The 288,358-nt window shown below is 44.4% G+C and overlaps 2 protein-coding genes and 1 long non-coding RNA gene across 3 annotated transcripts; 2 read left to right on the forward strand and 1 right to left on the reverse strand.

Annotated features, from left to right (window-relative positions):
• The first annotated feature begins 18,311 nt into the window (after nt 1-18,311).
• On the forward strand, nt 18,312-128,275 carry mgat5 (alpha-1,6-mannosylglycoprotein 6-beta-N-acetylglucosaminyltransferase). The gene is made up of 16 exons (XM_056589177.1): nt 18,312-18,594; nt 35,123-35,293; nt 57,743-57,819; nt 64,860-64,949; nt 67,174-67,245; nt 70,232-70,393; nt 73,976-74,145; nt 77,880-78,014; nt 85,762-85,895; nt 90,969-91,102; nt 115,852-116,001; nt 118,745-118,891; nt 119,350-119,466; nt 121,361-121,435; nt 121,758-121,915; nt 124,688-128,275. The coding sequence occupies exons 1-16, from the start codon at nt 18,354-18,356 to the stop codon at nt 124,884-124,886; spliced, it is 2,232 nt and encodes a 743-aa protein (XP_056445152.1). The 5' UTR covers nt 18,312-18,353; the 3' UTR covers nt 124,887-128,275.
• On the reverse strand, nt 127,105-179,043 carry LOC130381531 (transmembrane protein 163-like). Its single transcript, XM_056589181.1, has 8 exons — nt 178,365-179,043; nt 176,658-176,777; nt 160,041-160,084; nt 157,169-157,260; nt 147,855-147,951; nt 131,068-131,179; nt 130,778-130,919; nt 127,105-130,511 (listed from the first exon to the last, which is right to left on the reverse strand). Exons 1-8 carry the CDS (start codon nt 178,582-178,584, stop codon nt 130,451-130,453), a joined length of 888 nt encoding a protein of 295 aa, XP_056445156.1. The 5' UTR covers nt 178,585-179,043; the 3' UTR covers nt 127,105-130,450.
• A 67,204-nt stretch (nt 179,044-246,247) lies between these two features.
• LOC130381533 (uncharacterized) lies at nt 246,248-247,235 on the forward strand. The gene is made up of 3 exons (XR_008895431.1): nt 246,248-246,593; nt 246,814-246,996; nt 247,109-247,235. It is a non-coding gene; the product is annotated as an uncharacterized LOC130381533 (long non-coding RNA).
• Nucleotides 247,236-288,358: the final 41,123 nt, after the last annotated feature.

Below are 288,358 nucleotides of genomic sequence, written 5' to 3' on the forward strand. Positions count from 1 at the left end.
TGTCATCATGACAGCGCCGCCGGCGCCAACGCATCTAAAACTTAAATCAGCGGAGGCTCACGGCTCACGCTGGTCCAAGGGGAAGACCATCGTATTTGTTTTTAAGAAAAAAATCGAAAAATAAAAACGTGATTTTTTTCAAAGTGATCAATTATTATAAATAATTAATATTATAAAATTATTATAAAGATGACCCCCCCGATGGTATCGACGATCGCTAGTGGGCGCTATCGGACGATGGAAGCTTGTAGACGATTGCCCAACCCTACCGGGGATTCCACCGGACGCGTTACGGCAACGTTACGGCTGCGGCCATGGACATAATAAAGGATGGACCACGGACTGGAAAATGGCCGCCCATTCATTCCTATACAAACTGCTCAGTGGCGCAGGGTAACATACAGGAGCGATTTGCTTACGCATTATGGGGCCAAGACACGTGGCCTAGTCTGTGACGTACCGGATGCAGAAATATAGAACTGATACCGTAATGCACTGCTTCTTTGTCTTTGGATCTTTTGAATAAATGGATCAATACATGAATCACAATGATCGCAAGCAGAGGACCGTGAGAGTTATTGAGCAGCAGATGAACCAGTCCAAAAATCGGACACGTTAACGGAGCATTGAACTAGAACCTCTCGGTTGCCATTTGTTTCACTACGACTCCTTTCAGCTGCCACCCCTCTTCCCCAGCGAGATAACGGCTAATAAAACGCTTGAGGTGGTGTTTTGGAAAGAAAATACTTACATTTTTTTAGGACTTGCCATGAAGGTAATTATGAGCCTTTGATTGATATCCAGACATTTTTTGCGGAGACACAATCCTGTTCCCCACTTGTATTGGAGTGGACGGCATAACTACTTCTGGGCCACATGAAATGATGGACCCCAGGGGTTGACACTAAGGTTTCAAAAGCACTTGCCCATCGGGCAAGTACAGGTCAGGATCAACTTGCCCGAATGTAATGTTCACTTGCCCAAATTATAATCAGAATCGTGAACGGGCCACTTTTTGCCAGGCACCCGGCCTGGTTTTGGGGGGGCTCAGAAAAATCATCCTAGCTCAGACTGAAGCTGAATGTTAGCTTCCACACATGTGTTTAAAAACTAACAAACTTCTCTTTGTTTACTTATTTATCGAGCGGTCACACCGTGCCATGAAATGATTTCAGTCCACAGTTGCAACCTATTAAAGCTATCGCCAAGTTATATGCAGACCTGCATGATTTGATGCAAATGTACATAACTAAATGTCAGAGGTAGTAGCAAAGATATGTCTTTTTTAACTTTCAAGTTTCTTGTAGCTCTAACTGAATAATCACAATCGCGTTTCTAGTAGGGTTGTCAGTCACGATACTGGATTTTCTAACTTCAACACTATACCTGGAAAAAGATCGATATTCTATACCATTTTCGATATCAGGGGAAAAGTTTTTTTCAGGAAAGAACATACCCAAAGTAAATAGATTATATCTCCACAACTGCAAGGGCGATAATGTCATCTTTGGGCCAAAAGAAAGATTTATGTGCAAGTGAAATATTCAATGGGGATAATACTTGGTTAAAGTGAATAATGCCATGGAACACAGCATAAGTGGAAGATAACATTTCCACCTGAAATAATTATCAGTATCAGTTGGTCGTTATCAGTTGGGAGCGCTGTCTTACTATGAGACACAAATAAAGGTAGATATCTTACAATTTTGACACTTGACACCTCTATTTAAAGTTCAGGGCAATCGAATGCGCCAAGCCAAACACTCGCAAATAAATATATGGCCACTAGATTGCGCTGAAGAATATGTTTTCTGATTGAAGGCAATTTACCTATTTCCTAAGAAACCTTCTCTTATTCATTGATTGAAAGCACCATGTTTAGTTGCAAAATTTGGGCCAGATACTGGATAATCTGTTTATGGTGGAATCCACTTTGTGGACAAAAATCACAAAGGTAATAGGCCTACTTCATTTTTGGTTGTTAAAAGAAAAGGGGACGTTTCTTATTAAGTTGTTATTTGCGAGTTTTAGTCACAGAATGAAATGGTTTGGACTGTTGGAATAAGTGGAGGCTCAGCTTTCATGTAATGTAGTTTGTGAGGGTCCAATTTCGTGAAAAAGATCGCTATTGCTGTGTGCATGTGCACAGTTATGAAACCCAAAACCGTGTTCTTGACTTTCCTTGATAATTTGCCTCAATCCAAAGTACTTCCAAACTGCACTCCTCCATCACTACTCCATTTAACTTCTACCTAAACCGTTCGCAGAGGTGCTCTACTTGAGATGCTAGCTGTGTTGGCTAACCTTTAGCGAATCACTGCCAGAGACCGCACTGCGAGTGAGTGACAGAAGGCGGGGCTATATTCGCACTGAAGCGATGCGTGTCTGTTAACTCGCTTTCCGAGAGAAGAGAAGACAGCGCGCTGATCAATTGCAAATACTTCTATTTTGTGTGGTTTTGCGGAACAAAAGGTTGTTCTGCAGTTTCTAAAAACATTTGAATAAATAGCTTTTATATTAACATCCACCCATAATCCACTTGCCCGTTCGGGCAACCAGAAAAAATCTCAACTTGCCCAAACATTTTTTTTACTTGCCCCGGGCAAGCGGGCAACCGTTAGTGTCAACCCCTGGACCCCCGTCCACAGCCAGCTTAAACAGCTGCAATACCAGGCTTGGCCTCTGAGCACTGGTGGATTGCGGAAGTATGCGCCTATCCTGGGGGCCTGGCTGCGGCACGTCTTGGCCGCGACTTTGCCCTGCTTGTATTTCCACCGGGCGTGTTACGGCAGCGCAACGCTGCCTTGCGAGCCAGCCGTATTCCCGCGAGATCACGAGATCCCGCGATAATCCTAAACCTAATGTACTCACCTTCCACTCCCAAAACTACTGCAATTAAATGCCAGGCTTTGTCCTTTCTGACATTGTTCTTATAAAAAGGATGATTTGAGACCCTTTGATTGATTGACTGTTGACCTGGTGCCACCGGCCATGACGTAATAATGTTGGTGTTTTATTTATTGCGTTTTATTTTGAAAATTGACCGGAATGCTCTATGGCTTTGCTTTTTCACTTCCTGCCCTGATCGATCTGCTATGTTGAAATTGACGCGGTTCAGCAACGGCTTGCGGCAAAAATAGAAATGCTACGGAATGATAGCGCTGCGGCACGGCGAGCCGCTCCTGGGACGTTGCTGAGACGTTCCGCAGCCGCGCCCTGTGGAAATGGTCTCATTGATTAGAGTGGAACCTATCTGCTGCGGTGACCGCGGCCAAGACGTGCCGCTGTCGTAATGTTGCCGTAACGCGTCCGGTGGAATCAAGCCTTGAGAGTATTCTGGTGCACCGATCATACTGGGGTCTGAGTTTTTTTTATTTTCCATGCCCTCACCTCTGACTTCAGTGGGTATGTTTGCTCAAAATACCTGTGCTTTGTTTCATAGTTTCATTGCCACTTTTTATGATCGTCACGGTCTCGGAATATATGAGACAGACTGGTTTACTACTCGCAGTGGGAAGAATGAAGACATATTGCTCTGTCCATTAATCCTTCAAAGCTCGATTTTCGGAGTCTACTTTTCTTATCTTTGAGAACGACATGCTGTTATCCCTCCTCTTGCTAGCTCTTGCTTTCGATCCTCTCCAGGGCTCCAGAGTGCGCCTAATTTGGGCGCACATGCGCCTAGAATTCGGGGTAGTGCGACCAAATAAACAGAGCAGAGCAGTCTATTCATAATATTGTAATAACCACGGAAGAGGCAGTGAATGAAGTATTGATTAGACAGCGATTTATTAGACACCTAATAAACCGTTGGAACACGCAAGACCGGTAACAATAGCAACGCCGGTAAACAAACCCGCGAAGCGCAATCCAGGGGCCTGTACTACGAAGCTCGATTAGAGGGTTAGCGAAGTATGTTGAGCTGAAAGCCTGGGTTAGCTGTACCATGAAAGTCGATCTCTCGCTGTATCACCATGGTGACTTACGCTCGCAACCAAACCTGGTCGGGAGCAGCTTTTCAGCGAGTCTACTTATATCGGCTGCTTATATCGGCGTGCGCAGCTTCCTAGCCCCTCCTCCGATAATGGCGTCACCATTTGTTGGTGTTCCCATGGACCTCGGCGCACTTATCGTACAGGCGTCTCTCCGGAGACAGAGGGTTTTTCGGGACAGAACCGATCCCTTGGCATTGTCCGACGATATTCTTCATGAGAGATACAGATTCGGCATTTATTTAAGGCATTTATTTAATGATCAAGATATTATTAATCAATGGCGTAAATATCGACGGTGCAACCAATGCAGCTGCCCGGGTTGCCTTGCCCCCCCCCCCCCCCCCCTCAACAACTCAGCGCAAGCCAGGCACGGTCCAACCCCCCCCCCCGCCCCCCCCTCAACAACTCAGCGCAAGGCAGGCACGGTCCAACACCCCCCCCCCCCAAAGTTAGTCTGGAGCCCTGCTCTCTCTTTCTCTATAGTGAGCCCTGTCCACAATTACCCGCCTCTCTTCCACACACTCTAAACCAGGGGTGCCCAACCTTTTTTGCCCCAAGATCTACTTTTCAAGTAGCCAACCTCCCGAGATCTACCAGTCTAGTGTCAACATTGGGCAAGACTACCTTCAAGACTACCTTTTTTTTCTTTTTTTTTTTAATTTTAATTTAATTTTTTTTTTTTTTTTCTTCACCCCTCGCGGTCGACTTGGGATCTGTCGGCGGTCTACTGGTAGACCGCGATCGACTGGTTGGGCACACCTGCTCTAAACAATCGCTTTGAATGGCTGAGTAGTGTGAAGCGCTATGACCTTATGTATCTGCCTAAGCTGGACAAGCTGCGACAAAGATCTATAGCCGCGGCGGTTGAAAAAAACGCTCTGTCAATATTGTTATTAATTTCAAAAAAAAAAAAAAAATGTTGCGCGGTCCAGAAAGAACCATCACTCGGTCCGCAACGGAGTCCACCATTTAGTTACCTCTGGTCTAGTGCCTTAATTTTCGTGTGTGTGTGTGTGTGTGTGTGTGTGTGTGTGTGTGTGTGTGTGTGTGTGTGTGTGTGTGTGTGTGTGTGTGTGTGTGTGTGTGTGTGTGTGTGTGTGTGTGTGTGTGTGTGTGTGTGTGTGTGTGTGTCACAAGGCCTCTACAGGGGATACAGATCTGGGATTGATGCCCGGTCTGACAGTGGAACAGACGCAGCATACCAGTTGGTGAGTGAGCAGAATACCCTGGTCAGGTGGTGCTCACAGATGCTCACCACCAGGGTTCACGCTAGACTTTTTCTTGGGCGGACAAAATGTCCGACACTATTCCAGAATATCGGACATTTGGAGTATCTTCCAGACGTTATTCCCTAATAATTAAATAATCACAAAGTCCACATTTAAACGACCAACGACACAAACTAAGTTTTTTCAATAAATGCCATTTATTAAATTAGCATAGGCTAAAAAAACATAACAGCCATTCTCGGCAAAAATGGAAAACGGTTAAAAAATAATTAATTCGATAATTGCAATTCTTGCAGGCTACTTTGGCCGCAACTTCATGGCATGGAAGTGCTCCGCTGCTCGCGAAAAGTTGAAGTCTTTCAACAACCCCGGCCCAAGGCTCGATATGCGCATCAACCTCGTCACCTTTACCTCAGCTAGGCGGTTTCTGATAGATGTTTTAATCCTGTTTTGGAGAGAAAAGCCTCGTTCCGCAGGAACACTGGACACGGGGATTGTACTGGCGATTTTGGCCAGCTTTGCCCAGTTGGGAAAGATTTGTGCGTTCACACCAAACGCAACAGGGCGACAAGATCCCATACAAAGTGAACGTAGAGACGTGTATCGGGCGAATTTTTCGCGAGAGAAAACCTTTTGTTTTGAACTTGTGTTTGCCTCCCTGGTGAGCTCGGCCAGGAACCGCTACTGGTTTTCATATGCTACTGATTAATTCATACATAAATGCGAACTTCTTTCTTTTTTTTCTCGGACATGAGGGCCGTTTACATTTTATTATACCGGCCATGCGTGCGTGCAATCGGCCAATGTCCGGCTATAGCCGGCTAACGTGAACACTGCTCACCACACAATTTCAAACCACTGACTGTGTATGTATGCTTGTGCAATTGTTGGTATTGTGGCTGTAATATATCCATGAATCCGATACATTCATGTACAATTGTATTTTTATTCATCCACGTTTGTTGTGTGTACGCTGCTGTGCATTATATCAACTGGAATACACTAATTCATCAACTGACTCAACAACAACATGGTGAGATACTAGTTTATCGTGTACAGTGAAGCTTGCTGAGGTGGAACCATGTCGTCCCATTTAGGGAACCATTGATAACAATGTTAATCCTATCCCACCCTTGGCCTGAGTTTAGCCACCCTGCCTATTTAAATTGTTGCCGTGGTGCAGTAAACATGTTTTCCATTTGTTCTTTGGATGACTCCGCCTCACAGGTAAACAACCCCAGCATTGTCCTGGTTCTCAGCCAAGGATGCACTGGCCCGGTTGACCTCTGCTCCCCTCGTAAACATGATGTAATGTACTAAGAGTTTGGTCTTGAATCATCCAAACACGTGAGCAGACTGAAAGCATCTATAGCATAACCTTTGTTTCATTATCTTTTTTCATAGATGTCGTTAACGATAAACATATAGAAATCTAGTCAGGGCTAGAAATCAGGGCTAGTAAAAGATTAGATTGTAAATTAACTCAACAGTTGAAGACGTATAGTCAGAAATGTGTTTTCCTTGCAGCTAACATATTAACTAACTGTACGTCCACACCAGAAGCGACGGTTGCTCATAAAGTTTTGCTGCGAATATTTCTGTTCGCTTTGGTCGCTCAAGTCGCTCATGACGTACAATTCAATTTTGCAGACGCATTTAAAGGAGCCGTATGCTTTTAGTACAGAAACCCATTAATGAGTGAACTCCCTTACACTTTGGCCATATTGCAGAGACGGTTTTGCTTGTTGGATAAAGGGCTTCGACAGCAAGTAGGACAGTGATTCCCCTCAAATATATATAAAAAAACTCCTAAAATGTAATTACAACCGAGAACAAATGAATAAATGAATGAATAAATGAATTCCCGACGATTTGTGTCGTTTGGTATTAATAAAGATAGGCTATCTATCTATCTATCTAGACTATTTAATTTAAAATGATTCACCTCAGGCTCCGTGAATAGTGGGGAATGGAGGGATAAAAGACAAGAGATATATCCCTTGTCATTTCGATTAGTTTGTGTATGTGACGATTTCAAAAACGTGTTTTGTTTAAAGCATGACTATACGCGATTGGTTGGTTAGATTGGTGGTATGGAGAGCAAATGAAAATGATTCCCGCTTAAGAACGTTCTAGATCGCAAATATTTTCTATAAATACTCCCACTTATCATCCCTTTGTATCAAAATCACTATGGATGTTGCACGCATTAACTATTGAACACAAAACAGAAAACACAGCTGTCATTATCACTGTCACTGACAGCGATATATCGTTTCACTTCTTATGACAAATGTACTTATTAGGGCCCGACCGATTCATCGGCCTGCCGATTTAATCGGCCGATTATAGCCTTTTTGAAAATAATCAACATCTGCCAAAAAGATGCCGATGACAACCGATTTTTTTAATTTTATTATTATTTTTTTTTAGAAATGTTATTGCGCTTAGTATCCTGCAGATTGCGCTCCTACTCGCCTTGCTAACTAACAACTTTAGCTGGAGTAAAAAAGAGGAGATTGAATTTTACCGTACAACATGAAAGCATGCTCGCTCAGGCAGCTGCGCGCTTACTTCACCAATGTACACAAGACACGTTGTTTGAGCATGTTGTGCCTGATTTTCTTTAGGTCCCAGGCCATGTTAATTTGTTATACTGTAGACTCTAACGGTGAGACCATACTGCTCAGCACGCACGTGTTAGTCACTGCTCATGAGCGCAGCACATTGGGAGTTAGTTATTTATTTTACATTTTACATTACACTAATTTTTGACTGTAAATGTATTCTAAAACACTCAAAGGTTCTGCATTAAATTCACATATTCGTCAAAAGTGTTTAAAGTATATTTAAGGTATCAAAAACTAAGTTTTATATGCTTTTTTTTGTTTTTTTAATCGGCAATCGGCATCGTAATTTTTCTCTGAAAATAATCGGCATCGGCACTCAAAAATCAATATTGGTCGGGCCCTAGTACTTATTGCAAGTCGCTTTGGATAAAAGCGTCTGCTAAATGGTCATTTGTCAGCTGTCTATCCTCTATTAAACTGCATCGAAGTGACACGTTTGTTCCGTGCATTATTCATTTGCATTATTCCTTTTCACAACGTATTATTCCTTTGCACAACGTATGTATTTTCGATATTTGAAAACGATATCGTCCCATTCAGAGCAAGGGAGATTAGTATGATAGGATCTCGGTTAGCAGGCATTTATTGCGCCTATTTTACAATAATCTCAAACGTTTCATTAACTCACATACAGACCAACCAACCACGCGTGACACCTCAGCCCAGGCCAGAGCCTTTTTGATGCGATCTCTGAAATGAAAAGGGCTCAGATCGTACAACACCGGGTGCCCAGTTAGAGCCGCAATTAATTTTTCCGTCGACATTTTGTAGTCAGTAGGAACCAAAACAGTAGGTATAGGAACTAGGGATGGGCATTTGAAGAAATTTCCTTGATCGAGCATCGCTAGAGTTATCGATTAATTATCGATTAATCATTAACTTTTTTCTAGGCTATATTGAAATTCCCGTTGGTAGAAAATGCAGCATGTTTTTATCAATGAAATCTTTATTCCAACAATAATGTATGGGCCAACATTAATACAATGCAGTTAACTTGGAGACCTACAACTGTTTAACAGTTTTAAAATAATAAATACAGGCATTATAGGTTATAGGCCTATGCGGCGCTCGTAAAGTCCGAACAATGCGCCTAGCCGCCTACAGGCGCTCTTAAAGGTTTGGAAACGATTCAACAAGACTAAATCTGTAGCCTATTCCAATTACAATAAGTAGCCAACTTATCGGACAACAATAATCAAACAAAGGCAGTAGGCTAAAAGTGGGCATTAAACGGTATAACTGTTTTGAAAAAACGGGGGAAAAAAGGCCGACATATAATGCCTATAGGCTGCAGCCGGCGCGCGGAAAAGGCTCTCAACATAAAGATGAGCCACCCATTTACAAACAATTGCATGAACTAGTCTATCTAAAAGCAATACCTTATTGAACATATATAAGGCTGAACTTGTTGCTAAAATATCACAGTTTTGGCAAAATGTAACGACTCCAAGAGGCACCAAGCCGAAAGAAAAGCGGAGCGAGAGACAACACATTAAGAAAGAAAAGAGCGACTCACATACGGTGGTGACTGTCCCTACTGTCCATAGCATAACTCCAGCCTACATATTTTTGTTTAGGAATATAAGCATGTTAACATGCTCGCGGGTCAGACGCGAACGCAGCCTTGTAACTGTCAGTCCAGCAGCAGAAAACACCCGCTCTGACGGGACCGAAGTTGCGGGGATGCAGAGGTATTGTCGCGCTAACTTTGACAGGAACCTTCTTCCATTCACTTTCCACCAGTCGGCAGGGTGGTATTTCTCCCACATAGTGATATTCAATTAAATGCTTCAAGACTCACAGTATGCCACACAACGTCCTTTTGATCGATAAAAATATAAATTGATCGACGCATTTCTTAACGATCGATTATCGAGCATCGATTAATTATGCCCATCCCTAATAGGAACCAAAGTGCCGGTGTTCGGTGTTCCCTGGGATCCACGCAAGCGAAGAGCGTCTACATTACGATTGGCTGTCAGTGTCTGGCCGCTGAAACGCGTCATGGTAATTTGCATAAAGTTCGACAGTTTTCTTTGGACGCTCTGGTCGCTCAACTTTGGCCGCTGGTAGCGTTGGTCGCTTTGGTCGCTTTGGTCGCTCTTGCCCATAGAAAGTGAATGACTTCCGGCGATTTGGTAGCTCAATTCGCTTCTGGTGTGGACGTACAGTTAGCAAGCCATCTCATCAGTTATAATTAATAGGGCCAGACCGATATTGATTTTTGAGTGCCGATGCCGATTATTTTAAGAGAAAAATTACGATTACGATTTAATCGGCCGATTAAAAGCAAAACAAAAAAAAGCCTATAAAACATAGTTTTTGATACCTTAAATATACTTTAAACACTTTTGACGAACATGTGAATTGAATGCAGAACCTTTGAGTGTTTTAGAATACATTTACAGTCAAAAATGAGTGGAATGTAAAATAAATAACTAACTCCCAATGTGCTGCGCTCGTGAGCAGTGACTAACACGTGCGTGCTGAGCAGTATGGTCTCACCGTTAGTCTACAGTATAACAAATTAACATGGCCTGGGACCTAAAGAAAAACAGGCACAACATGCTCAAACAACGCGCCTTGTTTACATTGGTGAGGTGAGCGCGCAGCTGCCTGAGCGAGCGTGCTTTCATGTTGTACGGTAAAATTCAATCTCTTTTTTACTCCAGCTAAAGTTGTTAGTTAGCAAGGCGAGTAGGAGCGCAATCTGCAGGATACTAAGCGCAATAACATTTCTAAAAAAATAAATAAAAAATAAATAAATAATAATAATCGGTTGTAATCTGCGTCTTTTTGGCAGATGTCGATTATTTTCAAAAAGGCTATAATCGGCCGATTAAATCGGCAGGCCGATGAATCGGTCGGGCCCTAATAATTAATATACAAGATGCGGATGGCCCTGAAAAGAGTTTCACAGGACCTGATCCCTCCGATTCACCCGATTCTCAATCGAGTTCAGGTGGACTTAAAGGACGGTACAGATCTGGATGATCAAATCAGTATTCCTCTATCCAGGCTTTACTATCGCATCCATTACTGATAAAATTAGTCCAAATCATTTGTTGTGGCGTTTGGGCAGCAGTTGACCTCTTCCTCCCCCCTTGGTCAGCTATGACTACGCAGGGTCAGCTTTGACATCCAGATCTATGTACCAGTCTGTATTTTGATGATCCCGTCAGGAGGCAGGGAATTTGTATTTTATTCAGGTCCTTATAGCCAAGCTTCCAGCAGTCAAGCGGTGCAGCCGTGATGCTGCCCGTGAAGACTCAATTACCCTAATGAATAATTAAGAGGTGAGGCTAATGTGAGTAAAGTCATGAAGATGCTAGTACACCTCCATATCCACGCCAGCAGGCCATATCGCCCAGTGTCATGTCTCCTTTGGTGGCCAAATAGACTAGTTTGGCTCACCTTGGACCGGTTTTGGCCTGGGAGATCTGTAATACGTCATTTAGGGTAGTGGGCACAATCTCAATCCCTCATTTGTTACTGCCTTTGTCGATCAAACGTACAAATAATTCCTAAATAATTTCCTACGGAATAAATAAAGTAATCTGTCAATTGTTTTGTTTTGGCAACGAGCCGTGTAATATGCAGGATAATGTACATTATAATGTATCCATATCATCCCATATCAAGTCCAGACCAACATAACGATTGTACACGAGAGACATACGGACGTACGCTTACCACTTTTGTAAATGCCATCTATACTGATGGCATTGCCATTTATACATATAATAGATCTATACATATGATAGATAAATTCCGTTTAAAAATCGAATCGGATCAGAAGTGTCCATGTAAACGAGGCTAGACACACACGCAATGGCTCCGCCATTGACATAAGTCACACACACAGACAGACAGACGAACAGACACAAGAACGTTTTTTAAAATGACATGCAGCGTAGTGTAATGTCATTTCGCCGTGCGAGCAGACCCGTAGGTTTCGAGCCCCTCCCCTCTCCTCTCGTAGCAGTGAGTGAATACGGCAGGTCAGCGCTAGAGAAAGTTTCCACCTCTGGCAGTTGACTTCTTTTACAATTTTTGGGGCTTTTTAAGCTCTAAAAGTAGCCACCACACCACACTTTTCATAGGCAACTTGAGACGATCGACGATGGAATCCATCTATCGTCGACAGTCGATAGAATCGACAACGGCCTATTCCTAGTGTCAACTTGCAGTAGGTGAGATGTATGTTCAAGGAAGAACGTTGGCTGTTGACAAATCCTACTGCTTCCTTAAACCCTCTTTTCTGGCATCCAATACTGGTTCCCCACGATGGTGTAATTGATACAGGGTTTTCTTTTTTCCAGGGCCTCAATTCACCACTCGAAGCTCTCAAACAGCCGTTATTTCAGCTTTCTTTTTCTTTCAGTCTTTATGTCTGTCCACCTTCCTCTAGTGTTTCTTCCACCAAGGAACAAAGGGTGCAAGTTTCTCTCTGAGCAAAGTTTAGCTTAGGGACGTTATTACCGCTTTCAGGATCCATCCGGGTTTCCTTCGTCTGGAGGTTCAGATTAGTTAGAGGTAGTCACCTCACCGGTCAGTCCTATGGAGGATAGCTGTGGTGTGTAAAGGTGCTGGAAGACGACAGAATATTCCCAGCGAATCGTTGCAGGAATTGAAATTGACCGCTGGTATGCTGTCAAGTAACAAACCTTTTTGCTGTTGGTTGTGTACACACACGAGCGTACTAGGGGTACAGATTCTTTGTATTCCAGTACTTGTAAAAAATGTAATAGCATGTGAAGCATACATCATCAAATGTTATAGAAATCTGTTTGTAGTAATTTTTCCGACATCTTAAAATACGTTATATAAGGGGAATTTGTATTTTGGCTATTTTCTTTAGCAGTATATCAATACATTGATGTATACATTTGTGGACAAATCACGGACCAATATGGGAAACAAGGTGCGCAAGTAGTACTCGAGTCCTCGCTAAGATTTGAACCATGTATTTTATTATAATTTTCATGATACCTTTTATTAACTGATCAACTGATTTTAAAATGAACTCCATTGAGAATGCTTTGGAGGCCTCGCCTCCCTTTACCGCTGTCATGTGCAGGAACAGGAAACAGCCAGTAAGATGTAAAGAGAAGGGGAGGTTTCAGGAAGGCGTAAATTAGGAGAGGTCATAATTTGCCGGGGAGCATATTAAGTTTGCTGAATTGCCGGAATGTGTGTTGTAGAAAAATGCTTTCTAAAAGCTGGAGGCATTGGTCTTATTGGCTTATAACTTTTACCCCCAGTTATGACACCTTCCTTTGAAAGTGAGACAATGCCCAATCTTGACCAATAAAAAATGACACTTCGGTTTTTTTACATGCCTAGCCCCACTTCCTTAGCTGCGCCAATTCAGCCAAACGATGGCGAAGGGATTTCTGTTTCCTCCTTACCTTCTGTATAACTGTCAGCACACCTCCTAACCACTGTCTTTTTATGAGTTGAAAGATTTATTCGCCAGGTTGTTGCGCAGCTCAGGTGGCGAAGAATCTATTATATGTTCTGCAGCTCCAGCCTGGCTGTCGGCACTGCCAGGCCTTTTCTTCTCCTGGCGAACGCAGTGCTGCGGCCAATGGGCACGCCGCCAGAGATCGACTCCGATCCAGAATTAGACATCTGGAAGATCCATCCAGAAAGTGGCCACGAAACCGACTTCTGAGGAATCTGCCAGACTCCTTCTCCCCTCCAGAGCTCTGACCACGACAACACTTGGTTGCAAGTAAACCCGAAGAATGTTGAAGCAAATAGGGCTTATTAAAATTGGCAATTAAACGTACATAAATAATTAAACTGGAACTAGCCATGACGAATTGGAAGCAAATGTCTTTCCTCAAAATGTTGACCCAAATTCTTTTATGTATTATTGGTTATCTATATATATATATTATCAATTTTTTATTATCAATTTTTTTTTGTTGCATCTAGGTAGCGTTGCGATGGTTTCCGCAAACCTCTTCATTTTTTTATTTTTGATAAAATGGTTTGCTTGTCTTCAGTTTTCTTATTCAAAGCCAGCTGTCTGCATTGGCTGCTCTGGAACACAGTCCTAAGTGAACAAGACATACGCTGATCTTATCATCAGCACTGCATATTGCCGCTGCCCAAGGGCATGTCCCAGCACTGAGATTGTTAATGTAATTCTACCTTCACTCCAACACCACCATTTTGTTTGGGACTAATGAGATAGAAAATGAAGTTTGCTTTATTTTCTTTTGTGGTAATTTTTCTTCTTCTGGAACTTCTGCTCTGTCTTTTCTACAGCATACTGCTTTATTTCTCTCTGAAAAACAATGGTAAAAGCAAATATGAAAGTAAATCTTGGGAATTCTGACTAACTTTCATAACCTATTTATGAGTGGTTCTGTTGAGCGTCTGTCGTCGTGAAGTTGGTCTAAGTTACTGAAATTGACCAATAATAGTACATCTCAACGATTTAGATTTGACATGTTTATGCATTACAAGTTGACTCTTTAAGTGTAAGTGAACCCCTTGGTTTAAATTTCAAGCACTTCACAAAATGCATTTTGAGCTATGTAACACACCATAGTGTTACACAACAAGCAGCTCAACACACTTAGGACTTGGGCCAAGTGGCTCAGACTGGAGGATTGCTTTGGAAGATGGAAAGGACTGCAGAAATCCTCCCTCCACACAACAATTTACAGCTGCACTGATTGAATGCAGATGAAAGATTCTTTATTTTCGTCATTTCCATCTTGGCTTTGATTTGCATGCAGAAAAAAATATATTTCTCTGGTGCCTCAAGCCAATGTCATTTTCGTAAGCCGTTCACCAATTATAGAACCATTAAGTTGCCTCCTAAAATCTCACACCTTAGCCAAACGTGAGGAGTCGACTGGTGTGTGGGCCAACAGCATTGTTTTCAACAAATATTTGTTGTTGCCATTCACTGGATGACTTTGACATGACATATTGCTGGAACAGGCAGTCATAATGTTCTGTCAGATAATCCAACGTTGGAGATGTATGGACATGCTGATTATCACATAAACATGGAATCCTGTGCCTATTGAAGTTATTGGTGTTGATTAAAACATAAAAGGAATGTGTTTTAAATTCTCAAGTCACAGAATATGCTATCTAACTGTACATTAGCCCTCTGTGGGCATCATGTGAGGGGGGAGTGGACACAATGACATTAATGGTTTACATTTTAAGATGGCATGCAAAGAGGTTACATTACGGAAAGTGTTCAACTTTACTTGGTTGAAGTTGGGCTTGTGATTATTTTGATGTCGACTAATAGATTTCACCATACGTCAGTATTTACTAGCCATTTGGGGGCTTTTATCAAAATGACCTTGCAGTGTACTTGGGGCTGGGCGATATGGACCAAAAGTCATACCTCGTTATTTTCAAGCAGAAGGCCGATATAAGATATATATCGATATTTTCAACACTAGCAGGCGGCAGGCGTGGCTCAGAATGGCTTTTTTAGGAGCAAATGCGCTGTGCTTTCAACGGAAATTAACTTTATCAATGTTGACGATAGCATCTCGTTCCATATCTCGTTTGAAAAAATATCAATATATTTAAAATATCGATATACCGCCCAGCCCAAAGTGTTCTCCATGTCATTAAGTAGCTGGCAGGGGGAACCGAGCACCTGCTTGTAGCCTGAGGACATGGATCGAAGTCGTATTGTAATGAAACTGGACTGAAGTCCAGTTTCATTACATTTAAATATCGGCACTCAACAGCCTGTATTTCAAGAGGCACTCATTGGGCATTACTCTGGCAGCTGACAATTGGCTGTCGCTGACGGCACCAATACGCCGAGCAGTGCCTCGTGGATTTGAAATATTTAGACAGGCCACAACAGGGTAAGGCTTCTTGGTTACTTTAATAAGGAGACGAGGGAGTGAACCACAACCGCAGACTTTGGGGATCAAACCCAGCAGGCCTTTCGTCTGCCTGTAGAAACCATTGAACATAACTCCTAACCCCGTACCTGCTCCTAACGCCTCGTTTCCACATACGTATGTTTTTCGTGTCGGTGCTTCCGTAAATTTACGGAAGGAGTCGCTAGTGTTTTACGTACGGGCATGAATTTATTTACGGACAAAAGATGTTAGGAGAAATCAGCGGATTGCTTACTCCGGGTAGGAAATGAGTGCCCAAATGAAGGAGTTCAAGTACCTCGGGGTCTTGTTCGCGAGTGGGTACTATGGAGCGTGAGATTGGCCGGAGAATCGGAGCAGCGGGGGCGGTATTGCGTTCGCTTTACCGCACCGTTGTGACGAAAAGAGAGCTGAGCCGCAAGGCAAAGCTCTCGATCTACCGGTCGATCTTCATTCCTATCCTCACCTATGGTCAAGAGGGCTGGGTGATGACCGAAAGGACGAGATCGCGGGTACAAGCGGCCGAGATGAGTTTTCTCAGAAGGGTGGCTGGCGTCTCCCTAACTCGGATTAGAGCCGCTGCTCCTTTACTTAGAAAGGAGTCAGCTGAGGTGGTTCGGGTATCTGGTAAGGATGCCCACTGGGCGCCTTCCTTGGGAGGTGTTTCAGTGGGGAGGAGACCTCGGGGAAGACCCAGGACTAGTTGGAGAGATTATATCTCAACACTGGCCTGGGAACGCCTCGGGATCCCCCCGTCAGAGTTGGTCAATGTGGCCCGGGAAAGGGAAGTCTGGGGCCCCCTGCATGAGCTGCTCCCCCCGCGACCCGACCCCGGATAAGCGGATAGGAGACCGGTACTTTGGAACATGAGGATCGACATATACAGAGATAAAAACAAAACCAACAGATCGCTGAGGAGTTTGGCCTGCAAGGTACTTAGCCTACAAGTTTTGTGAAAAACATAAAAACTTTCATACGGTATCTCCGTAAAACGACGGCGAAAGTTACATTTTTTGAACGTATATTACGGACATAGCGGACAGAAATTTTACAGAGGGGAGGAGTCTCTGAGGAAAAACGGACATTACGGAGAATCACATAGGAATGAATGGACTTTCGGTCGGAGACGGTTGGATCGCATACGAGAATGTACGTATGTGGAAACGAGGCGTAAAGCTGTGCATACATATTTACTGCACTCACTTTAATAGCTGCCAATTGATTAAAGTAGTAAAATGGAAGCCACTTTGATACAATGGGGATGTTGCGTCACTTCCACATTTCCTAATCTGGCCATAGCGCTGACATGTTTTATAGACCTTGGTATTGTAATGTGTTCCTCTTTTCAAATCCCTACTAAAATGCTATCCGCTCCCGACATCAGGTGATTGCATCGCATCAGATTGTAAGAAGAGCCTCGGATTCCTTCAGCTGATGCCTTGGTGTTCCCTGAAAAAGGCTGGCTCAGGCCCTGGTTTCAGTTGATCCTTCAGTTTATTTTTATTTATTTTTTGTCCTTGTGACCTCCTCATCCTATATTTGCCCAAAATAGAGTTAAGGATTAAGGTTGTATTTTGTAACTGTGGTACTTGGTTTATTATGAATCCCTGGCTTATTAATAAGTAGCATCTTGTCTAATAAACATAGGCTGTATCAACAAAGGCGGTATCAGTGGCTATTTTCATCATCTGTTTGTGTGGCCTTGCATTTACAAGCATTAGTGATGCCACTGCATTAGTTGTAGACATGGCCTGCTATCAAGTCCGTCCACATTATTTAAATGAACACACTTTTTGAAATATGGCTATTTAAAAATTATGGAGAGGGAGAGGGTATACAACCGTAGGGCATGGCGATTAATCCGATTTTGATCGCGATTTCAATTTTAGCGTCAAACGATCACAAAATTAGTGATGACAATAAAAGTGATGACAATATTTTTCATTTCAAGGAGAGCTGGTGGTCAGTAATAAAACACAATTTGTGTCCGAATACATCACATGTCTTTGATCAACAGCTGTGCTAGGCTCAAACCCTCACACACACATCTTACCTGTCTGTGAACTACCTTCGTCAATAAAAAAGCTATTTGGTCAATGTGAGACCACCTTCATTGAAAACCAAGCCTCTGTCTGGTGAATTCGCCCATGGCTTTCTTATACACAACATGTTATTATGTTGGGCAGCATCAATCCAATAGAAGACCCTCCTCTCCTTTCCTCTGTCCAGCAGCCCTTGAGCCCTCAGGTTTACCGCTAAAGCTTCTTATCTCCTGTCTTTTGTTAGGCAGAATATAGCCAGCGTCTGCAGCCGGCCTCCTGGGATGAGCCTGAGAGATAACCATGGCCCTGAGAAGGAGAGCGTACCCGTGAGGCCTCCACGCCAAACTCCCACGCCGCCACCGTCAACAACAGCCGCCGTTGTTGCCTCGGACACCCACCCAACCATGCCCCTTCTCCCCTCCTGATTATCTCCCCCCTGCCCCCCCTCCCCCTCCCACCCTCTCCCCTCGACCTCAGCCTCCCTTCGTCCTCCCCTTAACCCCCTCCCCCCCTCCCTTCCCCCCACCCAGCCTCCCCATCCCTCCACCCCAGAACCAGGGGGTAAGAGATTGTTGCCATGGCCACCCCCTTCCTGTGGAAGCTGTCTTCCCAGAAGCTGGGCTTCTTCTTGGTCAGCTTCGGCTTCATCTGGGGCATGATGCTGCTGCACTTCACCATCCAGCAGCGTGCCAGCCACGAGAGCAGCACCATGCTGCGCCAACAGATCCTGGACCTCAGCAAGCGCTACATCAAGGCCCTGGCCGAGGAGAACCAGAGCGTGATGGACGGGCCCTACGTGGGCACCATGACGGCCTATGGTGAGTGACAGCCCCCTACCACCTCCCCCGCTCCGGTGGGCTCTCTACCAGCAACCACTGTTGGTGCTACTCTTATTGTTATGGATAGCATTTACGTGTGGATTTTATTTCTATATTTAAGTGCTATTCCTTGTTGGATAATACAGTACAATAATATAAACTTGGCACAAAAAGTAAGGAAATCTGTGTTTGGTAGATTATTTCTCTGTGGTAACAATGCTTTTTGGTAATAAATCTTATACCGTTGGAAAGCCTGTTTAGTTCCCTTTCAAATGGTGCCCCATTTGTAAGGAGCATGCATTTGTGGGATGAGCAGCAGCGCTGAGTATGTGGGTTGCGTGCATGAAAAATTTGCCAAGTCTTTTCTACCATTGCCAAACAGGTTATTTTGCTGTTGCTATTGACACTGGTTTTGAGCTTCTGGTGCCCCCAGGTGCTTCCAATCAGGTGCCTGATTGGCACCTGATTGGGCAACTTCAAGCTGGTGTTCAGCAAAACCAAGTTGCGGCATTATTTGGAGTGAGCCCTAGTACCCTCTTCAAACTGAAGGCCAAGTTCCTTATTTACAATTACATTTAGGGCATTTAGCAGACGCTTTTATCCAAAGCGACTTACAATAAGTACATTTGTCATAAGAAGTGCATCAATATATCGCTGTCGGTACAGAAAGGATGTTCATAGAACCAAGTGCAAGTACAACAATCGCTAGGCTAACCAATTCCCTGTGTTACAGCCATGATAGCAGCTACTGCAGTTGCTACACAGTTAAGTGCTATAGTACAATACAATACAACACAATACAATACAATACAATACAGTGTACAATGGTGGCCAGAAGGGGGAGGGTGGCTATGCAGTGTCGAGCTGGACTCTGAACAGGTGAGTCTTGAGTCCTTTTCGGAAGATAGTGAGCGACTCTGCGGTCCTGAGAGCGGCAGGGAGCTCGTTCCACCACTGAGGTCCCAGAACCGAGAAAAGTTGTGACTTTGCTGAGCGGCCTTTGCTAGCTCTTCGCGATGGCGGTACCAGGCGTCTAGCTGAGCTAGTTGAGCGGAGGGATCGAGCTGGGGTGTGTGGCTTTAGCAATGCTTGGAGGTAGGCAGGGGCAGATCCATCGACTGCCTTGTATGCCAGTGCCATCGTCTTAAATTTGAGGCAAGCTACTACAGGGAGCCAGTGGAGGTCCCGGAAGAGGGGGGTCACATGGGAGAACTTCGGTAGGTTGAACACGAGGCGCGCTGCCGCATTGTGGATGCGCTGCAAAGGTTTAATCGCAGAAGCAGGAAGTCCAGCCAGGAGTGAGTTGCAGTAGTCGAGGCGGGAGATGACCAGTGACTGGACTAAAAGCTGAGCTGCTTCCCTTGTGAGGAAGGGCCGGATTCTGCGGATGTTGTAAAGTGCAAATCTGCAGGATCGGGCGACCGCAGTGATGTTTGCAGTGCAGGATAACCAATTGTCCAATACCACACCGAGGTTTCTGGCAGTTGGAGCGCCTTCATTAGAAACCTGAGCTGGGAATCGATTGGGCTCCGGAGCCCAGGGGAAACCGTTGAACTACAGTAACGCTGTAGGGAAATGGGGAGAAACAGCTCGGAGAAATAAATAAATGTGTTGTTGTTGGGCTGGGAGAAGCACAGAATGGGTGAGCTCTTTCAGCCCGTATCACCATGGCAACCCTGACTCCCTGTATGCCAAATGGTTTATAATCCTGAGAAAAAGGTTTCATGCCCCCACACCTTGTTGCAAGTCTCGATTCAGTGTTTGTTCAGTAGTATTTCATTTGATTGAAACAAAATAAATTAAGTTCACATAAAAGGCAGATCACCAACTCTACATTACATGCATAAACACAATTGCGTTTTTATCCACTCCTGTAATATAAACTTAAAGGCCTGATTGGCCGTCCTTAGGAAATAAGAAGGCAGTGGACTGACTTCCTCTAAATAGGGGGATTTGCACCACGCTTTTAGCTTTTTCTGTTCTGTAGTTGATAGGAATGGATAAGGAATGCAGCCTGCCTTTTTCTCTAATGGGATTTTTTTCCACTATTGATCTTTACATCGAGCTGACATTAAGGTTAGGTCTGCCGAATCAAGCGTAATCTTTTCTATTGTTTCTGCCGCAACGCACTAATATTCCTCCACCAGAAGAGCCCGGCAGGAACGGGGCCTTTTCTGTCCTCCCCCGCTGCTCCACTGTTGACTCTTGATTAGTTCATTGTGATCACTGGTGCAGCAACCGCACTGTGATCACGCTGCAGACTTTATCTTGCCATCGCATTTTAAAACGCATTATGATTAGCTCACGAGGTCCCCGCAGACTTTTGGCTGCCGGCGTCTACTCACTTGGTTGATGGTTTGGGCCCTGAAGCGATCCACCGCAGTGAGTTTAAATTTAAATGGAGGACTTCCCCTTTTGTCCCCCCATAAATCACCCAAGCATTCCCGATGTGTGTAATGGCGCGTTTCAACCGAGCGGTGCGGTTAGGTGCGGTACGATTTAGGTGTGTTGCAGTTAGGTGTTGCTCGCGTTTCCACCGCCGACAGTAGGGCGTGGTTTAAGCCGGATGATGACAGCCGCGGCAGCTACATAAGCATTGTGACATCATAGAATCCCGACACAGTAGGGGTGCAACGGATCACAAAACTCACGGTTCGGGTCGTGTCACGGTTTTTGAGTCACGGGTCGGATCATTTTCGGATCAACAACAACATTAAAGATAACAAGACAAATGTGACTTTAAATAAAATCTTCAAATGTGTAAAAACAAAATAAAGTGAACAATTAGGTAATAATCCTGCTTCCCTTAAGCATAGTCAATATTTAAAAAATTGCAATCTGAGTCATTATTCCTTCTTCTTTTTAACATGGATAGTAAATGATCCCTAACCCTGGATTTACAATTCATGATTTCTGCATTGCCTGGGGAGAGTTTAGAGTCTACACTCTCCCAAGGCAATGCAGACATCCTCATTTTCTTTTGCTTCATCAAGTATGGTAGAGCGAAATACAGTTTCTGTTGTGTTTTATTTGGCATTTTGTAAATCCATTGATTTCGGTTGGAAGCCTCATTGCTCAATGCAAGGGGGGTTGGTTGTAGTCTTTTCGCTCGGTTTTAGCCCTACTGTTGATACGGAGAACCGAGCGAAAAGACTACAACCAAACATAAACACGTCCGGTTCCGGTTTCCGTTTCTATGGGATTTACGGAACGCCAAATAAAACACAACAGAAACTGTATTTCGCTACGATGTGATGTTGTTGATGATGTTGTTAATACCGGAATTGTCCTCTAAACACGCGCTAATCATGTGAACGCAGAACTTTTTTTATCAGCCGATCCGCGGATCACTTGCATCCCGAACCGTGAGGGTTGATCCGTATGAATCACGGGTAACCCGTGAACCGTTGCACCATTACGACACAGTGTAGCCTGCTAATAAATTAAATGAAAAAGAAGAACGCAACACATTAAACAAAGAGCAACAATGTAGGACGTCCAAGACGAACGGCAAACTTTTGCACAACATTTTCTCAATGAACAAGTTTTCGCCGTTGTCAAGAAGTACCTTGCAGGTACTTTGTTTGTTGTTATCCCCCTGTCACAAGAAACTGATTTCTGTCGACCAATCAACGGACGACGTGTGTAGCGCCAAGGCTAATCACGGCTCTTAGCTTATTTTGGGACCATGCCCAATTTTGGCAGTGGAAACGCAAACCGCACCGCTCGGTGGAAACGCGCCATTAAATATTGTGGCATTCAGGCCAAGGCCTTCACTAGCAGTGTGGGCCGATGCCCCTGGGACAGACAAACTGACTAGAGGGTTTAGCCAGAGCATCTTCTACCAAAGGTAATTAGAAGGAGTAATTAGAAGTCCTACGCCTCGGCTAATAAATTGTGAGCCTTCCTCTCTCGCTCCGCAACAGGAAAAGAGTTGGTCTATTACATTTTTTTTTAGTAGATGTATGGACTTTCCGGTGCCTTCATTTATACTTATCCTTGATCTGGGGAGTCTCTTTGATAGCCAGTTGGTGTTCTCCCCTCACATGTCAACACCATATCATTAAGGGGGAAATGTTTGAACAAATCACATTAACTGCAATGTGGAACTGCTGAGATAAGTGAAACCTATGTCTACCCCTTTCTCTGTGGTAGCTCAATTTGGATGGTCACGTATCCATCTATGAAATTGGGGCAAGGCAGTATTCACTCAGTGACCAGGGTGACTCCTGAAATGAGAGAGATCTCGCCGCCGCTGAGATTGACAGGCAAGTTGGATTCTCCAAACTGATCAGGGACGAGAATGTATCAGAAATGGCTAGGTGCGGGTGTGCAGTAATCGGGCACAGTTGGCACAGACGGATGGCTATGGCTTTTATAACAAATTACACTCGTAGTATAGCCCTGCAATCTGACCTAGAGCAGTGGTTCCCTGCCTTTGACTTTATTGGGGGTCAAGCAGCAAAGCTGCGAGACACCCATTCTTATTCTATGTTTCCCTATCATTATTGTTATCATTATCCTGCCATGGGAGTCTATGGCTGCCCATAGAACGACTTGGTAAAAAATGTGCACACTGATTCAGGACATTCTCATAATCCCTCACAGCAATTTTGGGGTTGCTAGCTCAAGAGCTCTAGCGCCACCAAAAGGTTGAAGTTGGACATGCATTCATGTTTAGAACTTTTGACCCATTCATCCAATTTCACAAACAAGGTATCATCGGAATCCTTGGGCCAAGCCGAGTTCAATGCACCCTATCATTTTCAGTGTTTCCCGCAGGATTTTTTTCAGCAGCGGTGGTGTGGTCCCCGAACCCTCTAGGGGGGTCCGGGGGCATGCTCCCTCCGGCCGAAATATTTTTGTACCCTTTACATTGGAATGCATGAATCTGGTGCACTTTGAGAGGAGAATATGCACTTAAATCCTATTCAAACAGTCCTGTATTACTGTAGATTGGATTATTGGTGTTGTAACTTTGCCTTTTGTGTTTTCATTTACAGATTTTTTTATTTTTGTATAGTAATTTTTAAACAAAAAATGCCACAACGCAAATATAATTTGCACAATTTATTTACAGATTTTTGCCTAATGCTTAAACACTAAACATGGTTGCTATGCCCAAAGCAAAGCTGTTTTTTACATAAGAAAAATCTCCTGCAACAATGGGCAAAACACATCTTTTTAAATTATAAACCTAACAAAAATTTGAAAAGAACACAGACTCACACACATGAAAAATAAAAAATAAAGCTAATTGAATACCAATCAGTGTGAGCCTTGGCACTACAAATAGACCTCAGGTAAGCTCAGCTTCTTTGTGAGACAGTGAGAGTCAGGGGAAGAGGACAAGAGAGCGATGATAAGCTTGTTATTGCTTAAAACACTTCTTCTTAGTCTTGGGAGTCAAAAAGTGATGAGAAAATTATAAAATAAATATAAGTTATACATAATAGAAACTATTCATGATCTTTTAAGAAGTCCTTAGGTTTTTTCCCTGCATTTATGCTAATGACCACATGCGCGATTAGCATAAATCCCTAACTAAAATACGCGATGAAAACTGATTTTATATGGCAATAAAGAACAACATCGGATCCAACAGTATGGATTGATTTTTCAAAGTTCCCGAAAATACCTAGGCTATAAATTCCTGACTGGATATAAGCTCCTGTAAAGGCTATGAGTGATCCCAAAAAGAGCGACAACACGCACACACACACATAGGCCTACACACACACACACAATACTAGAGGAAAAACGGCACGGAGATTGCGGTTTATAGATGCAATAAAATGATTGGGGTCAGGGGGTTTTTAACACTGGTGGTCATGTAGCGACACATTTTAGCAACTTACTCTGTCTGTCTGTCTGTCTGTCTGTCTGTCTGTCTGTCTGTCTGTCTGTCTGTCTGTCTGTCTGTCTGTCTGTCTGTCTGTCTGTCTGTCTGTCTGTCTGTCTGTCTGTCTGTCTGTCTGTCTGTCTGTCTGTCTGTCTGTCTGTCTGTCTGTCTGTCTGTCTGTCTGTCTGTCTGTCTGTCTGTCTGTCTGTCTGTCTGTCTGTCTGTCTGTCTGTCTGTCTGTCTGTCTGTCTGTCTGTCTGTCTGTCTGTCTGTCTGTCTGTCTGTCTGTCTGTCTGTCTGTCTGTCTGTCTGTCTGTCTGTCTGTCTGTCTGTCTGTCTGTCTGTCTGTCTGTCTGTCTGTCTGTCTGTCTGTCTGTCTGTCTGTCTGTCTGTCTGTCTGTCTGTCTGTCTGTCTGTCTGTCTGTCTGTCTGTCTGTCTGTCTGTCTGTCTGTCTGTCTGTCTGTCTGTCTGTCTGTCTGTCTGTCTGTCTGTCTGTCTGTCTGTCTGTCTGTCTGTCTGTCTGTCTGTCTGTCTGTCTGTCTGTCTGTCTGTCTGTCTGTCTGTCTGTCTGTCTGTCTGTCTGTCTGTCTGTCTGTCTGTCTGTCTGTCTGTCTGTCTGTCTGTCTGTCTGTCTGTCTGTCTGTCTGTCTGTCTGTCTGTCTGTCTGTCTGTCTGTCTGTCTGTCTGTCTGTCTGTCTGTCTGTCTGTCTGTCTGTCTGTCTGTCTGTCTGTCTGTCTGTCTGTCTGTCTGTCTGTCTGTCTGTCTGTCTGTCTGTCTGTCTGTCTGTCTGTCTGTCTGTCTGTCTGTCTGTCTGTCTGTCTGTCTGTCTGTCTGTCTGTCTGTCTGTCTGTCTGTCTGTCTGTCTGTCTGTGTGTGTGTCTGTGTCTCTCTCTTTCCTTCTTTCTTCTATCTTCCGCTTCACTCGCTACTGCTAGAATCAATGTAACTTTGCAACCGTGTAGGGTAGCCTACTGCCACACTCGCTGTGTATTTTTCTTCTTTGATGTTGGTTACGTGACGATGTGCCGCGTGCTGCGCAATTGACGTTACGCGCTGTACATTTTCTAAAAAGGAGCTACGTTAAAGGTCCCATGACATGAAAATCTCACTTTTGGAGGTTTTCTAACATAAATATGAGTTCCCCTAGCCTGCCTATGGTCCCCCAGTGGCTAAAACTTTCGTTTGGTGTAAAACTAGCACTAGCTGTTCTGCTCGCCTTCGAAAAAACGGAGGCTCAAGCGCGCTGTTTGGAATGTCTGTGCTCATGACGTCATCAGGAATATCAGCTCCTCCCCTTACTCTGCCTGGCCCGCCCAGAGACGTTGGCCCGCCAATGAGACTCGACCGTGCGAGCGCCACATGTGTGTGTGTGAATACACACACTGTAACGCAAGTGTTTCTTGTCGGTTCTTTGACGTGTCTTGTATTTCCACAACGAGACTGTCGTGGGGGTTATCTGAGCCATGGTTGAGAAGGAATTGGGGGAATGGAACTTTGGTTTGACTCGCTGAAGTACATGAACTGCGACATGCCGCCGGTTGCCGCGAGTCACCATCGCCCGGCAGCGGGCAGCCGGCAGCCGGCAGCAGGCAGCGCGCGGTTCAGTCGACTTCAGGTTGATGTGAAAGTGGAAGAACCAGAGACGTCGCAGAACCCGACAAAGTCGTTTGTGATTCATAATATTGTCTGGAGGCGCACACAATATGTTATATGATATAGATATCTATGTATCATATGATATTATTTAGATATAGAGCTCCAGGACTGTAACGCAAGTGTTGTACACTTCCTTGTTATTTGGATAACCGTTCTGCTGTTGGTGTGATGGCGCATCACGTCGGACTCTCGTCTCTGGTATTTCTACAACGAGACTCGTATTGGGGGTTATCTCAGCCAAGGTTGAGAATGAATTGGGGGGGGAAGGAACTTTGGCTTTGACTCCCTCAAGACCATGAACCACGACAAGGAGGAGAAAGGGATCTTTGCCGGGCAGCGCTTATGCACCTCCGCCTCCGGCGGTGGTCCCTCAGCAGGGCTCAAGCGGGAGACATTCGCCGCCAACAATCCCTTTCTCCTCCATGTCGTGGTTCATGTTCTTGAGGGAGTCAAAGCCAAAGTTCCTTCCCCCCAATTCATTCATTCGTGTTATGCGCCATCACACCAACAGCAGAAGGCTGCCCGCTGCCGGGCGATGGTGCCTCGCGGCACCCGGCGGCATGTCGCAGTTCATGTACTTCAGCGAGTCAAACCAAAGTTCCTTTCCCCCAATTCCTTCTCAACCATGGCTCAGATAACCCCCACGACAGTCTCGTTGTGGAAATACAAGACACGTCAAAGAACCAACAAGAAACACTTGCGTTACAGTGTGTGTATTCACATTGATGTGGACGTTGAAGAACCAGGAACGTCGGAGAACCCAACGCGGTCGTTTGAGATTCATAATATCGGCTCACACAGCTTTTGGCCGTGATAATATATATTATATGATATAGATATCTGTGTAGGCTATATGATAATATTTAGATATAGAGCTCCAGGACTCCCGTGTGTTCTAGAATATTAACAGAATACGGCTAAAGGGTGTGCGCCTCGCCATTGCGATACATCCACTGTAAACAGAGCGCATGGTGGCTGCAAGCTGCTCAGGGCCACACCCCCACCCTCCTCCTTGACACGCCCACCGAAACAGCGCATTTGGGGGAAGCTCAATGTGCGACTGGCTCGGAGTGGCTGTAACTCTGCACCACGGCTGAATTTAGGGAACGTCTTTGAATACTGTGTTAGTTGCCCACTAATACCTATATTAAAGAATACATAAAATAGCATGTCATGGGACCTTTAAAAAAAATAAATAAAATGAGAAGGATTTTTATTGCAGCGGCGGAGAAAATTCAGCAGGGCGGCGTGCCGCTGCTGAATGTGAACGTGGGGGAAACACTGATTTTCCACCATCTTGGTTTTTATTAAAAACCTTCAAAATGTATTTCCTATCCTAACTTCTCCTTTGTCCAATCTTCTCGAAACCTGGCACAATTGATCTGCAGAACATGCTTCACAAAATGTATCGAATAGATTTTTCAACTTCAAAACCGTTTGGCGCGACAGCCAATCAAATACACACCAGAAGCCAGCCAATTTCACTCATCAAACACTCAACACATCAAATTTGGTGACCTTTGACCTCAAGGGAGCGCTGTTATTAATGAAGATGTGTTTTAACTCCTCTCTCTTCACATGAGTATATTTCAGACTTATTTTCAATGTCTGGTGATGCTGTCAGACCTCCCCATATTGCTGATAAATTATTTCTCATGGAAACTTTGGCCTCCATGTTGAAAGTTGTCAAAATCAATAGTACATATCCACAGGCCACAAATTCTGTCCAATCTTCATGAAACTTGCCATATTTGATCTTCGGACCAAGCTGACAAAATGCGTAAAATGTGTAAAATAGCTTTTTGAAATTCAAAACCGTTTGGCCGTGACAGCCAATCAAACTTGACGGTAATGCCGCCAAACAGGAAGTAAGCCCATTTCTCAGCAACTCTTTAACATATCATAACCAAACTTGGTACACAGACTCATGACACCTTTGACCCCCTTTGGTGACCCTTTTGACATTGTTAGCAGCAAGACTATTCCAGCCCTTAGAAAAGCAACTTCAATGTATTATTGGCAAATAACCATTTGCCAATAGCTTTTATTGTAAGTGAAATCACTGAGACAGTCATCAACTAACCAATTATGTCTGTCAACCAAAATTAGTTCATGAAGTCTGCTTGGCCCCCTCATTGCTGCTTGCAGCTATATTTATCATTAAGACCTTTATCAAAAATAGATCAATACACATGCAGTGGCATAGCAGAGAGTGAAAGTGACCCGTATATGGTGCTTATCAGTGTGAATTTACATTTTAATCTGAACAGTGTGTGTGTTTAACAAATTGGAATGTAATCGAAAATGACTTATGGAATGCACAAAGCAACATTATTTTGGGAAATATAACAAGCCATTGTGTAATTTATACTGAATAATTATAATACCTACACTTTCAATAATCAATAGAATTTGTTATATTATTGTCCAATTGTTTTCATCCCATTTGCAACCTGCAGTACTACCGCTCGTACCACCGTTGAAATAAACTGATTTATGGCACATGTTTAGAACTAGCTCGGGCTCATGGAACCAGACTAAACGCTGCAGACAGGCCTGTTCAACGTGTAGCTTAGAAATTTAGCACATGTTTAGACCTAGCTTGGGCTCATTGAACACGGCTACAAGCTGCAGACAGGGCTATTCAACTTGCCTTGAAGTGCTTTTCCTTAATTTTTCCTTAATTCCTTAACGCCTCTTATATGAAAACTTGCGTTATGGAAGATAATGGTGTGCTTCGTTTCATCTCTTTTCCGGCAACTATAGCCTAACAACTGCCCAGATAGACCTGCCCTACCCTGGAGGTTGTTGGTTTTCGTTACACAGGCCAAACAACAAGGAGTGCATCTGTCTTTATAGTCTCCTGATCTCCTGTTACGGTTCTTGCTCACTGCCCCATCAAACAACAACACCCAATCTTAAAATGTTGGCTGAAACCGGTTCAACCTGTTTGCCAATGAAAAAAAACAGCCAGCGGTTTGTATAGATATCAGTGTGGCCTCGCTGTAGAACCAGACAAACCTGGCCAGCTCATGATTCATCTGCTCTGCAGATCGGTCTCACCTCACTACCATACAACATTTTTTTCTGCCCGGTCAGAAAAAAACAGACCAATCACTACCGGTTATCTAAGATGAGGCTAGTTAAATACAATGATGGCGCAGAGGTGCAAACAAAAACAGAGATGGCGGCTGCAGATTTTGATTCTGGTTTCAGGACGGTGTTGAACTAACACAATGGGATATTTTCACATTTTCTTTTTATAGACGACTGGACTTAAAGCCTTTGTTGCTAGAAAGCTGTCATTATTTCGTGGCTCAGTGCTGCATCGGCCGTTGCTCTGATTGGTTGTAGGCCTATCCAATTACTTCCAGAGGCATTTTGCGACGCCAGGCTAAGCAATTGATTTCCACAAATGGGAGCGGCCTGACTTACAACGCCAGCCAATCAGAGGTATGCTGTTTCTCTCTTAGCTCATGCTGAATACAGTTGGAAGGAAAGCGTTTTATTTAACTTTGTTTTTCTGTTCATCTTTTAACCTCATTATTCAGTCTAATTCAGGAAAAACTGTTTTGATGGTTACGTCGATTGCTCCACACTGTTTTCTGATCAGTGCTGATTGGTTCCTTCAAATCGTTGAGCTCTTTTGGAAGAGGCTCTCAACGGGCTGAAGGCCAAGCCGATCTGCAGAGAGGAACCATGTGAACATTTGTATCAGGGGGGGCTCAGGAGGGTGCGGCCCCCAGCAGGCGAGGCACACCGCCCAATGTTGGCATTCATTGCCATTCGTTTGTTGGTTATTTTGAATTTTTTCAGGTGGTGTGCAAGCAGATTAATTCAACTATAAATCATTGGTTTGCCTATGTATGCCTATCTATGAAAATAACAAAAAATATTTAACAATTGGATGGACAGCCTGCGTGCCTTTCTTTTAAATTGTCTTTGAACAGTTGTGCAATAGTTGTGCCTCCCCTCCCTCCAGGCATGGTTCAATTCTTCACCTGACAGCAGTGCAGTGAGCCAGTGGTCCAGGTCGGACACTGGACAGGGCCTGTTCCCGGTACCATGGCCCACGTAGCTCTCACTGGCTTAATGGCTAACAAAACTAAAGGGAGATGCCTCCATATGGACATGGCTCATCGCTACTTCCATCATGTCGTGACTATTCTAGGTCATATGGAGCGTTTCAAATGGCTTACCTTCTGTAGTCCATGTCGCCAAACAGCGCTGGTCAGCATAGAAGTATGGATTAGGATCCAGACCATCTGGCCTGTCCTGGGATTGTATTTAAAATGTCTTGTTGGCTCAGATTAGAAGCTATTGAAAAACATCTCATAAATCCCACACATTAGTGTGTGTGTGTGTGTGTGTGTGTGTGTGTGTGTGTGTGTGTGTGTGTGTGTGTGTGTGTGTGTGTGTGTGTGTGTGTGTGTGTGTGTGTGTGTGTGTGTGTGTGTGTGTGTGTGTGTGTGTGTGTGTGTCATTTTAGACATGCTTCAAAGCGCAGGAAGAGATTTGGCCACCATGCAACAGTTGATATGATACAGGTGGTTACATCACTGAATTATCATATATGTTTAGTTAAATTAAGGGGGTGAGGTTATTAAGACACATTAATTCTGTTCTGTTGAAATTTATTTTATAACAGAATAACATTTTTATAACAGAAATTTATTTTGTGCCCTTTATTATAAAAAACGCCATAAACTGAGCACTTGACAAGAAAACATTGGGTTATTATAGGCTTCAACACCACCACTAAAGCCCTATGAAACAATATCAAATAACATAGCCTCGATACATCTTATGGGCATATAGGTGAACACAATATACATAAGGGCTTATTTTATTGTTACGTACTGTAACCCTTGTTTAGATACCTGGTGAATTTTTTTTTTTTTTATGCTTTTGTGTGTATGTATTTGTGCTTGGACTCGACATATTTCCCCGGGGATCTTGAGCTACAAGCTTCATGTTAGCATGTTTCCTTCAAATGCTTGGTGCGGTTGGCACTTGGCAGTTGAGTTAAGGACAGTGGAAAAAAAATTGCTGGCCAGGGAACGGTGTACTCCTATTCACCCCCTTAGTTTCAATGAGTACGAAGTAATGGGAATACCTCCATCCCTCAAAAGATAGCTTTGGCTGCTTCTCGCTTGCCATGATTGCTCTTCAAGCTACCAGCCTGTGTCACATCACATACCTTGTGGAATGAGAGCTCATGAAGGGAGTATTCATACTTTGCACGTGACGTCACGACGACTGGCTGGCAGGCAAGAACAACGTTCTCTAGCAACTTAGTAACCTAATCAAGGATCTGCCAGGATGTCGCCAGTTCTACCATGCAAAACGAAAATTGGTATTTTAAGGGGAAAACGATATGCCAGATAGTTGCTGTGCAATTGGATTTACTAACCGCCGAGGAGTGAAGCCGGGGTTATCTTTTTACCCCATCCGAAAAGGAGAAAAAAATTATCTTGTCTTGTCTCTAAGATTAGAATTTGCCATAAGTAATATATATTGTTCAATTACATATTATAATTACGATTATTTCAAATTGAAAATAACCCTCCCTCTGCCGTCATGGGGATTGCCAGTGTTGTCAGATTGGGCGAGAAATCTGGCCCAACCTGGCAACACTGGCGGAGGCGTCGCTAAACAATCCAATCAACAATCAAGTTTTATTTCAGAGTGCAGCAAAAAGCTCCGCTGCCCTGGAACTTCAGAAATGCTTGAGAAAATGTAACTTGTGAGGACGCTACCGCATTACTTGGTCAATAAAAGAGCTACTTAAAAGTTATTTGATTCAGAAAAAGCTATTTGTTGATCGTTTTGCGGATAGCTAGATAGTCACTCACCTTTGCTTTGATTATGAAGATATTCCTGTTTTTCACCTCCCATACGACAACGTTGTTAACCCATCCACTCTTGAAAAAAAGTTTGCTATCCATACTTTTGTAGGCTTTCATTTTTTGTGCGGTATAAGGTGACAGATTCTCTATAAGATAAATGTAAATATGTCCAAACTCCAAGTCTGGTCGAGAGACGTTGCCAACTTCAAAGCAATGAACACATCAGCAGGTGCTGTGTATGGATCACAAGTTCCGAGTATGTTTATCATTTCTTCTAATTTGAACATTTATGGTCTAAATAGTTGATTGATTATTGTAGTAGGCCTATTGGAAATCTGCAAGGCTGCAATTCCCCTGGCTGGCCGCTGTTCGTCCCCATTTTGTCAGCGTTTGTTGCCCTCCAGGTAGCCATGGTAGTCAAGTGACTTCAAAGTATGAATTGCGTGCTAGCTGCGCACCTGCGTGCTTGCGCAATAGCAGACTGCCTGAGAAGGCAGTGTCTCTATCAAATCTGTCTCCTTGGGAAATGTAACGTTGTTGCTATTTTTCTCTCCTCATGTTGAACAAATGCTCCTAAGGATCCCATCATCTGTATCAACATGGCCGCCAGATGGCCAAATAAGCCCAAATCAACTTTAGGTGCTGAAAGGCATGTGAATTTAGGGAAATCGTCACCCAACCTGGTGTACTTTAGGAAACTAAGATTAAGATGGCTAAAGTTAATCCAAATAGTACAACAGGGAGCGATTCTAAAACTTTTAACACGCATGCTTCCTAACCCCTTTGACATAAGGTCATATCCGTTGTAGGGCTGTCAAAACGAACTTCGCTATTCGAATGTAATTCTTGACAAGTCAAGAATTACATTTAACTTTTGCCTAGCAACGACGCAAATCAAAGTCAACGTCCTGCGTCGTGACGTTCGGCATTGTATGCTTACAAGATGGTGGGAAGCAGCGCGCGAGCAGACACAGAGATGGAAAGCATAACTTCTAAAAACTTAAAAAGCACCGTGTGGAAAATTTTTGGATTTCCATCGAGAAACGGGAAGATCACATCCAGGGAAACCGTCATTTGCAAATTATGCTGTAAGTCGTTAAAGTACCACTCGACTACGAGCAACATGAGCGCACACCTCCATTCAGTCCATTACTCGGAGTACACAGAACAGTTAGCGGCTGAGGAAGAGCCACGGTCAAAACAACCAAGAATAACATCGTAAAATAGCAGTGTGTGTGTATTTGAATGATTGAACATCAGCTTCTTCATTAAACATCATTGCTTGAATATTTCTGGCGTTATATCTTACCTATTTATATAAGTTTTGTATTGATTTGGTAAAACTTGTTGCAAATGTTACATAACAGATTTGGTTGACGCGCCCTCTAGTGGACGCGGGACGTAGGCCTAATAATAAGATGGTATCGGTGTATATAATGAAATAAAAAAAACAACATTAAAATATTCGAATATTATTCGAATATTCAACATAAGAAGCATTAGAAATTCGAATATGATTTGAGGGGAGGATTGACAGCCCTAATCCGTTGTATGCTATGCATCAAAAGACACGGGCTGAGGCTATTTTAATGTTATCGAGTGCTAAGAGTTCAAGTTTAAAACCAGTGAAGAAAGAGGTCTGCATTCGGCTTGGCCCCTGATAAACGATGAACCTTTTAATTATTATTATAGGGCTTGTAAATGGTGAATGGACTGCATATAGAGCTTTTTCTGTAACCAGCGGCCACTAGGGCTGTCACTTTTTCCAAAAATGAAATTCGAACGAATTTCGAATGTCCATAATTAATTTGAATACATTCGAATACATTCAACCCCCCCCCCCCCCCCCCCCCCATAGAACTATTAAAAAAAAAAAAAAAAAAAGAAACACGACATCGTTGTCGTGTTTCTTTTTATTTCTTGTGGAAATCACGTATACCTACTGAATTCATAACAGCACAGGATAAAAACACATCTTTGATAACACATTTGTAAACACAACAAGAGGAAGCTCCGACACAAAAGTGCGGCTGTCTTTTACGCATTAACAATAACTGCTCGGAGCGCGATATGCGGAGCGCATGTCGTCCATGGCACACACAGCCTATATAAACGAACAATCTGTGAGGCCGACCTCCAACACGGCATGCTGCTCTTTTTATTCCTTACGGAAAGAAAATTACAAGTAGTCTCGCAGCTCTCCGTTACCGCTGCAGCTGCTTCTGTCAGCCGTGCTGTATAAGTCCCCAAACAGGCTGCCCATCGCGCCCAGCGCAGCAGCAGACTTTTCTCCCTGTCGTGTGCGATCAGTGTCGGTCTCCGTTTCAATGAGCTTGTGTGAGAGGCTTTCAATCACGAGATGTTTCTGTGCAGGGGAAAGGTGGACTAACCGGGAGAAGCGGGGATCCAGGAGGGCCGCTTTATTGAGGAAAAGCCACTCGCCGCTCTCTTCTTTATAGCGCATTTTTACAGTTCGAATGGAGAATTACACTTCGAATTCGAACTTTTCACCCCACCTTCGAACGAATATTCGAACTTCGAATAAAAAGTGACAGCCCTAGCGGCCACCCAAGGTGCTTTAGAATATTGCCTCACAATCACCCATTCATACACACATTCACACAACGACGGCGGCGTCAGCCATGCAAGGCGACGGCCAGCTCATCGGGAGCAGTTAGGGTTAGGTGCCTTGCTCAGGGACACCTCGACACTCGAACTAGCAACATTGCGGTTACCAGCCAACCCACTCTACCTCCTGAGCTACTGCCCCCCACATACATTGTAAAATACCAATGACTGCCTAAATTTTGAAGGTATAGAAGCATAGGGAATAGGAATGTTAATGATAATAACGGTTGAAGTAAGTGTTAAAAGTGCAGGGTAATTGTTGTAATATTATAATAATAATATAATTATTATATCATTGTGGGTAGTGTACCATCGCTGTGTTTGAAACTGCTCCAACGTTTCTCATGCGAGACGTGGCGAAACAAAGTTTGGATAAGCCTTATATTTTAATTTATTTAGAATTTTACAATGTGACAACTCTCTTGTGCTCTCTCCAAATGGAGCATTATCGCCATAAAAAATCCCATGATGCATTCTGAAGAAATATTATCTTAGCCAGCAGTTATTTGTGGTCCATGTTTGAGGGCTTTGTGGGTGACCTTCCCCTCCAGACCTGAAGAAGACCCTGGCCGTGCTGCTGGACAACATCATGCTCCGGCTGGGCAAGCTGGAGTCCAAGGTGGACAACATCTACAACGGCACAGGGGGGAACCTTACCAACGGCACCGGGGCCGTCACAGCCGCGCCCAGCGCTACCAACGCAGAGAAGGTCAACGTCGCCGGTGGGTGCCATTTTAGTAGCTCACTATGCTTTGTGGTTCTTGTTTGTTATCTAAAGATTTCAAAATGAGATTACGTTCGCTGGAGCATTGAGCTGAACAAAACATACCTTTCATTTCCCTAGTTGTTGGCTTGTTGAGTATTTTTCATTCTTTCTTTCATATTTTCCATTTTGTCTTTTAAAGAATGGCATTGAACATCCCTCTCGGTCCACGACGGCAAACATATCATACACCTCTGCATATGGGCACATTATAAGAATGGGATCCTCTCTGGTCATCTCAAAACTAGTATAGTTGAAATTACTTGTGTGCAGGTCATGGTATAATAATTTAATACACGATTGAAAAGAATCATTCCTTATTCTGATGTAGCATGGCTCAGGTATGTAATCCAATACAAATGTAACAAGTAGTTATTAAGAATTAGCACACTGCACATTGAATCCAACCCCTTCAAATCATGTCTTATTTTGTGAACCTCTTGTGAAACACTTACAACAAAATAACACTCTTCTTTTCTCCACTCATTCATTAAACCCCCATTCCCAGTAATAATAATACCAGGTCACGCTCTGATCCCCTCATTCCTGCTCATTGATTTTGGTGCCATGCCCGACGTGGATGATGAATTTAGCCCTGCTGAGAGAACGAGGTGTTTTGATTTTGGGGAATAGGGGATTTAGTTTTCAGCGCCGATGCATTGGGGGCGCCTTGGCTGTGATGCATTGAATTTATTAGAATCTCGCTCAGCCCAACCCGATTGAGGTGAAAGTCAATGTGTTGCATACAGAGAAAATCCTCTCCCTAATGACCTTTAATAGAAAGGACTGCTCCATGTTCTCTGCTGTTTGTGAGTCATCGCCTCAGGTCACAAGTCGGCTCTCAGCTGTCACATGAAAGCCCCAGGAAGGGACCCAGCCAGGGCTCTTGATAATCACTGCGGTCATGGATCATCACATTGTCCTTGTACTCGCTAGGCACAGAAAGTGGCTGGAAAGCACGTCTTCTTTTGATGTATTTGAACTAATTAATCCCCTAGTGGTGTCCATCAAATTAAATTGCTGACAGTTATGTACCGCTGTTAAGTACCACTCGTTGAATAACGTTCATCTCCTCGAGCTGGTCTTCTTATGAAGACAAAGCCAGTGAATAAACTAAATGTGCAACTCACCGTGGTTAGTGGTGTACGTTGATGTTCCTAATCAAGTATCGTAAATACAGTTTCTGTCGTCTTTTATTTGGAGTTTCGTAAATCCCTTTGAAACGGAAGCCGAACCGGAAGCGGAAATTGTCTTTTCACTCGGTTCTCTGTATCAACAGTAGGGCTAGAAACTAGCGAAAAAACTACAACCACCCCCCCTTTCTGTTTCCGGTCAACGAGCAATGCGTCTTCCAACAGAAATCAATGGATTTACAAAATGCCAAATAAAACCCGACAAACTGTATTTCGCTACCATACTTTTCGCTACCATTTTATTTTACTATCCATGTTAGAAAGAAGGAATAATACCTCAGATTGCACTTTATTTTGTTTAAATTATTTTTTTAAATATTTACTAGGCCTAAAGGAAGCAGGATTATTACCTAATTTTTCACTTTATTTTGTTTTTACACATTTAAAGATTTTATTTAAAGTCACATTTGTCTTGTTATCTTTTTTGTTGTTAATCCGAAAATGATCCGACCCGTGGCTTTGGGAGAGAGGGTCACTTTTAGGGATGGGCACTGTTATTCGAATATACAAAATGACGTGGGTATTCGACTTTAGCTGTAGCGGATTTTTTTTAATTTTTGCCTAAGGTTAATTAAATATATTCATTAGCTACATTAATTACATATTGTTCATTAAACTTGTATACTAATGCCATTTAATAATTGGAATAATTGGCTATACCGGCAACCTCCGTTCCAGCGGAGAGAGTCTTTTCCACAGCGGGCTTGATTGTAAATCGCCTCCGCACCCACCTATCCCCCGAGCACGTAGATATGCTTTTTTTTTTTTAACAAGAATGAGTCATGCAGTAGGTGGGCTTATGTGTTATGTTAACTGGAAATGTTTTAGACATACTGTATTTCCGTCTTACACATAATATATTTTTGTTGTTCTTTTATATGCGCACCATGCGTAATGCAAGGCAGTTCTGTTCCTACGTTGATATCCAGTTCTGTTGATATCCACCGGTACTTTTTTTTCCTTCTAAAATGCTCAACAAATTGGATTTGACTTCCTTATTTATTTGACTAATAGATGGAAAACAAATACATTTGTTTAGTAAAGGCCAGATCACGGAAGAGCTTCAGGCTACATTATGAGTGCGCTACACTTTTTTTTTTTGTGTAGTTTGGTTAACCGGTCTCTCCAATTTCTTTTTTCATAGAATATTCAAATATTGATATGCCTTCAAATTCCCATCCCTAGTCGCTATCGGCATCAATCCAAAGGAGTAAGGGGTGCTGTACCCCATCCTGCCTCTGTTCCTCTGTCCCGGCCGTCCACCAGGGAGTAAGGGGTGCTGAACCCCATTATTTTCCACCGTTGGTTACTCAGAACTGCTTTTGATTTTTAAGTTTGCCATTGCAAGAGAATGGGAAGCAAGAAGCAAATAATCCTCCAAAAAGAATAGGAAGTCAACAAACTCGGTATAGATATATATAGATAAGAGATAAGCAATAAGAGAGATATTGAGAAAGAGATATAGATATATAAAGGTAGATAAATGTATACTGTTAGGGGTGTGACGATACACTCAGCTCACGAGACGAGACACGATATTCGGTTCACGAGTTCGAGACGAGACGAGATTTTAAGAAAACTACAATGACAAAATATGACTGGACCAACAGACTTTCATTTAACCGAGTTGCACATGCATTTGGAAATGTTTTATTATAACTCTTAACATTTATGAAATTGAAACTAAAACAAAAATTTATAAAAGTTGAAGTAAAATAAATTAAATAAAATATATATTATTTTTTTCCCAAGTGCAAACAATATTATGTGCAAAACCAAATCAAAGTTCTACTCCATCAATACAGAGTGCAAATAGTGCAAACAGTCTGACCAAGTATGTCACTGACAACTTGGTATTGTCCGTGTCTTATCAGTCACTCTACTGCCATTCATAATTTCCGCCGGGTACCCAAAATGCTGCCAAACAAATAATTTAAAAGTGGCGGGGGCATCTTCGACGGTAATACGGGTATTTTCCGACGTCATTCTGGCTGCCTATGGCTGCTTCCCCTGCTTCCCCTCCTTCTCCTCCTCTTCTTCTTTTCCTTCTCCTTCGTTAGGTTTTGGCAGGCTAGACGTATCAAAGGTGCATTACTGCACCTTTGATACGTTTGAATAGCTCAGAAATCTTGCGAGACAGATTTTTAACGCGACGGGTAATATCGTTGAGTTTAATCTCGCGAGATCTCGTGTCACGAGATCTCGTCACACCCCTAGTATGTATACAAACCACTTCTTGAAGTCAAGAAGATTTATTACCCATCAAATCAATAAGTACCATCCCGAACCCTTCCCCTTCCATGTAGCGTGTGACATGACACCATGTCAATGCTACATACAATCACCCTACTCAAGGCATTTTAGAGAACCTGCCAATCTGGAAACCTCATAATTAGAGGTTTTTGTAGAAGTATTTCACCCACAGGGCTCTACACTAACTTTTTTTTCCGGAGCACTCGTGCCCCTAAGTTAAAGAATTTAGGGGCACAGGAAAAAAAATGGGGGCACAATAGGTTGTTGTTTAGAACATTTATTAGCGTGCAGAAATTGCACACACCAACAGCACCAACTTACTAAAGCAAAATTAAGACAAATAAATAGACAAGATTACATTTAGGCTACACAAAACAGCACCAATTTCGGCTTCCACTGTACCAGGGTTATTGGGCTGGGTGCGATTTATATAGAAATCGGGAAAGCGAGAATGCCTAGTGGACTCGATGTGTTTCACCACAGCATCTCGTTTCAGATTAGGATTCCCCGTTATACACAGAGAGGAGCCTGCCATTGCCGATGGGGATTCCTTACAAAATGTACAGACTTGGCATCATAAACTAGCCACCCGAAATCCTTCAACCAGTCGGGGGTTGAGTTTGTAGACTTTATCGACTACAGTAACAGCATTAACTTTCTCCACGTAGTCTATTCATAATATTGTAATGACCACGGAAAAGGCAGTGAATGAAGCATTGATTAGACAGCGATTTAGATACCTAATAAACCTTTGGAACAGACGAGACTGGTAACCATAGCAACGTAGGTAAACAAACCCCGCTAAACCCTCCCGTAGCGCTCCCCGCGCTACGGCCATCCGGAGGCAAACAGCTTTTGGCCGTGATATTATATATACAATACAATCATATTATATGCTATTCTATATAGAGCTCGGGGAGTCGCAAACGGCAACAATCACTTTCTCCTCCATGCTGCGGTTCACCCCGGACTGCTCTGCAGGGAACGGTTTGCCTGTTGAAAACTGATTGGCTGTTACGTTACGCACGTCACTCAGTGGCCACGCGGTTGAACGCTGATTGGCTGTCATCACGCGAATGTTGCGGAAAAGTTTAAATATTTCAACTCGAGCAAAAGTGGCGTGCTGCAAATCCACCTGAAATCCACGTGAACGCGCTCGCCCGTGCCGGGCAAAAGTGTCACGCTGCAAATGGAATCGCTGCTTTGTATGGAATCATTTCGCCCTTTCGCGTTTGGTGTGAACGCACAGACGCAAAGAAGTCACTCGTACGCGTGCTCCTGTTTTGTTTTTCTCGTTCGCATGCCGAAATATTCACTCTCAAATGCGAGTGAAATGGGCGCACTGTAGAGCCCTGTTCACCCAAAACAAACATTGCCTTAAGTGGCAATCATAACATGAAAATCTTCATGATTGATGCCTTAAAGGTCCCATTGCATGCTACTTTATGGATGCTTTTATATAGGTGTTAGTGGGCCCCTAATACAGTACTTGAAGACGTTTAACTGTACGTCCACACCAGAAGCGACCAAAGCGTCATAAAGTTTCACTGCGAATATTTCTGTTCGCTTTGGTCGCTCAAGTCGCTCATGACGTACTATTCAAAAGTGCCTGCCGGTGTTCCCCGGGATCCACGCAAGCGAAGAGCGTCTACATTCCGATTGCCTGTCAGTGTTTTGCCGCTGAAACGCGTCATAGTAATTTGCATTAAGTTCAACAGTTTTCAATTTTTTTGGACGCTCTGGTCGCTCAACTTTGGTCGCTTTGGTCGCTTTGGTCGCTCTTGCCCATAGAAAGTGAATGACTTCCGGCGATTTGGTAGCTCAATTCGCTTCTGGTGTGGACGTACAGTAAGAAATGCTGTCTTGGTGCCGAATTACAGCCACTACGAGCCATTCCCACAATGAGCTTTCCACAAACGTGCCATTTTTTAGAGGCAGGTGAAGGTAGGGGGGGGGGGGGTATGGCCCTGAACAGCTTGCGGCCACAGTACCATGCGCTCGTGTGTGGCGAAGCGCACAGAGCTTTAGGCCGTGTTCTGTAAATATTCTAGAGCGGGTGCTCTGGCGGGAGTCCTGGAGCTCTGTCTAAATGATATAATATTATGCATAGATAACTATCATATATAGTGTGCCTCCAGACAATATTATTAATCTCAAACGACTGCGTCGGGTACTCCGATGTCTGTTTCTTCCACATCCTTCATTCCTTCAGAATCCTTCATGTTGCACCAAACTGCATGGTGCATGTTGTTTTTGGCGATTTTAGACTTTTGACCACTGTGCTTTGAAGTGAGTGGATTAACCTATTCATATTTTACCACAGATTAGTGGGTCACAGACCCGCAGTGGCATGATTGTTTTCAACATGCATCTGGGGAAAAATTTAGATGAATTGCAAATTTGTCTGCGTGTGTGTGTGTGCAAATCCCCTTCATCATCAATCATCTTTTTCTTATCAACAAGACCCAAATGTACCCCCACCCCCAACCCCCTATCATATTGATTGAATGGGCAGCCTAAGAATAATTAGTTTGGAATGGTTTTTTGTTCTTCATGATATTACAAGGTCACTCAAACTGCAGAGGGAAACATTTCCAGTACAGCAGTTGAAACAATAGCAGGAATGCATCCAGGCCAGTCTTAAGCCTGGGAGTCATGGCTGTCCTCCCCACTTCTTCCCTTCCCCTGTCATTTTTTGCTCAAAGGTCCGATTTTATCTAAAGATGAATCTGCGTCAACTTCTGCCTTATTTCTGAGCATTTTCTGGCCAATCAGGTTGTCTCTTCCCTGTGAAGTTCACACAAAGCATCTGGCATGTCAATCCCAGGTGTGCCGTGAATGCCCATGTGGTTTCTTTTTGGACGATTTTGGAATCTGTCTGTGTAGCAATGTCTCCTTCTACACGCTCACCTAGATGTCTTTATCGGGACCCCTCCAATGACCTGGACACAGGGTCTCTCCAGTCTGTGGGCCTTTCTCAATACCATGAATGCAAAGAAAGGATTTGTGTTCTTGGTGGGAATGTACTTGCTAGTCGTTCTTGGAAGAATGCAAGGTCAAGAGCACACAGAACGCTGTTGACAGTTTGAGATGTGTTCCTGCTTGTATTGTGCACTGCAACGAAGCCGCATGCAGTCCTCAAAAATAAAAACCAGATACAATTGAAGCTTAATTACTCCTCAGCTCTACACCGAAATGTAATGTCTCTTCATAATAGTGCTGCAACTAACAATTATTTTAATTAACGATGAATCTGTCGATTCTTTTTCAGATTAATCAATGAATCTGAAAAATTCATTGATTGAGAGAGGTGGCGGAAGAATAGATATCTTGTTTCCCTTTACTTTATAACACAACATTAGCGGGATCTCTGGAGGAAAAGTAATACTTAAAACCTTAGCTTAGTTGTTTGTTTACGTTCGCTGTACAGCGTCGCGCCAATCAATTGTGACTGGCTAGCTGCAGAGCGTGAGCGTCTTGGGAATACCCGGTCAATATAATGGATATAATATGGACACATATGACAATCAATATTCGGTATTTGTTATGGATTTATTGTACAAATTCCCTGAAAAGATGCACGTTCCAGGATGAATTGAAAAGCTCTGAAAAGGGCTGAGATGGCAGAGAACAGCTGATTTGGAACGGAGCAACAGCTGTTCGCTTTCACAGGGAAAAACTAAGGAACTTCAACCTACTTAGGCCTACTAATTAACGTTCAAAAGCTATTAAATCTTCAACAAAATATGCAGATACTGTCAAAATCGGTTCCAGGGAGTATATAGGGATTATTAATGTTGTTTTTGATGGTGTTTTTTTCTGGAACGAGTATTCGAATATCCGCTCGGAAAAACCAACGAGTATTCAAAGCCTGAAAAATGGCATTCGGGCCAGCCCTAGACTCAACGAATCGATGACAAATTCGTTGCCAACGCTTTTTGTAATCGATTTTCATCGATTTAATCAATTTGTTGTTGCAACCCTAATTTATAATAGACATTACATTATATCAAGCACAAAATAGCAACAGTCCCCTTTCATACTGCTTCTGTTCTTTAGACAGTGGTTTGCCTGCTTTTCCTCCGTGGTCTGCTCCACTAGCTGCAGTGGGCGGTGGTCTGTGGGGGCGGGCTCTGTGAGCGTTACTGACCAATATCATCCCACTGCAGACACAAATGGGCATTCTCGTGTGGTGGGGGTTCCCGTTTAAGCAGACTGGAACGCCTCCTTCTTACTCTTCGTCGCCTTTCTTGCTGAACTGGATTAAAATGTCAAAGTGTACTACTCAAAAACCATGTAAATAGTGTTGTAAATAAAATTCCAAAGCTTTTCAAATCTTATTTGGAAAATAACTTGACGTCACTTAGCAACCGAAGAGGCTGGGGTTGACAAGTTACCGGACTACTACCCATGCAAGTGAACGGAGCGTTCCACGGCATTGAGAAGACCCGTGTAATAAAGGCCTATAATATTTCTGTTTATGGCATCAATTTCTCCTCAGATTAGGCTAATAAAGCAATGATAACAAAAAAAAAAAAAAAAAAACGCTCGATCAAAGGCCCGACCCGGCTCAAGTATAGTGTTGGGAAATATTGGCGGGTCGGGTCAATCAAAAATCCTCATTGTTTGACATGAATTGGCTAAACAAATGACCACTGTAGCATATTTAAACACAATTAAAATTGTGGAAGGAATTATTTCCATTGGTCATTCTCACTGGCGACATTAAGAAATTTCGCTCTTCCTCATTTTTTTCCCGGGTCAATGACCGGTAATAACCGGACAACGTAAACTCTGCTATAAACCGACCTTACTTTCACCGTCAACACCGAACCCGATTTTCTCAAACAGAAGTTTCAAAATAAGATCTAGTAGTAAGTACGAGTAGCATATAACTAACGTTAGCCAAGTGGGGGCTCTATGATTGCTAAATCTAATGAGATGTAAAATTGCCATTAACGAAGGAAAGCATAGTATGCCTTGCGACTGCTTCGCAGTATGCCTTGCGAAACCCAGTATACCTTGCGAAACACAGTATACTTTTCGCAGGCGCTAATGGAGCTTCTAAACTCTGAGAAGATTGACTTTTTTCAATACACCATAAATTCCCGTAAAACTGCCTATATTGAAAATCGACACTGTTGATATCTCGCCTAAATAATGATCAGAAGTGAATTTAGTGATGTAATGGCATACGGAAATTTGTAAAAGGTGTTTGGCCCCTTGCCGCTCCACACTTGAATGCTGAAATGAAGGCTTGAATATCTGTGATGCCAAGTTCACACAAGGCACACCAACCCATGCAGCCTGGCTCACATAGGCGACAACAAAACAACCCCCGGGAACTTAACAGTTCTTTGCAAAATGCGTGTAACTTGTGTATTGCGACGCAAGGAAGCATGGATGCAAAACAGTGGCGAGGCAAGTCCATCAGGCCGCTGGAAGCAAAGCGTGTCCATAGGCCAGGCTGACCTCTCTAGCCATTGAGTTTGCATTCAAGTTAAGCGAGACTGTCACAAAAGACACTATGAAACGACAAAAGTGTAACCGAGACCTAAGAGTCGTGGACTTCATCTTAAGTAATATAAATAGGCAAAATAAATCTCGCTCCTCGCTCTCTCGCTCGCTCCCTCCCTGCGGTCGTAGTTCAAGTTGATTACAGCTAATTTGTCGCTCTACCGCGCACAAGAAGCAGTTTTCGTAGCGTAGCAAAATGGCTGAGGCACAGATGAGTTTCGCCCAGGATTTTCATAAATCACACACCATTCATTAAGTAGTGATCCACTGCACGTAGTTCAGCTCAAAAAAACAGTTATACCTCTGGTGAAACCCCCCGGGGGGCGAGGCCTCCTTCCCAGGGCCGGGGGCATCACTCTGCTTCATGTACCCTCTGACAATATGAACCGCACTGTCCGACCCCTGCTCTGCCCACCCAAAGCCCTCCGCAGCACAGCTGTTCACTGTCCCTAGGGCAGACAGACGGCTGACACATTTGAATGAAAGTGCTAACTGAAGCGGAAGCTGCGGAAACGATAACAAGAAGAACTCAATATGAGAACCCTTCCTCAATCTATACTCAACTATACTCTCCATCCTCCGTTTTTGTTGGTCTCTCTCGCTCTCTGAAAAAGAAGAGGCTAATTTATGCCTGTTTCCATCCACTACTGTTCACCAACCTTTTAACCCCCCTCAATCTCAAAATAAATGTGAGTGAATTATTTGAAATTTCGTCTATTCTACTCTGGTATTTCTATGCACATAATTAAAAAATTCCATGAAAACCGGTGGATGGGAACCAACCTTCATTCTATCTCCTGAAAAGGCTATTGGAGTAAATCCGCCAGGCATAACGAGTAATAAAGCACGAATAAGGAGAAGTCGGGAAAAGGATTTGAGAGAAGTGTGTGTGTGTGTGTGTGTGTGTGTGTGTGTGTGTGTGTGTGTGTGTGTGTGTGTGTGTGTGTGTGTGTGTGTGTGTGTGTGTGTGTGTGTGTGTGTGTGTGTGTGTGTGTGTGTGTGTGTGTGTGTGTGTGGAGGAGCGGGAGAGGGGTATGCGTGAGGCAAGCATGGCTGCTATCAGGGTGACCTGAGGACAGCTCCATGTGCCTTCCAGTTTGTTTATTGTTTTAGTCGCGAGTGTTTTTATGCCAGCAGGACCTCTTGTGGAAGAGATATGTTTCTCAGAGCCTAGTGGGAGAGAGAGAGACACACACACACACACACACACACACACACACACACACACACACACACACACACACACACACACACACACACACACACACACACACACACACACACACACACACCCCCAACTGAACCCCTACTTCCCCAAACAATAGTCTTCAAATGTGAAGTTGATAGTGATAAACTTCCTCTTAAGATTACACTAAACTGAGTTTCAGATTGTGACTGATCATATTAATAAACTAGAATAATCCGCGATTGAGCGTCAATGTTTACCAAATGGAAAAGGACCACACCTAGTGGTAAGGGAGCATTACTATCTGCCTGACGGAATGACCACATCAGACAAATACAGTGGTTGTTAGAATAATAATAAATGCATTACTTCAAGATATGAGATATGTGCAAAGCTGTGCCATACAGCTGCTTGTAACTGTCTCCTGAGGGGCTTTTATTTTTATAGTGTCTGTATGTCACGTCCTCTTCCTGTCGCGTTTCTGTTCGCGACGATGTCTGTGATGGAACACGATTCACAGGTGGGTTTCACTGTGGTTCTTACCTGGTCACACAAGTCCTTTAATAGAAGCTCCCCCACCTTCCCCCTGCTTCCTTCATTTGGCGGAAGTTTAGCTGACTGCTAAACACCACTGTCCTCCCCATATTTTCCCCATACTGTGTCTATTTATGATGTTACTCCTGCACTACACAACCTCATTGGACGCCTTGTGTTCCCAAGCCCCAAGATCACCTTTACTCCCCCCCATCTTCCTCTGCCTCGCTTCTGTCCATCCATCCATCATGTGTCTAGTTAGTACAGTGTTTTATTTACACACATTAAAATGTATTCAAGACTCATTCCAATCATTTCTATGTCGTCGCATCTGTAACCACTCCAGAAAATCACGGATGAGGGGGAAACAGTGCCAGTACTGGCACTAAAACCACAGGCCTGGTGAGGGAGTAATTTCAAATGAAAGCGATCCATCCCGGGCGGTAAAGACGGTGTGTGTAGACCCAGTTATTTTCAGAGAAAAATTACGATTACGATTTAATCGGCCGATTAAAAAAAAAAAAGAAAGAAAAGCATATAAAACATAGTTTTTGATACCTTAAATATACTTTAAACACTTTTGAAGAATATGTATGTATATGTATATGAATGCAGAACCTTTGAGTGTTTTAGAATACATTTACCGTCAAAAATGAGTGTAATGTAAGGGTTAGAGTCTACAGTATAACAAATTAACATGGCCTGGGACCTAAAGAAAAACAGGCACAACATGCTCAAACAACGCGTCTTGTGTACATTGGTGAGGTGAGCGCGCAGCTGCCTGAGCGAGCGTGCTTTCATGTTGTACGGTAAAATTCAATCTCCTCTTTTTTACTCCAGCTAAAGTTGTTAGTTAGCAAGGCGAGTAGGAGTGCAATCTGCAGGATACTAAGCGCAATAACATTTAAAAAAAATAAAAATAAAAGAAAACGGTTGTAATCTGCGTCTTTTTGGCCGATGCCGATTATTTTCAAAAAGGCTATAATCGGCCGATTAAATCGGCAGGCCGATGAATCGGTCGGGCCCTAGTTGGGAAGTGTATTTTTACGTCAGCGCTACACAGATGGAGCTCCATCCCCTTTTTCTGTGCTCGTAGATATGCACAGGAGGAACGTGCACTGTCCTTTTTACTTTATTCTGCCCAGAAAGGGAGGCAGAGTGTGGGAGGAAGGATAGGATGGAGAAAAGGAGCAGGAGTGAGGTATGATGGAGAGGAGGAGGAGGGAGGGAGAGTGAGGAAGGGGGGTAGGATGGGAGAGATGGGGGAGGCAGGGAGAGTGAGGTAGGATTGAGCGGAGGAGAAGGAAGAGGAGGAGGAGGAGGAGGAGGAGGGGGTAGGATGGAGTGGAGGAGGAAGAGAAAGAGGGATAGCAAGAGAGATTAGGGGATGAAGGAGAGCACAAAGGAGGGAATCAGTGTGTAGAGGAACTTGAGGCCTAACCTGAAGCAGATGTAGCACATCAAGTGTAGTAATGACTAAGTAATGATGGAGGGAGAGAGAGGGGACACTGGGCCTCGACCATCCCACTTAAAAGTGGGGTTGGATCTCATAGCCCTGTGTGTGTATGTTTGAGCTCAGTCAATTGAGACCAGATTAATTTGGAAACTCTATCTTTCCTCTCTCTCTGTCTCCGTCTCTGGCTGTGACTGTCTCTTTCTCTCTTGTCTCTCTGTCTCTCTCTCTCGGCCTCACTCTCTCTCTCCCCCTCACATCAGTGCTTCTGCATGGCTGATGTCACTCCATCTATCTCTCTTCTCACGCTTGTCTTTCTCTATCGCTCTCTCTCTGGTTCACCATCTTGCTCTCTCCCACTCTCCGTGGGAGACATCTTGCTCTTGTTCAACGTCTCGGCCTCTCCCATGCTCTCTCACTCTTACACTCTCACTCTTTCTCTCTGTCACACTTTGTTTACATCTGCTGTGTAGCGAACCCTCTAAATCTGAGTCATTCATGATCTCTCTCTCTCTACTCCCCCTCTGTCTTTCTCTTACTCTGCCTCCCACACCTATTGTATTACTCTGTCTTGCTCTATACCTCTCTCTTGAGTTGGTTGGATTATGCACAGTTGTGCTCATCGCCTCTGTTGGCGTGTCGGTGAAGTGAGAGGCGGAGAGCTGCGTTCAGAGTCTACTGTTTGTAGAGGAGTATCAGGTCTCTACAATCTTTGCCCGACAGTGTGCATTGAAATATGTTTCTGTTGGAGCAGTCCACCCGGTTAGCCCTGTTAATAAGCCCCAGTGACGAGGGGATTCAAAACTAGGTTCCTCTCTCTTTTCCATGGACACCCCTAATCTCCCTTCCCCATATGCCTGCTGCTCACCAAACTCTGGGCTGCCTAAGGGTAGCTAACGTCATATCTATTTGGATCGGGACATTCAATTAGATAATAATGTTAAACAATCATTCTTCTGTGATATTGTCACGCCAACCGCACACACAGACTTTAATAGGGAGCAGTAGTATGATGGGATTATTAGATTATTTTATATTTTAAATGAAATGTGCACGCTTTTAAAAGTGTTTATCCACGTTTAACTGCATTGCTTGCAATTGACGTAACTCCCCTACCCCTCCTTGTGTATTGGCAATCTATACTAACAATGACTGGACAATATGAACATGAAGACGATCGCCCAACCCTAGTACATACCAGAGGTCAGTGGATGGTTGGCCTACGTGTGGCTGAGTGCTGACAAACCATCCAAATCCTGTCTGTCTGTCTCTTAAATAATAAAGTATATGGTCAATTAAGATTGAATACGTTAGACTTAAAAATGAAAGTCTCTAATCATTTCAAGGGCATATTTCTTACATCATAATCAATTTAGACTAAGAAAATGGGTATTGCGTTGATATTTATTTTGTAGTCAGTCACCACCTCAAAGACGATCAATGGTAATGCTATTGCCTAGCGATGAAGGGAGGTTTTTCTAGATCTATAGAGCGCTCCACAGTGTCTTGGAAGGGGCAGAGCCTTGGGAGTTATCCTCCCATCTGTGGCCTGTGGTAATTGAGTGTATGTGTTTAACCAATTCACAGAATGACACAGGGTTGACTACTTAATGAATAGGAATTGAAGTGTATATAGATATAGATATTATGTGTGTGTGTGTGTGTGTGTGTGTGTGTGTGTGTGTGTGTGTGTGTGTGTGTGTGTGTGTGTGTGTGTGTGTGTGTGTGTGTGTGTGTGTGTGTGTGTGTGTGTGTGTGTGTGTGTATTTTTTTTTCTTTGGCTCAAAACAAAGAAGCAGTAGCCCGACTGCTATGTTCAAATGACATTTGTTCAAAGCAGTCGTTTAATTGCACTATAGGCTCTTTTTTTGTATCGTCCTGTTTTGATCAGTATATGCCAATGTTGTTATCAATAAAAAATAATTTGCACAAGGCAAGCCGATCAGTGGCGGCTGGTGGTTTTTAAAGTGAGGGAGGAAAGACTGCGCGCTTGGTTGCAATTGGCCTTTTTGCACTGTTGGTGTATGGTGGCATAAGAATGTTCGACTCAAGTTGTTTCACGTTGTTTTGGTGAACTACTAAATAGTTATGTGAATAAAATTGATACAGAGCCACCAGTGGCATCACTGTAATTTGAAAATATTAAATAAAAGCCTGGGCCAATTTTTGCCCTCAATGACTGAAGTTATTGGTTGTAATTTACCTATGTTTATTTTCAGTTACAATTGTTTTAAGAAAAGACTCAAGACCAAAAGTGATACCATTTAAAATGCATCATGCTCTGAATCAATTCACCCTTTCCACACCCTTTCCACAATATCAAACAGAACGGTCGGAGTAACAAACTAGTAAAAGAACGAGAACATTATTTCAAACAACCTGATCTATAGGCATGGTGCCTAGCAAGGAATGTCGCATAGCAGCACCAACGTGAACTTTAAAGATTTTTGACTTCAGTGAAACCATGAACAGCCCACGTTGGAGATTTGCCATTATTCATTAGCAAACAGGGCCAGCAATACAGTTGATTGCTAGTAATGCTACCAGTAAGCCATGAGTACCTAGCAAACCATGTAGCACCCACAATACTGACGTTGCCATTACTTTTGGTGATCTTGATTATTTTTCTTTGGTCGCTAACTTAACACTGTAACTCAATGCATGGAATGCTTTGTAATTGAACATGAACAATGTCCTCTGTTTCCATTGTACGCTTTATTCGCAAATGTTAGAATCTCGTTATCCTTCAGATGATTTCACCTGCTTTGCGTCTCTTAGACTGAACGGCACTGCAGGCAGAGTGGGTTTGTTATCGACAGCGTTGCCAGATTGGGCAGATTTACCGCCCAATGATAATTTTTCCAGCCTAACGTGGTTAAAAGTAGCCCAATTGGCTGGGTAATCTGCCCAATCTGGCAACACTGCTCACCAGCCAGGGATCCAGTTTATTGGTCCATAGCGCAGCCCGAATAGATTTTTAAGCGAATCAGACGCCTTAAGGTCACACCCACTCAGAGGAGGACTTTCCTCCTCTCTCCCATTGAAACCCATGTTATTCACCGGCCGCCAGTACTTTTGGGGAAATGAATGGGAGTCAACGGAGGCTTAGGGAGGACCTTCCTCCCTGAAGTAATTGTCAATAGGCGATAGGGGGAGCTAATGTCCCTTTACCCAGGGAAACAAACATGTATTCAAAGGCATTAAAGTAGTCATATTTAAAGGAGCATTTCACCGGTGGAGGCATGAATATGTATTGAAATTGGGTCCTATATGTAGTCGAACAATAAAATAAAATTCTAATTTGGTGCCGTCTTGACCGAGAAAAGGCAGAAAGTGACTTTTTGGCGCTTGTGGATTGAAGACAACAACTCCCACCATGCACAGCTTCGCTGGCGGCCACTCCCGCTGATCATCTCCGCCTATCGGACACCTCCTTGTTCCATCTACTAATGGAACAAATCAGCGTGGAGCTTGATCCGACGTCACTGGCAGAGAGTAGTGACGCTTGCACAGAAGCATACGGCCGACATCTTTCTTTATTCTGGGTGGAAATAGTAACATAGTTACGCCATTAAATGCGTTTATGTAAAAAAATTTAGCGAGAAATGTGCATTTTACTTTCATAATGTTCGCTCGTTGAATGTGAAGGATGTTTGGTTTGATAGTTATGACGAAGAGGGAACGCTCCATTCACTTGCATGGACAGCGTCTCTGGTTGCTAAGCAACCTCAACGTCTTGGCGGACTATCTGCTGATCAACACTACAAATGCTGGAAAGACACCAGACACACCATGTGAAGTTATTTAACCCGATTATTGTTATTTATATCCGAGATTATTTAATCTAACCCGATCTAAACTCTATCATGCACCCAAACACGGCGGCGTTTGGGTTTCCTACCTCGGACTCCTAAATCCAGCGCAGCCACAGGCGCGTTGGCGCGTTGAACCATTTTTGTGACACACAATGATCAAGCGTCAAGTTAGGCACGTTACACGCGTTTGCTGTGGCCGTAGCATTATGCGGTTTCACCCAAAAAATCGGCTTCGTGTGGACGGGGCCAAGAAGGCGAACATCACGTCACCAAGACGGGGAGACAGCGCCAGGCGACTTACGCCACTATCTGCCAATGGATCGTGGATGCCTGGGCTGATATAACAGTCTCAACTGTGGTCCAAGCTTTCACAAAGGCAGGATCAGATACGGGTTCAGATAATCAGATACGGGATCAGATAATCACTGAACTGCCAGGCAACAGCAGCGACACTGACTCGGATAATGAGGAGAGGGATCCGGGCATGTTGGATGCCGTACTCGCCCAACTTTTCAATTCGGACACACAATGATTCGAGGGATTCGTAGACGAGGAATGAACTGAAAAAGTGAGCTTATTGTTAAGAGATATTGATATTGATGAGATATTGTTAATATGCACATTAACGTTTGAACATCGTTACCATGGGAGTGACCGGAGTTGTCAGAACGCTTAATAAAGTTTGACTTTATCTGACTGTTTTGTTGACATTCCCTTTAGCACAGCTCGGTCAGTCGATGCATAACGCAACCCCAGTCAAACGTTTGACTGCAGTATCTTCTATTCTATGCGCTTTATAATCCGGTGTGCCCTATATATGAAAACGGTATTAAAATAGGCCATTCATTAAAGGTGCGCCTTATAATCCGGTGTGCCTTATAATGCGGAAAATACGGTAGTCCTAGTTTGTATTTCTTTCGAAATGGTGAACTTTTGCATGGAGCCATCTTCTATGTCAGATCCAGTGCCCTCCGCCAATGTAGGCCTCCTTCAGTTTTATCAACAGCCTCTGTTATCTTAGCTTCAGACGCTGTGGATGTTAGTTTCTGCTGGTGAAGTCCCACCCACTGGCACTGCTCTAATAGGTCTGTAGCGTCAGTGCCCTAGAGGGGGGTGGGACTAGTGGTTGTAGTCTTACGAGAATCATCCCCTCTTACACTTCCTATTTTCTTGTACGCAAAAATCGTTATATTGCGTCATTGAAAACAGGAAGTGTTGGAGATCGATACGGATCTCTCCAGTCTCTCCAGAAAATAAGGGAATGATGCTAGACCATTCAAAAATATGCGGGGGGTTCTAAAAATACAAAGCTTATGTGAAATGGGTGAAGTTGCCCTTTAAGGGCATTAATTCATTAGTTTTTTTTTCTATGCTAAATATCCCTTGATTTCTTTGTCCCATTAATTGTTCTCATTTTAATGCTCTTATCAACATGGAGAAGTGCATCGGCTTGCCTTGTGCAAATGAGGACGATACAAAAAAAAGAGCCTATAGTGCAATCAAACAATGAACATGCAACCATACTGCCTTGAACATAGCAGTCAGGCTACTGCTTTTTTGTTTTGATTTTTAAATAATCAATTACGTTTATCGCGCGATAAAAAAATGTACGCCGTTAAAATCGGATTGCGTTAACGCTGTTAATAACGCGTTTAACTGACAGCATTAATGTATAGGGGTGTGACGAGATCTCGTGCCACGCGATCTCGCGAGATTAAACTCGACGATATTACCCGTCGCGTTAAAAATCGGTCTCGCGAGATTTAAAAAATAAATAAATAAATAATAATAAAAAAAAAATACCCGTATTACCGTCGAAGATGCCCCCGCCACTTTTAAATGATTTGTTTGTCAGCATTTTGGGTACCCGGCGGAAATTATGAATGGCAGTAGAGTGACTGATAAGACACGGACAATACCAAGTTGTCAGTGACATACTTGGTCAGACTCTCTGTTTGCACTATTTGCACTCTATTGACGGAGTAGAACTTTGATTTGGTTTTGCACATAATATTGTTTGCACTTGAAAAAAAAGAGAATTATTTAATTTACTTCAACTTTTATAAATTTTAGTTTTAGTTTCAATTTCATGAATGTTAAGTTATAATAAAACATTACAAAATGCATGTGCAACTCGGTTAAATAAAAGTCTGTTGGTCCAGTCATATATTTTGTCATTGTAGTTTTCTTAAAATCTCGTCTCGTCTCGATCTCGTGAACCGAATATCGTGTCTCGTCTCGTCTTGTGAGCTGAGTGTATCGTCACACCCCTATGTATGTATGTATGTATGTATGTATGTATGTATGTATGTATGTATGTATGTATATATATTAGTGGTGGGCCGTTATCGGCATTAACGGCTGCGTTAACGGGAAACTTATCGGGCGATAAAAAAAATATCGCCGTTAATCTATTTTCAAAGTTGGGTTGGGAGCTGGGCATAGGCGTCACTTACGCTGGACGCGCCCCTACCAGTTTTCGTCAAGAATCATTTTTTACCCACCACTTGTAAAAAAAAAAAAACTCGAGTGGAATTATTGTAACGTGAGGGTTCGATCGTGTTGGTGGATCCCTCTTTATGAGATGAAACAGCAGGGAAACGGTCGGATGACTTTCTCAAGCGGTACTTTACTTTACTTTTCAACTCACAACCACAACACTTCCTTGTTCGGACCCATCACGTGACTGAACTAACCAATCAGAAGCTAGAATTTAGACTGAGGTAAACGTGAGGGAATCAGAGGCAGATTCAACAGAATATCCTGACTTTGTTAATGTGAACATGTAAATATGTAAGTAATAATTGTGTAACATAAATATGTAAATGATTAACTGACTAAACATTTCAAATACATTTCTAGCAAATTAACTCCATTCTAAATAATATTAATTTATTCTACAACTTTCAAATATTTATCTTCTAAACCTATCATTATTATGGATTATTGCACGGCTCTTCTCAATGCTGTAGACTACTCCATTCACTTGCATGGGCCTTCCCAACGTTCAGCTGTCAATTATTTTTGTTTATGCTCCGTTCACTTGCATGGGCACTTCACAACTTCCGGCGGTGAATTATATTTGATAATTCACCATTGCCAAGTATAATTGACCGTTGTCAAGGTAAACAAACAGATTTTTTGCCACTTGCCATTTTAACCTAGATTAATTTTGGAATTAATCTAGATTAAAAAAAAAAATCTATGCCCACCATTTATGTGTGTGTGTGTGTGTGGTGTGTGTGTGTATACTGTATGTGTTAGGGCTGGGCGATTACTGCGATTTAAATTTTAGCATCAAATGATCAGAAAATTAACATAATGGAGTTTTTCGATTTTTGATTTTATTTATTTTTAAAAATATATTTGATAGAAAGGGCAGAATATCTGTATATTATTTTAGATTGGAATATTTTCTTTTTGACCATTTTGTGACCACATGCTGAATAAATACAACAAGTTTTCAAACTCAAAAATAATCATTTGTATAATCGTGATTTCAATATTGACCAAAATAATCGGGATTATGATTTTTCCCATAATCGAGCAGCCTTAAGAGTCTGACTTGTGCAATTAATCAGTCTCTTATCTTTGGTAAATGTATCTCCGCACCCTTATCTATGAAAGAATAATATAAAACTGTACATGTGAAATTACTTTTTGTATATACCGATTACTTTTGTTTGTAGCCATTCATTATACTTAAACCAAATGGTTTGATCATTGCTTAAAATACCTCAATATTAGCCATCAATATCGGCTTGGCATGGCTGTACCCTGTACACTGTATATTGTGGCGGCTTACACCGCATACTGGCTGTACTCCCGTTACCGGGAGGCAACGGGAGTACAGCCAGTATCAAATCCCTCCCCGCTCCATGACTGGATCATGAGCGAGGAGGTGGAGAGAGAGTCTGACCCACTGAGCACATATTTGCTCCTGTGCTTGCCTGCATCATCGGTCTCTGTGTTGGAGAGAGGGAGCCTAACTAACACACACTGCTTTCAGCCACACAGCCTGTATCGCCAGTGTAGCCACTGCGGCAGTGTTCCACATACAGCCAAACACTTTGGTGTGATTGGTTCTGACGATGGAATGCATGTCTTGATAAACCGCAGCCATTCAATCTATGCATTATTAATCTGGCAAAGTCAACGATGATGTCAATCGCTCCCTGGATGAGCTGTAAGGAAATATAGGAGTGAGATTATGTGGGAGTAGCCACGTTGCCTTTCAGTGGATTTTTATTTTCCTGATGTTTCTTGGCACTGGACCCGTGTGTGTGTGTGTGTGTGTGTGTGTGTGTGTGTGTGTGTGTGTGTGTGTGTGTGTGTGTGTGTGTGTGTGTGTGTGTGTGTGTGTGTGTGTGTGTGTGTGTGTATCTTATTAGTTATCACAATGGACCTTTGTGTGTGTGGGGCTGGTGGTGGGGTGATCAAATTAGGAAGATCCCATGGCATGAAGTTATGTTCGACACAAATAAATAAATGGTTAATTCCCCCCCCCCCCCCCCCCGATAACCGGAAAGCTCTGTTAAGGGGAAATAGAACCAAAGCGTCCTTCTAAACGACCCACCATCTGCGCCCATTCATGATGATTACTTATTTGAACCAACATTTTTCAAACATTTGGCCTCAACAAGAAAATAAATTATTCTGGCCATTCAGAAAGCCTTTAGTAGGGAAATGTCTCCGTCACACTCCGCTATTATTCCAATAAAACCGTAGTTATGCGCTCGTTGTTAAATTGAGGTGTAATGTCAACAGAAATCTCTGTAAAAAGCTTGACCGTTGACGTCCCATTTTCAGATTGGACCAGAGTAGGACCAATGATGTCGGTCCTCCACGTCTCACTACATGCGTACGAAGCGCTACTCCTAGATTGGAAAACATCTTGACTGCCCCCCTTTAAGTGTGAACCCCAACACGACGTGGACTCTGTGGATCCGCGCACTCAGAACTCTCTTCAGTACCCGTTCACTTCAAGACCACTGGGCCAGAGTGTGTGGCTTGGTCTTTCATCGACTGGTTTCTTCTTCTGCCTCTCCATTTGTGCTCTCACAGTTTCCTCCCGATCTGGTCCATTGTGCTTCTGGTCCTGTGCAAAATCTGGCCCTCTTTCTCCCTCCCTCATCCTTTTACTTTCTCTATTAAACTCCCTAAACTCCACCTTTGACTATGTATGTCAGATGTTGTTTCACCATCACACTTCGCACGCCTACGTTGACTGTTTTCTTTGGAGTGTTTTCCGAAAGGAGAATTTATTTTATAGCCAGGTTAGTTAGTTTCTGAAAACAAAAATGTACATGCCATCCGCGCAAAATGCAAACACCAAATAAGGGGAGACTAATATACATTGGCATGAAGTATTTGCTTTTCAAAGAAGGTATTTTTGTTCTGTGTAGACGTTTCATGGAATCATTGAATGGCCATTTTTCACACCATATTGTGATAAAGGCAGAACAGAGAGAGTAGTATGAGTAATGGGTTTCTCTCTCGTTCAGTTTCTTATCTCCCTCTCTCTCTTAACTCACTCTGTCTGCGCTCTACTTCACCTCAGTCTTGCTTTTTCTTTTCCCTCTCTCCGTCCTTGGCACTCTCTCTCTATATCTTTCATGCTCTCACTCTTGACTCCCTCCACAATCAGGGGAGATATGCGTCATTCATAAATCAGTGATTATTTCTAAAATAAACAATCTGAGTGGCCGGTCGGCTGTTCTACAACCAGGGTGGAGAATTAGGTAGGTGGGGTCAGATTAGCCAGATCTGAAAGATATTGCGTGGCCACCCTGCCTGATCGGAGATCTACCCCCCCCCCCCAACACCCCCTGGTAGCCATGGTAACCCCTCCCTGCCACCTCTAAAACAGTTATAATTTAGCCTGTGATCCATTGCCCTCATTGTCCTTTCTTCATATTACTATGCTACCATAGATTCAACATTATTTGAATGGGACTTGTTTTCTTTCTATTTTATTACTTTCCATTGCACTGAAGACTTTTATGTTTGCTTTAGCTTTTTGCTAAATCTTAAATACAGTGCACTTTCTAAAAAGCTTTTTTAACTTTGCCTTTATTTTCTATTTTAATACTAAAATGCCTTTTAAACGTTCTATTCTACTCATTTCTTTGCATATGTTTTCATTTACTTATCTATTATTTTATTTTATTGTATGACAATGTTTATATGTGAAGCACTTTGAGTCTGCCTTGTGTATGAAAAGTGCCATATAAATAAAGTTGCCTTGCCTTGCCTTGCCTTGCACCACTCCTAGTTCTATAAAAGTAATTTTTTGGCATTGAGGAAATCAGGGAGACAATGTGGCTGAACGTGTCGGGCTTCACAGATTTGAGGGTGGCGATAAGTCTAACGAGACGGGACCGGCAGGTAATTCAGAAGCATGAGCGCTGTGTAGAAATATCATGTTAACGTTTACCTTCTCTCCCTTTCCCTGCAGATCTTCTGAACGGCGCCCAAGAGAAATGTGAGCTTCCACCAATGGACGGATTCCCTCACTGCGAGGGGAAGGTCAAGGTGAAAAAAACACACGCACGCACACGCGCACGCGCGCGCACAGAGTCCCGCTCGCACACACACAGAGACACGCACGCATAGAGTCCCGCACGCACACACACAGAGACACGCACGCACAGAGTCCCGCACGCACACACACAGAGACACGCACACACACAGACACACAAACTGTCCATTCACCTGCAGCCAGGGGATGTTATTAGAGTATCGCGGTACATGAGGTCCTTTCCCTTGTATTTTTCCCGCAAGCTAGAAGAGATACAGCCATTTGACATGTGTTCATGGATGGATGGGGTTCAGGGATTGAGGGGCGGGTGGATGATAAAAGGATTGATGATGTGCTTGGGTGTTAGACAAGTGGATCGATGATGGATGGATAATTAATGTGTTGATGGGTGCTCGATGACCGTGATTCACCCATGTTGTGTAGATGAACGTGGTTCACTTATGTTGTAGGGGTGCAACGTAGGCCTGCACGATAAATCGTTATAAAATCGCGATCTCGTTTCACACCTCTGTGAATTAAGTTTTTCATATTAATGCGATTTTTTATTTTATTTTTTTCTTATTTTTTTTATTTTATTTTTTTTGCCTTAATTTACAGGGGCCGGTTGCACCAACTGGGCGTAACTAAGCCTGGTCGTAACTGCTAAGTAGGTCTTAGTTACGACCTGGCGTTAGAATGGAACTAACGCCGGTTGCACCAACGGGACTTACGCCTGGTCTTAACTACACCCGGTCTTAGCCATGCGCGGCCATGTGAATGTTCCATGGTATGCGCATATCAACGCGTTGCTAGGATACCTCGTGACAACAGCTGTTTACTATTTTACTTGACATGCTGTTGGACACCGAAATAAATAATTCATTCGTTCACTTATTGTCATTCATCAATTGTGTTAATGCCTAACAATAAAACACTGCAAACGAATATAATTAAAATATGTATTTGTAATGTCTGGTTTACGACGAGCAGGCATTTAGACGGGAATGGTTCTGTAGGAGAGATTTGTTTAATGTGTCGGCCTATATAAAACATATAAACATAGTTAAAACAACATTCACAACTGATTATAAGTTGAGAACGGACTAATCGCCCAGCGATATCTTCCCGACAGGCAGTCGATCTTTGAACACTGATCATATCGCCGGCTGTGCTTTGAAATGCAGTTTAGCGAAGCGTTGCAAGGATGGTGGTAAAGCTGCATTGGATTGGATGTAATTGCTATAGAAACAGCCTGGAATTTCAACTCTACGCCTGCCCCTGACCAGGCGTAGGATTTACGCCTGGTCTTAGTGAAAAGAACGCTAAGCCCAGTTGGTGCAACCGGCGTAACGGTTAGGTTGGACTTGGAACGCCAAGTTACGACCAGGCGTAGTTACGACCAGGCTTAAGTCCAGTTGGTGCAACCGACGCCAGAGCAGTTGCATTGGATGTAATTGCTATAGAAACAGCCTGGAATTTCAACTCTACGCCTGCCCCTGACCAGGCGTAGGATTTAAGCCTGGTCTTAGTGAAAAGAACGCTAAGCCCAGTTGGTGCAACCGGCGTAACGGTTAGGTTGGACTTAGAACGCCAAGTTACGACCAGGCGTAGTTACGACCAGGCTTACGCCCAGTTGGTGCAACCGGCCCCTGGGCGTAAGCCCAGTTGGTGTGTAACTCAACTGGAGAGGTGTGTAACTCTACACACCTCTCCAGGCCAGCATTTAAAGACAATATGCTGCTATATGTACAAAATAAATCATTCCGTTTTTTATACTGCACTTTAATCAGGGCCATATGAAACGCAACGTGCTAGAGGTGCCAAAAAGTACTGGCATTTCTTTGGGGGGGTTATGGTTCATGTGTGCAATAAAAATTACATTTCGTGAGAAAAAATCGTTCCAGAAAATCGTGATATCAATTCTAAGTTAAAAAATCTTGATACATATTTTTCCCCGAATCGTGCAGGCCTAGGGCAACGGATCACAAAATTCACAGTTCGGATCGTGTCACCGTTTTTGAGTCACTGGTCGGGTCATTTTTGGATCATCAACAACAATAAAATATAACAAGACAAATGTGACTTTAAATAAAATCTCCAAATGTGTAAAAACAGAATAAAGTGAAAAATTAGGTAATAATCCTCATTCCTTTAAGCATAGTAAATATTTAAAAAAATTGCTTGTGCCCACATAAAATAAAAGCTTATAAAAAATATTTAAACAAAATCAAGTGCAATTGTCCAAAGGAAGCGCAGCAAACCTGGATTTACAACTTCAAATTCAGGATGTCATTGCCTGGGCAGAGTTTAGAGTCTACACTCTCCCAAGGAAATGCAGACATCCTCATCTTTCTTTTTTCATCAAGTATGGTAGTGAAATACAGTTTGTCGTGTTTTATTTGACTTTATGCACCACTACTATGTTGTGTAGATGAACTAGGTCAGGGGTGCCCAACCTTTTTTGACCCAAGATCTACTTTTCAAGTAGCCAACCTCCCGAGATCTACCAGCAAACCTACCTTCAAGCGGGGGGGGGGTAGAGAACAATTGTTGACGGGGGGGGGGGGGGGGGGGGGGGGTTGTATCGTGAACCTACGGACTTCAGTGGGGGTTTCATTCCGTCTGCGCACGGCACCTTCTCAACGATAATCAATAATCTTCCTCCCACTCAGGGTGAAAATGGTAGGTCTTAGCTTGTTTCCCCTCAGCCATGCCAACGTTTAGGAGTGTGTAACTACTGTTGACGGCTTTCAACTGCTGTTAACAGCACATGCGCTACCGCGCGTATATGTCCCGCGCAAATTTAATGTTATTTAAATAAAAAAATAAAAAATAAAAAATTTTTTTTTTTTTTTTTTCTTCACCCCTCGCGATCGACTTGGGATCTGTCGGCGATCTACTGGTAGACCGCGATCGACTGGTTGGGCACCCCTGAACTAGGTTAATCTATGTTGTAGATGACCTTGGTTTACCTAGGTTATGTAGATGAATGTGGTTCACCTATGTTATGTAGATGAATGTGGTTCACCTATGTTGTGTAGATGAACATGGTTCACCTATATTGTGTAAATGTAGGTGGTTCACCTATGTTATACAATGTATATCAAAGAGTATTTCACAAATATGAATATTTGCGCCATGGAACTGGCTTCAGTACCCCCTAGGCGGGTATGCAAACATCAGAGGGAGATGACTTTATACTCCTCTGCAGTGGCGGCTGGAGATCAAAAATGTTGGTGGGGCACAGTAATAGACAGGGGGTCTGAGGTTCCCCCCCCCCCCATAATTCTTTATGAATTTAATAGATTTGATTTCCTGTATTCTGATGCATTTTGGGGATGGCCACTACTATTTACCTACTTTTCATTTAGATTCATAGCCTACATCCTGACTTGCAGGGCCTGGACAAGCTTACACTGCATATACAGACCTACTTCATGGCCATTCCACCAGCCATTGCTATTTGACCCATTGTTGTTATTCTGATATTGAGACAAATCATGATCACTGTCCTATAGCGTCCATTTTTTGTGAGTCTCAATGTCTACTTCAAATGCAGTTAGAAATATGAGACAGTTGCTTCATTTTGTTTATATGCTACAGGCCGAAAAAGTAAATTACTATGTAACTTACTTGCTCCTTTTAAGTATAACATTGCTTGGGGAGTCCACTGAAAAGGATGGAAAGTGCTTACAACTCTCTGCTAGTTAGCGATCTATCTCTTCTCTACATGTAGTTGTGATGCGTGAATGCTGCTGAGGGAGGTAGCCTTTTTGATTGATTCGCTGAATTGTCCAATCATGTGGTGATAACAAAAAAGAAAAGCGATACCATTGGCCTGGGGCGCACACTGGTGCGACCCGAGGGCGAATTTTCTTGCGCCAATGAAAAGCTGTCTCTGCTTGATAGACAGCAAAAAGTTAGAGAGCTTAAATTGACTTCAACGTGGCCGGCGCCCCTGTTTGGAGGAGGGCTTTATTTCGAATGACCAATAACTAGCCTAGCCCAAATCATTGACGTTCAGTCGCATTTAAATGGTTGCTGGCAGTGACAAGAATATCACACAATTAAACAAGGATAAACGCTATTTATTTTTGTTGATTTATTTCGTAATGATAATAGTTTATTAATAGTTGGGAGATATATTCAAGTGAATATTTCACGGAGGGGCGGCGCCCTAGCGCCCCCTATTGACCCACCGCCACTGCTCCTCTGCCTTTCAAAGAACCAGCTCTGCTGTGAAGAGGCAAACACAAACCTCATGTCATCTTTTAAAATCCAAATATGCAAGTGTGGCTGCACTGGTGGTGAATAAACAAACGGACGGGCAGTGCCAACACATAACCAAGTGTTATGTGGTGTCTGTGGTGGATAAACACATGTCTAAGGATGCTGTTGGCAGTGGTGCTTCAGTGAAGCATGTGTGTGTTTGCTCAAAGGCATCGACACTGTTTAAAGAGTGGTGCATCCCCACCCCGCACCCCACACAGAGCCGCTTCTCTATTGTGGCTATTGCCCTGAATATGACAAATATTTTTTTATATAATATAATAAAAATGATATTGTAATTTGGTACACAAATGGCCTAGTCCTCAGCAGGATGCCTTACTTTGTTAATATTGGCTTCAGATGAGGCTGAATTCCTCCCTCCCCTTTAGGACCATAGAGTTAACAACCCTGGAACCTAAGGTGTAGCACTCACAGAGGTGTTCCTGATAACCCTTTATTAGCCTAACGGTGGTCAGCTGCTGAATCCCACCTGCCACCAAGCGGCTGGCAGCACGCTTATTAAGTGACTGCACAATAAATAGATAAATGTCTCTGGCCTGCAGTAACGTGTTCTTTGGTTACAATGTCGTCAGTTGGCCTACTTGCCAAATATATCAGCAAATGTTGAGTGCTATCTGTTTTTATTGCTGTACTGAACTCATTTCTGAGAACTTTTTCTCATTCAACTTGTAACGGCTGGATTAGACTTGCTGTAACACCAAGCGTAAGCGTATGCAACCTGCTGCGACCTGCTGTGTCTTGTCTGCAGACTTGCTCCAGCATTACATGGCCAAAGCACATGATAGTGGAGGTCTCCACTTGGGGCAGACCACAGTAATATCAGATCCGGAAATCGTGCTTTGCACATGTTTTGTTTGCTCACGTAAATAAACAACATAGAGACACAGGTAGAGGAAGAACTGATAATTTTACTACTGTTAAAATGGCCGCAGAGAAATGCATCAAAAGAGTGTTATCATACAGGTGTGGGAAATTGTGGGCTAGGTCCACGAAACTTTCCACCATGCTAATAATAACATCCTCGACTCTGACCTCGAGGTTACTGTTTGTTCTCTCGATCGCACCCAACTTTCTTGTCAGTATTGCGTCTTGCGCGTGGTGTTCGCTCAAGCAGCTGTTAGCTAGCACTAAGAACTGAAATTGTTTTTTCAAAATTTTTTATTTCAGACACATTTAAGAGTAGGGTGTTAAGGTAATAATTAGGTGTTTTATTTGTCTGTGTTAATTTCCAAAATTCGTTGACAATGTTAATGTTAAAATAATATATAGTGTATATACATATACTTTATAAAATACTGTGCACAAATACTGTGGGTGTGTGTGAGTGTTTTGCTGATAAGGTGCTATCACTCGCCCATCATCTTCTCAGCCAGGGCCAGTGCTCAGCTGATACTGTCAGCAAGTCCGCCTGCTCCACACATCCTGCAAAACACCACAATCGCTCTCTCTCTTTGTCTCTCACTCCCTTTATCTTCCGCTCTCTATCTCTCGCTGACTCAACGTAGTTCCCGCTAGCCGACTTAAAGTATCTTGTCTCTCCTTTCTGCCTCTTTTTGTTTGACTTTGTTTCTTTATCTTCTAACACACATATAACTCTCACACACACACACAGATTGACACAGATCTCTCTCTAGGCACCTTGGCTCTGTCCTAACACAGAGCAGTCCTACCTGCCCACACTGATCAGATCATCTATCTCCTGGGGTCTGTCCATCTCCCTCTTCTCTCTCTCTGTCTCTCTCTGTCTCCCTCTGTCTCTCTCTCTCTCTCTCTGTATTTCTCCTTTTATGTCTGTCTCATGGTCTCCTTCCCTGTTTTGCTACCTCTCAGTTAAATTAATTCAGTTCAAACAAGCTTTATTGGCATGAAGAATATATAATTACATTCCCAAAGCATTTTTAGCTAAGAAGCACAAAAAGGTAAAAAACTAAGTGAAGAACTTTGCACAATGCTTCCCCACTAGTCTGCTTCCCATCGTTCTCTTCACTGTCCCCATTCTTCATTAAGATGTTGTTGATTTAATGTTTTATTTTATCCTTGTCAGCTATCTATTGACCTTTGCCCAAGAGAACCTTGGCAGTGGAATCAAAGTGGGGTCCATTAGAGGGTTCTCCTTTTATCTCTTTATCAACAAGGTGTTTGAGGGAGGTTGATTTACAGCTTTTCTGTCTCAAGGTCACACTTAAGACTTTAAGGTTCCATCTGTCAGAGTTCTTCTTTGGGTTGGCGTAGCTTAATAAGAGAACACAGGGAGCGAGGCCGAGGGCCATGTTTCAAATCAATAATGTGGGTTAAATGTGCCAATTCTGGTACACAGATGATCTCGCCGGGTCCCATAGGCCACAACACAAGGTGTGTGTGTGTGTGTGTGTGTGTGTGTGTGTGTGTGTGTGTGTGTGTGTGTGTGTGTGTGTGTGTGTGTGTGTGTGTGTGTGTGTGTGTGTGTGTGTGTGTGTGTGTGTGTGTGTGTGTGTGTGTGTGTGACAATAAACAACAGTGAGAGATGCCCACTAACCCCACCTGTACCGTGATGACGTGTCTCTTAATCCATCGGGTCACTGTAGAGTAACTTATTTGGTAGATAACCATACAGTTACAAAATGAACGATTGTTTTCTGTTTTAAATGCAGTGTATCAAAACTGCATATTTTACCTTATGTCTCCCCCAACCAGTGGGGTTTGAACTAGTTTTTAGTTATTTTAAAATGTGGCGTTCTATCTGAACTGACCAATGCGATGTCCTCCTCTTCCTCTTCCTCCCCAGTGGATGAAGGACATGTGGCGGTCTGACTCCTGCTACAACAACTACGGCGTTGACGGCTCCACCTGCTCCTTCTTCATCTACCTAAGCGAGGTGTGTGTGTGTGTGTGTGTGTGTGTGTGTGTGTGTGTGTGTGTGTGTGTGTGTGTGTGTGTGTGTGTGTGTGTGTGTGTGTGTGTGTGTGTGTGTGTGTGTGTGTGTGTGTGTGTGTAAGAGAATGCAGGAGTGTGTGCATGAGAGTGTTTGTAATTGAGCACTCATGTGTGAATGAGTGAGTGGGAGCGTGTGAGTGGGAGAGTGTGGCTGCACTGTACTGAAAAGCTGAATCATGCAATTACCAAGGATAGCATTAGGCAATCCGTGCACAACAAATATTATCATAGCACTTCTCGTGCACAGTGTTTCTTTGCTCGCCAGGGCAATAATGTAGGATGTGAGGAGAAAATCATTAACGAACATACACGTTAAGTGTAGCAGCACAAAACGGACAACCACTGCACAATAATGCTTTCTTTGCCCTCGTGTTCGCAAAGTGTTATCCTGCTTGCTCTGATATTTATTCTGCTGCACGTGGATATCTGTTTGGGACCAAGTGAGCGGGGCCTTGAAGATTGACAATACTTTAGTCTATAGAATATCAGACAAGGAAATATAAACATTAAGTACTGCATTTCTAGCGGTAGCTATGGTAACAATGATGGCGATCGTTGAATTTTGATGAAGGCTAATAAACCAGCGCTGTCGCTTCATTTGTATTTCTGTATTCATAAATAATAAATAAATAAATAATAAAATAATAAAGAAGCAAAATAAAACTTGTAAAAGCCCCCTCCATGAGGTGTTTCCACGGCTATTCTGGGGAATCTGAGAAACTAAAGCTACATTTTATAGGTTAGAGCAACCAATCACATTATGGGATACAATGCCCAATTACATAGAGGGATACTTTGATGATATTACCCATATACAATGCATGTCATAAGTGCTAGGTGTACACCTCAATTCACGTCTCGCAACGCCATTAATTACGTAAACCATCACATACAAACAAAAAAGAAACCACAATCACATCCTCAACTCAATCAACCAATAACTTAACTCTCTCTCCTCTGAGTGGAGAGCTGGTCACTGTCAAGGTTTCCCCAGCCTCTCATCGCTCCCATGGGTTAATTATTGACCTGATGATGGATCACACAGCCCGGGAGGAAGGGGCCGACGGGAGAGGCAGAGATAAAGAGAGAGAGGAATAGAGACATGGAGAGATGAAGACGTGCTCGAGAACAAAACTTACTTTCAGATTTTGATTTTATTTTAACATGTTTAACGTTTTAATTCATCATCAGGCCCTATTCTCTTTCTTTCTTTCTTTCTTTCTTTCGTTCTTTCGTTCTTTGTTCTTTCGTTCTTTCTTTCTTTCTTTCTTTCTTTCTTTCTTTCTTTCTTTCTTTCTTTCTTTCTTTCTTTCTTTCTTTCTTTCTTTCTTTCTTTCTTTCTTTCTTTCTTTCTTTCTTTCTTTCTTTCTTTCTTTCTATATAAAGGTCAGGTAGCCAACCCATTAAATGCTGCATTGGGAACTGAAAGTCTTGCAGTTAGCTGTAGGATGAGGAGCAGGGATAGCTCCTTTTCAGCAGTCAGCTCATTGTGAGACCTGCGTGGGGTCTTCGTAAAATACATTGTGAAGGTTGGGAGTGATTTAATGACCCAATACCCAAAGTATTTAATATTACACATTTCTCCCAGTGACCAGCAGTGAGCTCAGCCTTGCCTCCCTACGCGGTTATAGAGCCAGGGGCTCAGCCTCCGTGTCACTCATCTGGAAGAGGTCTAAGAGCCAACAATTATTGATTTTGCAACAGCTGTTGCTATGATCGCTGTAGTACCCTTTAATTGCATCGTTTATTTCCATTAATTTGCCTTTTATTCATGTATATGAAAAGATCTCCATTTCAATCAATTATTTTGTTGATAAAGATGTTTTCTTTATTTAGATCTCAGATAAATGGAGGGAGAGTACTGTAGACCATATTGTTGGAAACACCTAATCTCCAAGATGGGAACATTCAATCAAACATGCTAATGTTAAAATACATAAGTGTGTGGGCTCAATGCCTCTTCAAGGTTCATCACATTGTTTACTTTCAATCCTTCATCTGGGGAATCAAAAAAAAACCACTGCATGACTAACCGGTAACCTTGAGGGGCAACAACAACAATATCACCCTGTCCATCCATATTTGTGTTTCCAGGTGTCAAAACAAAACTCTAAACACACACACATACACTGGGATCCAATACAAGTTTGTGTGTTCTGTGACAGGTTGAGAACTGGTGTCCCCGTCTGCCCTGGAGAACCAAGACCCTGGCCCAGGAGCTGGACCGGAGAGGACAGGTAAACAACAACACATCGGGCCCTATCTTGCATCCGGCGCAATTGACTTTCTACACTGACGCATGTGTCGTTGCTAGTTTGCAACTGGGGCAGAGCGTTCTTTTCCCTCCACCATCACGCGCCTGTAAATTAGGGAATGATCTTGCGCCCCAAGGGGCAGTTTGGCGAAAGGAGGAGGCTTGTTCTGGCGCAAACGTTCCCTGGTGCTATTTTGCAGATTCAGAAAACAATTGCACCACAAACCAGGGAATACCTGGTTTAAAGTCAGCGGCGCGTTGTTCGGATTGCTATTTTAAGGGTGAATACATAATGTTGCTTGTGCACCTCGCGCATACACTTTGCTTCTCTCATCTACCTAGCCACTCAATCTTCGTAAATTATTTGGGAAAGAACAGCTGATACAGCGGTAATAAGTTGTACTTTTAAATCAATGCATCTGCAAACACCGTACAGGAAACATATTTTCTTGACACAGACATCGTGTAAAAGCCCATAACTTTTAGGATTAATGAGTATTTGATCGTGAGAAAACATTGTTTTACCGCGAGTGAAAAATAATTAAAAGAAAAAAGAAAAAATCGTTAAAAAGAATGAATAAATGCGGGTGCGCGGGTGTGTATGTGTAAAAGTATTAGTGAAAGCGGGGGCGCGTGCGTGCGTCCATCTGTCTAAACACGTAAAGCATAATACAGTCCATGGCAATGTATATTAACGGGGGGACACATGCATATTAGGAACACAAGTCGATAACGATAATGCATACAATACTGGTAAGAAACGATGTTTGTTAATGCATTGCGTACGTCATTAAATAGAACCACAGTTACCGCATATCATATTTGTGTTCAATTTTCTTTGCCAAAATGACTTTTTAGATTTGCGCCGGGCACAAGAGTCATTTATGCCCCGGTAAAATAGCAACATTGCTATAGAATCGCCCACAAAGCTACTTGCGCTCGGCGCTTCTCTCTTGCGTTTCAGACCGTTCAAATAGGGCCCATCATGTCCAGCTCAACACATCATGTCCAGCTCAACACATCATGTTCAGCTACACACATTCGTCTTTGAGAACAAGAAGACGGATGCTCTCTGTCGTGAAGCACCGTTTGCAAAGTGCGCAGGCATCCCACTCACAGCATTGACATTGGTAGTATCTGTTTGGCCGTAACGATACTGTGGACGTTCCCACCCTTTCCTCACGATCTTCAGAGGGCTGCTACAAACCGTTTATGAGTCGTGCGCTGGGCTGGGATTATGTCACTTTTGGTTCACGACGGCTCAGGCCCTTTGAGCACGGCAACTGCGCTGGAGTCTGAGCAGCCCCCTTGTTGGTGCAGATATTACTTGCCATGGATGGTGGTCCCCTCTCATATCAATGAATAAAGACACAGCACTGCCATGAGAGTCATGCTGATAGGACAAGAAAGGGCTGGTCAAACCCAATCAGAGAGGGAGTCCTAATTGAGCAGAAATGAGCGAAGCCAGACGATTTGTGACGCTATGACAGTTATGGGTTGTGTTTAAAATGGAGGATAATCTAGGAAGCCACACGTTGTCTACACTACCTCTCCTTCAGTGTCAAGTGGCAGCCATGTTTGCGAAATGTTTTGCTGTCTTATTGTCTTAATTATTTTATTATCAACTGCAATTTAATTCCCACCCGTGGACATAAATAATTTCCCACCATTAGTTGCTGTCAGCCCTCCGTTATTGGGCGACGTTGAGCGGCCCTCCTCAATGCCGGCCCTTAGCGTGGTGTGCCACATCTCACATATGTGTCAGAGGTTGTGTGAAAGTTTGAAAGTCAAGCTAAAGGTTTCTTACTAATAAGCTTTGGCTGTCCCTTGGTGATATCCTGTAGCAGTAAGGCATGCTAATGGCGTCGTCCACGCTAGCAGGCGGTTAATGCGGTAATGCTACAGTGGTTTGGCTAATCCTCGCTTATCCCTTTCTGGCTCCCTGGTGGCTCAAATTTTGCCTGGGCTGTCTGCTATGTAAATCTCAGATTCATTCCCCTTGTCCTTTCATCTGTCCTCTTTATTCAGTTATTAGGATCAGTTTGCTCTCTTGCCGCCTTTCGCCCGCCGCTTGCCCCCTCTCCTTTTTTCTCCTCTCTTCTCCTCTTCTCTCATTATCTTTTCGCTCCTCTCTTCACATCTTACCTCTCTCCTCTCCTTTTATGTCTTCTCCGTATACTCCCATTTCCTCTCCTCCTCTTATCTTTTCTCTCTGTTATCTTTATCCTTTCCTCTCCTGCTCTCCCTCCAGTCCTCTTTTCCTCTCATGTTCCCCCCACATTTTTTCATCCCCTCTCCTCTCCTCCTCTCACATCCCTCGTCCCCTCTCCAATCCCTCTTCTCCTCTCCCCTCCTCCTCTCTTCTTCCCTCCACCCTTCTCCATCTCCTCTCTATTTTCCTCCTCTCTCATCCCGTCTCTCCTCTCCTCTTCCCCCATCTTTCTCCATCCCCTCTGCTCCTGTTCTCTCCTCTCCCATCCCTCCTCTCGTCTCCTGCTTTCTCTCTCCTCTCCTCCTCTCTTCTTCCCCCCACCCTTCTCAATCTGCTCCCCTCCTCTCTATTTTCATTCTCAACACTCATCTCATCCTCTCCCATCCCTTCTCTCCTCTCCTCCCTTCTCTATCCCCTCTACTCCTCTCCTCTCCACCTCTCCCATCCCTCCTCTTGTCTCCTGCTTTCTCTCTCCTCTCCTTCTCTCCCATCCCTCCTCTTGTCTCCTGCTCTCTCTCCTCTCCTCTCCTCTCCTCCTCTCCCATTCCTCCTCTCGTCTCCTGCGATTATTTTTAAACCACGCAAAAGTCACCAGTAATCAGGCATCATGGAGCCGCATGCATAAAAATATAGTGCATGCGATTGGACGGTCGGTCCAGTCTGGCCTGAGGAATCCGATTCGACCATGCAAATTCTTAGGCTAGGACACCCTCAATACATATTCCTTAAACAATTTTGCGTAATGTCTGTCCCCCAGACGGAGGTCCGGACCAGCTTCGATGAGCTGCACCGTGTCATGTCCCGGCGGGAGGAGTTCCGCTGGATGATGCTGCGGATCAAGCGCATGGCTGAACCCTGGCTGTCGGCCGCACGCTCCCTCGCCTCCAAGCAGGACCTCGGCAAGCGCCACAGGAAGAAGGTGTGTGTGTGTGTGTGTGTGGTTGGGGGTGTTTGCATGTCTTCGTTTTACGTGTGTGTGTGTGGTGCAGCGTTTTCCATGTATTTGTGTTTTAGTTGTGCTTGGTGGAGGATTTGCTTGTCTTTGTGTTGTATGTGTGTGCGGAGGGGGGGTTTGTATGTCTTTGTGTTTAACGTGTGTGTGTTGGGCAGTGTTTTGCATGTCTTAGCATTCTGCGTCTGTGTGTCCAGTAGGGATGTGTCGGTCGCGACCGATTCGTTACAATGAACGAATCCCGAACGTGAACGACAAGAACTGGTTCCCCAAAACAAGAAGAACTGGTTCTTTGATTCTTTTTTTTAAACATCAACCAAAAATATGGTCACGTAAATAAAATATACAAACGAACAGAGCTTTGTCTCCCCGCAACTTATATTGATTGAGTCTACAATGTTCTCAAAGATTCAGCCAATGAGAGGTAGCAATGGTGTTTCAATGGCACCTGGGTAAACCAATGACAAGGCGGTACCGTCGAATATGCGCGCTTTCTGTCTGACGTATCTTGGGTCATACCATTCGACGTGGGGCCACTCATATATCCCCCTACATTTTTTCGAAAATAGACTTGACCTCCATCTGTTTATTGGATAAACACATATCCCAATCCCAGGAGTCTTTGCTCCATTCTACGTCAATTTAAGAACAAACAAAGAAATGAAACTGCAGTTCGTATTTTTTATTTATGACCATGAAAGTTCTGTAATGCCTGAACAATGAAGAATGAAATGTAAAGTAAAATAAAATTATAAATGTAAAACCATGAATGAAATATAGAGAGTAAGCAAGTGGTATAAATATTGGTGGGACGTTCGGTAATACTATGTAGGAGGCATCTCCAAACGGCTGACCGCGGTCTTGACGGTCCAATCCGGACCCATGACCAATTTAAAATAATAATAAAAATAAGTTTTTTTTTTTTTTTTTTTTTTAAGACGTAATCTGACGTAACGAACGAATCAAAACGACCGAATCAAATAAACAAATCGTTATAGTGAACTGAACTGAAAGAACTAGTTCCCGGAAAAGAATCATTTTGCCCATCCCTAGTGTCCAGATGTGTGTACTTCTAATGTGCCTCTAATGTTTTTTTTGCGTGTGCATTTTGCGTGTTTGCAATAGTTGAATGGGGGGGTGTTCAGCGTGTGTGCTGGTCTATTTGTGTGGGATTTCATGCAGATATGCTCAGATATACCTTGTGGAGAACAGCTTATCCATGCACTTCTTTGAACGTTGTCCACAGAATAGTAGGCCACTTGCATCATACAGATGTATCAGTTTGGCTCATCGTAAGGTACACGAACACACACATGCTCCACTCGTCCTCATTGGCTGCGTGGGACTATAATAATCTATATGTTTTGTCTTTATCTTTAAACAGAGCCTCTCCTCTTTTTGCTGTGTGTGCCTCCAGGCCTTCTCTCTGTCCCCTGTGGCGTTCTGTCTATCCATCCACTCTAATCTCTGTCCATCACTATCACTCTGTTTTTCTGAATGGTCGGTCACTAACCTCAACATGAGGCCTTTATTTGGGCAGTCCCTTGCTATGGGAAGTTAAAAGCATGGTATAGTCTCTTATCTCCCCCAGGCTGGTTTACTTAGTGTACCGCACAGCTGTCAGCCATTCACCACAACACGTGTCACAACACACAAGCTCGCTGAGCGGCCTACACTACTGTGTGTTTGGCCATGTGCTTAAGTGTGTGTGCGTGTGTGCGCGCGCGCGCGTGTGTGTGTGTGTGTGTGTGTGTGTGTGTGTGTGTGCGGGACCCCCACTCTCCCTCACGCTGTAGTGTTTTCTTACACACAGGGACTGTAGAAACTCTGTCTCTTTAGCCTAGGGACACTCATCAGCTTCCCAATCTCTCCCTCGTGCTCTGGCTCTCTCGCTGTCTCTCTTTCTATACCTCCCCTCCGTTGTATGTTGTCCTCTGTCTCCATCTTTGTACGCAGCTCTTAATCTTGATGCCTACCCATGCCTCTCCCTTTCTCTTCCCTCTCTTCTCTCTTTCAGAGTGGAGAGGAGAGGAACAGTGTTAGTCCAGCGTGGGATAAACATATGTTAAGCTCACAACACTAAGGGCCCTATCTTGCATCCGGCGCAAGTGACTTAGTCACTGGCGCATGTGTCGTTGCTAGTTTACAACTGGCGCAGAGCGTTCTTTTCCCACCACCGCCACTCGCCGGTAAATTCGGCGGAAGGAGGAGGCGTGTTCTGGCGCAAACGGTATTTTGCCGTTTCTGAATACCATTGCGCTACTGACCAGGAAATACCTGGTTTAAAGTCAGTGGCGCGTTGTTCAGATGCTATTTTAAGGGCGCATGCATACATGCGCATGCGATGCATACGGATTGCTTGTGCACCTCGCGCATACACTTTGCTTCTCCCATCTACCTAGCCGCACATTCTTGGTAAATTATTTAGGAACAGCTGATGCAGCGGTAATAAGTTGTACTTTTAAATCAATGCATCTGCAAACACCGTACAGCAAACACATTTTTTCTTGACAGAGACATCGTGTAGGCCTACATGCCCATAACTTTTAGGATTGATGAGTATTTGATCGTGAAAAACATTGTTTTACCGCGAGTGAGTGTTAAAAAGAATGAATGAATGCGGGCGCGCGTATGTGCTCTGTTTAAACACACGCAAACTAAACACGTAACGCATAATTCAATCAATGGCAATGTCTTATACCGCGGGGACACATGCATATTAGGATAGCATACAATACTGATAAGAAACAATGTTTATAATGTACTGCGTATATCATTAAATAGAACCACAGTTACCGCATATAATATGTTATATCATATAGGCCTACGTTTTCTTTGCCGAAATTTATTTGAGGACTCAGTATTTCTGAAGTTGTGGAAGAAAACCCCTTATTCCATGTGTGAATTAGGCCATATTATTTGGCAATAAACTGAGCCATTTGCAGTTTGAAATTCATGTGCATCTGTCTCATCGGAGACTGCAGACGCGCTGTCAAAATATCAACTCGTCCGATTCAAATGCGCTCATGGCTCTTAAGGGGGATGGGAGCTGGCACTCTCATTGGTTTGTTGGACGTTACGCCCAAACCACACCTACGGGTAACTAGGCTGCTTCAGACCAACCCTTTTGACACTTGTCGCAAGTGTCATTTATCCGCCTGTAAAATAGCGATAGCGCCGTAGAACCGCCCACAAAGCTACTTGCGCTTTGCGCTTCCCACTTGCGTTTCAGACCGTTAAAATAGGGCCCTAATTATGCCTCATGCTACATGCTACTGTCATGTACCAGGGCTGCATAGTGAACTAAACTAGTGAAGATGAGTCTACTTCCTGGACCCTGGCACATAACAGAGCAGACCCATCATTAGTGTTCTGAGCAAACCCTGTGTTGCTCGTACCAAACCCCCCCCAGTGAAAAGGGTCTAATCCACAGTGTAATGCGTGTCCTTGGGGTACCTCAAACCCAGAGAACACAACAGTAGAAGACTCTGGTATCGTGTGTTCAACCTCTCTCTCTCGCTCTCGCTCTCGTTCTCGCTCTCTGACCAGATCCTGGTGCACCTGGGCCTCCTCACCAAGGAGTCAGGTTTCAAGATTGCGGAGAACGCCTTCAGCGGCGGGCCCCTGGGGGAGCTGGTGCAGTGGAGCGACCTCATCACCACCCTCTACCTGCTGGGCCACGACGTGCGCATCTCTGCCTCCCTGGCCGAGCTCAAAGAGTGAGTACTGCCGCAGACCTGTGCTAGCTAGGGCTGTGCTAGCTAGCACTGGGCTAGGGCTGCGCTAGCTAGAACTGGGCTAGGGCTGCGCTAGCTAGAACTGGGCTAGGGCTGCGCTCGCTAGAACTGGGCTAGGGGTGCGCTAGCTAGAACTGGGCTAGGGCTGTGCTAGCTAGAACTGGACTAACTTCTGTGGAGTGTTCTTGCTAAGTATTCGGAAAGCCTTTCCTATATTCTGGGATCCTTGTCCTATAGAGTTACTCCTTGTTATCTGTTTTGTTCCAGAGAAATGGTCTCAAAGAGAAACGTTTGCTAGCGGGGAGGGTTTCAGAAGGGTATTTGAATGGATGTATTTCTATGGTCGCCAGTTTTAACTGTCAATTTGAAAGCTTAAATACTTTTTCTGACAACGTTGGTGTAACAAAAACGCTTAAAACTAGAAAATGATGTTACTGGGCCAGTCCTAGGTTCGTTTGGAGCGGTGAAATCAAAAATAGAAATTAAAGACTGGAGACAGGGTTTATATTAAGTTTCTATTAAGTTGTCTTTAGATGAGTCTCTTATGTTCTGCTAAATAAATATTAAATTAATGTTATATTAATTAGTTTGTACATATATATTTGTTCTGCTAAATAAATACTAAATATATTAAATATTATATAAATGTTCTGTTAATTAAAGAGTTTGTGCAACTATATTTGTTCTGCTAAATAAATATTTAATATATTAAATATTGAATAAATGTTGTTTTGTTCTAGTTTGTGATTGTTTCCTATACATTATGAAAAGTAAAATACAATCAAAATGTGTATACAATTAATTGTGTATACAAATGTGTATACAAACAACAACAATCTAATATCTTTCCAACAATATCTGTATAAAATATCTTTGTCTGCGCTGTCCAGACGTGCAACACAGATGTGGTTCTAGGATCCTTTTTCAGGGTTTCAAAAAACCTGACCTGCACAACAGGCCATACATAAAATAAATAAGACAGTTCACCGACCACCTATATAAATTCTCTCGCTTTATATGGCTATGGCGGAGGAATGCTATTTCTCCCCCGCAGACTGTATTACCATGGTTACATAAAACTAACTGACAACCGACACTCGACCATTACAATTATTCACAAACGTAAAACAATAGGGATTCAAACGTTTCGATTTGTAACCCTTTCTATTTTTCCAGAAAGATATATGATCTGATACCAGAGAGCAAGGATAAGGGTTTGAGACCCAAGTTCTGTCTGGATTAGAGTCCTAGAACCTGGGTTGGAGTCCCAGGGAAAGGACCAAATTCCTTTAGGTCGGGTTGGAGTCCCAGAGAAAGGACCAAGTTCCTTTAGGTCGGGTTGGAGTCCCAGAGAAAGGCCTGAGTTCTGTCTGGGTTGGAGTCCCAGAATAAGGCCTTTGGTTCGTGGTTAGAGTCCCGACGTGTGTCTGGGTTAGAGTCCTAGAATATAGTCCTACAATAGAAATTGACTAGAATCCGGGTTGGAGTCCCAGAGAAAGTTCAAGTTCCTTTAAGTCGGGTTGGAGTCCCGACGTGGGTACCGAATTTCTTTAGGTCGGGTTGGAGTCCCGACGTGGATACCGGAGAGACTGTTGATCTGATCTTAAATACATTGCACTTTCTATTTTACTCATTTCTCTGCATATGTTTTCTTTTACTTATCTATTATTTTATTTTATTGTATGACAATGTTTATATGTGAAGCACTTTGAGTCTGCCTTGTGTATGAAAAGTGTTACATGAATAAAGTTGCCTTGCCTTGCTTAAAACATCTATAACATAAAGTCGTACATAAAACAACGTAAACCTATTCCAAACTGAGCTGAAGTGAGTTAGTTGTGACGGTTTATGTCGCTAGTATATTAGTATATTACGCATACCTTCATTCAACCCGGTGGACCGGTACTCACAAATTAGGTCAAAACTCACCAAAACAGTCTTTCAGCACTCGTTTTGTCAATAGATATATCAAACACTCGTCTTGAGATTGAAAGACGAAGACTAATAATATAATATCAATTATACAGTTTACATGTAACACGTGCCTCTGATTTTGTCTCTGAATCGTTTAACAGTTCTTCAAGCTCGTCTAGAGAAAGACGTCTGAAAGAGGCAGTGACGTTATTAAAGGGATGGTGAAAAAAACTTTTCTCAATCTTTTAATATATTAAATGTATTTATTATCAAATAAGTTATCTATTAATGTATATACTGTTTCATATTTATAATTGAGACTCATTATAGCTTTGTGTTAAATCGGGGTCCAGAAAGGATGTTTTTGCTTTTCTTAGCACAGGGAGACCTTTACTACTGTGAGCCCAGTTTTTGTTTGACATAAACCATTTACACACTCGCTGATCTCCAGCATGTTCTCCAGCAACATGATTGGTCGAAACAAATATGAAGCAAAAGTAAGTGATACACCCCACTCACCCAGATTTGAGCTGATTGATTTTTCCTCTTCTGTACCTCCACAGCCGCAATATCGATCGTAAGCGTCGCATATCCAGACGCTTTGGATAAAATTGTCGTCTAAATGACTAAATCTATTCCCAGATTATTGTAGATCTGACTTTTACTTGGTCATGCATATCTAATACCGTCTCGTAAAACCCCAAAATGTATTCCAATTCTTATGTTTGTAGCGTCACCATTGTAAGCCCAAACTACTTCTACCTTAACCCAAATACTATACCAAGGCCATACAAGAACTAGAAAAGAAGGAAACAATAATAAAGGTGGTAAACGTTGAGGTGCAACCACATGGTAGAGGGCGGGAAACAAGGGGACGGATTATCATGAACAAGAGAAGAGCGTTATCAGAACCCAACAGGGCCATTTTGTGGCCCATTGGCAGATGCACTCTGAATCACTTGGAATTATGTTTTTTTCCCAAGGCCAGGGTGTTTATGGACGTAAACAAAAGCCTCTCTGCTCCACTTCTGCTAGGTTCAGACAGAGCACTCAGACGCACATGCTTGGAAATGTGTGGATGTTCTGGTTACCATGTGTTTACTTTAACATTTGTGTGTGTGTGTGTGTGTATTTTTTATAAAACCTAATATTTCGCGTTGGCGGACCATCATTTTACGGGTCCATTTGTATTGGTCATGTATTTGTCATGTCTATCATGTCATGCTGCAAAGTCAACCCCCCATGTGGGACAGAACCATATCTCCCAAACCACCACTCCACTAGACGTGTCTTCCTCCTAAAGACTCAAAATCCTGCCATTGTCAGGAACGCAGGGTCGCTCACCAGATTCCGCAAAAGACTAAAGACTGACCTCTTCAGAGTTCACCACCCCTCCTACGCACTTATTGTATGTTGTACGTCCTGGCACTTTATGTACACCCTTATTTTATGTTGTACGTCCTGGCTCTTAAATGTATGCACTTAATGTATGTTTTACGTCCTGGCACTTAATGGACGCACTTATTGTGTGTCGTACTTAGTTATAGTACTTGCCATTTTGTAGTCCTAGCTATCTTTGTTGTATACGGGGAATGGGTATACCTAGCAATTGTAGTTGCTTGGCACTTGGTTCTATGAACATCCTTACTGTACCAACAGCGATATTGTTGTTTCTCTTTCTTCTGACAAATGTACTTATTGTAGGTTGCTTTGGATAAAAGCGTCTTCTAAATGTAAATGTAAATGTAAATGTTTATGGTTCTTCCGCCCCTACCCCCTACCCGCCTGCGCCACGCCCCCAGGATCATGCGCCGTGTGATGGGGAACAAGTCCAGCTGCCCCACCCAGGGGGACAAGGTTGTGGAGCTCATCTACATCGACATCGTGGGGCTCACACAGTTCAAAAAGACCCTGGGGCCCTCCTGGGTGCACTACCAGTGAGTATACTGGTTTATATTAGATGAATCATCATCATATTATACTGGTTTATATTAGATCTATCATCATCAACATATTATACTGGTTTATATCGGATACATAATTTATCATCACGACCAGTGAGTGATCATATTATACTGGTTTATATACTGGCTTATATTAGATATATGGTGTATAATGACAAAAGCCAATAACAAATTAAAAAAATGTATATATATCTATCGATACATCTTGTGTCATGTATTTGTATTTTCGCTTTATTAAATCACATTATACTAGTAATAATAATCATTTTGTATAGCACGTATGATATATCAAATCTGAAAAAACGCATGTCACAAAGTCACATTTTTCCATGATACATTAAACCAAGATAAAGTAGTGACCCAATGAGTGCTATTGTATACATTAATAAGATATTTGCTGTTTCACTAACAAAACAAACTTAAGATGAAGAAAACGGTGGTTTGATATCATGTTGGTCAATGCCCTTTGTTCTTGCAATACTACATATGCACACACGTGCCCACACATACGCGCACACTTTTGTGACCTAGTTTCCAGTCTGGAAGGGGCAGCTTTGTAGAAATGATCAATAAGGTTCTTTCTTTTCTGTGTTTGAGCTGTGAAGTTCAGTAGTAGGGGAAGAAGGAGCTGGGAGATGTGATCTATGGTCCCTGTTGTATAGTGCTTTTGAAACATCAATTTCACCTTCCACCAGAAGTAAACTTCAAGTGTTTGATGTTTCATATATTGGTTGTTCTGCCAATTTGGTATCTTGACATGAGTTTAATAATAGCACGGCTCACCAAAGCCATGTCAGAAAAAAATAGTGATCTCCCGCTTCCCTTTGGAGTGTCTACCTGAGAGAATATTCTAGATTGTACTTCTGCTCGCTTCAACGCTTCGTCCAAGCAACATCCAGAGAGTAACACATCCTCAGCGATCGACCCAAGAAGGCGACCATAACCATAACCTTGACCCTGCTTATTCCTCAGAGTTGGAGTCCATGGCAGGGCGTCTGACCTTGTGACCATGGTCACTCGTCTGTCTTGGGTCTGGCCATCTGACCCTGGCTATGACCTGGGTCACCCGGTCTGTCTTGGGTCTGGGCCTCTGTTGTCATCCTTTATTACCTCCCAACTCTTTGCCTCAGAGTAGCTTCCCTAGCATATAAAACTAACTCTGAGGTATGACCGATCACACTCTTGACGCTTCAGACCAAAGCACACAGCCGTCACGGGGAGGACATTGTGTGTGGTGCTATAAATAAAGAGGTGAACCTGGCGCTCCATAGGCCCAGGGCGTTTACCCTTTCCTCCTCCACTGCCAGCGACATCGCCGTCTCCTGTCTTGCCGCAGGCCTCCAGCCGACCGCAGATGGACGTTTCCACGCTCTAACCTGGGCAGGCGGATGTGTTGTTGTGGTTGTTGTTTTTACTCAAGCTAACAGTACCAGCAGTAGAGTGACGATGTGCTGAGGCTGCTAACGGCTCCTCCTGTCGGCCCGTGGCTTTGTGCCGACGGCCGTCTTCCTCCGCGTGGCCCCTGAAGGAAAACACTGCATCGTTTTTATCTTTGTGTTTAATGTAGCCTTCTATTTCTTCTCTTTGATGGTGATTCCTCTTGAAGGCTCAAGCCTCTTCCTCTATTTCTTAATTTGTGGTTTGATGATTCGGCCATTGAAGGCTTTATTCTTTTGATTCGATGTTCTCCGATGTTCTCCGGGAAATAAACCCTGCAGGAACCCTGACCGACGTATTAGGGACACACAGGACTCTGTAGACATGACCCTGACATACCAAGGTGTGTATAGGCGTGAAGCTTAACAATGGCTTCGTAAAACGTGGATAGAAAACAGGAACGCCCCCTCCTACGTAGGAAGGAGGCACATTTGAATATTAGCTTCCCCACTCCCCTCCAATCAGAGCATCCCTAAGATTTTGCGGACCAGCGGACGAGCAGCTCCGGCGGGGGGAACTCGGCGCGCTAGCCCTGCAGCTAAGCTCCGGGAGTACAATCCCTTTCACTGGCGCCGAGCTCACCCCGCCGGAGCTGCCGCCGAAGCTTCGGCGGAAGTCGGGAGGAGGAGACATGGAGTAGTCAGTTCATCTGGACCGAGAGTCCAAGTGATAGAGCAGAGGTTGTGTAGGGCAGAGATTTGGCAGCGTATGAATGAACTTGATCTAAAGTCGTAGCAGTTAGTCGATTACCCATTGTAAAAAGGTCTGAGATATACGCCACCTATGTGGCTGCCCCGCTCCACCTGGGTGACTTTAACTGGGCTCCTCCAAACAGGTCGCAGGGTGGTGATGTTCAATCGGGTTTATTGTATGTATGTTTCCATGCAGGAGATCTGAGTGTGTGTGTGTACTGATGGTTTAACCTGTTCACACTCATTACTCAATGTGCAACAGGTGTGGCGAGAATACTAAACTCCAAAAGCAGAGAAAAAAAGAAGTCACTCATGTAGAACTATTGCACCGAGATAATCATTATGAAATATTTGTTCAGCTGAAAGGTTGTTGGGGCACCTCAATGTCCCCGGTCAACTGATGGCCTGGGCACTCTTTTTTTTCTCCTCCCTTCTCTCTCTGTTCCCCCTCTTCTTCGCCCCTGTCTCAGCCTCCCCACGGCCCTCCTCTTCAACGCGTGTGTCTCTTTGGTTCGCTGCCTCTGTCCCTGATGGGGAATCTTCCCCCTGACAGCTGTGAGTCTGAATCTCACGCTGTCAGGCCCTGCTTGACGTCGTCCTCTGGGTCCCATTTTTCTCTGTACTCTCAAAAAGGCAGACGGGAAATAAATGTCCTCAGGAATCACAACAGCAGTGGATTTATGTCCAGGCCAGCCTGGTGCGTGCTATACGACGCAGCACAATGTGCAGGAGAGCAGTGCTGGGTAATAAATGGCCTTTTGTCAGCTATTGGTTTTCTGGAGTGAGGGAAGAGGAAAAATAAGTCCTCTGTGTGAAGTACTCACTAGGGTCGATTTATCACACTGCTTTCTGCACCTCAAAATAATCAAAAGCCCTCACGTAGCAGGAACCGCAGTGCGTGACGCACTGTTGTCCAGCGGGGCGGGAACATGGGCGCCCAGAGGAGCTGAAGAAACAGCCAGGCATATGAGGAAGTCACCGTCAGTGCTTCTAGCGATACTCGCTGTATTGATCTTTATGGTCGGGCCGTCTTCCCCCCCTCCGTTCTCAGTGTGCCTACTCAAATCCTTCTCCCTTCTGCCTTTGTCTCTTCTGGTCCCTCGTGTTGGTTTCTCTCTGGTTCTCGTTTTGTCTTGGCAGGGCTCCAGACTAACTTTTTTTACTAGGAGCACTGTGGCCCCTAACTGAAAATTTCAGGGGCGCAACCAGAAATTTGATTATAGATGCAGAAATTACAATGTTCAAATTCAGTGTCACATTTTATTGTGATTCTCATCTATCCCAACGGTTTCCAGGTTTGCGCATGCATGCGTTCGACAAGTAGTACTGAAGCGACAGTTTCACGGGATTGCGCCCGCTTGTCAGGATGCTGAGCCTCTTCTCTGGCGCTCGCCTCTCCATTGAGAATGCATTATCAGGCCTGACAAACGCCTCCCGTGTGAAAAGCCCTTTATGGAACCTGAAGCAGATTCCTGCACTGGTGAAACGACGGTGAAACGAGTCGGGTCGGACGCCTGAAAAGCGCGGGTCAGGCGTGGGTTTTGCGATTGCGAGCGAGAATTCACTTGTGCTGGATATGTTAATCAGGAGCAGAGGAGTCAACTAAAACCGTCAACAGTGGATGATGTGCTTTTTTTGCACAACAATCTATAGCACCAAGCCAAACACCAGATAGTGTAATTTCCATCTAATGTTTCTAATTCTCCATCGGGTGCGGGTCGGGTGTCGGTATCAATTCATAGCGGGTCTGGTCGGGCTTAGTATTGCGGGTACGGGCTGGTGCGGGGTTTGTAAAATAAGACCCGTGCAGGACTGACTTGAACTGGCACACTAGCCGAAGGTCGGAAGAACGAGTCAATAGTTTGCTTGCTCATTGTAAACGCACGTAGCAGTGAAATTTTTCTCCTTCGCACAGACGTTTACGCGCGGTCGATAATCTCTAGGACCCTCCCCCTCGACACATTAGCCACTGACATTTCATATCCTTCTTACACTCATTGGCCTGCTAAAGATTCTGGATTCATTGACGCGCCCCTTCCACGTTTAACGTGTAAAAAGAAGGGGGCAAATTTACTGGTCGCACATGCACGACCAGATGGAAAATTCGGTCGCATATCTCAAATTTTGGTCTCATAATGAGACCATTTGGTCGCAGTCTGGAGCCCTGGTTCTTCTGCTGACGTCCTCTTTATTGCAACCATTCTCCTTCTTTGCGTGTCGCTGTCAACCTCTCTTTAAAGGAGACATATTATGATGTTTTTCCCAACAAGTAAACATAGCATTTGACTTCCAGAAAACATGTTTTTGAAGCTGTTTGCTGGAAATAGCTTTTAGGAAAATAAATATCGCTATTCCCCTCTGTTTCAGTCCCTTCAGAATGCGCTGTTTCTGGTGTCTGTAGCGTTGATGCAAATGAGCTGCTGCCCATTGACCAATGAGCTGTCAGACTGAACCACAGCATGGAGGAGCAGGGATTGTTGCCGTTTGCTGACTCCTGGAGCTCTATATCTATATAATATAATTGAACATAATAATATTATGTATGGGTACTTATATAATATGCTATGTGCGCCTCGGATGATATTAAGAATAATAAAGACTGTCTGACGTCTCTGGTACTTCCACAAGTAAAGACTCGTTGTGGGGGATATCTCGCCCATGGTTGAGAAGAATTGGGGGGATGGAACTTTGGCATTGACTCTCTGAAGTCCATGAACCGCGACATGGAGAAGAAAGGGATTGTACTCCGGGAGCTGAGCTGCCGGACTGCCTCCGAGCTCCCTGTGCCGAAGCTGCCGGACTACAGTCCGGCCGCCGTTGAAGCCATCCGGCCGCAGTCCGGCAGCTCCGGCGAGCTGAACTGGCGCCGAAGCTAGGTGGCAGCTCCAGTGGACTAGCAGCTTGGGCGGACGAGCAGCTCCGGCTGGGGTAGCTCGGCGGCAGTCCGGCAGCTCAGCTCCGAGAGTACAATCCCTTTCTACTCCATGTCTCCTCCTCCCGACTTCCGCCGAAGCTTCGGCGGCAGCTCCGGCGGGGTGAGCTCGGCGCCAGTGAAAGGGATTGTACTCCCGGAGCTTAGCTGCAGGGCTAGCGCGCCGAGTTCCCCCCGCCGGAGCTGCTCGTCCGCTGGTCCGCAAAATCTTAGGGATGCTCTGATTGGAGGGGAGTGGGGAAGCTGGAGGTAATATTCAAATGTGCCTCCTTCCTACGTAGGAGGGGGCGCCGAAACTGACTCGCTCGTTCGGTAGCTGGAGGCGGGCTGCTTCCAGAAATGCGTATCTCACCCAAAAAATCATGTACAGACTTTTTTCAAAGTTTCTATGCGTGTCAGAGCACCATTTACCCACAACGACACCCCAAATCCCAGGAAAAGTGCTGTTTTCATAATTAATTTAATTCCTCCTGTCGTGTTGAACACACTGCTCTGTGATCCGGTTTGTTCTCCGCTCTCTGAAGTGTTGATGTCTGAGCTGTGCACCGGGGATAGCAGTTCAGCGATAGAAACTGAGCCGTTGTGTGATGATGGCTTCATATCAGGTCCTCCTGAAGTCGGCCTCAGCGACTTTACACGCCATGAAACAGGAATTTGTTACAGAAACAGTAACTTAGGATGTATCGTTGGATCGCAAAAAAACTTTTTTTTTGGGTCTGGGGGTTGGCTGTTACTTTGGCAACAGGTGGTTCTTGGCCTCTACCTGTTCGAACAAGACAGGGAGCCACTTTGCACAACGCCCCCCTCCACCTTCTTGGCTGAAGGGATGATTCACCTACCGCCCGCCAAGTCTGCCTCACTGAAGTCAACTTTGTTTCCCTTTTCCATCGATTATTTCGACAAACTGCTCGTCTCTGACAAACTTCTCATCAACTGCTCCCACCCCCCATATCCTTACCCTACTCTTGTTCGGAATTGTCCAGCAAGATGTCTCCCCCCCCCCCCCTCATCCCCTGCTCTGTAATGACCATATCCATCTATATTCACTGCCGAGTTCCCGCCTGAGTCAATAAACTATTATCTTTTCTTAACTAAATGACTACTCAGCTGAACATTTTCCCTAATTAGGGGTCCAAGCCAACAGGTTGGATCCCTATTGTTTTTGTAAGGATTTTTTTTATTATACTTCCTACCAAGAAAGTGGTACCACAGCCCAGACCGTAAATGGTGCCGACATGCCAATTTCATGACTAGATCCAGGTCCGTGAAGACTATTCAGGCGACAAAATCCAGACACGCCGGTCACTAGGTGGCGCTATACCAAGGAATACGCGTTTGGGGCTATAACTCCCACACCGAACCTCCCACAGTCAAAAACTTGTACCCACATATTCACTGGAGTCTGCTGCTCCAAAAAAAACTGTTTTTTCCCTACTCCTCCCACATTTCTTGACCAATCGACACCAAACTTTGCACACGACATCTTTAGACGCACGCGCAAAGAAATTATCGGACAATTTTTTGATCCGACCTTCGTTGACGAAACGGGAGCGTTTTGAATATTGTTTTATGAGCTAAATTAGACGTGGAAAATCAAAAATCCAGAAAAATCCAAAAGTAGACATCAGAACGAGTCCAAATTTTACAGACATGTTGGTGCTAACCTTAATGCCGTTCGATAAAAAAATCGGAAAATTTCGCCATTAGGGGGCGCCATAAACGAGGAAATTGTATATCTTCTAAAAAATTTCGCTGCGAACTGACTTCTCGCTACTCCTACCACAGTCAAATCCTTTGTATCCACAAGTTCAGGGTAGCGTTTTGAACACATGCTTCGCGTTGTGCCGGCGAAACGCACATTTCTTGTCGCGTTGTGCCGGCGAAATGCACACTTCTTGGACCCCTGCATAACTGCTTGCAGTTCTAGTTCCCTTTACAACACCCGGCACCCCTCTCCCACACTCACACACACGTGCATAATTCTCACTGCCATCTGCGGATCATCTGCCAGTTGGGGGACAGAATGTGAGAGTAACAGGAGGGAGGGAGGCCGCAGAGATATGTGGACATTGAGGGGGAGTGGGAGGGATAGCGAGAGTGGACAGGGTGGGCGAGAGTGTGCTCTTTTGTTCCGGATGATCATCGTCAGACCTTGCAACTTTCACCATCCAATGGTTGAACCACACATTTTTCGAACTTTGTATCGAATGTCACCAATGCAAAGAAATGTGCAGTCTAAAATAATATTGAGGATAAGGTTGTCAACATACACGCACACGCAGGCACAAACATATGCACACACATACGTATGACAGAATGTGATTACGAAGAGATAATAGAGTAGATTAGATGGTTGGTTTGAATTGTGGGTAGAATGTTTAACCCGTATACCCTGTGATGCCGTAACACCTACGATATCAATTTAAAACGAATTGCTTAAGGGTAAACAGTCTATTCATTTGTGGAGAGCTAATCTGCAGACGACTTAAGAACACTATGAACAAATTCCAATGATGTCATGTTCACTCTGGTGTGTGTGTGTGTGTGTGTGTGTGTGTGTGTGTGTGTGTGTGTGTGTGTGTGTGTGTGTGTGTGTGTGTGTGTGTGTGTGTGTGTGTGTGTGTGTGTGTGTGTGTGTGTGTGTGTGTGTGTGTGACAGGTGCATGTTACGGGTGCTGGATTCCTTCGGCACGGAGCCAGAGTTTAACCACGCCCACTACGCCCAGTCCAAGGGCCACAAGACTCCCTGGGGAAAGTGGAATCTGAACCCGCAGCAGTTCAACACCATGTTCCGTAAGTCTTAAGGCTCGGTTTATTTTGAGTCGTTTTGAAAATATAGTATTAATCAATGAGCAGCAAGGGGATTTAGGAATAATTTCTCAAAGATGCCAACAGGTTGATGGGAACCGAACCGAGAACCCAAAGGCTGGGAAACGAACCCAAACATAAATGTCCAGAGATACTTTGAAACCAATTAGGAGGTATGGGTTTGAGGCATTACTGCTCTAAGATGCATTTAGAGTTCAACACTGATCTAAACCAGATACAGGCTCACTGTATTCATACTATAATACCAGTAGCCTAATCCATGAATACAAAAGAATACACAGTCTACCCCCAGTCAGTGGGACCCTTCCAAAACTGTGCTGAATGATCCGTAATATGTTTTGCTAGGTGCTGCGTCAGAGTTGGAAGTCAATGCTGGCCAGTGGGAATGTGAAAGCTCAGGCACACAAGCAGCTCAGCAGTGTTGCCCTCTAAACCAATATCCATGCCAGTTCCTGTTTCACAGAAGTCACTGCAGTTCATTATTGAATGTTGAAGAGCGCTCACATCATCCCTCCTCTGGTCTGTTATTGATTAAGGTATATTCTGCAAGGCTGGGAAACCAACATACAAGTCCTTACAGCATACTTCAAACAGAAATTACATTAAATTATTCATTCTGTGCTCATTACCTGTTTTCTATGGAAATAACGTCATATTCCGGAAGTATTCTAGAAGGTTCTTGGTTAGATTCCCAATGTCCAAAGCTTGACCTGAGGTATCCTTGAGCTCGATGCCCACTCACGCTCTCGCTGCTCCTTAATGTCTATGGTTAAAGGGACCTACTCAATGACCTGCTCAATGATTGGACAAAAGACACACAATGCAATCCACCTGGTAAAAACTGATTCGGTTTAACCCTCGCTTCGGAGAATGCTGCTTAATAATAGATCTGGAAAAGGTGAAAGCAATTTCACTTTGTCTTAAACGTGGGACAAGAGCAACAAGAAAATACTCTTTATCCGTCACACTCCTGGTCACACTCAACTGTCCTCTCCCTCCCTCCACACAGTGAGCTTGATGCCTGGTGAATAAAGGCTTGTGATTGTGTAGTTGTGATGAGGAGCTGGCGGTGGGTGGTTGTGGTGTACGGTGGGTTCGTGTTCCTGCAGGATGGCAGCGAGCCTTTCCCCCCGGGTACTGACCTTTCCCCCCCGGCCGGACAAAGCAGTGAAATGCTATCCCTCTTGCCGGTCCGCACTTCTTTCTTTAAAGAAACGATCCGGGGCCAGAGCGACCCGGAGCCTCGGCCACACCCCCCCACACCCACACACCTGAAAGGGCTCTTTGTGTGCTGAATAAGGCTACTTCTTTCCCAGAAGACACCCTGGAAGTCCATTTGAAGAGCAGCGGGGTTAGATTATATCGCGGTGAAAACAAGTGCATGGCCCATGTTGGCAGAGGGCTGAACACACCGGGGCTTTGCCTTCCGCTGTGTGACCTGTGGTCTTTTGTGCCTGGTGACTCTGGGTTTCCTTCGTCTCAGTGTGTCGTGAGCTGGTCCTTCTCTTCCAGGCCCTTCAGCCTTAATTATTAGTACGTGTTGCCGATCGGGGCTCCCCTGTTGTGGCACTCATACTTTTATGCCTCCACTGTGGTCGGATAACCCATTTAGACATGTTGGTTGTGTTGTGCTTGAGAGGCAAGTGGTGTCAACACGAGCCAAAGAATGAGATTAAAGCTGCTGCAGGTATGATTTGTTGTAAAAGAGAAGGAAAAAGCAGATTTGCAATGTTGAAACAAACAAATCAATCTATCATAAATGAGCTGGGAGCAGACTAACGTCTAAAAGTCTCATACAGAGGCAGCACAGATATCCCTTCACAGCATTTCACTCACTATTATGGATGATGGATGACATTTTAAACAAATGACACTCAAATCAATTTCTTAAATCGTATCTACAGCATTGTTTCCGTCTTCTGTTATGCATTTATTATTATTTGACATATGCATTTGCTTGTTTGACCCCGTAGTCACAATGGCAGTCAAATCCCCTTAAAACAATCCCTCATCTTCTGGTACTTGGATGGCTGAAATCATACAACATGGTGATCCATCAGGCCTACCTTGGGGGACAGAATTTTACCTTACCTTGTGAGTGTGGTCAGGGTCATTTATCCTCCTTTTGGATTGGTCCATTTGTCTTTTTGCGGCGCCATACATCTGAGTTCACGGGGAACATGGAGTACCTGGTCCCCAGCCAAGTGGACAAGATGAGGCCAAAACAGGCTCTTTTATCTAATTCTGTTAGCCTCGCGTGTATTGGAGACATTACCTTGTGTTCCAACGTGCTATGCATCTCAGCCCTAATTACAGTAAGTAATTTATTAATCATGAAGCCGCAAGAAAAGAAAGAAATATCTTTCAGCACTTCGCCTTTTTTCAAACCGCTTCCACTGGCTAGGGCTTGGAGTATTGTCGAGAGTGCAATTAAGTGCTTTAAACGGGAAAGGTAAGCCACAAAATGCTTTGTCAAAGAACAAACCACAGGAACAGAAAAAGGGGAAACACATTAGCAAGTGTGTTTGTGTGCCTTTGTGTGGTTAAATGTGTATACTCTCATTGTTTTCCTTGGTCTGGTAATGGCTTTCTATACGTTTAGGACCGGGTCTACCCAACATAAACCAAGGTTGACCAAACCCACCTAAGTTGGCTCGTTCTGTGAATCTAGGAGGGGTATAACTTTAAACAAAAACATTGTTTTGATAATTTCTTAACCCTTATAAAGTTTTTTTATAAAAAAAATAGTTCCCCAATTGCCTATTCACGTTATTTTTAAGCACAGTAGTTCTGTTTTCGTTTTTTTGGTATTACTCTAGCCTCATAAAGCCCTCGTCTCAAACAAACAAAACTTGTCATTAGGGCTACATGTTGTTTCTTGTCAAGTCAAGCGGTCACAGAAAAAAAAGTAATCCTAGTTTGTGATCTTCTCAAAGGGTTGTCATTGGATTTAACAACACAACTTCTACGACCATCACATAACAATTGTGTATTTGCTGTGTGCCGAGTTAATACTGACTGTGGTAAATCCATTGAAACACCCATTGCCTTCTTCAAATGGCTTCGATGGGTGCTGTTATTGTTTTATTTCGTCCCAAATCTATCTGCTGCCTTACTTAACAGTCAAGCATACAGGCCAGACACATTATCAAGCTATTGTTCGTCCAGCTTTGGCTTCTGTTGTGTTATTCAATAGCAAGGACCCCGTACAGGGTATTAATATTGATCGGCCTCAGCAAGCGCCACGGTGTACGGTACAGCCTTCCCGGTGTTCAGTGTCGGCTTCTTGATTGAAGGCCGTGTCTCCAGATGAATAATTCACCTGAAACTAACCACTAGCGTGCGGCCCATGTGATTAAAGGCACTTGGTATGCTAACAGCACACCCCAGCCATCCTCAGGGTCTGGAGGGCAGCGCCGGGACTCTTTGACAGGCTCATCAAAAACAGTCAGGCCAGTCAGCCCCCCACCGACGCAGTCGGTCTGAAGTCCTTGAGCTTGGTGGATCTGTGCCCCCGAGAGAAGCCGTTGGATGGCTAGGCAGACTTTTGTCTTTATCTTTATAGAGGCTCGGGGTCCACTATGAGCTGAGACAGCCGCCTGTTTGATCTCCGCCCTGCTGGACCCCGGATCGGGCTGACTTATTATTTGACTGAGAGAGTTCCCCTTCTCGTGGCTTTTCTCTATGTCTCACCCTTGTTCTGCTGTCAGAGTCGTGGGCGTCAGGCGGCGTTCTGAGGGGCGGGGGACATGAACTTGGCTCGTTGAAGTAGAGGGTGCCAACACCAATGATGTCACCTGCTTCACACTTTGGCACTGCACTGGGCCTGCTAGGTATTGACACTTATGGGATTATTTAACATCACCAGCTCTGGTCCTCACAATAGTGCAGACAGCACTGTCTGGTCCTCTCCCTGACCTAATGTGTCGTCGCCTCTCCCTACCGACTGCCGGCAACAACCCCGTGTTCTTTGGCAAGGTCGTCACCAGGACCGGTTCAATATTGACTCCGGCATAGCAGGATCCAAACATCTGCTGGCTAAGCAAATGCATCCACTCCTGTGTGTGTGTGTGTGTGTGTGTGTGTGTGTGTGCAGAACACCTCCAATGGCGTCCTCCCTTGCCATTTGGAAAGAGAAACACCAAAAAGTCCTGGCGAGGGGGGGCCTTCAGTGGGGGGAGGTGGTCTGAGGGGTGGAGACCTATGGAGGAGGCCAATGTTAATGAGCCTCCGCAGACCGCTTCAGTGTGCAGCAGAGCGTCCTCCCTGTGTCAGTGGGGGCTCCTGCTTAACCCTGCTCTCTGTCTTTGTGTGTGTGTGTGTGTGTGTGTGTGTGGACATTTTGATAGGATGGAACCCAGAACTTATCATCTTAATCTAACCAAACACCCTAAACACTACCAGACTGTACTGATAGTTGTGTGTTTTAGCGTGTTACATTTTCATTTGTGTGTTTCAAATCCTGGTAGGGATTACTTGCCTCCCCTCCTAGTGGAGGTGGCAGTCAACGTAATCACCTCTCAGGTTGATATGCTGGGCGGTGGAGGGCAGTCGTTTACCATTCAGGGATGAACACATCTTTCCACATCATTACCTGAGGTGTTCTCCATGTGTTTAAACAGCTCCTATGAACATCTGTCCGGGGTCGCTTACTGACAAACCTGAGTGCGGTGTTGGAGAACACTGATCAGGGCAAACTGCCCAGCTCTGAAACCCAGGCATTTAGTGTTGTGTAGAACATCACATTTTTTATGTTCAGTCGTTCAGGATAGCGTGGGTTGCCTTCTTTGACCAACTCATCCAATATATCATTGGATGCGGAAATGGGAGGGAGTGGGTTTATACAAGCTACAAATTCAGCTTTTTGATGGGAAAGATTAGTCAGCAATGGCAGTGGTGTCATGCCGAGTCTTTCAGATCGTTACTTTGTGTTCTTTCTTTATTCCTTTTCTTCTTTTGTTTTTCTTGTTATTTTTTATCAACATTAAGGTGTGTGTGTGCGTGTGCATTTGTGTGTGTGTGTGTGTGTGTGTGTAGCCCACACCCCAGACAACAGCTTCCTGGGCTTCGTGGTGGAGCAGCACCTCAACGCCAGCGATATACGACACATCGACGACATCAAGCGGCAGAACCAGTCGCTGGTCTATGGAAAGGTGGACAACTTCTGGAAGGTACACACACAAACTGGCGCACACACTGGCACATACAAACTAGCATACACATACTGGAAGACACACATACTGACACACTGGCATACACACATAATGAAAAACACGCGCACACGGGCACATACATACAAACCAGTGGAGGCTTCTCCAGTGTGGAGAGGGAGGAAGATCCTCCTTAACATTGTTGAGAATAAAAAATTTCGATTGCCCAGACTACTGTAAGGAATTAATGCTCTTAAATATGACAATGCTTTAATGCCTTTGTATATGTAATGTTCGTTTCTATTGGTAAAGGGACATTAGCACCCCCTATCGCCTGACGCCCGCCTAAATTACTGTTTGAGGACGTTTCTCGCTCAGCCTCCATTGACTCCCATTAATTTCCCCGGCAGTGTTGGTCGACGGTGAATAACATGGGGTTCAATGGGAGAGAGGAGTAAATTCCTCCTCTTGAGTGGGTGTGACTAGCTAAGGGGTCTGAATCGTGCAAAAATCTATTCACGAATGTGCTGGAGCCCTGGCTGCGCTATGAACCAATAAGAAGGAGTCCTGGCTGCGTTATGAACCCTTAAGCAGAAGCCCTGGCTGCCCTATGAACCAGCCTGGAGGGAGGGGTTATCCCCTCAAGTCTAGGGGAGAACTACGAGAACCAACAAATCCGCTCAGTCGTATGCCACGATTCCACCGAGTGTTGCGGTACTGTTCGTTGCGGTACAGAACTGCTCTGTTTGCTTACATTGGCATTTCGACCGAGCGGTGCGGTTCGGTGCGGCTTTGTTCGCTTATATTGGCAGCCGCCAAAATTCCTCCGTTGGGTTACCAAGCCGTCTGAAAGGGGGCCGAAACCGTGAAGCTACACACGTTGTAATTCTGAAATCAATTTGAAAATATCCAGTTTGGTACGACCAGGTCACTGATATCTTTGCAACACAAACAGCGAGGAGGATTGACTTGATCTATAAATTAAGTCTCCCAGTCTTATTTGGCTTAACACCATGACCAACATTCTGAAACATCCATTAACATCCACATTTGCCTCAAACAATATAAGGCTTACAGCCCATGAATAGTTGTGAAATAATGTTATTGTTTTTCTATGAATTATTTATTACTCTGTGATGCTAGCCTGTCAGCAAAATCTGATGACAGAGTCCAGGGCGAGACGAAACAACGTGCGCATATATGGGGTGAGAGAAGGTGAAGAAAGTAACAAGGATATGCTGAGCTTCACAAACGATCTCATCCGATCCTCACTGACGCTGCCAAAAGAGTTGAACCTAAATGTAGTGAGAGCTCACCGATCACTGACCATGAAACCGAAAGATCCTGCTAGCCCCCCGAGGTCCATTAGATTCAGGGTTCGTCAGATTTCTGGACTACAGAATCATAGAAACGGTAATTCAGGAGGCTTGGAAACAGCGCTGAGGTGTGCCATACAACGGACGGAAGATATTCTTCGACCAGGACTACACCAGCTCAAAGAGAAGAACATCAAAGCTCAAAATCTTCCCTGCCAAGCTGAAAATCTACGTGGATTCCGGAACGAAAACCCTCACAGACACTCGGAGAGTTGGGTGTCCATGTTGGGCTCGACGAGCGGGAGAGGCTCCAGGCGAAACTAATGCAGAGTAACTGACTGAATTTGATGACCAACGCGGATCTGCAGGCCATTCTCTATGCTGATTAAGGCCATTGTGAAACAAGCAAAATATCACGGAACTGTGAGTAGAGATATGATACAATGATAGGAACATGATATGGTTTACTTTGAATTGAACACATGTTTTGGCTAGTTTTATAATTTAAAGTTAAACAATAAAAGATTATTGTTTAACTTTAAACACCATGTTCGAACATAAGGGTGCTCATAAGTGTACCTGGTACCAGAGTACCCTAGGCCGAAGATCAATGATCGATTTTGTGATCGTGTCATCTGATCTGAGGCTGCATGTTTTGGACACTCGGGTAAAGAGAGGGGCGGAACTGTCAACCGACCACCATCTGTTTGTGAGTTGGATCAGGGAATGGGGGAAATTTCCGGATAGACCTGGTAAGCCCAAACGAGTAGTGCGGGTGAACTGGGAACGTCTGGAGGAGGCCCCCGTCCTAGGTATCTTCAACTCACACCTCCGGCGGAGTTTTTCTGGCATTCCTGTGGAGGTTGGGGGCATTGAGCCGGAGGGGGCGGTGTTCAAAGCCTCCATTGCTGAAGCTGCAGTGGCTAGCTGTGGCCTTAGGGTCTTAGGCTCCTCAAGGGGCGGTAACCCTCGGACACCGTGGTGGACACCGGTGGTCAGGGAAGCCGTCCGATTGAAGAAGGAGGCCTTCCGGGATACGATATCCTGGAGGACTCCTGACTCGGTTGCAGGGTACCGACAGGCCCGAAGGGCTGCAGCTGCTGCCGTGTCGGAGGCTAAGCAGCGGTTGTGGGAGAAGTTCGGAGAGGCCATGGAGAAGGACTTTCGGTCGGCACCAAAGTGTTTCAGGGCTGCGCCTTGTCACCAATCCTGTTTGTGATATACATGGACAGGATATCGAGGCGTAGTCGTGGTGGGCAGGGGTTGCAGTTCGGTGGTCTGAGGATCTCGTCACTGCTTTTTGCAGATGATGTGGTCCTCATTGGATCAATGGCCTGTGACCTTCAGCACTCACTGGATCGGCTGGCGGCACAGTGTGAAGCGGCTGGGATGAGGATCAGCACCCCTAAATCTGAGGCCATGACTCTTAGCAGGAAACCGATGGATTTCTTACTCCGGGTAGGAAATGAGTCCTTAGCCCAAGTGAAGGAGTTCAAGTACCTCGGGGTCTTGTTCGCGAGTGAGGGTACTATGGAGCGTGAGATTGGCCGGAGAATCGGAGCAGCGGGGGCGGTATTGCGTTCGCTTTACCGCACCGTTGTAACGAAAAGAGAGCTGAGCCGCAAGGCAAAGCTCTCGATCTACCGGTTGATCTTCGATCCTATCCTCACCTATGGTCATGAGGGCTGGGTGATGACCGAAAGGACGAGATTGCGGGTACAAGCGGCCGAGATGAGTTTTCTCAGAAGGGTGGCTGGCGTCTCCCTTAGGGATAGGGTGAGAAGCTCAGCCATCCGTGAGGAACTCGGATTAGAGCCGCTGCTCATTTACTTAGAAAGGAGTCAGTTGAGGTGGTTAGGGCATCTGGTAAGGATGCCCACTGGGCGCCTTCCTTGGGAGGTGTTTCAGGCACGTCCAGTGGGGAGGAGACCTCGGGGAAGACCCAGGACTAGGTGGAGAGATTATATCTCAACACTGGCCTGGGAACGCCTCGGGATCCCCCCGTCAGAGCTGGTCAATGTGGCCCGGGAAAGGGAAGTCTGGGGCCCCCTGCTTGAGCTGCTCCCCCCGCGACCCGACCCCGGATAAGCGGACGAAAATGAGATGATGAGATGAGACAATAAAAGATTATGTTATCATTCGAGGGGCCTATTTTTCTTTCTTTCTTAGTTTTGTTACAAGGCGACTTATCAGCGTAGGCTATTGTTGCAATAGCACTGTGTGCACATCCCCGGAGAGACCGGTCACAACTCTCCGTCCTTGTTGAGACTGATTTTAGGCTTGTTAGAACAGTCGGATTTTTGGAAGTTTATTTTGTTCTTGTTCAATTTTTATGTTCTTATTCTCCACAATGGTGGATGTTCTATGTAAGTATTTTAATTAAGCATTCACATAAGGTGGTCTATGATCGCGGGTATAGGTCTACAGGTGTAAAACTTATGTTAACTTTGATGGACAAAATCATGGGATACTTTTATCCACATGGATAAACTGACAATAGTGAGTTATAATGTCCATTGATTAACCATCCTATCAAAAGGAAGAAAATACTCTCCCAGTTAAAAAAAATCCACTGCTCAATTGCTCTACTACAAGAGCGAGCACATCAAATTAAGAAGGGAATGGGTTAACCTAGTGTATAGTGCATCAAATGGGGAAAAAAGAGGGGCGCTATTTTAATTAACAGAAGTTTGGCCTTTAGTGCCCAGAAGGTGGTACAGGATAAATCAGGAAGGTATGTCAAGTTGACTGGGACCGCTGGGGGAACTGAGGTATCTATATTGAATATATATGCTCCAGACGAGTTTGACCCAATGTTCTTTAGAGAAATAGTTAACATTATTGCAGGCAATTCAAAAGGGATATTAATTATAGGAGGGGATTTCAATGAAGTGCAGGATGGGAAAATGGATAAGATACCCATTGAGAGGGGATCTCAGTGCCCCAAAACAAAAACATTAAATAACTTCATGTCCAAACTTTGTCATGTCTGAACTTTGACCCATGGAGAACCAGAAACCCAAAAGGGAAGGATTTCAGTTTTTTCTCTAACGTACACAATAGCTTCTCAAAGATTGACTTTTTCTGTCTCCCCCAACAATACATGTATAATGTAATGTAATGTTTCATTGAACCTATAACTCTGAGTGATCCCGCTCCCATTGTGCTGAAGGTAAATTTGGGTTTACATTCTTCTTTCAGATACTGGAGGCTAAATGTATCACTGCTGAATAAGTCAGAAACAGTAGAATATTTAAGTAAAACTCTAAAAGAATATTTTGAGATCAATGATGATGGCGAAGTTAATCCTTCAATTTTGTGGGAGGGGGCAAAAACGGTTATAAGAGGAAAAATCATACAGACATCATCAAAAATAGAAAGACGGCGACTCGAAGAACAATTAAACCTGGAAGAAAAAATAAAGCTCCTAGAGACACAACACAAAATCACAAGAACAAGTAACATTGCTACAGAACTTAAGAAGGCAAGAAAAGCCTTGTCAAACTTTTGTCATATAAAGCGGAAGGGGCTTTAAGATTTCCCAGACAGATATTACCAGATTGGGAATAGAGCTAGCCGCCTTCTAGCCTTCCAACTTCATGAAGCTCAAGCCAATCGTACTGTCTCCAAAATTTGTCACCATACCCTGAACAAAACAGTGTCTCAACCCAAAGAAATGGCTGATGCCTTTGCTTCATTCTACAAAAAGGTACACAAAGAACCCAGACTACAAACATCAGCAGAGAATACTTATACCTTCCTCACTGGTTTAAACCTCCCCACATTACCAGAAAAAGCATCAAAACAGATGATAACACCAATTACGGAAACAGAAAAAAGAGATGCAATAAATAGATTAAAAGCAACAAGTCTCCAGGAGTCGTTGGGTTTCCTGGAGAATTCTATAAATGCTTCATAAACGACCTAGCGCCCATACTAACTATGGTGTTTAGATACTCCCTCTCCGAGAACAACCCTCCGGAGACATGGTCTCAGGCCATTATATCTGTGATACATAAAGAAGGGAAGAACCCAACACTCTGTGAAAGGTATTTTAGCACATGGAGTTCAAAAACATGTTACTACTTTGATAAACCCAGACCAAACTGGATTCATTCCCAATAGGCAGGGTGCTAACAATATAAGAAGAACCCTAAACATCATTACTTGCGCTAAAAGAAACACACAAAACTCAATGTTAATAAGCTTTGATGCACAGAAAGCGTTTGATACCATGAATTGGAATTTTTTTTTTTTTTAAATTCTCTTTTTATTTAGAAAGGCACATTTCCATCACATACATTAGATACAGCTTTAGTCTGTCAAATACTGCCTTTCTGGGGTTTTGTTTTATGGACCTAAACTACTCCCTGTAGGAACAATAACAGAGATAAAGAGAACACAACCGGGGAGCGCACTTCACTTCAGAAAAAAAAGGAGGATCACACAAAACACAAGTATATTCAAATAAAGTCAGATCTAACTGGTTTCACATACTCAGTCCATTTGGACCAGGTCTTATAAAAAATGTCTTTCTCGACCTTGAGGGAATAAGAGATCTTTTCCATAACATAAATCTCATACACAATTTCGATCCATTCATCAATGGTGGGAGGGTCCACTTTTAACCATTTCCTCGTGACACATTTCTTACTAGCTGCCAACGGTATAGCGAGCAGTTTTTTGTCTTTTATGTTCCACGTTTCAAACAATATATTTCCCAAAAACAAAGTTTCACATTTTAATGGGATGTTTACATTAAATACATTGTTAATATGTTGGTGGATCTCTTCCCAGTAAGACCTCATTGCTTGGCAGTCCCAGAAAATATGGAAGTGGTTGGCTCCAATAGATCCACAGAGCCTCCAACAGGCGTCTCCGCTGTTATATTTTTCCAGCAGAACTCCCGCCATGTATTTGACCCGGTCGAGAGCCATTGTAGTTGACATATTTTCTCCCAGTTCTCCTGTGAGATCTTTACCCCTATTTATTTTTCCCATTTCCTCTTTATGTATTCTGTATTCTCTTGTTTGGATAATTGTATGGCGTTATATAATTTTGAGATAATTTTATCGCATGTTCTAGATTTAGTCAATGCTAGAAATACCTCCATGAACCCTGGCCCATCTTTTCCTAACGCCTCTTTAATATTTTTGTTAAAGTAATCTCTCACTTGCAGGTACCTGAAGAAATCATCTTTCCCCAGACCGTGATCCTTCTGTAGGGTTTCAAAACTCTGAAATACCCCCTTGTGGACAAATGAATAATAGGAAGTTAAACCTCTTGTGATCCATGTCTTGAATCTGCCGTCGAGTTTATTCGGTGAAAAGTCTGAGTCATAGGCACACCACCTCATAATTTTAGATGTGTTTTTAAATCTGCAAATTTTGGTTATTTCCTGCCAGGACTTCAGGAAGCTGCCTGTTATAGAGTCTTCTGGAATCTCCTGTTCTTCTTGCAGTTTGTTATCATTTAGTAGAGCTGTTATTGGGATACCCTTTACCATCGTTCCTTCTATTTCCTTCCATGCTGCAGTGTATGATGGTGAACACAGGCAGACTAGCGGCCTTAACTGGGCTGCATAGTAGTATTCCTGTAGGCAGGGAAGGCCCATCCCACCCTTTCCTTTTCTTAATTGCAGCGTTTTGAATTTAATTCTGGCCTTTTTCCCTTGCCACAGATACCTCGCTATCAATCTGTCCCATTCTAAGAATTGCTTAGATGGTATTCTAACTGGTAGCCATTGAAAAAGATACAGCATCCGTGGGAGAATATTCATCCTGATTGATTCTATCCGGGAGCTTAAACTCAAAAAGGGAATAACGTTCCATCTTTGTATATCAGTTTTTATCTTTGATTTTAAGGGATCGTAGTTGATGTTATATAACCTTGTGAAGTCCCTAGGTAATGAGACGTCCAAATATTTAATGAACTCATCCTCCCAATTCAAGTTGTATATGGTCTTAATTGAAACTGGAGGGTCATAATTAAATGTTAATATTTGGGTTTTATTAACATTAATTTTGTAACCTGAGATTGAACCAAATTCCTCTAGCAATTTCATAAATTTTGGGAGTGTCTGAGTAGGTTCTGTTATACTTATCAATAAATCGTCTGCAAATAGGGCCAGTTTTTGCTCCCCGGATGCCATCGGTACCCCCTTTATATCAGTTCTCTGCCTAATTAGCTGACTTATGGGTTCTACAAACAAGGCAAAGAGGAGCGGCGACGCACAACACCCCTGTCTTGTTCCTCTTTCCAGAATGAACGAGTTGGACAAATCTCCATTGATTTTGACTCTAGCAGTTGGTCCGCCATATAGTGCTGCAAACGTGTCAATTATAGTTGTATGAAAGCCAAATTTTGAAAGTACTTTATATAAAAAAGACCACCTCACTGAGTCAAATGCTTTCTCTGCATCCAAACTTAGTATCAACGCCTCCAGTCTTTGTTGTGTGACTTGTCTCACAACGTGCAGTGATTTCCTTATGTTATCTTGGGTCTGTCTTTTCCTGACGAAGCCAGTCTGGTCCTCGTGTATTAATACCAGTAGTATAAATTCTATTCACTTAGATAATATGGAGGTGAATAGTTTATAGTCGTTGTTTAAAAGACTTACAGGACGGTAATTCCCACATTCCAATTTGTCTTTCCCCTCTTTAGGTATGGTCGAAATCACCGCCTCCCTCCATGAGGGGGGAATGTTTTTGTTTTCCAGAACCAGTTGAATGTTTTTAATAGTGTTGGGATTAGTTGATCTTGCATTGTTTTGTACCATTCTGTGGGAAAACCATCTGTCCCTGGAGACTTCCCCCCTTTCATCCTCCTGATTGCCAATTGAATTTCTTCTTTTGTTATTTTAGATGTTAATTTTCCATTTTGTTCATCAGTGATCTTTGGAAGGTTTACCTGGGACAAGAAGGCATCGATTTGGTTGTCGTTGCTTGTCTGTGGTTGGGAATATAATTTTTTGTAGTATTCTTGGAAGCATTGTTGTATTTTCTCCTGACTAGTTTCTATTACTTTCGTTACAGAGTTTCTTATTTTATATATAGTTCTGTCTGCTTGTTGTTTTCTTAATCTATATGATAAAAGTTTCAGTGATTTCCCACCTGTCTCATAGTATTGTTGCTTTGTAAAAAGGAGCTTTTTTTTAATTTCCTGAGTATTTATTTCATCTATTTCTTTTTTAAATTTTATAATCTTAAATTTGTTGTCATCTTTGAGATACTTTGCATGTTCTCTCTGTAGACTTTTCAAGTCCTCTTCTAATTTTTTTAGTTTTCGCTCCCTAATTTTCTTCTCATATGAGGAGATGGCTATTATTTTGCCCCTCAACACTGCTTTTAATGCATCCCAGAGAATGGGTGGGGTCACTTCCTCATTATCATTATTTTCCAAATATAATTCAATTTCACTTTTCAGTTTATCTTTAATAATTGGGTTGTTCAGAATACTTGAGTTCTGTCTCCAGAGCGTAGATTTCTTCTTATTATTAAGATAAATTGACATATAGATGGGACCGTGATCTGAAATAGTACTGGGTCCTATTTCACAGTTATCCACCCTAAAGAAATCTCCTTTAAGTATAAAAAAGTAATCGATGCGCGAGTATACATTGTGAGCGTGCGAGTAATGTGAGTAGTCTCAGCTCGTCGGGTTTTTCTCTCTCCACACGCCAACAATCCCCACTTCACGCATCCAAATATTTAATCTTCTGCTAATGTTTTTTGCGTCGGATTTCCTGTTTGAAGAGTCAATTTTCGGGTTTAATCGAATGTTAAAATCTCCACCACCTATTAGAATCCCTTGACTTTTTGTCATTAAATCAACCATACGTTTATAGAAGGACCAGACACTGCCCGGTGGAACATACACGTTAAGGAGACTTATCACAACACCTTCTATTCTTCCTATAACCATAACAAATCTGCCTTCCTTACCCTTATGTTCTGATATGTGTTCATAGTTTACCGCATTGGATATCAGTCGCCACTCCTCTCCGCCTTCCCGATTCATGTGAAGAGAAGTAAACATGTTTAAATCCTGATTTATTCAGTTTAGCATGTTCTGAGTCGCTGAGGTGTCTCTTGTAGGAAAGCTTTTTGAATTTTATCTTTCTTTAATTTTGATAAGATTTTCCCCCTCTTAACTGGATTGAGTACACCATTTATATTAAATGATGCTATTTTCAAAGACCTGTTTTGCATCTATGTGATTCCCTCCTCCATCCCAAACAAAAACCTGGTGCGCTTCCCCCTCCCCGCGTGAACCGGCAGGGAATGAATAATTAACACATTAATAAACATCAAACTGAATACGATTTGTCCTTGTGACTCCCTATGTAGGGGTCTGTTAACCTGACCCTGTTGAACCTCCCGAGGAGGCTCGAAGGGAAAAGTCTCCCTCAGTTCGGAGGGAGAGGCCCTTACCTGCAACAGTCACATGTCGAAAAAAAAAAAATGTAAGGTGAAAAAATCGGCCCCGAACGAACCAGTCTATTAAACAGTGGATCTCCACCACTAATTACGGATATAGTGTCCGATTTCACAGTTTATTCCGACGTCCTCAGGCCGTGGGTTAAGTCCTTTAGGTGCCGGAGGGGGACGGTGATGATTTCCTGAAGGCTCGGAGCTTCTCCTTGTATCCCAGCTCCCGTCCGGCTGTGCCCTTCCTTGCGCGTCGATCCACTCTCGTCCAGGTCAGCCGCTGCACCTGCTCCATGAGCGTCGCCGGAGGTGTGGTGGTTGTCAAGGTGTAGCCTCTTCTCCGCAGGTCCTCTGATGCCTCCTCCATGGTCTCGTAAGTTTTGGTCCCGTCCTCGTGTCTCACGCGCAGCCTGGCAGGGAAGAGGGTCTGGAACTGGATTCTATTTTCCTTCAGCACTTTGCGTATCTCTGTGTATTCTCTTCGTTTCTTGAGTATTAGAGGTTGGTAGTCGTGGTCCAGGTTTATGTGGTTTTCTTGCCAGGCAAACCCCTTCTTCTGCCATGCTTTGCGGAGTAATGTGTCTTTTGTTTTAAAGCTTAGACACTTGATTACAATGGAGCGTGGCGGCGCGTCCGCCGGCGGCTGCGGTCCCAGAGACCGGTGAGCTCTCTCGATCTGCTGGTCGGGCATGTCATTAGTCAGCTCGAGACCTTCGCGGAGTAGATTTTCCACAAATTAGATCATTGTGGTTGATTCCTTCTCGGATCCCTCCGGCACCCCATAGATCCTTATGTTCTCGCGTCTGGAGCGGCTTTCCAGATCCAGCAACTTGTCCTCCAGCTTGGTGTGCAGCTGTAGCATAGCCGTGATAACTTCTTCGGTGTTTTGGATCCTCTCTTCTGCTCTCCCAATTCGCCCTTCCGCCTCGTCCAATCTGGCATTCACCTTAACTATTTATTCTTTTATTGTCCCTAATTGTTCTTTGTTTTCTCGGCGAAACTCTCTCAGTTCTCGCAGGATCAGTTCCGTGTCCGCCATTACTCCACACTGCTCCACGTCGCTTCGTTAGCTTACCCCTGTTAGCTGTTAGTTGTCGCTGTGCCTGTCTTTCTCACCCCCGTCTTCAGACGACGTTTACTGCTCAAAGTGGTGATATTACTTCTTCTCCCCTTTCTCTACACTTTTTGCGGAATTATTTCTTTGGTTTGTATGGAGATATTTCTCTAATTGCTCTGGCTCAATCGGGAGCTCTCTCGCTATGCGACCATCTTGACGGTGTTCCGACTTTATTACTTTCGAATTGGGAATTTTTATGCAAAACACTATCTGCAACGGGATTTCACTCAACATTTATAGATTGGGTCAGAATTATTTACAGAAATCCAAGATCACGTGTTAGAGTAAATGGATACTGTTCTGGGTTCTTTGACTTAGAGAGAGCAGTCAGACAAGGGGACTGTCTTAGCCCCCTGCTGTTCGCTATAAATATTGAATCCTTTGCAGCGTCTATAAGAATGAGGAAATAAAAGGCAAAAGACATGGGAAACAGGGAGCATAAGATATCTCTTTACGCCGATGATATCCGGACTTATGTAAGTGACCCAGTCCTCTCGGTCCCTGCACTGATAGACACCATCACGAAATATGGAGAGCTTTCTTGTTATCAAATCAACCAATCAAAATCAGAGGCAATGATGTAAGTTGGACATTGGCCAAATCAATTGTCAGGAAGGCTTGATTTTCAATGGTCTTAAGGATTTAGATACTTGGGAATTATTATAACAGACTTATCCATTAGCGGTTCCTGGCCGAGCTCACCAGGGAGGCAAACATGAACGCGCATTCATGAACGCGCGCAGTGCACCCGCACATGCATGTCTACACAACTTTAGAAAAAACATACTCGCGTGACGCGTGGTTTGGAGGCGTTGTTAGAGAGAATAATAACGAAAAATACAGCTGCGAGCAGCAATATACCACTGCAATAATCATTTTACGTAGTATCCTGATTTCTTCTTACAAGTCCATTGTAGCGATGCTAGCTGCCTGGCTGAGGGCTTCATCAATCCGCACACGTCCAAACAGTTTCAACTTTAAGTTGGAATTAATGTGGCTCTTGGACTTGCCATGTCTCTCCATGGCTCTGCAAGTTCTTCTTTAAGTCATCAAATCCAATGCTAATCCATGGGTTAGGTGTAGGTGATTCATCAAACAAAATGCAAGGCCAGCAGAATAATTTCCGATCAGAGCCAGCTAGCCATTCCGTCCGAGTGTAGTTCTCCTCCTTGAAGCTTCGTGAGCCACCTGCTTTTGTGGTCTGGATCAAGTTCAGTCTCGGTGTTGGTCTTCCATTCTCTTTTATGCCCAGCTGTAGCCTCGAAAATTGTGTTCTTGTAGATATTGAATTATATTCTCCTCCTTGATATCGTTGTAGTCGTAATCTTTGTTAGCCGCGGCAACTGACTAGAAAGACCGAATTTGCTCAGAAGAACATTATTTAAAAAAATACTGATTTGTGATTGGTTGCAAGGAGTAGATGAGGCTGTCCTCCCTTCCTATGTTTAACATGGTATAGATGATTTACCTCGCAACAGTGCAACTGAATTGTGATTGGTTATTTTTTATTCTCAAAGGCGGTAAAAGTGAGTTTTGGCCTCTTTGCCTCCGCTCCCTTCCGTGGCCAACCCTGGACACAACATGCTGAGAGTAACTTCGGCCAGCCTCCGCGCTTGCAATGGCACTTCGCAGTTGTTTTTTTAACATTTTCTTGTAATTATTCAGTAATAAACACAGATTGTACATAGATCATTTTGAAAAATTAATATTTTTTAATAATAATTTATTTACAAAAATCACGAGGAGGCGTTACCTCCGTTGCCTCCTCTAAGGAACCGCCACTGGACTTATAACAATTGTTTAAAGCCAACTATGGGAAATTGATGGGACACTTAAAAGGGGACCTTACAAGATGGGGAAATCCTACCACTCTCCCTGATAGGAAGAATATAAACTAAGAATGAACATTTTACCAAGGTTGCTATTTCTCTTCCAATCACTACCTATCTATATTCCTGCCTGCACCTTTTCTATATTAGATAAATGGCTATCCAGGTTTATTTGGCAAGGCAAACGGCTCAGACTTAAATTTAAAAGACTTCTCTGCCCAAAAGACAGTGGAGGCCTAGACTTGCCTAGCCTGAAAAATGATTATTGGGCAGCCCAACTCAGAACAATGATGGCTTGGATATCCGAAGACACTGACACTATGTGGGTGGGAATGGAGCAGAGTGAGTGCCCAAATTTGCCCATAGATTCAATACCATTCTTAAACCACGACAAGAAAATTACTAATGTATGGAGCAAGAAAACCTTAAAAATATGGTCAATCGTTACAAAAAAAAGCTACGACTTCCCATGACCATTTCCAGAGCTTTAATGATCGCAAACAACTGAGTTCTCTCCAGCTTGGTTGGATAAAGGTTTCCTGAAATGGAAGGAAAGAGATTTTGTGGTTTTGGACCAGCTGTTTGATAGAGCAGTCTTAAAATCATCTGAACAGCTCAAAGAGGAATATGATTTACCAAACCAAGACTTCTATGACTTCTAGGTACTTACAAATAGACCTTATGCACAACATTCTTCCGGGTTCCAAACGCAGCTGAGCTTATTTTGACGACCTTCTACAGCCGGTGTTTACAGGAGCTACCCCAAATCACCATTACCGATGTGCACAGTATTGCCAAACGGACGTCCAGAGCCCCGATTACTCTGTTAGACAAGGGATTTAAGTTTTACGCCTCCTCATTCATTCATAATTATAAAGGGTACATTTGTAGCTTTTGCTAATAGCCCTCGTTAGCGTAAGATAACCAAGTAGCCTAGTTGTAGACTTGTATGCTATCAGTTAGTTTATCAGTATTTTTGCTCACAGACAATTAAAACAATCAGATGAAGACTGCATTTAGCGATGTTTTTTTCCTACCAACAGTATAATTACTACGATGTCCTGCATGTTTATGCTGGTCATTGTCGACATGGTACGCTGTTCTTAGGTGTCTACTATAGCTGCTAGGTTTAATGTCGACTACCGTTCTGGCAGGTGTTTCAGATTCCTAAAACATTGATATGTATAAAGACAACTGTGATGAATTAATGAATGAATGGATGCTGTATCTTCTTTTCCACCAGTTCCAAACAAAGACAGGTTGACAGGTACTGTCAGTGTCAGAGCAGCTTGTCTTCTGTTAAATTTCGCAGTCTGTTCCAGTTCAATGGCTGTACAGCATACGTTCATCAAGCCACTCGGAACAAATATATTTACACTGCAACTGCTTTCATTTGGCCACGAGCATGTTCTCGACTATGTTAACACCATATTCACAAATACAACAGTGCACACCTTCTTCTGAGACACTTGATAAATGGCTATGCTCTACCTGTTAGTCAGTCCCTCCAGAAAAATGCGATTATGCGTTTGCATAATTCAACGCATAATCAGCTTAAATCCACATATTCATGCGGGGGCCGCATTTTTTCAAATATGCCGCACTTCCAACGCATAAATTGCCTATTTCCGCGAAAAAAGCAGCCATTTCCCCCTGTTGCCATGGGAACGTTATGGAGTGACGTAATTAGGCGACGTGAACGTCATCGCAAACCCCGCGACGAAGGCAAGATGAAGCGGTCTCATTTGCCAACAAAGATAAGTGCAAAAGACTGTGCAAAGCAGTTTCCCTGATTGTTACACGACAGTGGGTGCAAATTATTTTGCACTCCGTGCAACTGCGTGTTGGACCACAGGCGGAAGTCGACGCTGGAAAACCACTTTGCCGCAGCCAAACATGTAAGGATTGTTAAAGAGATGGACATTGAGGGAGAGGGGATGAGGATGAGGAATGATTGGCTAGTGTTAGAGCAGGGGTTCTCAAAGTTTTGACATCTGAGGGCCAATTTAGGAACCCAAAATTTGACTGAGGGCCGCCAAAGGAAAAAAAAAATCGGCGGGAAACGCCGCCAGCATCCCAGTGGTCAAAAGAAACATTGCACCGTGGACCTCTGGGAGTTAGGTCAAGTGAGGTCTAAATCACGAAACTGAGGTTCAGCCTTTCAAAGTAATGTACAGTCGGATTAAAACTAACAAATGTAAAAGTATTTAATTGAAAGCTAGAGAGAATCGACTTTTCTCTTTATAATCATTTATTTTTGTTTAAATTAATATTGATATAATAATTTAAAAAAAAAGTTTTTTTTTATTATTTTATATAACTTACATAATTATGTATGTCATTGCGGGCTGCCAGGAATGATTCCGCGGGCCGCCATTGGCCCGCGGGCCGCACTTTGAGAACCAATGTGTTAGAGGCTACGCAGTTAGTTTTCATTTTCACAGTGTTGTAGACTGTTGTAGTTTCATTCAATGAGTTGATGCAACTTTACAGTTGTAAGATTGCACTTTTTTTGTTACTCTTTTGAAAAGCTTCCTCTGGAAAACAGGAACATTTATTATTTTTATTTTTTTATTATTTTTTTTACAGAAGTTGTAGCAGATTGTTTTTGTAAAGCTACAGAAGTTGTACTCAATGTTTTGTAAGTTTGTGCCATGTTTTAAGGTCTCAAATAAAACAAGATGAGAACTTAAATATTCCAATGTACAATTAGGGCAATTAGCAGACGCTTTTATCCAAAGCGACTTACATCGTTTAATACACACATTGATACACCGGCGGCAGAGTCAACCATGCAAGGCGACAGCCAGCTCGTCAGGTCAAATTGTAAATTGTAAATATTCCCAGCACTTTCTGTGATGTAGTATGCTGTTTGTATCATATAAAGTAATAAGTAATGAATCTTTACATTAAAGTAGTAGCCTAGTGAGAACAGGGAGTTGGGGGAGTCAAGTTCCCGCATGTTTTTGCAAGTTCCCGCAATTTCATCGCATAAAATTGCATAAATATGCCGCATATTTCATCGCATTTCTTAAGAAAACGTGCCGCATAATCAAGGATTTTTGGCCGCATAAATCACAAAAAAACACTGCATTTTTCTGGATTGACTGGTTAGTGAATTAAGGTACTTTGAGCAAGTTGATTGACAGTAAATATTTATATTGCAACATATTTGGTATACCTCTCCTCGTATGGTTAACAATTTTTGTATACTAAACACACAAACTATACCGATAAAAACATTGGGACACTTGCCACGACATTACATTCTAAAGCTATATATATGGGTTTCCTCTCCTTTTGCAATTGCTACTTGCAACTATTGACACCCTGTAGTGGCAGGCGTTCCAGTACTGAGCAATATATGTTTATTGTGGTAGACTTGTAGGAAGCCCCTTGTCTTAATTTAGTGGTATCTGTTCTGCCAACTGATGTCCAATTGTCTCTTTGGGTATTCTTCACAGATAGTGCTTTGTGATTCAGATCCTGTCGTCATGACCTCAAGTCAGTGTTCATGCAAAGCTGCTACAGCAGTGTGTAATCACACTGCTGCATTGCTCTTTCAGACAGCTCATTACTCAGAGCTCAATATCCAGGTTGTCCCCCCTGTTCATGCCTGCACAGAAACGGAACAACAATGGCACAAGGCCAGAACTGCAGCAAGGGTTGAGGCAAATGCACTTTATATGTATAATAGTTAGGCTATGTATGCAGCAGTAAAATAGTAAATTGCTAAAAGAAAGTATAGTGATCTAAGGTTAGAAGCAATAGAGGTGCAATGAAATGTAATTCATTTTCTTTACTTCATAAGGGAGTGAAACCTGGGCCCGTAAACAGCATGCTAGTTACAAGACCCAGGCTTAACAGGTGCATGGGAGGAGGAATCAGGTGAGGTGTAGTCACTGAGGTCATACATGTCAACATTAGCTGGGGTACAGCAGTTTATGATTTGTAACAATACAATATCACTATTTGGAGGTCACGAGAGTAGAAACTTTTCTGAAAACCAGCACTGAGTGGGAAATGGTTTCTACCTTCAGGCCATTTTCATCTCAAATGAGGACTATTCCGTGCAGAGGACACAATTACGCTAGACTAACACACATTGTATTTACTGAAACCATTACACTATGCATACCACATATTTTACTTTTATAATTGTAACCTTTTCACAGTAGGATATTAACTTTACCACTTTGTTCCATAGAAGTACACTCTACAAGGGTGTGCATGAGCACCCTTTTGATATTGGGCTGCTATGCATTGAGGACCCATATGAGGACTTTGCTATAGAAGAGAGGCCCCTCATAGCAACTATGGCAAAAAGTGCTGGGAAAACGCTGGTGGAGAAATCATTTGGCTTAGCCCAAAAGGGAAGTGTGCTCTCTTATCAACTTATCGCCCTGACTGACTCACCCTTTGGAAACTGGTGGAAACTTACGCTAGAGTTAAATCTCCCCGACACAGAGCATCTCGGCACACAACAAAAGCTGTTGTTCAGATGTTGCCGTTTCTGATTAACATTTGTGACATTTTAATTAAAAGTGATACACTAACATTTTCTTTTAACAAGCGTCACTTAGACGTTACTGTTGTGTACGGAAGTGAAAAGCGGAAATGGTTACATCTGTTTTCCGGTTTGAACGCTGAGTGCTCTGCATAACCCCTATTAAACACTATTTCCAAAGTCATCAAGAATGGAAACAGCTCTGCTCCTTACCAACAAAACTGGAACACCTCTTTATATAAACAACTAAAGGAACAGTGAAGACAAAGTTCATATCACATATTTACAATATATTGCAGGAAAAGTTAAAAGAAAATAATTTGGATATTAAAGAAAAATGGGAACTAGAAATGAGTACAATAATCCTAGATGAGCAATGGGAAACCTCATGTAGGCAGGGACATAAGATAACCAGTAGTCCATACTGGAAGGAATTTGAATGGAAAATTTAAATGAGATACTTCAGCACTCCGTATAACATCAAAATGGAGTAACACCTCAGATCATTGCTGGAGAGGTTGTGACCTGGTTGGAGATCACACGTATATATTCTGGGACTGCCCAAGGATATCAGAATACTCGCACAGTGTACAAAAAAAAAAAAGAAGTCTCTTTATAGATTTACCTCTTGAACCTTCACACTTTATACTAGGGGTACTCCCAGCTGAGCTGAAGAGAACCGACAAACATACTTGCTGAGAATCCTTCTCTTAATAGTGAATAAGGTAATCCCAGCCTCCTGGCTGAAACCACAACCCCCAACAATTATTCAATGGAGGGAAAGAATCCGGCACGTTTACAACATGGAAAGTACAACAGCATTATTACAACTGAAAATAGATATATTTCTAAATAGATGGTCATCCATTGCCCTTATTTTATTTATAAGGGCAATGGATGACCATTGCCTTTATAATTAGGGTTGCTGTTATTGCTATTATTATTATTATTGCTGTTGTGGTTGTTATTGTCATGATGATAATGGTGATAATGTTTTTATTTTATTTTATATTTAAAAAAATTATTACTATCTATTTGTATATCTAGTGTTCACGCATGTGCATGCACATGCGTGAACACTGTGTTCATTTTCTTTCTGTTATCATGACTTATTTTTAGTATGATTATTTTATTTATTTATCTAAAGACAATGGTCATCTGCAATTTGAAAATGATCTTATACTTTGCTCAAGCTAATATTATACCTTACATATGATGATTAGGATGAAAGAAATTAATTACAGAAAATTGTGAGATTAATTATGATTCTTTTTTTTTATTGACGGCACTAATATAACACATACTGATAAACACTCATATACTGCTAAACACAGACCCTAGATCAAAATCAAGTTTCACATTACAGTACGGCACGGTGCGGCAGAACACCCACTTAGAACACCCAGACAAAAGAGAGACGGGGAACAAAAACAAAAGGTAAACCACGCTGGCCGGGAAAACAGAAACTGAGTTTCTTGAACTTCAGATCTAAGTTTAAATCAGACGGCTGTCATAATTTGAACGCCTCTCACAGCCCACCCAGGTGGATCTCGGCGCCAGGTTTGACGAACTGGTGAATGTGGAAGTACCTCGGGTCTTTCTCAATACACATATTCACCATGGAAAAACACGTTGAATGTTGTTAGTTACTGTTTAGCCATTTATCACTTAACCACTAACAGCTGACCTTGATAGAAGTTTTGGATATCATTATGGTCCTGGTAGGGGTGAGTGGAACCTTGCTTCAGACTCTGACGTTATGACGTATGAGGACCCCAATATCAACGATTGAACCCCACTATATGATCACTATATTTTGAAGATGCTTCGCGAGAAGGGGACAGTTTGAGAAGAAACTCAACTCGAACTCAAAAAGGTGCGCCTGTGAAGCTCGGTATATTTTGGCTTGTCTCCCTTTTCCCTCTCCAACTTTGTTCTTTAATACATTCAGATCCGTGCGACCACCACACTGCAGCAGAGACTATGGGATTACTGTTGGAGGGAGAGAGGAAGGGAGGGAGTCCTTGGTTTAATGAGCCTCCAGGCCCAGCATCTCGAGAGGGGAAATAGATAGATGGTGTCTTATGCAACTTTCTCTTTTGCAAATCAACCAGCGTCGACCAAATTCAATCAAACACTTAACTCGCTGTGAATGCACACGTGTATGTTTATGACCACCGTTTAAAAACGCCCACGTCATGACCCAATAATCAAGAATGTCTTGGCTATGGCAGTTGTTCTTGTAGATTGATTCCCATTGAGGCCTTTGTCGTTCTGGGATGTCAGGCTTTTATCATAGGACTACATTTCCTAGACACAGGCAGTCAAATTTGGGGCCTTCTAATAAGGCTCCTGTGTGGCCTATTCATTACCTCCTGTGTTTTAATGAAATGGTTCCCGGTTCCTACTGATAAGAGCTTCCCAGCCAAAAGGTTTCTCAGTTTCTCCTGCCAGCTTGTGGTTTAGACCTCTACACCTTGACACCAAGACCCACGCCAATATCACATGACCGGCTATTTATCTAGAACTTGACCCCTGGAAAACGTTTACTAATGTTGGACTTTTGCGATTTTGGATCTGTTCTTCAAACTATTTCCCTACAAAACCTCCTTCCTAAAACCTCCCACGGCTTCCTGGTCAAAAGTAAAGGATGCAAGGAAATGCACATTTGGTATTTTTTTGTCGGCCAGTTACGGCAGATTGCTGTACTTCATGTAAAGGTTTCACAACAAGGATAATTTGTACCCCCCAAGCAACCTCTACCAGCACAGCAGATCATCCTGATGGACATTAAAGGTCCCATGACATGCCACCAGGTGTGGGTTGATTAGCTGTTACAAACCATTTTGGAAATCTGTCCCTTATGACACCACAGGTGGGCGTGTCCACCTAGATGTGTGACGGGTAGATGAGCAACGTTTGCTACAGTCCACCTGGTAGGCTGGTAGACTGATCTATCCAGCACACATCTAGGTGGACACGTAACGGCTAATCAGCCCACACCTGGTGACATGTCAGGGGGCCTTTAAGTGAACCTTGTGCTTTCGCCCTCTTCTGTGTTGTTTGTTAGTGTCTCTGTCTTCAAAGGACTGGATATTGATGAACACCAGGGTATGGGTTATCACCCCCTTCGTCTAATACTGCAGCACATGGACACACAAGGACACCTAAACCTCTGGCTGTCTCCGCTGTTCCAACGGCCTCAAGACCTCTCTGGATCAGAGCTGTGGTTCTTGGGGAGAGAGGGTCCTCCAAAGGGACTGGCACACAGAGAAGGTCACGGTTGACGGTGAGGGAGTCAGTCAGAGCAGGTCATGGATTGGCATCTGAGAGCGAGAGGTTCCCAATCCAGCCCTGCTCTTCAATCTTTCCAACATAACACTCGCCTCTCGTAAGCTAGGCATCCCTCCATCAGACTGAATCCCCTAAGTCTGTCTAAAATATTTGTCACAATTTTCTAAATGGAGAAAAGGTGGTGAGAGCGTCAAGACTGAGGCCGAGTGAATTCCTAGCTACTGTTAGCAACTGGCCCTTCATTAGCTTCAGCGGTCATTAGCAGAGAGTCAAAATCTCTTCTCCACCGGGGCCTGTGTTGCTGCCATGCTGCCCTTTGGCTCCACCCTGGAGGACAATCAGCTGGGCACCATGAAGGCTACTTGGGCTGGGCACTCTGACATCACCAGCTCACCGCATTCCCGGGCCTCTGTCCACACGCCCCATCTCAGTCTGTCTCCGACGGCGGCGTCTCGTCAGTTCCTGAGTCGACTGATGACTTTTTAAGGGATGTTCTCGTCTTCGAGAACGCATGGCATTTGCCATGCGTTAGAATGCATGGCATTTGTATTTATAATTCATCTTTGCCAGCGTTCTGCCTTCAGGTAGAATGGGAGCCTTTAGTTTATCTCTAACCGGCTCCGTTTAGTCGAGATCCGTCCTTAAAGTCGTATTTTTTTGTGGCCAGGCAGGATGGCTTCACATCCCGAAATGTTATAATATTGCATCTATTCATTTTCATTTAGATTGGAGGCGTCTTTGATGTTGAAAGCTTCAAACGCAAACGCGCACACACACACACACACACACACACACACACACACACACACACACACACACACACACACACACACACACACGAACAAGGATGTGGTTATCTGTGACCACTGATGTCCACGGCCACCGTGGGACACGCGTATGAAACAGTGCTCTCTTGTATCAGAAACAAGCCTTTAGGACAGTAACCAGCCAGGACAAACCTAGCAGGCTGGGAGTGGGGGCGATAGACCCATATCCTTTAGTGTCCAGCCTCTCTCATCCTGTGAACACAGAGAGAGGCTTGGTCAGACCATGAAGGGTGTGTCAGAAGGCGTATCCTGGTCATAAAAACAAGCGTAGACAACCTTGACTGGCACTGATAGAAATTGTTATCCTCTGGTGTCCAAATTGGCCTGTAGATCCCTCACCCCTGACAGCCCCTCTCTCCTCCTCCTCTACACTTTCAGCCCCTCCTCGCCCGACTCTATCTGTCCGCCTCCCCCGTCCCATTGTTACGTTGTTTTTCCCAGGCACCAAGGTTAACCCATTCCCTCGGATTCAAAGGACATAAAACTCCCCCTTTTCTCTCTCGCGCTCTTCTCTCTTCCACCCTCCCTCCTCCTCCTCCTCACTCACCTCCTCCCATCCTCCCTCTCCTCTCCTTCCTCCTCCTTCTCCCCTCCTCCCTCTCCTTCCTCCTCAATCCCCACCCTTCCTCCCTCCCTCACTCCTCCTTCTCTCCTCCTCCCTCACCTCACCTCCTCCCTCTCCTCTCCCTCCTTCCCTCCTCCCATTCTCTCCTCTTCCCTCACCACCCCTCCTCCCTTTCCTCTCCCTCCTCCCTCTCCTCTCGTCCTCCTAAATCACCTCCCTTCCTCCCACCCTCCCTCCCTCCTCCCTCACCTCCACCCCTCCTCTCTCTCCTCTCCTTCCTCCTAACTCATCTCCCGTCCTCCTCCCTCCCTCATCCCTCTCCCTCCTGCACCTGCACCCTTTTCTCTTGCACTTTTCTATCTTCAGATTCTCTCTGTCTGTGTGTCTCTCTCTCTCTGTGTGTGTGACTCTCTCATCTCTCCTTCCACCATTATCCCGTACCCTGCCCCCCCTTTTTCCTGGTTCTCTGATACAAAGACGTGTACATCAGAGTGATTCCGCTGGAAATATCAGTCATCGTATACGTGAGAAAGTAGAGCCACAATAGAGAAGGTGATGCGTCATGCAGAGCAGCTTATGAACCATTTCAGGAAACACAACGCCAGACAGGAAGTTGTGTTGACAACTGTGGGTGAAAGGTCATGGTTGTGTAAACGGAAGCTAATTGTATGTGTTGTAAGTTTATGGCATTGAGGCGACGTCTCTTAGGAAACGAATGCACTTTGGTTTTTCAAAGTTTGGACTTGCCTATCTCTTTCGCCTAATCCTTGCAAGCACTTGCGCAGACACACGCACGCGCATGTGTCAACCTGTCAGGTTCTCAATCCAAGTCCCAGAGCACGAGGAAAGGCCAGTGATTTCACCTTCTAATTAGGACTGCCCTCCGCTAGAGTCCCTGACAGGAGTGCACGCTCTGAAAGAGGACCCTGACGCGCGTACACACACACACACACACACACACACACACACACACACACACACACACACACACACACACACACACACACACACACACACACACACACACACACACACACACACACACACACACACACACACACACACACACACACACACACACACACACAATTAATCACAGGTACAGTCTCAAAGGCCTAAAACACCATGAAAGGCCAGTTTAGGCATATTTCATGGGTACAGAGGCCGCTTTCCTGTTCCCCATGTATGTTTATCAGAACGCCCAATTGCGGCGTCTTTCGGTCAGTTAAGAGGGTTTCCATGTTCCTCACCCCTACATCTATCATTATGGAGGAAGTGGGAGGCCCTGCTTTGATCTTTACTTTCTCTTTAAAAAAAACTTCATGACACCAAACCAAGACGGTGAGGTCGGGCCCAGACCTTACCTTTTATGCTAATGCACCGTCTTCATCAGGAGTGGTAACAAAAGCGACATTAAGGTCAGGAGAAATGAGTCTCTGTGGTGAGCGTCCTCCTTATCCAGGTTGTCCCTGTTTTTATATTGCTTTTTAGACACAGCAATCACACCTTCGAAAATGGTGTTACTGTTGTAAATATTGAAACATTAACGTTTAGTTTAACTCCATAAAAGAAGGAATGTTTTTAACATTTCCGAGAAAAGCGCAGAGCAGCTTTCTGACTTACTCAGACCTAGTAAACAATAACGTATACATCTCGGATTCAATTCTAGCCAATTTGGAAATATTCGAAGAATATCTTATTGGTAAGGTGTATGACATCAGCCAGAGTATGGATCGGAATAAACTCATTGGATCAGAGGGAAGATGAAGTTGCAGACCCAGTTCTGTGTGAAACATGTCCATAGGCAGATTACACCAATCATCTTTGCCTAGTCTGAAGTGCTTCCAATCTAAATGATTAAGGGGAAGTTGATGTCTCAGGTTTTCTGATGGAATCGTTTGCCTTTGAAGTTTAAGATGATTAATATTCATTCTGTGATTCATGGCTGTATAATTCATTGAACTCGAGACTGCCCGCGTAGTTACAGATTTTATTGGTACAGTTTTAATTCAAGCCCAACGCGATCCCAATAGAGACCAATCTATGGTGCTCGGTTCACAGCCTGATTTATAGAAACAGGAGTCATTCCTTTAAAAACAGACCATAAAGTGTCCTGAGGCAGGACAGGAAGTGAACTGGCTAAAGTGTCCTGAGGCAGGACAGGAATTGAACTGGCTAAAGTGTCCTGAGGAACAGGAAATGAACTGGACAAAGTGCTAAAATGCATCCTAGGGACCTCAGCCTGCCTGTGACACGGTCCTTTAGCAGGTAGCAGAACTGACATCCTCTCTTGATTCACATGTCTCACAATTCAGATTTAAGATTAAGTTTTCACGTTTTATGGCAGAGGAGCTCAAATTTGGGTGACGGGCTGTGTTGGCATATCATGTTGCTGGAGGCGGGCCACTGTGACTCCATAATTGCCGAACAAAGCTCAGCCATTCATAGTAAACTAACAAAATGTCTGTAAGGGTTTCAACACTGTAGACTGGAAACTGTAGAAACACAGTTATGAACATATACATGGGGATATGTGAATGATGTCCCTTCTTCGACATGGTGTCAAGAAGGTCTAGATAATATGAACTTTGTCGGGGCCGTACCACGGAACCATTGTAATTGAAAGATGATGATAAATCTTTGTAGAATAATAATTAAACTGCAAAACGTTTCGAAAATATTAACATTAAGTATAAATGTAGATGTAAAAATAAGTCAATACATTATGAATAATTGAGGTACATTATCGACAGTTTACTCTACATTATTGAGACACAAATATTCCTTACCTACTGAATCTCCGCTGAAGGAGCTGCCTCCATAGGGTCCATCAGGACAACCAGACAGTATGCTAATCCAAGTCTTTTCCCCATCGGTCTGCCTCAGGACAAGAAGAAGTACCTGGACCTCATCCACAGCTACATGGAGGTGCACGGCACCGTGCACGGCACCAGCACCGTCCACCTGCCCAGCTACGTCAAGAACCACGGCATCCTGAGCGGCCGAGACCTGCAGTTCCTCCTCAGGGAGTCCAAGGTCAGACCCCAAATTTTTGGATTTAGCCGATGCATTTAGCATTTAGCAGATGCATTTAGCAGAAGCATTTAGCCGACACATTCAGCAGACGCATATATCCAAAGGGACTTCAAGGTTTGCATACAATCAAAGTATCGGTGATATTTATGGTGGTATCTTTTCTGGTTGCTACTAGGGGGTAGAAAACGCCCGTTTACTTGACCACTTTAAGGAATTATTAGCAGCAGGAAGGTGAACTTCAGTCATCAGCAGAGTTAGTTTTGTGTGAATCATAAAGGTGGATTCCATAGTTCCCCGACCCAGCGTTAACCAAGATGAAACCAAGACAACACCTATTTAACCCAGAGGACGATCCTCAACCAACAGGTTTTAATGCTCATCTCATGAGAGGTATTTAGAGCTAGCTTATTTTGTTATTATTATTTGATTTGATTCTTTGATTTGTTTCAACGGCCTTGTATGCGATCGCATCCCCACAACCTAAAGGGCCCTCTCTCTGTTAAGACACGCACACACTCCCGCTTGGATGTGTGGGGGGTGATGCGGGGGAGGAAAAGACAGGGAGGGAAGGAATGAGAGAAATAGGGAGGGATTGGGTGATGAGTAGAATAGCAGATACTAACAAATGAGTGGAACAATCATGCCAATACAATACTCGAGAGAACCAGAGATGTTGTTTACGGAATAGAGAAAGGGACTTTTTATTTACACAACTAACCAGACACAACAGGTTTGTTTTTTCTGCTCAAGCTTGATGTACTAAGACGCTATTTGTTTTTGCAGTTGGTGTTCTCATCTCATGTGCTTGGAAAGGATTGAGTGATGTGATGGGTTTAAGAGTTCTGATCAGTGGTGAGGTGTCAATAGGGAAGTGACCAGCTGCACAGTGATAGTCTCCGTCAAACTCGAATGTCTGATTAAAGCAGAACTCATTCCAGCACACCTGAAAAACAGGAAACACCAGCACTACTGGAGGGTAGTTATAGTCTGCAAACCGAGGTATTAAAATGGTTACTCTAACTGGTTGTCTATTCACACACACATGTTAGTCCTGTGTCGTGCGTATTACAGTACGTGTTCCACAATCCAACAGTTGGTCTGGTGTCAGGCCATCATTGGCTGCATTCAATGTGTTTCGGGGGGTAAGACTGCAGACAATAGCGAGGAACACAGAATCTCTCTCTCGCTCCCTTTCTCTCTCGCTCTTTCATTCTGTCTCTCTCTCTAACTCCCCTTCTCTCTCTCTCTTTCCTACTGTCTCTGTCTCAATCCCCTTTTCTCTTTCTATCATTCTGTCTCTCTCTCGCTCCCCTTCTCTCTCTATCTCTTTCATTCTGTCTCTCTCTCTCGCGCTCCCCTTCTCTCACTCTCTTTCATTCTGTCTGTCTCTCTCCCTCGGTCATTCTCACTGACTGCCTCTCATTCTGAGGTGTGTACACACAGGGCCTCAATGGTGCTTTGCTGCCCCCTGTAGGCACGTTGAGGATATACCTCTCTCCTCACATTGTATATTGCATTTGACTGGCTCCCTCAATGATGTAGGTGTATAATAAAACAGTATGTGCTTATTTTGTGCATGTTCAACGGGAAGAGCCTGAGCGGCATGAAAGGTGTAAGTGTTGTGCAGTGTATGTGTGTATGTTTGTTTCTTTGCATGGTTTCCAATCATCGCTCGCAGGGTGCTTGAGGGTGCGTCTCTCTGTCTGTCTGTCTGTCTGTCTGTCTGTCTGTCTGTCTGTCTGTCTGTCTGTCTGTCTGTCTGTCTGTCTGTCTGTCTGTCTGTCTGTCTGTCTGTCTGTCTGTCTGTCTGTCTGTCTGTCTGTCTGTCTGTCTGTCTGTCTGTCTGTCTGTCTGTCTGTCTGTCTGTCTGTCTGTCTGTCTGTCTGTCTGTCTGTCTGTCTGTCTGTCTGTCTGTCTGTCTGTCTGTCTGTCTGTCTGTCTGTCTGTCTGTCTGTCTGTCTGTCTGTCTGTCTGTCTGTCTGTCTGTCTGTCTGTCTGTCTGTCTGTCTGTCTGTCTGTCTGTCTGTCTGTCTGTCTGTCTGTCTGTCTGTCTGTCTGTCTGTCTGTCTGTCTGTCTGTCTGTCTGTCTGTCTGTCTGTCTGTCTGTCTGTCTGTCTGTCTGTCTGTCTGTCTGTCTGTCTGTCTGTCTGTCTGTCTGTCTGTCTGTCTGTCTGTCTGTCTGTCTGTCTGTCTGTCTGTCTGTCTGTCTGTCTGTCTGTCTGTCTGTCTGTCTGTCTGTCTGTCTGCCTGCCTGCCTGCTGCTAACAGACCAGCCTTTGTCGCCAACCCCAGACCTTCACTGAAGGAGAGCTCATACCACTGCTGCTCTCCTTGTAACTCCTACTCTCTTGTTCTCTCTCACCATCCTTCGCCCTGGTTTCTGTCAAGGGGCACTCTAGGCAAAAAGAAAAAAAACTCTTTATCCTATACGTCACACGCACACCAACTCCTGTTCGAGCTAACGCCTGCCACAGCACACAGGGCTTACACGTTACTTTCAATTATTCACTCCTTAAACACACCCATGTGTGGGTGTTTCTTATTGACTGCAGTTGTGTTTTGCATTGTGGTGATCCTGTGGGACATGAGCCATCGCTTCTGCATTTAACAGCATTACCTCACTATCTTGTTCTCAAAACCTTTGACCATGGTCCTCGCTGCTACACTACTGTGTCTTTGTACTTTGTCTTTCAATTCACTGTGCATGCATAAAGTGTCTCTGTCTCTGTCTCTCTCCGTCCAGCTGTTTCTGGGCCTGTCTTTCCCCTATGAAGGCCCCGCCCCCCTGGAGGCCATAGCAAATGGTTGTGCGTTCCTCAACCCCAAGTTCACCCCTCCCAAGAGCAGCAAGAACGCAGACTTCTTCAAGGGAAAGCCCACTATGAGAGAGGTGAGAAGGTGGGGTACTAAGAGAAGGAGGTGGGGGAAGAGGAGGTTGGAGGGGAAGATTTTGGCTATGCTGTTCAGACATGTTTGCTAGATTATACTGCTGGTCATAGGTGTGTGTGGTCTCTTAAACAACCAGTAATTGAATCTCTATCCTTATATTTACCCCTCTTTCCTCCTCCCAACTCCCTCATATTCTCCTCTCACTTCTCTTCCTCCCCTCTCCTGCTCCTCCTCTCACTCCTCCTCCTTCCCCTTCTCCTCCTCCTCGCCCCCTTCTCCTCCACTAATTCCTCCTCCTTCTCTCTTCTCCACCTCCTTTCTCCTCCCTTTCGTCCTCTTTTCCTCCTCCTCCTCCTCTCTTCTCCCTCCTCCTCTACCATTTCCTCTTCATCTTCCTCCTCCACCTCCTCTCTCTTCCTCCCTCTCTTCCGCTGTCCTCTTCCTCTCTCCTCCTCCAAGCTCACCTCCCAGCACCCCTATGCAGAGGTGTACATTGGGCCCCCCCACGTCTGGACGGTGGACATCGAGAAACCCGCCGAGGTGGAGCAGGCCATCCGCACCATCCTCAGCCAGAAGGTAACCATGACGACAGGGAAGGAGTGGGCAGAGAGACGGGAGCATGAGAGGAGAGGAACATGACAGCAGAGGGAAGAGTGGATGTGCTTTGGCAATTAGCATGGACCATTTAAAAAGAGGATAAGGGAGCATGAGAGAGGAGAAGGGAGCAGGAGAGAGGAGAAGGGAGCAGGAGAAAGAGCTGAATCAGTGGCTGGGTTGGGCAGCAGTTAAAGGTGAAGGTGAGTGAGTGGGGATCAAAAGGAACAGTGGGTGATGGTGTTGATGTGTGTAGGTGATGGTGGGGCAAAGTAACTGAGCTGCGTAGGGGAGAGGGAGGGAAGGAGGGAGGGGTGGGGGTGGTGATGGCAACAATGGAGTCCGTTCACCGAACCACCACTCATATGCTCTGAGAGGCACAGCGGACTGCTGCCGGTCTGGTCATGCTCACACACGCACACACACTCACACTCACATGTGGATGGACAACACAATGGCCTTCATTGTTGCAGTGTGTTCTGTTTAGTTTATACTGCTGGCTTGTATTGAAACTGCTTTAAATTCCCATTAAATGTGTTCACGTGACCAGTGGTAAAATGAGAAGAGATCAGGCTTTGACTCGCTGGTTTTAATGTTCAATGAGAACCATCTAAGGCAGGGCCATATGTACCAAAACTTATATTGCGATATTTTCTGTTGCATTTTTTGCGCGGATATACGATATTAGAATGATGTTCCCGGTTCACGGTAGGTTGGAACGATGGAGCGTCGAAGAAATGTGCAGTCCCCAGCAAAATAGGGCTGCTAGATTATGGAAAAATTCATAATCACGATTGTTTTGGTCAATATTGAAATCACAATTATTTCAACGATTATTTTTGAGCATGATGTATTTATTCAGCATGTCTTTCCCAAAAAAACGTTGTAACTGAGAACTTTGAAATTTCGCCTTAAAACAATACACAAAATGTTCAAAAAGAAAATTTTCCAATCTAAAATAATATACAGACATGTATCCAGCTGTTCTGCCCTTTCTATAAAACAGGGGTCGGCAACCCTAGGCACGCCTGCCACCACTGGCACGGGGCAGCATAATCATTGGCACACTTGAACCCCCCCCCCCCCCCCTTTTTATTTATTATTATTTAAAAAATTCACAGCACAATGCGGCAGCATATTCATTACTACCGATTTTTTTTTGCACTTTTTTCTGTTTTGGGCATTTCCTCCCAGTGCAAATATGTTTAAATTTGGTACAGAAAGCAGTGTTCTGAAATGGGATCAATTAATAGTTTTTAAACCTATTTTGTGATTAATAGAGAAGAAAATATTTAAAATATTGTTGCAAGTGGCCTGTATGCATCGCATTCACATGGTATTGCAAAGCTGTACATATCTTAAAGATATTGATGTGGATGGTTAAGATGGGACATATGTAATTACATTTTGTAAACACCATGTAGCAAATATAACAACCAAAAAAACATGAAAACGTTAATGCATGATTGTGGACTATATGGAAATAGTACAATTCCAGGTCTTCTGGAAATGGTTTTGTGAAATGGTCGTTGTGTCATAATTCAGCTTAATCTTTTGCTTAAGGACACTCATTAATGAGAAATTCTCAAACTGGCGCTGCATGTTGAAAAGGTTGCTGACCTCTGCTATAAAACATAAAAAAAGAATAAAAAAAAAAACTCATTATATTAATTTTGTGATCGCAATGCCACATCAAAATAATATATAATATACCGGTATGGCGATATTGTCTCAACTACATATCTCCTGCAAAAATATACAGATAGAACTCTTACTACCGGTATATAGCCCAGCCCTAGAACAGATTAGTCATGATAATTAGGAGTTGCATTGATATTTAGTGTAGCATTTTCTAAGTGTATGGATGTGTCTCCAGATTGAACCCTACCTGCCCTACGAGTTCACCTGTGAAGGCATGCTGCAGAGGGTCAACGCCTTCATCGAGAACCAGGTACACACACACACCACACACGCACACCAAACCGCACACACAATAATAACATATGAAGAAACATTCATATAAAATGGACACATGTCCCATAATAACACAATATGTACAACACAAATAATGCAGAGTACGTCTATTTTTAGGATTTCCATCAAATATCATATTGACGTCCGTATCTCTACCATCAACTATCAACACTCTTTCATTCATCATTCATTATTCTTTACGTTCCCTCTCCCCCTCCTCTCCCCCGCTTTCCACCCTGCCCTTGCCTTTCTTCACTTTCCTCCTCTCTCCAACCCCCGCTCCCTCCACCCTCCCCCAGGACTTCTGCCACGGCCAGGTGATGTGGCCCCCGCTCAGCGCCCTGCAGGTGAAGCTGGCCGAGCCCGGCCACTCCTGTAAGCAGGTGTGCCAGGAGGAGCAGCTCATCTGTGAGCCCTCCTTCTTCCAGCATCTCAACAAGGACAAGGACCTGGCCCGGTGAGGAGGGGAGAGGGAGGAGGGGAGAGGGGGACCTGGCCCGGTGAGGAGGGGAGAGGGGGACCTGGCCTGGTGAGGAGGGGAGAGGGGGACCTGGCCCGGTGAGGAGGGGAGAGGGAGGAGGGTAGAAGGAGGAGGGGAGAGGGGGACCTGGCCCGGTGAGGAGGGGAGAGGGAGGAGGGTAGAAGGAGGAGGGGTGAGGGGGACCTGGCCCGGTGAGGAGGGGAGAGGGAGGAGGGTAGAAGGAGGAGGGGAGAGGGGGACCTGGCCCGCTGAGGAGGGGAGCGGGGAGAAGGAGGAGGGGAGTGGGAAGAGGGAGGAGGGGAGAGGGGGACCTGGCCCGGTGAGGAGGGGAGAGGGAGGAGGGGAGAGGGGGACCTGGCCTGGTGAGGAGGGGAGAGGGGGACCTGGCCCGGTGAGGAGGGGAGAGGGAGGAGGGTAGAAGGAGGAGAGGAGAGGGGGACCTGGCCCGCTGAGGAGGGGAGCGGGGAGAAGGAGGAGGGGAGTGGGAAGAGGGAGGAGGGGAGAGGGGGCCTGGCCCGGTGAGGAGGGGAGAGTGGGACCTGGCCCGGTGAGACGGGGAGAGGGAAGAGGGGAGAGGGGTCCTGGCCCGGTGAGGAGGGGAGAGGGGGACCTGGCCCGGTGAGGAGGGGGACCTGGCCTGGTGAGGAGGGTAGAAGGAGGAGGGGAGAGGGGGACCTGGCCCGGTGAGGAGGGTAGAAGGAGGAGGGGAGAGGGGGACCTGGCCCGGTGAGGAGGGGAGAGGGAAGAGGGAGGAGGGGAGAGGGGGCCTGGCCCGGTGAGGAGGGGAGAGGGATCTGGCCCGGTGAGGAGGGGAGAGGGAGGAGGGTAGAAGGAGGAGAGGAGAGGGGGATCTGGCCTGATGAGGAGGGGTGAGGGGGACCTGGCCCGGTGGGGAGAGGGAGGAGAGGAACCTGGACTGATGAGGAGGGGAGAGAGAGGGACGTGAGGGAGCGATGTAGGTGGGGGAGAGGGGGAAGTGTTCAGGGAGTGAGGAGGTGGGGGAGGTGTTCGGGAAGCGAGGGAGAGATTGGCCTACCGTGATATGCTGTGTGGCTTGCTAGTGTGTGATTTAGTGTGTGACAGGTGTATTTTCATACAAATACCTGTGCATAGATGCACAGATGTGCAAGGGGTGCAGGTATGTGTTTTAATGTAAAGGCCTTATCACTTCAAAACAATATGGCCGCTACTCCACACATCAGTAGACTAACATCAAGTGACCTACTCCACACATCAGTAGGTCTGCATCTTTGTGTAACTGACCAAATAATCCAATACCTCAGATTCTCTGACGTTATCCCTCTCCTTGTCAGAAGATGGCGCCACAACACCGGTTTATGATTAGTCAGATATGCAAGATCGGTCACTGCAGTACTATTAGACTGGCAACAGATGGAAACAGAGAACATTCAACATTCAACATTTCCATTATAGCCTCTAAAGTCGGTGGACTCGAGAAGACGAAGAGAGATAGGCGTAATGTTTAATTTGTTCTTTATATATATATATTAGGGCTGTCAAGCGATTAAAATATTTAATCACGATTAATCGCATTAATGCCATAGTTAACTCACGATTAATCGCGATTAATCGTATTTTTTTTTCTATGCTAAATATCCCTTGAATTCTTTGTCCCATTAATTTTTCTCATTTTAATGCTCTTATCAACATGGAGAAGTGCATCGGCTTGCCTTGTGAAATTGTTTTTTTATTGATAACAACATTGGCATATCCTGATCAATACAGGACGGTACAAAAAAAAAGCCATTTAAAAAAAAAAGCCAATGCAATTAAACGATGAACATACAAAGATATGCCTTGAACATAGCAGTCAGGCTACTGCTTCTTTGTTTTGAGCCCCAAAAAGAAAAAAAAAATACATATATATATATTTTGTAAAAAATATATATATATGTATTTTTTTTTGCGTTGATCGCGCGTTAAAAAAATGAACGCAGTTAAAATTGGTTTGCGTTAACGCCGTTAATAACGCGTTTAACTGACAGCTCTAATATATATATTAGAATTTATTTTTCCCTGCTCCTCAAGGTTAGCCTGGCTCCGCCCGCCTAAGTACTTCCGCTCAATTTGAATTTCCCTTCAGTACTAGGTCTGAGTCTGCGGTATGTTAGTGGGTTTTCTCTGTCTACATTTTCTGTGTCCAATCAGCGAACAGAGGGAGTGGCTGAGATCAATGACGTTAAAGTCAGCTCGTGTTTGGTTTGTTTACTGCCTGCGCGCAATGTGATTCCCGGCCAAACGTTAGCGATTGGTTATGGCAGATCCAGAGGGGCACTGGGCAGATCCAATAGTTTTAAATTTCAACAGACACCCGCCTTCAAGTGAGTAAACGTTTGTCAATTGAGTAGGACCAGACTCTCTGTACAAATGAAATGAAGTACGAGAGTCTGGTAGGACCAGGCTACCTCGAGGTGACGCTCAACACATGAATGAAGGAACCTTGAACTAAAGTTAACTAACCAAAGATGAGTGACTGAGAAACTCAGTATGGACCATGAATAACGACCGAATTCCAGCACTTTGCCTTTTTACGGTCATTTTGTATTCATCGTGAGACATATATTGTGATGAATAGGATTGTTTAACAGTATATAGTTTATTACAGAATCGCTGTATAGTGATATTATGGGTATCGCGGGCCATGTATCGCGTATCGTATCGTGAGGAACACTGTGATTCCCACCCCTACCATTGACGTACCACCTAACCCCTGCTCTCCTCCCTCAGGTTTGGGGTGGACTGCCAGACGGTAGAGTCCAGCGCTGACACTCTGGTGCCGGCCTACAGCGAGGAACGGCGCCACTGCATCTTCCAGCAGGACCTGCTGCTGTTCAGCTGCGCCGGGGCCCATCCCTCGCTGCGCCGCGTCTGCCCCTGCCGCGACTACATGAAGGGTCAGGTGGCGCTCTGCCAGGGCTGCCTATAGCCCCGCCCACAGGGGGGGACACGGGAGGGGAGACACCCGCCCCAAAACCCCCGCCCCGAAAAACCCCGGCCCTTAGGGGAGAGCATGCCCTGTGAGCGGCCCCCAGCCCCGCCCCCGTCTGGGAAGATTGTTGTGGGGTTGTGTGTGTGTTGTCATTCTCACACGCACATACACAAACACACGCACATGAAGAGGAGGTGGATTTGGAGTGGGCCTAGCCTTGTGATGACAGTCGAAAGAGGAGGAGCTACAGAGAGACGTGTAAAGCCCTATTTGACAGACGCACGCACACACACTCAAGGACGAGGAGAATCTCCCCCCCCCTCTATGAAATCAGCTGAGAGTAACCAGAGGTGTCTTCACCTCTGCCCGTCTCCACAGCAACTCGATGCGGAGAACCTGAGGCGAGCACAAGAGAAAGACACACACACACACACACACACACACACACACACACACACACACACACACACACACACACACACACACACACACACACACACACACACACACACACACACACACACACACACACACACTCCCCTCCTCTGTAGCGAAATGATTCAGACTATTTGTGGCCCTGAAGGTAGTTTTACACTGGACTGTGAGGCACAAAGGCCCTGACCTCTGACCCCACACATACACTGACTAACATACATACACTCACAAAAAGACACATAAATAAGCGCAATTACTTCACACACAAACACCAAATGTACACACACAAAAACATAACACAGGCAAGCGAGCACACACACACACACACGGGGCAGACTGCAGGCCTTAAGATATAGTTTTACACTGTACTGACTGGCTTCTTGCCTGGCGCAAAACCAGACAAATATCGTAGATTTATTTCTTTTTTATTTGTATTATTATTATTCTGATGATTGTTATCTCTGCTTTGAATGGTTGCCAGACACATCTTCAAATCAGTCTGCTTTTTATTTTCTTCTGCTCTGCAACGGTTGTGATGTGCCAAGGAGATCGTCATTGCGAGATCGTCAGGACGTCGGCGAGGAGACCCTTGTGGGGGGGGGGGGGTAGTTTCCCGCATTATTTATATTTTCCAGTTGAACGGGCGTACCGATCACACATGATGAAAAACAGGAACTTCAGTGCGGTTGAGCGAGCGAAGCCTGTAGAGAAACGCAATCAAATGCCTCGTTTTGGATCAAGCATTTGTTATACAACAAATTTCCTGACGTTGAACCTCCCACCGGAAGTGGGAGGGGCTTGGAGCTGCCGCTGTCATATCTGTGATTTAATGAGGGTTTATGCTACACAACCTGGACTGAACTAGGGTACCGTTTGAAAACTAGATTTGTTTCTCCGGCTGATTGATGACATACGGACAGAGGTGTGTCTGTTTATGAATGAACTCCCACGAAAAAAAAAGGATGTGAAAAAAGTTGATAAATAAAAAAGTAGGTTTGCGTAAAATGGTGTAGAGTTCGCGTCCTGGCGCTGTTGTTGATCTTGTTTCGCTAGGTTGTCCGGAATAGTGGAACGCGCACTAATACCACCTCGACAGCTGGGGTAAAAACGATGTGAAAACACATCGGTTTTAGATTTGCCTGCAGCCTATTCAGGAGAAGAAATATTTAAGATCAATAAAAAAAACATAGTAGTAGGTAAGCCTACCGGTCATCAATGAAAAAATGCACTGTTAATCTATTTAGAGATTTAACAAAACGATATTAGTAACACTATATATTGTTAATATGGGTTATCAAATTATTATCCTTTATATTTATTTTGTATACAGAACTTTATCTGTTTTTTTTATTAAAATCTGTTTTTATTTATGGGAGGGATTTCTTTTTCATTTTATTTTCTTTGTATATATTTAATTTATGGTGAGAGGGATAGTAGAAGCGAGAGAAAGACGGTAACCAGATTTATTTGTTTTTCCATCATTACGTTTTGTTCAGGAAACACGCAGACCAGTATCTCAATGTTTGAAACTAACTTGGTCTTTCTGTTACCTTCTGTTGTCTCCGTAAGTCAGAAGTCAGCTTGAGTGGCAGCGTTGCATCATTCCAAAGTTATTTAGAAAGCGAGCAGAGGCCGTCTAGGGTTTATTGTTGTGAGATAATCCTCTTCATCGTCGTGTTCTGACCAGATCTGGAGATGTCTACACATGATGGTGATGGATGGCTATAACATGTCGGCCTACCTGAGGAATAACATGCATACCACATGTTTATGACTCAGTCGTCTCCCACCATTAAAGCCTGCGCTGCTCACAGTAAAAGCCTGTTTCTGTGCACGTAAACACTTTGTTCACATCAAAAGAAAATGTATACAGCTCATGGACCGTTATAACCATAAAAATCATATACAAATCACCTGTTCTGAATATGTGGGTTTGGTGGATAAATGGTTCCACTCCCTCCATGTCCATGTGCAGAACGATACCCATGTATGGCCTACTGACGGATCAACTCTGTGGTGAGGTTTGTCGTGGGTTCATCAGCCAAGTCGGTTCTTTGAACATCGTCATGTGCCTTTTATTTCCCTTTATGTTCTGCTTCAGGCTTGGCTTAGGCAGTCCCCATGTTCAGACCACAGACGCTGGGTGGACATGTGCGAGTCCCGTGGAGGGTTAGGACTTTCGTTAGAGGGAATCTGAAATAATCATGCGATAATCATGCGTCCTATTACTATGTTGTCACTGCATATAATTAGATCTGTCAATATTCCAATCGATTGTCAATCCAGGACTTGAGGTATATTCTGTTTCCATAGTCATAGCTATTATTATTATTGATGGTAAAGATTAATATTTCCAATAGGGCAGATATAAAGTTTTGAGCTGTGGTGCAGAAGGGCCTTGTTCACTTCTTGCTAATCGCGCTAGCCCTGTTCTGTTAAAGCATTTCATTATTTTCTGTATCAATGTTGTTGGTTTTATTATCGGTGGGTATTCAGTATACAGTTCTTCGGTGTATAACTTGGCAAAACATAAAACTTTATTCACTATTTCTCTTTCTTTGTTTTTTCATTTAGTTTACCGAATTAATCCTCTTTGGGGGTAAAAAACAGTTGACCAATAATCAATAACTATGACCCGTCTGTAGAAGCCGGGGTCCTCGCAAAAGTCCGGCAAGGTTGAGAATATGTTGCGGAAAATTTAATAACGAAATGACAACTTTTTTCTTTCTTTTCTTTTTGTTTTCACAGTCCTTGACAAACAAGAGAGATATAACTTTATTTTTAAATAAAGTTTTTTTTTTCTGTGACAACAGTCTCTGTATTAATTTCGACTCTACAGCTGAATAACATCACAGGAATACAGTATTTACACAATCACACGAAAGCTACCATCATGAGGACCGTGTGTGTGTAAGCTAACCTGTGTTACAATGTGTGTGTGTGTGTGTGTGTGTGTGTGTGTGTGTGTGTGTGTGTGTGTAAGCTAGCCTGCCTGTGTTTCAGTGTGTGGGTGTGTGCGTAAGCTAGTCTGTGTTTTAATGTGTGCTTGCATGTTAGCTGGCCTGTGTTTTAATGTGTGTGTGTGTGTGTGTGTGTGTGTATTTGTGTAAGCTAGCCTGACTGTGGGTGTAAGCTAGCCAGTGTTTTAATGTGCGTGCATGTTAGCTTGCCTGTGTTTTTGTGTGTGTGTGTGTGTGTGTGGCGCACAAACAATGAAACGGCATTATTTTCTACCTCGCATGTGGACTGGTGCGCTGGTTGCATGCTAGAGATGTCGTGTGTTTGGTGAACAGAAGTGAGGCACACCTTCACCCGAAGTACCCATTTTTCTTTTTTACACCCTTGAAGTATCAATTAGCAAACCATCTTCAACCTCTCACAAAACTAAGGCACACACACGCATTCACACACAAAATTGCCATTAAAAAAAACTGACATTTTGCAATACAGTATATGCACATTCAAATTGTCATGAATATAGAAGCACAGACCTTCCGAAATATACATTCACAGTCTTTCTAGGAAGAATGAATGCGTACGCTCGCCTTCAGCTCTCACTTTGAACGCATTTCAGCTTCAAATGTTCATAACATGATTAAGTCTTACATATTGTAGAAATATGAAAATGTATAGATTCATGTGCTGCCGTGGCGATACAGCTAAGGCTCGGACCACTGAGATGGGGTTGGTGTGCTACTTAGGTTGATGAATATTTTAGTGTGTGCTCAGAGATGGAGCATGCAAAGTCACAGACGTGATATTCCTCGATGAGTCATTGTAGAGTTCATCGTGGTGAGCCGGTGTCCTTGTGAGGTAAAGGCAAGCTAACCCAAACATACATTAAATCCTGTTCTCAGCGTGAAGATTAAATAAAAGTATCTTACATCCTGTGCTTATTCAGTTTCCCCTGTAAACTAGTCGGAAAACCCTATCTAAACGAACCAAACTAACTAGTGACTCATGAGATTAAATATATGTGCTTATATTCTAATAAAATAAATATGTATATTTATAGTTTGTGTAATGGGGCCAGTTTGAATTAATTACAGCATGTGGGCTCCCTCTACTGTTGTGCTACTTAAACAGCTGGGTGCTGCCTTATACGGAGAACGACGTCTCTGTGAAATGGGCGGGATAATGCGACCTCTTGGATTCTGAGGCAGCCATTTGATTGGCTGAAAGTGCCTGCTCAGCAAACAGAGACCCTGAGCATTTTTTTGTGGAATCTCCATGCTTAAGCGGGATTGCGTTAGTTAATTTTGCTGTCCGATCGAGCGACTCGAAACTCTGATTTCATTTTTTTCCCTTCACTTTTCAGATATTGCAGCTGAAAGATTGACCACTTATCCTGAATTTCCCTCACAGGATTAATACAATTGTATCTTATCTTAACATGTCCTGAGCCTGCGTCTTCCTGGGTTATCGGAGTCATCAACCATATTATATACCTTTAATTACAGTTTGGTTTTATCTTAACAGATTTAATACCATTGATAGTTGGCAACAGGCGGAAAAAAAAGGCCTTCCTCCAAAACCTCCCAACACAGGGCTCCGAAGGAGGGTTCAACAACATATTGTGCTTTGCTCCATTTAATTGTGGCCTTAAAAAAATATATAATTAAACCAGCTACAACTAGGAAACCAGGTCTCCACAACACAACTCCTAGTACTAAACCATTATCAAATCATAATAAAAAACCTTTCAGTTTGTTCAAATCACCCCACACCATTCGGTCAGCTTCAGTTTGCTTTGTGCATCGGTCCCGATGTGTGAAAAAGGTCTATATTATCACTAATTATTTCCGTTTCATGAATTAGTGAATCTTGTCGGCGGTCCGACGCAGCAGCCCTCAGACTGCGCCGGTCCGCTGTATCACAAGAAAACACAAAACATGATCAAACAGACTCTAAGGGTGGTGGTGTGTGTGTGTGTGTGTGTGTGGGGGGGGGGGGGCTGTGTAGTGACATGCGGAAACACTCAAATCCGTCTGCTTGGCCGTGGAGACGCAGCAAATGTCCTTCCTCGAAGGGTGGGGTTGTGGCCATTGGGGGACCACACCCACCAAGCCGGCCTTCGGATGTTGTCAGCCCCTCCTCCCCCTCTCTGTACCCCCCCCGGGTTGGGGTCACTCGAAGCGTTCGTAGTTCCTGGTCTGTCTCATGCGCGGCACCATGTCCAGAAGGAGTCTGAAACGGAACAGAATGCTGACCACACCTCAAAAACATCTTGTCTTTAATTTGGTAATCTCATCATGTCATGTTTAATACAGACACAAGTGCATTTTTTCATTATTTTTTCAATTTCTATTGTTATTTTCCGTGGCCTTTCTGTTATGACACTGATCCCGCAAATCAAACAACAATCGAATCAATAATAATTATGATGCTAGTTTGACATCAAACGTAACATTCAGCCTCTCTGAACAAGGAACAGAAGAAAGAGGAAGGCTCACTTCACGCCGTAGGCCAGGATGATGAGTCCCATGAGGACCCCAATGGCCCCGTCCAGGTACCACACGGTGGGCTGGTGCTTAAACACCTCTGCGCTCAGCAGGATGGAAAACCCCATCACCCCGCCCACCAGGGAGTTGAACCCTGAAACAAACGCACCCGTTTTTGATCAGGGTGCTGTGTGTGTGTGTGTGTGTGTGTGTGTGTGTGTGTGTGTGTGTGAGAGTGTGAGTGAATGTGTGTCCTACCATCAGTGATCATGACTGTGTGTGTGTGTGCATGCGTGTCCTACCATCAGTGATCAGGGCCTTGCTGGTGAGGACTCTGCCCAGCATGAACTTGACGACGGCCAGAATAATACAGACCAGACCACTGACTATAGACACACTGAACAGGAAGTCATCCTGAGAGAGAGAGAGAGAGAGAGAGAGAGAGAGAGAGAGAGAGAGAGAGAGAGAGAGAGAGAGAGAGGAGAGAGAGAGAGAGAGAGAGAGAGAGAGAGAGAGAGAGAGAGAGAGAGAGAGAGAGAGAGAGAGAGAGATGTTTGTATGTTTAGTTGTGTCCGTTATGTACATTTTCCAATACAGCTATTCAAATTGACAGAGGGCGTGTGAGACAGAGACAGACACAAAGAGAGAATGAGAGAAAGAGAGCTAATGGGGATTATAGTCGATAATATATCCTTCGAAACGTCTTGCTATCGCAAGTTCACCTGCAACGATCTATCCTCCTTTGACATCAATTATATCCTGGTAAAAGCGGCGTAGTGACGAGATGTAGAGGGAATGTTTGTTGAAGAATAAACAAAGAACTTTCTGCTCTGTTGTTTCAGCTGACAGCTGTCAGAGGCCATTTTGGTTCTTGAGCCCCAGCAGCGAGGAGCAGATATTAGGAACACAGTTTTACTAAAAGATATTATCGACCATCCCGCAGAGTTTTTTTTAACCAAAGAAGCAGATCTTTGTAATGATTGAGGATGAGGTAATGATGACTGACTGATATCTTGGACGGCTTCAGAGGCTTCAGAGAGATCACACAACCTCCCCCCCGTCCCCCGTCCCCCATCCTCGTCACTGTTCATGTGAGTTGTGTGCACGTAGCTCTTGCCATCGATCACAGAGCGTGCTGAAACATTTCTTTGTGTCCGCGCTGCTCGTTATAAACGCTTTTCTTATCTCCAGGTATTCGGGGAGATGGGGGAGTGTGGGTGCGTGAGGCGGAGGGGGGAGTCATGTGGGGAGTGTTAATATTTGATATGGTGGAGGGGAAGCTGACAGAGAGGAAGCGGGAGAGAGCTAGCCTACGAGCTACTGCCGCAGGATTTTGGACTTCGAAGATTAAAACAAAACAAAAAAAGGGATGTGAAAAATACAATCCAGAAAACAATACATGAAACAACGTTCTACACAGCCCTGACGATGAAAGACTCTCCTGACTCACCGCCTCAACCATGAGTTGGTCACTCTCGTCGTTGCCGAGCAACGCATCGTAAGCCGGAGAATAAGCATTAATTATTTACGCCTTAATGTTTTAGACGCTTAGTAAACACCCGAACTTCCGCCCAGCAGAACTTCAGCGTACAAGTTTAAAAAAATGCTTTCTGAGTGATAGTGAGAAAGGGGGTAAAGGTTTGAGCAGACCGACCCAGTGGGTTCAGAGGACCTGGGGGCTTTGAGCTGGGGGGGCGGGGACAGCCAATGGGAAGCTACCACTCTACAAAAGCCTTCAGCCAGAAGTAGCAGACTATTTGAATTTACAGAGAATTTGTTTATATTTTGTATATGTTTATATCTTCGTTAGTGTAACAACTTTCTTAATTTCAGTCAAAGAGAACACGGAAATGTTCACCAGGTCTTGAGACCGGTACGGATCCTTCTGACTGAAGAAAGTTATGTTTGTATCCTTAAAGGGGAGAACTCTCCTGAAGAGTTATATTTACACTGACTGGGTTTCAGTCATGTGAGATGGGCTTGGCTTGAAGAGTTTTTGAAGTCATATGACCAGAAAACACAAGACTGGCTGACATTTCACTGACAAGAAGACTGCTTAAAGGACAAATTCGGTGTAAAATGGATCTCGGATATGTTTAGTATGATGAACGAGTTGGGATGTTCGTTATGGAGCAAAAAGGCGCATGTATACAGATTCTTAAATTGGATGTTTTTAGCCGATTCCACCAAAACGCAATAAACATGGAACAAAGGGCACATGTGTTATGGTAAAAAAAACACTTAAAAGGCTAGAAGTAGCCCGACACTTCTTTGGAAGTATAATAAGGGTCTTAAAATATAAAACGAGGCTAACTTTGTAAGTACACAGATTGTTTATTAAAAAGGACATTTTATACACACAATACCATCAGTAGTTCACCCGTCGACGCCATCTTGTTTTTAAGACTCGATAAGTAGATTGGCGAACACAGAGCATGCGTGTTGTTGAAGGATGGCACAATCTCTGTGTGCCATCCACTACTAGTCTGCATTAAAACACACACACACACACACACACACACACACACACACACACACACACACACACACACACACACACACACACACACACACACACACACACACACACACACACCTAATACCTTCAATCAAGTGGATTTGTTGATATTATGGTTTAAGCCGGGTTTGGTGTCCGGTTCCACAGTTTCCACCGCCTCCCTCAGTTCCTCTGACCCAAGGGAGAAAACTACTATGAATCCCGGGTTATAATGCCAACCATCTATTTAAACATTACTTGAACATTATGACTGCATGACTGATGAGCTTATACTGTTTGCTCGCCGCTAACTCTTTGTTTGTCTTGGTCGAATCTAATGTCTGAAGAGTGCTTGCATCTATTTCTTGTTTTATAGTAGGTGATTAGCCGAGCACAAATTCATGATCCTCTTATGGTCTCAGACATAGGTAATAGCTGGGGTCAGCCAAATATAGCATTACAGAAAAAAAGAAAATTCGAAACGTTATGCACTGCAAAATACAAAAACTGCAGAAAAAAAATAGGGCAGCTTTGTGAATTGTTGCATGAAGCTCTGGTTCCTTCAGGTTGTTTAGCGCCGAACTGACGGCAAATATTTGTTTTGACTCCCTCACGTCATCTCCCCTCATCATTGATTTAAAACCATTTTTTTACTGCTAAAATGAATTAAGTCATTCGAGAGAAATAGGGAGAGAGATGATCAAACAGAGATCTGCATCTCACCAGCCTAGATAGATGACTACCCCTCCTCCCTTTTTACCTTTTCATCTCTCTCCTCCTCCAGCTACCTCTCCTCCTCCTCCATCTCTACCTCCACCTCCTCCTCCCTCTCTCCTTTCCCCTCCTCCCCCATCTCTCCTTTTCTCTCCTCCCCCCTCTCTCCTTTACCCTCCTCATCACTTGTTCTCAGTCAAGTCCCTTGACATTTATTTCCTTATTTTTGTACCTCAAACTAAGAGACCTATCGTGTCGCACCCCTCCATCTCCCTTCTGCAATCGCTGTCTCCGAATCTCCCGACTCCCCCCACCCCCTTTTCCCTCCCTTTCTCTCCCCCACTGCGGTGCACCTCAGTAGGGGGAGACTTCATTAACATTTCATCTGAGTGGGAGGAAGTGAAGGGGAGGAGGAGGGAGAAAGAGGAGAGGGATAGGGATCAAGGGAGAGAGACCGAGGGGGAGGAAGAGAGAGGTGAGGAGAGACAGGGTGGAGGGGGGAGAAAGAGATGGGGGAGTGGAATAGAGAGTGGGAGAGGGAAGGGAGAGAGAAAGAAAGAGAGGGGAAGACAGGAAGAAAGAGATGCGGGAGATAGGGAGGGAGAGAGAGGAAGTGAATGCTGAATAAAAAAGGGGAGAACGCCATCCTCCTCACAGGGAGGTGTGTGAGGGGGCTATATTTAGCACGCCTGTGCTGGGATGCACCAACAACACACCTTGTGATTCATATTCTGGTCACGTGGCAGACAGTGAAACACTGGCAACATGTCTGCACTTCCTTAATGCTGGTAGCCTCTCTCTCTGTTTGGTCTTGCAGAGGGAGGTTTGTCTGTCGCTTTTGGTCTAGCCTACTTTTTAGGTCTCAACGCTGTTGAAAAATTCAACAACGCTACGTGCAGAGTCTCAACAAGCAACTTTTCAAGCGAGTATTTAAAGCTAAAATCTCTATTAACGCCATTGACACTTCGAGTCTTCCGAGTGCGTCAATTGTCTTCAAGTATTTCGAAAATCGCAATATAAATTACGTTTATTAGCCTTTTAGTAAAGTAGCCTACAATAGTTTTTGTAATTAAACTCTCTGAACCGTTGGCTAACTCGTGCAGCTATACAAAACAGCTGATTTCAGTTGCTTAAAAAAAACAAAAAACTTTCAGCATCTCGCCTATTCTATGCGATGATGATCACGGCTGGCCGTGTGTTTCCGAGCAGATTATTATCGCCTAGCAACCGGGTGGTAATTATATTCCGAGAGGTGTGAACACGGCTGAGAATTCACACCTGACTTCTGTGACATTCCTCATCTCTCTCTCTCTCTTTCGCTCTCCCTCTCAGTACACATGTTTTCAGACGGGTTCCGGCCGTCCAACCGAATTATTCTCATCCAATCAGTTATTCTTGTTTTACCGAAATATCAGTTTTTCTGAAGATGAATCTTAAGAATGTAATGTGTATGTCTCTGAATCTAGTATCACAACCTACATTAGCATTTTCCAACCCAAAGCATCTGTGCTATGGTTAGTTCTAGGGATAACCCTATCCCTCTCCGTCAGAAACCAATAGTTAACACAAACACGAGCAGGAGAGAGATCCTTACTTTCAGATGTGAAGTGAGGGCAATGCAATGAGTCCATCATTACGGAGAAATTTCTGATTGTTTTCGTCCTTGTGGACAGGGCCTAAAGTTGCGGCCACACTGAACGTGTCACTCGTGTTAGAGGCGTTGAAAATCAGCATTTTTGCATAGGGAACTATTGGTTAAGGCGCGTAGATGCGTTACACCGTAAAATCGTTTCCACATACGTACATTATCGTATGCGATCCAACCGTCTCCGAACAAAAGTCCATTAATTCCTATGTGATTCTCCGTAATGTCAGTTTTTCCTCCGAGACTCCTCCCCTCCGTAAAATTTCTGTCCGGTATGTCCGTAATATACGTTCAAAAAATTTAACTTTCGCCGTTGTTTTACGGAGATACCGTATGAAAGTTTTTATGTTTTTCACAAAACATGTTAGTACCTGGCAGGCCAAACTCCTCGCCGATCTCTTTCCAAGCCTGGTTGGTTTTGTTTTTATCTCTGTATATGTCGATCCTCATGTTCCAAAGTACCGGTCTCCTAAAAACGGCCATTATCATACGTTCCCCCATATTTTTGGCTGGCGTAAATAAATTCATGTCCGTACGTAAAACACTAGCGACCCCTTCCGTAAATTTACGGAAGCACGGATACGAAAAACATACGTATGTGGAAACGAGGCGTAAAGCAGCACGTTATTTTACGCGCATCGGCCAAGCCCCCAGGAACAGTGCATACTTCCGCAATCCACCAGTGCTCAGCGGCCAAGCCTGGTATTGCTGCTGTTTAAGTGGGCTGTTGACGGGTCCCTGTGGGGACCCGTCAACAGTGGGGAACAGGAATGTGTGGGGAAAGTGGGGAACAGGAATGTGTCTCCGCAAAAAATGTCTGGATATCAATCAAAGGCTCATAATTATCTTTATGCCATGTCCTAAAAAAATGTATGTTTTTTCTTTTCAAAACGCCACCTCAAGCGTTTTATTAGCCGTTCTCTCTAATTATTTTTTGCTGGAGAAGGAGGGGTGTGCAGCTGAAAGGAATCGTAGTGAACCAAATGTTGTTTCGACCTGGCATCCGAGAGGGCCTAGTTCAGTGCTCCGTTAACGTGTCCGATTTTTAGACTGGTTCAGCTGCTGCTCAATAATTCTCACGGTCCTCTGCTTGCGATTATTGTGATTCACCATATATTGATCCATTTATTCAAAAGATCCAAAGACAAAGAACAGGTGCATTACGGTATCATTTTATATTATTGTTAATAGTCTAACATTAGTCTGGTATTTCATTTTTCATTTGCTTGTTTAGCTACCTATGTATGACAGTTAACAATGTTGGTGTATTACAATTATTTATGTGTGTAGGCCACTCCAACTTCGTGGCTGGTTGATATGTAACCATTTATTTGTACATAAGTTATTGATTGCATTTTTCGCAAATAGTTAGTTGGAAGGAATCTGTTTCTTAAGCAGTGTGACACTTGGAGCTTGCATGACAGAGCACAAGTGGGCACAAAGCACTCAAAACAGCAAAAAGACATTGTTCAATTGTAGACTTGGAGCTTGCATAACGGAGCACAAGGCACAGTTTAATAGTGCATTTCTTTTTGAACAGCACATCCGATCAATGACCTCTGTAATTTTTGTACATTTAAATGTATGCCCATCACTAACTGAGTTTAGCTTTATCTATTATTACTTTTATTTTCTTCCCTTCTTTTCTTAATGTTATGTGTATTTTGTTTTTAAGATAAGATCAAGAGTAACCCAAACATATCTTATGGTCTCGTATTGATGTAAATGTTTCATGTATTTATATGTTTTTTACATATTGTGACTTTCTGAGTTCGTGATGTGGGTCTATGGTCTCGTAGTTAAGTAAATGTTTTATGTATTTATGTGTTTTTTTCATGTTGTGACTGTCTGAGTTTGTGATGTGAGTCTTTGTTCTATGTTCCCACTCTTGGCCTGCACCTTGATGTGATGAGTGGGCTTTAAACTAAGACTTAGTTTTATTTTTTTGTTTGTTATTGATTGTTTGTCACAGTCCATCTTATTAATGATACAAAGCCTTAACTAAACCCCTTCTCTTCTGATTTCAGAACTGGAAACTTCAGAGTATATTTTATCTTAAGTTAAAAAATCTTTGTTACCTCATCAGATCCCAGTCCATCATGCTCCTGTACTTGTCTGCCGTGCCACCATCATGCCTCATGCATCACCTCTCAGCGCCCTGCCCAGCTGCATCTTATTCCGTTACTCCAGCTCTTTCCAGCTCTTTCACATAAGTGACAAACACGCTTCACCCAAGTATTCTTTAATATTTTATTAATTATGCTTAAGGTGTTTAAGTGGCCTGAAAGGTGCCCATACATAAAATGCTTTTTATTAATATTACATTATGGCTCCATCAAAAGCAAAGTACACCTGCCATTTATACTATCCTAGACATCTTTAATCTTATTTACATAGGCCTACAGTAGGCCTGATTTCCTCTGAATGTTTAAATAAAAAAATTCCCTTTCCATGTCAGATCCCTGTCCATCATACTCCTGTTGTTGTCTTCCTGCACACCTGACTGCCTCCTCCATCGATTGTGGCCACAGCCCTCTCCCTGTACAATACTTCATGTTAAATACATTTCAGGATCAAGTTTGAGATTCAGTTTCAGTATTACTTGTTTTTGAAACCTGACGTGGGGCTGGCACCGCCACCATCATATCTGTCTTATTTATTGCACCCATACATAATAGGTCCATGATACCATGTGGGGTCATTTCAGACTCCTTTGCTTCCTAACACCTTGTGAGTTCCCTGGGTACACCAGCTGATGGGTCTGTGTATATATTGGGCATTTGATTCTCGTTTCAGAAACAGAAATATATTAAAAAACGAGTGGTAATTATTATTTCTGTTTTAACATTCAAAAAAGTATATACAAGGTGCTTTTCTTATAAAGTCAAAAAGGGGCAAACTAATCTAAAATAATAATTGTTCAACATATAGAGAATCATCGGGGGATTACTTCCATGGTCGGTAAACAATGCGACTGCGATCGCTCAGACCTCTCGCTTATGATGCTACAATGCTAACAATGCTAAAAAACAAGAATATTTCTGCATCCGGTACGTCATGAAGCAGGGCATAGCTATAGACCCATGATGCGGAAGCATATCTCTCCTTGATGTTGCCCTGCGCCATTGAGCAGTTTACATAGGAATGAATAGGCGCCATTTTGGAATCCGTTGTCCATTTTATAATATGTCCATGGTATCAGCACGCGTTCTGAACAACATTACAACATTACATTAATTTAGTCACGTACCACCTTCATTATGCTGTAAAAAACGCTGTAAAATGTAGAAAAACTGCATATTTGACGCGTCATGCGCAAAAATGTGCCGCTATTTACGCCGTTTGCGCCGTTTTGATCAAACCGCGTGCAAAAATACGCGTGTTTGCACATCACAACTCGCGTAAAATACGGCGTCTTTCTAGTATGCTAATAATCTCCGCCCGACTTTTCTCTCAGCCAATGCATTTGAAGTGTTTGCGCCCAATCGCTGAACAAGACAAGCAGACCAAATCAGTTCAGCACAGATCTGCTTGTCACGATTTCTTCTCTCATTTGTAATCAGTTGTAGCGTCATATAGATATTAGTGCTGTCAGTTAAACGCGTTATTAACGGCGTTAACATAAACCATTTTAACGGCGTTAATTTTTTTATCGCGCGATTAACGCAATTATTTTATTTGTTTTCGATTTTTTTTGGCTCCAAACAAAGAAGCAGTAGCCTGACTGCTATGTTCAAGGCAGTATCTTTGTATGTTCATCGTTTAATTGCACTATAGGCATTTTTTTTGTATCGTCCTGTTTTGATCAGTGTATGCTAATGTTGTTTTCAATAAAAAAACATTTGCACAAGGCAAGCCGATGCACTTCTCCATGTTGATAAGAGCATTAAACAGAGAAAAATTAATGGGACAAAGAAATCAAGGAATATTTAGCATAGAAAAAAGAATTGCGATTAATCGCGATTGCTCGCGATTAATCGCGAGTTAACTATGACATTATCCGATTAATCGCGATTAAATATTTTAAGCGCTTGACAGCACTAATAGATATATATCAGTGAATCCGAAATAATCCGTGTGGTCAGTGTGGCCCAATCGTTAGCGACGCTTGCTCTGTAGGCAAGAGGTTGTCGGATCGAATCCATCTATAGTCAGATTTCTCCGTTAACTTCTCGTGTCCGAGGTTCTTCCCTTTACCTAACATGAATGACGTTGATGGCTTTTAGGCGCTGTGGTGACCTTTAATCACTAAAATTGTTTTGGTGATAAAGGGATTTTTAGACTGGTTCAGCTGCTGCTCAATGACTCTCACGTTCCTCTGCTTGCGATCATTGCGATTCGCCAATTATTGATCCTTTTATTCAAAATATCCAAAGACAAAGAATGGGTGCATTACGGTATCATTTTTATGATATTGTTAATAGCCTAATAAAAATGTCAGTTGCGTTAGTATTTAATTTTTCATTTGCTTGTTTAGCTGTGTATGACAGTTAACAATGTTGGTGTAGGCTGATGGGCCTCTTAAGCCTATGACTCCCTCTCACTCCTTTCCACTGTGTATTTATATTGATTGAACAAAAGAGGATGCAACGATAACTCCACGAAAATAAAGGCTCCATGGCTATAATAATTTAAATGTAATTAACTTATAAAGCGTGTAACAAGACACCGAGATGATCTGGCTGGCTGACTAAAAAGGCACTGAATATGGAACTTATAACACAGGAGGTCTGGCTTGCTGACTAAAAACCATTGCGATCATAAAAGGTGACCATCTGACAAAAGCACAAATCTGACAATAGTGCAAGAGTCTCTATCGATTGGGCCACGCTGACCACACGGTTTATTTCGGATTCACTGATATATATCTATATGACGCTACAACTAATAACAAATGAGAGGATAAATTGTCACAAGCAGATCTGTGCTGAACTGATTGGATCTGCTTGTCTTGTTCAGCAATTGGGCGCATACACTTCAAATGCATTGGCTGAGAGAAAAGAAGGGCGGAGATTATAAGCATACTAGAAAGACGCCGTATTTTACGCGCCTTGTGATGTTCACAAACGCGCGTATTTTACGCGCTGTTTGATGCTCAAAACTGCGTTTTTTACGCACGTTCTTGAAAGGCTTCATTGCGGCGTAAAAAGCGGCGCATTTTTGCACATGAAGGCGTAAAATATGCAGTTTTTCTACATTTTACGGCGTTTTTTACGGGTAATGAAGGTGATGCGTGACTAAATGAGGGCGTTTTCTGTCGGGGTTGGCTTGCCATATTCAGGAAAGTTCAGAACGCATTCCAGTTATATGCTAATTAGCTCCTCCCCTGAATTTCTAAGCCAATAGGTTTGAACTTTTTTCACCCAATCATATGCATGGCTAAAGACTAGGGATGGGCAAAATGATTATTTTCCGGGAACTAGTTCTTTCAGTTCAGTTCACTATAACGATTCGTTTGTTTGATTTGTTCGTTTTGATTCGTTCGTTATGTCAGATTACGTCATTTGACAGGGAATCTCACTGGTGTCTGCCCCCCCCGCCCCCGCCCCCGCCCCCGCCCCCGCCCCAAGCATAATTTCATAATGGCAACACCATTGCTACCTCTCATTGGCTGAATCTTTGAGAACGTTGTAGACTCAATCAATATAAGTCGCGGGGAGACGAAGCTCTGTTCGTTTGTATATTTTATTTACGTGACCACATTTTTGTTTTATGTTTAAAAAAAAAGAATCAAAGAACCAGTTCTTCTTGTTTTGGGGAACCAGTTCTTGTCGTTCACGTCCGGGATTCGTTCGTTGTGAACGAATCGGTCGCGACCGACTCATCCCTACTAAACACACAGACAGAATCAGTCGATTCTTCTTTCCTGTTGCAAAGTTTGCCCAAACTTACCTACTCTACAGGCCTACTTGTTTATGGTGATGGTTTTTCTGTATAGTGTATAGTTTAATAATATAATAGTTTGAAAGTGTACCTTTCATTTTGAGTTTTGTTTAGCTGCAAAAACCAACCTATCCATCGTTTTTAAAGTCTAAAGTTAAGATGCTCTAAATTAAAGGGGGTTAATGTGGAGGTGGTGAACACTACAAGTACATACTCTGTGAAGTTACTTGACCGAACATTTTGTGTATGGTAAGTGGCAAGTAGGCTATGATCATAACAGAATGAAAAAGCAGACATTTATTTATAGCGTATCGTTTTTATTTCTGCATTACATGAGTCAGCTTGGTCTGGACCCAGTTTCCCGATAACGATGGATCTTCGCACGATCATTCTCACGATGGATCTTGCGAACCGTCGTAAATTTCTTTGGAGCGTTTCCCGAAACTCCTTTTAACATGAACGCGCATTCGCTGCACTCACGACGTTCGTAAGATTGTACCCACTGACACGGTGCTGAAACGCGTTATGACGCAGGGGGAGACCAGGAATGTCGCAGGAAAATGGGGTTAAAAAGGGTTAAAATATCTCCCCATCAAGGCCAACCACAGAGTAGCCTACGAAAAGAATAGAGTGCAATAATTTGAATGCTAAAGATATTAAAACACAATTGATTAGGCCTAGGCCGACATATCAGTCCTAATCCTGAACGCAATGTGCATACATTTGTTCACGGCATTTCCCCTCCTGAAATAATTCCATATTAAGAAAATCCCAAATAGCTTGTGTGACAACTAGCCTACATTTATCTTAATGTGCTGATTTCTGAAACATACTTTGCGCAGCAAAGTGCCGACTTTATCTGATTCCGCATAAGGTTTCATTGATTGGCTCTCTAGTCTAGAATATTTGTAGACATTAAAAATGCAACGTTCCATTCATTCATTGTCATTCAAACGCAGAGGCTAGGCATTGACACGCGGCTATTGCTGACCCGAGAGCTTGGTCTAGATCCTGCCCATATTGTTGGGCAGGATGAAGTAGGCTATAGGCAGGGTTTGAGTAATGATTCCATCTCTGTGGGGGTCTCTTAAAGTTGTTGACGGGGGGGGGGGGGGGGAGGCGGACGTATATAGGACGTAAATATGGGCTATTATGACACGGCTCTTCTCAACGCCGTGGAACGCTCCGTTTACTTGCATGGGCCATTCACAACGGCGCCAGCGTCTTCGGTTGCTAAGCGACGTCAACGTCTTTGGCTAACTATTTCTCTGCTGATCAACACTACGAATGGTAACAAATAAATTGTAAAAAGGCATTTTTTCGTTTGGCAAGTAGTCCGCTCATTATCGAAAATAAGCCCCTTCAGGTCGAAGCACCTCCGTTTCGCGTCGGTGTCCGGTTCGCTCTGTCTGGGCTTATTTTCCCGATAATGACCGGCGTTCTATTATCCCACTTAACGTCAATATTACTCTGCATGTGGAAGGGAAAATAGTTACAATATTATGCTGCTGTATTTTCAGAGACCCCCACAGATATTTGAGTTTGCTGCTTTCTTGGGAGCCAGAACTCTCCCTATGGGAGCTCAGCTCCCACCTAACTCGACGATGGCTATAGGTGTTTTTACACTGCCGAGCCGGTTCGGTCGCAGCTTGGCACGCCCGGCGATTTCACCTTCTTATCTCAAGTTTCCTGTGTAAAACCGAGGGGGTCAAATCCCCCGTTTGTCACGGCGTGGGGCTTCTTGGTTCACTGGGGAAGGCGGGGCTGTGCACCGAGTCTCTGAACTCTTTAGAATAATTTGTATTATTGCATACTCCCGAATGTTTTCATTTTTTTATGAATGAAGACACCCGCATGCAATAATGAGTTCACTCTGAGTGTAGACTACAAAAACGATTGACTATGGTCAGGGATGTTCGTTACTGTCTAGACAGGGTCCAATAAATAGTGAACTTCATCACAGCCTCACCGAAGCGCCTACAGTGCTTAATGCAAACAATCGCAACAAAAAACGCCTGCAGATATTCTCCGACACCTGCTGGTCTCAGCATGTTGCATGTCTAGTGGCCGATGTCTTCTGTCATTGATCAATATGAGAACATTTTAACCACGATGGTTGAATTAAAACCAGAGGGAGACAGCAAGTGCAGCTTGAAAGCGACCTCCCACACAAGAGCAATGGAATCATTCGATTTTATTATATGCCTTGACGTGGCGTTTGATCGGTACATTTCGGCTGCGCATGTGTTTTTGGAATTTTTAATTGCTGCAATAAATTATGTTGTTGTTGACTTCTAACATGTCTCCATCTTTGCTGTTTAAATCTAACAGTAGTCTTTGACAAATATATCGGCGGTAACCACTGTTTTTGGTTGCGAAATGGCTCAAGCTGGGCATTCCGTGGTATTGGATGTGTTTTAATGAAACGCATCCAACTAGGAATGTCCGCTGGTGACGCCACTGAGGCTATAGTAGGCTAACGATGCTCTTAGCGTCCTACGAGTAGGCCTACCCTGCCTGGAGTCCTCGTTAGCTACGAGCGTTTTTTTCACGACGTTCGTTACCAACGATGCTCGTACGACGCACTTCACGATCCACTTAGGCTAACGATGCTTTCGTGTTCTGAGTAAAACGAATAAACGAGCGTAGAAGTTGGATTCCAATAGTAAACAATAGGTAAAGCTTTGGAGGTCTGTCTGCTCTTCTGTTGGTTGGAATCCCTGAAGGATTGTAATTTTCAATTGTGGAGATTGATGTAGTGTATTGCTGTTCATTGAAATTAACGCAAATTACAGTACATGCCCACATTAAACTATAATTTAAAATTCTATTAGAAGTAAATAAGTACTAAATGATATTATTAAACTACTATACATGTATATAGACACACTATACACTAAACCATCACCATAAACAAGTAGGCCTGTAGAGTAGGTAAGCTTGAGCAAACTTTGCAACAGGAAAGATTTGCGAAAGAAGATCTCTGGAATCGACTGATGTTGTCTGTGTGTTTAGCCATGCATATGATGAGTTAAAAAAGTTCAAAGCTATTGGCTTAGAAATTCAGGGGAGGCTAAGAAATTCAGGGGAGGTTATATGCTAATTAGCACATAACTGGAACAAGTCATTGTTTCAGTGTGTGCTGAAACGATGAGGAGGTGGTGAAACTCACCCAGCTGTGAGCGCCTACGGAGGATGTCATGCACTAGAGTTTAGATTCTCTCCCGAGCCTGACCTGATCCGGCCGGATGACCGGGCCGGGTCGGGCCGATATTTTCCACCACTATCCTCGGGCCGGGCCTTTGATCGAGCGTTTGTGTTTTTTTTTTCATTGCTTTATTGGCCTCATCTGAGGAGAAATCTATGCCATAAACAGAAATATAATAGGCCTTTATTACACGGGTCTTCTCAATGCCGTGGAACGCTCCCTTTACTTGCATAGGTAGTAGGCTACTCCGGTAACTTGTGAACCCCAGCGTCTTCGGTTGCTAAGCGACGTCAACGTCTTTGGCAGACTTTTTCTCTACTCATCAACACTACGAATGCTGGTAACTAATAAATTGTAAAAAAACACACCATGTGAAGTTATTTTTTCGTTTTTGCAAGTAGCCTTGTAATAAGCGGGATAATGTAGGCCTATAGAACGTCGCCGGTCATTATCGAAAATTAGGGGTGCAACGGATCATCCTTGATCCGTGATCCGTTCGGATCATCTATTTCGGTTCGGCACACGCATGATCCGCGGATTGATTTATGAAAAAAAAATTTGCGCATGTTCAGTCCACACACAGCCGTAACCATTCCTGCTAGTTCCAGGGACAGAGCTACTTAACACGCTCTGGGTAAAAGTCCGCAACAGTTCCCTTTTCAATAAGCAAACAGTCCTATGGCTCGTTGTGATTTATTGTCCTCAGCGTACAACATGAAGAACAGTGGGCATGGAAAATAAAAGTAGGCTAGACTTCGGTGACTACTGTAACGATAACTGCTGCCTCCAGTGCTACGTCTGTTTCCATACTCGCGCTGCCACACAAACCTGTCGCCTAGGTTACCACACAGACGTAACACGTAGCTGACATAGCGATTGCCAACATAAAGAAAAACACATCGAGCATGGCCACGCATTTACAGCGACATCACCCCGGTGTTTCACTGACAGGAGTGAAACCGAAAGCGGCTCAACAACCGCTCATCACCGCGGCATTTAAGCAGCCCCTTCTTCCACAATCAGACCGGGCTAAAGCAATCACAAACGCTATTTTTTTTTTTTTTTTGCTGATCCGAAAAATGATCCGATCCGTGACTCTGATCCGAGGAACGATCCGAACCGTGAGTTTTTTGATCCGTTGCACCCCTATCGAAAATGTATCAATATATATAAATAAATATATAAAACATATTGAAGCAAACACCTCCGCTGGGCGGGCTCATCTAGCTGCGTAGGTGCGTTAGGCGCGTTGATCAAGCGTCAGGTTAGGCGCGTTACGGGCGTAATTTAACGCGCGTAACGCGTTCAGTGTGGCCGCACCTTAAGACCTTCAGTGACGGGGGTCATTAAGGAGCAGGTGGGGGTCAGGGGGCAGCTTCAACCACTGGACTACTGACTTTAGAGGCCAGGGGTCTCATTTATAGAACTGTGCGTGGGTTTTGCGTGCGCCAAAAAATATTCAGACTTATAAAACCCTGCGTACGCACACTGTACGCAATCTTTGCTTTATAAATCACAGAGTGCCTACAAGTGTGCGCAGCTGAATCAGCTTCACGTTCTGCCCTGTACACGCCCCTTTTGCAGAAGGACTGAGAAAAGCAAAAAAGCGAAATTTCACGGAGGTGAAGTGGAGACACTTGTGGGTGAGGTGGAGGCCCGAAAAGTAGTTTTGTTCAGCGGTCACGGGATTGGGATCGCCAACAAAAAAAAGCAGAGTGAGTGGCAACATGTTGCTGCAGCAGTGAACTCTGTCAGTAGCACGGAGCGCACAGTCCCAGAATAAAAAATAAGGTCTGACATAAAGGTACATATTTTTATGTACCAATAAATCGTTATGGTCCCTAAAGACCCTCTCCCTCCGAATCCTGCCATTTGCATGGTCCGCCAGAAGTGCCATATGGTGCAGCACTACCACGGCGCTCACCTCTGTATTAATAGGGTTACGGTAATAAGACTGACCGAGAACACCTTGGATAATCAGTTTGTAATCACCCACGTAAAATGTTCTTGAACATAACCCCTTTTTAATGCCAGATTTTTCATGAAAAGCATCAAGAGTAACGGACAACGATTGTGATGAGGAGTGTGGCTTGGTTTTCCACACTTGGGATTTAATTGACATTTGATTATGTGTTTACAGTGTCACATAAAAATATTATGTTATTGAGACATGTTGGACAAATGCTTTATTCCATGCAGTCGCGCCGTCAGTGGACAGTAGCCTATGGCGTGACGGGATTAATTATAGAGAATTTGTTTTTATTTATATTCTAAGGAGATGTTTCTGGAGTTATAACTGAGAAATAACGCAGTTGACCTAAATTATTCTGATTACATAGATTTAACGCATGATACGGGTTGAAATTAAATGTATGAAGGCCGATGATAAACATAATCGTTCTTCTCACTCTACAAGTCTTCTGTCTGACTTCAGTTCACCACCACACCATCTGTGTCGCCAATTCCCCTTTTCCTACAAACCACGCGTACGCTACGGTTATAAATGAGACCCCAGAACCTTTGGACTGGGAGTAAAACACACCTAACCACTAGACTCCAGTGTTTCCCATACATAGACCATTGTGTAGCGCGGTGCCACAGAATCAACATCGAGCGCCACGAATTCATTCAGTCTTTTTTTCTTTTCTTTTTTTCTTTTTTTTATAACGTGATTTGGAAATCTAAAAATCGTAGGAGCCTTCCATGTCCTTAGACCTCAGTCGGCTGCCCTCCCTGACAATATGTGCATTGCATTCATTATTTTAGTTAGTACCCTTGTTGTACCTAGTAGTATATTGTTACTATTTATTTTATATATTGGTTCAGGTAGGTCTTGAGTTTATTTGTACTTGAAATAAAAACCTCCAGCTTTAGTTGTCTGTTGCAATTCATTCCTTGAATGTCACAAAATCAAAAGTTCAGGTAAAAACTAAACTTGTGCGCTGATGCCGCGTCGCGCTGGCGCCGCCCCCCCCCCCCCCAGCACCACACATTGGTCCTTGGTCTATGGGAAACACTCATACTCATCGTCGTCATAATCATCATCATCCTCGTTGTGCTCATCGTATTCGTCATAATCGTCATCGTCATCATCGTCATCATCGTCGTCATAGTCATCATCATAATCGACATCGTCACTCACCACTTCCGGTAGCAGTTTGGTTGCCAGGTCGTGGATGGCTTTTCCCATAATGCAAAGCGAGGACAGGATGAAGAGCACCCCCAGGATGACGCACGCTCTGTGTGGCGGGAGACGACAGAAGGGTTTTAGAGTTAGCACATTGTTAAGACAAACACCGCTACCTGCATGCAGAAAAGCATCACATAAACCAGTTACTCACTGCAAGCCTACACACACACTCACACTCACTCAACATCTCATCTCTTTAATCTAACAATTATCTGTTTCCGAGATGCAAACAACACTCAATGCAACTTTTCAAATGCATGTAGACACCTTTACCCGATCTACTTCGGACCGAAATCGGTATATGAACGGACAAGCGAGATCGGATAAGAACACCTAGATAACTCGATCATAGTCCGGTTTCTACCTGCATGTAAACACGCATCGTATCTCTTATCGGATTTCGCCTGCTGGGCATGCTGGAGATCTTGCGGCCGGGGGACGTGAGCCGAAAGTAGAAGGAGGCGGTGGTCGTGTTGATGTCGCCAAAGACATATAAATAAAATGTCCCATAAATTCTTATTTCTTTATAAATATAAATATTCAAATTATTTCTTTATATGTTTGTGGTTGTTGCCTTCGGAAAACGAGAAACAGCGATTTATTTAAAAAGGTGACGCAGAAGATGGAGGAAGTTGGTGTCATGTCATTACCCCCTATAGGAAGTGTATCATCATCAACATGCATTCAGTACACACTGACAATACGCTTTGATTTCACCCAAGGCTGAATTTAAAGAACATGTTTTCCTAAACGTTGGTCATCAACAAGCTTGTAAAGTAGTAACATCGGGCACAAGTTTTTTCCTTCTGACGTGTATACTAGGGATGTGTCGGTCGCGACTGATTCGTTACAACGAACGAATCCCGAACGTGAACGACAAGAAGTGGTTCCCCAAAACAAGAAGAACTGGTTCTTTGATTCTTTTTTTTTAACATCAACCAAACATATGGTCACGTAAATAAAATATACAAACGAACAGAGCTCCGTCTCCCCGCGACTTATATTGATTGAGTCTACAACTTCCTCAAAGATTCAGCCAATGAGAGGTAGCAATGGTGTTGGAATGGCACCTGGGTAAACCAATGACAAGGCGGTACCGTCGAATATGCGCGCTTTCTCTCTCTGACGTATCTTGGGTCATACCATTCGACTCATATATCCCCCTACATTTTTTCGAAAATAGACTTGACCTCCATCTGTTTATTGGATAAACGCATTTCCCAATCCCAGGAGTCTTTGCTCCATTCTACGTCAATTTAAGAACAAAGAAAGAAATTAAACTGCAGTTCGTATTTTTTATTTACGACCATGCAAGTTCTGTAATGCCTGAACAATGAAGAATTAAATGTAAAGTAAAATAAAATTATAAATGTAAAACCATGAATGAAATATAGAGAGTAAGCAAGTGGTATAAATATTGGTGGGACGTTTAATATACTAAATAGCAGGCATCTCCAAACGGCGGACTGCGGTCTTGACGGTCCTATCCGGACCCACTACCAATTAAAAAAAAAAAAAATTATAAAAAAAAGTTTTTTTATTTTAATTGTTTTTTAAGATGTAATCTGACGTAACGAACGAATCAAAACGAACAAATCAAATAAATCGTTATAGTGAACTGAACTGAAAGAACTAGTTCCCGGAAAAGAATCATTTTGCCCATCCCTAGTGTATACGATCTTTATTCATTCATTGTGCCGTGACCGAACTGACAGGGATATTCTCTGATATTATGAATCTTAAAGACTGCGTCGGGTTCTCCGACTCTCTGGTAATTCCACAACAAAGACTCGTAGTGGGGTTTATCTCGGCCATGGTGGAGAAGGAATTGGGGAAAGGAATTTTGGCTTCGACTCTGATTCAAGATTGAAACACTACATAGAGGAGAAAGGGATTGTTGCCGTGTGCGGGACAGCTGTCAGTTCACTTCGGGTCCATGTAATTTCTCCAATGCTCCATTGTTCTGACCTCTTGGTTGTATGCGGACTGCTCCGGCTGGACTCCTCCCATTGCTCCGCCGCCGGAGGAGTCTGCAGACGACCGAGAGGTAGGAACAATGTAGCGTCAGAGAAATTACATGGACCCGAAGTGAACTGAGAGCTGTCTACTGAAAACATCTTTCTCGAATGCCGCCTCTGTTTGTTGTTGCTGGAATGTAGAGGTCAACCGGAAGTGGCTCTATCACCAATTGTTGAAAGGGCTACAGCGCCACTTAGATTAGCGGATTCAGCCATGCGATCCGATCTCTTAAAGGCCATGTACGTTCGGATAATTGTCACGGTCCGTTCGAGTAACAAATCGGCATGAGGCTTAATCCGATTTAGCCGTTTGCCTAGCCTGGGAACCAGTTCAGTCTTATTTGCTCTGGCACATGTATCTGGCCCCCCTCCCGCTCAGACAGACGTGAACCAGAGGAGGGGCCTATGGGAGCACGTTGAGGCATTTTAATCAGCAACCAAGATGGTGCAGCTCTGAGTTGAAAATTAACTGAGAAGTTGCAGACTGGCATTTGTGAATTGGTCTTGGGATGTCAGGCAAGGGGTTGGCAGCATCAAATAGTTTCACACATACAGTAATTGCCCTTATATGTATGTATGTTAGTCAGTGTATGTGTGGGGCCAAAGGTCATGGCCTTTGTGTCTCACAGTCCAGGGTAAACCTATCTTCAGGGCCACAAATAGTCGGAATCATCTTGCTATGGAGGAGGTGTGTGTGTGTGTGTATGTGTGTATGTGTGTGTGTGTGTGTGTGTGTGTGTGTGTGTGTGTGTGTGTGTGTGTGTGTGTGTGTGTGTGTGTGTGTGTCTGTCTCTGACTTGTTGGATCTGATTGGAGGAGAGCAGGAGCTATTTTAGGGCAGAATGATCTAATGAAGTCGTTCTACACAGAGATCTTAACTCTCATCCTAGACAAGCATCTACACTGTCTGTGCACAACCTTGTGTGTGTGTGTGTGTGCGTCCGTGCGTGCGTGGCCATGTATTACCTGCTGTACAATAGGCTTTGGTCGAAGCTAATCAGGGCAACCAACAGCAGAGGGAAAGGCACACACACACACACACACACACACACACACACACACACACACACACACACACACACACACACACACACACACACACACACACACAGATACAATACACACACACAAACACACACACAGAAGCAAACTCTCCACTTCTTGCCTCTCACAATTTTTCTCTTGCATGGTATTTTCTTCACTCCAACACATGCAGAACAACACACAAATACTCAGGCCCCGTCCACACAAAGCCGATTATTTTGTGAAACCGCATAAGTCTTGTGCGTTTCGGCCGACCGTCCAGACGGAGCCGGCGAATCCGGTGCCCGAAATCACACATTTCTGAAACCACCCTCGGAGGTGGTTTCAAATCTATACAGACCTATGCGGTTTCGTGTTAGGATTCTTGTGGATACCTGAAACGCAAACGATGACGTCATTAGCCCCCCAGCAGGGGGGGACGTCAGAGTTGCGTTGAATATTTTATTTATTATTTTATTTGTATTTTTTTTGTAGCTTTAAATAAAGCCAAATGTGCCAAATGTGCTCCCAATGTGCTGCGCTCATGAGCAGTGACTAACACGTGCGTGCTGAGCAGTATGGTCTCACCGTTAGAGTCTACAGTATAACAAATTAACATGGCCTGGGACCTAAAGAAAATCAGGCACAACATGCTCAAACAACGCGTCTTGTGTACATTGGTGAAGTGAGCGCGCAGCTGCCTGAGGCGAGCGTGCTTTCATGTTGTACGGTAAAATTCAATCTCCTCTTTTTTACTCCAGCTAAAGTTGTTAGTTAGCAAGTCGAGTAGGAGCGCAATCTGCAGGATACTAAGCGCAATAACATTTCTAAAAAAATAATAATAATAAAAAATTAAAATCGGTTGTCATCTGCGTCTTTTTGGCAGATGTTGATTATTTTCAAAAAGGCTATAATCGGCCAATTAAATCGGCAGGCCGATGAATCGGTCGGGCCCTAATAAGTACATTTGTCATAAGAAGTTCAACGATATATCGCTGTCAGTTACAGTGATAATGACAGCTGTGTTTTCTGTTTTGTGTTCAATAGTTAATGCGTGCAACATCCATAGTGATTTTGATACAAAGGGATGATAAGTGGGAGTATTTATAGAAAATATTTGCGATCTAGAACGTTCTTAAGCGGGAATCATTTTCATTTGCTCTCCATACCACCAATCTAACCAACCAATCGCGTATAGTCATGCTTTAAACAAAACACGTTTTTGAAATCGTCACATACACAAACTAATCGAAATGACAAGGGATATATCTCTTGTCTTTTATCCCTCCATTCCCCACTATTCACAGAGCCTGAGTTGAATCATTTTAAATTAAATAGTCTAGATAGATAGATAGATAGATAGCCTATCTTTATTAATACCAAACGACACAAATCGTCGGGAATTAATTTAGGTGATTCGGCTCACACAGGACTGTAGCCTACAAGACCACACAGAACAAGGGAGACTGGACATACACAAAATACATAACATTAGAACTACACACGTTGATGGCCTAGATAGATAGATTAATATGTTCCATTATTTGCCTTGCGGAGCCAGCCAGTCCTGTCCTCCTATGCAAATTAGCCATGTGCGCCAATGTCAGTTTGTTTGACGTACAGTTAGTTAGTATGTTAGCTGCAAGGAAAACACATTTCTGACTATACGTCTTCAATCTTTTACTAGCCCTGTTAAAGATTTCTATATGTTTATCGTGAACGACATCTATGAAAAAAGATAATGAAACAAAGGTTATGCTATAGATGCTTTCAGTCTGCTCACGTGTTTGGATGATTCAAGACCAAACTCTTAGTACATTACATCATGTTTACGAGGGGAGCAGAGGTCAACCGGGCCAGTGCCTTCTTGGCTGAGAACCAGGACAATGCTGGGGTTGTTTACCTGTGAGGCGGAGTCATCCAAAGAACAAATGGAAAACATGTTTACTGCACCACGGCAACAATTTAAATAGGCAGGGTGGCTAAACTCAGGCCCAGGGTGGGATAGGATTAACATTGTTATCAATGGTTCCCTAAATGTGACGACATGGTTCCACCTCAGCAAACTTCACTGTACATGATAAACTAGTATTTCACCATGTTGTTGTTGAGTCAGTTGATGAATTAGTGTATTCCAGTTGATATAATGCACAGCAGCGTACACACAACAAACGTGGATGAATAAAAATACAATTGTACATGAATGTATCGGATTCATGGATATATTACAGCCACAATACCAACAATTGCACAAGCATACATACACATGCATACACAGTCAGTGGTTTGAAATTGTGTGGTGAGCAGTGTTCACGTTAGCCGGCTATAGCCGGACATTGGCCGATTGCACGCACGCATGGCCGGTATAATAAAATGTAAACGGCCCACATGTCCGAGAAAAAAAAAGAAAGAAGTTCGCATTTATGTATGAATTAATCAGTAGCATATGAAAACCAGTAGCGGTTCCTGGCCGAGCTCACCAGGGAGGCAAACACGAATGTGTTTGCCTCCCTGGTGGCAAGTTCAAAACCGGCGACAAGTTCAAAACAAAAGGTTTTCTCTCTCGAAAAATTTGCCCGATACACGTCTCTACGTTCACTTTGTATGGGATCTTGTCGCCCTGTTGCGTTTGGTGTGAACGCACAAATCTTTCCCAACTGGGCAAAGCTGGCCAAAATCGCCAGTACAATCCCCGTGTCCAGTGTTCCTGCGGAACGAGGCTTTTCTCTCCAAAACAGGATTAAAACATCTATCAGAAACCGCCTAGCTGAGGTAAAGGTGACGAGGTTGATGCGCATATCGAGCCTTGGGCCGGGGTTGTTGAAAGACTTCAACTTTTCGCGAGCAGCCGGAGCACTTCCACGCCATGAAGTTGCGGCCAAAGTAGCCTGCAAGAATTGCAATTATCGAATTAATTATTTTTAACCGTTTTCCATTTTTGCCGAGAATGGCAAAAACGTTTTTTTAGCCTAGGCTAATTTAATAAATGGCATTTATTGAAGCAACTTAGTTTGTGTCGTTGGTCGTTTAAATGTGGACTTTGTGATTATTTAATTATTAGGGAATAACGTCCGGAAGATACTCCAAATGTCCGATATTCTGGAATAGTGTCTAGCGTGAAAAAGTCTAGCGTGCGGGTGTCTTCGTTCATAAGAAAATAAAAACATTCGGGAGTGTGCAAATTATTATAAAGTGGTCTACACTCCGTGCACAGCCCGGCCTTCTCCAATGAACCAAGAAAGCTTGCGCTGCGACGAACAGGGTATTTTTGATCAAACACTCTACTTCACTATCGCAAAGCTATTTTTAATGGGAAAAAAGGGTTGCATGGATATCCAGCTCAGGTTGCGTAGCCGTGCATGTGTGCGTGTCGGCTCATTAGCATACCTCTCCCAAGTGTGCTCAGGCCACGGAATTGAAGTGGACTTGAGTATGGTTGGCGTGCTCACACTAGCCAAACGATCTAGACTTGAGCACGGTTACAGGTTTGAAACGGACTTGGGCACTGTACAGATGGCCTAGTGTGAGTGCGCCCTTATTCTCACACAATATTTATGATACTTTTGTGGACACACACACACACACACACACACACACACACACACACACACACACACACACACACACACACACACACACACACACACACACACACACACACACACACACACACACACGTGGCGGCTGGTGGTTTTTAAAGTGAGGGAGAAAGGACTGCGCGCTTTGTTGCCATTGGCCTGCTTGCACTGTTGGTGTATGGTGGCATAAGAATGTGAGACTCAAGTTGTTTCAGGGTGTTTTGGTGAACTACAAAATAGCAGGGAGGGAGTTATGTGAACAAAATTTATACAAAGCCACCAGTGGCATCACTGTAATTTGAGAAGGAAAGGATGCAAAGCATATTAGTCAAATCAGGCCTACTATTGATTTGTAAAAGTATATAAAAAAATCTGAGCCTATTATTGGGCCTATTTTTGCCCTCACTGACTGAAGTTATTTAGCTATGTTTATTTTCAGTTACAATTGCTTGTAATGCTACCAGTAAGTCATGCGTACCTAGCAAACCATGTAGCACTCACAACACTGACGTTGCCATTACTTCTGGTGACCTTGATTTTGGGAAGTGGTCTACCTCTTTCTTTGGTGGCTAACGTAGCACTGTAACTGAATGAATGGAATGCTTTTTGTAATAACACGTTAACAATGTCCTCCGTTTCCAATGTTTCCATTGTGCATTTAGGATCTCGCTATCGCAGATTTCACTTGCTCTGCGTCTCTCAGACTGAGCACCGCGGCAATGCAGACCGGGTTTGTTATCGACAGCGTTGCCAGATTGGGCAGATTTCCCGCCCAATGATAATTTTTCCAGCCTAACATGGTTAAAAGTAGCACAATTGGGTGGGAAATCGGACCAATCTGGCAACACTGCTCAACATCCAGGGATCCTGCTTATTGGTTCATAGCGCAGACGGATAGATTTTTGCGCGAATCAGACCCCTTAAGGTCCCACCCACTCAGAGGAGGATTTTCCTCCTCTCTCCCATTGAAACCCATGTTATCCACCGGCCGCCAGTACTTTCCGGAAAATGAATGGGAGTCAACGGAGGCGGAGGGAGGACCTTCCTCCCTGAAGTAATTCTCAATAGGCGATAGGGGGTGCTAATGTCCCTTTACCCAGGGAAACAAACATTATATATTCAAAGGCAATAAAGTAGTCATATTTAAGGGCATTAATTCATTACAATAGTCTGGGCAATCTACATTTTTTATTCTCAACAATGTTAGGGAGGATCTTCCTCCCTCTCCTCAATGGAGAAGCCTCCACTGACACACACACACACACACACACACACACACACACACACACACACACACACACACACACACACACACACACACACACACACAGATGGAGACCCCCACAGGATTATGCTCTGTGTGGCGAGGGACAATACAAACTGACAGTAAGCTCGTTGCTACACCATAGACTACTTCACATTCAACATCGGTCCAGCATGCAAAACACACACAGACTCAAACACAAACACACTTTCTACTCATCTATTGGACACTGATCCATTGATGAGCATGCATCACTGTTTTCCAGGATGAAAATATTTACCATCTGAAAATTCCGTTAGGAAACCCTGTATTTTCCAAAGTGTCGAAATGCGCATGTGCACCGTAGTTGGCCCAGCCTCAGACAGAGTCTGACTTAAACCTGTGTGTCTTGCTAACAAAGATACTACAGTGAGCCCAACTCTTGACCCAAAACTCAGCATTGTTGGTTGGACTAAATTGCATTGCACAGTTGACATGAATACTTTATGTTTTATATAAATTTTACTCAGAAATCATAATGAGTCCAACAATTTTAAGTTTTCGTTTTTACAGTGTGTGTGGCATGTGTGTGTGTCTGTGTCTCTGTGTGTGTGTGTGTGTGTGTGTGTGTGTGTGTGTGTGTGTGTGTGTGTGTGTGTGTGTGTGTGTGTGTGTGTGTGTGTGTGTGTGTGTGTGTGTGTGTGTGTGTGTGAATGTGTGTGTGTGTGTGTGTCCACAACAGTATCATAAATATTGTGTGAGAATAAGGGCGCACTCACACTAGGCCATCTGTATTACCAGCTGTACCACAGGCTTGGTAACCAGGGCAACCCAAAACGGAGAGAAAGGCACACACAAACACACACACACACACACACACACACACACACACACACACACACACACACACACACACACACACACACACACACACACACACACACACACACACACACACACACACACACACACACACACACGTAAACTCTCAACTTGATGTGTGATCGCCTTGGAAACCATGCAGAGGTTGTCCAGAGCTGATTAAGACCACACACCCCTACCAGTTCGTAACAGAAGAGATTGCAGGAAATCCAACACAGACAGACAAACACGCACACACACTGACCCACACCAACACACCAACACACCCACACACACACACACACAGACACACATCGACACATAAGGACACACACATAAAAACACACACACACAATCAAACACAAATACACACACACAGTACGTACACCATTTTCGTATTCACATATTGAGAATCCAAATTTTGGGGATTTAATCAGACCTCTCAGTGGGGCTCGGGAGGGGTCTGATTAAGACATATAGTACATGTATGTAAACAGTGACGTCAACATGTGAACTGAACAGTGCAGTCCTCTCTGTACTCACATGTACTCTCTGTGGGCCGAGTGCACGGCGGCCGCGTTGCTGTAGCGCCACAACACAATGATGGAGGACAGCACGTCCAGCAGGGCGTCAAACTACAACACAACACAACAACACAACCACCTTTAACCTTTGATCTCTGACCCTCTCTCCTACACACACGGCGCTATGTCACTTTATCATTGACTGCATCCACCAGACCTACTTCTGGTCGGGCCCTCACACTAAAGGGGGGTTCTTAGAGATATAGACAGTGTTACCCCAATATTATCCATTTAATGGGATATATTATAATGTATTTTCAAAAATAAGTATTACAGTATTTCAAATTGATGTCTATCGTTCCGCTGTAACAGTGACATCATAACAGTCAGTGCGTTTACATGACACTGAAGAAAATCGAATTATTGGGTTAGTCTGATGTATACCCCTGATTGGATTATTAAGATGTATAAACCTTAGTCTGACTAAAATCGAATCAAATCGGGTTTCTCATAGTCCGATTAAGATTATGAGATTAATGCGTTCTGCGCATGCTCGAGATCTTTTCTTGGGGCCGTGAGTTGGAAGTAGGGCTGGGCGATATATCGATATTTGAAATATATCAATTTCTTTCAACCGAGATATGGAACGAGACGCTGTTGTCAACATCGATATAGTTTGATTTGCGTTGAAAGTACAGGATATTTTATCCAAATAACAGCAGCTTCGAACCGCGACTGCCGCCTGCTATTTCGTAACTCTGCTTATCTCTCTCCCGCTCTGCCTCCGGCTCACACACACACGGCGTGAAACATGGAGTCCGCAGGTAAATGCGGCACGGAGGAGCTTGTATGTAAGCAGAAGACAAATGGCTCCATAGTTTGGAAATGTTTTGGGTACCAGGTGTCTGACGAATGACAGAATCAGGTTTTTTGTAGAGAGTGCTGAAATCTGTCGCGACTAAAGGGTAGAGTACGACCAAACCTCTTCCATCACTTGCAGCAGCACAACGTGCTCAAAAATGCGTGCAGCGACCCCAAATCTTAAGCTGTCTCGACATTAATTATTTTTTATTCAGGTAAAGGCAGTACAGCAATTGTCCCAAAATGATTCCAGGCTCCTGGACACTCGCCGGAAAGCTCCGGCGGGTGTCGCTCCATGTCGCGATTCAATTCTGTGCTTCAAATTGATGAGGAAGTGGAAGAACCAGAGACGTCGGAGATATATTAATAATATAATTATTATTAATATATAAGAATATTCATAATATTCCGGAGGCGCACACAGCTTTTGGCTGTGATATTATATATACTATATTGCAATGTCGGCAGTGTCTAGTCCACAGCTTATTCAACCATCGAACTGTATTCAATTACGAACGATAGGAATAGTGAAGGTAAATTCAAACGGTATGTAGGTAGGCTATAGTAATAACGGTAGCTCCACGGTAACTCCCCCCTCCCCCCCATCAGCAAGGCAGGTTAACGAGCACAGCGACGCAGGCAGGCTGGAAATGAGAGCACAGTGGCGCCACCGATGTAAAATGACGAGTTGGAGCGCAGCAACGGCAACTATGCTAATGCATCAACAAATATTGATATTTATCTTATATTGATATTCTGCTTGAAGACATCGAGATATGACTTTTGGTCTATATCGCCCAGCCCTAGTTGGAAGTAGAGTAGGTTGGTGGTAGTAACTTCGGGCACATCTGTCAAAATAAAGGTTTTTTTTCTTCCAACGTGTTTACGATCTTTATTCATTCATTGCGCCGCGGCCGAACTGACGGGATATTCTCTGATATTATGAATCTTAAAGACTGCGTCGGGTTCTCTGACTCTCCGGTACTCCAACAACAAGTAAAAACTCGTAGTGGGGGTTATCTCGGCCACGGTTAAGAACGAATTGGGGGAAAGGAACTTTGGCTTTGACTCTCTGAAGTCTAGATTGAACTGTGACATGGAGGTGAAAGGGATTGTTGCCCCATGCAGACTCCCGCCGGAAGGGCTCCGCCGCTGGACTCCCTGCCAGGCAGACACATGGCAGAGAACATTGAAATGTGTTATTAGGCTAGAGAAAAGTAATTTTGCTTTTTATTGTTGATCCAGATCTTATGGGAGGTGATCCACAAAAGCCTATATGGTTGGAAAAATGGGATGTTGGAGCAGCAGAGGGTTTATTTTTTTAAATAAAGGGACGTCGAACTAGGGGGCTTTAGGACCAATGGGAATTTTTCAGGTTATTCAGAGGTCGGAACAATGGAGCGTCGGAGTAATTACATAGACCCGAAACATCTTTCTCGAATGCCGACCGAGTTTGTTGCTGCTGGTGACGTAAAGAGGTCAGCCGGTGGCTCTATTACCACTAGATGAAATGGCTACAGTGCCACCTATCGTACCAGGGTATGACATGCTTCGGCCAATGATTCGATTCTCTCACCGCCATGTATACTCGGACAATTGCAGTTGTCCGATTGAGGAGCATAGTCGAACTATGGCTTTTTTCTGATTAAACAGTGCATGTAAACGTACTGAGTGACATCTTAATGGTGACATCATAACAGTGACCTCTTGATGGTGACATCATAACAGTGAACCCTTAATGGCGACATCATAACAGTGAACTTTTAATGGTGACATCAAAACAGTGACCTCCTAATGGTAGCATTTAACAGTGACCTCTAATTGGTGTCTTTATAACTGTGACATCTCAACATGACAGCATACCGTCAGTGCTGAAATCAAATATACCATGACATCATAACGGCGGCCATTTTAGTAGGGACATCCTAATGGTGACATCGTCATGGTGAGATCATCATGGTGACATCGTAACAGTGACATTCTAATGGTTACATATTAGCGTGACATTATAGCAGTGACATAATACTTACAGCAAATCCAAAGGCTGATGCACTGTGTCTCATGATGGAAACAGCTGCAGGGGGCACAGAGATATTGGTGAGATATAAAGTCTGAGATTAACATCTGAAGTGTGATGGAAGATGCTACGTAAATTAAGCACATAAGCTGTAATTACAACACACAGCCACAAGGGAGCAGGATCAAACATACAAGCTGTAATAACTACTTCAGCCAGTGGCTGAAGTAGTTATTACAGCCACATAAGGCAGCCACATAAGGCAGCATCTTTAAGACGGACGCGGAAGCCGGAGCTAAGACGTCACATAGGCCACGCCTACTTCACATAGGCCACGCCTACTTGACGCCTACTTGCCAGGAGCCAGATGAGGTCAGAATAATAGGCAGACCAGCTGAGAGCCTCGGGCCTAAGCCCCGGGGCTTGAAGTAGCTCTATGGTATTTTTCTCCACGCTCCTCCCTTTTGCTTCATAGTTACCATACCGAAATACTTTAACGAATAAAGTGAGTTAAAAGCGATCCGGTTTAGACTACTTTCTTCAAGAACACGACAAAGACCAGCTGTAATCTGGAGGAACTGGTAATTTTCTTTTCTTTGGTTAATGTATTTGGACCAATCCTGTGGCTGGGATCTGCAGACACATGTACATGGAGAGGTTCTCTCTACTGGATCAACCGGACCACTCTGGTGTCAGGTGCTGTGCAGTCTAAACGGTGGTTAGTTCTGCTCTAGCATTGTTGTACCTCTGGAGCTGAGATTGGTATCGTAGTGGTTCTGGTTTCTGCCATTCATGTTCCACAAAGGTCTCATGCATTCAACACTGGGATAAACCTGTGCTACATTCAAACATAGATAAAAACTTTATTATTATCAGTCCGTTCATGCGTCAATTATTTTTCTTAAATTGTTCAAATTGTAAATTATTGATTAGGTTAATTGATCGGTTCACTGATTCAGCAGCAGCCTATGCGGGGGCTCCTTGGGGCCCCTTTAGTTCACATGCTGCTCATCTCAGAATGTGTAGCCGCAAGTATCTCCACATTCTGCCGCTTTTCCTTTGTGCGACCAACCTAACCCTCAAGCTAGCTGTAGCCAGAACACAGCCACTCCCTGTGGGTTCTACTCAGACACAGCCTGAACCCCGCTCTACTAGGGGGGGAGAGCAGACCCCCGCTCCACTAGGGGAAGGAGAGCAGACCCCAGCTCCACTAGGGGAAGGAGAGCAGACCCCAGCTCCACTAGGAAGGAGAGAAGACCCCAGCTCCGCTAGGAGAAGGACAACGCCCCTGCTTCCAATAATGGTAAATTGTGCCAAAAAAATAATAATAAAGAAGCTGGTGGCTGTGGGTAAACAGCGAGACACAAGCCACTGCTGGTAAATAAACTGTGATGTCCTAACAAAGTCTGTCCGTCTGTCTGGGACTGACAGCAACAGACAGAGAGGTGGGAGGAAGAGTGAGAGGGACAGGGGAGGAACTTGGATGGATGGATGGACGGATGGATCCATACATACATCCATACATACACACATTTATAGATACATACATAGATACATAGATATAAATAATACTATATATCAATAATACTATATATCTACAGTGACGGCTGGTGGTGATTTTGGGTGGGTGGGCTAACGAATGCATTACATTTATCAATACTTCACATCACAGGGCTCCAGACGCCATGAGGTCACCTTTATATCTCTGTTCATAACTTTCATACAATGTGAATGATTTTTAAACAAGAATAAGGTGTAGAGAAATAAGTGTCTTTATTTGAAGCACAATTATAAATAAAAATAAAAATAAGGTGTTTAAAGTGCTTTACTGAGCTGAAATTGAACATTTCGAACTAAACCATTAAGCAAAATCGAACTTTTTTTGTGCTTAAAGTAGGCCTATTAAACACTTAAAATGTAGACCGGTCTCCCATTGCGCGAAATGCGGCTGTAGACGATCACACACTCTTTGGTAGAGACGTCTGTGTCGCCGTCAATCATGAAGGACATGTATGTGGCGTTTCCGACGTCCGCAGCTGTCTTTTGCTTTAAGTTGTCGCCTATTACTGCAATGAATTGTGCACATGCCATCTCCTCGCTATACGTCGGGTTGACGTTTAATCCATTTTTCTTCATGCGATTAATTTCGGATTTAAATTTGGTGAATGCCAACTCCTCTTTGGCAATGTTGCATGCAACATTAAATTTGATAATTTCCGATTCCTTAGAGAACCTTATTGTTACTGCCTGTTGCTGAAATGAATCTGGGAGAGGGGCCACTTTCTCTACACATTTGTCATGTCATGTTGGGTTATTTAGACATATGCTTTTTTAATGTTTCGATACGAAACGTTGTTGACCCGCTTAACTACTACCGGCCATATTCTGACCGCAGTCCTGACAGTAAAAGCAGTGTGTTCCGTAATGCACTGCGTAATAATAAAATGTTAGATAGATGAGTCAGCATTTAATTAATTTGTGTGACAGAAACAACTAAATTTCATGGATACATTTAAAGTTTATTCATTTATTTAAATAAATAAATTATGATAGATACGTTTAAAAACACATACTACACATACGCCATATTGCACTTGCGCTACTGTGCTGTGATTGGTCGAAGGTCACTGTACTGTAGCTACTGTGCTAGCTGTAAGTCTAAGGTCAGCCTTTGGGCTAAACTAATTTAGCCCAAATGGGAAGCATTTGAAGGGGGCGTGTCAAAGCACCTGTCATCAAACGTCAATGGAAGCTTACGCTACTGTGCTTGCGCTAAATGAAAATAGCCCAAACGGGGGCGTGTCACGACCAGTGGCGTCACTAGGCTGTTTTATTCAGCCTAGTGAGGAGAGGAGGCTAAAGCCCCGGATCTAATTTGATTAGCCCCGAATCTTTTTTGTTAAAAAAAGAAAAAATATATATATAATTTATTTTTTATTTTTTGCTGCATGCAGAGCCTGTGCTATATCGACACGTTGCACATGCCCCCATTTGTTAGGACTCTTGCGTAGCTTACTGCTAGGAATTTCAGTTCTGCTGCTCAAGATTTTAAGCCATGTATTTATGAACTTGCATTGAAGAAAATATATCTGTTTTTTGTGGTCTGTAAATAGGCCAATCTATGAGGCTAAATAGCATGCCAATATTGATGACTGATTGTGTCAAGTGTCTAAGGATGAATGCTAACATGATTTGTTTCCAACTTTTGCCTTAAGTTACAATTTAGCTAACTAACTAGCTGCTGCCCTTTTCAATTCCAATGCTGGCTGTCATTTCATTACCAATGTTAAGTGTCATAAATAGTTAACACGGGTGCTGATTCATGATTCTCTAAAAAAGAAATACCCAAAACATGTGATATGTTTTCAATTTGCAGAAAGTTTTGAAAAATCCAGGATGCCTGAGAGCCTTACTGCATTATATTCCATAATAGTTATTTCTTTAGGAACACTGAATGTTGTCTTTTCCTTCACAGAAAAAAAAATATTTCCACTATAAAATGATGCAGAAAAGGCACAGATAGATTAATAAAAATCCACCAGAATGCAGGAAATTAAGTGTTTGACGCTCAAACATTTCTGGGGGAGCACCCCCATACCCCCCACCTATAATTTGTCCCCCAAAATGTTGAAATGAAACCTAGCCTATATGACCCTGTACGCAGGTTGTATACAATATATCCATAGATATGTTGTTTTTACTTTTTGGATTAAAAAGAAAGCATGTCAGCAAACTCCATGTCGGCCCTTAGTATGATTATCATTTCATCATAGAGTGGCCCTTTGTGAAAATGAGTTTGACACACCTGATATAGGTAATGTAAGGTCTGTCTCACTTGTATTAATTTTACTCTGAAATAACTTGAATGGAACTTTAGATGTCTGGGGATAAGCAGCAGTCAGGTAGCTATTCAAAGCTATAATTACCTGCCTATTTTGTTTATTTAGGTAAAGCATTATGAAAAAAAATGCATGCGCAATAAAGTATACAACAAAATTTGCCGCACGCGCACTGTCCTATTCCCTCTTGGGCTAAGCCCCGGATGTTTCAGAAACCTAGAAACGCCCCTGGTCACGACACCTGCCAATCGCAATGAAATGGCCGCTTACGCTACTGTGCTTGGGCTGAACGACTTTAGCCCAAAGGGGAAGCATATGAAGGGGCCGTGTCACGATACCTGTCAATCAAAATTTAATTGAAGCTTACGCTAAGCTTATGCTACTACTGAAAACATTTGGCCCATTCACAGGAAAAAAAACAAGATATATGTATCATATATCCTGGGTTTTTCTGTCACTTTTTGGTGCTGTTTTTTGGTGCTGCTTTAGGTTCTACCAAAATATAAAACAATATGTTTTATTGTAAAAGGTAGGGAGGGCTTAGCCCTGTTAGCACATTTATACCAGCCGTCCCTGTATATCTATAAATATATACGGATGATGGATGGATGGATAGATAATATCTATCTATCCATCGATAGATAGATAGATAGATAGATAGATAGATAGATAGATAGATAGATAGATAGATAGATAGATAGATAGATAGATAGATAGATAGATAGATAGATAGATAGAGATACTCTTTTCTTTGTCGTTGCTGGTTTATTTTTAGCCACTGGGCTCTGCTTTAGCTTTTAGCAACATCAGCCTGAATGCATTAATATGAGATAGCCTGCAGTCTCTCTCTCTCTCTCTCTCTCTCTCTCTCTCTCTCTCTCTCTCTCTCTCTCTCTCTCTCTCTCTCTCTCTCTCTCTCTCTCTCTCTCTCTCTCTCTCTCTCTCTCTCTCTCTCTCTCTCTCTCTCTCTCTCTCGTGACCGGGGTGTGGTGGAGAACAAGAGAGATGATGGAATAGAGAGGAGGGAGGGGGATTAAAGAATAGGGGAGGGGAGCAGAGGGGAGACGGGGTAGAAGGGTGGAGACGAGGGGGAGAGGAAGGGAAGGGAGGTTATACAGGAGATGAAAGGAGACGTAGTGAGGAGGAGAAGGAAATATAGGGGATGCAAATGAGATGAGGAGAGCCAAAGGGAGGAAAGGAGATTAATGGAGGAGAAAGGGAGGATGGATAGGAGCAGAGAGGAGAGGAGAGATGTGGGAGAGGAGAGCAGGGGAGAGGAGAGGGGGGGAGATTAAAAATTAGGAGAGAGGGAGGAGAGAGGTAAGGGAAGAGAGGAGAGGAGAGGAGAGAGATAATGGAACGGAGGAGAGGAGGGGAGGGGAGAGGAGAGGAGTGGATGAGGACAGGAGATGATCGGAAGATGGGAGAGAGGAGATGTGGAAACATTCTACCTGTCTACAGCCTGCCAATTAAAGTTCGGGAGACTTGGCACCGGTGCAAAAATGCTGCCGCCACGTCGACAGAGGTAGAGATCAAACACAACAGTGCATAGGGAACACCTGAACCCAGAACTATTTTTGCTTGTTTGTTTTATTTCATATCATGAGTACCCCGGCTAAAGCAGCCATCAGGCGTCCTCGGCACACACCGCTAACCATGATCCAGTTCGCTGTGGATTTTTTGGAAGGTGCTTGTTTGATCAGGCACGGCTCAACCGTCTTTGTTCAAATAGAGCCGTTGTGGAGATAGGCGTGTAGAGGCATCCTAACCCGAAGCCACCAAAGGGATAAGTAATCATTGAAATAAAGAGTCCGCCTGTGGGCACCACCCCTGTCTACATGGTTTCTGTATGGAAAGGCTGCAACCTGTTTATGAGTGAGAGTTGGTTTTCCTCGAACACTTTGGTAAAATGCTAACAGGCTGACCTGTGGTATATGGTCTGTTCCCCAATAAGGTTGTTTATATTATTTATCCTCAACACAAGTAAATGTGATTTGTGTGTGTGGTTTGCGTGTGTCTGTGTGGGTGGGTATATCAGTGTGTGTTAGAGTGTAACGATACATGTATTCGTATTGAACCGAATCGGTACGGACGTCACGGTTCAGTGCATGGATTTATACGGAGAATACATGGTATAAAATTAGAGAAAACTGGCGGGGGAATAAATCATTGTAAGGCGGAACCAATGTTATATACGCAAGTTCTTCAGGGACAACTAAATTGCAGCCCTCATTGGCGCCTAGGTAGCCGAGCTCCACCTTCTGGCTAGTGCTACAGTTTTTTGTCAGGTCGACGGTCGAGTGAGTGAGTCAGTCAGTACTTTTACATGCACAGCTTAATGCGATTAAAGCTATATTTAGACTATGCTTGTCAATTGGACAACTGCAATTGTGCGAGTATACATGGCGGTGAGAAAATCAATTCATTGGCTGAAGTATGTCAACGGCTGACCCCTTATGTCACCAGCAACAACAAACTCAAGCAGCATTCGAGAAAGATGTTTTTAGTTGACTTCAGGTCCATGTCATTTCTCCGACGCCAGTCCAGACGGAGTCCAGCCGGAGGAGTCTGCATACGACAAAGAGGTCAGAACAATGGAGCGTCGGAGAAATCTCATGGACCCAAAGTGAACTGACAGCTATCCCGCACACAGCAACCATCCCTTTCTTCTCCATGTAAAGATTCAATCTGGACTTCAGGGAGTCAAAGCCAAAGTTCCTTTCCCCCAATTCCTTCTCCACCATGGCCGAGATAACCCCACCTAAGAGTCCTTGTTGTGGAAGTACCAGAAAGTCAGAGAACCCAACGCAGTCTTTAAGATTCATAATATCAGAGAATATCCCCGTCAGTTCGACCGCGGTGCAATGAATAAATAAAGATCGCAAACACGTCGGAAGAAAAAAAAAATATTTGGACAGATTTGCCCGAAGTTACTAGTTTACAACCTCAATGATGACCAACGATTAGGAAAACATGAACTTTTATTTAGCCTTGGGTGAAATTGAAGCGTAGTGTATACTGAATGTTTATGCATGTTGATGATGATACACCTCTTATAGGGGGTAATGGCTACTACTGGCATGACACCGGCTTCCTCCATCTTCTGCATCACCTTTTTAAATAAATCGCCCTCTCTCGTTTTCTGACGGCGACAACCATAAAAGGATAAAGAAATAATTAAATATATTTATAAAGAAATAAGAATTGTTTATATTTCTATGGCGAAAACAACACGACTACCGTCTCCTTCTACTTCCAGCTTACGTCCCCCGGCCGCAAGATCTCGAGCATGCGCAGAATGCGAACTCCGATATGCGATCAGAGATAGCAGCACTAAAGATGAGTATGGCAAGTGTGGGAAAACTTCGATTTCCCAGTCACTTACAGTAGTACAATAGTTCTTCATTGTACCGAACTCGTAACAAACCGTGATGTCTGAACCGCTGTATGAACCGAACCGTGACTTCAGTGTTCCGCTACACCCCTAGTGTGTTTGTGTGTTTCTGCTCAGTATCTAACCACACTGCCATCCGTACTTCTCCTTCTACAGGAGGAGGAGGTAGAGGAGGAGGAGGAGGGAGAGGAGGTCGTGGAGGAGGAGGAGCGAGAGGAGGAGGGAGAGGAGGAGGGAGAGGAGGAGGGAGGGGAGTGGGAGGAGGAGTGAAAAGAGTAGAAGGAGATGGAGGAGAGAGAGGAGGAGGGAGAGGAGGAGGAGTTAGAGGAGGATGAGGAGAAGGGGGGGAGGATGAGGAGAAGGGGGGGAGGAGGAGGAGGGGGAGGGGAAGTGGGAGGAGTGAGAGGAGGAGCAGGAGAAAGGAGGAGATGGAGTGCGAGGAGGAGGAGGAAGGGGGGAGGAGGAGGGAAGAGGAGGAGGGAGAGGAGGAGGGGGAGATGAAATCCTTTGTTGGATGTAAATGAGAGCCGCTGTGCTGGAACGTCAAAGCAGAGCACGGCAGCAGGCTGATTGGACCCAAGGGAGGCGCCGCAGTATCAGGGCTCCAGCACATCTCAGAGTCACACACTCACACACACACACACACACACATACACACAAACACACACACACACACTCATACACACACACACACACTCAAACAAACTAATACACACATACTCATACACACACTCATACACACACACAGTGATACAAGCACACACACCAAAACAGATACACTAGAAAATACATACACAATTTAACGCACACCCATACAAACACACGAGGGCTAATACACACACATACTGAGTAATATACAAACAAAAACACACACACAGACACACACGCTCTCTCTCTCTCTCTCTCTCTCTCTCTCTCTCCCTCCCTCTCTCTCTCTATGTCTATCTCACTCTCCCATCAGATGGTTTCTTGTGTCATTATCATGGGCCACCACAGGAGGGGTCTCCTTGTTTGATTTGTTACAGCAACAACCGTTGTCATGGATTCTGCTGCCGAGCTTCGTCTTGTTGGTTTTGTGTGTGCTTCACTGTGCTGCAGGGCCTGACTAGTGTTCTATCATTCTACTCCACTTGTTCTGGTCAATATAGGAAAAGGAAGATAGGAGTCATTGACAATATATCGGATATGCAGAAAAAAATTAAGCATTATTATTCCCAATACTGCAATACAATGTTTCAAAGGCTACTCTGCACTCCGGTTGCATAAATGATCAACCACCAAAAGGACTTGCCCCTGTGTTTCAGTTGCAGAATTCACACATGTACACACAAACAAGACACACACACTCTCTCTCTCACACACAGCTTCAGCGACAACGTGAACATGCACAACAAACCAAACATGCGCTTGCACCTGTGTTTGTTAAATGGTAATGGTTTGTGTGTGTGTGTGTGTGTGTGTGTGTGTGTGTGTGTGTGTGTGTGTGTGTGTGTGTGTGTGTGTGTGTGTGTGTGTGTGTGTGTGTGTGTGTGTGTCTGTGTCTGTGTCTGTGTGTCTGTGCGTGCGTTTTATACTCTGACCATAAATCTTTCCCTAGGCAGGCCTGACCGTATTCAGGGAGCAGGAACAGGTGATGAGGGAGAGAGGGACAGAGAGACAGAGTGACAGAGGGAGAGAGAGATAGAGAGACAGAGAGACACAGAGACAGAGAGAAAGAGAGAGGTAGAGTGAGAGAGAGGGCTGTGGTTGAGCATCAACACTATGCCACTGGGGTGGTCTCATCCAGGACAGAAGTTCAGTGACATCATCAAGTTGGATGAAGCCAATGAAGTTTTAAGTTTGTATGATTAAACAACCCCATCTTTATGTTCATCTTGGTTGAACCTTCTTACTATCTGTCTGTCTTTCTATTCCAGCTATCCATCTTCTCATCGACGTATCCATCTGTCCTCATATATCGATCCATCTGTCAGTCTATCCGTCCTTCTTTCTGTCTGTCTATCTGTCCTTCTGACTGTCTGTCTATCTATCCCTCCAAGACAGATGGATGGATTGACAGACCGACAGACTGTTGATCAATCCATCTGTCTTGTCCATCCATCCAGCTCACTCTCTCTCTGTCTCTGTCTCTGTCTCTCTCATTCTCTCTTCCCATGGCTGACATTAGCCTAGATCCAATGCAGGATATCCTCAGAGTAACTCACAGTTGTGTGTCCTGAGGTTCGTTCGTTTACAGTTTGTCAAGTTAAACAAGAGATCTGGGCGTGGGTGTGGTGATTGTTGTAGCATGTATTTGGTTAGTCATTATATAATTGTTGCATTCTCACGGTTAGCAAAGATACTTTTGGCCAAAAGGGATAAAATGCATTCTAGAAATGTGTCATTCAGCAGGTTGGGTTTAAGGGCATCTTGCTCACTACCGGTAGATTGTTGACATTCCGGGCTTAAACCCAGAACCTCTCGGCTGGGAGTTAACCATCCCTAACAACTACATTATCCTTCCCCTGGTGGGACGTGAGTCTGCATATTAATATACCAGACTAGTGAAACAAGCTCAGGTCATGTGATACACTCGTGTCAACACCAGTATTACCGTTCATCAACGGTATAAACTTTGAAACTAGGTCAACCGCCATCTTCTCCGTCAACTCTCCTCTCACACTCGGTGACAGCGTCTGGCAGCGCGCCAATTCTCGGTGACAGCGTCTTATAACGTTCTATATATAATAGTATAATATAATTTTATACATAATATCACGGCCAAAATCTCTGTGCGCCTCCGGATGGCCGTAGCGCGGGGAGCTCTCGTAGGAATTGGGCTTCGCGGGGTTTGTTTACCGGCGTTGCTATGGTTACGGGTCTTGTGCGTTCCAACGGTTTATTAGGTAGCCTATCTATTATTATAGATATATTATTATCAAATTTTTCTTTTCTTAATTATAATTATATTATTAATTTCTACTGATTTATTTTTTATTACTTATTAAAAAAATAAATAATAATGTTGCCGGTGTACAACACCAAGTAATAGGTGTTGTCCTCAACACCAGTAACACTGGTAATACCGTATACCGCGGCAACCCTAGGGTGTACCAGTCATCGCTGTCACCAGCCCGTCGGACTTAGTGACGTAGGAACCCCTCATCCCTTCAGTAACCATGGTGACTCTCGTCAATGTCGCCCGTTAACAAGAGAGACTGACTCAAACATTTTTTTAAAAGAAAACCAGATCCAGGCTGGCATGCAGTTTACATCAAACTATAACTGCAGGCAAACTACACACATCAAGTAGACTAGATAGTATGGAGAGAAATTAGAACTGCTGCTACTAAATATAGATTAGAGCCTGAGGATCTTATGTAGAGACAAGAGAGGAGCATAAAGACTGGGGTTTAATTATGGTCAACATATATTTGATGCCTGCAATTATTTATTTATTTTACTTAACTTTGATAGCTATGAACATCCAAAGGTTTAATTTTAATGGTATAAAAGGTTTTGATTCATCAAAGTCTCAATTCAACACAGGGTCATTCTGGACCATGGGATTCTCCAGACATTCAGATAATGGTAAAGATATTACACTTGACACTAATCTAAAAAGACTTATAGGGCCATATCTTGCGTCCGGCGCAATTGACTTTCTCGTTGGCGCATGTGTCGTTGCTAGTTTGCAACTGGTCCAGAGCGTTCTTTTCCCCCCAGCGCCACGCGTCGGTAAATTAGAGAATGATCTTGCACCCCAAGGGGCGGTTTGGCGCAAGGAGGAGGCGTGTTCTGGCACAAACGTTCCCTGGTGCTATTTTGCAGTTTCAGAAACCATTTGCGCCACAAACCAGGAAATACCTGGTTTAAAGTCAGCGGCGCGTTGTTCAGATGCTATTTTAAGGGCGCATGCATAATGTTGCTTGTGCACCTCGCGCATACACTTTGCTTCTCTCATCTACCTAGCCACACATTCTTGGTAAATTATTTGGGAAAGAACAGTTGATACAGCGGCAATAAGTTGTACTTTTAAATCAATGCATCTGCAAACACCGTACAGCAAACACATATTTTCTTGACACAGACATCGTGTACATGCCCATAACTTTTAGGATTGATGAGTATTTGATCGTGAAAAAACATTGTTTTACCGCGAGTGTTAAAAAGAATGAATGACTGCAGGTGCGCGTGTGTGCGTCCCTCTGTTCAAACACACGCAAACTAAACACGTAACGCATAATACAGTCCATGGCAATGTATATTAACGGGGGGACACATGCATATTAGGAACACAAGTCGATAACGATAATGCATACGATACTGATAAGAAACAATGTTTATAATGTATTGCGTATATCATTAAATAGAACCACAGTTACCGCATATCATATGTGTGTTAAGTTTTCTTTGCCGAAATTTATTTGAGGACCTTATTCCATGTGTGAATTAGGCCATATTATTTGGCCATAAACTGAGCCATTTGAAGTTTGAAATGCATGTGCATCTGTCTCATCGGAGACTGCAGACGCGGTGTCAAAATATCAAGTCATCAGATTCAAATGTGCTCATGGCTCTTAAAGGGGATGGGAGCTGGCACTCTCATTGGTTTATTGCACGTTATGCCAAAACCACACCTACGGGTAATTAGGCTACTTCAGACCAACCATTTTTAGATTTGCGCCGGGCGCAAGAGTCATTTTTGCGCCTGTAAAATAGCGAAATCGCCATAGAACCGCCCACAAAGCTACTTGCGCTTGCCGCTTGTGTCACTTGTGTTTCAGACCGTTAAAATAGGGCCCCTAGTGTTCATTTGTCTTTCTGGTCAATTCTGATCAGTCCGGCCAAGCAGCCTTCCAGCTTAGCCCGCCAAACGGAATCAACCAATCAGGGTGACCAATCGAATGGAATGGGTCTGTTTGCTTTATCACCCAGTCCCCTGCCGAAGGGGCGGGGCCTACCTCATTAACTCTGTTGGTCTTGATTGGGACTCAACAGGAAGTTGACAACAACAACAGCCTAAAGGGGTGGAACGCAGAGCTGAATTGTCAACCCAGTGACAATCCACTGAAGCAACACAGTCCAACAGAGTTTTGATCTGGGTCTTTGTGTTGTCTTTGTCAGGTGTTTGTGTATTCCGGTGGTGGTCGGCTATAGTGCAGTGGAGAACGAACACGCCTCGGCCCTCGAGAGTCATGCATCTCGTTGGCGCTGAAACTAGCACCTTGTCATTGTGTTGGAGAACAGCAGGAGTCCATATGTGTGATTAGTCTCACTATTAATATTAATCATCACCATTAATAATGTTTCTATCTTCTTCTAGCTGAAGCTTGTAATAATCAGACCTGCAAACTCCTCAGAGGAAAAAAGGTGACTTTTTGGTGGATTTTTTTTTTATTGTAATATGCAAATTACACTAGTCTGAGCGTGACTTAACAAAACTCAGCATACTTTATCAAAAATCAAAGTCAAAACATCCTTGAGGCTTATAAAAAGTATTTTATTTACAACTGTCACAAAAAATTATTTTTGACTCTTAGCCTGTGGGGTGTTCCACAAAGCCGGTTTTATCACATAACCGGATAAGTTAACCCAGGGTTTGATGTAACCCTAGGTTTTCCGTTCCAAAAGGATCACGGTATGTTAGTTGCTATAGAAACATATGCCCTGAATCAAACCTGGTCGGAGCAGGTTTTGCGCAGGTTAAGTTTGAAACATAACCCAGTTTTGGGTATTTAAACCCGCGTTCACCGCAGATTTCATGTGTTCACAATGGCATGCCCTTTTGATGAGAGAACTGCTGATATCGGAGCGCAAATTATACGTGCAATCCACCGGGAGCGATTGATAAGACCACGGCTCGACATCTTGGCATATCAAATGACTTTTTGCTGGAGTGGAGAGATAGGCCTATAGATTCTCACGCAAATCTTTAATATATTTAAATAGCCTTACATAGCCAACACTACCAATCGAGGACCTGGCCTCAGTTCACTCCAGACTATTTGCGTAGCCCTCCGTTTTTTGCAAAAGGTAGTTTTATCTAGGCTATAATGTTGGAGATGCTGAGCACATCTCAGTCCTTTCAGATGACCCATCCAAGATTTGTATCGGCCTCCTATCATACAAAGAGCAATATTGTCTGAGTACTATGCCGAGAGGCACTTACAACACAAAGTATAAATTAGTCCTCAGTGGAGGACTATTTTATACTATAGTCTCTCTTTTATACTATAGTCTCCAGTGGACTTGCATCCACTGGAGAATGTTTGATCGTTACACGCACTAATCCATCTTGATCTGTGAAGTTCATGAATTGTCACTTTTAGGTTTTCTACCCAGTTACCAAAAAAATCAACTTTTGGAATAGTATGCGCTGTGGCAAGCACATGGTTTGCATGTGTTACTTCGAAGGCAAAAAATATATAAAATACAAGAAAACACAAAAACCTACATTCAACCAGTGGGGTATGGCCCCTGACTCTCTGAGGAGGTAGGTACCTCCAGGTACCCCCTCCATGCCAGGGCGCCCTGAATTTATGTTTATTAACAGCTCCTCCACCGGGGTCAAGACAATTTGAGGGCCAGATCCAGTCTGCCGACTGTCGGCCTTTTCACGATTGGCTTAAAAAAATGGCTTATTTAAATTTATACCAATACGATGGTGGGGAAAAGCTTACCAGTTTGTATGTTTTTTATACTTCATTTTTATGCTTGATCCGCTGACCGCTTGGAAGCCATCGGAGTACATATTTTTTTAGAAGAAAGGGGTTATGTGGTAGGATCTTTAAGAATGCTTAACTGGGATATTTATATATTCATGGCTGAAATATTAAGGATCATGCTTTTGACGTGTAACTAACGCATTTACGCGGTCAGCGATCCGCTGCCAGGCTTTGGTTCTCCGGGTTGCAGAGGCTTTAGTGTTCCCTTTTCTTGTGATAATGTCCTTCTCCTCGTCATAGCTCTCCAGGGGAACCTGAAGTCCCATTTCTTTGAAATAAGCGGCCCGTTTCGCCATTTCGATCAGGGTTTCCATGATCCATACATCACGTCTTTTTAGGTTTGGCGTGGACGCGCACAACCCTGTGTTAACCAACCCCGAGTTGATTTGAACCAATGCATAACCGCTGCTGTGGAACCGAAAACTCTGGGTTAGTCGGCACAGGGTAAATCAACCTAGAGTTCAGTGTTAACTCAGTGTTTGTTAAACCTCCGTTCGTGGAACACCCCTCTGGACGAGTGTTTCGCAAGCTCTCTTGCATTGTTTGGCCGCATGCGGATGCGGATGCGCATGCGCGGTAGCCAGGCGACCGTCTCATCCAATGGCGAGCTCAGTTGGCGCTGTGTGCTTCAAGATTCCGATTGGCCCAGAGAAATGTCAATTATAAGAAAGATTCTGAAGCAAGTGCTGAGATTCCGATTGGCCCAGAGAAATGTCAATTATAAGAATGATCCAATAATTGTTCGCAATTCTGGACCCCCCCCCCAAAACAAAACTCTCCGGTTCTACACGATTCACGTGAATGACCAAATTGACCAAGAAAACGGCGATTGTCGCCGAAAAGCGACAAGTTTGCAGCTTTGAATAATGGATATTTAAATGTTGACTGTAGAATCAACACGAATGGAGTATATTTAAATTCCAATGCTGTTGTTTAATAGCATATTTTTTTTATCTTAGAACATATTATCTCCTGTGAACTACAGATTAGGGTTGGGCAATCGTCTACAAGCTTCCATCGTCCGATAGCGCCCCCTAGCGATCGCCGATAGTCGATACTATCGGGGGGTCATCTTTATAATAATTTTATAATATTAATTATTTATAATAATTTATCGCTTTGAAAAAAATCGCGTTTTTTTTTTTTCGAATTTTTTCTTAAAAACAAATACGATGGTCGTCCCCTTGGACCAGCGTGAGCAGTGAGCCTCCGCTGATTTAAGTTTCGATGCGTCGGCGCCGGCGGCGCTGTCATCATGACACACGCTGATGACACACAGCTCGTAGCTGTGTTCGAAATCGTTCCCTATCACGGATATAGTGCACTATATAGGGTGCTCGCTATTTTGTAGTGTTGTTCGAATTCTCACTGTTGTTCGAATTCTCAATGCCCTATATGCACTTAAAATACCCAAAATGTGAGTGTACATATGATGTTCCCTACGTGTTACTCCTATATACCACAATGCAATGCAGTCGTGTTTTTCCGGAGGAGAAGACGAAGCTCAATAACCGCAAGCGGCGAAAACGACTACATTTAATGATGGAGTCTCCGGCTTTCGTTTAGAAATATCAATAATTTATTTGGGATTTAACAAGAAAATGAAACATTCAAAATTAATCAGAAAAACCTTGTTCAAGGAAATGTAACATTCAACATCAAAACAACCTCCAGCTTTCCTCTAGAGTGCCCGGTTAGTTTACACAATCTGGGCGCATCTGTCTGCGTCACACAAATACCCGGCGTATTTACTGACGCAAATTACGTTTAGAAATGTTCAGCGTAGTGTCCGAATTCTCGTTTGTACGTTCCCTATGTAGTGCACTATATCATGAACACTATAGGGAATAGTGAGTGAGTGAATAGGGAACGATTTCGAAGTCGAACACAGCTCATGTACCACAGCTGTAACCCGGAAATGGTGCAGCGGGGTGTGATGTCATTTCGCCGTGCGAGCAGACCGGTAGGTTTCGAGCCCCTCCCCTCTCCTCTCGCAGCAGTGAGTGAATACGGCAGGTCAGCGCTACATAGTATGTTTTCCACCGGTGCCAGTTAATTTCAATTACAATTTGCGGGGCTTTTTAAGTTGAAAAAATAGCTACCACAGCGCTTTTAAAAAAATAATAATGATAATAATAATAATAATAATTATTATTAAAATATAATATTATCGCCTTTTTATCGGCTACTTGAGACGATCGACGATGGATTCCATCTATCGTCGATAGTCGATAGAATCGACTATCGGCCCATCCCTACTACAGATTTCTAATAAAACCAGCAAGGCCATCAAAATGATCAGTCAGCTTGAAACCATTTTATTAAATGCTCTAACAGAAATATTACAAAATCAAGGTCTGGATATTAAAGGACTAGTTTCATTATAAAATATCAGCTTAGAAGGCTTCTTATATGCATGAATACAAACAACATGTGTTCCATGCTCAAGTGCCTGTTGAATATTCAAAAGCCGTTGTTAGATGGCTGGGCCCTTTCCAACAGATTCCACTCACATCATCACCCTAAAATCGTTCCTACAGCACCTTTAAGTACCTTAAGCACCTTTAACTCAAAACTTGCACCAAACTACAAAATGGTGACCCCCTGTAATTTGTGCACTACATAGGGGACAAGGTCCAAATGGAACAGGGCTTGTCTATTGGATCGTGGCCGGAGGGTGCAGTACTCACTGAATGCAGCGATGGCCAGCAGGATGGTCACCACGATGGACACCCAGGACACCCACAGGGCCTTCTTGCGATAGCTCTGGGCCTCGTGGGGCTTCAGACGCATGCTGCTCTCCAGAAGACCTGTGGAGGCCAGACCACCATCTTCCTCATTACCATCGTCATCATTCATCATTAAAAAATAAACGCTGTCATAATCAATTTACTACTTTTCACAGTGATGGTATTACAGTTACAGTAATCCTATTACTTATGTAGAGCACACATGCTCCGCTGTACGTTAGAACAATATTAAACACTAGGACGACTAACGAGGACGGGTGTGGTCTGACTGTGGAGCCAGTTAAACAATGTTATTGAAAACTCCCTCAAACTATCGGGATAACAATAAACACATTGGGGTTACTTAATGCCCTTTTGTACACCTACCCGATAGATGGTGCCCGATGGCTGCCCGATGGCCGATGACGGGAAGAAATGCTCAATGATCGGGCAACATCGGCAAAGAACGAACATGTTTGTTAATTTTGGGTCTATCGGGGTAGAATCGGTTACCAGGTGTTGCTATGGGCTAATCGGCTATAATCGGGAATAGAACGGGAGTATAACGTAAGACATCGCAAATCGTTCGGGAATTTTCCCGGGACATCGGCTATATTCGTTAATCTTCCGCGCTGTATCGTGTTTTATCGTCTTTATATCGGCAACCTCAACACACGAAAGACCCTCGAGAACCCTAGACAAATAACGATTGTGAGTGACCAGATTGTGTTAAGGAAGACCCTCAATCTGCCACTTGGGTATAAATAGGGGGTGATGGATGGATGTCCTTTAATAATTACAGGGTAGGCTACTTCGCCCATTTAAAACCGGCGTTCTATTATTATAAAATCGCTATTGTAATATAAATAAATATATAAATAAATATCAGTCTAAACCAGTCTCCCCTTTGCCTTCTCCCGAAATGACGCCAAATGACGCCAAACGCACTTCGGGTGTCTTCCCTGGCATAAATCGTTATGTTATCGTTATAACATCGGGTATGTGTAAATGCTACCCCGATAAATTGACCCGATCATAAATTTTTAGCCCGATGTCACCCGAATCACCCCGACTTCCACATCGGTGGTCCATCGGCCATTAGCGGCCATTAGCGGGATGGTGTAAATGGGGCATAACAAACCCTAGCAGTACTCACAACCATTAGAAAAGTGTTCGTTATGAGGGGGACTAGCCTGTGTGTGTGTGTGTGTGTGTGTGTGTGTGTGTGTGTGTGTGTGTGTGTGTGTGTGTGTGTGTGTGTGTGTGTGTGTGTGTGTGTGTGCACGTTGGTGTGTGTGTGTGTGTGTGTGTGTGTGTGTGTGTGTGTGTGTGTGTGTGTGTGTGTGTGTGTGTGTGTGTGTGTGTGTGTGTGTGCGCACGTTGGTGTGTCTGTGTGTACGTGTGCGTGCGTGCGTGTGGCAAAAACTTCTTAAACACTGAATAGAATGGCCAAGCATTGATCTGTTTCCACAGTGATGTCAAGAGTCAAGACTCACCGACATTGACATCTCCAATCAATGTCTGCATGGTGTGAATGGACTACATTGATCCATTTGATAGACAATTAGGCTACAGCTAAAACAACTGTATCAACGACCCAGCGGTCTCATGCAGTTCCTTACGGTCAACATTCTACAACTTTGGCCTGATTATCTTAGTTTGACCCACCCTGGTCATCTATGCTGTCCGTGATCTTCATCTCCTGGTCCATGTTGAAGCCTTCCACCGGACTGTCCCCCGTGGGTTCCTGCTGCTGCTCTGCGATGTCTGCCTGCTCGCACCTTCCGTTCGGCACCGACGGGTCCGGGACTAGAGCTGGGTCCGGGGGAGGGCTGTGGATCACCGCCGGATCAGGGCTCTGTGGGGGGTCTGACATCGTGTGAACCATGGAGTTAAACTAACGTCGGCACTCCTAAAATCTCACAGAAGGGCGTGACAAGTGCGGTATGTCACTCTGTAGCAACAGAGGGAGTGAGGTGGGTGGAGGGGGGGAGAGCAGCGGCAGGAGTGGGGCAGCAGCCGTCAGTATTAAGCGGCGTCCAAGGTGTGGGGAGGACCGACGTGAGCGCTTGAGGCAACGAAAACCGAGCGCGAAATAACGCACGCATTCCACACGTCGATTTCGCTCGAAGTCGTGATTCTGCAAACACGCGGGTTCTAATTGCGAAAAAAAAAAGAGCAGAAGACAGTCGTCCACGACGCGGGGTAACTCACGAGACCTGTGTGGCAGGGCGCGAGGTGGAGCTTCACGGGGTGGGGTAACTCACGAGACCTGTGCTGCGGGGCGCGAGGTGGAGTTCCACGAGGTGGGGTAACTCACGAGACCTGTGCTGTGGGGCGCGAGGCGGAGCTCCCGTCTTCTGTGCGCTGCGCTCGCGAGTCGCCGCGCTCCACTGCGGTGGAAACATGCGTCTCACGTGGCCTCGTCGTCGCACTGCCTCCTGATAGGCGGACCCCTTCTTTGATCTCGGAAATGAGAAGCAGCACGTGACTTGCTCATGATAGACCAACATGAGAACAAACTATTTTGAAAGGGAAAACCATGTCATCGATGTTACTCTCAAAACCGTTAAGGAAAACATCATGCACAAGCTCACAGACACACACACACACACACACACACACACACACACACACACACACACACACACACACACACACACACACACACACACACACACACACACACACACACACACACACACACTCCTAGCACATTCAACTTACACAGATTATATTGTTACACGTTCAGACCATAGTGGGTCTAGTCCTATTGGGTCTAGTCCTATTTCAGACCATAGTGGGTCTAACAAAAGGCAACTTTTCATCAGATTTAGGAAGCAGTCCTTCCAATCCCACAGTATCTTACTGGCTTACTACTATATGATAGCAGGCCTGTCGGAGAAGTTACTCCTCCACACTTGGTCAAGTGCGTCATGTGCCAAACAGCCCGCAGCTCACACACACACACCATGCATGCACGCACAGACTTCCAGACGCACGCACGCACACACACACACACACACACACACACACACACACACACACACACACACACACACACACACACACACACACACACACACACACACACTCACCGCATACACACACACCGCACACACATGCACACACACACACCGGACACACTCGCGCACGGACGTAGACGATGCAACGCTTTTTTGCAAAACTATTCCTTGAGCATCCCGCAATGTCTTGCGATATCGACTTGTTTGCATATCAGCAAACAAGTCGCACAACCTTAAAGAGACAGCGTCCCTATAACAGAACAAAAACATGTCAATAACTAGTATTGTGGTGACCCACAAGTAAGATTAAGAGACATTCAACAAGGAACGGGAAAGGGTTATGGGATAGCAGTTACGGTTTCACGTGTTGTGTCCGTTTGACCTCACTCTAGGTTGAGGTGAAGTTTTATATTGAAGTGGAGAGTAACGCTGACTCGACGCATCTCCGTCTCTTGTCTCCTCATTTATTGCCCTCCATAATTGGTGACACTGAGTTATGTCACACATCGACGATGGTGAAAAGGCTGCTGCTGCGGCGCCGGCCCCTGCTAGCGGCGCGGCTAACGTCGGTGCTATCTACGCTGCCACTGTCAAGTTGCCAGACTTTTGGCAGCACAACCCACAGCCGTGGTTTCAACACATCGATGCCCAGTTCCAGCTGAGAGGAATAACACAGGATGTTACAAAGTATTTCCACGTAGTAGCGGCCTTAGATGCCTCGACGACAGCCAGGGCAATGGCGCAGTTGGAGGCTCCTCCAGCTGTCGGAAATACGACGCACTCAAAACGTTCTTGAACCTCTTTGAACTGTCGGAGCTGGAGAAAGCAGACCGCCTGCTTTCCCTGAACGGCCTGGGCGACAGCAAGTTGGCCGAGTTAATGGAGAGGATGCTGGCTGTTCTGGGCTTGGCGGATCCCTCATTCCTCTTCGCCCACATTTTCCTGCGGCAGCTTTCAGCACCCGTGCGCACCGCACTGGCCAGCTCCCCCCTCTTTTCCTCCAGAGACTACTGGACACTGGCTGTGGAGGCAGACAGGATTTTCCTCGCCAACAGGCAGCAGTTTGTCCATGCGCTGCCACCCCCTCAGCACACGTCTGCCCCTCTTCCACCCCCGGGGTACGACCCGGACACCGCAGCTGCTGTAACGGCCCGCCGACAGCGTGACGACGGGTGGTATTATTACCATTCCAGGTTTGGGGCCAAGGCCAAGCAGTTTCACCAACCTTGCAGTTTTGGGGCCCAGGGAAAAGCCCGGGCCAGCGCTCATTAGCAGCTGTGAGCGCTGGCCGTGACGGCAAGCTGTTGTTTGTCGGCCGGCGGCTGCGGGTCGATTCTGGAGCTCAGCGCAGCATCCTGACGGTGAAGCCTGTGGACACCGTGGCTGGTGGGTGTGGCCCCCCGATGGACGCCGCCAACGACACACCCATTCATACCTATGTCACGAGGTATGTGAAAGTGTGTTTCGACAGGCGGCTTTTCGGCTGGGACTTCGTCATGGCCGCCGTGTCTATGCCGCTCCTGGGGGCGGATTTCCTTTGCGCTTACAGACTGATAAACGCCCTCTCTTTTGCTTCGTACCCCTGCACGCTGGGAGGGGTGGGGGCGCTTTGTCTGTTGAACACGTATTCTACTGGGGACCTGTATCAACGCCTGCTTGCTGAGTTTCCTGACATCACCACGCCCACATTTGCATCGGCGGTGGCTAAACATGACATGGAGCACTACATCACCATGGTTGGCCCATGGTGATGTAGTGCACCATGGGCCAAGTCTATGCACGAGCCTGGCGCCTCGACTCTGCCAAGCTGACGATCGCTAGGGAGGAGTTCGCCAACATGGAGCGCCTCCGCATTGTGTGCCGTTCGAACAGTCCGTGGGTCTCCCCCCTGCACATGGTGACCAAGGCTGATGGTGGTTGGCGTCCCTGTGGTGATTCCGTCGCCTGAACAACGCCAGCACCCCCGACTGGTACCCAGTGCCGCAAATTGGACGTCATTCTCGTGGCCAGTGTGTCTGCAGACGACCACATGACGCATCTACGTCAGCTGTTCGGTCGGCCCTGTGAGCATGGTCTCATCGTCAACCTGGCCAAGTGCGAGTTTGGCCGGTCGTCCATCACTTCCCTCGGCCACCGAATTCCTGGGCATGGTGAACTTCTACAACCGTTTCCTCCCCATACAGCCCAACTCATACGACCCTTGTATGATACCTTGTGGGGCAGGAGGCCGGCGGAAGTGTTTAATTGGTCCCCAGAGATGACTGATGCCTTCGATGCTGCCAAAACCGTGCTGGCCAACACTGGCCACAACTGTGACAACGAGAGGAAATACAGCGCCTTCAACAGGGAGCTCCTGGCTCTTTTCCTCGCCACCCGTCATTTCCGTTTCCTGGTGGAGGGCCAACGGTTCACGGCTTTCGTTGGTCACAAGCCGCTGACGTTCGCCATGGCTAAATCTTCAGAGCCATGGTCTGTTCGAGAGCAGCGTCAGCTCTCCGCCATCTTTGAGTACACCACTGACATTCAGCACGTTGGCGGCAAAGACAATTTTATAGCCGACTGCCTCTCCCGGGTGGTTACTGGGTCCGTCCACTTGGGCCTCGACCACACAGCCATGGCTGAGGATCAGGCTGCGGACTCTGAGGTGCAAGTCTACAGGACGGCCCCCAGGGCGCTGCTCATGGTAGAAGTGGTTTTTGGCATAGCAAACACTAAACTCCTCGTGACGTCTCCACTGGCCAACCGTGCCCCATGGTACCTGCTGGCTGGAGGCGTAAGGTCTTTGAGACTATCCACAGCCTTTCCCAACCGGGGGTGAAGGCCTCTGCCAAGCTGGTGGGGGCAAAGTTTGTCTGGCCGGGCCTGCGGAAGGACGTCAGGGCCTGGGCTGCGGTCTGTGTGGCGTGCCAGCGTGCAAAGGTGACTCGTCATACCAAGGCCCCTTTGGCACCCTTCAAAGTGCCAGAGAGACGTTTTGATCATGTGAATGTGGACCTGATAGGCCCACTTTCCCCCTCCTTCCACCTACCTCCTCACCATGGTGGACAGGAACACCAGGTGGCCAGAAGTGGTTCCCCTGACCTCCACCATGTCAGCTGAAGTGGCCCGGGCGTTCATTATGGCTTTCGGCACACCGTCCGAACTTTCCTCGGACCAGGGTCCGCAGTTCATATAGGAGCTTTGGACTGCGGTCACCGGGGTCCTGGGGGTGAAGGTCCACCATACCACAGCCTATAACCCACAGAGCAACGGACTTTGCGAGCGGTTTCATCGCATGAAGGCCGTGCTCAGGGCCAGCCTTACGGACAGCGACTGGGCTGACCGCCTCCCATGGGTTATGCTGGGCCTTCGCTCTGCCCCCAAGGGAGACCTTCAAGCCTCATTGGCTGAGCTGGTGTACGGCCAGCCCCTGCACGTCCCGGGGGAGTTTCTTCCAGATTCCACAGCCCCGTGGTTGGTTGCCACCCTTCGTGCTGTGTCCCGGGACATTGCCGACGCTTTCGTTCCCATTCCGATGTCTCACCATGTCCTCCCCCGGTCCTACGTTCCCAGGGATTTACCGTCAGCCAAGTATGTTTTCATCCGCCACGATGGCCACCGTACCCCACTGCGGCTACCCTACGATGGGCAGTTCCGCGTCCTGGAGGGAGGGTCTAAGAACTTTGTTGTGGATATGGGGGGCAGGCCTGAGCGGGTAGCTATAGACCATCTCAAGCCTACTCATGTGGATATTGGCGAACCGCTCCAGCTGGCCCAGCCCCCGCGGCGAGGGCGCCCCCCTGCGGCACCCTCTCTCCTGTTAAGCGCAGCCGTTCTGGCCGCCTGGTCCGCCCCCCTATACATTGACTTTTCTAGGGATTATTATGAGCTGGTCTGTTCTGTTTTGCACGGTGTCCTGTGTTCTCTTTGGGGTACCTGTTCGGTCTGGCCCTGTTATTTTGGGTGAATTCTGGGGGGGCCTGTGTGGTGACCCACAAGTAAGATTAAGAGACATTCACAGAGGGACTGTACCTTCAGGGGTGTCCAAACTTTTTTCAAAGGGGGCAATATTTGAAAATTTGAAATATCTCGAGGGGCGAATGCCATATCTTTGTCATATCTTTGGACCATAATAAAGTCACAAACAAATTAATTGCATTTCATCATTTTTATTTAAAGATATACAATAGTCTGCAATAGACTTCAATTTGACAATAACAAATGCTAGAAGAAACAAAGTCTCTTTAACAACTTGTATATCACACAACACAAGGAACAAGCATTGAGGGATAGCTGTCCAAGTTCATTTGAGAAGACGTATGATTGTGATGATGTATGATTTCATGACTACTTTTTGATCATACCAAATTCAACTGTATTACAATTGCTGTCAAATAAAAATATTGTCTTTTCTTCAATTTCATTAACACAGAACAATAGGAATTTGAGTGTCCATGCTGCCTTGAAATTGTATGTCAAGACAACTAAGACAATAAGTTAACTTAAATAATATTGCTATTTGACTCAACTCCATTTTCACTCCATATTACTTGAAACCGTTAGGTGACATAACTTAACCTTGAGTCAATACTACATAAATTCAATTGTTGATTAAACTTAAATAGCATTATAAGTAACATATATTTTTTTGTTGATGCAACTAAACTAGTGAGTTGTACTTCCATTTATGAACTGTTTGAATATAAACTGCTATCAAGATTACTTCACTGTATAAGTTGATTTAACGGATATACTAGTGAGTTGTACTTACATTTATGAACTGATTGAATATAAAGTCCAATCAAGATTACTTAAATCTATAGTTTGATTTAACGGATATACTAGTGAGTTGTACTTACACTGTAAAAAATAAAAGTTAAGAAAACTCAAAATTGCAAGGCAACTTACTGCAATCAATTTTTGAGTTTTGAGCCCAACCAAACATAATTTTTCTTCTTTAGACAAACTTGAAAGTTAGAGTTATACCAACTAAGATTTTTATATTTTACAAAACTCAAAAAAGTAAGTCAGGGTTATTAACTTAATATTTCAAATTAAGAAAAAAAAAAAAAAAAAAAAGCATTTCAAAGAATGCAAAACAAGTTTTAAGTTCACTTTATTAAAATAATAATTGGAAACTGCCATTTTACATTTCTGAATGCCAGACAGCAATAGAACAAGCAACATGTAGCTAATTCAGCAGCAGAGAATCGCTGTCTAAGTGCAGCAAACCAAAGTGCAGAACAAAGTGCAGAACTGGCATACAAGGCAGTCGATGGAACTGCCCCTGCCTACCTCCAAGCATAGCTAAAGCCACACACCCCTGCTCGATCCCTCCGCTCGACTACCTCAGCTGGACGACTGGAACCACCATCGCTAAGAGCTAGCAAAGGTCGATCAGCAAAGTCACAACTTTTCTCGGTTTTGGGGCCTCAGTGGTGGAACGAGCTCCCCGCCGCTCTCAGGACCGCAGAGTCGCTCACTTTCTTCCGAAAAGGACTCAAGACTCACCTGTTCAGAGTTCACCTCGACTCTGCATAGCCACCTTTCCTCTTCTGACCACCATTGTACACTGTATTGTAGTGTATTGTATTGTATCGTATTGTATTGTATTGTATTGTATTGTATTGTATTGTAGCACTTAATAGTATTGTATTGTATTGTATCGTAGCACTTAACTGTGTAGCAACTGCAGCAGTTGCTATCATGTCTGTAATACGGGGAATTGATTAGCCTAGCGATTGTGGTACTTGCACTTGGTTCTCTGAACATCCTTTCTGTACCGACAGCGATATATTGATGCACTTCTTATGACAAATGTACTTATTGTAAGTCGCTTTGGATAAAAGCGTCTGCTAAATGCCCTAAATCTAAATCTAAATCTAAGTTTAACATTATGGTCAAACTTGTTCTGCACGAGACGGGAGCCCAGGTTAAACGGTGACGCAACTCTCGTGCCTCATACACCGCACCATCCCGAGAGCTGCCTTTATTTAACACACACCCACAACACACAGCGCACCGCACACCCAACCAACGGACATGCAAGTCTCAGTAACGGTGGCGGCAACACTACACACAATAAACAACACACAAACAATAAAGACCCCAAACCCGTTAACCCTTCTTAACCTAACAGAAACAAATTGACAAAAGGCAATAAACCCCTTTTTCCCAACCGGCATCACGAATACCCAGACTCCCCGGGGGGTGGGAGTCGCCACAATATTTATCATCTGAAAATTCCGTTAGGAAACCCCATATTTTCCAAAGTGTCGAAATGCGCATGTGCACCGTAGTTGGCCCAGCCTCAGACAGAGTCTGACTTAAACCCGTGTGTCTTGCTAACAGAGATACTACAGTGAGCCCAACTCTTGACCCAAAACTCAACATTGTTGGTTGGACTAAATTGTATTGCACAGTTGACATGAATACTTAATGTTTTATATTCATTTTACTCAGAAATCATAATGAGACTGCTGAATTGTTCTTCAAGGAAAGGGTTCAAATCCGGGATTGCTTTTAACTCACTTTATTGTTAAAGTAGGCATGTTTCGGTATGGTAACTGACTATGGAACGAAAGTCTAGGAATCGTGTTGAACACGTGTGAGAGATAATAACTCTAGCTACTTCGGGCCACGGGCAGAGGCCCGTGACCCTTTGCGGGTGTGCGTGAAAATCTCTGACGCTCTCTACCTCGAGTCCACAGGTAGAGACTGTCAAGTGGGCGTGGCCTATGTAGTGGGCGTGGCCCGGGGTGACATAATGGCTTCAGCTTCTTCGCCTAACTAAAGGTGATGCCTTCTGTGGTGGAGCAGCCTTCAATAAGGTCTTGCTCCCCTTGTGGCTATGTATAGTATTTACGGCTTATATGTTTGGTCCTGCTTCATTGGGTCTATGTGTGGGTAGCTTAGATTCTTAAAATACGTAACAATCCCTCCTTGGTCATCTCAGATGACCATACAATAATATTTTAAATCAAAAACATTTACCACACCGAAAACATAGTCAAAGTAGGATAATTCATCAACACCATCAACCGTGTGGGAACAACTCTATCGAATAGAGAAAAACCACTACGCGTCCCCATAATACTGAAACGGTATTCACATTGTGGGTCTCATAAGAAATACAGGTCATTATTTAACAATACAACAATGAACATATATCTTGTTATCATACAATCATATGGTCAAACAGCACACAAACAAAAGTATCCATAGAAATCCTGAGCTAATACTTTTGGTTATGTGCAACAAGGTCATAAAATGTTCAACATGTGCAAAAGTAAAGTAAAAAATGAGTAGTCACAATAAAATTTAAAACATTCAAAATTATTGATAGGCTAGCATGGATTTGGGTGGTTCAGGTGATCTTCGTGTATTGGTGCGCTGTTGCATGTGGGGGGTTTTGGACATTGTTATTATCGCAGCCATTGTTTCTTCTGTTTCCGTCGGGGCCTGTAATTCATGAACCCAAGACTCGTCCCTCCTTGTCAAGGGCTCAGCTCACAGAGAGGTTTCTTTTACATCATGGGAGCCTCAAACAGGTTCTCCGTCGTCGTCGTGTCAGCAACAGGTGGCCTGTAAACAACCGTCTCAAAGAAGATCAACAGTACCATTATCAATGCAGCGATTCAGAAATAATGGGTTGCACTCGCAACCAAGCAACACTACACAATAACAAACATAGTCTGGTATGGTTGTTTTAAAATGTGTTATTCAAGTAAATCCGGGATATTGATTATCTTATATACAGGCGATTCTACTAGAATAGTATAGGTGTTGACTATTCTACATATTACAGCTGGATAGGGTCGGGCCCCTCAGGTGATGTATCGTTCACTTTCATCGGATCATATCTGATCCCCATGTAAGCCTGAATGGCACTTGGCGCTTCTGTAGCGCCCACTGCTGTGGTGATCAGCAGATGCAGTAGCCCTCGTGCACAGGGAATACAACGGCAGCCGGTGACAATTAACACGGTCTCTGCATTTATTCCCGCGACGGGCACTTACTGGATCATGCCTTTCCACCTCCCAAACATATTCTCCATCCATCCTGTGAAAGGGTCATTAATGCCGGAGTTCTCTGCCAATTCTAACCTGAGGGATTGTAATTATGCCAGCGCCCTGGCCACCAACCCAACCGGAGCTGTGTTATTGGGGATAAGTACAACATGTGCCTATCATCGCATTTACCCCTCCTTGCTCTGTCAATAACATATCCATATCTATATATATTCCTTTTAACTTTATCTGGTAAACTGAACGAACTGTTGCTGATTATGATACATGTAATTTATCCAAACAATATATATATACATATTTTTTATATGGTGGACAACCAAAACAGAACCGATTCAAATCCTGCCGTTATTTGATTTCCTCATGTGACTGTTACTCCTTGCTCGGCGGACGTAGTTTATAGGCTCCGGGTGTGTCTGCATCTGGTTCTGGAACTTTTGTTTCTATTGTAGAAATACAAACTCATGTACAGCAGTTAGTTGTTCAAAAATATATTTCCTATAATTCTATTTTTAGTTGTTCGAATGGAAGTCCATTATGGGACCCTAGAAATGTAAGTGTAAGCATGAATCTAACCGTAAGCATTACGTGCAAAGTTAGCTGTGTCAGAGTGATACACGGTACTCATCTTGCTTCTGGAAACATTGGACCTGAAAATTGTATGCGTTTCAAATAAGTTTGTATTATAATTGATAATGCCTCATTTGTATTCCTTCATCTAACAAATTCTATTTAGTGCTTGTACAGATTTTAAATTTTTGTTTTGAGTGTTCCATTCCTTATTCTGAGCTGATTTCAACCTTCAACCTTGATTTAATATTCACACTACATCCCTCCTTGCGCATTGCTTCAGCCATGCGCATTAAATTAACCAATCCTAACAACGGTGTAGTGCAACCAAGTTGAAGTTCCTTTCCTTAATCATTTGTACATAAACCAATCTATTGTGATGAGAAATGAAGACCAGTACATACAAAACCAAAGGTCAATAGTGGTGGGTCTATGCAGCCGTCTTGAGACCACGCTGTTCTTAAATGCAGTAACCCTTAAATGTTTCATGAGTCAGTATACCTGTGTGCCGTAACTTATCAGAGTAAAATAAATATCAGACTATGAGACGCTGAGGTTGTAACAAAGCGTTACAGCAGTAGCAGTGGCATTTGAAAGGTTAACCCACTACTTCTGAATCTAAATTGAGTCTATATTGTCCCTGGCGAGCAGATGTATCGCTAATCCATTTCTTATCTATAAACCCAAAAAGATGAAAAAAGGGAAAAAACAATGTTAAGATTTGCATGTTCAATATCACTTCTTTGTAACCGTATCTGGTTCCAACAGTTACCTTCATTATGCTACCCGATTGTCCTACACTAACTATGTATATTGGATGACCTAATCTTCATTTATTCTACGTATTGTTCGCATTTGATGTTGTCCACACTTTGATTCACTCCTATGTACATTGCATACCACATCAAACGTGTATACGCCTTATTCTCTGCCTTTTGCATACCACATAAATATGTCTTAGCAAAGTGAAGTAAAGTAAAACGCAGTTTTATCTTTACTTATTTATAGCTATACATGTCCCGGACACGTCTATTACTATTTCCAAAACAGTTTTTTTAGCTACGCAGGTCCCAGACCTAACTATACCATTACATGAACAGTATTTATTATTATAATTATCTAGTTTATTGTTGATTGTTGTTGTTATTGTTGTCAACATCAAATCGATACATTAATTCAACCTTTTAATCCTGACCCACTTGAATTCTCCCCGAAGGAGCCCGTGATTGTGAATTCTCCCGGGGCCTCCCATTGAGCTCCACCGTCACCACCTCAGAACACTGCAGGAACGATTAGTCGATTAACGCGTGGCTCGGAGGCTCCCAAGGAGCGCCACAATCCAACGTCTGACACCAAGTCTATGGGGGAATCTTGAGCCAGGTCAATTAAAACTGTCTAAACTAGGTAGAATAAGAGTCATCCGAACTCACAACAATTATGCACATCTGGGTATTAAATATAGGGTGACATTCTAAAACAAAACAAAAACTGAACCTAAAAGAAAAATTCAGAAGTTATTGGGTGAAGCAAATGTTATTGCAAGTTAATTATAATGAACCATTTTCTAATTATCGTAGTTTTATATGTGGTATGCTTTCAATATCCCCTCGTGTATGTAACAGTCGAGTAACCTCCATTATTTTGGTGGCTCTGACACACACAAGAGGACATTCACACATGGTATATGAATCCACCATTTGTTTTCATATTATATTTTTACTTATTTTTATTTTCATTTTATTTTCTATCTCTATATACACATTCGTAAGAAAAGCACGAACGAAGATGCATCATAACATGCATCAACAGACCTAAAAATAAGCATATTATTCAACAATTTGAGACCTGAGATGGGATTTCTTCCTGCGGAGCCCTTCATTTTCTAAAGGGTCCGGAGAGAGGTCCGCTGAGTGGCCAGGAGTTCTTACACATTCAGAAGTGTTGCTGAAGACAGCTGCCTCACAACAAACCAAAAGCCTTTGTTGACCATATGGTAATCTAAGTCATCATTCCTTAAGATGTCATAAATATGGGGTTGGCCGTTCCTTATCACTTGCGTCTCTGCGCTTCTCTGGGGATCAAGGATAACGGGCCCAAACCAACACAGGACAACAAAGGAACAGAGTGAGAACTGATTTCCACTAACCTCAAAGGATTTTGAACGACCCTGCAGAATAACAGGGGGACAAGACCACATGGGAAAATACAAACATACAAAACTTAAATTTGTACATTATCAATATATCTTAATATTAAAAATCTGCATTTCAATATTAGGCATCATACTTCTGTTGTTACCGGAACGTTGTCAGTTGGGGACAGTCGGGGTTACGTACGGCTGTGCGTTTTGGTTGACCATTAAACTGGTTGTGATATATTGTAATAATCGAGTATCCACTGTCTTGGCGTGTAATGAAAAAACGTAACACGTATATTGTTAATCAAAATTAGGATGAATTATGGATTACATTTTATTCTACTTATGTAATTTAATTGTAAATATTGCCAATTATTAACCATAGATTATGTGAAGACTTTTATTAAAATATTGTTATTTTCATAGTTTGTAATGAAATATATATTTTCTTAAGATCACCGTGTAACTGTCGTACAGGGATCTGGTTTGATGTAAGACCCCTGGGTTGGTGTCCTTTTGTAGGACTTCTTTCGGTTCTGGAATCCGGCTTTCCTAATTGTTGAATACAAGATAATGCATGCATATTGGTGGTACGATATTATATCTATTGCAATCGCTCCAATGGAAGCAATAGTTGACCTTTGAACATCTCATGCAGTGTTATTCAGTTTATTCGTATGTAGTAGCTGATTATAGCAGAATTTAACCCATGTACCTTTAATATTCGCAAAAAACGTATTGTAATTGTGTCTACAGCAGTTAAGCTAACTCCCTCCTTGGGCACCGTTTAAAACCATGTGCTCCATTTATTAATTAGACATATTATTCTAGCAGTTGAACCCCGTGTATATTTGAACCAGCCTGGTTCTCTCTACCTGTCTTGCTACACAAAACGCATGTTGAATAGACAGAAGGGCTTAGCAACCTGAAAAAAATAATTACTGTCAGTGTTTGGCATTCGTTCTTATACTGCCATTTCCTGGAGAGAGAGAGAATTAAGATCAATGCAGAGAAGTAAAAAGATGAGTGTTTGGCAACTATAATGCTTGTGTTGCCACCTCCTAAAGAGAAAAGAGAATTAAGATTTTATGCACAGAAGTAAAATGATGATCGTGGGCAACTGATCGTTGTGTTGCCACTCCCTGATTAGAAAAGAGAATATTTGTAGTAATGTTAACGATTAAAATGATGAATGTCGGGCATCCATTACTGCTCGGGTTGCAAAGGCCTGACGAGAAAAGAGAACAAATTTAGTACAAATGCAAGACATTTATAGATCATTTAAACTATTAATGTTGGTGAATCAAAAAACATTGATTACAACCTACACAAATATTTGCGTGTTTTGCCGATATCAACTAGGGACTGGCTCCCTGTATTTCAGCACCCAGACACACAGACCCTCAAATATACAAACACATATACCAAATTTACATTCTGGTTCCAACATATTACCAGGTGTTAGGGGTGGGAGGGGGCAAGGAGGAGAAAGAACAATGAGATAAGACTTCAATTTAACTGACAATAGGAAGGGGTTTAGCCTCCTTCTTTAAGTAATGTAAATAAGGCGGTGTGTGGTAGAGAGCGTTTGAAGGTACAGCCTAGGTGTGTTCCTCTTTAAGTTGCAGGGCTGTGTGATCTGCAGGGAAATCAATAGGTCTTTGTCTATCAAGTCGATGTGGCATAGGGGTGTATATAAATGTATTAGATCCCTCTGATTCAGTATGAATTTTAAAGTCAAGAGGGGTTTTGAACGGCTATTTAATTACCCTATTGTTGCAAGGCAAATTTGGTCTCGTTTGGTGGGGGCAGACAATTAAGGGGATTCTTGAGCAGGATGAGGGGAAAACAGTAGATCGGCTACTTGGAAAGCTGGGGGTCATCTAGTTGGGACTTATAATAGTTATATTCTTGTGGTACATTTGGAGATGTTGAGATGTAATTGGGAATAATCTCGTGTTATCGAGTAGGGGGCACTACCAAGAACTACAAAATATGGCTGCGGTGCAAACTACATACGTATCAGCCGATAAAATAAACTTTCTGAGTTCTATCTGTCCGGCGGATATCTGGGGTACCTTATGGCATAAGGCTACCACTTAACCGCATTTTGCGCTCTCAGTACACTCTTTCTCCGCGCTGTGTGCACATGTATATATACACAGATAGTCCTATGTGTTCCTCGGATGATAAGGGGAACTACAAATAGAAGTTATCGTTGTTAAAGATAGCGACAGAGAGAAAGAGATGTGTTGTGGGAGAGGCTGGGGGTTGGATTTACGAGGAGGGTTTAGGCAGGAGGAAGAGACGAGGAGGAGATCTACGAAGGGGGATCGAAGGGAGGGGAGAGGGGGGGTTGGATTCACTACCAAGAACTACAAATATGGTGGCTGGGCATACTACATACGTATCAGCCGACTACAGAAACTTCTCTGAGTTCTATCTGTCCGGGGTGAGGGAGGGCCTACCGGGGGCAGGCAGACAGGGCAGGCAGACAGAGAGAGAAAGAGCGAGGAATTGGGAGTTACAAGATTGTACAAAGTTAATTACTTTTCAATATTCCATATTGAAACTGTGGAACAACCTTCCTGGTTGCCCAAAAGTAATATGTCTGTACAAACAAAGTGGATTTACAGATATTATCACATGTATACATAAATATTGTTCTCCCATAGATGTTGAATGCTATTAGTTACAGAATTATAGCCAAAATATTATGTGTCCAGAAACTATTGCTTTACCGATGGTTTTCAACTTATTGCTGTGGATTTATTGATTGGTAGAGGATGAGGGCACTTAATGAGCGTGCGGAAACTGTAGTTATGAACTAGATATTGATATTTAAATCAAAATCAAACTAAATACTTCAAATATTGGAATGAAATATACAATATAATACTTCCAGCTTTTGACTAGTGAAATGTGACAATTATACTTGCACCATTGGCTGAATAAGTAGCTGCCAAAACATTGTTATCATTTGAAATAGATGGATCTTTAAAGGCCCACTATGCAACTTTTTTAGCCAAAATTACATTAAGTATGCAGGTTGAGAGTTATGCTGATGGTTCTGCATCCATTTCTGGGTCGATTTAAACACAAGTAACTAAGGGATTGTTACATTCATCATAGATCAGCCGACTAAAAAGAGACAGAGAAACCCAATGACGGAGGAACAGAAGAAGAGAAAGGGGAGACTGACCGACAGAGAGGCCAGACACGAGTAAACGTTGGGCAAGCTTTTCAGGAATAGCGTGAACTGAAAGAAAAAGAAGACTTCAAATCAGACTCCGACTTGGCCGTGTTGCACGGCCGTGTTGAAATTGAAAGTACCCTTGGGTGAACTTTGTCCTCGTGGTATTCTTGATGTTGATAGTCTCTGTACAAATGTGTTTGCTCAACCATTTTGTTGTGAGCCCTGTAAAAATAGTTTTCTCGACCGTTTTGTTGTGAGCCCTGTATGTTTCTAGCTTGCTTGGTTGCAGCCATATAAACACCTTTGTTTCCATTGGTGTTTTGCTGTTCGTCTGTCTCGTCCCCCAGATACAGACTGAATCCCCGAATCCAGGTTCTTGTTTATTTAGATTATTATGTTGGCCAACACTCTCACACTGATTGTTCTGTTCAACCTAAGATAAAACAATTATAATCTAGGATATCAATTCTCCCCGTCAACTATAAAAAGGATGGCTTTATGTTTATTGCAATACAAATACACCATTTTAAAAATGTATAACCTTGCCTACACTTTATGAACATTTACTTCGGACATGGCTCCACGCATTCGCCGGCTTCTTTGAAAACAAATGCTCATGGCTCGCGTAGAAGTGCATGGGGAAGGGTCGTCAACGAGTTGTTACGACAGTGTTGTAAAATATCTACTACGAAGCTGTAGGGGGCGCTGTGTAGAGAAATGTGCGTGCCAAAACCAAGAAAACAGCGAAGAAATTCCCGAAGTTGCATAGTGGGCCTTTAAGGGAATATATTTATGGAGAGAGAACATATTTCTAGAGACAGACAGACAGACAGACAGACAGACAGACAGACAGACAGACAGACAGACAGACATAACACCCCGGGGGTCCCTTTGTGCAGGCTACCATTGCCTTTATCAAAACAGCCAGGAGCACCCAGGTCAATATTATACTTGTTGCCTTCAATAAGTGTGTGCTTGGAGAGAGATAGAGAGAACATATCTCTAGAGAGAGAGAGAGAGAGAGAGAGAGATAGAGAGAAAATATCTCTAGTGAGAGAGAGAGAGAGAGAGAGAGAGATAGAGAGAACATATCTCTAGAGAGAGAGAGAGAGAGAGAGAGAGAGAGAGAGAGAGAGAGAGAGAGAGAGAGAGGGATGGAGAGAGAGAGGGGGGGAGAGGGATGGATAGAGAGAGGGGTTAACTGCTATAACTCATCCCTCTCATCCTGCCTTGACCAGCTTGCACCTGTTCAGTCTAAATTGGTCTCATTCTCCCACTCTGCCCCATGTTACACTGACGAACTCCGCCATCTCAAATCCAAACGACGCCAACTGGAACGGCTTGCCCACAAAACAGGTCTTACCGTCCACCAGGAAATGTACAAACAACACCTCCAACTATACAACGACACCCTGAACTCAGCCCGCTCCTCCTACTGGAATTATCCAGTCTGGCAGCAGCAATCCAAGGACCCTCTTCAACACCATTAACACACTCCGCAAGCCATTGGATACCATCTCTCACTCCTTCTCAGTTGAAAAATGCAATAACTTCCTATCCTTCTTCAATGATAAAATCAGCACAATCCACAGCCAGTTGACCATCGACCCCGCCCTACGTCCCAAACCGGATCCCCCCCTAACCACCGGTCAATCCTTCTCCACATTTGCTACCTCCTCTGATCTTTCCTCCATAGTCTCAACCATGAAATCAACAACCTGCAACCTGGACCCGCTCCCCACCACACTTCTAAAGGCCTGTCTCCCCATTCTCTCCACCCTCATCACTAACACTGTAAACTCCTCTCTATCCTCCGGCCATGTCCTCCCTAAAGCTTGCATCAGTCACCCCCGTACTAAAGAAACCCGGCCTGGATCCTGATTCCCACAACAACTATCGCCCCATCTCCAATCTACCTTTTCTGTCTAAAATCCTGGAACGTGTTGTTGCCAAACAACTCATCACCTACCTTGACACCAACAACCTCTTTGAACTCTTCCAATCCGGTTTCCGCTCAAAACACAGTACAGAAACTGCCCTCCTCAAAGTGACCAATGACCTTCTGCTATCCTCTGACACTGGCTCCCTAAATATCCTCATCCTCCTTGACCTCAGTGCTGCCTTTGACACGATCAATCACTCCATTCTCCTCTCCCGTCTCCAATCCACCCTTGGCATCACTGGCACCGCCCTCTCCTGGCTCGGATTCATCGCCAATTCATCGCCATCAACAACTGTCAATCAGCCACTACTCCTCTCATCCACGGTGTCTCCCAGGGTTCTGTGCTTGGTCCACTCCTCTTCATTCTGTACATGCTTCCTCTTGGTCAGATCCTCCGTCACCATGGACTCCGGTTCCATTGTTACGCCGAAACCATCAGTCCTTCCACCCTCTCAACCCTCTCCAACTGTTTGACTGACATCAAGAACTGGATGCAAAACAGCTTTCTCAAACTCAACTCCAACAAATCCGAAATCCTCATCATTGGTCCTGACACCCTCACTCACTTCACTCTGAACTTCACCCTTAACATTGACGGCTCCACCATCACCCCCTCCACCAAAATCCGTAACCTTGGAGTTATCCTGGACCCCACTCTCTCCTTCCTCCCCCATGTTAACCATATTACCAAAACTGCCTTTTTCCACCTCAGAAACATCGCCCGCCTCCGCCCCAACTTGTCAACTACCGCTGCTGCGACACTCATCCACGCTTTCATTTCATCCAGGCTTGACTACTGCAATGGTCCTCTCTACGGCACCACCAGCAAAGTCCTCAAAAAACTTCAATACGTCCAGAACTCAGCTGCACGCCTCCTCACTGGTACCCGCTCCAGAGAACACATCACACCTGTCCTCCGTGAACTCCATTGGCTTCCAATTAAAGGCCCACTATGCAACTTTTTTAGCCAAAATTACATTAAGTATGCAGGTTGAAAGTTATGCTGATGGTTCTGCATCCATTTCTGGGTCGATTGGTGGGTGTCATTTTCCCATGTCGCCTCTACAGTGAAAAAGCGCATATGCAACTTGATGTGTTCAGACCGAGCCATTCCGGATGTGACGCAGCGGAAGTATCCTCGAAAATGTAGTCAGATTGTAGTTTTGAAAATGCTTTACGGCACAGACACCGGCTGTATATAAACAGCCAGTTGCGAGGTAGTTGTTGCATTCATTATGGATCCATCGACCCATACGAGACCCAAGAGGCGACGGTCGGCGGAACAGAAGGAGAATAAGAAGAAGTTGGACCGGAGTAGAGATCATTCACGAGTGAACATAGGGCAAGCTTTTGCGGAATGGCGTCAAGTAAGGGAATCCGAAGACTGCAAAACGGACGCCGACTTGGCTTTGTTGCTGTTGAAATTGTAAGCATACCCTTGGGGGAACTTCGTCTTTGTAATGTGGTTTGATAGTCTGTTGAACAATCTGTTTGCGCGAATGTTTTATTGTGAGCCCTGTATGTGTTTTAGCTTGGTTTCTTGATGGCTAGCTCGCTAGCTAGTGGGGGTTTAGCGTAGCAGTCACTTGCTACCAAACAACATGTTTTGTTTGCGTTCTGAATCCAGGTTATCGTTGTGTTTTCAGATATCGCGATCGGCCTTCGAATGTCGCCTGTATCATGCGCTATGTCCGGGGGCACATAACAGCACTAATGCAGTGCCCTGACCTCTTCTAGTTAGCACATATTCGTCGGGAACAGAACTGTAACCGGAAACTTCCAGCCTTCTATCTTTACCCATGTTATGTCTTCTGTTTGTAAAAAAAACGTATTTTCTTTTGTCTCAGTTTTAAGCGATGGCAAATTGGATCTACCCCGAGCAAGAAGCGCCCAAGACCACAACAACCACCGGTGTCAAGTGTCACGGAGGACTCTGACCTGTAAGTTCCTGTTATATCTATACGTTTTTGTACACCCGGCCTTCATTCGAATGAATTGTAATGAATAAATTCACAATCATGGACGACCGTGTTTTACACACAGCGAAACACAGTTGACCAAGCGAGATCTTGGTGTGCAGCCACTTGAGGAAGAGGGAACAATTGAGGGTTTGGATACAAGGTAAGTGCATGCCAGGGTAGCCTGCCTGTCTTTATATATAATAGTGTATTTTTATCCCCATTTAGATATTCATTCTTTGTAAGGATGTAAATTCGAACGGGTAGATTTCAATCAATGGATTATAAATGGTTTACTATTGGGTGGCTGGTAGATTAAATCCAAGTGGCTAGTAAATGTTCATGCATTAACAATTTCATTTCCACACATGATTCATTGTAGCATGAAGTCCCTGGGCTGTGGTGAGGACGAGTGCGACTCTCCAGATGAGGGGCAGGCCAATAACTTGCAGGACTCGATGTAAGTATCTCTCTGCAGTACATCACTATTTAATTTACTCACACTAAACCTTTCCTTGTATATGACATGTTTGTTTTTCTCACCCCCAGCATTGAGATAGATGATTTCATGCAAGACCCTGTTAATTTGGACCTGGATGATGGGGACAGCTCCGATGATGGATTTGTCCCTTCTCTTTATCTAAGGTATGTCCCTTCTCTTTATCTAAGGTTTATGTTCCCTTTTACCACTAGGACTGCCTCGAATTCAATTATGCATGTACCCTGATGCTAAAACAACAGTTTTTTGTTTTTAGCAAGAAACAATGTCATTTATTATGAAGTACTTTATTAAAATGTGTTCCTATTTATACAGGAACGTCTGTGCCAACACACTACAGCTACCTGAACTTTGTTTGGATGAAGCAGTGCTGGACTTTGAAATGCCAGAACCTGTTGATGAGGAACCAGATAATCTTCCTGGGCAGCGTAGAGTTGTGTCTGAGGAGGACCTGGTTGGTAAAAGAGCCAATATCGCCTTCAATGACAACCTCCTTACACTGGCCAACCACTTGAGTTGCCCATGAAAAGTGCAGCCACAAGGACAAACAGTCTGGAGCATGCCCTGGTGCTCGGCCATTTCGGATCAATCTCAAACCAAGAGGGACTGGCGTCATTTTGGAATGGGTAAGATTGTCTTATGCCGCTTTTCCACCGCATGGTACCAGCTCGACACGACTCGACTCGACTCGACTCAGCTCGCCTTTTTTGCGTTTCCACCGCGATCTAGTACCTCAAGTGGCTGCTTTTTCTAGTACCGCCTCGCTCTAGGTTCCAAGCGGCTGAGCCGATGCTAAAAGGTGACGTCGGCAGACGGCCGGCCACTGATTGGCCAGAGAGTGTGACGAAGTCACGAGAGCGACATGGCAACCATGCTGGTAACGATAGAACAGCCATAGTAGCGCCGCAGCCAACATATTCCACTTCTTCAACATGCCAGCTAATAATACGAACACGAATACCATCGCATCGATGTTCTCCATTGTTGTTATGTGGGTTCTGTCCATGTGTGGGTTACGTAGGTGTTGTTTGCGTCGCGTACAAAAATACGTCACGGCCCTTTCGCGCAGACGACCCCGCCCACGTCCCGGAGGTACTATTTGCGGTGGAAAAGCACCCGCGCTGCTACCGTGTCGAGTCGTGTCGAGTCGTGTCGTGTCGAGTCGAGTCACATGTGCGGTGGAAAAGCGGCATTAGAGTACCATATTAAGCGCTATATAAATGTCATTTATTATTATTATTGTTTTTTTGTCTATGTGATTTTCTATCTTGGTAACTCATCCCCCAAAATAATTTCACAACTGCACATTGGAGTTGGGGGCTCTTGCCTGTAGAGGAGGTACAATTTGTATTTAAATAGCCTAACCTTTTTTACAAACGGGTGTGGCCATTTGCTTACTGATTGTCTAGCTGTTGATTTTAAATGCAACTGTGACGATGTGCATAGATGTGTCAAAGATGTGAACATTTGTTTGTGATTGCATGAATATCTTGTGTTAATAACTAATTTATTTTCTTTAGCTGTGTCCCTTTGGACACACAGTGTGGCAGTGGAATTCACAGCCGACACTAAAGTTCGGCATGCAGGGTGGTGATTTTATGCTGTCCATGAACATTCTGCTGTCGGGCAACAACTACAGAAAAGTGGCCCTCCTGTTCAAATTCATGAACATGGGTATGGTTGCAGAGGGCACACACTTCAGGCTGCAGGATGCCTACTGCATAGAGCCTGTGCAGGAATACTGGGAGAAAACCAGGGTGGAAGTCCTAGAGCGCTTGCATGAAAAGGACCATGTTGTTGTCTTGGGTCAGTTTTCTCTTGATTGCATTTATATATTCGTGAAAAACTAACTGTCAAATTCCAGTGGGAATGTCGGCTCTAATATTCTTTATTTCTGTTTGCTCTATTCACTAGGTGATGGCAGAATGGATTCTCCTGGTAAGTTCGGTAATGTAAAGTGTGTTGCTTTTGGTTATGAGTATTCCCACTGTTTGAAGGGTGACAAGCTGTACTTACTTTGCAGGTCATTGTGCCCAGTTTTGCACCTACACCACTCTAGAGCAAGACTCCAGAGATATAGTTTACATTGTTTCGGTTGACAAACGTGAGACTAGCCGAAATTCTGTGATCATGGAGAGGGAGTGCTTTACAAGGACCATGGATGTGCTGCTCCAGGAACTTCCCATTAAAGAAGTAGTCACTGATGCCCACCCCCAGATCTCTGCCTTGCTAAGTAAGGACTTCCTCATCCTGATTTTGCTAATGTCCATGTGATGTCTTGGCTTCAAAAGTCCTTAGAAAATGTGTAGGATTCTGCCTGTCGTTAGCAACCACCTGATTTAGGACGGAAACGGATATCAGAGATTTATCAATAGGACCGGGTCAGTGTAAACATATAATTTCTATGTCTGTGCAGAGAGACCGTCTTGTCTGAACCGGTTGTTTTTTAGTAAAAGACACCAGCTTGAACACAATTCGAGATGGATACCCCCAGTTGGTCAATTGTAGCATTGGTGTTAATCTTTTATTTTTATTTTTACAGATCCCGAGCGTGGCAAGTACAAAGATTGGGGTATCCAGCATTCACTTGATATCTGGCATGCTGCAAAAAGTAAGAAGCAAGCAAGCAAGAGACTTTTCCGGGTAAGCTTTTACAACATTGTTCCATACTGTACTCTCAGCCATGAGTCATCTAAAGCCATTCAAAAGTTCGGTCAAGTTGGAGGTGCTCTTTGGATGGGGAAACTTCATGCCCATAGTACAAGTGTCTTGGAATTATTGAGGGTTTATTTACATGAAGCATGTTGGTTTGTTCTAATATCCTGGCATAACTGTGATGTGACAAGACATGGTTGAAAAGTAAATAAACATTTCTTGTGTTTCAATTATGTTCTGACCTTCAGGCTGGGTCCAAAAAGGAGAACAGTGGCCTTCTGGTGTGGACAAGGGACATAGTCAACCATTTTTGGTTGTGCAGCAAGAAGGCAGAAAGTGAGGAGCAGTTCAAGGTTTGTTGACTAAAGCCCTTTTCACATTTAACATTCTGCTATCTACAGCAACTTTGCAGAATATTTATATATGGTTAATCAATCTGAGGGTGATTCACATATGCTGCTTTGTATTCAGACATCGGTGTCCTTCCACACCTCAGTGGAACAGTCTGCATTTTTTTGGGGGGGTAGGGGTTTCAGTGGGTTGGATATGGCAAGAGGTGTGAGTTCTGGCTATTCTACTGTGGCAATGCACATCAGAGATATTTGCATAGAAGCGGGCTGAAACACAACCTAAGGCTCCTTTGGAACAACGCCGGCTAAGAGCAGGCAGTTTCCATAGATGTGAAAATGGAATAAACTTGCTTAGTATTTATTTCCAATAACTTGTCATGCTGTCCAATATAATTTGAACCTCTGGTTCATGTTCTTTTATTTTTGTGTAGCTGATGTGGGTTGGTGTGCTACACCACGTTCGTAATGAACATGTTTGGGCCACCGGCTGTTGTGAACATGAGCCCCTGGACGGGGACAGTGGAGATAAGCCCTGGATCGTACAAGGTAATTAAAGAACAATAATACAAGAGCAGAATTGATTCCCCTGTATGGATGCAGCCATTTCATTCTCCATGTGTGATGTGTTTGTGATAACAGATTCTGCTCCTGTATGGATGCAGCCATTTTACTTACTATGTGTTGTGTGTTGTGATTACAGGTTATGCATGTCACAAGGCACTGACTGCAGTCGTGCTGGAAAATAGGTTGTTGAACCTGGTGAAGAAGTTTCTTAACTTCAGGTGAGCATTTTCGTTGGTATTACTTTTAGATGCACCACATGATTTTAATGTCACCACCTGATTTCACTAAGCAAAGAATTAGGAGGTTGATGCAGTTGGTCAGGTCTTGGTTCATCAACATGTACTCCAAGAATTAGGTGAGAACCTGAATGTACTGACTGAGGTTGTTCCAACTATTGAAATTTTATTCATTAATGAACATGCATATTCCGAGATGCCTGTTTTGGGCATAAAACATAATTTCCAGACCTGGCCAACTGCAAACCCTACTATTTTACTTTACTTTACTTTACTATGTGACTGTCGGTGTATGTATTGGAAAGCATAGCTGTTTTTTCTGCTAACGGTGTTATTCTTATCTATTTCCCACCAAACCACATAGGACCACATCAGACCTGGAGAGTTTCCAGAACCACGTCCTGATGTACCAACCCGGTCTCACGAAAAGACGTGACACTGTCACGTTATTTAATCTATTGAAACGTGATCAGGATCACGTATTTTCAAAATTTTTGTGTTTACAAACACAAATTTCCAACCCATGTATTTCAATTGGAAGTATTTGTCGTGTCACCAGCACGACTTCCAAACGAAGGTTCTGTGCGGGAGCGAGCTCCCTAATGCCCTTAAGGAGCTCCGTACAGTACATTTATTGTTAAAAATTGTGAACAATATGACAGCTTTAGGCCACCCGTTTCTACTTTCACCTTTGATTCTGAGAAATTGTGACAATTCACGTATATAGGCTATTAAATGCAGGTGCGCTGCTCAGGCAAACCTCGAAAGAAAAAAGGGTAGCTGCTTAATCTGATCTTTTTAGAATTCTATGTCTTGATGTTTTGATCTAGCCATAGATCTATTGTCTTGTTTTTGGCTAATGTGAATGGAAGTCCGCGTCGATGCCTCGCAAGTCCAGTGTTGCGAGCGGACGTGACATCTAGAAGTCATACCGTAATAATGGGTTATCATTAATATTGATGCGTAGGGGTTGATTATAAACTCTTTGTTATTGTTTATACCACAGTCTGGGGGGAATACTCGTATTCTGATTGGCTGCAGGGTGTGTATTATCTCCTGATATAGGCCTACCAGACCCTGCTAAGTAGTTCCAGTCAGTGTTTAGATTCTCTGCCCGAGCCCGAGCCCGACCCGACCCGACCCGCGGGCCGGGTCGGTTCGATATTTTCCCCATCACTATCCTCAGGGCCGGGCCTTTGCTATCGAGCGTTTTTACTTTTATTTTATCATTACATAAATTAGCCTAATCTGAGGAGAAATCTATGCCATAAACAGAAATATTATGGGTCTTATTACACGGGTCTTCTCAATGCCGTGGAACGCTCCGTTCACTTGCATGGGTCCGGGGATATCTCGGGATTGGTTTCTTTATTAATCGAATGGGAAATGCAATAGGCCTATTTTAGGACCGAATCACCGTTGAACTTGTTTCTAATAACATTTCTAGCGAGAAATATACTTTTTACTTGCATAATCTTTAGTCAGTGATTACGTCTGATCTTTAGTTTTATAGTTATTAGGAAGATTTTATCGGCTCACTCGCATGTTTCAATGACGTCAGGTTGCTAAGGACGCTGCTTTCGCTAAACTAGCACACACACTCACACACACACAAACACACACACACACACACACACACACACACACACACACACACACACACACACACACACATTTTGGGTGGATTTTGAACGGTATGTGGGCGGGACGTTTTTTGCAGGCAACCCTGCGCTGTTGCCCGGGGTGCTGAAATGCTCCGGAACAGATATGGATCCACTATGGCCAAAGACTTGTATGCCCCCCCCCCCCCCCCCCTTAAACAAATTCTATGGCAGAATAAAGAATAAATTCATGCATTATCATTCAACTTGAACATGTGTTTTTACAGTATAGCGTGGTGGAGGACTGACGTATGTTGCCCAACCCGGAAGTGAGCGTCGCCCTGGTTTCCCTTGACAAAAAGCCAACGGGTTTTTCTTTTGGATTTTGGATTATTGCAGAAAAATTAGCATCTTTGAAGCACCTCCTCAAAAACTGAAAATAAATAAATAAATAAAAATATCTGTGCTCCAAAGAACGAAATGTAAACCAATGCATTCTGAATAATAATAATAATAATAATAATAATACATTTAATTTAGAGGCGCCTTTCAAGACCCGCGGGCCGGGTCGGGTCGGGCTCGGGCTCTATTGTTCACAATTTTTAACAATAAATGTACTGTACGGAGCTCCTTAAGGGACATTAGGGAGAACGCTCCCGCACAGAACCTTAGTTTGGAAGTCGTGCTGGTGACACGTCAAATACTTCCAATTGAAATACATGGGTTTGAAATTTGTGCTTGTAAACACGAAAAATTTGAAAATACGTGATCCTGATCACGTTTCAATAGATTAAATAACGTGACAGTGTCACGTCTTTTCGTGAGACCGGGTTGGATGTACGCAGCAAAGCGCATGGGATACACACCCTTTGTTTACAAGACACGAACCCTTCTAGCGGCTATTGATTATAACAAACACAACCAACGTCAGGCAGCACGCAATAGGGAAGGGCACACGATGTAAGTTGTTAGAATTGTACTAACTAATGTCAAGAGAACTTTATTATGGTTCATAAGCGTTGGGCTAAATAATGAATCCATCTCATCCTTTGACACCAGGTACAAACGGTCGTACAACAAGAAGTCAAAGAACTGGACAGTCAGCACAATTAAGGAAATAAAAGTACAGCTATATATGGGAGATACAGACAGCCATCCTGTCCTGTAGGATAGCAAGTGGGACTGGCCTGCCACGAACAGTGACGATGAGGGCTAGTGACCCAAGACGGCTCGGCCTGCTTGCCCCTGTTCAGCCACCGCCCACATCCGAGCTTGTGAGGGTGCAACTAGCACGAGGAAACATGTTTCCAGAAAACCCACAAGCCACCCAATAGCCACGCCACTTATGCCTTGCTCTTTTTTTTTCAATAACAAAATAAATCTTTTTGTGTCTTTCATTGAACAAATATAACAAACTACAGATACATATAACAAATTTAATGAAATTCTTTGAAATGTAGATAAAAAACTAGGTGTTGCGCACATCCATAGGTAATCTCCAGGTGGTAGACAATTGTATTAGGTTCATTATTTTCGGCTACAGATGTAAATTGATTTACTTTATAAAGTAACATTCAGGTGTATAAACTGCAGTCGTATAAAAAAAGGCGGAAACATTTTAAAACTATATACAAAGATTTTTATTTACAATAGCTAAACATCTAATCGTATCACTCTGAAGCCCGTGTACTGGCCCATGGAGTCGGGAAAAGTGTCCCTCACTTTCCACACACAGCAGCTGGGTATGACCACCCTTCTGCCCACTCCGAGGCGGCCATGCTGCCACAGGAAAAACTGTCTGTATGCAGCATGGCGAAAGTGTCTCTGCTCCACTCATGGCTCTTGGCTGTCCTCGAGAGCAAAAACGTCGTTCCAAGCAGCCCTCGCCAGCCGCAACACCCCCTCATCCAAGACATAAAATGCCATGTATGCCATCTCCCTTTCATCTCCAAAACACTTGAAAGGGTGGTTGCCGCACAACTACAGTCCCACCTCGACACTAACAATCTCCACGAACCGTTCCAATCTGGCTTCCGTCCAAAACACAGCACTGAAACAGCCCTAGTCAAAATCACCAACGACCTCCTCCTTGCAGCCGACTCTGGATTACTCACCATTCTCATCCTCCTCGATCTCAGCGCAGCATTCGACACCATCTCCCACCCTCTGCTCCTGGACCGCCTAGCTGGTATTGGGATCACTGGTGCTGCACTCTCCTGGTTTACATCCTACCTCACCGGCCGTCAACAATTTGTTCAACTAAGCAACCACAAGTCTGGGTGTTCAGGTGTCTCACTGGGTGTCCCCCAGGGGTCAGTCTTGGGTCCACTCCTCTTCACCACTTACCTCCTCCCGCTGGGCACACTCCTCCGTCACCATGGGGTTCATTTTCACTGCTACGCTGACGACACACAGGTCTACATCTCCACCAAACCCACCGCTGCCATCCCCCCACTTCCCTCATCACGTGCCTGGAAGAGATCCGGAGCTGGTTGAGCAGGAACTTCCTGAAACTCAATGGAAACAAGACCGAGGCCCTGCTCATCGGATCCAAATCCACCCTCACTAAATCACAACACACCCCAGCTCCACTCATAATTATCGATGGATTCCCAGTACCCTTCTCCTCCAAAGTCAAGAGCCTCGGCGTCATCCTGGACAACACCCTCTCATTCGCACCCCATATTCACAACATCACCCGGACTGCATTCTTCCACCTCCGCAACATCGCCAGACTCCGCCCATCACTGACCCAATCCAGCACTGAAATCCTAGTTCACTCATTTGTCACATCACGCATAGACTACTGCAACGCCCTCCTCACCGGACTCCCCACCAAACTCATCAACAGACTGCAGATCATTCAGAACTCAGCCGCCCGGATCATCACCCGCACCAAATCATCTGACCACATCACCCCTGTCCTCATTCAACTTCACTGGCTCCCAGTACACTACCGCATCCAATACAAAACCCTACTCACCTACAAAGCTCTCCACAACCTAGCCCCCAGTTATCTCTGCGACCTCCTCCAAGAATACACTCCCTCCCGCTCCCTCCGCTCAACCTCTGCTGGACTACTATGTATCCCCACATCACGACTCACTTCAATGGGTGCCCGGTCATTCAGCTGTTCAGCACCCAGGCTCTGGAACTCCCCCCCCACACATAAAACAGTCAGACACCATTACAACCTTCAAGTCACAACTCAAAACTCACCTGTTCAAACTCGCACACAACATCTAACTGATCACTGTTTTGTTTGTTTTTTTGTTTTGTTTTGTCTTGTTTTTGTTTTATTTATTTCTTATTGCTTATGTTTATTTATTTATTTATTTATTTATTTTTTCCACAATGTCTTGTTTTTAAAAAAATGTATGATGACTATATGCTCTGTAAGGTGACCTTGGGTGTTTTGAAAGGCGCCTCTAAATTAAATGTATTATTATTATTATTATTATGTTGCTGATGCAATTGAGTGGCAATTGGCGACAGCATACTTTTTCCAGGTCAGTGTCCATCTCCCTGCAGTGACTGCACGAACCGAACTAGTTTGTTTCTACCGCGTTATTGGATGTACCACGTGGTGTACGATTTAAAGGGACGGCGCGTCTTTGAAACGTGCGTTTCCTTTGTTCATACCTCCAGTCTTTATAGTCAGAGCCCTTTTTTGAAACAAAACACCATTGCTCGAGAGCAACAGGGGGCTCAGCTAAAGTGTTACATCCTCTCTCTCTCTCTCCACCCCCCCTCTCTCTCTCCCTCCCCCTCTCCCTCTCTCTCTCCCTCCCTCCCTCTCTCTCTCTCTCCCTCCCTCTTCCTCTCTCTCTCTCTCTCTCTCGCTCCCTCTTCCTCTCTCTCTCTCTCTCTCTCTCTCTCTCTCTCTCTCTCTCGCTCCCTCTCTCTCTCTCTCGATCTCTCTCTCACTTTGACACTCACTCTCTCTCTCGATCTCTCTCTCACTTTGACACTCACTCTCTCTCTCTCTCTCTCACTCACTCACACTCTCTCTCTCTCTCTCTCTTCTGCAAATAGGTAGGGACTGCAATGGTAAATCTTTTGTTAAGACTGCATGATCTCTGACCTGGGCAATAGCAGATCTCTCTCGCTCTCTCTCCTCCTCTCCCTCACTCTCTCTCCCTCCCCCCTCCCTCTCTCTCTCTCCCCTCCCTCCCTCTCTCTCCCTCTCCCTCTCTCTCTCTCTCACTTTGACACTCACTCACTCACTCACACTCTCTCTCTCTCTCTCTCTTTTCTGCAAATAGGTAGGGACTGCAATGGTAAATCTTTTGTTAAGACTGCACAATCTCTGACCTGGGACAATAGCAGACCCCTCTCTCTCTCCATCCCTCCCCCCTCTCTCTCTCTCTCTCTCTCTCTCTCTCTCTCTCTCTCTCTCTCTCTCCTGCAAGTCGGTAGGGGCTGAATGGTCAGTCTTTTGTTCAGACTGCATGACCTCTGACCTGGGCAAAAGCAGATCTCTCTCTATCTCTCTCTCTCACACTTTTTGGAGGCACCGGTGCCATCTTGTGGCCTGGGTGCGCAGTCCGGTAGGACTGGAACAACTGAAATAAGTAACCAAAAGCGGGTGTTGTTCTTTCTCTCCCATCCCCTAGAAAACTTCTTTGATATCCCCAACCCTTTTGTCCCTGTCTCCACAGATCCGGTCGTCAGACCCCCCCGTCCCCATCCTTTTTTCCCTGTCTCCACGGATCCTATCGTAAACCCCCCCCTCCCCACCCCTTTGTCACTGTCTCCACAGATCCCATTGTAAACCCCCCCCCTCCCCACCCCTTTGTCACTGTCTCCACAGGCCCTGGAGTGAGACCCCCCCCCCCCCCCCCTTTTTTAACCCTTCGCCACCTTAACTCCTGCCTCTCCGCAGGTCCTGTCGTGGATCCCCGTCCCCATCCCATTGAGTACTTGTTTATTGACGGATACGCTCGCAGCGCGGCGTGCGAATAGTGTGTGCTTTGTCATTTAAGTGTTGGCTATAGGTAATAGGTTATCACAGCCTTTTGTCGTACAGATAGAAATCGAGAAAAGTTTCTTTATCAATAGATAAGTTGTGAATTCCAAAACCGTCATACTCTTAGTACTTCGCAGCCCCTGTGCCGCGACCCCCTCCCCCACCACGACGCCTCCCCCTGTAGGCCAACCCCGGTACCTGCCTCAACGCTCCCCCGGCTGGCCAACGCCGGCATCTACCTCTAAGCCTCCCCCTGCTGACCAACCCCCATCTACCTCTGCACCTCCCCCTGCTGACCAACGCCGGCATCTACCTCTACGCCTCCCCCTGCTGGCCAACCCCCATCTACCTATACGCCTCCCCCTGCTGGTTTGCAGCGACGCCTATCCCGTACCCTCAACGCCTCCCCCTGCTGGCCGAAACAACGCCTGCCTCACTCCTGCCGCAACACCAGACAGCGGCCCCCAACTGCTCACCCACGCCTAGCCCCAGACGCGCCTTTCCAGACATCATGGCCTCGCTCGATGTGCAACCTCGCCTAACGGAAGCGAGACCTGATCCAGACACCCCGGCCCAGATGAGGGCGGCAGTAGCCAGGTATTTGGCAGCGAACGCCCTGAAGGACAAGGCGTTGTCCACTGAACAACAGAAAAATTGGGCTGCGCGAGAAGAAAAGTACAGAAAGGAGTGGGAATGGGTTGGAGTTTGGGCTGTTGGGGTAAAGGTCACCACCGGCCTTACCACAGCGGCCTGGGAGCACACCCTGAAGGAGTGCGAATGGGCTGCGACGAGACGCGCAAACACGAAGAAGGTACGAGACACGGACCAAGTCGACTACAGGAAGAAGAGGGAGAAGTACACCTACGCCCTACTCAACGCCTACAATGCGGCAATCAACATGGAAGCGCGGAAGAAGGAAGGGCGACCAACCGACCTTTCCCGCCAAGAGAAAACAGTATTGAAAGGGCTGCCTGCACCACCTCACGTCGAGGAGCGTGCGGCCCCACTCACCCTGGACGGAGCGGACGTTGGGGGCAAAGGGACGCCATGTGGAGAGGACAACACCAGCCTCCACAACAACACCTACCCCAGCCTCGAAGAACACCCGCCTTTCCCAAACAATACAAAGGCCCCACCACCATACGGCTGCTATGACCACCCGGCGCCTCGAGATTCCAAAGGCCCTGCCCTCCAATTCCCAATGCTCGACATAGAGAAGGGGCCTGTGGAAATCTCGTACAACGATCAACCCCCCCCGTCGTTCGCAGGAGGATGTCAGGATTACGGTGGCGTTGAGTACGACTCGACGAAGGGGCCAAAGAACAGGACCGACCGCGTGATAAAAGGGAGGAGTGGCCCCGGGTGCCATAATTGGTCGAGAAGCGGACCACCCTCCGGGCGCAACGAACGTCGGCATGCCCCAATCCTACCCAGTCCAGCACCAGCAATATCAACAGCTACAACCCAACACCCAGCAGCATCAGCATCAGCAGCAGCTGCAACCCAACCCCCAACCCTACTGGACCCAGCAGCAGCATCAGCAGCAGCTGCAACCCAACACCCAATCCTACCCAGCCCAGCACCAGCAACATAGACAGCTACAACCCAACACCCAGCAGCAGCAGCATCAACAGCAGCTGCAACCCAACACCCAATCCTACTCAGCCCAGCACCAGCAACATCAGCAGCAGCAGCAGCAGCTACAACACAACCCCCAACCCGACTCAACCCAACTCTACGCACCCCAACAGCAGCTACAATACAATCCACAACACCCGTACTACTCAACTGCCAGACAAAACACCCTTCGACAGATACCGGAATGCCTTCTGGGATAACCTCAAACTACAATACCCACCAGACATCAGTGCAGTGGGGATCGAAGGCCTGACCATCAAACCAGAAGAGACCGTCCATGCGTACGTGAGGAGAGCCGAAATACTCTGGGCGGACAAGAATGACTGCCACCCGTACGAAACCAACCTGGCAAACAACACCTTCCGGAAGGCGGTCTTGAGTGGGTTACCGCCCGAGGCCCAGAATGGACTGGAGTCGGTGGTTGGACTGTGCGTCAAACCGAAGGCAGAGTGGATGGAACACCTTATTCACCACTTCAATCTTAGCAAAAAGAAGGAAGCACACCACGACGGAGGTCTGGAGGAACTATTGAAACAGATGTTGAGGGTGAACATAAAAAAGGACGTGGAGGAGACCCGGCAGCTCAAGAGAGCCGAAGAAGACCCGGATCCCATGGCCATGATGTCCCTAATGCCACATCAAGAAGAGACATTCCCTCAGGTGACCCCACTACCAGAGTGGCTACGACAGGGCGGCCACCCCACCGCATACGCTGCATACGTGGCCGCCGCCATGCAACAACCATCAACCAGACAGAACCATCCATACAGAGGAGGAGGAGCCGGAAGAGGAAGAGACAGGCCATTGCGTCAGCTTCCATGCATGCATTGCAACCAAATGGGACACTGGATAAAAGACTACCCCAAGTACCACTCTGACGTGGCCCAATCTAGATTCCCGTCACAACAACATCATCAGAATACTGGCTTCAAGGCTCTGCCCGCAGCAGGCAACTCCATGTTAGCCTTACAACAATAGGGATGCCCAGAGGACGAGCGGGCGAGAAAGGAACTAGGCCTCGGACTACCTACTGTGGACGCATACGTAGGTGGACACAGTTGCACGTTTCTAGTGGACTCGGGAGCATCCGTATCAACTATCGGAAGTCTCGCGGGAAAAACACCCCCACTCTCTCGCCGCTCTCTAAAAACCATGGGATTCTCTGGGAAACCCATGGAACGACCGTTCACAACCCCACTCGACTTCGACATACTAGAACAGAAAGGAATTCATTCATTCCTATACGCCCCAAAATGCCCCATCAACCTATTAGGAAGGGACCTAATGGGTTCCCTACAAATCACTCTTGCCTGCAACTTGGGAGGCATCACTCTGTACCACCCCGCCAAACCCGCCCCAGATGAAGCACACATGTTCATGTTAATAGACGACCCGAAGCCAGAAGCTCATGACGACACCACCATCTACGGGCAGGAACTGACGGGAACAGCACAGACAACTCCAGGACTGGAAAGCACATATCGAGAGTGGGAAATGTGGATCCAGGAAATCGGAGAATACAATGAACTGTTGGACCCATTACACTGCACGCTCAACATCACACACGAGCAGGACCTGACCTACGATGAACCATGGTACAACCAGAAGGATGGACAGCTGGAGGACCTACGATGTAGAGATATATACCTGGGACCCGAAGGAGTGGCGGCAGGAGTCGACCTCACAGAAGAACAACTATCCTGGTTCCAGCTGGAACCAGAGTGTCCCTCATGTCTCCCTCTTGGTCAGCGCAGACCACCAACCCAAACAACCTAAAGCTGGCCCCCAAGAAGTGCTTCTTCCTTCGGAAATCTGTGAAGTTCCTTGGGCACATTATCGATGAGAATGGTGTGTCGACCGACCCCAGCAAGGTTGAGGGCATCGCAAGGATGACGAGTACTGACCTGACGGAAGCAGATGGCATGACTCCCTCACAGACACGGATCAGATCTTTCCTGGGGATGATCAATTATTATCAGCACTTTGTGCCTGGCTTTTCTGCCATCGCCAAACCTCTCTTCTCTTTGTTGACGGGCCAGAAACGGAAAGGAAAGCAGAAACCTCAGCTTAAACAAAGGTCACAAGGCAGGAAGTTGAGTGCCGCTGACTGGACCCCTGTTATGGAGCAGGCTTTTCAGAAGCTGAAAGTATCGCTGGTTGAAACAGTCATTCTGGCTCACCCCGACTTCAACCGTCCTTTCATGTTGTCAACAGATGCGTCCCTTGATGGTATCGGTGCTGTTCTATCGCAGATCCAAGAGGGGGAGGATAGAGCAAGACCCATCGCGTTCGCCAGCAAGTCCCTTTCTCAGTCTCAGAGAAACTACCCGGCTCATCTGTTGGAATTCTTGGCCGTAAAGTGGTCAGTCTCTGACAAGTTCAGCCATTGGTTGAAGGGGCATGAGTTCACTGTCTGGACAGACGACAATCCGTTGACTCACATCATGACGAAGCCCAAGCTGGACCGCTGTGAGCAACGCTGGGTGGCCAAGTCAGCAAGCTACTGTGGGAGAAATTAACCATTACTTTTGTATTAACTATGAGTATTATCAGGCCTATATACCAAGGCATAAACATTAATGGTGGAAAAGTAGAGAAACCACCTCTGGACCCAGAGCAATGGCCTAATAAGGCGCCAAAGACTTTGGGGCCCAGGCTACAAACATCCTCCCATTATTTACATTTACCACAGGAGATGAGCACAAGGGAGGGAATGTAAGGGAAAGGGAATGTAAGGCTAACCTTCCATACCGTGTAAAGCCATTTTGAACATATACCAGGACGGTCGTATAACATACATGATAGCTCAGTTTGGGTGGATAAGAGGGACTGGGATCGGAGCCCCAGTCAGTGTGTCTTTTGCAAAACCACATGCTCGGCTCTGTTGTTCCTATTTTGTGGGTAACAATAAAGTCTTTGTCATTACTTTTTCCGGACTCCCCGATTTCTATTGCTCATAGCTAGTTGAAGTGAATTAGATAAGTCGTTAACAAAATTGCAACTACATATTGGCGTCACGAAGAACAGGACTGGAAAGAGACAGCCCAACTGCCGGGCTGCAAGGCGGGGCGCGGACGGATCACACAACCAAGCGCACAAAATTATTCTCGGTAAGTTTGGCTTACCACTAATTAAACGGTTGGTTGATCTGTTTTTGCCCCGTCTGAACGCTTGGTGAAAGGGTAAAGTGTCTCTTCAGTCAAACAAACCTAAGTTAAAGAGAGAGAGATAGAGAGACGGGAGCTCCGGGAGAGATTGACGTGCGCGCGCACATATGCCATAACGCGTTCTGTGGTTCTAAATGACCAAGACGCTTTGTGGCTCCCTATTTTGATACGAGTTGTTGTTATTTGGTGTTTTGGTATTTTGTTTAAGTAGGCCTACTATAAAGTCCTGTGGCTGTATTCAAGAGGAACGAATTAGTGAGAAAGTTCCAATAGAAAAGTGCGTCCGCAGTTCGAAAGAGTGCGTAACTGTTGGATTTATGAGATCTCGATTGGAGTTGGGTCCGCAGGTCGAAAGAGTGCGAGCCTGTTGGATTTCTGAGATCTCGATTGGAGTTGGGTCCGCAGGTCGAAAGTGTGCGTACCTGTTGGATTTCTGAGATCTCGATTGGAGTTGGGTCCGCAGGCCGAAAGAGTGCGAGCCTGTTGGATTTCTGAGATCTCGATTCGAGTTGGGTCCGCAGGTCGAAAGAGTGCGTACCTGTTGGATTTCTGAGATCTCGTTTGGAGTTGGGTTGAAATTCATTGCAATCAAAAGTCCAGTTTCTACACTCGGTCAACTTTTTCTTTGTAATTAATTACAAACAATTCTGACATTTTTCAATATAATATTAAAATTGTATGAATCGGTTTACTGTCTGTATTTAAGTCGTGTTAGGATTAAGTTACCTCGGAGATTTTTATGACCCGGTTTATTTTTTGTTGATTCTGTCATAAATAAATTAGGCGGACAGAGAATAGTTAATTTGTTTGAAGTAGTTGATAATCATAAATAAATTAGACGGATAGAGAATAGTTAATTTGTTGAAGTACTGAATAAATGTGTAAATCTTCGTTGACTTAAACCTCATCGCGCTGACTAACTGCATGTGCACGAGCAATCACAGCGGGGACGAGCAGAGAAGCAGGAGCCTGCAGGCCAGGTCGTAAAAAATAGATAACAAGGGCCACATTCCAATCTTCGGGAGGGAGACGAGAGACTGGGAGGAGTTCACATTTGTAGCTTAGAGATAATAAAGAATTTAAACTAACTGGTAGAATAAACTCAAATAAATTGTATTAATAAATAGTGTATTTCTAAATAAATAAATAAAGTAATAAAGTAATAATTAAAAATGGCAACAACAGCGGTAGAAGTTTTGAGTAGAGACCGTCTATTGCTCAAAGGAGAGATGATAAAGATCTCTGAGAAATGGGAAGAAAGGACAGAAGGATCAGGCACTATATGGCCCATGGAAGGGACTTTGATCCAATAATGTATCGGGACATGGAGGTAGTAATAAGGAATTACATAGATAACAGAAGTGGAAAAACGGCCTTAGCGAAGAAAGACAGGGAAAGGTTAGTGCTAGCTTTGTTCGAAGAGGGGGAGAGAGGTGGCGCGCATTACAACGAGTGGCCAGAAAAATAATCACAAAGGAAGAAAGGCTCAACCTTTGCCTCTGAAGCTTGAGCCACCGCCGTACAAACCAACTAACATGTATCCACTGGTAACAGGCAACGTGGAATTTAAAGGGGAAGTCACACTAGATGAAGGAGATAATAAATGTAACCAGGGGCGCTGCCAGGAATTTTGGGCCCTATGAAAGATTCTAATTTTGCCCCCCCCCCCCCCAACATCTATCGACTGTTTTGGTAAACATGGCCCAGCATCACAATAGCACTTCAGTTAGACTTTTCATTGCCCCTTCATGGAATAGGGTTTGTGTGACTTTAAATAAGGGTATGAACTTACTTATTAAACGTATTTCATTCAGTTAGTGACATCATGTAATTCAAGTAATAAACTAAGTATTTATAGCCTACTGTCTTTTAGGCAGCAGTCTTATACATATTGTCCAATAGCGCTTAAACACAATTTTACAACAATGTCCTTCTCTCATGCTAAAATTGGACTTGACCCAGTTTGGTTTCAACACATCAACTTTTCAGCAAATCCAAACACACTGTTTTCCACACAACACAAATACCTATTGAAATCCAATGGAATTTTGTGTTGAAAAGAAAGCTGTGTGTACAGATTCATAAAGACAGAAATTTGATTGTTATGCTAAAATTGTCTGTAAGCAGCTTGAAACTGTACTACAATTGTCAGTTTGATTATTGGTTGCCCATTCATGTAGTTAGTGATAGGCTACATGAGCTGAGTATTGTGTTTTATTTTGAAAATTGACCGGATGCTCTATGGCTTTTACTTTTTCTCTTCCTGCCCTGCTCGATCTGCTCTGTTGAAATTGACGCGGTTCAGCAACGGCTTGCGGCAAAAATAGAAATGCTACGGAATGATAGCGCTGCGGCACGGCGAGCTGCTCCTGGGACGTTGCTGAGACGTTCCGCAGCCGCGCCCGGTGGAAATGGTCTCATTGATTAGAGTAGAACCTATCTGCTGCGCTGCGGTGACCGCGGCCCAGACGTGCCGCAGCAGTACAACTTAGCCGTAGACGCGTCCGTAATGGGAAGTCAAGCTCTTTACGATGGGTGGAGGATAGTAAACAGGGGTATATACAACAACAATATGAAGTAGATGATCGCTATCAGCTGCACTATCATTTCAATAAAAATAGGAAAATCCAAGACCTGACTCAGGTCCAAACCCAGCCGCAATCGGTACAACCTGCTGCCAATTGCGCAGCATCCATCACATTCGGATCCTGTTCGATTCACGCATCTGCCGTTGTCGGCCGAACCATATTACGACAAGAGCGCAGGGGGAGGGTAAATTTACATATGTTAAAAGAGAACTAACGAAAACGTATGGAAATCGAACAGTTGTGAGTTTAATAATTTATTTCTCAATTACCATTTCTTTCGTACTGGAGACATCAAAAAAAAAAATATAATGCAAGAATATGCATATTATATTATTAATTGCCAGCCGCGGGCCGTGGGCCGTGCTGCGTTGCCGGCTGGCCGTTAGAATCTAGTACCACTTTTCCCCGCCATGCAGCGCCCCCTGACTGTAACAAAGGTGAGGGTCCATAGTGGGGACCCCGGCGCAGAGAGTGTCTGGCTGCAGTACATCAATACAAAGCCCCCTAGTACTCCAGTCACGGGGGAAACTAGGAAGAGCACGAAGGGGAAAAAAGGCACCCGACACCCTCCTCGGTAATTATCCATTCTAGTCAAAGGACAACAGGTCCAATATCAACCGTGGGGTTCACAGGACTTGGAGGGAGTCATTTCTAAACTCCCCAACATACATAACGGGGCGTCTAAATGGGTTAGAACATTTGAGGAACTCACAGTGGGAAGTTAATGACAGTGGGGACCTGAAAGCTCTGTTGGCAAGAGTATTGGGGTTATCTAAGATGGAGTCTGTACTAGAGAATGGAGGGTTGGATATACTGGATGGAATGTAGGAATGAGACTACACTTGATCATTACAGAGGGGCGATGTGGGCCACACTCAGGAGGGAGTTCCCGGTCAGCAGGGATCCTAAAAACAGAGAGGTCTCCCTATTGGTGACACAGAGAACCCTGCATCCTACCTACAGGCCCAAGTAGACAGATGGCGCATGGAGACGGATGAGGATCCTGAGATTCATCCGGTGTTCTCTGTTTGTGTTAGAAACTCTGTGATAGAGACACTTCCCAGCCAAATCAAAGCCAAGCTAGAGGATGTGGTTGGAATGTTTACATCAGGATCTCATAGAGATTTTAATGACCATTTAGTTCATGCAGTGGATGAATATCGTCAGAATAAACAAGAATACAGGAACAAAGCAAGGAGGTTCAGAGGAAGCTATATCAGCTTCAGTGGAAGATCTCACAAGGAAGGAAAGAGATAAGAAGAGACAGGCAGGTGTTTTAGAACCAGGCTGCTGTAATATCAGCAAGCCGCCCAGCAGGGCGCACTTCAAAACCAATATCCACGAGTGGCATTTTCTCTCCCAGTACAACAGCCTCAGAGCCAACTGTCACCTACTCCACCTGTTACACATGTACACATCCATAATTATGGGAACCCCACAAATAAAAATAGACAGAATCAGCAACAGGGTCCCAAGGACAGAATAGAAATAATCAACAGCAAGGATTCCAAGGACAACGCAGAGGTCCTTTAATATGTATGGTGCAACCAGGAAGGACATATGAAGAGAAATTGTTTGACTAACCTTTACCATCCCAGCAAGGCAGGGTAACGGTTATCAGGGAAGGCAGGAATCAAGGAGGTAGCTACCAGGCAGGTCCCCTTTATGGGACAGGATACTAGGGGTGCCCAGAAATCCACAGGGGAGGGTCCAGCTTTGTAGCAATCAACAAACAAGCTGGTGAGGAACCGATACTGCAGGTTCTGATAAATGATAGAGGCACGCCAATGATGGCTGACACTGGAGCCACTTACACTTGCGTAAGTTCAAAATATGCCTCTCACCTCCCCATGGCAGGAAAATTTACCAAAACTTTAGGATTCTCGGAACACACGCAGTCAATACCTAGGACAGCTCCAAGGATGACAATCTGAGAATTCTTATTTTATGTTGTATTATGTGAGTGAGTGAGTGAGTGAGTGAGTAAGAGAGAGACTGTATTCGCATTGTACTGAATAGATTATTTGTGTGCTTGGATGTACTCTGTAATTGGTCCCTGAATGTAAATGTGGCTCTTGGAGACTCTGCATCGCGTCGGAACACCATGTGGTATAGATCAGTGGTTTTCAAACTGTGGGGCGCGCCCCCCCTGGGGGGCGCCAGAGTTCTTCCGGGGGGGCGCGACGTGAGAAAAAAATAAACCCGAAGAAAACCCTGAAAGACGATGATTCAAATCATCAGTCGTATTTCAACTGTAGAAGTAACATAACTAAATCAATTTTCAACCGTTTATCTTCGTGCAAACCATTTAACAAATCTACACACTTGTATCTTCAATAATAACGAAACAGAATTTCGATATAATTTAAAATGTCTTCAGAATCAGTTTAGTTTCATACTGCTTCGTTTTCAGCTGTTTTCATTGAAGACGTCAGCCCATTCTGATACACCTACTTCTAGACATCGTAACTCATTCCTTTTTCAACCGTTTACCATCGTTCAAACCATTAAACAAATCTACACACTTGTATCTTCAATACTATCTAAACGGAATTTTGATAGCATTTATACTTTTTCAGATCACAGTTTTAGTTTCAAACCGGCGTCGTTTTCAGTTGGTTATAATAATTGAGGTCACCATAGCAACGCCGGTAAACAAACCCCGCCGAATAGTCGAATCTCTGGACTGAAAAGGCAGATCTGATTCGACTCAGAAAAGAGTCGGGGACCCTGAATAAATCTGTAAACTGGCAGTTTACACAGATTAAGATGTTCAAATGTATTTAAAAAAGGTTAAGCTAAAACATGCTTAGATAAAAAATTGGGGGGGGGGGGGGCTCAGCTGAATTTTTTTCTCTGAGGGGGGGCTCACTCTCTCACACTTTGAAAACCCCTGGTATAGATCATTACATCTTGGTACACAGAGCACTGGTGAGACAACGGGTTGGATCAGAGGGAGAAGGTGTTTGGAGAAGGGAGAGGAATGTAAAGAAAGCAAAAAGGGCGGACACGGACCGACGCAGAGGTAATAAATCAGCGGAGAGGAGGCTGGGGGTCCGTTTAGCTCAGGAAGTAGAGGGTGTCTAGTAACCGAAAGGTTGCTAGTTCGATCCCCATCTCCTCCTAGCTGAGTGTTGATGTGTCCCTGAGTAAGTTACATGGTGATCACAGGATTTAGGAATAATTATCTAGACTCCAAAACATGAGCAATTAGTGTTAAAAATTGTCTGCACACCACACTCCACAGGAGTCAATGGGTTCAATGGCGCCAGGGTAAAGTGACTCATCAAAGAGGAGCGGACCCAACCCATGGACTCTGCGTGGATAGGTGGATGTTATTTTGGTGCTTGTACCTGACGAGGTCTAGGTGCCAAGATAACAACACAAATAAAATATTTCTTTCGAGATTATGATAAGTAATAGACAATTTATTAAAAGTGATCTTATAATTTAGAAAAAACAATCGGCAATACTTAAAATTAGACCAAATAAGTATGATAAACGTTATCCAAATTTCTATATAGGTTATCCACAATGACAAAATGTCATTTAAAATAAATAAGTAAAATAGAATAAGAAAGGATGTGTGTGTGAGCCTGTTCTCATGTGTGTGTCGGGGCTGCCGAGGTAGGGGAGAATCCTCTCCTACTCCGAGTGATGGAGTACACAAGGGGATACACAAGCACATTTCAGATAAAACAATATGGTTAATTAGTAAATAGAAACAATGTATCAATTCAGTGTTGAATAAACTAGTTAAGATCAACGTAGAGGGTTTGGGTTTGGTATAGTAGTGAATCAAAATGTGGAAAACACTAAATGCAATCAATAGGTAGAATAAAAGGTTAAATTAGGTCGTCCAATTTAAATAGATATTGAAGGATAATCGGGCAGAATTATGAAGAGAATTGTGATAATGAGTAACGGTTAACACAGAAGTGAGTCGCCAATATTGAAAATGCAAGTTTTAATATTGTGATTTTTTTGTTTCTTCACATCTCCCTAGTTAAGGACAAAGGTGGATTGACGCCACATCTGCTGGGAAGGAGTCATACATGCTATGTTGTCAAATTGGATTCGGAAGTAGTGGGTTAACCTTCAAATGCCACTAATGCTGTTGCAACACTTTAATAATTTTAACTCTGATAAATTATCTTTTGTTTTATAGTCGCCCTGATGTGCACACACATGGCTGCATAAGGCAGATGCGGCTGAAGACTCTGTCTCCATCCCTCCACTTTGCGATCTATACCACCGTATAGGTGGGGATTGATCGTATCCCAGGTACGGCATCCTGCAATAAGCCAGTATGGAAGGCTGGTTAGCCAACGACGGGTAAGATCCCACCTTGAAGCCCGGGACAACCTATAGCAGGCACAGTCACGATTACTTGGCAGAGTCACTGTGAGCACTGGCTCACTTGATCATGGAGTGACGGACTGCAACCATCATAGGAAAAGCCGGCTGATGAAAGGTGGAGGGGGAACAGGAGTCAGATATGGCAGCTATGGCAGCAGAAGTGGTCTTGGAACGGGGCATGTCGCGTTTTATTTTATTTTATTTTACCTTTGTGGTATAGAAGCCCACTAACGCATGTACGTTTTTTCGGTTTAGTGCATGACTTTGGAGCAGCGTGGTTTCAGGCGGCTGATGGTAAACCCACCCATATTGGGCTTTGGATTTGGGCATGCTGGTTTCGATTTCCCTTCCCAAAAGATTGGTTTCAGTTTACTGATGCTTACGGTTAGATGTTTCGACGTTGGGTGCATCAACGGCGTTATTAGATTTGTTTATCATTTAATGTTCATGGTTTTGACCATTGCGCAAGGGGGGAGGTATTGAGGAGAATTAGGAAATTTTTGAAAACAAGGTTTTTCTTCACCATACTTGCAAACAATGATTGACATCCAACTAAATGAGTGTGAAATATTTGAAAAAACAGTGTTCAACAGATGGGTAGAAGCAGTCCCATCAGAAGACCAAAGTGCGGCTACGGTAATCAAGTTTTTGACTAGAGAAGTCATGTCAAGGTTTGGAATTCCGTCACAAATTAGCTCAGGTGATAGGGAAGGGTTTATTCAGAAAACACTCAAACAAGTGATTTAACATCTGCATGTCAAATAAAGACTAGTCCGTGTCTACATTCCTCAAACCACAAGGTTTGGTGGAGAGAGGAATGGGACGCTTAAGACAAAGATTCAGACGCAGACACACCTGGGGCTGACCAACTGCCCCAGGACCAGATCCAGTCGAGCCAAGAGATTCAGCAACATGATGTTGCTGAAAATGGGGAGCCTGTTTCTGATCCTTTACGGGTTGTGCCAGATTCCGCTGGCCCAAGCACAGACCCCGAGGAAGGATGAAACCACGGGGACAACACAAACCTGGAAGGGCCAGGAATCAGGGGCTGGTACTGAAGGAAGCCAGAGAGAAACACAGGACAACCCGGCCCCAACTCACTCAGGAATATTCAACAAGAAAGGGAAAATTGCCTTATATGCTCAGATACCACCGCAGAGCCGAGTTAATGAATTTGTGTTTACTGTTATGTTGGATAACCAACCGTTATGTGCATTAACCTTCCGCCAGAATTATGAACATGTGCATAGGAAGAATCGGTGTGAAGTAAATATCCAATTTAATCCAATGAAATGGTGTTTAACAGTAACGTCAGGGATGCATGGGGCTATAACAGAAAGTATAAATTAAATATGAGAGAATATATACTTCTTAAAGCTGTGGCTTGGCAGAACAGACAGGCCTTAGATTGGCTTTTAACAGATAGGGGGGGAGTTTGTGCGATTATAGGTGAAATGTGTTGTACCTTCATTCCAAATAATACTGCCCCAGATGGATCATTTACACTTGCGATGAACAACCTAAAACGTTTAAGAAAGGAGTTAAAGGAAAATGCAGGCCATGATCAGGGAATGTTTGGATGGCTTGAATCAAAGTTTGGTATGTGGGGAATGATGTTCGCAAAAATAGGTGCAGTGCTCCTAATAGTACTAACAGTGATGGGTCTGATCTTCTGCTGTTGTATTCCCATAGTCAGATCTATGATAGCATCTAGGCTCTCCAAGGAGATGCCCCTTAGGGTAACTGGCATAGATGAGTCAAATGATTGGGAATTGAGGCTCTATGGGAAAGAGCTTCAGAGCGAACCTGAAGAGGAGAGCGGACTGTGATATATCAAAACGCCAGGTGGAGGCTCACACGATGTGCTAGTAACCTCTCGATGTGAGCCGGCCTCGTGATCTACAAGGCTCGATTTCAGCCAACAGGAGCAACATCTATCACAATGTCCAAAACCCCCCACTCGTATCCTGCGCACCAATACATGAAGATCACCTGAGCCATTCAAATCCATGCAAGCATGCAGACAATCTCAAATTTCTAAAAACTGTATTACGATGAAACATCAGTTTTTGAGTGTATTATTATGATGCATATTATTGTGTCCACTTTTTAGTATAATATTGGGTCACACATTTTTTAAATGTATAATATGTCACATATTTTTGAAATGCCAATTTTCAATGCATGCTGAATGATTATTGGTTATTATGCTGTTTATGATTATTATGTGGGTATTCTAAACACACATTTGATATAGTTATGGAATATTGTGCTATTATGCTTAGAAAGGTTTTATGTTTATATATGAACAACTTGTAGGGATTAGAGTGTTAATAATACACTGCATTTGGTAAATCTGTTTTGCCTCAAATATTGCAGGTTGAAATCCCTGTCGAAGCTCTGAGGTTTTTACCGATGACCAGATGTGGTGTCAATTTGGCAAGGGCTTAGCAACATATAGGCTTAGCAATAATTTAAGTAATTTGTTGGAACCTTATCGGCCCCAACAAGGGGGGATATGTGGGAGAAATTAACCATTACTTTTGTATTAACTATGAGTATTATCAGGCCTATATACCAAGGCATAAACATCAATGGTGGAAAAGTAGAGAAACCACCTCTGGACCCAGAGCAATGGCCTAATAAGGCGCCAAAGACTTTGGGGCCCAGGCTACAAACATCCTCCCATTATTTACATTTACCACAGGAGATGAGCACACACGTAAGGGAATGTAAGGCTAACCTTCCATACCGTGTAAGGCCATTTTGAACATATACCAGGATGGTCGTATAACATACATGACAGCTCAGTTTGGGTGGATAAGAGGGACTGGGATCGGAGCCCCAGTCAGTGTGTCTTTTGCAAAACCACATGCTCGGCTCTGTTGTTCCTATTTTGTGGGTAACAATAAAGTCTTTGTCATTACTTTTTCCGGACTCCCCGATTTCTATTGCTCATAGCTAGTTGAAGTGAATTAGATAAGTCGTTAACAAAAATTGCAACTACACTACAACTTTGACATCAAGTATGTGCCAGGCCCACAGAACGTGGTCGCTGATGCCCTGAGTCGTGTGCCTTTTGTAAAGGAGAGTGTTGGCCACACACTGCTTCAAGAACCTTACAAGAATCTCCTTACTGAAGTCCAAGATGTGTCGAGTATCTCTGTTCAAGATGCCTTCCGGTGGTCCAGTGGTCGTTATGAGACGCCAGGTCCAACAGAGAGTCCTACTCAAAGTCTGTCCACACCTGTGTATGTTCACACTCAGTCCATGGAGATGGATGCAGTGTCTGCTGTCCTTCAGTCTCATGATGACTGGGAGGTTGGAGCAAGAACACGTGCTGTTGCATCTCTGCACCATTTGCCACAGTTGATCCCAGCTGGTCAGGATTCACTCCCTGCTTACACAGAGAAAGAACTCTGTGATGGACAGCTCAATGACAGAAATCTCTCTTGCGTCTTGTGTTATGTGGGGAGACGCCGCAGACCCTCCAGGAGAGAGTGAGTGAGGGAATCAGTCACAGTTGTGAGATACCTGAAACACTGGGAGAAACTTGTCGTGAGCAATGGCATACTCTACAGAGTCTCAAGGGATCAAGTCACTAAGTCAAAACGTCACCAATACTTTGTACCTGAGTCGCTCAAAGCTGAAGTCCTGGGAGGTGTTCATGACCATGCCGGTCATCAGGGCCAGTTCAGGAGTCTCAGTTTGGCCAGACAGAGGTTCTTCTGGCTCAACCTTGACAGGGACGTGAGAGACTATGTCCGCAACTGCCAGCGTTGCATCGTCAGCAAAACTGTTGAACCTGCCGGCAGGGCACCATGGAGAGTATAACGTCAGCCAGGCCACTCCAGCTGGTTTGCATCGACTTCTGGTCGGCAGAGGATTCAAGGAACAAGTCAGTCGATGTATTGGTAGTAACCGACCACTTCACGAGAATGGCTCAAGCGTTTCCCTGCAAAGATCAGTCGGCCAAGCAGGTGGCAAGGGTCCTCTGGGATAAGTACTTCTGCGTATATGGCTTCCCAGAACGTAACCACAGTGACCAAGGAGCTAGCTTTGAGAGTCATCTTATCAGCGAGCTGCTTAGGGTCTCTGGTGTGAGGAAGTCCCACACAACCCCGTATCATCCGATGGGTAATGGCAGTGTGGAACGTTCAATAGGACCCTTGGCAACATGATCCGTGCACTGGCACCAGACACAAAAGCTAACTGGCCGAGACGGTTACAGACACTGACATTCATGTACAACAGCACAGCTCACGAGACGACTGGCTATGCACCCTTTTTCCTGATGTTTGGTAGGGTTCCTCGTCTTCCAGTTGATGTGCTGTTTCGTACTGTTCTGAATGATCCAGCTGTGGTCAGTTATGACAAGTATGTGGTGTCTCTCACAAAAGACCTTATAACAAATTCCGTTAATTAAAACAGAAACTCGTCACATTCTTTTGTTATTCTTTTTATCGGGAAATCAATGTTAAACGCCAATAGGCTAAAGAGACACAACAGAAACACATACACCGCAATCATATAATACATATATTGTCTGTGTTCGATGTCATGCGTGTGTGGTTACTTATACAACAAATGAACAAAACAATAATGATCCGTGATCAAGTCCAAAGTGAACCAGAGTCTCGCACGGCCGCAGTGTCGGCCTGTTTCCGCGATTGTCTTTACCATGTATCCAGCAAAGCAGTCTCTGATCGTAATCCAAATCAAAAACAGCAATCCATTGCGCAGAAAAATCCAGGAACAAAATTACCGCTTCGCTCACCAGATCCCGAGCTGAGTAAATCCTTCCGAATTCTGGTACTCCTATATATGTCTCACTTTGTGGATCGGTCCAGAGAAAGCAGTTGGTGGAATGTATTAAATAAACATACATATAAACAAAAGATCGCTATAACAACTGGCATTTGCTGTCTAAGTCGCATTGATATTCTAACTTAGCTTGCCGCCACTTCCTCATTCAAACTCCCCCCGTCAGAAAAAACAAAAACCTCCCCGCTTTGCGCGTTCACCCCCCTCTTTCACCCAGGTGCGTACCTATTTAAAGGGATAGGCCTACACATAAGGAGGCTAAGTGATCGCTAAAAATACTGTCACATACATATTTTAGTCAGTGGGATAATATACAGTAAACATACGGCCAGACAATGTATTATTTCCAGCTCTCATATGTCAACTGCCTATGAGCCTATATGGCTCTTTTCCAGCATCGATGTTTGATAACAGACACTCATTGTTATGTGAACATCACAACCTGGAGGAAGCTATGGTAATAGCCCAAGAGCATATCACAAAAGAACAGCACCGGCACACTGAGCTCTACAACAAGAGAGTAAAAGGGCCCGTCATTGATATTGGTGACCGTGTGCTGTTGGCGAACAAGAAAGAAAGAGGAAAGAGGAAGGTTGCAGACCGTTGGGAGTCTACTGTCTACACGGTGATGGAAAGAAATTCTGAGACTCATAAATACAGGATTCGTGACACTGTCACTGGCCAGGAGAAAGTTGTCCATCATAATCTGTTGATGTTAGTTAACTTCCTGCCTGTGGACGTCGCAAGCATGATCTCTGACCCGGCCCCGTCCTCATCTGTTGTTCGGACTCTAGACTCAAATGTTGACGCTGTGTCAGAAGTGGAACGCGGTTCCTTGCCTGATGAAGTGAGTGGAGAAATGGAAAATGGGACGTCGGTTCATGTGAGAGGGAGAGCTGATTCCTTGTCTGGTCCGGAGTCCGTGGATTCCGGGGGAAGGACCCTAGAGTGGATCACACAGCAACCGTTCACTGGACACTCGCATGCCGATTCCGCTGACAATTAGAGAATGGCTCCGGTCCCGCTTGCCACTCAAAGCGAACCAGAGGGGACGACTGAAAATCAGGTGGAAGACCAGTCCATAGACTGGTCTGATTCTAGTTCTGTGGCTGACACTGAAGTTAATAGCATTAGTAATACAGGGCAGACAAGTGCTTTTGTGACACAGACTGACGACACTAGTGACACACAGTGTACTGACGCTATGGCTTCGACCACGCAGTCCGAACCTACTAGTACACTCACACAGTCCAAGTCTAGGTTTGGTCGCCCAGTAAAAACAGGGACCAGATTGATTTGCGAAATGTCAGGACAGGAAGTTATTCATGACATGCGGTCAAATGTTTAGTTTTTTTTTCATATGCACCTGATAACATATAGGTCAGGATATATGTTTTATAGGGATGTTAATCTCTTTCTGTAGGCTAATAGTACATAGTGTGAATGGGTCTTGTGGGGTGTATAAGGCATCCCACCGCCAGTAGTTGGTTGGAGCGTTTTTTTTTGTTTTTTTTCTTCATCTGCTTCGTCCTTATGGACACTTTTGAGGTTGGCTACCGTTATTAGGTGAACCTATATTTAGTTTTGGGATGTAGTGTACTTGTGTGCCTACGTTTGTGCTGTGCAGTTGCTGCTTATATATGGCAAAATTCAGGGGGGGTGGGTGTAACAGAGTTAGAAAGAGTTTTGTTTATGTGCGAGTTTCGCCAGAGTTAAGCAGCCTAAGATTGTATTATTTCTAATGGAGCCTCTTGTGGAGTTCTGGTGTGCTACAGGTCTGGTGTGTTTTGTCTGTTGCGTGTTGCCGTACCTCTTTAGAGCGGTGTTGCCACGAGACAGGTATGTGCATGCATAGTAACAGTTCTCCCCGTATTGTATTTTGTTTAAGGAGAAAGACATAATTTAGGTGGTATATTTTAATGCAGTGTGTATTAGTTGTTTAGCATGCATTGTGATGATTTTGGAATAGTTTTATTAACGAATGAAACGTTTATTATTATTTTCATCAGACCATGTGCATGCTAACTAGCTTAAAAGTTTGTTATGCTATCACAGTAATGTTACTGCATTAGAAGGTAAATGTATTTTGTTTTCATACTGTGGCAACCCTGATCCGACGGAGCAGTTCGAGCCCCGCCAGCGCCCTCTCCGCGGACAGGTAGTCCGCGGGAGATATGTGCCGCTCGGCGCGGCAACGCGGGAGCGCGCATCGAGCGAACCCGTGCAATCACGGAGATGCGTTCTTAAGGACCAGTCAGGGAAGTGCGTCCGAGCTGGAGAGACGTGGTAGGGGGAGACTTCCGAGGCCCACGCTACTGACATTTCGCCTCTCCCCAGGACTAAGCAGAAGGAGACCCAAGGGAGCAAGACGCCGACCCCGCAGGAGGACAGGACCCGGGGCGGTTCGCTTTTTTCCCCAGACCAGGAAGAACCTCATTTAACTTTTAAGTTACCCTTTTGTGCATGAGTGGGAAAACGTAATAAAAAACCTGTTAACCCACACCCTGTTTGGTGCATCTCCTTCCTGAATCTCAGCCGCCGACGGTCGGGGTTGCCACAATACATGCAGAGCCTGTAGGGACCAACACCACAACATTATGAAGACAAATTGTTGGTTTGTCTTCTGTTCTCAGGTATGCTCCAAAGTGTGGTATATGAATGGCAATCTTGTATTTCGGTTTGTGTTAATGTTGTAGTTCATTGTTTTATATGATTACTGTGTGTGTTTGTTTTGTAATGTTTGAGAAGTGGTTCTGTTTTTAGTTATTATTTTTTATATAATAGTTTAGTTAGAGCGGTGTTGCCACGAGACAGAACTTGTAGGGACCAACACCACAACATTATGAAGACAAATTGTTTGTTTGTCTTCTGTTCTCAGAAATAAAGAGGATAAAAAGTACGTCGTTGTTCATCAATTCCTCAACGAATGACCACCGTTACACCACCATGTGGTGAAAAGAGAAATTGCAATGGTGGCAGGCTGGCGGGCCATAAATAATACATTTTCGTAATAGAGCCGCGGGCCATATAAAATATAACCCCGTGCCAAGATTGGCCCGCGGGCCAGACTTTGGACATGCCAAGGGAAAGGGTTATGGGATAGCAGTTCCGGTTTCACGTGCTGTGTCCGTTTGACCTCACTTTCGGTTGAGGTGATGTTTTTACATTGAAGTGGCGACTAAAGCTGACTCGACACATCTCCGTCTCCTCATTTATTGCACTCCACAGTATGGTGAATTATTGCTATAGAGTCCCCCACAAGACTATACTTTGTTGCTAAAATGTCATATTACTCTCCTTCTTGAGCCTCCTGAAATGTCTTTACACTTTGTTGCTCAAACTTAAAGGGATACTTTACCAGTGGAGATATGAAGGTTATATATGAAGTAAATAATTCTATGTATTATAAATGTGCAAAAAAAAATGAAATCGGGTCATCCTAGCCCGAAAAAAGGCAGAAAGTGCTCTCTCTGGATCAAAGTAAGAAATCCTCAAACTACCACAGTGCATTGCCCACGCTGCACTCCCGCCTGTTTCCATTTGGAAGGGGAAGGACCCATTGTCCTAGCGCGAGTGGTAGCGCGAGCCAACTTTGTGCAGACATCCATGTGATACGTTGACTAGTTTAGACTTCTGCTCTCGTTTTTTCAAACGCATTGTAGTGTTCTCGTGCAGTGTGTTGTAACTCTGACTTAACACCGAGTTAAACCGTAGCCAATGAAGACAGAGTCGTAGTAAGGTTGACCATTTACTGTCACAATTCCTCATTAACAGACGTGTGAAAACTGCAAATAAAAGAATACAAAAATACTGATGTACAGTTGACTAAACAGCATGTTGTACATAGTTGTAAATAATAATATAAACTGTCTAACACTGTATGAAGACATTCTGATGCCAATTGCATTGATTTTAGTTTGTACACAATTGCTAACCAAAACGTTTTTAACAACACATCAAACATTATTTTTAGCTAAATCCACTCTAATATATTATCTTAAACATGTCCTTGCATTGATTAAACAAACTTACGGCATTGCCTCTTAGATGCTTTCATGTGGATGCTAGCGGATTACAATCAGAAGATGCACATGTCTGCCATTCCTTCTACAGAGGTAAGATTTTGAACAGGAAGTGACTACACCGGAAGTGACATAATCGCAAACCTAAAACGGCAAAATAATATGAATTTATACATTGGCTTATTTTAACTGTAAAGTATTAGGCACATCCGTTTTACATATACATATTTAAGAAATCAATTTAAGAATATTAAATGAGTGCCAGGAGAGACAACACACTCCCCGTCTGACCTATGTGAGGTCACTTAGAACTTGTACCGGTCTTGAACCTTGTCTTTAGATCAGTCTCAGGAAGAGCAGAAAAATCTCTGCAGTCGGCCGGAGAAAAGGTTTTAACATTGCCTTGGTCAGTTGTTTTCACTTCGACCTTCCTTACATGCCCATCTTTCCCAGGGAATGTGGCATTGACTCTGGCCATAGGCAGTTGTTGCGAGCGGCCTGCTGTCCCTGAGCAGAACCAGATCTCCACCTGAAGGTTTCTGCGGGGCACTGTCCACTTCTGTCTGTGCTGCAAGGAAGGTAAGTATCTCAGGCTCAGCGGGTCCAGAACTGGTTTGCGAGGGCCTGGACTTGTCTCCATTGCTTTGTGTACAGATCCTTGTCGGAAAAGTCTCCAGGAGGAGGTGTAACTCCCGACTTCTGTGTGAGGATCATGGACGGAGAAAGTATGAAAGGTTTCTCGGGATCTGTAGACACAGGTAAGAGTGGGCGTGCATTCATAATCGCTGTGACTTCCGCCATTAGTGTGCAAGACACTTCATGGGTCAAGCGAGTGTTTTGCTGTTGGGCATTGAGTCGAGGATTCTTCTGGCAAAGCCAATCATACGCTCCCAGGAACCTCCCATATGAGAGGCGTGCGGGGGGTTGAATTCCCAGCTACATCCTTGTTCGCTGAGGTACCTTGTACTGATTTGTCCATCCCAAGCTCCTTGCTTGCTCCAACGAAATTGGTGCCGCAATCAGATCTTAGCTGTTTAGCTGGGCCTCTGAGTGCGAAGAAACGTCTGAGGGCATTTATGCAACTGGATGTGTCCATAGATCGATACTTCGAGGTGAACAGCTCTGGAACTCATACAACTGAACATGATGCCCAACGCTTGTTCTCTGCCTGTCCTCCTCTGGTGCGTCTGATTGTAACAGACCAGGGCCCAAATACATCGAGGCCCACATATGTAAAAGGAGGGCAGATTTCAAGACGTTCTGATAGGCAGGTCTGCCATCTTTTGGTTCCTCCAGCTTCCCGCGTAGCTTGCGACAGGTTACGCATTTGTGGATTACTGAGTTAATGAGCTCTTGCATCCCAAGAGCCACAGTCCTGCTGCCCTAAGCGCTCCTTCCGTACAGGTGACGGCCTTGGTGTCTCACCTGCTCATGGGATGCGTGTGAGCACTAGGGAAATGTGGCTTCCTTTGGGCAGAACTATTGGGGTTCTTCTCTGCGGTAGCAGATGAGAGTGCTTTAGTCGCCCATCCAACGCAGATGAGGTCATCCTCCAAGATTGGGTTGAGTGTCCTCAGAGGACTGTTCTTTGGTATGGTTTTGTTGGCATGGAGAACTGCCAGTTCTTATGCCAGGACTGTTTTCTGAGCTGCTTTAAAGATAACTTTCCTTGCTTGTGCCATTTCGTCTAGAGTCCGAGGTAAGTTACATTTATGCCAGCCTTTGCACCTGCTGTCTTGGTTTGAATGTTTGCAGGATCTTGCCATGTGCACGAGGAATGCATTCCTCTTACCAGTGAAGTAAAGGTGGAGAAGCGCTCGAAAACGACCAGAGGTGAGTATTGATTCCTCAGGTAAGTAGCTGAAGTTTGTACCTGTGGTCGGATTTCGGAGATCTTTTTCAGGGTCGATTAACCTGAATCTCTCAGCTGTCTGTGTTTTTCTCCGCTGGTGCTGACGCAGGAAAGAAGGTCCAGTGAACCAAGAGGTCTGTGCCAGGCGGGATGCGGGTAAAGAACCTTGATGCGTAGTCGGCAGGGTTCTCTTCTGTACATACGTAGTGCCATTGCTCGGCTTTGAGGACTGCCGGATTCGTTGGACTCTGTTGTGGACATATGTGTAGAATCGCTTTGTTTCGTTGCAAATATAGCCAAGCACTACTCTGCTGTCCGTGTAAACGTAATGGCATCTAACTTCAGGTCCAGCTATCTTTCATAAGATCTCCATCTCTGCTTGCCAAGACGGCGCCACACAGCTCAAGCCTTGGTATTGTCGGTTCTGACAGAGGTGCCAGCTTGGACTTACCCATAACGAACCTACTTCGGTCCGTCCCATCTTCCTGCACCATCTTCAGTAGGCCAAGCACCGATGGCTTTGATTGACGCGTCCGAGAACACACACAATTCCCTGTGGACAGCTTTCGTGAGGGAGGTTGTCGTGTATGTGCGCTGAACATGAAGCTGTTTCAGGTCTTGGAGGGAATCTTTCCAACCTGCCCATCTGCTTGATTTGTCTTCTGGGAGGGGTGTATCCCAGTCAGACAGTTCGGATGTAAGCTCCCTAAGGAGGGCTTCTTCCCTGGATAGTGACGGGTGCAGTAGACCCAGGGGATCAAAAATGCTGTTGACTGTGGAGAGGACTCCACGTCGAGTGAATGGTTTATCCACGTTTGATGCTGAGTAAGTGAACGTGTCGGATGTGATCTCCCAGAGCAGACCTAAGCTCTGTTGTGTGGGTTCAGTTTCTCCACTCAAATCTAGGTCTTTGACGACTGGGAGCGCAATCTTCGGGCGGAAAAGCCTCTGTGACTACTGGGCTGTTTGATACAGAACTATGTAAGCGTAGGTTTGATTCGGCGAGAGAGCCTGTGTTCGTTGAAGAAGATCGATGGCCTCGGTTTCAGACGGTAGTGATATTAGGCCATCATCCACATAGAAATGTCTTTCCACAAACTCGACAGTATCAGCTCCATGATCTCGTGCACCCTCTCTTATGGCTCTTCGCAGCCCATAAGTGGCAACAGCAGGAGACGGTGAGCTGCCAAAGACGTGGACGTTCATCCGGTACTCAACAACTTCCTTGTTCACATCACTGTCTTATACCACAAAAACCGGAGGAAGTTGGCGATGGCGTTCGTGCACTAGGAACAATGAAATAAACATCTGTTGGAATGTCTGCGAGGATTGCAACGCTCTCTTTCCGGAAACGTAAAAGAACCCATGAGGGAGTTGTTGGAGATCGGGTCTCAGTGGAGGAGCCGCGTCGTTGAGGGAGACACCGGAGTACTGGGCACCTTGGAGGCCAAAGACAACGCTGATCGGATTGGGTTTCTGAGGGGTTATAACGACAAACGTGGGAGATACCAGCACAGCCTCTTCTCTCAGCGGTGGTAGCTTCCTAGGCATGTCCATTGGCAAAGACCTTCTTCAATGATGTCACGTATCTGTTCTTGCATCTTCCGGGATTCCTTTTCAAGGTTCGTTGCAGGGATGCAAACCGATTGAGTGCCTGCTTTGTTATTTGGTAAAGGCCGTCGTACTTCTCTGAAGGGCAATGGGGCGACCCAACTGTGGGGCGTCGTCTGCAATGGGGCGTCGTCTCTGTAGACGTTTGTGTCCATTATCTTCATGAAGATGGTGTCTTCCACTGATGGAGCAGGTTTGTTGTCGTTCTCAGTACGGTTGAACACTGTCTGTCCCAGCATTCTCTCGGGTGCTGTTCCAGAGCTTTGATGTGTCATCCTTGACGTGCATGAAGCTTGTATCAGGGTTGAAGATTGAGTGGCGATCCGCTGTCCAGCACATTCGTCTTGAAAACGTGTTGACTGGTGGTTTATTGTAAAATTACCCAAGCACACTTCCCCTATCACTACCCAATCCCAAGTCCAGACGTTGGGCAATAGGGGGGCGTTATGGGTCCGTTTACCTGCTGCCTTACCTGTGTGCCCTGAGAACATCTCTTCCTAGCAGCAGTAGGTATGTCTGCTCTGGGTCAGTTCAGGGATGTGCTCCTGCAATCGTCGACCTGCGAGCCTGAGTGCTGATGAAAATCACGATTTGGTGTTGGAATCTCAGACTTCGATTATTTCGGGATCTCATGACACTCAATGAGTGGTGGGAGAGAAATGTGAACTGTGCCGTCCAGTGACTCGATTTCGAATCCTTCTGCCTTCTTGCCGGATGTTTCTATGATGCCAGAGCAAGTTCTGAGATGGTACAGGAATGGTTCGCTCTTCACACTGAACCGCTCAAAGAACTCTGGTCTTGCTAATGAGCGATTGCTCTGGTCATCCAGGATTACATAGGCTTTGATGGCCATGTCCTTTGAACCCTTGGGGTAAAGCTTTGCGAGACAGATTTTTGAGCATGAACGGCTCCACTGGCCTGGACCGCAAACTTCTGTGCATGTTGCTCCAACGACAGCCATGTCGGGATGATCTCCCTCCCCGCCGTACTCTTGTGACGGTGGAGGAGCCTTGACAGTTTGAGGAGGTGGGCCAGGGTGCATGGCTGTATCATGACCGGTGCTGTTGCATTCAAAGCACATCACAGTCTTGCAGGACCTGCAGTCTTTGGCAAGGTGGGAGCTGGAGGCACAGCACTTCCTTGCAGGTTGGCTGCATTCCTTTCTCTTTGAGGAAGGCCTTTCTATCATCGAGGAGTTTGTTCCTGAATGTTCTACACCTTTTAAGGGGATGGGGTTTGTTTATGTAATGGGCAGTAGTATTGTTAGGGTCGTTTTTGGTAGTGGAAATATCCGTTGTGTGAACCGAGATGGGTTCGTTGTTGATTGTTGAAATATCCGTTGTGTGACTGAGATTTGGTTCGTCTGGTGTTCAAGTTCCGTGAAAAATGGTTTGTCAGGTTTGGTGGGTGTTGTTGTGCTGCCTTGATAATTAAGCTAGGGTCGTTGCGCTTTTTTGCCTCGTAGCTAATAAAGTTGCAAAAGTAACTCGAAGGGAGGGAAGCGACGGTTGTTTTCCTTCTTTGTACCCGTGACCCCTGCAGACACCCACTTCTCCTGAAGCCCGTAAGGAAGTTTGTCTACGATTGGTCCAATGCCGCGTGTCCAGGTAGGACAAGCCGGCCAGATATCCATCTTCTTTAGCACCTTGGATCTCCGTAAGTAGATCTCCAAGTTGACGTAACTTCAAATGATCCTTGGCTGAAATCTTCGGAAAGTTGTCTAAGCGATGAAACATTGACCTTTCAATGACTTCGGGGGCGGCATAGGATTCACGCAACCGTTCCCATGCTTTGTCTAGAGCCAGATTGGGGTTGTTGACATGCACCGATCATATGCGTTTAACCTGTTCGCAAGATTCTTTTCCCAGCCATTTGGTCATGAGGTCCAACTCTTGGGTTGCTGTGAGGTTAACTTCACTGGCTGCACTGGAGAAAGAGGAGTACCATGCCCGATAATTCTCTGGCTTGTCATCGAACTGGTACAGCCCTGAAGTCACAAGGTCTCGTCGTGCCAAATACTGTGCCAAAGGCTCCCCTAAAGGGGACATGGGTGTGCCAGTTTGAGGGGAATGTAGCAGAGTATACGACGGAGCATGAGCGTGCATGGTGGGGTTAGCTCTACTAACCTTAGCCTTTGTCTCAGCTTTAGTTGGGTCATGTAAATGTGGTGGCGATGGTTGTTTACCTGTCAGCATTTCCTTGCTGACAGGTTGTGGTTGATAGTCGTCTTCCTCCGCTGGATGCCATGTCATGAAAGTGTCATGTGACTTTGCCTTAATTGAGGGAGCAACGGGTAATGGTGAGGAAGGAGAACGGTTCTTAAGGTCGATCTGGGATTGAACGTTTTCACTGGTGCGTTTAATTTTCATCTTTTCAGATTCAGATTTCCCGTCTTCGACAACAGACTGCATCGCCTCTGCGTCTTCCAACACTTGAGCTGTCACCATGGCTGCGTCAGCTTCTCTATGAAGGGTTAACACTTCCAACTCTGTGTCTATTCTTGTAGTTTCCAATTTATACTCTGTGTCTATTCTTGTAGTTTCCATTTTATTTTGAGCATCTCTAGTTGCCCTTTCTGCCTCTCTAGCAGCTTTTTCCATTTTAAGCTTAGCCTCCTGGCTAGCATATGAAGCTCTCACCTTTGCAGCTTCTGCTTCAGCCCGGGCGCGGGCTGCGCTTTACTGATGATGCTGATGTTTTGATGCTCTTAGCACTGCCGACAGACGATCTGTTGCTTGCCATGGCGACCACTTCAAAACATCCAATGCTGCCTTTTCACTGTAGTGTTCTCGTGCAGTGTGTTGTAACTCTGACTTAACACCGAGTTAAACCGTAGCCAATGAAGACAGAGTCATAGTAAGGTTGACCATTTACTGTCACAATTCCTCATTAACAGATGGTGAAAACTGCAAATAAAAGAATACAAAAATACTGAATGTACATTTGACTAAACAGCATGTTGTACATAGTTGTACAACATCTCCCCCATCAGTCATGGGGGAGGCATTGTCACAGCCTCCAACAGTAATAATAATCAACTATGGTTTGTAATTGTCTTAATGATTCGATAAACAATGAAAAAAATTATCATACAAAAATAAATCGCTTGATTCGAAAATGGTTATATCAGTAATCAGTAATAAGTCATCATAGTTCTCCATAAACCTTGTGTGAAATGAATGAATGATTGAACCTTTGTTCAAAAATAAAACAAAACAAACAAAATGTTCTAAAGCTGAGCAGTTGTGTCAAGAAGGAACCAACATGAATTCTCACTTAGATAGGCGGTGACAAAAGTCCTAGCATCTTTCGAAGACTAACCTCTCGTGAAAATAAAGGAATGAAAATAACAAACACTCAAACACTCCCTACTCTTCACCCCGTATCAGTTAGTTTGCGTGCCAAATCTAACGAGTGTCATTCCAAGTTGGTGTTATTGTTGGTTTCCAACACTGAATCGCATATGCGGCTGAGTTCTTCAACATTCTACGCCTGTAACTTCTTCAATCGTTCCCTCATTTTGTTTGAGCGTTTTTCTTCCCCTACTCTCTCGTTGGAGCGGTCACGGTACATCTTCCGAGGGGCTTTACATTCTCTTATCCAGTGTCCAATTTGTCCAGAGTTGTGGCATGGTCGAGGTTCTTTCTGTCTGTCTGACTGGGGGAATCGTCCTCTGTCCCTGTTGGACTGGGGGAATCTTTCTCGTTCCCTGGCCATTTCCTTCTTCTCGTCAGCCAGGAATCGAATCCTGACTTCTTCATCTCGATCCACCTTTTCTCCGAATTCCTTGATCTCTGCCATTGTGCTGCTTTGGTTGTCCCAGCCGGGAAACCTTGTCTTTCCTCCCGTTCGGATCTCCGGCAGTACCTGCCGGAGATACATGGTCTTCAAAGGCAAGTCCTGTGACTGGTCGATGTTGTCCATATCATATTCAGTTTGGCCTGAGTACAGCAAATAACATTCGAAGAAGCGCTTATTGAACTGGTCCAGACCCTCGTCTTCCTTCTGCATACAACGAGTGATTGTTGTCCAGTTGACTTGTGCCCTGGAGTGTTTTTGGATCCACGCCTTTATGGCCTCCCATCCCTTTCCTGGTCTCATTCCGTCTTCTCCTATGGCATCTTCCACCTCGTATCGAATCTGGGTGCGCTCAGTGCCGCTCAGGTGTTTGAACAATATAGCAAGGCCATCGTAGGGGTGGAGTTCGTACAGAAGCATCAGTTGTTTCAATTTCATCCATGGCTGTAGGCCTGCTCTCCTCGGGTGGTCGATTTCCGCACTCCATTTTTCGATGTCCTTCGGGTTGGAGGGTTCATAGAGGATTGTGCGTCCCTCCACGCTTTCTATCTTCTTCAAGGCCCTGAGGTTAACTATTTCGTCTTTCTCATCTTTGGTCGTCATGTGTGGTGTGGCTGCACCTCCCATCGCGCTGCAGTGTGGTTGTATGTTGTCATCAAATCCTCCAATGCGTGATTCATTCTTAGTCACTGTTCCAGGCCTCACCTCGGGGGGTTGTTGTGTTGGGGTTCGGATGTTGAAATTGTTGTGGAAGCTGGATCGCATCATGATTAGCATAGTCAGGTGGGGCAGATGGATTTCCCTTCCGTGGCACATGGGGGGTACTGCAGATGACCGGGTACTCGCCTATAAAGCTGTTGACGTCTGAGAGAACACTGTGTCTTGACTCCTGTAAACCACCAGATGGTGTCGATGGCTGCATCGGGAAGATGTATTCCCCATCTGGGCCACACGATGGCAGTGTGGGGTACATGCGACCATAGACTCCCAAGGTGCCTCCTCCGTTTCCTTGGTCACCCCCCCTTGGGGGCCCTGAGTCGAGGGGGCGGGCCGCTATCATTCCTTCTCTGACTAGCGTCGTGTGTAGGTCTGTCAACTTCCTCTGCTCTTTGTTCCGAGTCGCTTCATCCTTGAACAAACGAATTTCGTCGGCAAGCAGTTTGATTTTCTCTCTATTTTTTTTCAGAGCAGTCTTTTCCAATTCATCTCTCTTTTTGTTACAGAGTCTCGCTAACTGAATAAAGATCAATCTCTCTAACCTCCACTTCAAAAGAATCTTGTTCCTTTGGTTCAGATTGCTATCCTCTTCCTCCTCCTCTGCTTTCTTCCTGCCTTTACCTTTCGGCATTTTTCCTATCTTTTTCTATCTGTAAAGTAACTAAAACTAGCGACCAATCGCTGCTTAGAAAGAAACAAACAGACGCCTCCCACGGAGCTCGGTATGCCAACAACAGATGATGGCACACTTTTTCCTTCTTCGATTAAAAAAACAACAATACAGATGATTCCTCGGCGGGGATCAAAACAACATAGCACAAACAAAAAAACTCTAGCAATTAATGTAACCTCACCAGTGAATTCAATACAAATACGGTTTCACTCCTTGTCTGACAAGTCGTAAAACAAAACCCCTGAGCAACCCAAACGTCTTAAGTTATATTCAGGACACGTATCAACATTGACAAACTAGCAAAGATGAACAAATCACTTGGATGACATGCTATTACAATATTCTAGGACTCTAACCCAGCTTCTAGGACTCTAGCCCAGTTTCTAGGACTCTAGCCCAGACCAAAGGCCTTATTCAACAAACAAATTCAAAAGAGTTTCATATGGCGTATATTCAGTGATTATTGAGCTCATAAACACTAATACAGGTTCTTACTTCGTCAAGCTCTTAATGACACAACTTCATTACTCAGCAAATGTAGTGCAGCCTAATAGTAAAACAAATAATAATAATCACAGTTATGTGTGTGTAGATTATTTTAAGATTACTTTCTTGTTATTTTCTCTTGGTCGAGAGTGTGGAATGAGATTCAGTCACCGTTGATTCCCACGTGCATGGAGATGCGCTGGTTCAGCCACGTTGTGGATGCGGGTCCCTCAGCAGGGCAGGCGTTGATACGTCTTCCCAGGCAGGGCGCGCGCTCTTCTCAGTCACAGGGCAATCTTCAGAGGCAATCGTCTTCTCACTCCTCTCTCTTCAAGACGGGTTCACGGCACCAAATGTTAGATTTCAGCTTATTTCTAAACTGTTCGGACAGACTCTGCGTTGTGTATTTTCAGTCGTAGTAGTAATTCTTGAAGTCGAAATCAAAGCAGCTTGACAGGTTGGATTAGAGGGTTGAATAGATGGTTTATTTTCCAGGAATACAGCGAGATACAGACTTAGGTTGAATAATCTATAGTGGACCCGGTGGTCGATGACTTATTCCTTGGCTGTCGAACCCTCTACTCCTCGAACCAAAGGGTTGGGGCGAGTATTATACAAAAAGGGGATGTATGAATAACAAGAGAACAGACGCACTCTCAGCATTGATAAGGTATCTGGCCCTAGCTATGTCCCAGAGGACCAGGGGTCTCATTTATAAAACTGTGCGTGGGATCGTTACTAAAAATGTGCGTACGCCCAGAAGCCAAGTTTTGCGTGCGCCAAAAAATATTCGGATTTATAAAACACTGCGTACGCACACCTGTACGCAATCTTTGCTTTATAAATCACATACTGACTACAATTGTGCGCAGCTGAATCAGCTTCACGTTCCGCCCGCTACACGCCCCTTTTTAACCATAAATGGTCAATGCAAATGACCTCATGAATGCGATCTGCATATAAAACAGACTCGGATGCCGGTATTATGTCTTGTTGGAAACAATGGCAGAAGTACTGAGAAAATCAAAAAAGCGAAATTTCACAGAGGTTGAAGTGGAGACACTTGTGGGTGAGATGGAGGACCGAAAGATAGTTTTGTTCGGCGGTCACAGGATTGGGATCGCCAACAACAAAAAGCAGAGTGAGTGGCAACATGTTGCTGCAGCAGTGAACTCTGTCAGTAGCACGGAGCGCACTGTCCCAGAATTAAAAAAAGAAGTGGTCTGACAGAGAGTTACATATTTTTATGTAGCCTACCAATAAATCGTTATGGTCCCTAAATACCCTCTCCCTCAGAATCCTGCCATTTGCATGGTCCGCCAGAAGTGCCATATGGTGCAGCATTACCACGGCGCTCACCTCTGTATTTATAGGGTTACGGTAATAAGACGAGAACGCCTTGGATAATCAGTTTGTAATCACCCACGTAAAATGTTCTTGAACATAACCCCTTTTTAATGCCTGATTTGTCATGAAAAGCATCAAGAGTAACGGACAACGATTGTGATGAGGAGTGTGGCTTGGTTTTTCACACTTGATTTAATTGACATTTGATTATGTGTTTACAGTCTCATCTCATCTCATTTTCGTCCGCTTATCCGGGGTCGGGTCGCGGGGGGAGCAGCTCAAGCAGGGGGCCCCAGACTTCCCCTTCCCGGGCCACATTGACCAGCTCTGACGGGGGGATCCCGAGGCGTTCCCAGGCCAGTGTTGAGATATAATCTCTCCACCTAGTCCTGGGTCTTCCCCGAGGTCTCCTCCCCACTGGACGTGCCTGAAACACCTCCCAAGGAAGGCGCCCAGTGGGCATCCTTACCAGATGCCCGAACCACCTCAGCTGACTCCTTTCTAAGTAAAGGAGAAGCGGCTCTAATCCGAGTTCCTCATGGATGGCTGAGCTTCTCACCCTATCCCTAAGGGAGACGCCAGGCACCCTTCTGAGAAAACTCATCTCAGCCGCTTGTACCCGCAATCTCATCCTTTCGGTCATCACCCAACCCTCACGACCATAGGTGAGGATAGGAACGAAGATCAACCGGTAGATCGAGAGCTTTGCCTTACGGCTCAGCTCTCTTTTCGTAACAATGGTGCGGTAAAGCGAACGCAATACTGCCCCTGCTGCTCTGATTCTCCGGCCAATTTCATGCTCCATCGTACCCTCACTCGCGAACAAGACCCCGAGGTACTTGAACTCCTTCACTTTGGCTAAGGACTAATTTCCTACCCGGAGTAAGCAATCAACCGGTTTCCTGCTAAGAGTCATGACCTCAGATTTAGCGGTGCTGATCCTCATTCAAGCCGCATCACACAATTTGAGGTTCGGCGATCGGCCAGACCCTCCTTTCCAGCACCTTGGAGTAGACTTTACCAGGGAGGCTGAGAAGTGTGATACCCGGTAATTGGCACACACTCTCTGGTCCCCCTTTTTGAATAGGGGAACCACCACCCCGGTTTGCCACTCCTTTGGCACTGTACCCGACTCCAACGCAATGTTGAATAGGCGTGTCAACCATGACAGCCCCTCAACACCCAGAGCCTTTAGCATTTCTGACTGGATCTCATCAATCCCTGGGGCTTTGCCACTGCAGAGATGTTTGACTACCTCAGTGACCTCCACCAGGGAAATTGACGACGAAACGCCATCAACCTCCAGCTCTGCCTCCAACATAGAGGGCGTGTAATTCGGATTCAGGAGTTCCTCAAAGTGTTCCTTCCAACGTCCGACGACCTCCTCAGTTGAGGTCAACAGAGTCCCCTCCTTACCGTACACAGCTTGGATGGTTCCCTGTTTCCCCCTCCTGAGGTGCCGGATAGTCTTCCAGAAACACTTTGGTGCCGACCGAAAGTCCTTCTCCATGGCCTCTCCGAACTTCTCCCACACCTGCTGCTTAGCCTCCGACACGGCAGCAGCTGCAGCCCTTCGGACCTGTCGGTACCCTGCAACTGAGTCAAGAGTCCCCCAGGATATCATATCCCGGAAGGCCTCCTTCTTCAATCGGACGGCTTCCCTGACCACCGGTGTCCCCCACGGTGTCCGAGGGTTACCGCCCCTTGAGGAGCCTAAGACCCTGAGGCCACAGCTAGCCACCGCAGCTTCAGCAATGAAGGCTTTGAACACCGCCCACTCCGGCTCAATGCCCCCAACCTCCACAGGAATGCCAGAAAAACTCAGCCGGAGGTGTGAGTTGAAGATACCTAGGACGGGGGCCTCCTCCAGACGTTCCCAATTCACCTGCACTACTCGTTTGGGCTTACCAGGTCTATCCGGAAATTTACCCCATTCCCTGATCCAACTCACCACCAGATGGTGGTCGGTTGACAGTTCCGCCCCTCTCTTAACCTGAGTGTCCAAAACATGCGGCCTCAGATCAGATGACACGATCACGAAATCGATCATCGATCTTCGGCCTAGGGTACTCTGGTACCAGGTACACTTATGAGCACCCTTATGTTCGAACATGGTGTTTGTTATGGATAATCCATGACTAGCACAGAAGTCCAATAACAAACGACCGCTCGGGTTTAGATCAGGGAGGCCGTTCCTCCCCACCACGCCTCTCCAAGTGTCTCCATCGTTGCCCACGTGGGCGTTGAAGTCTCCCAGCAGAACTACGGAGTCCCCTACTGGAGCCCCATACAGGACTCCATTCAGGGTCTCCAAGAAGGCCGAGTACTCTGAGCTGCTGTTTGGTGCATTCGCACAAACAACAGTCAGAGTTTTCCCCCCTACAACCCTTAGGCGCAGGGAGGCGACCCTCTCGTCTACCGGGGTAAACTCCAACACCGCGGCGCTCAGCCGGGGATTTATGAGTATCCCCACACCCGCCCGGCGCCTCACGCCCTCGGCAACTCCGGAGAAGAATAGAGTCCAACCCTTATCCAGGAGTACGGTACCAGAGCTGAGACTGTGCGTGGAGGTAAGCCCCACCAGATCTAACTGATAGCGCTCCACCTCCCTCACAAGCTCCGGTTCCTTTCCCCACAGTGAGGTGACGTTCCACGTCCCCAGAGCCAGCTTCTGCCGCCCGGGTCTGGTCTGTCGAGACCCCTGACCTTCGCTGCCACCCATGTGGCTGCGCACCCGACCCCAACGGGTCTTCCCACAGGTGGTGGGCCCATGGGATGAAGAGAGGGGGGGTGCCACGTAGTTTGTTCGGGCTGTGCTCGACCGGGCTCCGTGGCAAACCCGGCCACCAGGCGCTCGCCATCGAGCCCTCCGTCTGGGCCTGGCTCCAGACGGGGGCCCCGGGCTTCCTCCGGGCCGGGTCACATCTCCTCTTCTTACGTTATTCATTGAGGATTTTTGAACCATTCTCAGTCTGGCCCCTCACCTGAGACCACTCTGCCATGAGAGACCCTACCAGGAGCACAAGGCTCCAGACAGCACAGCCCTCAGGTTCACAGGGACACGCAAACCTCTCCACCACGATAAGGTGACGGTTCCAGGGGTAAATTTATTAAATAGCTACCTCTTTTGAATTGTCAACTGTCTATTGTATTAGAGGTCCTTTTATGATGCATATACTGATATTTATTTGAATATGCACGGCGTAATTATATATATATTTGTCTTGGTAGACGACCGATTGCCTGCTAGTTTGTTAGATCGACTTCACCACCTGTGAAGGTATCTCCAGGGGTATATTGATTAAATAGCTACCTCTTTTGCATTGTCAACTGTCTATTGTATTAGAGGTCCTTTTATGATGCATATACTGACATTTATTTGTATATGCACAGCGTAATTATATATATTTTATCTTGGTAGACGACCGATTGCCTGCTGGTTTGTGAGCTCGACTTCGCCATGTGAAGGTATCTACACCAACAATTACGAAGTTCAGTAGTGAATCTAACTTTTATTTAGTTAGTTATTTATATTGGAGTACTAGGATCATTTAGGTTGATTTAAGGACGGGTTTTATGATGCGATAGCTAGTAGAAATAACAGTGTGTTTGTTTAATTATATCCTGGAAAGGGTGATGTTCAGCACATGAAGCCCTACAGATGCCGCCGCTTCAACAATGCTGATCATGATGGGCGGTGAATTTAACCTGTATGGCTTTTTCGTTTTAACTTCTTGTTCTGAATTGTTTCTCTTTCTTGGTGCCAAATTTATTCTTTTGTGTTTTACAAGAGACCTCTCTGCTCTCCTTCTCATTCATTTTTCCTTTTCTAGTCGCCCCATCAGTCCCTGGCAGTCTGGTCCCTGGAGCAGCAGGCCCTGGATCACCTGCCCCTGACAAAGTGGCCTCTTGATTGCTCTCTGTGTCTCCTGTCATGTCCTTTTCATCGCTCTTGAAATCCACCTCAATTTCTCCCTCAATCTCTGTAATAATTACAAGGTAATGTTGCTGTTATATGTATTTTGCCTTTGCATTTGCAACTACTGTCATCTCCAATGTAAGCCTATGTAAGAAAATTAATTAAAGCGAATCATTTCTGTAATGTGAATTAAACAATCTGCCACAATCAGAAACCAATAAAATGTATAAATGGATCTACCGGCAATTGTTAATTGGGTAGAAATGTGTCAATTATCTACATTGTGTGCAAATCCTCAGAGAATCCCTGACCTCTGGTTGTTTTTTAAACTGAATGTACAAATATGAATTATGTAATCTCATTAGGAGTGTAGTCTATCCTTGAGTTACATGAAATGGGGAATATTGTTAGCTGCATGGATCATACCGAAGTTTAATTTGGTGAAATATGTGTGGTCCGTTGCACTTGGTTCTGGAGGCACCCTCACAGAAGGGGGTTTCCTCCTCTGTGGCTTTGAATGAAAACTGTTGGGACTGCATCGGGCCTCAGCTTCAACATCCCTTCTCTTTTTGTGGCAGTGAATTGGTCATCTTCAAAGTGTACCTTTATAGGTAGGCTTGTAAGATCAGTTTCCATTGCACTTCAAATAACATTGAAAAGTCATAATTCTCAACACTTAGAATCAGACATGGGGGACTCGAGTCACATGACTTGACTCGAGATAATTAACTTGTTTAATTTTCATGTCAGTAGGCTACTTCTAAGTCAGTGGTTGTAAGTGTATTTTTGTTCAATGTGGAGGTAAGAGTTATGGCAGTCCCTGCATCAAGTGCACCTGTTGAACGTGTGTTCAGCCATGGTGGGGTGATAATGTGACCGCATCATTCAGAACTCAGAATTCTCAGAATTTGTACTGTCAAATTATTTTTTTTGCAAATGCATTGTAAGTCAATGTATGTTGCGAGGCAGCAAGATTGCTACCTGCTTTCAGGCTTGTGTATTACTATTTCCCCTTCCTACAGTATGTGTGATATTACTTTTAAAATATTCTTTTTTTTCATGTCTGATGCCATGTGTTGCAAATAATATTCTACAACATGTAGGGAGATTGAGTGATTGACTTGAACTGTTCTCGTATACAGCAACCTAGAGGTTCTATTTGATTCTGTTCATAGGTTGGAGGTAATGATCATAAAAAAAAAATCAAACTATGCACATAATGGTTTTGGAATGTTTTGAATAGTTTGAGTTATTGTTATTGTTAAGACATTGTTATTGTTAATGTTGAAATAAAACTCAACTTATCAACCACTCTCTTTACCGAATTTTAAATGTGGAAACTGGGTTAGATCATCAGATTTTTGTATGACTTGACTTGTGACTTGCTTGACCTGAGCAATGACTTGACTTGTGACTTGCTTGATTCTCACCACAGTGACTTGGGACTTGCTTGAGACTTGAAAGTTATGACTTGAGACTTGCTTGTGACTTGCACATGGATGACTTACCCCCACCTCTGCTTAGAATTATTATGCCCTTTGAAATGCTATCAAGTGATGTGAACATTACTTACATTACATCGTTTTTGACGTTTGCTGACCCCTGTCACTTATACGTTTTGACGGCTGACCATTGCCATCCATTTCTTCCTGCGCTCTTGGTCCTTGGGGAAGCCATACATGTGGTAACCCTTCTCGGACCGATTGGAGCATCCAAACGCTGCACAGCCAACCATGGTATGACCATTGATCTAAACCAATTTTGAATTTGCTCAGGGCTATTATAAGTATATTATATAGTGTTCCCTGCTGTGTCCATTGTTGAATCTGTTCACACAATCACACTCACTTGTTCTTGTCACACTAATTGTTTAATAAAAAAAAAAACTATTTCATTCATCCAAGCGTAATGAGTTATTCTTTAATATATTTGATACTTTGTGTGGCTCATATCTTAAAATGATCATGGTAAAACAACTTGATTACTTTGATTTCAATACAGATGTAGGGTAAAAGTTAAGGTTAAGCCAGTATGCTAACCACGAACGTGAAGCTTTCCCTCAAACTTAAAAACGTATCTTAAGTAATACTGTACAGTAATGAATTTTGGGACGTTGAAAATATTTGAGTAGAATATTTTAACGTTGAATTTTTTAACGTTGAATTTTTTAACATTGAAAAATTAAGGTGAATATGATAGATTGAAAATGTAAAGAGTTAAATTCAGAGGCAAAAAATTCAGATAGGTTATTTCAATGCATAAATATTCAGTGCTTATAATTCAATGTGTTTTTATTTTCAAAACCCGATGGCACAGATTTACTTCCATAGATCTTCCCATTATTCGATTAAAAAATTTCCACAATTGTTTTCCATCGTTTCTAGAGTCATTGATCTTGTTCTTATAATGTACTTTTTTAGTACTCCTATTCATTTTAGTTACACGATTTCTTAATTTACGGTAGATCAACGTGTCAGAAAGTAGACAAGAAGAGTCAGCCAGCTTTTTAGCCTGGTTACGTTCAAGGGCGTCAGTTTGTTTTTAGACGTGGTGGGGACAATAACCATAAGCTTGAGTGTGGTTTGAAAAGTGCTGGGTACCCTTATGTAAGCTATTCATCCATTCAACACTGCATTACAATATGCTCTACAGTGTATTTTCAGGTGTTGAAAATCCTATTCGAACAATAAAAGTTGAAAACCACAGTTTGTGTTTTGGCTTGTTTTGCAAAACGGCGTTGGAAACACCAGAGGCCTGTTTCAGGTAGCTGGTTTAACATACTCTGAGTTTAATCCTGCGCTCTGAGTTGGTTGACCTAGAGTTCAGGGTTGAAAAGCAACTCTGGGTTTTCGGTTTCAGAACAGGTGATCAGCGTTGGGTTAATCAACTCTGAGTATGTTCACTCTGGGTTGGGGGCGTGCCTGTTGACTATAAAGAGCCATCATCAATGGATCTCTGATAACATGATCAAACATGGACCAAAAGCGTAGATCCACTTACTTTTCCCCCACGGAATTGGAAATTCTAATGAATGTGTGTGTGTGTGTGTGTGTGTGTGTGTGTGTGTGTGTGTGTGTGTGTGTGTGTGTGTGTGTGTGTGTGTGTGTGTGTGTGTCAATTTACGCAACCCCGAGTTGCCCCACGAGGACTTGGCAGCAAATGAAGTACAAAAATATAGTTTAAACAGGTAAACTAATGTTTAATTGAAATCAAATCAATTGTGCTGTTTTGCCTGCTCTACCTAATTTAACAGCTATGTTCAACATGTATTATATATTTGTATACTATATTTAAGCAGGATTTAGATATATTAGAAGGCTACACCTAGGCAAAATGCATTATATATATATATATGTCTTCAAAATAGTGCTTACTGAATATTAGGGTAACATTTTCCTCCATGTTAGCAAATCGAAAAAATGCAGAGGCCCGGCAGACTGGAGGGGGTCCACCACCTGCAGCCCTCACAGAGGCTGAGGAGATGGCCCTCAGCCAACAGAGTATGCGTCCTGTGGCTGAGGGCATCCCTGGGAGGAGCTCCTCTGATCCCCCCCACCCCCCAGGATAGAAGTGCCTTTACAGTATAAGAGGTTGGTTATTCAAAATAATTAAATATGTACACGCAACCCATCGCTTTGCAAATTAGATGGGGCAATATTCTGGCTCAAGTAATAATTGCACCGTCTAATCATCTTCTTCCAGTTACTGATGGCGTCATCGCCCTACTTGAACCAGATGCCCTCACCAACCTCCATGCAATTGTAACAATTCAAAAGATGCAAAAGGATGCTTTGGAGATCCACATTTTGGAACATAAGTTAAAGGTGTTTTTTTTTTTTGTGCTTTCAGGAAATAAAATAATCCTCATAAGTAGATTGTCTTTATTAGAACACGGGCTGTGGTGGGACAACTTATTTTGTTGAACAGTTTACTCAAAGGGTTTTACTTCAGTGAACAATGCAGACGATTATGCTGAGCATGTGCATGTAGAGAAGAACAGCATCTGGTTAAAAGCAGTACCAGGGTCTTTTCTGCCTTGCATTCTTAAAATGAGTTTCTTGACTTGCAGCAGTTATAGGTCCGTGGTTAGTCAGCTACTCTGATCATGGGAAAGCCACAACGTTGAAGTGACTGTAGTACAGAGCGGGTGGGATGCACGGGGCGGATCATTCTGCACATGCGTTAATTGCGATAAAAAATAAAAAAATTAACTTAAAGCATGCCCCCGGTGCGTTTGAGAGTTAACATGGGGGCTGAGAAGGTGGTCTAAATAAAGGATAGATTGCGCTGAAAAACGATAGCTCTCGTGAAGAAAATTATCAGGAAAATAAAGTATATCCAACCGGGGTCTTAATAATCGTTCCTCATGGAGATTCCTTCTGAGGATCGCAGCCTCTACGTCCACGGGCTCTCGTAGAAAAAGACATGCCATTTCTAACACTTCCTTCTGTCGGAGAGCTGCCTTCAGCCTTATAGACAACAAACTCAGTAGGTCTAACCACCTCCCGAGCAGGTTAGACCCACGGCGTATGTTGCCGCAGCAACTAACTCTCGGTTGCGCTGAACCTGCTACCTGAAACGGAAAACCCAGAGTTTCCATTAACTCAGAGCGAACAAACTCGGGGTTGCCTCAAAACCAGCTACCTGAAACAGGGCTCTGGGTATTGGCTCGGGATATGTAATACTAATACACACAGGACCAGTGGCGGCGCCAGAGTATTTTTTGTGGTTCAACTACGGTGGGGCTAACCCATACAGCCGTGGGGCTCAAATCAATGCCAGAATTTCAATGTTAATATATATTCAATAAAACAACACACTCCCAAAGCTAGACACACGCACACGCGCAAACACGCACACACAGAGACAGAGACAGAGACAGAGACAGAGACAGAGACAGAGACAGAGACAGAGAGAGAGAGAGAGACGCTAGTTACGTTAATACTGTAGTTACGTTAACAGCACAGCCGGTAGATCCGACTGGAAATCTGGCAGATATAGAAGGCGATGAGACCAATGTAAGATTGGTCTCAATAAGCCAAACTTTGACACACAGATCACCCAATTAAACAAAACACAATACTACCACACAACAGCCAAGAGTCAAAACACATCTCCAACTAATTTAATATGCTAATCAAGAAACAAGACAGCAGCAAGGAAGGAACATCACGCGGACAACACGCAAAACGTCACTAAAGTTTCCAAAAACAATGTTGAAACTCACCAGGTTGAGATTTTCAAATGAGTACAATCCGCCGGTTTTTGTGATTGGAGGCAAAGATGTCGATGATGCGCTGAACATCCAAAGTCTTTGTCCTTTGTTTGTTGATGGACAGCAGCGCCAAGTTGCTGTTTCGGGTATCACCGCTGCTGTTCCGTAGATAGTTCTTAATCCGACGGAGGCAGGAGAAACTGCGTTCGCACGAAGCAGAGGTCACGGGCAGGGTCAGTGAAATACAGATGAGTTTGTATAAATCCACAAAAGCATCCCGGTAAGGTCGCATTAAAGCGAGAAATTCCAAAGTGTCATTCACTACATGTCCCTGTGCTTTCTTTCTTTCCAGCAGACGCTGAACTTGGTGTAGCTCTGCTGTCAGGTTTTCCTCAGTCACTCCATAGAACTGCGCCATGGGCTGCAGATATTTCTTGTCTAGGAAAGACGCATGTTTGGGGCTGAGTGCCGAGACTCCAGTTAAAACACCTCCGGCCTCGGTTGAGAAACGTCTTCTCATTTCACCCACAAGTCTGTCAATTACTGGGTAATACAAATGTGTGCGCTGCGCATCTGAAGTTGTAACAGGTGTGCGCTCAACTGGGGCCTCGACAACAAACTCCTGAAGAATTCGAGGAGGCTGTGTCTGTCTCTTTTCGGATGTCCCGTCCTGGCTCACACCGGCTTTGGTGCACAGGTCCGCTGCTCTGTCCCGAATTTCAATCCACGACCCTTCTGCGCGTTTGTCTGACAATGTCGCTATGACTGACTCTGATAAGTCTATTGTGGACGAAAGCTCAAGAGTGGGAGATTGGAGCTGGTCAGACATGAATTTTGTGACCCGGAATAGCTCCTCGAAAAGCGTGAGACGCAGGACAAACTGTTCATCAACAAGTCCATTCACAGCCCTGGCCTCAGTTTTCCTCCGCGCATTAGGCTGAGACATGATATCCAGAAGTGTCGCCCGTATTGCAGGAAGTGACTTTCGGATTGCCACCAATGCCGCATATTGACATGCCCAGCGTGTGTCGGATAGGCTCTTCAGTTCAACGGGCTGTGTCACTGATTCAATCTCTCTCTGTTTCTTGATGAACAGATCATGGGCGACAGAGTTGGAGAAAAAGTTGTACAACATTTGTATAGTTTCAAAAAACTCTGCTGCCACTTCAACATTGCGGACCACGTCAACCAAAACGAGGTTTAACCTGTGCGCATGACAATGAATGTACAGTGCTTGTGGCACATCCTTTTTGAATCTTTGCTGAACGCCACTTTTGGAGCCCGACATAACTGCAGCGCCATCATAACACTGTCCGACACACATGTTTTTGTCAATATGACACTGTGATAGCGTCTGTTGTATGCTTCTCAGGAGCGAGTCGGCGTCCAGGCCATCTGCATGCGCGAAGTGCAGGAATTCCTCACGCAAATTGTCTCCTTTTAAATACCGCACAACAATGGAAATCTGTTCAGTTTTACGGATATCTTTGCTTTCGTCAACCATTAGGGCGAAATGTTCTGCTTCTCGGGTTTCTTCACTTATTTCGTTTCTGACCATGTCAGCCATAATCTCAAAAATCTCGTTTTGAATGTCTTTATGTGTGTATTTAGCATTTCTTGGATTATCCTTCAGTTTCTTTGCTACTGTCTGATCAAATTCACCAATTAGGGATCAGCAGCTCCACAAAGTTGCCCTTATTTTCTGACTCTGCATCCTCTCGGTGACCTCGCTGAGCAATACCTTGGCATGCAGTATAACGTAGGGACATAACCACAGCCCTCATATACTCTCTGTTTTCCTTTACGATTTTTGAATGACCCGCATCTATCATGTTTCCTAATCTCGAGCCATCTGTCGTTGCCAATTTAAATTCAGCCCATGCCTCCATGGCGAACTTGTGTGCCGCACTTGTGTTGTGTTTTTTAAGGGCTGCTGTTGCGTTTTTCCAGTTCTTGTATCCATTAGAAAAGGCCGGCTCTGAATGGAACCGGTGCCCACCACCACCCAAAAAATGTCGGCAGGCGAAGCAGAAAGTTGCGTCCATCTCAACTGAATATTCAAGCCAGCTGTATGTGTCAAACCAGGTAGCATTGAAAGATCTCTGCTGGTTACCTATTAGCCTTGATGGGTAATTTTTCCTGATGGGGCGCTGCGGTCCACCTCCAGGTCGTTTGCTAATGTCAGTGGTAGCATTAGCATCATGGCCAGTGTCCATGCCGGCAGTGGTTGGCTGTGGCTGACCATGCCAGCCCCTTTCCTCGTCCTCCTCCTCCTGCTGCTCCATCTCCTCTTCTTCTTGCTCATCTTTGTCCGGCCGAGCCTGGCACATGGGAGACGCGGGACCTGAGTGGTCGTCTTCCCCCGCAGGTGTCAACGGTTTGTCCGTAGTTTTATCCAAAACGCCCGCCACCGCCATCGGTTCTTCCGTCCAACGACGTTTAAAAACAAATTTATCCATGATAAATTTTGACCAGCTTACTAACGTTAACTTAATAACATGACTGTAAGCCACTAACACTGACTACTACAGCCAGGTAGCTTCTAACAAAGATAATTCAAATTTCAACCAAACTGTCTCTGTGTCAAGCATACACTAAAAGCGCGCTCACAGGAGTGACTGACAGGTTCCCCACTGATCTCAGGACAGCACAGTCCATGTTGATTAATAATAACGGCTGATGCTGGAGGCCGACTCTTAATGAACCCAGATCAGTGACAGTTGTCATTGCAGCTGCCTGAATGCCGTTACGACGTGGGGGCGCTGTTGGACTCCGCACTTTTCTTGGTTGTTTTATGGTAGGGCTAACGGTAGGGCTAACACAATTCTTGATTGGACTATAGCCCAACCAAGCCCTACCCTGGCGCCGCCTCTGCACAGGACACAGAACAGTGTTGGCATTTTAAGACTTATCTTGACATGAACAAAGTTTACCAGACAAACAATGCCAGACTGTAAAGGGGGTACGAAATGAAACGAGGTACTGAGCATCAGCCTTTTGAAGACGAGCAAGGGCTACTGGTAGCATATGTTATGCTGCATTAAAAAAAGAAAAAAAAAAGCGCCCAGAGGAGAATTGCATCTGCCAAATCCTGACCACCAGTAAACACTTGCGAAGGACCAATGTAGACTTCACTCGTTACAACATCATAAGCAAATTGCCTGCAAATAAAATCCCCTACAGTTTAGGATAATCACACCGGTTATGCGAGAACATATTTATGTCAGGATAGGCCTACCAGGCTCCAAGTCGTCACATATCTCAATCAGACAAAACAACTATAACCACATTGGCATAGCAATCGCACCGTGTGAAGCTGCTACTAGATGCAATCTATATATACAATGCATACTAGCTGGAGCACCAACCAGAATCAGATCACAATCGCTTAGGACCGCGGGTAACCTTTGGCCAGGTCAGGGGTCGGCAACCCAAAACGTTCAAAGAGCCATATTTGGCCAAAAAAATAAAAAACTTACCTGTCTGGAGTAGGGTTGCCAACTTTCAGAAATTAAAATAAGGGACGCCCACCACGGCCCCGACTCCTGTGGGGCGGGGCGCCCGCAGCAGTGGTATGTTTTATTTTGTGCTGGTGTTTTTAGTAAAGGGTTGATCAAGAAAGGAATTAGTCATACTTAAAGCTTGAAATGCTTTATTACCACATAACATTCTCTTATAAAGTGCAGTCAATTAAATCTTGAATGAAATCTCTTTGTGTGGCGTGTGCAGCAATGAACTTTTAAAATATAAACAAAATAAACTGAGAACTTCATGTTACTTTTTAAGTGCATAACTATAGGGACTCTCTTTGAACATTTTTACAAAAAAAAACAGTACAAATAAACAACAAAAACACTTATAAACTTATGTAAAAAAAGAAAGTGCAAAACATTACTCCTTCCCTCAACATTACTCCTCCCCTCAAAACTGTTACTTATTTTTCCAGGTGTACTTCTTGTTACTCCTTGCAGCACTGAGTAACTCTTTGTCTTTCAAAGCGCTGTTGAAAAACTCTGAACAGGACTGCTCAAAGTTGAGAGTGATCAGGAGCTCACTTCTCATGAGCTCTGTGGAGCACCCGTTCCTGCAGTCACTCCATTTGTAGGCCATTCTGGAGAAGATCCTTTCCACACATCCAGTGGATGCTGGGATGCTCAGGATGTGTCTGGTGATAGACAGCATGTTTGGCAGGTCAGCTACTCGAAAGAGAGCCACCCACCTGGCAGCCACACCTTTGGACTTCCATTCATCTTCAGCATCTTCTTTGAGCCTCTTCAGAATGGGTTTTGCTGTGGAGCATTCATCATAAAGTTCATCCATGTTGACTTTATGGATGAGGTTGAGCTTGGTGGTCACCCTCTCAATGTCAGTAAAGGTCATGGTGCCATGGTGCAGAGAGAGAGGAGACTACAACCAGTAGTCTTCCGAAAAGTTGAACCATTTCTCAACATATGAGAGTGCTGTGTTGAGGAATGCAGTAAAATCTGCCCTTGCCATGTCAGCATCAAGTGGACGGAGACGCTGCAGCTTCAATTTAGTTAAGTAGCCATATAACTGTTAATCTCGTCTCTGTGTGAGCTTTTGCTCGAAGTTTTCCATGATGGAATATAACTCAACACAGGTGGTTTCATCACTCTCCAGCTTCTTTACAACTTCCTCAAAGAGAGAGAGGATATTATTGCAGAAAAGAAGGTTAACCTCCACAATGTCTCCATCTTCCTCAGTTGAGTCCTCACTGAACTTTGACAATGCTCGAAGTTGTTTGGGACACTCCTCTCCCCAGGCTGATGAAGTACGATTTCAGTGCAATCCAGGTTTGCATTAGCCGGGTGATGGCTGGATTAAGGGAGAGCCACCTGGTTGTGACATGTCGCAGAATTTCCTGGAACTCAACATCACAAAACCTACAAAACTCTTTGAGTGATTCTCTTCGTTTGGCAGATGTGGAAAAGAAGGCATAGACCTTCAGCACAACATTTTCCACATCTACAGTGAGCTGGTCAAGAGCATGCTTCACTGTGTTGTGCAAAATATGGGCATGGCAGTTTCCTTGCAGCAGATCTTTTTGTTACTTCTTCTAGTTGGTGAAGACAGAGTTGTGAATTCTATAATTCACATTTGTGTTTTCTGCAGTGCACTAAATGCTGTCACATGATCCAACGATAAGCCAAATTTGTCAAGCGACTGCTCAATGAGAGCTACAATCCCAGCAGCGGACTCATCTGCATTTTCAATGAAATCCAGCATTTTGTTGGTGACCCCGCATTCTGGACTGAAGTATTGAACAGCAAGGGGGAACATCTTCCTGTTGCCTTTATTTGATGCATCTGTCTGAATGGAAAATGGGAGGGGTTTATCTGATGTTAGAGCCTTGAGAACATCAGCCACTGCCTTTGGAGCAAGGACATCTTTAACCACTGCCTCTGCCTTTGTTCTCCCTATACATTTTCTTTTTTACAATTTTTGAATCCAGGAGAATCTTTTGATTCAGTTTATGTGCACAGTCAACACTGTTGTAGCTGAGGTTGTGTCTGACTGTGTGGTACACCTGTGTCACCTCAGCTGCGGTAATATAGAGAGGAGGAGTGGGATGACATATTGTTGATTAAATTGAACATTTGTCTGCTGCCTGTCTTGTCACTCGAAAATAAGTCAGGTCATCCAAACAGTTAAACCACACTAATAATATAATTGATGTAATGATCACTGAACACTGCATTCCTCAAATATAAAAATTGTGACACAGAATACACAGAAAGCTCTACAAACATTTTTAATCTAGGAAATGTATGTATATTAAAGAATAAAGGTTTTCTTTTAACAAATGTATTTATTTATTTATTAACTGTTAATCCATTAGTATGATTTGTTCTTTAAATGGCCATATATAATATTTATATACTTCTGTATATTAAATAAATGGTCGTTCATTCGACTTTTAAAACTCAACATCCTAAACAATCAATCAAACCACAACAGTTTACTAAAATAGGCTCTGCCCATGCACTGCGATGTTCTGGCAAAAGCACAACCAGATAGGAAATCAATCACAACATAATGTCCCATACCATATCAACCTCAGGAGATGATTGGGGTATGAAGAACTGTGACACTGACGCTTGGGTCTTCTGTGATCTTTCGTGTCTGCAGTGTTGCTCTCCTGTTGCATGCTGTCTGATGTCAGACAGCCCACCGTGCGCCACTGAAAACACTCGCCGACATATTTTACAACTTGCCTTGTAAACATCTCCACTGACGCTGTCCAGTCAAGGATGTGCGTCTTCCCACTCACGTCCGTACTTCTGCAAGCGTTTACGCTTTTGAGGACGTGGTGGAATATCGGGTGTAGTGGACATTTTTAAAAGGCGCGGGTTTTGTGAGCAGCGCCGGTGTGTGGTGTCTGTCGCTAGGCAACAATGACCACCACACGCATGCGCAGACACACAGATGACCAGAGCGGGTCTTGCATAGATCCCGCCGCGACAATTTTGCTGACCGTAGTATTCCCTGTGTTTTGTTTTGATCATTATTGTTAGATTTAGTATTTGTGTGTGTGACAGACATGTGTATTGGACATTTATGGAAATACGGAACAAATTGCGTCCCGTATTGGTTCAATACGGGACGCAACATTTAATTGCCGAATAAGGGACGATTCCGTATTTTACGGGACGGTTGGCAACCCTAGTCTGGAGCCGCAAAAACCTAAAAGCCTTATATGAGGCAACATAGCCTAAGCTATATGCCTACTTTTAAAATGACAAAGTAGGCCTTGGCTACAATATACAAAATTAGCATTCACCTTTAAATGTTTATTTTCCCTGCAGCGCATCCTGGAGAGAATTACGCACCACGTGACTACAGTACATGTACGATAGGCCAAATGCTGCTTCAAGTTTAGCCTAACTTCCATCACAATATTAATGTGTTATGTTTTGTTGCACTGATTAAATTATAGATATACAAGAATAAATACATATTTTTGGTTGTCATCTTTTATTTTTAGGTCTCCAGAACCAAAAAAAAAGTGCATATAGCCTCAGGCTATTTTCAGACAGTGTGGAAAGTTAATTCTCTTCAAACGTCAATATAATTCCCTGTTCAATAACAATCAACAGACTGCTAAACACGCAGAATGTGTTTAAGCTTGCAACTATAAAAATGAAACGGTAGTGCAAATGAGTAGGCAAAAAAAAAAAATCCCCGTTACTCAGCGTCAGACATTTAAAAAGTGGCTACAATCGCAAAGCGCAGGCTGCAATTAAAAGACAGCTTGCTTAAAAATTCAACAACAGTCGAAATGAACAAAATTAAAACCAAACAAAACAGATAAACTTCTGTGCATTATCCTCTTCTCTTTAGTTCGCCAATGCCACGGTCAGCGCAACTGTGACACGCAGCAGCATCCTTCTCTTCCCCAGCTTGACACATAGGCTAACATCGAACCTGAGTGATAAAACACAATAATTGTGTCATTCCAAATATACTGACAAAAGCAGAAAGCCATTCATAAAAACAGCCACTTTGTTAGGCTTAAATATGCGCCTATATGAGGGGATGGTTTTCTCACCTGTTCAATGTGACTTCTGTTTTCGGACATCACTGGACAGCTTCTCCACATCGGGCATGTAGTTTGTAACTTTAATCTTGACGAAGGACTGCAAGCTCTCATCTGTGAGGCGGGTGCGGTATTTGGATTTGATATAGTTCATGTTTGAGAAGATCTGCTCGCAGAAATATGTTGATCCAAACATGGATAACACTGCAAATGCATATTTCTTCATGTTACCATAAGTTTCGGGAAGAGCCTTCCATGTTTGAATGAATGAATGAATGAATGATTTATTTCAAATATGCAACAACAAAACAACAATAATAATGCATCAACAGGAGTCAGCCCTAGTGACTCCTGCACTGATAATGCCGCCAAGCACTCTATATAAAAAAATGCTACAACATATTTGAAAAGGGGTGGGAAGAAGTAAAAACTTGTTCAATCCCACCCCACTTCTTTAAACAATATTAACAGGTCAGAAATCAAAATCAAAACTCAAACTCAAAACTACCTGTTTCCTTCAGACTCATTTCTCATTTTCATGATAACAAATCTATGTATCAACACTTGCGTATCTGTACACCATGCAGATACACATAGATACACACCAGCGTACAACACTTGCATTTCTGTACTCCATACCAATACACATATACACAACCGTACACACGAACACTTGCATATCTGTACACCATACCAGTACACATAGATGCACACAACGTACAAATATATTTCCTGTAAATCCATACATATACAATCCTTCACATACCCATGTTTCCTACTCACTGACACACTAAAAATGTCAGCCACTCCAACTGCCAGCACCACAGCAACTGTGGAGTCAGCAGAAGGCCGAGCCACCACAGCACGCGACACCACCCTTAAGACCAATAGCTCACTGCTGATCACACAGTTAACTAGTCATGTTAACAAGTAATGAGACGTCAAAGCCCTCCTTCATTACTATAACTCTGGAAAACCATCTCTTTGTATCTTCTTTTAAACTGTTTCATGCTTGGACATTGCTTGATCTCCATATTCAAACTGTTCCACAGCTTTACCCCACAAACTGAAATGCAAAAGCCTTTTCTGGTTGTTCGGATGCTGAACCTGTCAAAATTTAGTTTCCCCCTCAAATTATAACTAAGCTGTCTTTCATTAAATAATTTTTTGTTGTTTTTTTGTTGTTTAAAGTTTGTTGTTTTTTGCTTTGTACATTACCTGAGCAGTTTGAAACTTCACCATGTCAGTGAATTTAATAATTTTTGACTGTAGAAATAATGAATGAGTATTGTCCAAATATCCAACCTTATGAATGACACGAATCGCTTTCTTCTGCAGGATAGTTACTGGTGCTAATGAGGTATTGTAGTTGTTCCCCCAGACCTCGACACAGTACATTAGATAAGGCGAAACGAGTGCACAGTAAAGAGTGTGGAGTGATTTATGATCCAAAGCCTGCTTTGCTTTGTTTATTACTGCAATGCTTTTTGACAATTTGGTTTGAACAAGTTTTATGTGTGATTTCCAACTGATTAGATCATCGATCATAACTCCAAGAAATTTAATTTCGTGTACTCTTTCAATTTCCACCCCATCTATTTCCATTTTTACCTGCACATCTCTTTTACCATATCCAAATAGCATAATTTTAGTTTTGGCCAGGTTTAGGGATAATTTGTTGTAATCTAACCAGTTTTATAGTTTGATCATTTCCTCAGTAAGATCCTTCAGAAGCTCAGCGAGATCGTCTCCTGAGCAGAAGATGTTTGTATCATCCGCAAACAGGACTAATTTCAGTAGCTTGGACACTTTGCATATATCATTAATGTACAGTATAAACAACTTTGGACCCAGTACTGACCCTTGAGGTACGCCGCAAACAATGTCCAAGCATGAAGAGCAGTAATCACCCAACTTCACAAACTGTTTTCTCCCGTTAAGATAACTTTTAATCCAATCTAGAACAACTCCTCTTACTCCGTATTTTTCCAGTTTGCAAATTAAAATGTCATGGTTGATTGTGTCGTGTGAATGCTTTTTTTAAATCGATAAACACTCCAATTGCCTGTTGTTTCTTGTCTATAGCCGTTGTGATTTCCTCTATTGATTCTATTATTGCTGATGATGTTGATCTATTTGATCTAAATCCATATTGACTGTCAGAAAGTAGTTGATGCTTTTCTAAAAAAGCTTCTAACCTGGAGTTGAAGAGTTTTTCTAGAATCTTGGAGAATTGTGGAAGTAAAGAGACAGGGCCCTGTTTCCCGAAAGCGTCGTTAGCCTAAGTGGATCGTGAAGTGCGTCGAAAGGGCATCGTAGAGTTTTCACCGCGTTTCCCGAAAGCATCGTGGGGAACGAAAGTCTCGAAAACGCTCGTAGCTAAAGAGTACTCCAGGGGTGCTCGTAGGTACTCGTAGGACGCTAAGAGCATCGTCAGCTATAGCCTCAGTGGCGACACCATCGGACATTCCGTCTATTGGATGCGTTTTATTAAAACGCATTGCGCCTTTATGTTCTTATTTTGCTAATTAATAAAGATTATTAATTAATTTATTAATAAAGATTTTAAAATGGCCAAAATAAAACGGGACAGTCCAGAAAATGTTTGCGCAGGCAGGGCACTCAAAATGTGTGAGAGAAAGTGGGGGGATTTGTGCAGACTGACATAGGCTACTCATAAAACGTAGCATAAAAAAATGTAAAAAAAAAATTAAATTAAAACAATTAAAAAAAATAAAAAATAAAGAAATAATTTTTTTTATAGAAAACAAGCAAAGGAGCAGGCAAAAGGCTGGGATGAAGGCTGGGATGAATGATTAGTGACATGAGGGAGGGTGGAGGGGGTTAAAAAAAAGTCTCAATCACTCTTCGACGCGCAAGAAAACCAGCCGCGTAGTTATGAGGGAGGCCGTCCTCACACCGATCTTCCTCATCGTCATCGTCCTCAACGTCCTCCGGTTCAAGCAATGCCACCCCAGCCTTAGCTGCAATGTTGTGCAACATAGCCGTCACACAAATCACGGCGCATGACTTGGCTGGAGAAAACTGGAGCCCTCCGCCTGACTTGTGAAGGCATCTAAAGCGCAACTTCCACCTCCCGATGGTGCGCTCAACGATGCACCGGGCCAGACGGTGGGCTTCGTTGTATTCCTCATCAATACATACCTTACCCTATTTCCGGAGGGGCTTTTATAGCCAATCAAATTATCAATCAAGGAAACCCTTATGCGGAATCAGATTAAGTCGGCTCTCTTTGCTGCACAAAGCATGTTTCAGAAATCAGCCCATTAAGATAAATGTAGTTGTCACACAAGCTATTTTTAATTTTTTGTCATATGGAATTATTTCAGGGGGGGAAATGCCGTGAAACGCACAGTGCATTCAGGATTAGGACTGATATATGTCGGTTTAAGCCTAATCAATTGTGTTTTAATGTCTTTAGCATTCATATAATTGCAGTCTATTTTTTTCGTAGGCTACTCTGCTGTTGTCCTTGATGGGGATATATTTTAACCCTTTTTAAAACAATTTTCCTGCGACATTCCTGCGTCTCCCCCTCCTACGGAGCCCATTTCAGCACCGTGTCAGTAGACAGTTACAATCCTACGACGTCGTGAGTGCAGCGAATGCGCGTTCACGTTAAGAGGAGTTTCGGGAAACGCTCCAAAGAAATTATCGATGGATCGCAAGATCCATCGGGAGAATGATCGTACGAGCGAAGATCCATCGTTATCGGGAAACGGGGCCATGGTCTGTAATTTGTGAAGTTGTGTTTGCTCCCAGCTTTGTATAATGGTATAACCTTAGCAGTCTTCATTCCATCCGGAAATATCCCGGTTTGAAATGATAAATTGAATATATGAGTCAGCGGTTTTACAATTGCCGGTATTACCAGTTTGACTAGAGCCATATCCATGCCTTGAAAATCTGTGGATCTTTTGTTTTTGCAGTTGTTTACAATGTCCAAAATTTCAGCATCGTCCACTGCCTTTAAGAACATAGAACTGGGATTTCTATCTACCAGTTTCTCCAACATTTCACCAGTTGTCCCTGGATCCGGAATTTTTTCTGCCAAATCCGGCCCCACATTGACAAAGAATTTATTAAAACTGTTAGCTACTTCTTCCATGTTATAGTTATTTTTGTCCTTATCAATAAAGAACTGCGGATACTTGTCAGAAGCAGAGTTCTTTCTTATAATACTGTTTAAAAGATTCCATATTCCTTTGATATTGTTTTTATTATCCTCCAGAATTTTTTTGTAATACTCTTTTTTATTTGCCCTTATAATATGAGTTAGCTTATTTTTATATTTTTTATCTGCTTCTACTGTTTTCAGTCTTATAAATTCTCTATAGAGTGTGTTTTTCTTTTTGCAGGCATTCTGTAATCCTTTTGTGATCCAGGGACAGCTGGTGTAATTCTTTTTGCAATTCCACTCCTTTACAGGACAATTTTTATCATACAGTGTCTTAACAATCCTCATGAATGTGTCGTAAGCACTATTTGAATTACCCTTTTCATATACCACCTCCCATTGCAGCTCCCCCAAGTCGTTATTTAACAGTTTGATGGATTCCTCCGTCCTTGTGCGTTTGTACTGTTTTGGCCTATCTGCCCTGGTTATCTTGTAATTACCATTGTACACCACAAAAACTGGTAGATGGTCAGTGATGTCCTTGATTAATAAACCACTCTCTGATTTATTTTCAATGTCATTTGTGAAAATGTTGTCAATTAGGGTGGCAGAATAGGAGGTGATTCTACTGGGCCTGGTGATTTTGGGAAACAGGCTCACACTGTACATTGTATTAATAAAAGTATCAATGGCTGAGTAGTTACTTGGATTTAGGAGGTCAATATTAAAATCACCGCAAACAAAAACAACTTTGTTGCAAAACTTTGAGAACATAGAGTCAATCCAGTTAGTGAAGATTTCAATACTTGTCCCTGGGGTTCTGTAAATACAGCTTATTATGATGTTTTTTGATTTCTCCATTCAGATTTCTATTGTTATGCATTCCAGTACATTGTCCATTGTTACTGTCATTTCATCAACTATGTGAAATTGTAAATCATTGATCACGGAAATTCCCACTCCTCCCGCTCCTTTATTTTGTCTGTTGATGTTAACCAAGTCATAGCCCTCTAGAGTATAGTTGGTCTCCTCCCCCTCAGTGATCCAGGATTCAGATATAGCAATTACGTGAAAAGGAATGGCAAATGTATGTAAATAGTCCTTGATTGCATGGACATTTTTGCTCAAATGCCTGCTGTTAAAGTGAATTATTGTCAGTTTTCCAGTACAGTCAATTTTTGCATTGAACTGCTCACTAGTGTAATAATCACAGTTCTCATTGAGGTTGAAGAAAAAGTTATTGTCCGCGTCTATATCTTGATTAATATCCTGTGTTTGGTGATCTGTGTATTCAGAAGGTTTCAGCTGAACATGCTCGTAATCAGTAATCAAGTCAGATAAACGGGTAATGTCATCCTGGGATTGGTGTGAATTGACAGTGCGCGTGTTGGAATGTAGAGCGTCAGTGTCTGGTGTGGTGGACACTTTAGCGTGTTGTGAGACAGATGTCATGTCAGTACTTGCCCAACTCCTCGATGCTCCTGATGACCATCACTTTGGCCTCCTCTGGAGTATCGCCGTTGAGTTTGATGAACACTTTGCAGTTCCTCGTCCAGGTTTGTTGAATCTTCTTGTTTTTCCTCAGATCGCGTGCTTCTTTTGCTATGTTGGCATTGCGTTTAACCAGGTGCTCGTTCATGTAAACATCCGTCCCCTTCAGCTTCTTCCACTCCTTCAGCAGTGCGATTTTGTGCTTTCTGTTAGTAAATCTCAGGATAACTCTCGGGGTGTCGGGTCGCTGATCTCTGTTATCGTTGGTGCGCTCCGTTTTGCGCTTCCTCATGGGCAGCGGGTGACAAGCCTCAATGTGGCTGCAGTCGAGGTGGATGTCCTTAGCCTGTAGAAAGGCTGCCACCTGTTGCTCCGCAGAAGCCACATCTTCCTCCTCTGGCTCTGTCCGGGACCCGTTTTTAGTGGCCACTGCTCGTGCAAATGACCGGGGTCGGATGCGAAGCCCAGATATGATAACATCATTGATCCGAGAATATTGCTCCAGATCCGTCTTCCAGGTCCTGTCATCCAGCTCTCTGATTTTCTCATCTCTGTACTTGTTCTCTGTGTCGATGGCGGTCAACTTCTCGAGCAGTCTGTGAATCTCGATCTGCTTCTCCTTCACAGCAGCCACCACATCTCTCAGAGCATCAATGACTTTCTTCAGTTCACAGTAGTCCACCTTGGGGGGCATAGCCGCTGGCGTTCGTAGCCTAAAGGCTAACTGTTAGCCGCTAGGTTAGCCACGTTAGCCTCTCTCTTCTCCCTCTCCTGGTATTCTGTGTTCAATGTGGTTGCGTCCCTTGAGTCCCTTGAGATGTTTCAAACACAAGTTTCTCGGGTGTTGGGAGGCTTTCGATTTCGCTCCACTTGTGGCTTTGGGCAGCGTGGGCTTTCTGGCGGCTGACGTCTTCAAGCTCTGCTGTCAGATGTTTGAATTTGGCAACCCACATTTCTTTGTCGGCTATATCGGCCATTTCCATTTCAAGCTCAGCTGGATCAATTCCTGGGAATGTTTTCAGCAAGGAAGGGTCAATTTCCAGGGGTGTGACGGGGAAAGACAGAGTCACCTTTTCCTTTCGGAATTCACTAAATCTGCCCCCAAATGCAGCTTGCATGTCAACGATTGCACCTTGCAAATAATCACTATTGAGTGTGTGATCGTGATGGGCGTCTTTGAACTCTCTCAGGGATGAGAAGTGGGAGAGCGTGCCTCGCTGTACATCCCTGGCCAATACTGTCAGCTTGCGCTCAAATGACAAAACGGCTTCCAGCATTTGAAGCGCAGTGTTTCCCCGCTCCTGGAGACTTTTGTTGAGCGTGTTTAGATGACATGTCATGTCAACCATGAAATGCAGTTTTTCCAGCCAATTTGTGTCGTCCAGTTGTGGGTAGTTGAGGCCTTTGGTTTTCAGAAAGGTGTTAACGTGCTCTAAACACGCAACAAAGCGACGCAAAACTTCGCCCCTGGATAGCCAGCGGACCTTGTTGTGCAGCAGGAGATCCGCATATTCGCTCTCAACTTCCTCTAGCAATGCACGGAACTGGCGGTGGTTTAGTGCTTTTGCGAGTATTTTGTTGACAATTTGGATGACATGGTTCATCACCTCAATACACTCCGCTGGGAATGTTTGCGCACACAGCGCCTCTTGGTGCAATATGCAATGGAATGCAAGCAGATCTCGATCCAATGCTTTCTGTAGTAACGTCACAAACCCCTATTGCGACCCTCTCATACTCGTTGCACCGTCTGTAGCGACTGAAATCAGGTGGCCAGTGTGTATTCCTTTGTCATTTAAACACTGTAGCACAGCGTCGCAGATGTCCTCCCCCCGTGTTTGGCCTTTTAGTGGTATCAATTCGATCATTTCTTCTTGCGGCCCATCAGAGTTCATGTACCTGCATAGCAGAGCTGTCTGTTCGATATCCGTCACGTCACACGACTCATCACAGGCAATTGAGAAAGCTGGAGCTGAATTGATGTCCTTGATTTGCTGATCGGTGATATTGTTTGCCATTTTAATTGCCCTCTCCTTCACTGTTTTTGCGGAGAGAGGCATGTCTTTAATTTTCTGAATGATCTCGGTTTTGTTTTTGAAGTCCGAAAATAGGTGCTTTGACATTTTAATGAATGAATCCTTCATGTACTCGCCATCTGTGAATGGTTTTCCACGCTTTACTATCTCCCGGGCTGCAACAAAACTCGCAGCAGTAGTAGAGTTTGGAGATGCAATCCACTTCTTGAAACTGTTTTTTCGGCCCTCAAATTTCTCCACCAGCACTGCAATTGCACTTTTCCTCTCAGTTCCAACTGGGTGATCGGCAGCAAATTTAGCGTGCTTTAGCTGGAAATGTCGCTCCAAATTGCTCTTCTTGTTATTCGACAACTTCTCATTGCAAATCAAACATGCCGGCAACCCTTCAGCATTGGCAATGAACGCATACAGTTCAGTCCATTCTTCCTTAAATCCTCTGTTTTCATCGGCAATCTTCCTCTTTTTTCCTTTTAAATCCATGGCCCTTAACTCACACCCGTTTGTTTACTTGCTGTGTCGCAGGCTAGGACGTAACTTTGCTATTGCGCGCCATTCTGAAATTAGGTATTTTAAATATATTTACAACTACGTAAATTTTTACAGCATACAAATGTTTATTTCATGTTCACCCCTTAACCTGTTAAGCCCTAGGCCTATTTCACAGGCCTCCTGCCCGAAATGACATGCCCATGATGAATAGAGTATGCCTCCACAACTACAAGGGCTACATGAATAAAGTTGGTTTCAAAAAGAAGGTAACACCTGTGAGGTGGCTGCAGAAGTGTCAGAATCAATATAGATGTTACTGTGTCAGAGTAAATTCAGCTAGAACATAGTAAGAAATGTCAATTTTCAATTTTCGTCTAGAGAAAACACATTATTTAGAGTGAATACCACCTTGAAACTATGGGATAGTAGCCCAGAACCTTTAGGGAAACATGTAACAACATCTGATGAGTACCCTGTTCCAGGATAAATGCCAATAAAGTGAATAAAGGGATTTTAGAGAGGTTTTAGTACAGGTAGGTCCAGACGGACTAAAAGGTGCCATTTGGGCACTTTTGGGCACCATCAGTGCCATTTGACCTTTCTAAGGTACCAGACTGTAAAACTAATTTTATTTCACTGACATATCACTATAGGTATTCATTCCATCCAAATTCAATAGTTTTGACTTGTTTTGAAAATTCACCCAGACCTCTGTACATTTTCCCAGTCAAAGAAAACCATACAATCGAAATGAAGTTTGACTCCAACTGGAGAAGATATATTTGAGAACAACATATAATAAAACGGTAAAAACAATGGTAAAAACACAGCTAAAAACTACAATCACAGGGGATAAAGATATATATATAAACTCGCTGGCAGCAACTTTGAACAAATATAACTAACTAACTATATACACTAAGAAATGAAGTTTGACTCCAACAGGAGCAGATATATTGGAGAACAACATATAATAAAAACAATTATATGAAAAAAACACAGCTAAAAACTACAATCAATAGGGATAAAGATATATATATATACATATATATATATATATAAACAGGCTGGCAGCAACTTTGAACAAATATAACTAACTAACTAAAACTAACTATATACACTAAGGGCTGTCATGCCACTGCTGGAAGCAGTTCTTTTTGGAAGTGAAGCACAAAGGGACCTGGCACTTCCTGCAGTACACAGGCGTCTTCACCCTTAGGATGCCAGCATCCTGGCACATCCTGCAGTACCTCCTTGACTGTGTACCATCAGCCCCATAGTACATAGGCATGCAGGTGGGTGGTGGTGGTGGTGGTGGTGGTGGTGGTACTGAGCCTTCAGCAAACACCAGCATTTCTGCAGCTAGCTGCTCCCTGAAAGTCTTTTGGCTGTGTGGCTTTCTCATGGTGGGGTCATTCCTGATCTTGTACAGCTCCTTCTGGAGAAGGAAACTGTTGACCACTGCAATGTCCATGAAATGGTAAAAAAAAGTCTTATACCATTTCATGGTTTTATGGTGGACACTGTAGTAACCAATCAAAGCATCAGATAAATCCACACCGCCCATGCTTTGATTGTAGTCAGCTACAGCGCCGGGAACGGGAATAGACTTTTTGCGCCACACACCATCCTCTTTCACGTTTCGTCTGACTGTCTGTCCACTGAAGGCTTCGTGCACTGTAGAGCACATGGTCACTGTGTCCATCCACTTTACAAACAGGAGTTTGTCTTTCCTTATCCACCGCACATCTCCCCTCTCTGGCTTTTTGGGAAAGTCATTCTGATGGGTGTGTGGAAAGCCAATCCGATTCTTCCTTATGGTCCCACAACAACCAAAGTTTTTTTTGGATAAATCCTGAAAGAGGGCAGGGCTGGTGTAAAAATTGTCTGTGAACAATGTGTAGCCCCCACCGAGTAGAGGGAATGGCAAAAGGTCCATTACTGAGGAGTAGCTTAGACCCTGGCCTGGGTTGAACTCACTCTTACCCTTGTACACAAAGAAGTTCCAAGTATAGGCTGTTGAGGCGTCCGCGAGCACAAACAGTTTGTACCCCCACTTTGTGGGCTTGTCCTTCATGTACTGCTTCATACTGTTGCGGGCCTTGGTTGCCACCATTCTCTCATCAATGGAGATGTTCTGATAGGGCTGGAAATGAGCTTGGCAGGCAGTCACTATCTCGGTGTACAAGGGCTTGATTTTGAAGAGTCTGTCATATTCGGCAGTGTTCTTCTTGCGCTCGTTGTCCTCATCTTCTGTTGGGTTGCTCAGGTGCAGCGACCACAAGATGGCTTCAAAGCGGTCCCGTGTCATATTTTCACTGGGGAAGTGGAAGTTATATGGCCATTGCCTTCTCCAGTAGTCCGCTCTATGATGCACTTTTACAAGGCCTGAGAAAATTATAATGGCCATGAAAATATAAAAATCGCTAACCGTCAGCACTTTCCAAACAAACTTCATTCCAGCCTGTAATCTCCTGGCAGCGTTGGCATTGGTGTTGTCAATGAGAGTACGGACTATAGAAGCGCTAAAAAACAGCTGGAAAAGTGAAAGGGGAGACCATGATGCGGTGGTGTCAAATGTGGGGCCAGGGACCCTGGCTGGCATGAACCTGAGTGGGACTGGTCTTTTGTCTTTCTCCTCTCTGTTGTGCCAGCTTCCTTCATCATCTCTCACTCTTGAAGTGGCAGACCCACCTCGACAACGCTTCTGAGGATTTGCCGATTTGTATGAAGCTTTCCCTTTTTTTTTGTGTTGTGTTTCTTCAGGTGAGTCAGAATCCGATGAGGAAGAGCATGGCTGAGGAAGGGGAGCAGAAGCACGTCTAGTGGATTTTGCTTTCTTTGGATCAGAGGTGGGGGTAGTTGTTGATGGCCGTGGGGGAGGTGGGGGGGCTGACGCTGGAGCAGGAGCAGTGGATGAAGGTGGCTCATAATCAGCATCATCATCGCTGTGGAACCCAAGAAGAAGAAAGAAAATAATGTAACTTCAAACAGACAAGTAACAATATGTTGGGGTAAACAAGACCTGTACTGGGGAAGTCAACTAACAATCCAGATTGCACCAGTTTGAGTGTGTGCATTTACTAAATTCATTGCAGTATAATAAATCAAATCCAAGTTTATTTATCACTTGCACAGCAATGTTTGGTTTGCTAGGTCCTCTCAACAATGCCACACACACACACACACACACACACACACACACACACACACACACACACACACACACACACACACACACACACACACACACACACACACACACACACACACCCACCAACAAACTACTATAAAAAAAAAAGGAATAAAGAGAAGAAAGGATAGAGATAGTGTCAAATATAATATTGATAATGATAATTGATTGCAAATAATATCATAAATATAAATATAAGGCAAGGAATACCGGTAGTGAGTGTTTGGAATGAGTAGAGTGAGTAGGGTGATCGATATAGATAATATCTAATAAGGTAGATAGATCGTTAATTTGACACCAAATCAATAAGTAATCGAAAACAGAGATTACATACCTTTCCGGGGATGGAATTCGATATTCTGAATCACTGTTGTCCGTGTCCAGTTCGGGCAACAGCAAGTCACTGTCGTCAGATGACGACTCGAGAGGGACTAGAGCAGCCCCACTGTCGCTAGTGATGATACTGAATGCCTCCGCAAAAGTGTAAGTCTTTCTCCTACCTGCCATTATTTATTAAATAAAATAATAGCAGATAGAAGAAAAAGTTAAGAAAATAAAAAATAACTGGCTAAATACTAGCTGACAATAGATCGAAACTCTGTAATTAGCGTGTAGTAGGAGCGTACGTCTCTATCCAGCCGGAGTGTCAGAAAGTTCTCGGCGCTTCTAGCGCGAATTATGCTAAATTATGCTAAATTATTGACCTTCCAGTCAAATGCGGGAAGATATCTTGGGTATCCATTGGTCAATTTGGATGATTGACCCCTCTATCGAACCAGCAGAGCCAATAGAGTCGAGGGACAGTCAAATCGAGGGACCCAAATCCATGTAAAAAAACACAATTCGACAATCAAAAGAATCACATTGTATAACGTTTTTTATTTGTTTATTTATTTTGCTCTTCTTTGGCTGCTAGTTCAGTGAGTTTTTGTCGTAGAGTGATGGCAGTGATATCATTGGAATCTGTGAAGCCTCAGCTTTCATGTGACATATAGTTTGTGTGGGTGGCATGAAGTAGCGAAATCGGCGGCGGACAGTATGAAAACATGAACGTTTTGCGTGTTTTGCTATGGGCTCATTCAGTTGCTTGGTGTTAGAATTGTGTTTTGTTTAGGTAAAAATGGTTATCATGCGCTTTTAGCCGAGCTTCTTCCCGTTACGTGGGTATGCACCATGGATATGTTGGAGCATGGTGGTGCTGTTTACAGCTGTCTACAGCACACGTTGGCGCAGCTGCCCCCGCCCCCGGGGGCGCTCGGGTTTAAGAGGTTAAGAAACCATATTCAAAAAACCAACAATAAAAAAAAACGTCTTTTTCCATTTTCACACATTTTTGCAAAGCTCCAGGGAGCCACAAGGGGGGTGCTAAAGAGCCGCATGCGGCTCTGGAGCCGCAGGTTGCCGACCCCTGGGCCAGGTCATCACGAGCAAACAGAACCAGCAGCAAAGTTTACGTAAACCAATTTCTTACCTTATGTGGCCCTCCACATGCAGGCTAGATGATGTATCCATATCGTTATCCAGTGTCACAAACATGCTTTTTACAGGAAGCAAAAGGACCGGCTATTTTCTGAATAAAAATGTCAATTTTGGCTGTCTGTCTTGAAACTTCTACAGTGCGTTCACTGTGCGTACACACCAAACGCGATGGGGCGACAGGATCCCATACAAAGTGAACGTATAGACGCGTATCGGGCGAATTTTTCGCGAGAGAAAACCGGCAACAAGTTTTGATTTGTCGCGCCACACTTTCGCCGTGCACAGGCGAGCGTGTTCACAAGGATTTGTGGCGCGACAAATTCGCTGAAGTTGAAATATTTCAAGTTTGACACGAATTTTGCGTGATGACAGCCAATCAGCGTTCAACAGCGTGGCAACTGAGTGACATGTGTAACGTAACAGCCAATCAGCGTTCAACCGTCAAACTCAGTGCAGTGCAGTCCGGGGTGAACTGCAGCATGGAGGAGAAAGTGATTGTTGCCGTTTGCGACTCTCGGAGCTCTATATATAATAGTATATGATTGTATATAATTGTATATATAATATCACGGCCAAAAGCTCAGTGCGCCTCCGGATGGCCGTAGCGCGGGGAGCTCTCATAGGGATTGGGCTTCTCAGGGTTTGTTTAACGGCGTTGCTATGGGTTCCGTTCTTGTGTGTTCCAACGGTTTATTAGGTAGGCCTATCTAATAAATGATGTCTTTGTGCGCGCCTATCGCATGATTTTAGACTCGACGATTTCGATTTCGAGTATGTTGGGATTTTTTCAGTCGCAATTGGTTTGCACATTTTTAAAAGTGGTGGGGGCAAAATTCGAATTTTAAATAGTGGGGGGGACATGTCCCCCCCATCCCCCCCGTAATCGACGCCTATGGTTCCGTTGCTTCATGAGTGCTTTGAGTTCAATCCCTATCCAGGGGGCGCCATTGTCAGGGCGACAGTTGTCTTTCTGACAGGAGCATGCTTATCTGCAATCTGCAAAAATAACCTCATGAATGTACTCAAAGCAGCTTCAGGATCCTCCTCAAGACACACAGTTTCCCAGTTAACATGTTTCACTTCATCTATAAAGCTTGCCTCATTAAAACGTTTAAAAGCCCTTTTATGTATAATCAAGCTAGGAGCTTTAGGGAGCTTGGTTTTACTTTTAATTGCGATTAAGTTGTGATCCGTAAAGCCAAGTGCTATTGATACTGTCTTTGTACATTTATCAGGAACATTCGTGAATAGGTGGTCAATCATTTGGATGATTTTAACCAATTTCTATTTATGGTTGATCTGGTTGGTAGTGTAATGGTCTTCGTGAGGTTACAGGCATTAGCTACAGCCATACGTTTATTTTTAAGCGGGCACATGCTAGTCCAATCAATATTAGTGTCCCCAGTAAAATATATCTCTCTGTTTTCATCACAAGATTTATCCGACATCTCGCAGATTAAATCCAGGTATTTTATATCGGCACTAGGTGGTCTTTAGCAGCACCCAACTAGTATTGGTTTGGTCTGTGGGAGTTGAACCTGAATCCACAGGGCCTCCATCATCAAATAATTTCTTACTTAACAGGAATGTGATTCTGCACATACACAGCTACACCTGCACCATATCTTGTTCTATCTTTCCTAAATAGTTTTTATCCCCCCACAGCTAATTCAATATCCTCAAAAGATGCGTCAAGATGGGTTTCAGATATAGCCATAATGTGTATATCATTTGACTTCATTACCATACATAACTCTTTTTTTGTTTCTTTTGCTGGGCGGCAACTTTTACAATCTCCGCCGACATGAAGTCAAGCGATTTCCTTATCCCCTCCATGCTAATCTCGTCCTCAGGGGGGGGTAACCCCTCTCAGCCTTGCCTTCGAAACCGGCATGCTAACCTGGGCTACGGCTGACAATTCAAGTGGCCTAAAATATTCCCGTTGGCCAAGTCCGACCTAAGTGATTCTCACTGTTGGCGATAACCTGATTGAAATCAATTTGACAAGAACGCATGGAACAAAGAGCACTTGTTTTAGTCAATCTTCGGAAAATTGTAGTTTCAAACTAGAGACGCTTGAGGTCGGCAATACCCGCCGCTGCGCAATGACGTCGGTTAGGAAGAGTGGAGTCTAATTCATTTTAAACCGTGCTGTCATTTCCTATGTTCGAAAGGAAGCACCTTTTCATCCCTCCTTCACCCAATGACGGTTTCCACAAAGGTTAAGGAAAGGAGGCTTTCCGAAAGATTAATGCTGCGTTCAAGTATTCTCTATGAACAGACTCGGATCTCGGATCTGACGCCACGCCCACACTTCAAGTGTTTTATTATTTCACTGTTGTCGCGGTAGCATTGGCAGAGGACCAGGCGCTCCAAAATAAGTAGGCTATAGGCCATAGGCAGAGATACGGACGCAGTAAGGTATTGCAGTAATACGAGTGATTGAAATTGCCATTTAAACCACCAAGTGGTCCAAGCACAATGAAAACAGTTCAAGTCACAATGGGCGCAGCCATCTTGAATTCTGTCTCGGAATTTTGCTCGGTCACCACTGAGTTCAACCGAGATGGCGAGTTCGCCGTCCGAGGAAAAGGGGCGTGTTTGTGTGTGTCGCTAGGCAACGTCCTCGGACCTCTGAGACGGATGGATATTAAAACGATAGTTACGTATTGGAACTCTAGATTCTATGAGTATAGGCGCAGCCTTTTAAGGCTATCGCTATTGGGTTATCCCTAGGCGTGAGCCGTAGCACTGACAAATTTGTAATCCCCGCCCACCAACAGCGTGGGCCTCAATTACGTCCGTGTGCGGCGTGCCTCAGCGACGTCCGCATTTCACAGATATAGTCGGGCGCCGGCGGACGTTCTGCTCCCAATAAACAGCTTTTCTTCAGCTATTTAAAGGACAATGAGGCCGACACTTAAAAGGCTGCGCCTTTACTCATAGAATCTAGAGTTACAATACGTAACTATCGTTCTATGTCGTATAGGCTTCGCCTTTTAAGGCTATCGCTATTGGGTTAAAGGGCGAAGCACAATATAGTCTATGCCTCATGGGTCCCGATCAGTACCAGAAACACAGCTACATACGCGCTAATATCATGCGTCAGACGTAGCATAACATACGTCATGCGTCTAACGGCACGTCATCAACGAGCCGCTCCAATGTGTCTGATAAGACACAAGAGCTCTCAGCATGAATATTTGACTCCTCCTCACATTGTCTAATATGCGAGGGGAATAGTCACACAATCACACTCACTCTGACAAAGCACCTAGAACTGAGTGCGTCATAGAGAGGCGCGACATGTCTCTTAGGTAAAACCTAATAAAAGAGCATGTGGAAGCCCAGGAGGCTGTTGTGCAGATATCCTCCATAGGCATCCCTCTTTGCAGAGCGACAGAGGACGATATTCCTCTGGTCGAGTGAGCTCTGATAGTCTCAGGCGGCTCTGCCCCCGCTGACACATAATGAAGGGAAAAACGGTCTGTCTAGTTACTGGACCAGATAAAATGAGACGGAGAGGTAATAAAGTCTATCGGCACGAGGACCTTGGATTTATTAAGTAAAGTGGCAACGGTTATACAGAGTCATAAAGCGTGAGAAATCGAATATGTCTAAGTCCCTAATCAGCGCTGATGGTTCGTCCAGAGCTTCGCCTCCGTGGAAGGTCTGCTTCAGAAGAAGGGGGAGAAGTGTCTGTGTGATACAGTTTTATGCTGTATCTTCCTCTTGGTGAGGTGTGTGCGTTTGAGACGTATGTGGTTCTGTGTGTCTTTGCGTGACCTTGGCTCTCAGGCCCTAGTGTATCTCCTCGTGTTCCTCCTGATGGGGGAGCGCCTCAAAGAGTCTCCTGATTGTGGCCCTCCCGTTCTGAGGATGAAACAGTGCAGTATCTTCCTCTTGGTGAGGTGTGTGCGTTTGAGACGTATGTGGTTCTGTGTGTCTTTGCGTGACCTTGGCTCTCAGGCCCTAGTGTATCTCCTCGTGTTCCTCCTGATGGGGGAGCGCCTCAAAGAGTCTCCTGATTGTGGCCCTCCCGTTCTGAGGATGAAACAGTGCATTGTCTGAGTGTTTACCATTTGCCTGGCGGAGAAATGGGGCCTTAGCTCTGGCCTCGACCTGACTATGTTATCATGTGTGTGTTATGTGTTTAAAAGTTGAATGTGACTGCCATGTGTTGTGCTCATCAGGCGTTAAGAGTTGACTATTGTAAGGTGACTGCCATGTGATGTGCTGATCAGGCTGGGGTAGGAGTTAGCTATATTTATAATGTACATGTGATGTGCTCAGCAGGTTATTTTGCCCAACATATCCCCCTCAAGTCGTCGCAAGACGACTTTTACTCATTAGGGATACGAGGGATAGGACTCCAGCGCGGGACTATCATTATAACACTTTTAGAAGTAACAGAAAGAAGGCAAAACAATCATAAAAACAAACAACCATGAGTATGGGACTAAAATAAGTCGCTGGACCGGGTGTATGGGGAAACCACGTGGGAGAAACGCCACCCATGCTTCAGACATGGGTATGCCATACACACCCCACCTAGGGGGTGGCATCCACCCCGGCCTTACATCGCGAACAGACGATACCAAGTAAAGTGGCAGCAGGTAATACACAAAAAACAAACATACCACAAGCATACAATAATACAAAAAACAAATAACAACAACCAACAACAAAACTAACACCAAACCCTAATAATAACAACGAAATGCAACAATAAAACAAACAGTAAACAATAAACAAAAATGCAACAATCACACAAATACTACACAATAACAATCACAGGAAAGAAATGCAACCTATAAAACGTGTCCCTAAATAATAGTAATAATAATAGAAAGATATGAGGTAGATAACGAATGGCAATCCCCCTCAAGCCATCCCTAGATGACCACACACTAAGGATGTGAGGAGGAGTTAGCTGGTCGTGTAACAATAAGCAATCACACGCATGGGGTATCCAGGGTAGGCACGGGGCACGGGAACAACTGAAACCACGGAATAGTCCCTGAGCGTCATCACGGGCAGGTGGTCGCAAGGCGCCACCTGAGCATTAGACCCTTTTATTCAACTGCGCTCAGGACCTCATCTGATAAACGGGCAATCAAGGCCCCTGGAATCTCGCCCGTGTGTATCCCCGAGCTCCATCTAGTGGGACAGCGATATACACAACAACATTTACGTTCCCGGCGTCGGTTGCGTAGACGCGGGCATAGATATGGGAGCGGCTAAAAACAGTGAAGCGTACAGAAGCGAATACAGCCAGGGGCGCCCTCAAGCCTTAAGGGAACGGGCCGCAGCCCCTGGTGCCGGAACGCAGATCCCTGGTCCGGGCGACGTGGGTGCATCAGGTGGGAGGGTGGTGGTGCCGTTGGCGGGGACGGGAATGGGGCAGCCCACCTGGAGAGGTTACTAGTACGTCACAGGCGGGGGGGGGTGGTGGGGTTTCAGCATACAGTGGTGGAAACAGGACGCCGGGGCCGGATGATCTTCATGTATTGGTGCGCTGCATTGCGTGGGGGCTCTTGGACAGTGGGGCAGGGGTCTGTTCCATGTTCTCCAGCCGGATCAGGTCGGGCCCCTCTGGTGGTCCCTCGTCCAAACTCTCGATCCCCAGGTAAGCTTGGATGGCTCCTGCTGCACCTGTAGCGCCCATCGCTCATTGGGCTCTCCATCCATCCTGTGAAGGGGTCATTAATGCCGGAATTCTCTCTGCCAAATCTAATCTGAGGGACTGTAACCCTGCCAGCACCCTGGCCACCGACCCATCCGGTGCTGTGTTATTGGGGATAAAAGTACAACATGTCGTCTTTATCATCCCACACACCCCTCCTTGCTCTGCCAATAGCATATCTATATCTATATAGTCCCTTGACCTTATCCGTGGAAAAATTTACAAAACGTTGCTGATTATAGTATATATTATTTATCCAAACAACATTTTTGTTAATAGTGGACCACCAAAACAGGACTGATTCAAACCCTGCCGAAATCTGATTGCATCATCCTTGGGTAGTTGGTCGGCTCCGGGCGTGTCTGCATCTGGCTCCTCCTCTGGCCCTGGAACTTTGTGTTCCTCTTGCTGGAATTACAAACTTATGTACAACAGTTAGATGTTCAAACATATTTTCCTTAATCCTATTTCTAATTATTCTAATGGAAGTCCCTTTTGGGACCCTTGAATGTTAAGTGAAGGCATGGGTCGACCCTTAAGCATTTCATGCAGGGTTAGATGCGTCGTTCTGTTAGTTTTCATGCGATAACTCATTAGTGTCAGTGGTAGTGCATCAATTCAATTTAGTGCCTGCACAAATGTTGTTAATTTTTGTCTTGAGCGTCCCATTCACTCTTTCCACCATACCTTGTGGTTGAGGATTGGGGCGTAATCTAGTCTTTATTTGACATGCAAATGTTGAATCACTTGTTTGAGTGTTCTCTGAATAAACGTTTTGTCTGAGCTTATTTCTGACGGAAGTCCAAACCTTGCCTTGACTTCTCCAGTCAGAAACTTGATTACTGTAGTCGCACTTTGGTCTTTTGATGGGACTGCTTCTACCCATCTGTTGAACACTGTATTTCACACTCATTTAGCTGGATGTCAATCATTGTTTGCAAGTATGGTGAAGAAAAACCTTGTTTTCTAATTATTATTATTATTATTATTATTATTATTATTATTATTATTTATTTTTTTAATTCTCCTCAATACCTCCCCCCTTGCGCAATGGTCAAAACCATGCACATTAAATGATAAGCAAATCTAAGAACGCCGTTGGTGCAACCAACGTCGAAACGTCTAACCTTAACCATCAGCAAATTAAAGCCAATCTTTTGGGAAGGGAAATCGAAACCAGTATGTCCAAAACCAAAGCCCAATATGGGTGGGTTTACCATCAGCCGCCTGAAACCACGCTGTTCCAAAGTCATGCACTAAACCGAAAAACGTACATGCGTTAGTGGGCTTCTATACCACAAAGGTAAAATAAAATAAAATAAAATAAAACGCGACATGCCCCGTTCCAAGACCACCTCTGCTGCCAGAGCTGACATATCTGACCCCTGTTCCTCCTCCACCTTACACCCCACCCGGCACTTCCTATGATTGTTGCAGCTCGTGACTTCATGATCAAGTAAGCCAATGCCCACAGCGACTCTGCCAAGTAATCGTGACTGTGCCTGCCTTAGGTCGTCCCGGGTGTCAAGGTGGGATCTTACCCGTCGTTGGCTAACCAGCCTTCCATACTGGCTCGCTGCAGGATGCCATACCTGGGATACAATCAATCCCCACCCATATGGTGGTATAGATCGCAAAGTGGAGGGATGGAGACAGAGTCTTCAGCCCCAACTGCCCTATGCAGCCAAATGTGTGTGCGTAATGAATACTCCTCAGGGAAACTATAAAACAAAAAGTCATTTATCAGAGTTAAAATTATTAAAGTGTTGCAGCAGCAGTAGTGGCATTTGAAAGGTAAACCCACTACTTCCGAATCCAAATTGACAACATAGCATGTAGGATCCCTTCCCAGCAGATGTGGCATCAATCCACCTGTCATCCTTGACCAAAGAGATACACCCCATATTTTAATAGGTGTAGTCCTACCTGTACAGTTTATCAAGATTACGTTTTTACTTTATGTATATATTTTTTTTTTAATTATTATCCTCATCTTTATCATATCCATATTTATTCAATTATTCTTTCCTGTGTGAAAATAATATGAATCACTTAGTTAATAGAAACACCTTCTTTAGTCCAATTGCATTAGATTAGCATCACTGTTGTCCTATTAAAGTATCAACGTTATTGTCCTTATAACCTCCTCATGAACTTCGATGTTCGTCATCATGAATGATAACTGTTGTCCTAGGAAGACAAAAAACAAAACTAAAACTAAAACAAATTAGCCATAATGTGAATATCCACTGTGTGTCTCCCTGCTTCTCTCTCCCTCCTTCGGGAGAACACGCTCTCTCTCCCTCCTCAGTACGGGGTGCTGTTTGGTGCAAGACAACAGATAAGGGTGGAATGTGGCTTCTCTCTCTCTCTCTGTGTCTCCCACCCACGTTGGGTGCGGCCATAACGCCTTGAAAGCGAGTGTGCTCTGGGGGCTGGGTGTGAGAGAAACCATGGGTAGTTCCTTTTCTCGGCCAGCAGAGGGGTTGTTCAGGTGAAACCTATGGACAGAGACTACAAGGAACTTCAAACATGGCAGACAGGGAACTACAAATTGATCAAAGCCTGAAAACTCAACAGAGCTCTACCTGCATTCCTTGGATATGTGGTATTTTATGGCGTATGGCCACCACACGCTTTCAGTTGAACACACTCTATTTCCTTTCTCTGTACTGTGTGTTAGTGTGTCTCTCTGTACTGCCTGAATGGTGTAGCTCGACAAATGGGGGGGGAAATGTGTTCTCTCTCTCTCACCCTTCCTCACTCCCCTCAGGGTCAAGCAGCAGCTAGGACCGTTAACAGATAAGCCTGGAATGCAACATCCTCAACTCTCCATCATGGAACAAGGCCTAATAACTATCTCTCACACACAAAAAGATCCTTCTGTCCCTTCATTCACAAATAACTTTTCACTTTATTATATATAACTTAATACTGCTCCCCCTTTCCAAATTTCTATATACACAAAACTAGAAGCTGACCACCGAAATTGGTACAGGCCTCGTCAGGCCGAACCAAAACACCCTCACAGGTTCTAACTTCCATACAATTTTAGGGAGGGGAACTACAACATGAGGTGGAGTAGAGGACTTCAAATATGGTGGACGGGGACCTCAAATGGGAGGACTACACATATGGGAAAGGGGATTACACTCTGGGCCTGAAAACCATACAGAGCCCCTTCTCGTGGTCCTGAAACAACCGTTCATTGTTAGAAAAACACGCACTCTATCGCTACCTCCAACTGTCTAGAGGGAAAATGGTCCCTCTCGATCGTCCTTCGACTTTAGCTCTCCTTGCTATCTCTCCTTGCTATCTCTCTCGCTCCCTCTCACACACACACCTAAACAGACCTTTCTCATTCTGTCTCCTCCAAACGCACACACAGAAACATATCAACGGACCTCTCGTTCTGTCTCCCGCAGACGCACACACAGAAACATATCAACGGACCTCTCGTTCTGTGTCCCGCACCCACACTAATCAGACACGGCAAAATAGCGTTGGGCATAACAAAGCAGGTAAGCGTTGCACACATAGCCGGGTTATCATTGATTGATTTATTTCTATATTTCGCCGGCCCACAAATACGCTCGTTCTCTTCTCTCTCTCTGGGCCTCTTACACACACACACACACACACAGCCACTCCGTCACTCTCTCTCTGGGCCTCTTACACACACACACACAGCCACTCCGTCACTCTCTCTCTGGGCCTCTTACACACACACACACACACACACTGTCTCTCTGTGTGTCACTCGTGCCCCAGGCATACTGTTTCCTCTGCAAAGGGAATCTAACCCTGATAAAGGACTCTAACCTTCTTACCACATAGAATTATTTAATACACATTCATTACTTGGCCATCGGTAGTCTTGTATCACTATGACCGATTCTTATAGGCCCTTCTCATTCCCTCTGGGTTCCACCCGCGGCCCAGGCATCCCTCTGGGCTCCACTCTTGGCCCAGGCATACATTATTCGGCCATCGGTAGTCTTGTATCACTATGACCGATTCTTATAGGCCCTAGTTTTTTCTTCTCATTCCCTCTGGGTTCCACCCGCGGCCCAGGCATCCCTCTGGGCTCCACTCTTGGCCCAGGCATACATTATTCGGCCATCGGTAGTCTTGTATCACTATGACCGATTCTTATAGGCCCTTCTCATTCCCTCTGGGTTCCACCCGCGGCCCAGGCATCCCTCTGGGCTCCACTCTTGGCCCAGGCATACATTATTCGGCCATCGGTAGTCTTGTATCACTATGACCGATTCTTATAGGCCCTTCTCATTCCCTCTGGGTTCCACCCGCGGCCCAGGCATCCCTCTGGGCTCCACTCTTGGCCCAGGCATACATTATTCGGCCATCGGTAGTCTTGTATCACTATGACCGATTCTTATAGGCCCTATGGTCTCGAGGGTATTCTTTCACCATGCAACGAGCCGATATTCGATGTGTCACGCGTTCAGGGTCAATTGGGTTTATGGGGCAATGCTGGAATGCAACTCTATTCGTCCCCACGAGATATCCCGTAGCGAACCGCTCTCACAGTCTCACCTCCTAATGTGGTTCCTATATAACTATGCAGAGTTTGGATTTTATCAACAGGTTCTGCCTACCTTTTGTTGGGCGCGCGCGAGGTGAGACTGCAGGAATCGGTCCGGTGCTCCGGGGTCTCGAGGTCGTGCCGCTCTCCGTCTCTCGTTTCCCAGTTGCGTGTTCAATTCAGAAAAAATCACGTCGGAGGTCACCAAATTGAAGGGAAAAACGGTCTGTCTAGTTACTGGACCAGATAAAATGAGACGGAGAGGTAATAAAGTCTATCGGCACGAGGACCTTGGATTTATTAAGTAAAGTGGCAACGGTTATACAGAGTCATAAAGCGTGAGAAATCGAATATGTCTAAGTCCCTAATCAGCGCTGATGGTTCGTCCAGAGCTTCGCCTCCGTGGAAGGTCTGCTTCAGAAGAAGGGGGAGAAGTGTCTGTGTGATACAGTTTTATGCTGTATCTTCCTCTTGGTGAGGTGTGTGCGTTTGAGACGTATGTGGTTCTGTGTGTCTTTGCGTGACCTTGGCTCTCAGGCCCTAGTGTATCTCCTCGTGTTCCTCCTGATGGGGGAGCGCCTCAAAGAGTCTCCTGATTGTGGCCCTCCCGTTCTGAGGATGAAACAGTGCAGTATCTTCCTCTTGGTGAGGTGTGTGCGTTTGAGACGTATGTGGTTCTGTGTGTCTTTGCGTGACCTTGGCTCTCAGGCCCTAGTGTATCTCCTCGTGTTCCTCCTGATGGGGGAGCGCCTCAAAGAGTCTCCTGATTGTGGCCCTCCCGTTCTGAGGATGAAACAGTGCATTGTCTGAGTGTTTACCATTTGCCTGGCGGAGAAATGGGGCCTTAGCTCTGGCCTCGACCTGACTATGTTATCATGTGTGTGTTATGTGTTTAAAAGTTGAATGTGACTGCCATGTGTTGTGCTCATCAGGCGTTAAGAGTTGACTATTGTAAGGTGACTGCCATGTGATGTGCTGATCAGGCTGGGGTAGGAGTTAGCTATATTTATAATGTACATGTGATGTGCTCAGCAGGTTATTTTGCCCAACAATAAGCCTGTGTGATAGCATCACACAGCCAATGCGACAGCCGTTGTTTCGTCAGGGGGAGGCCCTGGGAATGTTCTCTGTAATGTACAAATAACTGTTGAGATTTGCACAGAGCCTCCGTGCGCTTCACATGACAGGCAAGCGCGCGTACGGGGCACAAGAGATGGGCTGTTGCCTCCTCCTCAGATTGATGAGGAGGGAGAGAGAAACCATTGAGTGTTATTCATAGGCGTCAATTACGGGGGGGACGGGGGGGACATGTCCCCCCCACTATTTGAAATACGAATTTTGTCCCCACCACTCTCTCCTGAGCGTTGGGACGCGAGGAGGAATAACACTGTGACTGGGCAGCAGACTGCTGACACTATGAATGAGCTGCGTGTCATTCGTAGACAGAGAGCTCGTTTTAGCGGCCTACTCGCCACGTGTCATGCCAGGTATGACGTGGTGAGGGGAAAGTAATGTAGGGCTGGCTCGATCAATAATACAAGGTTTATTGACGGCCTGCCTATATGTTGTGGGAGATGCGCGTAAAACAGTTATGGCCGGGCCGGCAGGCTCCGGCGTTCACTGTGTGGGGAGAAAACCGTCGTCTTTAGTAAAGAGGTGTTCCCCGCTGTCACACACTCCTTCCTTGCCACGTAATAGTCGACGCTTGTGGGGCGGGACATAGCCCCATGAGCCCGCTGTCCGAGGCTCTTGCTGGCCGCTCGCCGCCGCCTGCGATGGAGGTGGGCGGGGCTGGTAAGCAGGGCGAGGTTGGTTTCTTTAAATCAATGAAGGGCTGGCTCGACCAATGACACGAGGTGTATTGACGGCCCGCCCATACCAGAAGATGTGTGCGAAACAGTTATGGCCGAGCCGGTAGGCTCCGGCGTTAACTGTGTGGGGAAAAAACAGCCGTCTTTAGTAAAGAGGTGTTTCTCGCTGTCACACGCTTCTCCCTCGCTCCGTAATTGCCTGCGGCGGCGCTTGTGGGGCGGGACATAGCCCCATGAGCCCGCTGCCCTGGGCCTTCGCTTGCCGCTCGCTGTAGCCTGGAATGTAGGGCGGGCGGGGCTGGTAAGCCTGGGGGCCAGGAGGAGGAGCTGCCGGCGCCGCGACAGTGACTGCCGGGGGCCTATGGCGGCGACGGGGGCTTGGAGCGGAGCGCTGCCGCCCGGGTGGAGGCGGAGGGCGGGAGACGTGTCTCCGGAATTTCTTTGCCTCCTCGGAAGCGGCCTGCATGTCATCCACCATAGATTACAGACGGGGCCCGAACAGCACGTCCGGGCTGATGGGGCACTCCAGTAACTGCCGCCTCATCGGCTCAGGGATGCCCGGGGTGAGTGAGGCAGAGGATGACACCGGCGGTTTTCACCACGTCGACTGCCTGTTTGGCCAGACGATGAGGGTCAACCGCCATGGTGGAGATGTTATGCGCCAGCAGGGCGATGTTACTCATAACAGCCTCTTGCTGCATCATACACCGATGCGCTCTGTCTGTAAGCTTGACCGTCAGCTGGTCTTTGGGAGTGGGGCAGCGGTCGCTGAGCCCCGGATTCACTCCAAAGACAGCACACAGAGCGGGATCCAGCGGCGGTACCGCCCTGTAACCCCGGTCTGTCAGACAATCCGTCTTCGTGACCTGGATAAATGTTTTCACCGGGGCACTGAGCCTCCCGGGCTCCGCCGCAGCCCCACTGAAGTACGGGCTGATGGCGGGAAACATCGGCCAGATCGGGTCGAGACGGGCGGGGCGTGTCGCGGCCTCGAGCCCCCAGATGCCACGGAGCTGGTCCGGGCGTTGGGGGCCCTGAGGCATGGGCACTGAAAGGCCAAGGTTTGCGGCTGCCCTGGCGAAAAAATGCCCGGTACCTCTGCCACCAAAGCTCCAACCACTGGAAGTGAGGTGGCGGCAGAGACGGGCACCGTCTGCTGCCCCGGGCCTCTCCGTTCAGAGAGGGGAAGCCGGGGGAGACACCCCCTCCTCATCGCGGTAGGAGTCATCTGACTCCGAGCTCACAAGGAGAGAGAGGGCATCGTCGAGCAGGACAGTAAAGGCGTCGGCCCGTTCAGAAATGGCGGCGGCAGTGTCGGCTCCGCGCTGTCTGGGCAGCGCAGCATAATGCCGACACAGGCATGGCGGCGAGAGCGCCAAGACGGCATGTTCATGCCCAAGGCAGCCCTCGCACACCTCATGGCCGCCATACGGCAAGATGTAACCCGCGTTACATGTCTTGCAGATGCCGTTCGCCGTTGAGTCCATAATATCTATTTATTTACTTCAGTATGCTTCAGGATCGTCCTGAAGAAAATGGGAGCAGAACGTCCGCCGGCGCCCGACTATATCTGCGAAATGCGGACGTTGTTGAGGCACGCCGCACGCGGACGTAATTGAGGCCCACGCCGTTGGTGGGCGGGGATTACAAATTTTTCAGTGCTACGGCACACGCCTAGGGATAACCCAATGGCAGAAGACAGGGGAAGGGGGCGTGCCTCCGAGAGATGCCACAAGAAAGCTGGGAGATCTTCGACTTTCGACTCGGAAGTCTGGCGTCTGAGGATTGAGAAACACACGAGCATCTGGATCACACCATAACACAGGGGCGGCGGTGCTTTTTTATTCCCGTAACCCTTCACTGGTTTGATCAAGCTTTAAAGTGTTGAGATTTTCAGAAACATCGACATTGCTTCGAGTTTTCCTATTGCCTCGACTCAAAACAGCCTGTGATGGATAATCCAAGAAAGCACTTACGAGTATCGGATAAGTTTGGGTTTATTGCTAATAGTCTTAAATACGACCCGCACTGATCGTTGTAACTGCAATAATAGAGCATCGCCTAATGATGAAGTGCATGACATGTGGGAATTGAACCCCGGACGTCTGCTGATAGACTGTCACGATACCACGCCTCCAACTACAAGTGTTGTCGGTGGAAGAACTATACTACAATGTATTATTTAATATAATCTAATGTCATTATATCAATTCTTATATTCAGAAACACTGGTGAGTCAACATCAACGATATAATGTTTATTCAAGGATAGCAACACACCGGGCGGCTATGGTAGATTCATTTTATTTTCTGGATGCAGTGCATTCAATCAAATTTTGCAGCACTGACAAACAAGGTTTAAATAAAACATTAGGGCTGTCAAAAGATAAAAAAAATTAATCTGATTAATCACAGGGTAGCTGTGGATTAATCACGATTAATCACGATTAATTACCATTCATAAATATGCCCGAATTTCTGAATTTCTCTGTATATTGTTGTAGGAACGGAAAGATAAATGACAGAAGGTGGATATATAGGCATTTAGCATGTTCTTTTATTCATGAAAGAATCCAGATGATGGTGTTATTAATAATGAAAAATAAAATCGAACTTAAACATACCACACCATATTTCAATTTTTGTTTTGTGCCAGTCTCTTTGCAATGCCTATGAGCATATAACATTTTTATTTTTATTTTTTTAATCAAACTTAAAGATAACAGTCATCCCAAACGTTATGGGCATCTTAGCCATTGCTAAGTTTAGAATGGTTAAACATTGGTTGAACATTTTGCCTTTTTTAAATTAACAAACTACCACACATAAAATGTGTCTCTCTTGGCTATTCTTCTTTTAGCCAGTTGCTGAGGCAAACTAACTGGTTGACATTTTCTGAAAGTAAGGCTGACCGTTTCTTTTGCACGATGTGGCCTGCCACTGAGAAGAGTCTTTCACATGGAACTGTGGATGCAGGAGTCGCTAGATATTTGCGAGCCAGCAGGGCCAGCTTGTCATGGGCTCCTGAATGAGCAGACCACCACTGCAATGGACAGTCCTCCATACTAATGCAGGGCTCTGCCCTGTACCTGTGTATGTCTCTGCCAGGCTGCACCTCCTCATCAGAATCAGAATCTGAGCACATTTGTAGGAGCAGGCTCATTTTCTTCTTGGGTGGCCCATCTTCAGAAGTCTGTGGAGACCTTCTTGGTGATTGTTCATGCAGCATGCCTCCCAGTGTGGTCCACACCTCTTCTCTTTCACTCTTGGGCAGGGTCTTCAAGTCTTTAAAGCGTGGATCCAGGGCCGTTGCAAGCTTGAGCCATGCGTTGTTGGTCTTTTCTTGGCGGGAGGCTAGGTCTTCTTTGAATGCCGTCTTAAATCGCACCACATATGCAGGGTCCTCATCAGAGACCTCCATTACACGACGCAAGTGGCAGAGGGCAGGCAGTACAACAGAGCAGGATACATAGGCCTCCCCACCCAGGATCTCAGTTACATACAGTTGAATGAAACACACACACACACACACACACACACACACACACACACACACACACACACACACACACACACACACACACATTAAGTTATTACAACAGAAGTTGGTAGTTTACAAAAAGGTAACATATAATTTCAATTTAATTAATTACATTTTATTTCAAACTATAGGCCTATTAATAATTAATATGTGGATTACTTACCGACAGGGCTCTAGAAGAGTCTCAAGTCTTTGCACCTTGTCCCATTCTGGTGGTGTCAGCATAATGAGTTTGTGCTGCTGTTGGTCCAGGGTTGCTTTTATTGCTGCTTGATTGCGGTTCAGACGCTTGACCATTTCCACCGTCGAATTCCAACGTGTTGGAACGTCCTGGACCAGCGGCTCCTGCTTCTGTCCAAGGGCAGCTTGTTGTGCTTGAAGCTCCGTGGTGTTTGCCGGACTGTGTTTGAAGTGGCCCACAATTTTGCGAGACTTGGACAATGCATGCACAAATCCGCTGTCAGAGAGGCTCACCGTGATGCTTCTCTGTAGGATGTGAGCTATGCAAGGCATGTGCTCAAATGTCAAAAGTCTAGCCGCAGCGATCATATTGCGTGCGCTGTCGGTCCCTATAGTTGTGACTTTTCCTTCTATTTCCCACTTGCGTGCTACTGTTAGGAACTGCTCTGCACATGCTTCTGCAAAGTGACGCTCTTCTGTTTTCATTGTAGTTAGCGCAAACGACTTCAGTTCCCATGTTTTAGTGATATGATGTGCAGTTACACCCAGGTAATTGTTGTTACTCACAGAGGTCCAGTGGTCTCTTTTCCGTTTTGTAGAGGTCGTGGATTTTAGTCATTACTGTGCCTCTTGACGGTGGCTTGTAGAATGCGTCGCGTGAAGCAACTTGTAACACTTCCGCGAGGCCCTTGTCCTAGACAATATTAATCGTCCGACAGTCTTTTGCAATCCATTTGGCAATTTTTTGGGTCAAGTTCTCAGAAATAGACTTACTTAGGCCTAATGCACGGCCTTCGGTGAGCGTTGTCTGAAGCAAGCCCCCTGGTCTTGCCCCAGAACTTGAAGAGCCGACAAACGCATGCTTAGCGTTGATATGGTACTTTAGGCTGGAAGTGCTTCGGTGAAACGAAAACTCCTTCTTGCAGAGTGTGCAAATCACTGCTTGTTTATTAAAGGGGTAGTTCGGAATTTTGGACATAGGGCCTGATTCCCAAGTGAGCTTTGGTATTCTTTATCACTGGAGACAGTTTTCAACCCATTTCATTCAGTCTTTCTAGTTGCAGAGTTCGCTGGTGCTAGGCTAGCGCACGTCAACGGGCAATGCTAGCCTGCTATTAAAAACAGTGTTACCCACTCCACAGTACACCTGAGGTAAATCAATTATAACGACAGACTATAAATTTAAATGTCTGTTTATAGAATAATGTTAGAAATAAAACCAACCTTGCATTGCATGAATCATCGAGGGACTACTTTCTCAGCAGAAGCGGAATTTTACTATGCGCCGGTTAGTTTTGTAACCGAATCACGACAGAAGAACGTAAACAGAGAAGCGTGGGACAGAAGCGCAATTGAACGACAAGGCAACATGGTGGTTCAGTGTGCTTTTAGAAATTGTAGAAATATACGCTACAGATGGGCACCACAAAGTTTCCACCAATTTCCAGTGCGAGATCTAGAAAGGACTCAACGGTGGCTTGTTGCTGCTGGCTTGGACATCAAAACACCGGCTCGTACATGTACGGTTGGTTGGATACAACACATTCCTCATAATCGTCTTCAAAAGCAAATGCATCGCTAAGTCCTCCAAACGTGGCCATATCTTGTTAATTGAATACGCTAATGGAATTCCTTCGTTCACTGTACTCTGCGTTTGTAGCAATGACAGCGGCAGGTAAACAAACTAGAGCCGGTAACCTAGGTATCAGTCCGCCACTGCCGTAGCCTACTACCAGGAATATAACACTGCTGCTGTGACCCAGCAATTCCCTCAAAATGCAATGCAATGCAAGGTTGGTTTTATTTCTAACATTATTCTATAAACAGACATTTAAATTTATAGTCTGTCGTTATAATTGATTTACCTCGGGTGTACTGTGGAGTGGGTAACACTGTTTTTAATAGCAGGCTAGCATTGCCCGTTGACGTGCACTAGCCTAGCACGAGCGAACTCTGCAACTAGAACGACTGAATGAAATGGGTTGAAAACTGTCTCCAGTGATAAAGAATACCAAAGCTCACTTGGGAATCAGGCCCTATGTCCAAAATTCCGAACTACCCCTTTAAGTGTTCCATCTTTGTTTTTTTTATATTCAAACTTTCCATCCAGAGGGCCAACAACTTCTTTCGGTTCTGTATCCATCTTGTGTCTCAGTCAAAACTCTAGAGTGGCAAATAGCGGCGGGCAAATAGCGGCGGCAAGTGCTGGAGCGGGAAATATTGGGCGGGTCATTTTGCGCATGTGTTAATGCGTTAAAGAAATTAACGCGTTAATTCAACAAATTAATCATCCTGCGTTAACGCGTTAATTTTGACAGCCCTATAAAACATACATGCAGATTTTATTCACAAGGGATCAAAACACTGTCCTCTGTTAATCCCAAAGTGTCGGGTCAGTGACATTTATAGGGTCAGAACAGTCTTATTAATAATGAATGCACAGAGAAGGATTCACAAATGTATTTTGTGATTTATATATAAAGTACTCTCTTCTCACAAATAAATTTCAATGCACACACAAATGGATATCGGTATGTATATATGTAATATAAATCCATAATCAAAAATTATTTTCACAAACGCATTTCTGATCCACACACAAATGTGTCTTGTTTTAAATAAATGTAATATAAACCCATGAATATATTAATTAAAAAAGAAAAATGCAATTCTCATCAAAAATGTATTTGGATGTTGTTACATTTATATACAAACTATTAAACTTGAATTAACAAGACGCTTTTCATATGTGAACTGTTTTGCAATTGTGTGTGGACTGGGCCCGGTTTCCCGAAAGGATCGTGCGTTCACGCCAAACGCGACGGGGAGACAAGATCCCATACAAAGTGAACGTAGAGACACGTACCGGGCAAATTTATTTTCGAAAGTTTGGATTTATCACGCGACACTTTCGCTCGAGGATGGCCGTAGCGGATGGCCGTAGCGCTGGGTGCTCTCACGGTGCGTTCACACCAAACGCGAAATTTGTCGCCCGTTCGCGTTGTCCCCAAAGTTTTGTCGCGCCACACATCATAATCTATCGCTGTGCAAGTTTTGTCGAATTTGTCGCGCCACAACAAGATAACCACCATTGCATGTCTTTACCTTTTGTGGAAGAGGGAGAGACGTCGGAGGTCCCGACGCAGTATATTCATAATATTGTAATGACCACGGAAGAGGCATTGAATGAAGTATTGAATAGACAGAGATTTATTAGATAGGCCTACCTAATAAACCGTTGGAACACACAAGACCGGAAACATAGCAACGCCGGTAAACAAACCCTGCCAAGGCCAATCCCTATGAGAGCTCCCCGCGCTACGGCCATCCGGAGGCGCACAGAGCTTTTGGCCGTGATATTATATATACAAATATATTATATACTATTATATTATATATAGAGCTCCGGGAGTCCCAAACGGCAACATTCACTTTCTCCTCCATGCTGCAGTTCACCAGTGTGCACTGAGTTTGACGGTTGAACGCTGATTGGCTGTTACGTTACACATGTGACTCAGTGGCCACGCTGTTGAACGCTGATTGGCTGTCATCACGCGAAATTCGAGTCAAAGTCAAAATATTTCAACTCG

The sequence above is a fragment of the Gadus chalcogrammus genome, chromosome 4, assembly GCF_026213295.1.
Source record: "Gadus chalcogrammus isolate NIFS_2021 chromosome 4, NIFS_Gcha_1.0, whole genome shotgun sequence".
NCBI lineage: Eukaryota > Metazoa > Chordata > Actinopteri > Gadiformes > Gadidae > Gadus > Gadus chalcogrammus.

What these genes read in the sequence shown, in the direction of transcription:
- LOC130381531 (XM_056589181.1), bottom strand. Translation starts at nt 178,584, where the DNA reads ATGGTTCACACGATGTCAGACCCCCCACAGAGCCCTGATCCGGCGGTG. An exon ending in GGACAGCATAGATGACCAGG is followed by an intron (nt 176,778 to 178,364) that starts GTGGGTCAAACT and finishes TGGCCTCCACAG; the next exon opens with GTCTTCTGGAGAGCAGCATG. An exon ending in CATCAGCCTTTGGATTTGCT is followed by an intron (nt 157,261 to 160,040) that starts GTAAGTATTATG and finishes GTTGTGTTGTAG; the next exon opens with TTTGACGCCCTGCTGGACGT.
- mgat5 (XM_056589177.1), top strand. Translation starts at nt 18,354, where the DNA reads ATGGCCACCCCCTTCCTGTGGAAGCTGTCTTCCCAGAAGCTGGGCTTC. An exon ending in AGCTGGACCGGAGAGGACAG is followed by an intron (nt 67,246 to 70,231) that starts GTAAACAACAAC and finishes TCTGTCCCCCAG; the next exon opens with ACGGAGGTCCGGACCAGCTT. An exon ending in ACGCCTTCATCGAGAACCAG is followed by an intron (nt 121,436 to 121,757) that starts GTACACACACAC and finishes ACCCTCCCCCAG; the next exon opens with GACTTCTGCCACGGCCAGGT.